The sequence below is a fragment of the Hoplias malabaricus genome, chromosome 4 (genome assembly GCF_029633855.1).
Source record: "Hoplias malabaricus isolate fHopMal1 chromosome 4, fHopMal1.hap1, whole genome shotgun sequence".
In the NCBI taxonomy this organism is placed as follows: Eukaryota; Metazoa; Chordata; class Actinopteri; order Characiformes; family Erythrinidae; genus Hoplias; species Hoplias malabaricus.
Window position 1 is genome coordinate 37,587,494 of NC_089803.1, and position 243,793 is coordinate 37,831,286.

Here is a 243,793-nt window from a genome sequence, read left to right on the forward strand (position 1 = left end):
TATATATATAGTATCAATATCCAATATCACCTGCCATTGTTTTATAACAAACAGAAAAACAAAAATGGTCCAGCAATCCTTAAATTACATATTTAAAAAAATACAAATCATAGTTACATATAGTTAATATTCCTTTTCTAAAATAACTTTTTGGGTGATACAAGTTTTTTTTTCTGCAAAAGAACATAGACACCTAACCCTTATTTGTTTCTGTATGGTACTGTATGAGACTCAGGTAAACTGGACTTACTCAAGTAATAATGTACTCAGTAATGTTGGACTTAAGCGATGCTGCAATTAATCAGGTTATGCTGGGCTTGAGTAATACTGCTTGTTCAACTCAAGAAATACTGGACTCACTCAAGTAATATTGGTCTTAAATAACACTGTAGTAAATTAATACTGGAATAAACACTGACACTGTCCCTGTGTCTGTGTGGGTTACCTCTGGGTACTCCGGTTTCCCCCCACAGTCTGGTTTCCTCCCATATTGGGTGTGTTCTTGCCCAGTGATTTCTGGTAGGCTCCAGACCCACTGTATGTCTGAACTGGATAATAGTTTACAGATAATGAATGAATTAATTATACTTAACTATACAGTATAATTATTTTCTGAGATAAATTCTGAAGTCCCATAGTTTTTAATGGGAAGTTATTGACATAAAATAGAACTCTGTGCCGTTCTTCAATGGTGTAATGTTAATACTCATTATTACATATGTACAAATATGTACATATTATGATAATATCTATGATAAAAAATGTTAATGGTGATGTACAGTGGCACTGTGTGTGTACCATAGTGCAATGTGGCAGAAGGAGAATAGACATTTTTTTTTCCCCATCAGAAGATATAAAGAGATTGTGACGGCCCTTCCCGAGTCAGAACTCATAGTCTGTGTGTTGTGCTTTCTTCATCTGAAAACATGCTGGATCTGCTTTATTCCTGACCCCAACAGGATTAGAATTCACTCAGCACATCTCAGCACTGACAATATGAATGCAGAACCTCTCTGCATTAGCTTACTTTCGACAGACAATCATCTGTTGAGACTCCTATTGAGCCAACCAATATATTATATAATTTCATTATTATATAATTTCACATCTTCATATACATGTATAATGGCTTCAGAATGTAACGCCTGCTCGATCTTAGGTGGAACACAAATTTGTAAGAGTTAATAGAACCAGCCAAGGTGAGAGTTTACAGTTTGAAGTACTGTTAAACCCAATGGTCTGAAATAGGACACAGATAACAAGACTGGGGTTGAATTTTTGTTTGTATACTTTCACGTCTGATTTATTTATTTATTTATTTTTTTGCCAAAATGCTATAGAGCGAGTAGAGTGCGGCTACAAGGGTTGGGAAATATAACGATAATACCGTATACCACGGTATTTAAAAATTTGGACGGTGGCTCAAAATGAGGGCGGTATTTATGACGTGTGTGTGGTGTGTCGAATTTCTGTTGTGTCTTTAAAAGTCGACCAAAATGTTCATGTGCATTTAAGAGAGCCACAGGGAGGGGGCGCTGTGGGAGCTCAGTGACTGCTGATGTAACGGTCTGAACACGGGTGGAGAATAACACAAGCCCCGTAGCCCACCCCAGCTGTAATTTAGCGCTGAGTTTCGGTTAAAAGAGAGAGGAAGAAAGCAGCAAACAGACATAATTCTCTGAAAATCCTTCACTCAACTTTGTGCTGCATATGGCTTTATCCTCCAAACGTGTGTTTGTTGAGCCTCAGTTCGCTGAAAAATCTTCTGTGCTGTGCTAAATCACAAGTGCCTGTTAGCACCAGCTGTGCTTCTAAACAGAGCAGAACCGCCTTATTTCGCGTGTTTTCGAAGTTTTCTGTTCCTTCAGCACCAGTTGCTGAAATTTGCTCTCAGAAACGGGTTACTATCATCAGCACGTGTGTCGGTGCGCACTGTTGGACTGTGTTTAGCTTAATTCACTTGACTTTGTGCTCACAGATGTAAGGCCCAGCGCAGCCTGATGGAGCATTCCCTCCCCACGGTAATACCGCATACCGCGATAATATTTGGAGACGATATGAAAAATGTGGATACTGCTAATCCCCAGTGGCTACACTAACCTCAGGTTTGGATTGATTTTCGAATTTCCCTTTCCACCTCAAATGATAAGGCATTTGGACCATTTAAGGTGGATCTAGAAATTGAAACCGTGGCTGGCATGTGAAAAGCCAACTTTAAGCTCAATTTGTCCCATTTAAGGTGGAATCGAATATACCAATAGGAAAAGAACTCGATTTTTTTCGAGTGAAGATTAAGATGTGTCAGAAAGCTGCGCCATTTAAACAGGAATAGAAATTTTACATAAGAACCTGAAGATTAAAAGTCTAATATCAAATTTAGCTAGTTATTTTCTTATAATAAATGTTACAGTGGGAGTATTTTAACACATTTCCTGTTCTCTTTACATCTCTCTCTACACACACAAAGGGTAACAGCATATTAATAAACGAATGCATTATTAATGAGTGCATTTCTAGAACATACAAAGATATACGGAAATATTTTACAATTTAATTTAAATCGTAAGAATAAGTTATTTGATTTGTTAGTGCTTAAAAAATGTCAACAGCAGCACTTTCATACACAGCCCACTCTATAGGTGGTCAGCCATTCATAACGCTTTAATTCACAGTATTTGTCGGCAGCTTCAAATATTAGGAAACTATTTTGGGCGTGTGTGTGGTGTAAGTGTGCGAGAGAAAGGCAGCTATAGACTCTTTCTGAGAAATCGGAAATCCTTATTCCATGTCTAATAATAACTCAATCACCACACCCACTAAACAGCATCCTGCATCTCTTTCATACCCAGGGGGAGGAGTGAAAGTGGGAGAGACTGAAAAGAGCAGTGCATGAAGTGAGAGGAGAAGGGATGTTGTTGTTTGTGATAATGATTATTGTGTAGAGTGGAGGAGGTTCAGGGTGGTCCACAAAGAGGTTTCTGTGTTCTTCTAATGCTGCTGACCAGATTTAGACTCAGGAGGAAGAAGGAGGTGGAGAAAGGAGGAGGAAGGAAGGAAGGACAATGTTGTGAAAATACAACATCCTTCTCTCTCTTTCTTTGTTTTACTCTCACACCCTTTCTTTCTGAATGTCGAGCTCCAGCTTTTCTTTCATTTCTCAAGGTTGAATTGGAATAGCAGGCCACAGGAGCAGCGTCCTGCTTGAACACACACACACACACACACAAGGAAATATCAGTGCAGTTGTATTGTTGGTATGTGTTTGTTCCTACAGTGCTGTGCAAATTCCACCATGACCACCATGTAATTGATTCAACTTGACAACATACATTAGGTAGATGTCTATGTAATTTGCCAGTTATTGGTTGTTCATCATCAGGACTAGAACAGTCATGAGACATGGGCTATTTGAAAAATCATTAAACAGCAACATCAACAACTACATATGAGGATAATATTTTCAGTAGATTGTCATCTGTTTATTAAAGCTCCCACTCTTTTCAGGAGTGTGTCTTTCAGTTTTTAAGGGACCTCCAGTGATATTTATTTCAAACATTTGATGTTAAATCTTATTGATAGTCAAAGTTGGTTGCATTTTCTGCTTCTGATCAGAGTAATCCTATTAATAATTAAATCTCATCAATCTATGTTGAGTTATGGTGTTGTAGTGTAAGCTTCAGTGAAGACTTCTGGAAAAAATCTCCTTCAGCCATTTTAGATGCACAGATGTGCAAGGCAGCTGTCGTGTCTTTAGGTAGCTGTGTCTCTTTGAAGGGAAACATAATGTCAGGGTCTGCTTTGGGAACGGTTTTGTCTGGAGAATCTCAGCTGATTTGTTGATTAAAATTGGAAGGATGGAAGAATGACAGTAGCTGTACAGGATGCATAATTCTAAAGAATGAACAAATAAAATATCGATAGACTAATGATATTCCATCCATCCATTATCTGTAACCGCTTATCCAATTTAGGGTCGCGGGGGGTCCAGAGCCTACCTGGAATCGACTAATGATATTGATAGATGCTATATTTAGGGCTGGTTAATTTTCTATTTAATATGTTGTCATATGACATGTTAACGTTATTGCTCTGTAATGAAAATTCCTGTAAAAAAGAAGAAAGGGTGGGTGAGTACAGGAGGGTGTCATAGTTTCCCCGGTGTTTACTGGAGAAATAAATCTTTCACATTTATCATTCCATCCTCTTATCCCTCCTTCTCTATCCAACCAACCTCTCAGTCTGCAGCTGCATTCATTAATCCTAGTTTGTCAGACAGTGTCTCCTTCTCCCTCTTCCTCCCTCCACTGACCATACAGGAGCACTTTGTAGTTTTACAATTACAGACTGCAATCCATCTGTTGCTCTGCATACATTGTTTGCCTCTTTCTCCCTGATTTTGAAGGGTCAGGACCTCCACTGGACTAGAAAAGAACTGACCTCAAAACCTCTCTCTCCAGACCAGCCTGCTAGGCCATCTGATAGTATCAACACAGATCTGTGTGTGTGTGTGTGTGTGTGTGTGTGTTTATTCATGGTGAAAATGGCTAATTACTAACACTTTTAGCCCTCAAGATCCTGTTATTTATTTCCCTGTAGATATTATTTCAGCATTAAAAACAACAGAAGTCATATTCTCAATCTTCAACTAGTATTTGTACATTTAGCGTCGGAGAGAAATTTCTATATTCTGATTTGTGTATATATTATTAACTTCCTATTTAAAGCAAACATGGGGAAACACACTTCTCTCTGGTTGTTTACATTCAGAAGCTCTTTTAAGGTGTAAAGGTTGTTTCAGGGGAAAAATGTAATGTTGTTTGTGGCTAAAGGTGTATGTAAGATTTTATTCATTGTTTGAACTATGACAGAACTCACTTGTAACTCAAGTTGTTTCCTTTTTTTTATAGCACTTTCTGCAGTTTAGAGACATTTCCACCTTAAGTGATCTGAAACAGCAAAAATAAATCGATATTACCCACCTATGGAGGAGGACTAGACCAATATCTTCAGTTTGGTTAATGTTTTTCAGTGTTTCGAGTTTTCTCCACTAGCTACAGCCATGAGCATCGAGAGAGAGGAAGAGAGAAACCTGGCAGACCAGGCTGAGACATTTACATTTTTTTTTACAGATACTGTAAAACAATTAGATTGGTTTAAGCACACAAACAGACCAGCAAGCTAGCAAATGGTGAGGAAACGTGAATTTTATAAAGTGTTTTCAGTTACAATTGTGGACATCATCTCTAAATGCTGCATGTTTCATATTAAAGTATTCAGACCAATATCAGTTTTCCTTAAAGTGTGACCCCTGTTTCACTTTGAGCACTGTGAAGAGAGATTATCTAGACCTAAAGCTGAAAAGGTGGAAGAATTTTTCATGTCTCTTGTGAAAACATATATTTACACGAGTATCCATTGATCAGTTTCACCCAAACTTTAAACAGACAAAAAATCATTCAGCTCCACCTGTTAAAAGTTAGATGACATCAAATAACAGAAAGGTTTTCATTTAAAACCTTACAATAAAATAAAATCATCAGGCAAGTTTACATATACTGGAAATGTTAAATATCAAAAAGACAAAAACAAAAACAAAAACATGCAGACCCCAGATGCTGGAATTCCAGGAAGCTTGTAGAAACAGCAAGCACATCCCTCTCTCTCTCTCTCTCTCTCTCTTTTTTTTTTCTCTAGTCCCTAAAGTTGTTGCACAGATATCACTGTTTTTGGTAATATTTATTTATTTGATGCTTATTAGTAAAACATTTAGCACACAGCAGTAAGTAATGTTTGATATTTGTTAACACCTTTAAGCTACATTCACATTATTTATTCATTCATTCATTATCTGTAACCACTTATCAAGTTCATGGTCGTGGTGGGTCCAGAGCCTACCTGGAATCAATGGGCAGAAGGCGGGAATACACCTTGGAGGGGGCGCCAGTCGTTCACACACAAACACACACACACTAACACATTCACTCACACACTCACACCTACAGACACTTTTGAGTCGCCAATCCACCTACCAACGTGTGTTTTTGGACTGTGGGAGGAAACCGGAGCACCCGGAGGAAACCTACACGGACACGCGGAGAGCACACCAACTCCTCACAGCTATTTATTTATTTATTATTGCTCAGATCAGGTTTGGCTGTCTTGATGGTTGACATTAATAAGTGTATCTCTCTCTAATGTGAACGAATCTTTTTTAATCACTGAACTGTGTACATTGCATGTGCCTATTGATGCGCCTTTGTACCATTTGGCGTTGTGTAGTGCACAATGTAGGTCAATAAATAACATATTCTACCCCTAGTACTGCGCAATATATCTAATATAAATCCATTAATATTCAGCTTTATTTTAGTGCAGAAGGCATTAGGGCTGTGCCATATTAGCACTAATCTTATGCATACAGGCAAAAAGATGCATGAAATTTTATCTGGCCATTCACATTCATGTCACATGGCCACAAATCAGATACATATCTGACCTTGGACCACATGTGAATGTGACGCAAACCTGGTTTGAAAAGATCCAATTTCACATGTCCACACAGCCCTAAAACAAAGACCAGACCTGTCAAATTAAGGCAAAGATTTGTGTTATTTCAGCCTTAGAATGTTGCAGCAAATTATGTTTGTTATCTGAACTACAGCAGTGTCTTTCATCAGTTGTGAGCTAATAAATATTGAGAGCTAGGTAGCAAGATAAATAACTAGCCAGACAAGTCATATATTTTTTACACTCAGGTTTACAGACTTTTGAAATCTGTTTTCCCCCTCAGTCAACCACTAATGTTCTCTCTGTCTGTGTGTGTGTTTCACAGGCTCAGTGGCACTGAGTGTGTTCCTGGTGTCGCTGGCAGTAACAGTGTGTGCCGTTTGGCTGGTGGCTCTTTGTGGCGTCTGTGGTTGGTGTCAACGCAAGCTGGTGAGTTTTACACACACACGCACACACACACACACGTGCTGGCATGAAATGTTTTCCAACTTTTTAAACACACTTGCTATGACCACAACACACACACACACTACACACTCTTTTCTCTGTACAATCTTTATGTAATGTGAATGGAGCAGCTGTAGTTCTAAAAAGTTCACACATTCGGCATGAAACAGACACACACACACACACACACACACACACACACACACACACACACACACAGTGGGTGTTATGGGACAGATCGTCCCTGTACTCTGTACTGTCGTTGTACATAGACTTTTTCTTTTCTTGCAAACTACACACATGCAAGTGACATACACACACACACACACACACACACTGAGCCTTTCTTCTGCACAGGCAAACACTGTCACTATGGATTACATTGAAAAGCTTGGAGTTGCACTGCAGTCCAAAGCTTATGTAACGTTCTTTGGTTCCCTATGTAAAATATAGGGCAGCAGTACACAAGTGGATGGGCAAATTTGCCATCTTTTCTGTGGGCTCCATTTAGATGTGGCCCAAAAAAACAAAAAATTATCATTATTGCAATAGATAATATCCCAGTACACATTTCAGAGCCCGTCACAGGTGGCATTTGCATGCTTCATAAGAAAGCAACATTTTTCCCAATTGACATTTGTATGCTCCACACACAAATCCGGTCTTTTGTAGCCGGTATTAAACACAGTGTACAAATTATTGATGCACATCCCATTCACAGAAATTGTTGGTATTCAGGGTTTAGAATTTGTACAGGACTTTGTGTTTCCAATTAAAATGATTTGCTTCATAGCTCCGTGTTGCTACATCTAGTTAGACTTTGGGAGTTTGTCTAAAACAACACCAAATAGTCACTTTTAATGGTTGGCTATTAGAGTCAGATACATATTTTTTGGCACCCTTGCTATATATGGTGATTCATGTCCATCTCACTCTGAATTGCAATATTAAGTGTAAATTGATTTAGTGTAAGGAACCTAAAGCACTTACTAAAAGACAATTCTTGGCACCTCTACATTCAGTTAAACCACCCTTTACCAACATAACAGCAGTGAATATTCTTTCATTAGGCTTTATGAAACTAAAGTCTACAAAGGACATGCCATGCTCTCAGTATAGTCCTTCAGGACACTAGATTAGTTTATAGGACTCTGACTACATGTTTAACCTTGATTTAGTGAAAGACATTGGGGCAGCCATGTCAAAAGATTCTATCATCATATGGTTTTACTTTGAAAATTACGTTTACGTTTGAAAATTTACTGCCCCGAACCAAATTTGTACTGTCCAAAACTAATTTTAGTACTGAATGCTTGGTTTCAATTTAAAAAAGATATTTATTTTTAGTTATAGATAGTTATTTATCTTTTACATATTTTTAGCACTGATATAAGAATTCTGGGCGGATTCCGATATTCTATATTATACATGTGCATATCTGCCGATGCCGATACCAATGCCAATATACATATTTACGCACACGCACAACTGACACAACAACCAACTGTACACAAACAATAAAATGAACTCCTGGGTCTTTTGAGAAAATTGTTAGCCACATTTATTTAGCTAACAGTTCTTTACGGAGACTGGTCGCAAGACTGGTACAAGTTAAATTAAATCACAGATTTCCTGAAACTAATAAAAACATGAATAATAAATAAATGGATATTAAAATAAAGCAAAAGATTAAACACAAATAAATACCAATAGACCCATAACAATGTATTGTAACAACTATTCTACAATACAATGATACAGAAATAAAAGCTTCAGCACTGTCTTTGTGCTTCTCTACACTGTCAGAGAGGGGATAATCTGAATCAATTATTTTCGACATGTTCATTAGTCTTTTTTTAAATAAAAAAAATGTATTTATTTTTTTAAACTCAATTATATTAAATTGATTTTATCTACAAATTCAAAGCAACAGACAGATGCCGATAATCTTAAACCTTTACACTTTAAATCAGGTCTTTGGTGAAAAGTCTTTAACTTTTTCAGTGAGAAATGTTTCTATTTTATCTTTGTGATCTACTTTTGGGGCCAACTGGGACCCACGTGTTCTGTTTGCGATGCTGTTTAGAATGTGGCTTTGTGCTTGTCTTGGGTTTTTGTGCAGTCTGTCATTGAACCCTGCTTTTACCCATTTTTAAAATGCAAAACCGTTATGGTACAGAAGGTATACGACCAAAAATAAATACCAGTCTTTTATCAGTTTTAACATATAAATAAATGTTCAAGTTAATCTTCAAAGCAGAGTTCTGAAAAGTTTGTCCAACCTGGCAATGGTTGCTACAAGTAAACGTCTTAAATGAGCATGGATAGAATGATTTTCCTGTACTAAAAGTTGGAGATTTTTCCTATATCATATTCACATATGCATAATGTCTTACAAGATTTATGATATGATCGTGTGTGTGTGTGTGTGTGTGTGTGTTTGTGTGTGTGTAGTGTTTGGCCACTCAGCCTCTGTCAGTGCTAATTAGGCAGTATGAAATGTGATTGATTAAAAGGAGGCGGCTGCTCGTTAGGCAGATCGAGTGGAGCATCTTCACTCACACATTTGGAGTCGCTCACTTCGTTCCGAGCTAATTGATTCCTGCTTCATTCCATGGTTGTACCACACGCAGGAAATGCGGGTCAATCATTCGGATGGATGCGTTTGGGGGGGGGGGGGGGGGGGGGGTTTGGTAGGATTTTGTGTGTGCATATGTTTTGTATTTGAGAATTAGTGAGTGAGATATTGCCATAAAGATTGTGGCTGTTAGTTCATATTTGCAGAGTTTTATGTCTGAGGTTCTGCTGAAAACTAGCTGGGAGGAAAAATCAGAATGTGTTTTCCTTTCTCTGGACACCGCTTTTTGTGTTGTACCTGTGTGACATGTTGTCTTTGTGTAAAGGGCTTTGTGTAAAGTGGAGTACCACTGTGCTTTGTGTAGAGGCTTTGCCTGAAATCTTACACCTCATTACCTTCCCCTCCATCACAGCATCACTCTGACAGGGTTGTACCTCTTGGTGCAATGTTGCCCAAAAAAGTTTACTATATTGACAAAATCTGTTTTTTTGGCAGACAGTAAATCAGATTCTTGGCCATCTTTCAATTACTGCATCCTTGTGGATGATTCTCATTCATCCATTTACTTTAGCCTCATACCTCTTGCACCAAAATTAAAGAACGAAACAAACAAGCAGAAGCAGACATAAAATCTTGGCTGAGTGCCTACATCTGGGATAAAAAGAATTTCAAAAATGAGATTTTCCACGAAACCTTCCCTTTACGCTGAAAGCCTTTTTACTCCATCACTCTAAAGTGAACATATTCAGTTTAATCTGTAAAGATGTATCATGGACACTTTAATAGCAGGCTTTTATTGAAGAGACACTCCATTCACCAAGTATGCTCATCACAATGTTGACTGCTCAAAGAGGGAGAGAGAGAGAGAGGTATATTAATGTGCTTCTAAGCCTCAGCTGTGTAGCTCAGAGAAAATCAGTTGGAGAGAGTGATGTTTGTAGCTCTTGCACTGTGTGCTTCACCACAGCTTGAGCTGTGAATAGGCATTGGCCTGTTAGAACCAATTGATGAAAACAGAAAAGTAAGATAACTACTCTCAGGCAGAAATAGACACTAAACAACTACCCATCACATGAGTGTGCTAGTTTCAGCAAGATTAATTGCAGAATCAAAAACCTCTGGTATCTTATTCTGCATTTTCTACTGTGTTCATTAAGTTTAGTCTCTCTCTCTCTCTCTCTCTCTCTCTCACACACACACACACACGCGCACGCACAAATAAATAAATAATCATGTACATTGGTGTATGTGTGTGTATGCATGCATTTGTGTGTGTGAGAGAGAAAGAGTAGATCTATTTATAGCTTTAATTGATGTTGAGTTGAGCAGAACTGCACAGCTGTGTCTGCTTCTGCAGGCCTGACTAGAGAGAGAGAGAGAGAGAGAGAGAGAGAGAGAGAGATAAAGTCCCAATAAACAACTCTGATGACTTTCTTGCACACCTCTCTTGGAATGGGGTTTGACATTGGCATTTTGAGAAGATGTTCCTGGACATCCAAGAGGATTGAGGCTCCACCTAGTTTTCAGTAATGTCCTGCTCACAGGACAGGAACACACAGATGGATATTAGAAAACATGCTGTTGCATCCCGCAGGACAAGAAGGAGTATTGGCTTGCAGTGCTGTATAGTTGTGCGGGAGTCTGGTTTCATCCCCTGCAACCTAGAGATGAACGTGTGAGAGAGAAGACCAGACCAACGGCTAGACAACTGTAGCAACTCGAGGCTAAAGAGCAAAATCAGCTCAGCCAAGGACAAACAGGACAGAGAGAGAGAGGATGTTTTCAGCAAGTAATTTGAAAATTTGAAATGATATATTTGTACAAACACACATACACATAGGTATAACTTGCAGAGTTTACCCTTAATTTCCTCTCTCTTTTCCATTTTTCCAGTCGTAACAGCATTGCTGGATCAACAATTATGACCTTTACCAGCTGCCTTTAACCTCAGTCTTCATTCGTTTTACTGCCTCATATACCTGTAGGGTTCCCGTGTAAAAGATTTTCTATGCACTGAGCAGCCTACATTAGTTAATGCATGTGTCTTCGTCTCTGTGCCAGATTCTTTGAGTGCCACAAAGACACCTGGTGACAGGAAGTTTTAACTTTGGGATTTAATAGAATAATTGACTGGGTTCTGTATATTCTCATCACTTCAAATCAGATACATATCCGATGGAGATTCTCAACAGAAAACCCCACCTGTTGATCTGATCAAAAGTAAAGTTCCTAAACCCAACATACCTGCACGTTTATATGTGAGTTCCCCTTTTTTGTAACTCTTTAGCATGAAAACGACACTTTTGTTTCCTTGTTTATTGACGATTATTTGGTGAACTAATTTTGAAACATTTGAGATGTAGAAGTTTGAAGAACCTTTAAAAGGACACTATTAGAATCATAAAAGGGAGTCTTTCATAGCTTTTATGACCTTGTCACATGGTGGTATATAAGGGAGGTCAAGGAGCAATGAACAGGGAGGAGGTAATTGCAGGAGACGTAATACAAAAAGGCAACTAAACAGAGAGACAAGGAAACTAGACAAAGACTACTAAACTCACTAAACAAAACAAAGGGACTAATACTAAACAAGGCTAAAAACAGAGAAATTAAACAAGAACAAAACATAACAGGATAAGCACTAAACAGATGATGAACACAAAACAGAGGCTAAACTAAAAACAACAAGGCTAAACAAAGGCTAGGACATTATACACAAGGGCTAAACACAAGAGCTAAACACTAAACATTGGGCTAAACACTAAACAAGAACAGATCTAAAGGGGCAAGACACTAAACCATAAGATAAACATTAAACAAGGCTAAACAAGAAGACTAAACAAGCTAGCGAAACAAACAGAACACCAAAACTTTGCATCTTAGAATCTTGAGCACAGACATGGACCACAAACATACATGCAATCACAATGTCACACAACCAGAAACACTGACATGGACTATAAAAAGACTACACAAACAAAAAACACCTGGGACAGATAACGAGGGGGCAGGAACACAAAGGAGGCACAAGAGGGAGGAGCAAAGACGGAGACAAATGAGACAGACAGCAGGAACACACTAGACCGGGCTATACATGACAGACCTGAAATGAAGGCCCAGCTCTAATGGTCCCAGTTTTCAAATTGTGAGTTTTCTGATCATAATTATAATTAGCATCACTCTCAAAATTATTTAATTATACCGAAACACGTTTTTTTCCCAGAATGTGTCATTAAAACCCATATCTGTATTAAATATCTGAAAACACTGCCTGTGATAAGTAAGATAAACGTGAGTGAGTGTGTTAACAGAAAATGAGTTCAACTGAACCCAAAAGTTGTGTTTAAAAAAACTTTTTTATCTAACATGTGTTTTAAGGGTCTGGCTTCCAGACATGGATTAAGCCTGGCCTTGGACTAAATTGCAAAGTGAATGGTTTGTCATTATCGGAAAAGCCTTTTAGCCCAGGTGTGGGAAACAGGCTAGATGAAAGACATGAACAGTTGAGATCAGCAATACGGCATGAAGTTATGATTGCTTCTGTATCATTATCTCAGTCAGTGATTCCTTTCATAGCAACAGGAAAACACTGCAAAGTGAATAGCTCAACTTCACAGCCATTTGTGAGCATTGAAACTGGTGCCTGTGCAGTGAATTAGCTCTGTGTGTGGCCTAGGTCAAATCAGACGCCTGCAGGCTTAAATAGCGCTCATTTCTTAGTGCCCTCAGAATAGTGGTGGAACATATTCCCCCATTCTCTCTCACCTTCTCACTCTCAGTCCCTGTCGGACTCGGTCAGACTTCGCGTCCCCCTGCGTCATGGCTGGGTGTCGGGGGTTGCGTGGACTGGTATTAAATCCTTAATGAAGTCTGGTGAAAAAGACCTGCCGTGTATGTGTGTGTGTGTGTGTATATGTGAGTGTAAGAAAGAGAGTATAGTGTGCGCTCATAATTGCATCCTGTCTGGAGATGGGAAAGAACCTTCAGTTCTGGGCGCCACTGTTTGATATGAGAGAGCCATTACTACGGGCAGCCTTTAATGGAGGCAGTGGATGATGAAAAGAATTACTCCAGAGCCGTTTTTAATAGAGGCGGAATGGTCTATGTTTGCCTGAGAGTGACGTAATATTCCCAGCGGGCAAGTGAACCTATTTCTGTATTAATAATTACTCCAAATTTGGTTGATTTGTTTAAAAGAAAAGTAGGCTTTTCAGTGAATTAGCAGCTAATTTACCTGAAGTCACCTTGAAGATTAATTACATCGTTGATGGCTTTTTGTAATTTCAACTTTGTTTTCCACACTGGCAACTTCTCGTGCTGATGTGGATTCCATGTTGACAAATTTGTTTAGTTTTACTATTAATAGAATTTGAAATGAAGGGGTATGAGGAGGATTTCAGTATAGTAATTGCTAGAACACACACTGTTTATTAACTGATCATTCCACGTCTGCACACGTAAAAATAAGTTTCCGGATTGGCTTAGATGAATAGTCTAGGAAGAACCTCTAACCGCTATGTATAGTCTAGGAAGAACCCATACATTATGTATAACTTCTTTAAAGGACAATTGCTTGAATGTTTTTTGAGAACCAAAGTGGTTTTGTTATTATATATAAACTTAGGGCACTTCTTAAACCCCAGCGCTCTTTGGTTAGGTTTATTTTAATTATAGATGCTGCATTTAGATTAGTAGATTTATAAAGTTTTCTGTTTCTTTTTGTTTATATCTCCATCATTGTGGCATTCATTTAAAAATAAACACAATGAGTCTTCTTGTTAACTCGTTCACTAATTTATACATAAACTGTGCCATAAACCAGAGCTTCATAGAGGTGTTCTAATTCGAGATATAAAGCTAACATAATGAACTGAAGCTTCGCCACACTTTGCTGTAAGTATGTTGTTGTGGCTTGTTAAGCTGTTTTAGGCTTCATTCAGGACTTTTATGTTGACATGTCTGAATACAGGTGGAGTGCTGGGGAGCAGAGCATTTTTCTTTGTTTGTTTGTTGTTTTTTAAACCCTGCTGAGCCAAATTTAAAGGGGGAGTGGAGGGTTGACTTTATCAATAGCCACATTGCTCCAAGAAAAAAGGAAATCATAAATATGTATAATTAAAAATTAAAAATTGAACAACTATCCAATGAACAAATATTCAAAAAGTTATATTTGTTTGCGGCTATATAATATTTGGGGCTAGATGTCTTGATCAACATACTCCCTTCATGAGGAGTATTGCAACTAATACTTGATGGATAGTGGAAGGAAACAGACCTTCTAAAGTGCATAGGCAGAGCAAGTGAACACACGCTGAAGTTTTTGGAATATTTTTATGTTTCTTAAAGCTGTAAGAGGACAGGCACTCAGAAAAGAAACAATAAGTGTCATTACTCATTCCTGAGTGATGCAACTGGCTGAGAGTGTTTCTCCTAAGTTAAATTCCCAGCAGTTCTATAACTTGGAGTCTGTGAGAGCACGATTGGCCCTGGTGCTCTCTGAGTGAGAAAGATGAAGTGTGATGAAACTCTAAACTCCATGGCAAACTCTAAAAATATCACAGAGTATGCTAAGAACTTAGTGTACAGTGGTATGCAAAAGGCTTAACAGCTGAAACTATTTTAAATATGACTTTTTGTGCAAGATTTAATGCAGAGTTTTTATTTGTTTGCAGTACATATTTGGTTGGTTTCCAATGTTCGAACATACACTTGACAATGTGTCCTAACCTATAAATAATTTATTTAGATTTTGTTATTTTAGGCAATTAAGTAGTAATTTGTGTTTTGAATTGTGTAGACGTTTCTTTAATTTGTATGATGTCATGTGGATCTGGCTCCGAGCCAACTCATTCCACCACTCAAATGTGGTTAGCATAACTCATGTTTAGTAACTGCTTAATAAGAGGGTGATATACAGTGGGTCACAACGCTGTGTAATTTTTCTGTAACAAAAACAAAAAAAGAAAAAATTCAGCAAAACATGTCATTTGACCAGGGGTGACTTTTACATGAGTTAAGTTCAATAGAATATTATTAACAAATATGGATGAAATTGAAAATATAATTAAGCAGGTTGTTTCTATATTTTTGAATATTGTACAGTAGTGGTCTCTAGAAAAACAAAAGCTATAATCTTTCCTGTCTGTCTACAGCAGTGCTGGCCCATTGTTGGCATGTACCAGCACATGAACTGAGCAGAAAACACTTGTATAAAAGTGTGTTCACTATTTCAGTACTGTATGAGCAGCACTTTTAAAAGATGTTTACATTGAACTCTTTCAGAGTGGTTTGTCTCTTCTCTGCCTGTGTATCATTGGTTTATACCTTGATGCTTGGTGGGAAATATTGGTTATGGAACAACTGAGGGTGATAACATTTTCTATAATATGTGTATGATCCCTCTGACGGTGGGAGAGAGTGACCAAGCCGCGACCTAGTAACATCTCTGTAAAGCTTTCCATCTCTGCTTTCAAATAAAACATCTTTACTCTCTTCACATGTGTGTGACTCTGTCTAATTCATTCTCAGCAAACACCTCAACGAACACCTCAATCCAAAAGGATCACGCTGGTTAGTGTAACCTCAGAAAGATTCAAGGCCTCTGTCTATAATCTGTCCTCTTCATGTCCCTCTAGGGAATCCCTATTGCCATTTTAACAACCATTCAATTCCTTTCCTGACTCATGTGAAGTTCATTAGCTGACCTCTGTGAGCTTGGCTGTGTGATCAGTCATCATAACTGTAGACTTCAGGTTAAGAACTCACCCAGAAGGCATTGTGATCTGATGTAATTTTGTTTTCAAAACAGTGAATAAAAGGTGGACAAAGTGTAAATAGGGACAGTGCACAACACATTAATTCAATTGTGTATGGTACCTATCTGGAATCATTGGACTCAAGGCATGAACATACCCTGTGGCTGTTACACATTCACCCAGTCACTCACACTCACACCTGTGGGCAGTTTCACCAATCCACTTGCCAACGTGTGTTCTGGGATAGTGGGGGTAAATGAGCACCTCAAGGAACCCCATGAAAACTGAGGAAAGATGTACCAAATTTCCCACAGACAGTGACCTAAGGCAAGGGTCTATAAATGATAAAAATTCAAGGTGATAGGAAGTACTTACAGTTGAATACTGTGGATTCTCCCTTTCACTGTATAACATTGCAAACAGGCAGTGAGGAAATCTATCAACATCCAGTGGCACATTAAAATGGACATAATTTTGCAATAGGTTTTCTATTTCACCCCAGGCCTCTAAAGCACTAACGTGGACATTAAAAACCACTGTACCCATATAAGATGATTAAGGATTAATGTCCATTAAAGAACCTTTGGGGGTTACCATCAAAATTAACATAAAACATAAACAGACAGTGCCATTAAATTACCATTAAAATCCATTAGACACACATAGGGAATGGTATCACAGTAGCAGGTTTTCACTGGGCTTGAATTCAGTCATCTTTCAGGAAGCTTTTGAAAATATATATGGGCTTGCGATTAAAACAATTACAGACGACCAGGAAAACCTGCCATTCTGTAAGACCCTGCTAGGGGTCTTGCTACGGTTTTATTAACTGTGTGCAAGTAGCTATATTAACTAATATAACTAATGCTAACTCAACTTGACTAAAGTAGTCAACAAATCACTATCTGGGGCTAGTTTATTGCATCAATATAGAGTTCACACCCCCAGGTTAAATTACAAGCCCCAGTAGAGTTCTACAGACATTCAATTTACAATACCAATACTGTTTCATTAAAGGCAAAATTGGGGTTGACCCTCCCAGGGTGGTGGTACCATACATTAAATAGAATTAAACTCTCCAGGGGAGACTGAAAACATGCTGTTATGCATGTTAATCAATGTGTATGAGAACATAATAAGGCAAAAATAAAAAATACAACAACACAAACGATTAGTCATTTGAACTATTAGTTAGTCCTTACACATGCTAAATACATGTTGTATATTTTGATACACTATATGGCTAAAAAGTTAATGGACACCTGCTCATCCAACACTTCTAATAGAACTATTATCCCGTTTATGCCGCAGTAAGACCTTCTATGTTTTTTGAAAGTATTAGAATGAAAACTAGAAAATATTTCTAAGGATTTGATGGCATTCAGCAATTAGATACCACTCCAATGCATGAAAGGCCTAAAATACCATTCCAACACATCCTAAAGGTGATGGGGCTGTAATGAATCACTTTTATTGCTCCACAAGCCAATACTGGAAGGCTTTATGCCCCTCTAGTCTACGCTTGGCCCTGGGCATGTTGGACATAGACTCGTGCAGCTGCTCCGTGTGTTTAGCTGCATTTATATAGAAGTTTTGGGCACAGTGAAAGGTCTTTGTCCACAGGGGGTGCACCTTAGCCAAGGTCACTAGTTACAAGAGATGTCTAATAATAATAATACATTTTATATGTTGGCGCCTTTCATGACACTCAGGGGCACCTTACTTTAACATACAGTAAGTTATTACAGCTACAACAAACTAATTATCACAACACACAAGCATAAAAGTGTTAAAGTGAATAGGCCAGTTTAAAAAAAGATGAGTTTTCAGAGCAGTGTTGAATTCTGCAATGGAATACAGTGGAAGGCCCTGGTACCCATTGCGCTAAGATTAATGGCTGGTTTTGCCAGAAGATCGTAAAGAGCAGGTAAGAATGTACAACTGAAGGAGGTCAGTGAGATAATCAGGCGATAGATTATAAAGTGCCTTGAATGTCAATTGTAAAATTTTAAAATTGATCCGTTGTGATACTGGGAGCCAGTGCAATTGGATCAGCAGAGGTGTAACACGCTCAGTGGACTTGGTGCATGTGATTATCCGTGCTGCTTAGTTCTGGATATGTTGGAGTCTTTGAATGAGTTTGTTGGGAATGCCAACCAGAATCGCATTGCAGTAGTCAATGTGATGTGACTAGTACATTGACTAAGACTTCTGTAGAGTGCTGTGAAAAGATGGGCCTTAGTCTAGAGATATATGTATATATTTTTTTCATTCATTATCTGTAACCACTTATCCAATTCAGGGTTGCGGTGGGTCCAGAGCCTACCTGGAATCATTGGGTGCAAGGCGGGAAGAGGCGCCAGTCCTACACAGGGCAACACAGACACACACACACACTCACACCTACGGACACTTTTGAGTCACCAATCCACCTACCAACGTGTGTTTTGGATCATGGGAGGAAACCGGAGCACCCGGAGGAAACCCACGCGGACACAGGGAGAACACACCAACTCCTCACAGGCAGTCACCTGGAGCGGGAATCGAACCCACAACCTCCAGGTCCCTGGAGCTGTGTGACTGCGACACTACCTGCTGCACCACCGTGCCTCCCCTAGAGATATTTTGCAGGTAGAAAAAAGCAATCTGGGAGACATAATTTATGTGGGTGGAAAAAGAAGTTCTAAGATAACACCAAGGATTTTTAACATGGGTGGACACAGGTATGACATCCTCAGCAATGGAAAGAGAGCTAATATTATTTTATTGTATTATTGTCTACATGTATTTAGACATGTGCATTGTGGATACCACCTCAATAACCAATGATCTTTGTAATTATACTGTCTCTCATGAAGGCTGTCTTAAACAGTAGTTCCAATAAACACTAACACATCTGTTCTTTGTAAGCAAGGTGTTCCAAAGAGATTAGTTCTTGCAGATTATTGTTGGAATTAATGGCTACAATTGTGGGGAAATGCTGTCCTCTCTATTGTTTACGCAGTAGCTTCTTTTAAGGTATAAGAGTATGTTTCTAAGTGGCTGAAGTACAGTTGTTTGTAAGTGTCTGTATTTAAAACTGTGGACGGTATCTCAAAATGAGGGGGGTATTTATAAAATGTGTGTGGTTTATCAAATTTCTATTCTGTGTCTTTAAGCGCAAAGACAGTGTTCATTCATGTGCATTTACAAGAGCCACAGGGAGGGGGCGCTGTAGGAGCTCACAGACTGGTGATGTAACACTCTGAAAAAACAAGCCCAGTAGCCCACCGCAGTTATGAGTTTAGCGCTGAGTTTAGGTTAAAAGAGAGAAGGAGGAAGCTGTGCTTCTAAACAGTGTAGAACTGTCTTATTTAGCATTTTTGTATCTGTTCTGTTCCTCCAGCACCAGTCGCTGAAACTTGCTCAAAAACGTTTTATTTATAAATGCTTTACTGAGCTGAACTGCACAGCTCTGAAAACCTTTCACTCCACCAACTCACACAGATATGAGGCTCACACAGGCTGACAGTGGACCTCCACACACACAGTAATACTGTATACCGTGTTAATATTTTCAGATGGTATGACAGTATGAAAAATGTAAATACAGCCCATCCCTAGGATGACATTTGGTTTGTAAGTTTTTATTTACTGTTTGAATCACCACAGCAACTCATTTGTTACTGTTTTTTTTATTTTTCTTTCTAGAACTTTCACTCTGTGTGTACTTTCATGCAGCTGGAACTGCATTTCGATGCAGTTCCAGCTGCAGCAAAAATAATTCAGTATTACCCATCTATAGAGTAGAAAGCTTCCAGATGCCGTTTTTTTTTTTTGTTCTGAGCAGAGACAGAGAACGCCTAGCAATAAAAATATTTTACTTATTTACAGACACTGATGCTTCATAAAAACATTAGAGCGGTTTCAGGCATGCATACCGACTGGAGAGCTAGCAAATGGTGAGGAAACATTTTCCTCTATTTAAATTTTATTTTAAAAAAAGTGGTTTTGAATATTTTTTTAAAAACTCTTTAAACTCTGCAGTACAGTAGATATTTAACAAGAGATGTTGTGTACTGTCACTGTGTGCAAAATCCTTGGATTTCTGCTGTCACCTTCCCATCACATTACACCCGTTAAGCTTATTGAATAGGGCTCTATTCTGATTGGTGAATGTTTTAATGGGCTCTGCATCAATTAGGAGGGGATTGTGAAGGCTGTTTGGCAGAAGTGACTGAGTGGATTAGAGTTCTACAGCACAAGCCAGTACATGACAGAGCCAAAAGGTTTGGGGTTTGATCCCAGATGAGCAGCAGGGATGTTGATATAATGCCAGAAGGATCAAGTGTCCTTCCTCTGACCACTGCCACTAAGCAAGGTTGCTTCAAGGGAGCTGAGATCAAGGACTGAACCGTGGCCCTACCACTGGCTCTATCTAAATCTAACCCCTTTAATCTCTTAAAGAGCATATGATCTTATTTATTGTTTTTCTGATACCTGTGTGTTTATGTACCAAATGTAATTAAATATATATTTTTAGATTATATATTTACAGTTCTTTCTTCATCCCCTTTAAATTAAACAGGATGTTAATATACTATTACTGTCCCATATTTGTTGTTATTACTTATATGCTTTTAAATGTATTCTATGTTGACTGGCTTTTTAAAAAAATCTTTTTTAAAAAGTAGTTTGAGCTGAACCACATTTAATAATTTCTTCATGATAAACAGACTTAAAATGGTATGTATGTAAGAGGAAAAAGTAATGATAGAGTTTTGGCGTGGTGCATGAAACTACACGACTCTACTCGACTTGGCTTGGCCCTTTTGCTTTTCAACTGGTCAAATCTCTTACCTGGAACCGGGAAGGTTTCAGTCCCAGCTCACCCCGGGTTCCAGCCATGCCAAGAAGGTACTAAATGGTGATGTGTAAACTCTGCAGAGAAAGCTCATTGTCCAGAGAGGCATGTCAATCACCACAAAATGTAGAGCTCATTCAAATCCAGCACAAACTCACCTCTTGTAAAATCCCTTAAGTTACAGCAGCTTTCACATTTATTTTTCTCAGACTCACAATGGCAGCTCATAACTTCACCTCAAGGTGTTTTTGAAGAGGTTTCCTTGGGCTCATGGTCAACAAAAATTTCCAGCAAAGCTGAACGTGCAACAAGCAAAGCTGATCTGTTAGAACTGTAGAACAGAGCTGTGTTCAGTCCAAAAAACAAAAACAACACATGAATATACGATGATAAAAAGCGCCTAAATTTACCACCGTTGTTGTTGTGGTTTTCAAAGCCAGCGATTTTGCGATGTCAGCAGCTCCATTTTGTGAGACTTTAACTAAGCTAACCGTCAAGCCAGACTCATGCAGTGGAAAAGCACCATTAGAGACTTAAATGTTTACCTGCTGGTAAACTCTTATTTTATGACCGTAAAGGAAATTGTTTTTGCCGGAGAAGTTAATTTTACTGTTATCCAGTAAGTGTTATTACAGTTTTTCTCAATTGCTAAAACACAAAACCCTGTTGTCTGAACCAAATGCTCAATGCCCTAAACCCATTTGTTGAAATGGTAACCCTTCTGGCAGAAAGAACCTTAAGCACTTTTTTGCTAGTTAGACACAACTTGCAAACACATTTTCACCCACTAAAACACATTTTGCACTGTGATGCACTTGGGTTGTATAACGGTAAGCACAGTTAGCAAAAGTGAAACTCGATTAAAGCACAGGTGATTTAACTTAAACACAGCAACTCCAAATGGATCACACATGTGGCTAATGATGTGAAGAAAGAAATATAAGCCAGGAGGAGGTATGAGACAAAGAACAATTATTTCAGATGAAATATGGACATCTGTCATAGACCATGTTCTTGTCCACGGTTTGATAATGAGGGAAGCAGGACTTCGAGTTCAGTCCAACCTAAGTAGATTCACTGTATCCACCATAGTCTGAAGATTCAGAGAGGAGAACAGGTAATTGTTTTTTTTCATTACAAACATGTTTACAGTATGACTCAATACAGTTCTGTAAAAAGGTGTTTCATTACATGAATCTTCCAATATATTTGTAGGCTTAGTACTGCATGTATTTTTTTGTAACTGCATGTCAGTTTGGTAGAATCGCAAGACTGCCACATCAGGGGGGATGACATCTATGTTGTCCCCACACCAAGAGACCTTCATTGTTTTCATGGTCCATCAGAACAATGCAATCAAACTGCTTGAAATACAGCAGACATCATTGAAGACCATGTGAATTTTGAAGGCATCAACAGTAAACACCATTCCACCATTGATCGGGTCCAAAAAAGGCAGCAGAATGCGAATGAAGCAACTGTACAGAGTATCCTTTGACCACAACTCAGAGAGGGTCAAGGAGCAAAGATTCCAGTGTTTAAATGTAGGTATTTGATACTGCAGTCTACTCTACAGCATAAGTCTGTCTTTCTGAGCCACTTACAAAGCTATATGTATTTTTCCATAGAGAGTGTTTCAACTGGTTTCCTAGAATGACCATGTGAATATATCTATATGGATGAAGCTGGGCTCAGCCTGGGTAGCATGGTGGTACAGCAGGTAGAGTCGCAGTCACACAGCTCCAGGGACCTGGAGGTTGTGGGTTCTAGTCCCGCTCCGGGTGACTGTCTGTGAGGAATTTGGTGTGTTCTCCCCGTGTCTGTGTGGGTTTTCTCAAGGGGCTCCGGTTTCCTCCCACGGTCCAAAAACACACGTCGACTCAAAAGTGTCTGTAGGTGTGAGTTTGTGAGTGTGTGTTGCCCTGTGAATGACTGGTGCCCCCTCCAGGGTGTATTCCCGCCTTGCGCCCAATGATTCCAGGTAGGCTCTGGACCCACCATGACCCTGAACTGTATCAGCAGTTACAGATAATGAATGAATGGGTTCAGTCTGACCAAAAGGAGGAGGAAAGGCTGGAATGTGATTAGCCAACGAGCCATTGTTGCAGTCCCTGGCCAGCATGGTGGCAATGTCACATTATGTGCTGCCATCAGCAATCATGCCACATTGGGGCCATAAAACACTTTTGACATTTTTAATATCTCTTTGAGATATTGTGTTAGGGTGTCAGCAGCAGGATGCATCCTATCTATGTCATTGTGTGGGGCAATGTGAGTTTTCACCGTGGCATCCAGGTCAGGGTGTGGTTCAGTATCAATCTTTTTTCTGTGTTGTATGTAATGACTATTCAGTGGTGTTTTTCATTTTGATTGACTCTGGGTCTGATCTGACAACATTGTTTGGTTTTGAGCACTGTTTCAAGGCAATAGTTTTGTTTTGCAGGAAAAATCAGATTTTGTGATTGTAGTTTGAAAATTGGGTTTTGTGGTTACAGTTTGGAGATATGGATGGATGGTTTCAAGAAACGTGTTTTTGCAATGGAGAAAAAGATATTCAGTAATAGGGCTGGGCAAATAATAGAAATGTAATTGAAATCAACATTCAGAAATTCAGTCAAATGTAAACACTGAGAAAAAACAGTGTTTCAGCAAACAAACTTACCACCTGTGTCAACACTTGACACACAATCACGTCACTGATTCTGATCCGTGCATGGCTCTGACAAAAAGACTGCCAAGCTCCTAGCAACATTAGAAAAAATATCCCTGCTTTAATACTTGAGCATATTTACAGCACAAGCCTTGTTAATTAATATAATGCAAAAGTGAATAGATAGAAGAGTGAGAAATGAGAGTTTGCCTTCAGATAAATTCTTCAAGTTTTGAAGTGTTAGGTGTTAACCCAACTCTTCTAAAAGTTAATAAATAATGATAAGGAATTTGCAAAAGTGTATGTGAGGTCATGTTCATGAGGTCTGCTTAAGCCTGAAAGGTCTCCTAATTAGTATGCATTGTGTGTATGTTTAATTTGTGCATATTTGTCTAGAGCTGGGGGGAGGAGGGTAGTAACAAGGTGAGTGGGATATTAGCTCATGCTCTGCAAGCAAACACAGCTGGGAGCAGCTGGGGGTGAGCAAAGTGGCCTCTCTCTCTCTCTCTCTCTCTCTCTCTCTCTCTCTCTCTCTCTCTCTCTCTCTCTCTCTCTCTCTCTACAAATATCCATAATTTCCCTGCAGTTTGGAAGATATTGTAGAACCCACCCCCATATTTTTCTGTGTCCGCACATTTCTGTTTCTCTGGCTTCTTGTCTTTATTGTTCTGTGTGTTTGCTGTTATCTCTTCTGGCATAGTCAATAGGACGCATGACTATTCGGTCCATTTTGTTGTGTTCTGTTCAGTTTAATTCAGTTCCATCCCATTTTTTGTGTTTTATTCAATTTTTTAGCTCTTGTTAGTTCTGTTTTATTTTGATAAGTTCGATCCACTTTGTTCTGTTATGATTTAATTGCTTCCAACTAGTTCTGTAACTCTCTGCTCTATTCTGTTCTATTCTATTCTGATTCGGCCCATTACATTCTGTCCTGTTCTGTTCTTGTCTACTTGTCTACCCTATACATAGCTATTCCGTTCTCCAGATGGCCCTGCTCCGGGAGCAGTTTTAGCTGGCTTCTACCAAAGGGAAATTCACTTGAATGGTTTAAGCATTTGAGCATTTGTGTAAGCGATGGCGGTGAGCCAAGCAACACTAATATTGTTCATCCTCCCATCTCTCTGCCTTCTCTCACTTTGTCTCTCACCCCATCTTCTTTTTTGTTGTTTACTATAAAGAATGTGTTGGGCATTGCAGAGTTTTGCAGGATAACAAGGAGTGCAGCTGTGTTAATGGTCTGGCACACCAAGCTGACTTCACACTCAGCTCATTTGTCAGCTTCGTCTGGGCCTGGGTACATTTGGGAGAGCCGATGAGTCAGTCGACTGTTGGGAAACTTTGTTATGCCATCTTGAAATAAGGGCCTGAAACAGCAGCCAGTTCAGTGATACATTGAAAGCATTAGGGTCTGGGTCTAATGGAAACATGTACTTTTCTGTTAATTGTTTCCCATTGATCAGGGTATTGCATTTAAACAGTTGATAAACAAATAATCATGCACAATAATCACATTACAGGGTGTGCAAATTAAATCAAGCATGTCAGGCAGCAATTACTGATGTTTAATACAAAAGAAAGTCTTATAACCTGGAATACAGATATATATCTGTACTCCAGGACTTAAAAGAGAAGCCATAGCACTCATCTGCGTGTGATTGGTGCTTTAAAATCAGTTTTGTAGCTTTCAAAAAATGTACGTTTGCACATATAACATATATAATTTAGAATAATTTAAAAAAGTGGTAGCAGGCAGTTAACCTGTGCAGTGACTGTAGAAGCAGGACAACATAAACATGTAGAAGAATGCCACACATGAATAAAAACACTTGTATTCTCTAAAAAGATCATGCGATAATAATCATGTAATAATTACAATGCACAATAAATATTTGAAAAAATAGCTAAATAATTAGTAAACCCAGTCTAATTTGCAAACCAACCAATCACGTGGACACCACATGAATTGTGTATTACTGTGCTGCAGAAATGGAATTGCGTAGCCTTTAGGGGCACTGTACTATATTATTTGAGAAGACTATTTTGTTGTTAAATATGCAGGACTGTGTCGGCAGGAGCAGGTGTTAATGTCTAAGCTGCGGGCGCGAGCGGGAGGGTGCGGAACAAACTCTAGCTGGGGCAGAATTAAAAAATCAGTCCCGGGCAGACGTCTAACCATTTTTTATTTATTCCTGATTGACATCTTTCAAGTTCTCTGGTGAAAATTCCTGTATTTTTTTTTATTCAGATACATATAGCAGGAAAAAAAATGCAATGTCACTCTTTCCCTTTATTTTGCAGACCTAAAAAATATTGGCCAGATGTGCAGACTTTAGGACAAAATGAAGGACAGATAGACCAAAAGAGAAATTTAGAGAAGGAGGAAGGACTTTAAAGTCAGTGATGGAGAAGGACGAAAAGGATTTGAAGGTGGGAAGTGAGAGAGAAGGAATAAATGAACTTCTGACAACAATGTCCTCCTGAGAATTCCCCTAAATGCAGCAGTTGCTTCATAGAGAGGATTTAAGTCAGTAGAAAGACCAGACTGCTTGTTTTTTTTAGCTGTGCTGGGTGTCATTGCCTGTGGCTGTGAGGTTTTCATGCTGTGTGTGTGTTGTGTGTGAATATATTTTGCTTTGCTTGTAGCTGATGATGTTGGTGATTTGCAATTTCAAATCAAAATATCAATATGGCAGTGTATTCCTAGATAAGCTCCTGGAGATACACATATAGATTACACTGATGACTTTATCAATATTAATTTTAACTAATTTATATGGCATTCAAGTCTGACCGAGTGATAATTTTTAGCATGGTTTGCATGGCATATAAGTGCTCTAGTAGATGTAGGTCATGTTAATACCTTTTTATTTATGTCAGGATTCACGGAGCGGACTGACGGAGGCGGACGCATTTGCTAAAACACGGTATTTTAATTATAATGAAAGAAATAACAAAACAATGACAGGAAACAGTAGTTACAACACAACACGAAATGAAACTAAACTAACACTTAGACAGACTAGACTGGGGAGCGAAACGACGACGAGAGAAACTACGGAGACAGACAGATAACATGACTGACATGAGAAAGGATAAATGAGAATGTGAAATGAACGACCAACAGGACACGAGACAAGAGAGCTTAAATACCAACACAAACGAGACACACCTGGACAGATAACGAGGACGGGTAACACATGACACGGACGAGGAGGCGGAACAAAGGCGGAGACTCGAACATAAACAAAACAGAGCCATGTGCAAATAAAGCACATGGCGGGGACAACAAACTGACAGGACGAAGGCGTGACAGATGCCCCCCCCAAGAACGCGCAACTCCTGGGCGCGTACTCCTAAACCCCCCAGGAGCTGGCACAGGAGAGGGCACGGAAAACAAGACAGGACAACAAACCAACGGGTGACAGGACTCAGGACAGGACGGGAACAGACACAGGAGCTGGGGACACGACAGGACCGAATATACTAGACGGGACATGGGACATGACAGGAGACTGACAAAGGGGGGCCACAAGAGACGAGAACGGACTGGACAGGACAGGAGTGGACACATGGGAATTGACGGGAGACTGGACTGGAGACAAGACAGGGGACTGAACGTGGGACGGATACGGAGACTGGACACATTTGGGGACAGAAGACTGGACATGAACAGGGGACTGGAATGGAGACGGGACTGATGACAGGACCGGGTGCTGGGACTGGACGGGAGCAGAGACTGGTGACAAGACACTGGACAGGATAGGAACATTAGACTGGACAGGGGTATGTGACTGGACAGAAGACAGGACAGGTGACATGACACTAGACGGATACGGAGACTGGACATGAGACAGGACAGAGGGTTGAAACGGGGACTGGACAGGACTAATAGGGGACTGGACATGAGACTGGACAGGGGTCTGAAACAGAGACTGGACAGGACTAACAGGGGACTGGACATGAGACTGGACAGGAGACGGGACAGGTGACTGAACGCGGGATGGATACCGTGACTTGACATGTTTGGGGACAGTGGACTGGACAGGAGACGAGACAGAGGGTTGAAACAAGGACTGGACAGGAGACGGGACATAGGGTTGAAATGGGGCCTGGACAGGACTAACAGGGGACTGGACATGTTTGGGGACCAAAGACTGGACATGGGCAGGAGACAGGACAGGGGACTGGAATGGAGACAGGACCGAGGGTTGAAACGGGGACTGGAGAGGAGACGAGACTTGAGACTGGACAGGGGGTTGAAACATAGACTGGACAGGGCTGACAGGGAACTGGACAGGACTCACAGGAAACTGGACTGGACTAGGTAGGGGAACAGGGACCAAGACATTCAGGGGGACAGACACAAACACAGTGACAGGGACCGGGACAGACACAAAGGCAGAAACGGGTACAGGGACAAGGACAGAGACGGGAACCAGGACAGGGACAGACAATGGAACCAAAGTAACAGGGGGGTGCCCAGGACTGGCTAATGTCTGTGTGGCAGTCTGAGGAACCAGCCTGGGCACAGTTCTGGGGATCGGCCCTGAAGTCCTTCGGGCCGACCTACGGACATGGACAGGGGAGGCCGTAGCCACAGTCACGGGGACAGGAGCGGCCGTAGCCACAGTCACGGGTACAGGAGAGGCCGTAGCCACAGTCACGGGGACAGGAGAGGCCGTAGCCACAGTCACGGGGACAGGAGAGGCCGTAGCCACAGTCACGGGGACAGGAGAGGCCGTAGCCACAGTCACGGGGACAGGAGAGGCCGTAGCCACAGTCACGGGGACAGGAGAGGCCGTAGCCACAGTCACGGGGACAGGAGCGGCGGGAGCCGCCATAGTCACGGGGACAGGAGCGGCGGGAGCCGCCATAGTCACGGGGACAGGAGCGGCGGGAGCCGCCATAGTCACGGGGACAGGAGCGGCGGGTGCCGCCATCACAGACACTGGAGCGGCGGGTGCCGCCATCACGGGGACTGGAGCGGCGGGTGCCGCCATCACGGGGACTGGAGCGGCGGGTGCCGCCATCACGGGGACTGGAGCGGCGGGTGCCGCCATCACGGGGACTGGAGCGGCGGGTGCCGCCATAGTCACGGGGACAGGAGCGGCGGGAGCCGCCATAGTCACGGGGACAGGAGCGGCGGGAGCCGCCATAGTCACGGGGACAGGAGCGGCGGGAGCCGCCATAGTCACGGGGACAGGAGCGGCGGGAGCCGCCATAGTCACGGGGACAGGAGCGGCGGGAGCCGCCATAGTCACGGGGACAGGAGCGGCGGGAGCCGCCATAGTCACGGGGACAGGAGCGGCGGGAGCCGCCATAGTCACGGGGACAGGAGCGGCGGGAGCCGCCATAGTCACGGGGACAGGAGCGGCGGGTACCGCCATCACAGACACTGGAGCGGCGGGTGCCGCCATCACGGGGACTGGAGCGGCGGGTGCCGCCATCACGGGGACTGGAGCGGCGGGTGCCGCCATCACGGGGACTGGAGCGGCGGGTGCCGCCATCACGGGGACTGGAGCGGCGGGTGCCGCCATCACGGGGACTGGAGCGGCGGGTGCCGCCATCACGGGGACTGGAGCGGCGGGTGCCGCCATCACGGGGACAGGAAGCCCTGCGACGTCGTCCACGGAGGCAGGGGAACCTGCGACGTCGTCCACGGAGGCAGGGGAACCTGCGACGTCGTCCACGGAGGCAGGGGAACCTGCGACGTCGTCCACGGAGGCAGGGGAACCTGCGACGTCGTCCACGGAGGCAGGGGAACCTGCGACGACGTCCAAGGAGGCAGGGGGACCTGCGACGACGTCCAAGGAGGCAGGGGGACCTGCGACGACGTCCAAGGAGGCAGGGGGACCTGCGACGACGTCCAAGGAGGCAGGGGGACCTGCGACGACGTCCAAGGAGGCAGGGGGACCTGCGACGACGTCCAAGGAGGCAGGGGGACCTGCGACGACGTCCAAGGAGGCAGGAGAGGCCCGCGTCGCGCTCACGAAGACAGGAGAGCCGCGCGCCGCGCTCTCGAGGACAGGAGAGGCGCGTGCCGCGCTCTCGAGGACAGGGGTTTGTGCTGCTCGCCGGGCTCGCGCTGGAGCTGTAAAGGGTTTAGGGGGTTTCACAGGCGCACCCATTAGATCACCTCGAGGTGCGCCCCTGTTAGCCTCAGGCCTCAGAGGTACGGAGGTGAGGCTAACAGCCCCTACCCTTAACGCCCCCCCAAAAATTTCCCCGGACCTGAGGGGGTAATCCTCCGTCGAGGGGGGAACTCCAGCACGGTTCTTCCGCCGACTCTTTCGACTCCCGCCGGCGCAACGACTCGATTCCCGAGTCGACTCCACCGCTATAGGATCCGGAACAGCGCCAGGCAGGAGCTGGAGCCGGCGACTCCATTCCGAGGCCGCTTTCAAAGCCTCCCCCACAGGATCTTTGGGGCCTGTGCGGAATGGAGTCCGGCGAACGGCACACCCCTTGAGGTAGTAATCCGCGCTAGCTGCGTCCTTGTGGTCGTTCATTCTGTCAGGATTCACGGAGCGGACTGACGGAGGCGGACGCATTTGCTAAAACACGGTATTTTAATTATAATGAAAGAAATAACAAAACAATGACAGGAAACAGTAGTTACAACACAACACGAAATGAAACTAAACTAACACTTAGACAGACTAGACTGGGGAGCGAAACGACGACGAGAGAAACTACGGAGACAGACAGATAACATGACTGACATGAGAAAGGATAAATGAGAATGTGAAATGAACGACCAACAGGACACGAGACAAGAGAGCTTAAATACCAACACAAACGAGACACACCTGGACAGATAACGAGGACGGGTAACACATGACACGGACGAGGAGGCGGAACAAAGGCGGAGACTCGAACATAAACAAAACAGAGCCATGTGCAAATAAAGCACATGGCGGGGACAACAAACTGACAGGACGAAGGCGTGACAATTTATGCTTTTTAGGTGGCTGAATAAACTTTTGCCAGATTCCATGTACACAAGTCGTTTAAATGCAAATACTGGAGAGGATCCAAGTTTACATTCACACGTAAAGGTCAATGCCAGTTTACTTTCTAGTTTAAACATGATTTCTCACTGACTACTCCCAGTGTGGGTGGCACGGTGGTGGTGCTGCAGGTAGTGTCGCTGTCACACAGCTCCAGGGTTGTGGGTTCAAGCCCACTGTCTGTGAGGAGTTTGGTGTGTTCTTCCATCTCAGAGTGGGTTCCCACTGGGTGTTCCTGTTTCCTCCCACAAGCACATAGGTAGGTGTATTAGTTATTTAAAGGTGTCCACAGGTATGAGTGGATGTGTGTGGTGCCCTGTTATGGACTAGTGCCCCCTCCAGGTAGGGATGGGTTGTATCCACATTTGTCATACTGTCTCATAATATTATCGTGGTAAAATGTATTATCGCTGTGCTAAGTGAGCACAAAGTTGATTGAATTTAGCTAAACTGAGGGAGCAAATTTCAGCAAAGAACAGAAGTTCGAAAATAAGTGAAATAAGGCGGTGTGCATTGTTTAGAAGCACAGCTGGCACTAATGGGCACTTGTGGTTTAGCAGATTTTTCAGCGAACTGAAGCTCAAAACACACATATTTACAGGATAAAGCCATGTACCTGTGAGCACAAAGTCCAGTGAAGGATTTTTTGAGAATTATGTCTGTTTACAGCTTTCTTTCTCTCTCTTAACTGAAACTCAGCGCTAAACTTACAACTGCTGTGGGCTTGTGTTTTTCTTCACCTTTTTTAAGACCATTTTTCTCCACCTTTTTCTCCACCATTTAAGATAGCAGTCATTGAGCTCCCACAGCGCCCCCTCCCTGTGGCTCTCTTAAATGCACATGAACATTTTAGTCGACTTTTAAAGACACAGAACAGAAATTTGACACACCACACACACGTCAAAAATACTGCCCTCATTTTAAGATGCCATCCACACTTTTAAATACCTCGATATACGGTTTTATCATTATACTGCCCAACCCTACCACCAGGGTGTGTTCTTGCCTCGTGCCTAGTGATTCCAGGTAAGCCCTGAACCCACTGCCGCTCTGAATTAGATAAGCAGTTACAGACATTGAATGTATGAATGAATCTGTCAGTGCATCATATTGGCTGTCATATTTGTTTGTGGGTCTTCATCTGTCAACATCTGTAAATGTTGAAAACTATGGTTTCTTGCTAATATGTCCCTCCATTTTGTTCCTAACAAAGTGATAAAAAGCACCCTCCTGCTCCTTCTTTGCTATGGAGCAATGGAGTGAAGTTCATTTTTTTATCATGCCATGCTATCAAGCCTGCTGTTGTGTGCATTAATGCAGTAAATGTCCTTTAAAATGCATGTATGAGCACTGTAATTGTGTACTGAATCTTTTTCCTGTTGTGAGATATTAATCTGTAGCCTGCTGTCATCATCGCTTACTGTGAATTTTTGTCTGTGTGTGTGAAGAGGCTTTGTGTTGTAACAGCTTTAAGAACAAACATTTGATGTGATGTTTGCGGTTTTTAAATTTTTAATTGTTCACTGATCATTTATACCACTATACTTCGAACTGAAAACTGCCTTCCATTCCACATCTGTGATTCATTGTACAGATGCAAAGGGAAGAAGAATCAGAAATGAGATCTTCTTAATATCTCTGACAGAAGGAAACATTTACTGAAGTCTCCTGCTGCTCAGATTCTTCTCAGAAAAAGAGACTAGGAATCTCACAAGTGTCTCCTCTTGAATTTTTGTGGCAATCTCAGTGAAGTCACACACAGTACTCAAATTGGTCAGGCCATTTACTCTCTATCTACTTTAAAATTGGCATCTCAGGAAACTCATAACACTATTTATTCATTTTATTTATTGTTACACTTGTATAGTGCCTTTCTAGATATCTAAGGGTGCGTTACAATCAACACTGCACATACAACACTCAATCCCTCACATGCTGCCAAGAAGCGGCAGCCAAACGTGCACAGCGTATTTTCAACCAGGAATGACCGTCCACCTGGAGGACTGCATCGGGCACCAATACTTGTCTGGGCATACACACATTCACTCACACACATACAAACATTCATTCACATACACACTCATTCACTCACACCAGGGCAGCTATTAGAGAAGCCAATTCATATTTGGACTGTGTAAGGAAACCGGAGATCCCGGAGGAAACCCCTGCAAACACAGGGAGAACAAAATGTAAGTTAAAAATTCACTTAACAAATACAGTTTTACACATTGTTTTGTCTAGATGCTGTACCACTTCAGGGCACTTATTTTATTGTGAAGTTGCTGACAATAGCTACCTCTATTAATCTGTCTTTCCTACACAAGTTTGTTTTCAAACAGTGTTGGATCAATACATAGAATTCCATTAATTCTGTGGAGATTTAGCTTCAAGTACAGCTAGCCTAACTAAACTCTTACCCTAACCCTAACACTTACCCTAAAATATTTAAATTATTTACACTGTGGAGACCAGCTTGTAGCCCCATAACATGATTTAAAATCCTGGATTCCTCACACATACGCACACAAACACAAACCAGTTCCTTATCATTTTAAATAGACACCCTCGAGAATATCTGTCACTCATCTTTTTCTTCACTTGCAAGCCTCATGGTTGACACTGTTGCTTTCCCTTGCTCTGCCTCTTTCGTTGCCACAGTCAGTCTCTCCCTCTCATGCCCCCCGCCTCTCTCTCTCTCTCTCTCTCCTCTCTTTTCCTCATGTTATTCTACATGCTATTTTAAACCCCTCCTCCCGACGTACTCCCTCTCATTCTCTCCTTCTCTCTGTCTTCCCCTTTCTCTCTCTCTCTCTCTCTCTCTCTCTCTCTCTCTCTCTCTCTCTCTCCATCTTTCTAAAAATTTGATGATGCTGTTTAATGATAGATGAGTTGCCCTTGATAGCTTGTTCTTGCCTGTCAGAAACCGAGACTGCTCTGCATTCCCAGGATTCACTGTTTGTAAGTACAGCCTGCATCTGTGTGTGTGTGTATGTGTGTGGAGACATGTGCCAGTGTAGGCTGTGTGTGAACCAGGCCTCATTTTGTGCTTCAAATATAGGCACAGTTTATTTTTTACCTTTCTAAAAATATGCTGTTGGAATATACAATCGGGTGTCTATGCACACAGTTATGGTGCAGATAAATTAGATGACACGTGACAGATTAACCACATGAACACAAAACATGAAAAAGAGTGCATAATTTCCCTCTTATAAGATGTCTCCTGCTTTACATAGCTTATTAACACAAGCAGCTCGAAAGTGTTAGCATCCCATTGCTGTTGACCCCAGTCATATATTGAACCTTTATCCCTTTATTAATTTACATATGCTTTCACATACATACAATTTACATTCATAGATATCTATTTGCTGCACACGGTCAGTGTTGTAGGGATATATGTATATATATGATTTGTATGTGGATGGTATAAGCCTCTGACTCGGAATCATAACGGATCTGTCATCATGACATTTGCTTAACACAAGGAAAAACATAAGTCGTGCAACAGCAGCAGAAACAGAAACGCTTGCCTGTAGTACGTGCTGATGTTTAAATTATTTTTAGAAAGAGTTATTTATAAGAGAGAGAGGGCTAATAGAGAGCTCAGCCTTGGTTTCCCAAATGTTTCATGGGGGACTGATAATTGATGTTATGATGGATAATTGCTGAAGCTTTCAGCTCCACTCCTCCTTGCAGGAATCATTCACAGAGGCAAGGGACATCACAACATTTCTCATTTCAGAGCCAATAAATACGGCTTGTATTGCTTCACTTACTGCGGTGAGACCCTCCACCTGTGACATTCTCTGGTGGCTCTGGTTAGATAATGCTGAGTGTTATAGTAAATGTACAGATAGTGGTGAGGTTGTTTTGCACTGTTAATAAGCCAGGCTGCATTTAAAGTAACACTGGGTGGAATGTTTTTTGACTGGTCCAGGAACAGCTCACCTTGTCTCAGTCTTGCTAAACCAAACAGCAGAACTGGTCCTTGGCCATGTATAACTTCTGCCATTAGCAGCAGCAACAAATTTTCCCAACGGAAAGTCTGTGATTTTCACCATGTGTCAGATTATACATCAATTAGATTACAGTCATTCAGTCTAATATCATTTACTTGATCAACAGTACGATTCTGCTGTAGGCTAAAGCTGCATTATTTGGATGGTATGTTCACAATGGCAATCTCTTTTTAATTTTCATGCAAACAGAATTGAACATAATTTTTGATAGCAAAATTCTGCACATAAAACATCAGTGCCTTTAATTTACAGGGCATTTATTTCAAGTACATTCATTTTCAGGAGATTCCAAGGAGAATATTACATGGGAATAGTCAGAATGAAAAATAAATGTTTCCAATATGTATTGCAAAATATATACAAAGATACAATGTAAACAGGTCTGCTAACAGCAATGAAACCTCTGGATAGCCACCTAAATTGTCACTAAGCTACAGGAGGAAAAGAAATAAACAAAAAATGCATTGTAAGAAAAAATACTGGTCCACATCCAGGTTTCACTGTGAGAGGATGTGTTGGTTTTGCCTGGATTGTGAAAAGCAGGAAAACATCAACAATTACTAAGACAGATCTTTAAAGAAGAGGAAAATTATTGCTCTCAATAGTTTTAAAATAAGGAAAACAGAGCTCAGAATGGAAGGATGGGCGCTGTAATAAAGATGAAGGGTGGACACACCAAAGAGCAAAACTGGACATTACATTAAGCAGTTACTTTCATTTTGTGTTAATATTTTCTTGTTTTACTATGCAATGAACAACTTGTGTGTAATGGCCATTTTGACTGAAACTTCAATAAACCGAGCCATGCTTGATGCATATCCGTAGTTAGTGTAGCATGCTTTATTTGTGTGTGTATGTGCTGTCCCCTCTAGCTGGGATTGACTCACAAGTGTGTGCGTGTTCTGACTACCATTTGTGTGTGTATGCTCATGTTTTTTGGCTGTGTGTCTCTGGCTGAGCCACAAGATGAGAAGAAATTTGTCCCTGAAGTGCGTTCCATGCACAGCTAGCCTTTAATTGCTTGTTCATGATTGTATTTACATGAAATATTAGACAGAGTTCACTATATTTCCTCTCTGCAGCATCTCCCCCTCTTTGTCTTACATTCTGTGTATGTGCGTAAATGAATGTATACACTGAGTGAAAGCCCAGTGAGTCCTGACTGACATATAAAGTGCATTGACTCTATTAATAGACCCCAGCACTCCTATTCCTTTACACACTCCCATGTGCACACACACACACACACTCTCACGCACGCACACACACACACACACACACTCATGCAGGCATGAGCTGATTCAGCTGTAGTGTCCTTGCTCTAGGAGACTCCTGTAGCAACATCAGAGCTCCACCAATCAAAAAGCTGCGTTACAAGCAGACTTCCCTACGGTGTTGGCCAAATCGATGCAAGCTAGCCAAATCATTCATACACTTTATACACATATACACAACCCTGCTATGTTTTAACTCTTAGACTGCTGTTCACATACTCAGAGTACAAGCAGGACAGACGAAGTGTTATAAGACACAGAGTTACAGAGGCCTTAGGTGAAGTCTCGTACTGTGGGCTGATTACTAATGCTTAATTGTCCGTGCTGCTCTGAATGCTCAATGTAAGACATTCATAACAGACATGTATTAACATTGTAGATATTATTGTACTAACATGCTAATGCTTTCTTCACTAGAGTGGAATCACGCTCCATATAACTAAACCACGTGAGCTTTTTAATTAGTAAAATGTTATTTAGCACATGCATGTCATTGGATTTCACTTTTGTGCAGATACAGATGCAGAAATATTCATAAAAGGTGTCATTTTTGTCACATTGATTTTATATAAACTCATATATTAACAAGAAAAGGTACACTCTGAAACCAAAAGGCTTTGAATTATTTTCACATGTAGTCATGAGTGTTCAGAAAGGCCTGTTCTGTGTAAATGCCAGGCTCTGCCAAGGATGTGTCCAGTCTCCAACCCCTGTTTATAAATTTTAGAAGAGTAGATGTTAGGGATGCATGAATACCTTTTTTTTTCAGCCAAGTACAAGTACGTGTATTTATGTACTTACCGATACTTACTTAGAATTAAGCAATCAGGAGCATTTTGTAATAGTGTAATTATTAATTAAAACAGTTTTATTTAATTAAGACCTTTTTGTTCTTTTCTGGAACTGCCCATATTTTATTTAGCATTTTCCCACATTAGACCACCAATAATTTGAGATCAATAAAGTATCTTTCTATCTATAAATTAGTAACATGAGATGAAACAAGCTCTTGATATGCATTTGCACAGTGTTGTGCATCTATCGGAAGACAGTTTCCATTATTCCGTCATTAGCTCATTAGCGGAGCAACTTGCACTAGACACAAGGTATTGGATGTTGGTATTGGAGTCTCGTTTGCATTTACAAGTATGATTAAATGAACATGCTATTGGGTAAATACTCGATTCCAGTATTGGTATTCATGCATCTCTAATATATAAATAGACATAGCTAGAGACAGGAGGCCTTGGGTCTCTGAGATCAGGAAATTGCATCTCTGCAATTTGCAGATTATGTTGTCCTTCTGTACATTTTGAGTCTGAGGCCATTGTAAAGATATGCACTGTCCAGGTAAGGCATAAAAACCTATTCAAAGTTGAGAGTGATGGGTGCAGGTAATGCTGTCGCTGTCGCTGTACTGGAATGTAGTGTTAAACAAGCTCTGATACCAGTTCACATCCCCACCCTCACCTGTGGTCAAGAGATTTGGATAAAGATGGAAAAAAATTAGTTCACAGATAAAACGTCTCAGTCGGACAGCTGGACTCTCTCTGTCCTTGAAACAATCATGAGCTAGGAGTAGAAACACGACACCTTCACATTGAGAGGAGCCAGTTCAAGTGATTTGAGCCTCTCATAAGGATGCCCCCTGTCGCTTCCAGTTGGAGTTATACCTGTCACATCCTACTGGGAGGGGGCCCCCTGGGTACACCCAGGGCTCTCTGGAGAGATTTTATTTCCCAGCTGGCCTGGGAACACCTGGGGGTCCCCCTGGAAGAGCTGGAAGAAACCGCTGGGGACAGGGACTCCTGGGTTTCTTTGACTGACCTGTTGCTGCATCCACCCTGAACTGAACAAAGCTGAACTGTTAAAGCGGAAGTCAGATGATTATAATGTTTATTGTGAGTTTATTGAGGAGTTGCCTGCTATTTTTACTTGACAGGTGTAGAGGTAGAGGTGTGCTGAAACAAAAATAATTGGTCTGTGTTATTTTTTCTGTCCACTAGTGCATGGAGACATCATCAAAAATCAGAGGATGTTTCAGAATTTTTCTGCTTTATAAAAAATATGAATTATTATTATTATTATTATTATTATTATTATTATTTATATATAGTTAGTTTTTTTTTTTTTTTTGGTGAATAATGCTTAATATAGGGGTAGCATGGTGATGCAGCAGGTAGTGTCTCAGTTTCACAGCTCCAGGGACCTGGAGGTTGTGGGTTCTAGTCCCGCTCCAGGTGAATGTCTGTGAGGAGTCGGTGTGTTCTCCCTGTGTCTGTGTGAGTTTCCTCCAGGTGCTCTAGTGTCCTCCCACAGTCCAAAAACACATGTTGGTAGGTGGATTGGTGACTCAAAAGTGCCCATAGTTGTGAGTGAATGTGTGAGTGTGTGTGGCCCTGTGAAGGACTGGTGTCCCCTCCCGTCTTGCGCCCAATGATTCCAGGTAGGCTCTGGACCCACCACAACCCTGAACTGGATAAGCAGTTACAGATAATGAATGAATGAATAATGCTTAATATAACCAGTGGATGAACTTAGGTAAAAAGTGTCCATTTTGATTTCAAGTATTTGGAGTCCCTAAAGATGACATGGTGATTGTTTTTAATAGACTGTGGCCACGAGATAATATATTGTGGCTAAAATATAATATATGAAGATAATATATTAAACCTAAATTCTATTAATTTGAACACTTGTAGGTTTTTGCTGGAAGGTTTTCTGGCTACATAACATCTTTTTGTACTCGCATCACATTCTTTAAAAGAAGATCTAGCTCCTTTTAGGCACTTAAGCTTTCAAATGGCTAAATAATGGTGCTGACAATGGCAGTAATTTAACCATGAAGATATCAGAACGGCAAACTCAGTCTTCATCTGCTCATTCACCCTTATCAAACCAAAGATGCATGGAATAGCCAGTTAGTTACTGGAGGTTTCAAAAGTGAGGCTGAGTTGGCTTTTTTGTTGCTACAGGGGTAAGATATTATATTTTATTATAACTAGATACTAACACAGTCAGCCAGGCTATTGTTGCTGTGAAAGTTGTTGCTTTTAGCGTAATGTAATGTACTGTTACAGTGTTGTACAGTAGAGAAGTACTGTATAGCAGACAATTTTAAGTGCTGTCATTTTTGTAAATACAACCTATATAAGTGCACAAATATATATCTGAGTCTGTGGATGCTTTATGTAGCTACTGTACAAGGCTTTGCCAGCTGTAACCTTACACAAGAAATAATGTTTCCTTGTGGTGAAGGACTTAATATTTCTACCTCTTGGTTATGAAATAGAGCAGTTTGCCTGTCAACAATAGGAGCTGAATGTAAAAGCATGGTTTCAAAGCACATAAATATTTTGACAGAGCTGTTGACAGAGCACTGTAGAGTCTCTTAGCTAAAATGTACTTTGCTGGCGATAGTATGCAATCAAAATATCTACTTTCTAACTGAAGATCTATCTGCATTTATAGCAGGTGTTTTTTTATGTTTTGGTCAATGAATGTGTTAATTTCTATATCACTTTCTCCTCAGAAATAGCCTTAACACTCTTCTCCAGATTTTTAGTTTTCTATGTAGTATGTCATCATATGTAAATGAAACAATAAGCTCAAAATGTAGAATAAGGTGTCAAATGGCATTTTATTTACATTCACCTGCATTAAATAAAAAAATGCTTTTACCTTTAACTACATTCTTACTCTTTAGCATATACATGTTTTTCTGTAGACAATGACGATATGTATCTGTATGTAAAACGTATTAAAACGTAAATACAATTGTTATGCTGAGATAAATAACAACAGTCACTTAGCTAACACTTAGATACACATCTGCTGTACACATCCTCACAGAAAACACAGATGGAATTACGTAATAAAAACCGAATTCATATAAACACTTCTGAAAGTCTTTAAGAAGAATCCCAACATGATTTTACAGACACACACATTCCACCACGTTTTGTTTAGAGCGATGTAGTAGGTGCAATGTGCTGTATCCTCTTTAGCATGTTTGCTGAGGCTGGTATGGAGCCTTCCCCAGCGCTTCTGTTTACAGCTGCATGCCCGGTGTGTCTCACATGTATTATTTGTTTTTTGGTTGAAAGGCGAGGCAGGGATTGGCTGCTGTTCTTCGGGTTGATTAACATCCAGAGTGGGAAGAGCAAGCCAACACTGGAAATTGAGTGCTTAGCTGTATACCAATGTCTGTTATAGGGCCCTAATTATTGAATTCTCTTACGTCTGAAAATATTGACTGAGCTCATTAGATTCATCCTCACTGAATGGGGACTGCATCAACACATACAAGCTGTGATGTGATATCAAACAGAGGGTTGATACAAGTCTGGAGGTGATTTTAATAAACATATACGAGCAAGAATCTCGTACAAATGTAAAACATGAACCGGAACAAATCCACAGGCTTACTGACACATCTACTCTCACTGGTTTATTAACATTAGCATGAACAAAAGCAATAAATAACAACCAAGGACTGAGCACAAACGCTTAAGAAGATAACAGAGTCAGAGACACCTAAAGATTAATCCGACAGATGTGTGATGGGGCCTAGCACAAGGAACACAAGGACAGGACATAATGAAGCACATGGCAAAGAAAACAAACAGTAGAGGCAAGTGATACAAAAGCACAGGAGAGGGGAATCTCACATCAACAGAACAAAATATAGAAAAAAATCAGAGCGAGAAACAAAGCAGATCAAATCATACTCTGTATGACAAGTTAAAGGAATAAACATTATTATTACAGAAATCTTCTCTATGTTATTTTAGAGAATTGCCCTGTATTTGCCAATAATCTTATATACAATTTAACTGAATTTTTCATTAAAGGAAGACCAGAAAAAGTGATATACTTATGAAGTAAAATATGATGGATTTATTAGACATAATGACATAAGCTGTGACAGAGAAGAAAAATCCTCTGTATCTTCCATTTCTCTCTCTCTCTCTCTCTCTCTCTCTCTCTCTCTCTCTCTCTCTCCCTCTCTCTCCCTCTCTCTCCCTCTCTCCCCTGAGGGTGAGTCTTAGTGACACTACCATGAGGTGATGGAGTTAAATTGGCTATTTCCATGTAAATATGCATGCGTGGTAATTACCGTCGAGATGACTGAGGACGGGCAGTATGATTTCAGCAATCAGAGAGAAGAGTGGTAGAAATGGAGAGGTGCAGGGAGAGGTGGAGGAGGAAGATGTGGAAGAGGATAATGGCTTACATACAGACATAGTGCAGGCACTCCAAATCTGTATTTCTTTCATAAGCTTAATTAGTAGGCTGGCAATGACCTTTCTCTCTCTGTTTCTCTCGCTCTCTCTCTCATTCTCTTTCTTTTTGTCTCTCTACCTCTCTCTATCTTGTTATGTCTATCTCTTCTCTATCTTTCTATCTGCTGTCTCTAGGGAAAGAGGAATAAACCAGGTGTCGAGTCGGTGGGCACTCCAGACTCTGCACGAGGTCGAGGAGAGAAGAAAGCTATCAAGTAGGTGTAGGGCATCACACTCACTGCCTCACTCATTTCATTCATTACCTCTCTCTCTCTCTCTCTCTCCCACTGTCTTTCTCTCTCTCTCTCTCTCTGAGCTGTAAAGGGGTGGTGGTCAACTATGTAAGAGATGGTAAGGCAGCGCAGAAGTCCAGTTCCAGTTGATGACCCCTAACTCTTACATTCTGCTGATGGCTTGTGGTCACGTGACCAGCACTGTCTAGTTACTTACTTCCGTTGCTTAATTCTTTTCCTGCTGTTTGCTTTTTTCTGTGTTGGAATGTTAACCCGTCTGTCTGCTGCAGGGTCTCCGTGTCAGCCGATTTCCTTTAAAAAAGAAACAAAGTACTGGATCTGCTTACTGTGTGCAAACCAAATCTCCTTCCTCTTTCGTATTCATTGAGGAGTGTCTTTTACATTATGCATGATTCCGCTTCTTTGACTGATAGCATCTCTGAATACAGCAAGTAGTGCTTAAGTGTGTGTGATGGCAGAATATGAGCCATGGGGAGCGGTGCACTTAGTAGATGAAGCTGTTTTTAATAGGGCATTTTCTTTTGTGTGTGTGTGTGTGTGTGCGTGTGCGTGTGTTCGTCAGGTGCTTGGCGGTCTTAAGTGTTGCCTGTAAATGAGAGTTAAGTGGGGTGGGTGTGTGGTGTTGGCGCGCGGCTGCTGCTGCTGTTGGTGCGAGCTGGTGAAGGCAATCGCTGCTTCCTTTTTCTCATTCTGTTGGAGAGGTCGTTTGATCTCTCACTCGTGACTCATGTAAAATGAAGTTCAATTGCCTCAGTAATGCAGCTGCACTCTGAGAATAATAACGGGGCATCAGTGTTTGTCTGTTTGCAGGTGGTGCTGGAGTCTGAATGTGTTTTTTTTTTTTATTCCTGCATTTCATGGCTATAAGTTGCAAAATATAAATGTGATGTGTTTGACGCTGAAAAAGCTGCTTCTTCTGTTTATGCTTTGCTCTCTGTGGATATAGCTGCAATGATCTACCTGCCCTGCCTTTTTTCTCCCTGATGTCTTTAGGAAATGTAAACCGCAAGCTGGACTCTACCAGGCTTTCAGTTCTGTGAAGCTGTTATGTTTGTTTATTTATTTATTCTCTCCCTGGCTCTAACTCTCTCCTCCCTCCTTAGCAAAACCAAATGTTTGTAGATGACTGTGTTTTTGAATGCATTTGTATTTACCTCTGTACCCTGTATGTATAGATTGTTTTACATTTATGAAATCCATATTATCCCCCCTCTCTCACCCTCTTTCTTGCATTCCTCTCTATTTCTCTGCCTGTCACTTGCTAATGTGTTTTATACATAAAGAAGTGAATATAGAGGCATGTATGACTTTTTTGCTGAGGACACGCGAGCTTTCTTTCCACAAGTCTGTTTAAATTACATTTTTTCAGCAGATTGTAAAGGGAAGATGTAAACTCCATCATAAATGGACACTCAACCTGCCACGATGTCTCTTCCCTTGTGTTCCTTAAAGTGTTTTGTGTGTGTGAAGGACCTTAAGGGTTTTTTTGCAGCCTGGGTAACTGTTCCATTTAATCCTGTTTGATGGATGGACGGATGCATGGCTGCTTGGAGAGATGGATGCCTGATGAGTGGATGAATGTGCTGTGTCTCATGGATGTGTGTGTCTCTCTCTGGCCTTCAGTGATCTAGACAGAGACTTTTGGAATAACAATGACAGCAATTCAGAGCAGCAGCGGTGGAGCTCCTACCCGCCCAAGGAGTTTGTACTAAACATTTCTCCCTATGCCCCTTATGGAGACCCTCGCCTCACTCTCAAGTGAGTCTCTGTCCAGGCTGGTAAGAGACCCCAACCCCAACCCTTACAACAGCCTTCCCTCCACATCCCTAAAGTACAATCCCCTGGCAGGCCTGTAGTGTGCAGTTGGGGATGCAGCTATAAAGCTTATTTAAAAAATTAAGCTACATAAACGCAATCACAATATGTGTCCAAATGTTTGTAAGACTCCTGCTCATTTAGGGTGTCTTCTGAAGATCGATGACTCTACTGTCCTGTAAAGGCTTATCACTAGACTTTTATATTAGATGTTTAAGTGTTGCTAAGCCAGTTTGACTGCATTCAGCCACAAGAATATTGGCAAGACCAGGCACTGAAGTTGGACCATTTGTTTTGAATCAGATACTAAAACTACCAAAAATTCCAAAGGAACTAATTAAATAATAAGGAAATAATTCTCCATCACACCAGTGCATGCACGATAGCTCCCTACTGGGGTAATTCATAGCCTCTATACCCTTCTAGCCAATGCACACTGAGCATGGTGACCAAAGATTTATTTGCAGTTGACCTCAAGTGTCACATTTCATTGCTCAATGCTTTTCTATTGTAATGAATGCTGCTATAAAGCTGTGTGTATAATTGAACTAATTTGGGTCAATGATGCTTGTTTATGTTAACTAGCACATATAATTCATTACTAAGTACTCTGTTGAAAGGCATTGATTTTAAGGACATTATTGCCTCTTTTTACAACTAGTGATATATATATATATATATATATACAGGGTGGGCCATTTATATGGATACACTTAATAAAATGGGAATGGTTGGTGATATCAACTTCCTGTTTGTGGCACATTAGTATATGGGGGGGGGGACTTTTCAAGATGGGAGGTGACCATCGCAGCGATTTTGAAGCCAGTCATTTTGGATCCAACTTTTGTTTTTTCAATGGGAAGTCACCTGAAACTACAGATACTGGAAGCTTGTTCTGGTATTCTTCTGCGGTGTTGCTATCAGTGTGTGAAGAGTGGGAGAAGAGGGTTGCATTGACAACCCAACACAATGGGCAGCACTTTCAACACATTTTATAAGTGTTCAGAAACTTGTAAATAACTCATGAAAGAATAAAGTAACGTTAAAGCACACCACTGTTTCTCTTGTGAAATTCTCAACAAGTTTGATGTGTCACATGACCCTCTTCCCATTGAAAAAACAAAAGCTGGATCCAAAATGGCCACCATGGTCACCACCCATCTTGAAAAGTTTCCCCCTCCCATATACTAATGTGCCACAAACCACAAACAGGAAGTTAATATCACCAACCATTCCCATTTTATTAAGGTGTATCCATATAAATGGCCCACCCTGTGTGTATATATATATATATATATATATATATATATATATATATATATATATATATATATAAATGTTGTAAATCTGTGTGTGCTCTCTGCTCATTCAGGATGTGATGGAGTATTTTGAGCTCCTCTTATGAGTGACTCGTGCTATGTTTAGATTTCAGTGTGGTGCAAATTTAGTCTGGCCACCATGAATGTATCCACAGGGTGAGATAATCAATTTTCTGACTGAAAGTGTTGATATCTTGGGGAAACGATGACGCTGATGTGTCCTTGGCTAATGCTTGTTTGCATAATGCAAGGGAAAAGATTCACTCACCATTGTGCATGCATTTTAAAACAACATGTAAATGCACCTTCTACAAGGTTGTCTGAAAATTGCCTGCACACATGTCCTGCCCCGTTTAAAAGAGGCCAATATTAAACCTTAGGCTTTTGGAATGAAACTCATTTTTGCTTCGTGAAAATTTGTATCTAAGCATCACATTGGATATTGTCCATGAATAAGTAGAGCAAATAAAAGCAATGTTGAATTCAGCATGTTCAGCAGATTTATACTAGCTCTAAACTCTATTACTCGTGTTTGCTCTGGCCTCCCACGCTCAGAAACTTTTAACTAAATGTCACACGTGTTATTCAGACTCCTCTCTGTAAGCCATCATAGAAAGCACTGCTGTAATTCGGTGCGGTTCACTTCCCTTATAAAGCCTGCAGGTTAGCGCAGCTTCTTGCTTCTCGCTCAGAAGATGACAGGAGAAGAATTGTGAATAAAAGCCCCTCATTCCCTACAGCCCTGCCAGTCTTTTCCCAACCCTGTAGCCTCCAACGTCACCCCTTTCCCCCCATGGGGTGTTACCATGGAGACGGACAACCCTCGCTGTTGTGACCCTCTAACAAATGAGTTGAAGCCGACAGATCTACGCCACTAGCACATCTTATGTTTATTTGTGTTTTGCTTTCTCTCTTTCACTGCTCTGTGCTGTTGAGGGTTGACCGTTGGAGTGAAGTCGTGCTGTAGTAACACTGTTAACCCTGGCTGTGCGTTTGCCATGTTTGGTCTTGTAGGGTGTTGTTTTGCCTTTTTGTGCAGTGCCACTAGCACCTCTCTCACCCGCCCCCCAACATATGACTGAATGTCTCCCTGCAGCCCACCTGTCCCTCCCTTTCCTGCAGTGAGGAGGTGAACGCACACCCGCTTAATTCAGCCCAATTTCAGACAGATCCTGCGCCTCCTAAAGGTCTTATTATAACTGAGGAGCATTTTCCCACCTCTTTGCTGAGGGGTGAGCTTCATAAGCACTTCTCTGTCAAAATTTGGCTTTAAGTGTAGAAGCAAGTAAAGTCTCAAAAGGGTAGAGCTTGCAGAAAAATATTAATAAATAAATAAATAAAAATTAATAATAGTTGTGGCAGATTTCCAGGTGTAAAGAGCAATTTTGCAATTTTGTATTTATACATCCAATCCTGGACAATAAATATTGAGTATCTGCTGTTGCTGAGTCTGGATTTGTGTGTTTTAGTGGAAAAAAACAAGTGCAAAAGGCACATTTCAAGATTTTCAAGAAGCCAGAGCTTAATATATGAATTAAATATCAGTTTAGATACCACCGTTTTGTTGGCTCGAGATATCCATCTCTGTGTTATGTTCCTCCTCTCATTCAAATTCTATCAATACTTCTCCAAAGTTTCTAAAGAGGCCCAGGGGGAAGTGGAAACGGTTGAACTAAAAAGGTGTGTTGTGGATCAGGGCTACAGCGTAAGATGCGCTGAGGCCGGAGATGAGAGCTGTGGACTTGAGCAAAACTAGCCGAGAAGACAGATTCACTTCGCCATGCAGATCAACCCATTCGTCACACTCCTAGCATAGTGCATATTTAAGACTGTCAAAGAGTCTTTTGGACCGCTTAACCTTTGGATCGAATTTATAGTCTTGGCTGCACCATTAGAAGTAGAGTGGGAAGGGAGTGTGTTTATGTTTGTGAGGAAGTGTGTCTGAATGTGTCACTATTACTCAGCTCATCTAGGGAGATCATAAGACATCAGGCTTACTTGGCCCTTTATTTGTCTTGGCATGCCCTTTAGATCAGTTCTCTATATATACTGTGTGCTTTAAAGTTAAAGTTCTTAGTATATGCATCTGCAGACTGGGAGTTTGACACTTCACTTGGTCTCGTCTGGTTTTGCTCTGATCAGCAGCTGCCACTCTCATTCACTCAAAGCCTCCTAATGTTACCTGCTCTTTTACTGCTACTGTTGTTTGTGGTGGTGTTGCATTGTGTGTGTTCCTGCAGTGTAGTTTGTGAGAGTCACATTCTGGCCACCTGGTGACACATGGTGGTATAACTAATCACAATGAGTACACAGTGTTAACCTCTTGTGTGTTCAAACTTATTCTAATGACATTAGAATTCAAAGCGTGGTGTGCTGTGTCTAAACAGAAGCATGTCTTCAGCATCACCAGGGGGTGCTGCAGTGCCAGCTATTCCATCATTGTCCATGCCAGTTGTGCCATTCCAGTATCATCGATCAAAGCTGAGAGCACAGTGCTTTCCTGCATTAGCAAAAGTGGCTGCATCACATACAGCCACAATATCCTGAGCTAATGATGTTGCGCTCAGTAAGGCCCCCTAGTGACCAGCCAGCACTCTCTGACACTTTCGCTAATGGCATTGACTAACAGGAGCTCCGTGGCTCAGGAAGCCCAGACCTCATTACAGACGTGGTCCGAGCCGATATTCATTTCATCCGCCTCTGTGCTGACACCTCCACAATAACCCTGGGCCTTCAAAGCCCCTGAGAGCTGCTCTTGCAGCAGTCGGCTGTTTATGTATGTTGGAAAATATAACACACTCGAGTCACTGAGGTTACTGAGAGCATAGAACGCCCACAGCAATCAGAGAGTGGCTAAAGAAGAGAAATGCTCAAAACCGAGCAACGGCTGGAGGAATTTGAGAGAAAGGAGTACTTCCTTGCGTCAAGCCCATATGTTGGCCACAGCATGCATGCCTCTGCTCGGCTAGTGCTGTAAGTAGAGAGCAGTCAGGCTTTCAGTGAACACTGTGGGAACAGGACCGCAGTGAATTCAGGATATTCTCCAGCCGTAGTTGACTCCCACCCACTGCACACCTACTCATGTCACCTGCAGGAGCCTCAGGTCACACACCTGGTGACACGCGTCTCTGTAGATCTCGTCTCAAAATGTGGGGCTGTAACAGCCTAAATGTAATTTAATTAGATGTTTTGGCAGCCATGTTAAAGGACAGTCTTCTCAACATTTACTCTTCAATGATTGAAAGGCGTTTTTATAAAGGCGTGCTCCTCTGTGACCATAAAGGTGTGTGTGTTTTTTTTTAATGACTACAATCAAGGGTCGTAGTAGAAGTCTTAATTATATCTTACATCATAGGTGTTGCAAGGCCTAAAGACTCCTGCCTTTAGCTCCATAGCCTCATATTTCATATGAGACAGAGTTTTTAAATATTTTTTATTATTATATATTGTTTTTTTATTTAAGAAACATTTCAAGACTGTCTTTAGATAGGTTAGGTCAAAGCTGTTTTTTCTGTCTGTCCGCTTGAAAGAACCCAACTTGTACACAAACAAAAGCACACACATGCCCAGTGCACTGTTTATCTGTTGTTTCTCCTCACATTTAACCCCTTGATTTACTGTTAACCTCTCTTTATGTCTTCTCCCTTTCTCTGTTTTATTATTCTTCCTCTGTGTTCTTGGTTCCTTCTGCTGCCCCCACCTCCTCCACTTACCTTCTGCCCAGTGGTGCAGTCCCTGCGGGTCAGAAGGGGTCCCTGGGGGGACGTGGGGGAGATGGCGGGGGTCCCTCACGCAGCGACAGTGTGAAGAGCATGGTGATGGGGGGCAGTAAGGCCGGCAGGTGGCAGACCGTGCAGAGCCACATGCAGTCTGGAGACCTGAAGAACGGCAAGTGAGTCTGAGAGAGAGAGAGAATGGGTTAGAGAGATAGACAGGGGGGAATAGAGAGAGGGCAGACAGAAGCAGTGGGGTTCAGGATATTGTATAGCGTGATACAGGGAGGATTAGCAAGACATTAAGGAAAGAGAGAAGATGAAAGGTGAGTACAAAGACAGACTTTAACCTCAAAAACCTCTCATTTAACCAAAGAGAAAATAGAGAGGGAGAAATCGAAGAGCACCAAACAGACGGACAAGAAGTCAAAGCTGAAAGGTCAGTGGGTTGAGCAGGTGAATCAGCTGGGTAGGGTAGAGGCACTCGCACTGGTCATTAGCTCTGTGCTGAATGAGAGTGTTCTGCAGCCTGTATGTGTGTGTGTGTGTGTGTGTGTGTGTGAGAGAGAGAGAGAGAGAGAGAGAGAGTAAGTGTAACACTGTGTTTGGAAGGGTACTGTGAGGAAAAAAAATGCCTGTGTGTGGGTCTGTGCTGCACAGAGGATTTGGGCCGCCGTGTCGACTAATAATAGTAGATGCATTACCTCTCTGACTCACTGTTTTACAGCACACATGCACAGATACACATGCACACACATTTAAGGAGGCCACCAGAGCTCAATATCAGCCTATTATGAAACAAAACAGTGAGAGCAGCAGTTCCAAAGAGCAACACAACCATTTTAATCAAATCTGATTCATCCAGCGAGCCTGCCAACAACGTCCACTCTTATAATGCTCTGCTTATTGTGTTATGCTGGGCTTAATGGAGCACCGTGTAGTGTTTTGCGCTTTCACTTGACTGCCGTAACACTGCTGCATACCAGAACGCCCGATTGGCTTACTGCTTGTCACAAGCAGAGACATGAAACATAAAAAATTTGATTAAAAACAAATTAAAAAATAGATTTTCTCCTTAAAACCCTTCGTAATAAAAATGTTTAAGGTGTAAAAAGAGTCATTCAGTGGAGTTATGATGTGAATTATTCCATTAAACAGAAACTTACTGGTGGGGATATGTTTGCTACGAACATCCCCCAAGGAAAAGTAATTTTCCCTTCCAGATTTACCACTGTTTTACGCTTATTGACAACACATCAATAAAACCCAGAAGGCAGATGTAATTTCACTGGTCATTAAGGATAGAGTGGCCTCGGAGTAGGGAGAGGAAGAGCCACATTGGCTAGGAAGCTGAGGAGAACCTAAGGGACACATACACTAGTCTTGTGTGATATTGATTTTCTCTGATCATGATTTACTATTTAAAATATTTGTGATCAGGATTTAACCAGAAAGAAAGGTGCTGTTGCTCTTGCATCAGTGCAGTGGTCACCCACTGAAGCCCTTGCTTTTTCTGTAATTTATAGCTACGTTTTTGAAACGTAGGTTTGTGTGGATAAAAGCTTTCTTGCAATTTTGGGGGCCTGACAATTCATACTGTAACTACCTCCTGGTCACTTTGGTTATTCTTACACAATTCACCATTTAACACAATTCCTCAAATTTTTCTGTAGTGCCCCACTTTATTTAGAATTTTTTACAAATATTTTCAGGTTTGCTCTTAGGAGTCTCCTACCTGGAGAGCCTTGATTATAAAGTGTCCCTAAAGAGTCTCACCTGCCTGTAAACAGGAGGAGCATTGGGCTTAACTAGCTTCTCCATCTCTGACCACATCAATAAGAATAAAATGCCTGTATTTGTGTGGCAGTGGTTCCCATCCCGACTGTAAAGAAATCTGAGATGTAGTAGGTTTCTCTTCAATGAAATAATTTCAAAGCCACTCTGAATGACTTTGTTTTTTTTAGTGCGTGGATCATGGAGTAGTTTTACCCTTGTAACTGAGCACTGTAGGTTGTCATTGTGCTGCAGTAAGTACTACAGGCATGTGCAGCCGTGGAGGCGAGACACAAGTGCCAAGTTTAAATTGTCATGTGCTACTTTGAGGAGCCGCATTCAGGGAGAAGCAGTATTCCTGTGCTGGTTATGTTTAGACTTGTGCTGAATGACGTCTGAGCTGTAGGTGTCACACACCAGGTGCTTAATTTAAGTTTGCTTCTCACCCCCATCTCACACCTCTTCTCTTCTGCCACTTCACTCCCTCCCTCCTGTGTTTTCTCCATCATCTCACTTTTCTCTGGTCTCTGGTCTGTGGATGCATACACATTTCTCTACTCTCCTGGTCGTTCTCTCTCTCTCTCTCTTACTCTTTCTTAGTCTTTCTCACCCTCCCTCCCCCACCCTGTTCTGTACGTAATTGGATTCTATTTTCAGGTGGCTATATATGTCTGTCTCTTGTGTTTGTGTCTCACACCCCATTTTCAATCTCTCTCTCTCTCTCTCTCTCTCTCTCTCTCTCTCTCTCTCTCTCTCTCTCTCTCTCTCTCTCTCTCTCTCTGCCACCCTTCCCTCCTCTTGTCCTGCAGTGTGTCATTGCTTGTCACTATTTATGCCGGTTCTGCCAGCTCTCAGCTGTACTGGGGACTTCTTGTATAACTTGGAAATGCATCATCCATATTTTCAGTCTGGCCTAGCTTCCTATTCCACTCCTAAATTTGTTCAGAAATCAGCTGTGCAGAAAAGCACCAGTCAGTATTTATTTTCTGTGTGCAGTCTGAGGTGTGCAGTTTGGCCGTTCAGCTGTTGGGCAGCTTGGCGTGCAGCAGTCTGTATGATGGAGCAATGCCCGAGGCAGCCGGAGGCCAGCTTCCTCATGCTCAGTTGAAGCTGGGAGTTGCAGTCGAACGAGTTTGACACAGTTTCCCAAGTGCGGCTCATTGAGGGCCGAGCAACAAAATAAGGCTAATGACAATGAGGAAGAGCCGAGGTAATGAGAAAGGGAGGAGAGTTAGGAGTGACGTTCAGAAAGATGACAAATGATGAAAGGTGGTTGGTTGGCGGAGGATTGCAGGGGGCTGAGGTGGTATTTAAGACTCGGGCCAGACAAAAGAAGCGTGGAGAATGAGGGGCAAAGTCACAAGTGAGTAATGGGTTTGGATGTGGAAGGCCGTATTTAGAAAAGAAGGAAGAGAGGGAGAAAGATGGGCATCTCTCAGCACACCAAGAAGCCATCACCCGGGAGGACCACCAGCGGATGCTTGGTACCGCACACACCGCGGCGCTCGCGCTCAGGTCACACGCGACACACTCCACGTGCTGCCCAACCTCGGACAGCAGGGGCCCGTAAACAGCCCGCACACACCTCACAGGCTCACGCACACACGCACAGATCACTGTCTGCTCAGGGTGGTCTGGTTCGGCCTGGAAACGGACACACACACACGCATTCTTACACGCACCTGTCGGCTCATGCTGACCACGGTGGCTGTAACTTCTTCTGCTATCTGTGTTACTGCGGCTACTGCCTGGGCCTAACTCTTCTCTCTTTCTGTCTGCTCCTGCTCCTCTCTCCTCCTTCTCCTCGTTCTCACTCTTCCTCCTCCTCCTTTCCTCCTGCTTCTCCTTCTTCTTCCCTCCCTTACCCTGACGATTTCTTCTCCCTGTCCTCTTTTGCTCTTCCCTTCTGCCCCCATCCCTCTCTCAACCTCTCCAACCTCTCTGCCTTCTTTCCTCTCTCTCCTTTCCTGTCCTCCACTGACTCTCTGTTTCCGGATCACTTTGCTTTTAACTTCTCCTCCGCTATGTCCCCATGTCCCACCCTCTCCTCTGCATCATCCCACCCCTCTGGCCATTCCTCGTCTTCGTCTGATCATCCTGATCGCTACTCTTCCTCTTCTTTCCCTCGGCCTTTCATGCTGGTCCCTCCTTCTCTCCTCCTCCTGCCCCGCCCTTCTCTCTGTCACTCTCGTCCACCTTCTTCCGCCCCCTCTTCCTCTGCTTCTCGCTCCTTGCCTTCCCTCCTGCTCTGTCCACACAGCTTCGCGGATCTGGAGTCCGTCCCCCTGTCAGGGGCAATGCCCCGCCCCCGCACACTGCTGCGTCAGCAAAGCCTCCAGCAGCCACTTGTCCATCACCCGCCGGCCTCAGGCCTGGGCAGCCGGCCCCCCATCTCCCAGAGCCTGGGCCAGCTCCACACCCAGCCCTCCACTGCCGGGACAGGGGGCGGAGGGGCAGGGCCAGGTGGAGGAGGGGGTGGGTCGACGTCTGACTCTCAGCGTACAGGAACGGGATCGCGAGCCTCCAGAGGTGGCACAGGGGGCGGAGCCTCCCGCTACAGGTCAGGAGGCGCCGGGAGCCGGGTCTTGCGGGGAAACCCGGGAAGCTGGGATTATATGATGAGCCAGATCAAGAACCGCGGCCTGGACGTCAAGTCTTTCCTGTGAGTTTCTTCCCGTGTGGGGTTTCATTTTACGCATGCGTGCATCACTGTGTTTGCTCTGATTGGCTGCAGAAGAGGCCTGTTCAACTAAAGTCACGTGCCCTTATTTTTCTAGTCAGTACTAAAAGTTCTCTGTAGAGTTGTACTGTTTTGTCCTTGGTGCCTTGTTGACTGACTGAACAATGAATCCTCCTTGAGAAGTAAGAATATTAGAAAAAGGAAAAAAACTAAACTTTACAGAGTAGGGTTATGCCAGAAGAATTTATTTAAGTGTAAAAGCTTTCAAACTACTTAAGTAAAGTAAACTTGCGATAACATTTCTGTGCTTTACCTGTGCTTTTATTTTTATATAATAGATCTGTGAGGTCAGTGAAGTTTACAAGTTGGAACTTCAACTGTTGGAAGCTAGCTGAGAACTCAGTAGAAAGCCTTAGCACATAGCAAAAGGCACGGAGACTCTCTTGAACTGAGGTTGAACACCCTTGGGTCTAAATGTATGTGTCTCAGAGTTAGAGAGTCAGCCCACTCCATTTTATTTATTCATTATTATTTATATTATTATTTTAACCCTCTGAAGTCTACATCTGTTGTTGTTTTCTTTACTGTGCACTAAAATATCCCTATTAATATAATTAGTTGAATTTGCAGCTGGTTTATATTTTATATTGACTAGAATTATGCCTGCCCAGCTGGATTTCACTCTGCAATGGATTTGACCTTCAGTTAAATTAAAAAAATCCAACTGGTTTCAATGAGCTGCCAGTTAAAAAAACATTAATATAAAAATTACTCTTGAAAAAAATTACTTTTGTGTTGATTTCTAAGATTTCAACCCTGAGACACATGTTTTGTGACCCTTTCTCCCATCAATAATGGTCTGACCCTCTGGATCTGCATGCGCACACACACAAACACACACCCACACACAGTTTCTTGGGTATAAATATGGGTCACATCCATGGATGTGGACCACTGGTATATATATATATATATAATGCATACCATTTTATCAGTGGCCCTGCCATGGATGGGTCTGATTTCCATTTATCTGTAGCGCTTTATTCCAGCTGCAGAATTATTGCCCCCATCCTTCATGTGTACAGTCCCTCTTGTCCAGCTTTCATTTTGTGTCTTGAGACATGGCTATTATATGGTTTTCATAAGGCTGGAATATTGTCTGTCTTTCTGCCTGGCTCTGCTGTTTAACTGTCTGTAAGTATGCTATTCAGTGTACTGCCAACAGGACAGTATGAAGAGAATGTGTATGGGTGTGTGCCTGCATGCTGGTTGTTATCTTTCCATTTTAGCCCTTTGGTTCAGTTTCTGAATAAATCTCTTCATCGGTGCACATTGTCTTTGCACGTTTGTCATAACATCAGGTTTTTACAGCTTTGTCAACTTTAATTTTTAATGAGTACTGTTCTGTGAAGGTGGGGGGTGGGGTCTCATTTATCTCAGAGAATAGACTAAGCAGTCTATGTGATGTGGCTACAAAAACATCAGCGCATACAATCAGGGCCAGTGCCAATCTGTGGATCAATATTAGTCTATTTTGCTGTATTTGTGTCTCAGAACACAGCTGAATGAAAATAATCTGAAGATATAGCAATGTTCAGACTGCTTGTGTCACTTTACAAAACTCTCTAGACAAAACACACACACACACAGACTCCTAAATCTGACAGTTTCTTTTATTACAAGGCAAAATTCACATTAAAAATGTTTTGCTTAGTATATCCATCCTTGGACTTGTTTACAGTTTCCATTTTGTTGGGGAAGCTGCTTTCAGTTCTTCAAAGAAACAACTGCAACAATACATTTCCAAATGTCAGTCTTACATGTTGGTTGTATTTTCTGCCTTTCAAGTATTCCCATACATGTTGAGGTCTGGGCCCTAGGGTGCTCTTTCAAAACACCATTAGCTCTTTGTTCAAGTCTATTTCTTTCTCTTAGTGAAAAATTCTAACCTCTAATTTTCCACTGTATCTTTTAATGATTTTGTGAAGTGTACTTTTGGGGACTCTTCTATTTCTTTGATTTACAAGTGGATTATCTTCTATTTAAGCTCTTCATAAATATCTAAAACCAACTCAATGGCTGTTAATTAAATAGATGAAACTTGGAGACTTGCATATTATTGTGCACACTTTCTCACTCCCTCTCTCTTTGACTCTCTCTCATATTTTTGGTTCTCACATAAACACAGACATAAATTAAAGCAGTGCATTTTAGTCAATCCATTTGGAACAGTTAAATGTCTAGCCCTCACTTTCCCTCAACATATGGTCATGTGGTGACATGTAGTTAATTGAATTATTATGGATATTTGCTCTTGAATGGGGGTGCTGTACCATAGCAGGGCTGTAATTTATGTTGAATATTTAAACAGAACAAAGCTAAGATAAATGAAAGAGCACTTTCACACACTGTTAGACAAACAGTGTTTTATTACCACTTCAGCAAAGACTGGGAAGACCACTCTATGAAGCTCTTAATGCCATTTTGACTTGAGCCACATGATTGCCTTCAAAAGTTCTGTATAGCAGGGAGAATAGCAGGGCCTTAGTATGCAGAATTTGCTCTGCTGAACAGTGTTTTGGCTTGTAATGTTGTGCAATATCTTGCACTGGCCTCTCAGGCATTGTTGCTCTCATTTGATGGATGTCACCAGGGATGTCATATGCCTTGGGTGATGCTTTTGATTCCTACAGCTGTTAGAAATGAGATGACTTCTGATACCTTGCAGCACGTGCTGCTCAACTGCTGCTGTAATGCGTGCTAAACATTTATGGAGGATATTAAATAGAATTTTCAGCAATAGACTTTGAAACAAGCGGTGGGCAGTATTTATGACAGCATTAGTTTTAATTGTGATAAATTAACAAATAATATGTTACAGTTTTCTAAGCATGTCACGGATAGACTCAGTATTTGGGGAACGCTGATTAACGTCGTGATTCATTACAAAGACATTATAATCTGCTCTGTATAAATGCATTTAATCCATTAGAGCAGTGGAAAAGCAACATAAGATAATAGACCTGTACAAAGAAGGAGGAAAAACATTTGTAAATCTATAAAATTAGAACCTTCCTAAAAATGTATCTGGTAAACCACCCAAAACCTAACCATGAGTTTACAGTTATTAAACCTTTCATCAGAGACACAAAGATCGAACCAGTCTCACAATATAGATTCACAAGTATTTTGTACAGTCCTTTCACTGAGAAAAGACAGCTAAAAACAATGGGTCTGAAAGGATGTGTAGCTGTCAGAAAGCTATTACTGAGATAATTACTGTACGTGTTTGGGATTACTTGAGGAGCACAGAATGCAGCCAACATTTAAGACTGAACTTTGGAGGTATGAATAAATATTTATGCAGATTTTTTTTTCTTTTGAAAAACTGAGCTTGTATCTCCCAAAAAGTGGGGAAGCTCTGAAAAAGGCCAATGTTGGACACATTAATTATTGAAACAATATGATGTTACATTTGTTAGACTGTATCTTTCTGATGTTTCATAATGCAGTATTTAGAATGACTTAGTCCAGTCTCTGTGAAGACTCTGAATTTTACACAGTAATTTATACAGTTAATGTTAGAATGTGAGAGTCTGTAATTGTGTGTGTGTGTGTGTGTGTGTGTGTGTGTGTGTGTGTGTGTGTGTGTGTGTGTGTGTGTGTTACAGTCTACGTTAGGTCAGATGCAGGGGTTAAGCTCCTGGCTGTAGATTCAAGTTAAACCTGAAGCATTGATCTTCTATCCACAGCATCATTACTCCAACAATAGATTGTTACTGCAAGGCACAGGGGGAAGGAGAGAGAGGAGAGGAGAGAGAGGAGAGGAGGGAGAGAGAAGAGGAGAGTGAGAAGCTATTCTTTATGCCCTTTTATACTTTGTAGGTGGCAAATGAAAATCCATTTGGAGCTCATTTTCAAATGCGTGTGAAGGTTTAAATGCTTTGGGACGGAGATAGGCTCATCATAGTTTAAGTAATGATATCTGTAGAGAAATGTATGTTGAACAGTGACTGTCGTTGATGATACATTTCCTATTAATAGAACAGACACCGAGAGTCAGACGAGCTGTAAAACAGGAAATCAACCCACAGACAATACATGTGTCTAACAACAATTGCCCTTGTTCGGAAGATTGATCATGTGTATTACGTGTAGGTGGGATTTCAGACGGTTGTGTGAGAGCCACTCATTTCATTCTAGAGTGCTTTTCTCTCCGTAGCCAAGCGCAGCTGTCCAAACAGGGAGGAGACTCACATTCACAGCCAGGGAGACTGACATGGAGAGAGAGACACAAACAAGGACTATTGAGGGTTGTTGGTCTGTAATCAGTGTGAAGTGTTGGCATTGTTAACAGCACATTACAATGGCCTGTCTGTCTGTATCTCACACTGAAAAACTCCCATGCTTTGCTTTGTTTCTACTTTGTGTTAGTGTGTGCCAGAAGTTTTTTTTAAAGGCATTGTGTTGTGGCAGGTAAAAGCAGGCAGCAAGTGTCAAACCCGAGAGAGGCCCAGGAGAGTGGGAGGGAAACGAGAAAGCAGACAGATGGATTTTCAGAGAGAAGGAGAGCAATAGGAGGAGAGAGAGAGAGAGAGAGAGAGAGATAGGGTGAAAAAAGAGGGATAAATGGAGGGTTGAGATCAGGGTTTAAATGTTTGGGAGGGGAGGAGTGGGCTTAAGATCATCTGAGAACAGCAACAGAGAGAGAGGGAGAGAGAGAGAGATAACGAGAAGGAAGGAAGACGAAGAAGTGGAAAAGCTGTTTAAGAGGTGAGGCTGGAGGGATTTTGAAGAGGGTGAGCTCAGAGAACGGGAGGCTATGAGCAGATAGAACGAAATTGCGGATTGAAAAGAGGGGATGAGAGAAATGAGAAAGCAAAATGAGAAAAGAGGGAGAAGACGCGGTGACCCAGAAAGCAACGGTGCACCCTAGGCACCTCGTTCTGGCTTGACTCTCAAATAGAAACAATTAGTCCAGATCTTTCTAATGAGGCACAATTAAATCTGCATTCTGCAGGGAGAGAGAAATGATCGAAGAGAGGGCTGGGGACAGTAATAAAGGGATGGAAAGAGTGATAACGCACGGGAAAGGTGAGTTCTAGGGGTGCCCAGGATCAGAGATTAAATAATGTCAAGTCTGTGCTTGTGCCTGTGTGCATGAGTGAGGCTTTTTGAGCCAGGCATTTAAATATCAAAGCTTTGTCTCATAAATGACACACAATATTACATTCTTTGAAGGATGGGGCAATTTCCAGGCAGAGTGAAATACCTACATACAGATATCTTTTTAAAACTATTGGCCCAGTAACACCCCTGTGTACTTCAAATCACCAGAAGTGTTCCTGGGCGAGTAATTTTGCACCTCACTGTTTTCTAACTCTTGGGTTGTGTTACAGGCCGCTTCCACTGCCTCCACTCTTTCTACATGATCCACGCTGTCGGCTTGTCTCATTCTTCTCTTCTCTTGTTTCTCTCGAAACCTTCCACTTCCACCTTCTCTCTGTCTCTCTGTCTGTCTCTCTGTCTCTCTCTCTCTCTCTCTCTCTCTCTCTCTCTCTCATTCCCCTGTGGTGAAGGGAAGGAAAGTTGGTGGTTCTCTCACTGGCGATTGGATTGGCGGAGCAGGATGACTTTGCCAATCTACCTGACCTACAGGAGGTACCACCCAGTCAAGAAACCCCTCCTGACAAGAGGTACCGGCTTGTGTGTGTGTGTGTGTGTGTGTGTGTGTGTGTGTGTGTGTGTGTGTGTGTGCGTGCATGTGCGTGTTTTTTGCCTGCATGAAAGTGTGAGACGTTATTTGTTTAGTTTGTGTGTGTGTTTGTGTTTGAGAGGAACAGTAGCTGTTAGTTGTATTTGGAAGAGTTTGTTCAGTAAAGAACAGAGAGGCTTTTACATGGTCTCAACCAACCCACTCTTTTATATATAGCACTAGTGGCTTTCTACATCATTAAATTTGCTGACAGTATGAGTTTAAATTAATGTGTGACAATGTTTCTTCCTACTTGTGTGTCCTTTACCATCTGTTTGGTGTATACATGCTGTTTGGAATGGAGTGCACACACTATTTTTTTCTGTAGTTTTTGACCAAAATCGTATTTAAAGTATTAGTTATATTAGTCAGTTATCATTTTATTTAATAAATATTTTTCTTTTATATAACTGATATATTTATACACAGCTCCAGGAACCTGGAGGTCATGGGTTCGATTCCCGCTCCGGGTGACTGTCTGTGAGGAGTTGGTGTGTTCTCCCTGTGTCCGCGTGTGTTTCCTCTGGGTGCTCCGGTTTCCTCCCACAGTCCAAAAACACACATTGGTAGGTGGATTGGCAACTCAAAGGTGTCCGTAGGTGTGAATGTGTGTGTTGCCCTGTGAAGGACTGGTGCCCCCTGCAGGGTGTATTACTGCCTTGCGCCCAATGATTCCAGGTAGGCTCTGGACCCACCGCGACCCTGAATTGGATAAGGGCTACAGATAATGAATGAATGAATGAATGAATGAAATATTTTCCATATACCCAAGATCTGCTAGCACACTTTAGCCTGCCAGGGCCTGATTTCTGAATGAAAAGAAGCTGTGCTTTTATACAAACACACACACACACACACACACACACACACACACATACACATATACACATATACAAATCAAAGAAAAAAGCCTACATAAACACTGCTAATCTTTCTCTCTTGCTCTCACTGTGTTATGACCTATAGCTGAATCTGAGTAGTGTCAGAAATTGAAGTGTGGTTAAGGACTCCCTGAACACAACCGGGGATGTGGTTACACAGTAATCAGCTGCAGTGATCGGAGGCATGTGTTAGGCTTGTAGAAATGTCACCACAGATCTTTCTCATTTGCTTGTGTAGATCTGAAACGTGGTAGACATGAATAGAGTAGCCACAGTAGCGAGATTAACTCAGTGTTGGTCAGAGGATGATGGAAGCTGCTGTCTAACAAGTGTGATCACAAATATTGCAAAGATACACTGATAAGAAAAACAGTGTTCTACAGGTGTTTATAATACTAGTTTAACCCAGCATGATTTATTCTGTCAAAACATTGTGACAGTATGTCACGTAACAGTCCAGCCTAAAGTTAGATGGTTTAATATCAATCTGGCCAAATAATTCAGAGTGTATTTCTGACATGCTCACATTTAGGGACTGCTTCACAAGTCAATAACTGCTTTGCATCAATGACATTTTGTGTCCTTGATTTGTTTTAGTTCCGTTCATTGTGAAATTGTTAATGAGTAACACTCATTATTCAGTTCATTATTCTCTCTCTCTCTCTCTCACGCTCTCTCTCTCTCTCTCTCTCTCTCTCTCTCTCTCTCTCTCTCTTGCTCTCGCTCTCTCTCTCTCTCGCTCTCTCTCTCTCTCTCTCTCGCTCTCTCTCTCTCTCTCTCTCGCTCTTTCTCTCTCTCTCTCTCTCTCTGTCTCTCTCTCTCTCTCTCAGAGTGTGGGTCTCACTCTTTCATCCTCTTTAGTTTCGTCTGTTGTGAGGGTGACCTCTCGGGAGAAAAATATTGTTCAGATGAACGCACACGTGAAAACAAGGAAGTGTAGCTTCTTGGTGTCTGCCTGATTTCTAATGACGGGGCTTGGCTTTGTGTCACTAATAAGTAACTAGCTCATTAATCATTCTAATGAAATCCTCACCTGAGGCCCGTGAGAGTTCATGCACGCCACTGGGTGCTGTGTGGGCCGCAGCTCGTGTTTAGTTTTCCACTCCAGCACTCTGCGCGCTCATTTGGTTTTCTTTCTTGCCTTCTCTTTGCTCCTCGTCCCTTTCATCTCCCCTCCCTCGCCCCGTTTCCTGTGCGGTTTCGTCCTTTTGCCTTTCATGGTTTTTATTTTTTCCAGGTTTTGTTTTGTTTCTTTTCTCCAGGCCTCCCATGCTCTCCCTTTCGTGCTTGTCCCCTCATTTTCTCCCCCATATATTTCTCTGTTATTATCTCGCTCATTACCTGCATTCCTCGATCCTCAGGTCTGTATGTTTGAATGTGTGTGTGTGTGTGTGTGTGTGTGTCTGTGTTTTAGAGAAGGGCTTGGCGAGCATCCTCATTACTCAGGAACATACAAGATGCTTACGTAAACATTTGTCTATAAATAAAGCATTCTTCACTAGCACAGATACTCACGCACACACACACACACACACACACACACACACACACACACACACACACACACATTTGTTTATGTGCATTGTGAGGAAAATACAATGAATACATTTTGTGGTGACTTACCCTAACCATAACTGCTTGCCTTAAACTAACCCTGACCATAACCTTAAAGCATTACGTCTTAAAATTCAATGATTCCCATTGTGGATAGCAGCATGTGGTCCCCACAAGGAAGAAAAGTTCCCACAATGTTAGTTGGTAAAAAGCTTTTTGTCCCCACACAATGTGAGTGGAAAGCTTATGCACACACACACACACACACATGCACGCACGCACACACACACACACACACACATGCACGCACGCACACACACACACACACACACATGCATGCACGCACGCACACACACACACACACACACACACACACACACACACATACACACACACCAGAGCTCACATTTCTCATGAGTGTACAGGTAGGATTGACAGTTCTCTCACTCTCAGATTTCTATCAGTGCAAAATAGTTTCATTTCAGAATCATTTCAGTAATGACTCTGTTTCTGTGGCATAAATAAGGTGTTACCTGAAGTGCTTTATGAATAACAGTCTCAATGAACAAGAGGAAACCCACTCCTGTGTGTTTTTTTCCCCATTTTGTCTCTCTCATTCTATTGGGTTCTCTTTTGTTGTTTCTCTTTTTTTTTCCTTTTTCTCTCTTTTTGTCTTGTTTCTAGATTTCTCTATTTCTTAATTTACCCGTTTGGGTGCATTTCTCTCCATATTTAGATACAGTATTGCCAAAGCATTAATTCAACAATATTGATTATTTAAAAGAAAATAACAATTAATAAATTATAATAAATATATAATACAAATAATAAAAATTCGTTCATTCATTCATTGTCTGTAACCGCTTATCCAGTTCAGGGTTGCGGTGGGTCCAGAGCCTACCTGGAATCACTGGGCGCAAGGCGGGAACACACCCTGGAGGGGGCCAAATAATAAAAATTATTATTATTATTATTATCTCTCTCTCTCTCTCTCTCTCTCTCTCTCTCTCTCTCTCTCTCTCTCTCTCTGAGCCACACAAACACATGGCGAGCTTTGGATATCGTTAAACATGCCATAAGCGTGGCAGGGACAGGCACAATAAATTTGTTCAGCATGCAGAAGCAGAGCTTTCTTCACTGTATTTTCTGTCACTATATTAGAGAAGGAAAGCCTTAATCTCAAACTCAAAAGGCTTTAAAGGTGAGGAGTGTGGATTACGTTCAGTAGGGTTCACCAACAGTGGAGCAGCCTGTGAACCACACTGTTACACACTGTGTGCCTTTGCTTTTTGGAATAAACATACAGTGCATTTGCTATACAAAATAAAAGATTATCTAAATGCAATACTGTATCATCCCAATTCCATCAGATTATGTCTGAGTGAAAGTTTAACTACAGGGTTAAACTAGTCTGGCCATGTATTAATTACTATTGGTTCACACTGAAACTTATGCCCAATGATTCCAGGTAGACTCCAGACCAACCCTGACCCTGAAAAGGATAAAGTGGTTACAGAATATGAATGAATTCACATTGATCCTTTGTGGGCATGGCTTACAGGATTCACTTTTACCTCATGTTATTTGTTTGTCTTTACTTGATAGATATTAAGTTTGGGATGTGATTGAAAGAGAGCCAATCACACACATATAACACACTCAGTATTTAAACTGACTCAGAGTTCCTGAGCTAAAACGGTGGGCAAACGGGCGGAAATTGAGGAAGGTAGAAATATAGGAGACTCTCTTTCACTGTTTAGCCTTTAAGCAGTTGACATGTGCCAATGGCCTAGTAGCTGCAGCTATTTCAGTAATAACATCACCCAGAACACCCAATAAATCTATTAGCTGTTCTGCATTAGAGTAGTACCACAGTTACGCTAACGTGGTGTGAAATAGAGTGTGTAATGTGAGGCAAATTTATCATCTAACGCACATAATCAAGGAATGTGACGTGTTTCTTACACACCCAAGTGCATGTGAACACACGCATATTTTGACGTCATACAATATCGGATGGCTGTAGTTATGAAGCATATGCGTCCTCTATGCATGGCACCGTTTTGGAGATCCGTGTTTTTATTGGACAGCGACAGTAGCGTAAACCACAGGCACACATCAGTTGTGCGGTTTCTGTTTTGCTTGGTGAGAATTGTGATTATATTACATTACAGATTTGGGCTGATGTGATCCTGGTGGAGAGTGAATGGCTGCAGGGAAGCACATAGCATGCCATTTACAGCCAGCTCTGTGTGTGTGTGTGTGTGTGTGTGTGTTTGTATGTGTGCGTGTGTGAGTGATTCAGTGATATAAGTCTAAACGTTACTCTACTGTGTAATCAGAGACATCACCCCTGCATTCTTAAAACCAACCTCAGGCTTACGCACACACACACACACACACACACACACACATACACGCATACACAAAGAGATTGGACATATTTCTTTATTTATTACTATTTTAATTTAATAGTGTGTGGATTACAGTTAAATAAAAAAAATGAATTAAACCAATCAAAACTATATTCTGTTTTAGATCTATTTCCAAATAAGCCACTTTTGCCTTGCAGTCATTACCTGCTCTTGGTTTTGGTGTCTTTAACTGGTTCATTCAGAATCTTTGAGATGCTGGCCTTGTCCAATTTCACAGGTTTTAAATGGTAGGACAGAGAGAATCTACATGTCAGGGGACACCTATCCGGTATAAAAATGCTTTTGTATTTCTGGTTGTTCGGCATAAAAACCTGCAGCTACTTAAGACTTTTCTGGACAAGATTGGTAACTCTGCATTGAATTAAATGAAGAAAAATTGAATGTGTCCATAATAATGAACAGTGCAATAGAAAATTCTGCAGTGACCATGGAAACTGTACAGCATTGTGAATTTGATTCTAAAAATATTAATGTCTGGAATGTATCACATTTTTAAATGTGATTAAATCTCAAGGACAACAGCTTGACAAGATAATTGTAATATATTATTCATCAGTTTATAACTTGATCAGAGAATTAATAAAGTATTTAAGAAAACCTTTAAAATAATCTTTATATTATACCTTTGGGTAAATTGCATAACATTTAATCCCCATGTTGGGAATACTCTTTCTGTAGTAAATAATATGGGTATAGTATGGCTCAGTATTCTCAGTATATGAGTATATCAGTCGATACTCAGATTAGCTGAGCATCGACTACAGTCTCGCTGTATCTGTGTGCCTTTATTGATTATGTGCAGAATTGCATACAAAGACAAGTTCAGAGTAACTGGATCTCACAGATTCAACAGACTCACGTAATACAGTCACAGAACAGGAGTTTTAAATATGCATGGAATTGATCATTTGTGTCTGTGAATATATAGATTTGTGAGGCAGATTTCATATGAGATAATATTCAATAGATGTGGGAGGTTGCTGCATACATAAATTTACATATCAATGTGTGCATATTGAGACAATTATGTAACACACATATGTATCACACAGTGAACAATAGTGTTCTCCTGGTATTCATTCTTTGCGAATATTTGTTTGAAGACCTGACTAATAGCACTAAACTGAGTGCCAGACTGCTGCCCTGAATTCCTAATAAAATTCCTCTGTCTAAATAAAAAGAGATTTGTACTTTCAAATAAAAGGGCCTCATAAATAAATAAATAAATAAATAAATAAATAAATAAATAAAAAATAAAAAGTAAGTTTATGTCATACAATTAAAGGTACAAAAACAGTGATTATAGTGCATTATACTATAGTAATGTATGTATTTATACAGTTTATGTATATGTGTATCTCCAAAAAAGTAACTAAAAGTTAAAAAAAAAAAAAAAACCTAGTGGTATTTTGGGGTCAGAACATTTTTGTTCTGTTTTTAAGTTATTTTTCATACAAAATAAATGTCATCTTTAAAAAATGAAAGATTCCAAATACAGAAATGCAAGTTCTTTTCTGACAGACAATACCAGAAACATTATGTGGGTAGTTCTAGTCAGTTTTAGGTGTTCTGTATCCATTCTCTGTCCCATATCCTTTTTCTTCTTAACAAACTTTTAGTATTGAGTGAGCGTTGATTTTAGATGCTACACAAATGCAGAGTGTACTCAGCTGTACTAGCTAGGTTATATGACAGAGCTGTCCAAGGTGCTGAACTCTAGGACAGCACAGTGTTTCTCAACCCCTTGTCCTGTATGTCCCCTACCTTGCTAATGTAGAGCTGCAGTGGAAGTGTTTAAGCAAATAAACCACTACAATTTGCAGGGCAGTGTGACTCCAGGACCAGGGCTGAGAACCACTGCTCCAGACAGGAATAGCACCTATACACTGCTTTAGTAGATACCACCCATCAGTGTAACAGAAAGCCAAACCAGAACATGTATATACTGATGAATGTAGCAGTAAAAGAAACGTGTAGCGTAATATTGCGGGGAAGTTGGTTGTATCAGTGTTATTCAAACTGTAGAGTGTCTTATTATCGACATGTCTTTTTAAAATGACACTAGTAAAAATAACACTTCACTGTCTGAACAGCGATTTTCCTCCATAGGATGGTTAATATTAAGGAACTAATATTGTTGCACTTTCTATAAACCTTTAAATTTTACATTGTGGTTGCACTGCTGCTGCTGTCTCTGCTGTCTCTGCTACCAAACTACAAATAGCCTTGGTTATTTGAATATTCGTAACATAGTGATGTTTTTTGCTGTGAGAAGTTTTCAGAGTAAGCTAAATTTATCTGGGTTCATCTATGAATTATGCAGTGGCAGTGGTCAGAACCGCTGGAAACACTGTACAGTCCTAGCTCCTTTCTTCAATGACTGACATTCAGCTTTCTCAGTACTGCAGAGTGTGCAGTAAATGACACTGTGAACCATTCATGTGAGACATGCAGTTGATCCACAAACATGTGGGTATTGAGAGGGAAAGCATAAATAATAATCTAGTTCAAATTGTTGTTTATCTGAGGCCTGAACAGAAAAATATAACATCAAAATTTAAGGAACACTTCATTAGGGTTATTACATTTTACTTTTTTTTTGCTTGGAAAATACGGATTAATTTCTGTATTTAGTCCTCAGACCATTTTGAGTTATGCTAAAAAAAACTGCTCTAAGCTCAATAGGTTGGATGTAATCATGTATTTAGTTGTAATTACCTAGAAATAGATTGTATTTCTTTGGCATAATTAAACATATATCAAAGTAGTCAGAGCTGTTCTTGACGCCTGCGTTTTAGAAAACTTTACTAGTACACTTTAAAGTGGTACTGCTGTAATGGGCCAGAGACTTCACACTGTATAAAATGATGTTATGTAGGTCTGTTATATTTATATCTATGACCCTGACACAGTAGTGTAGTTTAAAATAAACAACAGACAGATATACATTTTTATTTGCTGGATAGCAATGGATAGGAACAACAACAAAACCTAAAAAATCTCTCTCTCTCTCTGTCTCTCTCTCTCTGTCTCTCTCTCTCTCTCTCTGCTTCAAACATGCAGCTGGTGATTAGACATTTTCATTATTGTAATGTTGGCCAATCTGTAGTTTTATGATGTTAATCACGGTGGTGCAGCAGGTAGTGTCGCAGTCACACAGCTCCAGGGACCTGGAGGTCGTGGGTTCAAGTCCTGCTCCAGGTGACTGTCTGAGTTTGGTGTGTTCTCCCTGTGTCTGCTTGGGTTTCCTCCAGGTGCTCTGGTCTCCTCACACAGTGGATTGGTGACTCTAAAGTGTCCATAGGTGCTGCCTTGCGCCCAGTGATTCTGGGTAGGCTCTGGACCCACCAAAACCTTGATTTGGATAAGCGGTTACAGACAATGAATGAATGATGTTAATCATGCGATTAATCTCATTGTGGCCACATTGTATTTGAACACTGAAACTAGAGCTCTACCACAATATTGCTGCATAATAATGAAAGACTCACACTGTTAGTTTGTTGCATTGTATTTGCAGTAGTACTGTGCAGTCCTGCAGGTTTGCCAAACATTGCTACTTGTGATTTTGTTGAATAAAGAAATCTGCTGTTGTGTTTCATGTGCTTTTTAGCCCACCCAATGGATACAAAAAGGGCATATAAAAACATAATAATGGAACATAAACATTCATTATCCCTGCAACCCTGGTATACACAACAGGGTAGCACTTTTGGTTTGTTTTATGTCTTGTAGGCTTGCTTACAACTCTTTTACTCTCTCTCTCTCTCTCTCAAACTCACACACACTCATAGAGTGTTTAGTGGAGTGGGTTGGTTATGTAATAGCCTCTCATATGTTCTCTCCACTCTGATGGTTCTTGGCTGAGCTCTGCTAACTAGACACACCCAGCACAGAGACGCTGTATGTGTTTAGAAATGTGTCCTGGGGTTCTGTGTGAATTCTGGCTGGTGTGTTTTTGTTTACTGTGTTCTTGTTTGTTTGTGTTTGTGTGTGTGTGTGTGTGTGTGTGTGTGTGTGTGTGAGAGAGAGAGAGAGAGAGAGATAGTGTGTGGGTCTGCAGTCTGAAGGTGGTCTGGATATTGATATACTATATTTGTGTATGAGTGGAATAAACAAGTGATTGCGTGTACAGTATTTGCTCTGGTCTGCTTATTAGGAGGCAGTCTGGCTGTAGATATAGATCTGTATGAGTGGAGAGAGAGAACATGTGAGTAGTTATGGGTGTACGTGTGTGTGTGTGTGTGTGTGTGTGCACATTGTATTATTGCCATTGCTTTGCTGTGGGGATCTTTAGAGAACAGATGAAGGGACTGAGGGAGAAATGGAGGGATAGAGGGTGGGATGGAGGGTGGGATGGTGTGTCTCTCGAGTTTCTCTCCAGTCCTGCAGCCGAGGCTGTTCTCCCCAATTTTACGGCGCGTGGGTGAGGGGGTGCCACTCGCAGCCCCCCAGGCAGGTAACAGCAGGATAGTATAACAGGTCACGGTGAACAACAAACGGCCCACCCGCCTGCCTCAGAATGTATGTTACCCTGTCTGTGTGTGCGTGTGAGTGAGTGTGTTACCGAGGCTCTCACCTGTACCTGTCATATATCCTTTCCTCGTCTGCTGTGTTTGCACTGTAACTGTCTGTTTGCTGCCCCCCCCCCCCCCCCCCAATGTCCTCCCCTCTCTATGCACACACACACTCTCACACACTCTCTCACACCCGCTGGTTGCTATGCCAACAGCCCACTTTCGATGTGGGAGTGGGATGAGCAGAAGTGTTCACGGGGGTGTGATTTTGGGTTAATTCTGCCCCCTACTGGTGAATCTCCACTCTGCTTGTTCAGCTGCATGGAGAATTGAAGCTGATTGCCTGAGTAATTACAAGCTGCGGTAGAAATAGCTGAACGTTTTTGTAGAACTGTGTCATAACAGCACTGACCCTTGAGAGAAATAAAAAAAGAATTAATGGAACATGAAGTCTGGTTTTTAAATTTCCCAGATCAACGTGTTTTTGTTTTTGAAATCCATGTCATAGCTCATGATCTCTCGTCATATTCCGTCTCACAACAGATTAGCGAAGAATAAAATAAGCGTATTCCAGGACACAGTGCTATGTTCATACAGAGGATAAGAGAAGACAAGTGTACAAAAGACAATACAAAAAAGCTCTCTACATATATATATGAATTTAAAGAAAGAGTACACACAGGACAGACCAGATTAAAAGAAATAAAGCATCATGCTGCTATAAAATTGTGGAATACCACAGAATAATCTTAGATTACTATACAGTACTGTGCTGAAGGTTTAGGCACCTGAGAAAATTCACGTTAAAACGTGATTTATTTGAGCAGTAAGAGTTGATTTACTCAAAAACAAATGAAACCCTGTAATATTAGATTATATCATGTAACATTATTACAGTAAGTAGTGATATTGTGTATGTGAATATTTACTTTAACCCTTTCTACATCTCTTCACATGACAGGCCAGTTATTTGACGTTAGCATCCAATACCCAGCGTATTGGAGCAGTTAATCAACACTTCATTGTGTTTAACTGTTGGTTACACTCACTCACATCTACCACTTTTTTGGCGGGGAAATCATTTTACCCTAATTCCCTGTATTTTAGGGTTAGCAGGAATGTTGTGGTTGCTGGTAGGAAGAGAGTGACTGGGCCCTATTTTACTAGGAATAGGATATTTTACATTTTATCTAGTGCATAATTACAATTATTTTTGTATTTATTCTAAGTATATATAACATTATAAAAGCACCACCTTATTTTGAATCTATAATTTTAAATAATAGTAATAATAAAAATACTTTTAATACTGTATCTCCTAGCTAAATTTGAGTCATGTGTGCTTTGAGAAGAAGGGTATTTTACCTTTAAGCTAGATTACCAACAAATGTAGCCGTTTTAGTGTTGTACTTTAAAATATCTTAAATTATAAATCACATTTATTAATATCTGTTTATCTAAAATATTAGTTTTGATTGTTGTAGGCTTTCATCCTTTCTCCTTCTCCATTTCTTATTGTCTGTGTCTCGCTGTTGTATTGATTCAATATCTGCACTACTGATTATTCTTAATATGGTTATTGCATTCTCTCATAAAGTATTGTACCATATTTTATATTTCTGTACACCAAGTATACTGCGTATTATTTTGAAACGTTTGGTCAGAGTTGAAAAATGGACATGCGTAGGTCAGTATATAGTCCCCTATTTCTTTCCCTGACATCCCTGTGTAAACCTGTACACTGTGTCTTAAAGCCCTGAGAACAGCAGTCCTCACTGTGAGCAAGGCTTCAGTCACAATGAATTATACAGGCTTTAGTGAATGTCAAGGATTTGATCTGTCGCCTCCCAGTCAATAAAGAGGGAGGTAGTGGAAAGAAAAAGAGCAGGATCTTTTCTTACTTTCCTTCTCTCCTTGCTCACATTTCCTTACTGCCTCAGTTTTAAAGTCAGTGTTGAGAAATATCCCACACCCATCTCTCTCACTTTCTCTGTGTGTGTGTCTCTCTCTCTCTCTCTCACCCCTTCCACACAAGTTTTCCGTTGTTAAATGCACTCTCATCATATTTCTCACAGCTCAGTGTGTGTGTGGGCACCACTAAAAATCTATTTAATGAACCAATTAACAAATCAACTAACCAATTAGCATCTGATTAACCAGGCTACTAATTTGAGCAGCGCTCTATTACGCAATTAAGCGATTAACAAATTCCTTACTAATTTACATTAATTATGAATATTAACCTTGATTTGACAATCTTTACCCTCTTTCCCAGTCCCGTCTGTCCGTGTCTGTCTGTGTCTGTCGGTGTTCTGTCTCTCTACGGACATCTGTTTATCCGTTTGTACGTCTGTCTCTGTCTCTTCGTCTGCTTTTCTAGCTTGGCTTGCTTTATTTGTGTCTTTAAGACTTCCCGGGTCTGTCTGTGTGTCTTCTACACTACTGCTGTGCTTATCCCATTGGTTTAATGAGTGAATTTAGCGAAATTAAGAAAAAAATGTTTTCTATCAGTTTTTAACATCCATATTTGATGTGTAAAACGTGTTGACAGACAGACAGTTTATGGGTTTTTGCAGTGAAACCCATCACTACTGGATGTTGCTGTTGTGTACCCAGCACCCCTGTGGATCAGAGCCGCCCGAATCTGGACTTGGGCCCCTTCCCGCTCTTTAGACTGTTGGGGTCCACCTAGTGTGGTTCAAAAGTCTTAATAGCTCCAAATTCAGTTGTGAATAATCAGTCTCGAGGTTTAGAATATTCTTATTTCTCTCTTCTTTCTTCTTCTCCCCACCATTCTAAAGATGCATGTCGTCCCCCTGAGCGTACAGCCCCACCCTCGTCTGTTCGTCCGTCCGTCTTTCTGTTCTTCCTGTGGCATTGCCTTGTCCGGTTTGTTCACTGTGTCTCTATTCTTTCCTTCTCTCTTTTCTTCTAGATTTCCTCTCTCTCTCTCTATTGTAAAAAATTGCTTCATCCTGGTCTTTCTTTTCTTTGTCAAACTAATCTAGAATGTATTGTTTCTCTCTCCTTCTCCTTTTTTCCAGCATATACACTCTCTTTTGCTAAGCTCTCTGTATGCGCTGGTTTTGTTCACTGTTTTTAGTTCTTTTTTTCTTCCTTTCTTTGTTTTATATCTGACTGACCAGATTAAGCGTTTCTTGTGTTTTCAGGCTTCTCTTGCTCTCTCTTTTGCTCTCCTTCCTTCTCTCTTTCTTGTCTTTTGCAGCTCTGCTCCTCTGATAACTCAGCGCTGGTGTAGTCGATGTCTCTCTTTCTCTCTCATGGTTTTGTTTGACTCTGTAGCCTCAGTCTGTAGTCATGCTAATAATATGCTGCCTCTCTTCTCTGACACAGAGAACTCTTTCTCTTTTTCCTCTCTCTCTCTTCTTGCGGTTCCTGTCTAAGTTGTCCACTCTTTGTCTTACTGTCTTCATCTGTGTCTCCATTGCTTGTCTTTTTTCTGTGATCAAACCACTGTCTCTCTTTCTCCCTCCCATCCTCTCTCTCTCTTCTTTTCCCTGTCACTTTATCAGTGTTTAACAGTTAATTTCCATTGTCTCTTACTGTCTCCTGACCAGTCAGTTCACTCCCTGCGTCATAATATACAAGGTCTTCTCTCTCTCTCTCTGACTTTTGGGTTGGATCTTTTTTTACTCTTATGTTGGTTAGTTCTTTGCAGGATTTGGCTCTGTTCACTAGTTCTGTAAGTTCTACCGCCATGTAACAAACAGACCACTCCATATTCAAGCATTGGCTTTAAACCTGCTAAATTGTAAGAGATGAATGTATTGTTACCGTTTAACAGGCCTTGTTTCTTTGTAGTTGGCTGTTTGCTCATGCATATGTGATGTTTGTCAGCTTACTCGTATCACCCATCCTCCAAAAAAACAAACAAATAACACATTTGAATGTTGTTCAGTCAGTGTTTGATTGAGTGATCATTTGATCATTTGTGTCTGGTTCTTTTTTGAAATTCCTGTTTGTGCTGAAATGCTTTGGCTTATTGTTGTATAATTCAAAAATTAGATCCTGCTTTGTGCTTAAATGACTTGTCTGTGAGTATAAGAAAAAAACAACTTCCTTGATATATTTGAAAATACATATCTCAATTCCAGAATAATTTAGATAATTTGGATTTCCTTAAACAAGCAGAAAGCAGTGATTAGTAAAATGATGTATTATAAAAGTGGTTTGAATTGAAACTCATTGAAAACAGCACAAAAAAATACTCATAGCCTGACAGACCGTGACGTGTATACTAGGAACAATCAGGGCTGGCTTTCCTGAATTTTCGAGGGTAGTTGAGATGATATTAACACTAAAACTGAGCCCACTGTAATTTTTTCTTCTGTGGCCTGGAGAACACAAACATCCATTATTGAAGTGTTGTACACATTCCAACTGTGCTTCAGCCTGTTTTAGAGTGCAGGGGCATTTCTAGATGCTATTGACATATATCTTCTGCTGAGTGTGGAAAAGTTTGAGCTAGTGTGTCAAAGTAGTCCTGAACCCATGTGGTGTCCATCGGAGCAGTACGCTAAATTTTTAATGCTGTGGGGTCCAACTGACCCAAAGATCACATGGCATTCAGTTGTGGTTTTCAGTCTTGTGTTTGACACAGGTTTCTTTGGATTCCCTGAATGATTTGATGATGTTATGCACAGTGCAATTCTTGCAATTTCTTAATGAGGGTTATTGTTTTGGAGATGCTCCTTTTATACTCAAATGTGATTGATTCACATGTTTAAAGACTTCCCTTTCAGTGAATATCAAGGTTTTTTTTTTTAAACTTGATAACATTGTCATTGTAATAATTTCTGCACTGAATTGACGAGTATCTGAAAACTCAAAAGGTTGAGTTCAGACAGCCAGAGTGTTTTACATCATAAATCCAAGGAACCAAACCCATTAACTTGCTGGTGAGCTGCAGAAGGCTAAGTGCAGATGGCTGTGGGGATTAGTTTCATATTCATAGATCCTCACGTACTGAATAAAGGTGAAGGTGTATGGATACAAATAAGCCTTTGAGGTACTTTTATCTTGGAAATAACTTCAAAATATGTCATTTTGATTAATGCAACTTAGTTTTTTTTGGGGATTAATTGATTAATGGAGTGAGACTTTAAGATGTTTTATGAACATATAACAAGATTTTCTTAAACTGATCCTGTCCTTACATTCTTTGCTGGCATCAATTTCAGCACATATATAAATGTTAAATATAAATCTAAATATAAAAGATATAAAATTGTTAAATAATTTGTCAAGTCAATTTGTATTTACAAGTCGCTGCTTTCTGTGTTTATGTATTTCATTTCACAACATATTTAGAATCTAGGAATGTATTTTAAGTGTCATTTCTTGGTTTGTTTTTCTGCCTTTCAGAACTCATTAGATGTTCATCTGTCTGAAGGTTTATAATTATCTGTGTAATTGCTGGTGTTTTGCACAGAGCTTAATCTTGTTGAGAATTTCTTCACATACTGTCTGAGCTGTGTGTGCAGCTCAGAGATAAAAAAAAAAAAAAAAAAAGCCAAAGGTCATATATTTTTCTGAAATTTGTTCGCTGTAGTCAAAATGTAAAATCTGAAGATTCTATATTGGGTTTGTTTGATGAGAGCGCCTTGGGCCAGTGAGGGGTAAACGGAAGTACTCGCACTGAAAGCTCATCTTCATTGCGTGGAGAATCACTGTGTCTGTCTCTGTTTCTCTGTCTGTCTGCAGTAGGAATATGGGGAATAAGCCTGCCAACAGTCCTAAGGGTCAGCCTCCAGATGCTGATGGACATTCCTCTGTTTCTGACCTCGCTAACTCGCTTACTGGGGATATGGTGATGGTAAGACATTGTGTGTGTGTTTGTGTATGCATTTCATGATCTCACTCTGTTTCTCATGCTGAGTCATATCTGTGAGAGCTGAAGTTTGTTCACTTAAAGCCAGAGTGTCTTTTCAACCACTGTACTGCCAAGGTGACTCAGAGGAGATGAGTGTCTGTGTCTGTGAGGTTTTGTTTATCTGCTGAAATAATTTATTAATATTTCCATTTGTTCACAAAAAGGAGTGTGTGTGTGTGTTTCCTCACTCATTAGTTGTCTCCTGGCTCGGATGAAGATCATGAAGGTCCAGTCAGTGAGAAGCTGGGCAGGATTCAGTTCAGTGTGGGCTACAGCTTCCAGGACTCTACTCTTACTGTCAAAATCATCAAAGGTCAAGACCTACCTGCTAAAGACTTCTCTGGAACTTCTGACCCCTTCGTAAAAATCTACCTGCTGCCTGACAAAAAGCACAAATTGGAGACCAAAGTGAAAAGGAAGAACCTTAATCCTCACTGGAACGAGACTTTCTTGTTTGAAGGTTTGTCTGTTCCTAAATGTAGGTTTTCACTCACAGTTAATGATTAAACATCTTTGGAGATGGTACAAAATTCATTATTTGTTTGAGGCTGCAATCATTAGTACTTTAAACTTTTATCTGTACTTTAATTAGCCTACAACCCCATTTACAAAACAAAACAAATAATAATAATAATAAATATCATCTTATAGTTTTATTTAACTGAGAATAGCATAGATAATTTTTTTCTAGTTTTTGCAAGGAAAGTTTGCAAGAGGAATAATTGTGCATTCTTGTTTAATACCAATAGTATACCACCATGTTTTTTCTCCACTCACTGTCCATCCTCTCAGCTCCAATGTCCAATCTATCTTTTGCTCTGAATATTTTGTAAGTTGCTTGTTCTTCAATAGTCAGGACCTCTCACAGAGCAGGTAGGATTTGGGTGGTGGTATCATTCTCAGCGCTGCAGTGACACTGACGTAGTTGTGGTGTGTTGAGCTACTATGAGTGGATCAGACACAGCAAACTGCCACAACTTATACTGACTTATGCTATTTCTGCCCTTGTTTTATCAGGCTTTCCATATGAGAAGGTGAGGGAGCGAACATTGTACCTTCAGGTGCTGGATTATGACCGCTTCAGCAGAAACGACCCCATAGGAGAGGTGTCCATTCCACTAAACAAAGTGGAACTGGGCCACAACCAGACCTTCTGGAAGGAGCTGAAACCATGTAGTGACGGCAGCGTGAGTGCCTAAACAAATCAAGCCTGTGTTCTCCTGGTTGGATTGATCTTATTAAGAGTTCTGTTTGGATTCTTAGGTTTTAGAATGAGAGAAATTTAGAGATACTGGGTGCAATGTCAGGTGCTAATGTAAATAACCATTCATTATCAATCATCATTTCATATACATTTACATGTATAAAGTGTCCTGCTGTCTTTTTGGTGTTGGATCAGTCTCAAGCTGCATTAAGTTACTAAAAGAGTTATGTCTTAATAATTATTTAATTTTACAGTGATTTAAAAATAATTAATTATAATAAATAAAAATACTCAGAAAAATAACTAATGTTTAGTAGATTATTAGTTCTACTGTGCATTTTTTTGTGAACTGAATTTTAGCTGAACACAAACTTAAGTGTAGCTTCTTTCAGATAGCATCAGTTGCTTTGGATCCCTGGTGTTTGTGTGAGATTGATTATTAATGAAAGAAATATTTATTTGTGTTTGATCTGCAGGGGAGTCGAGGAGACCTTCTTGTATCTCTCTGTTACAACCCCACCGCTAACACCATCACGGTCAATATTATTAAAGCACGCAACCTCAAAGCCATGGACATCGGAGGCACTTCAGGTACATGTGCTTTAGTAGATAAGCAATAGACGTGAGTGTCCTTACAAGTCTTTATATTATTCACCTTTATGCACTAAATACAAAAATATATTTAATGCACACTTAATGCATAATATACATATAGTTATTATAATGATTCTATCATGATAATTTGTGTTTATATTAGTGGTAACCTTAGATTAAACACAACAGATGTGCAATATCAGCTGCTTCATCAAACATTGCTGACATAGACTTTCAAGGTTTAACACACAGCTTATAGAATCTCCATAACGAATAACTGACTAACAGATTTTATGTCAAAACCTCCAGAATGATCGTGTGAGTGCCATCAAATTGCCATTGCTACCATGGTTTTGTCTTATGATTTGGAAGCTATGGTGGGAATATACTATATTTTAGATATGCACTGCATCAGATTGTAATTTTCATTTCATATTTTTGTAATGCAAAACATGAGCTTGTTCTATTTAAACTAAATTATGAAAACTCAGAAACAGATTGTATAATTTACACATGAAAACTTTAGATTATAAATTATTCAATCATTTTTAGATGTCATCTGGTGTACCTCCTTAGGATGCTTTGCGTACCACAGTTTAAGAAGCACTGCCTTAGAGCAGTGTTTCAATTTCCAGTCTAAAGCCTTTCCAGAAGAGTATTGACTATTACTGCAGAAAAGTGGGGCAGACCCCTATCAATCCCTTTTGTTCCAGAATAAATTCTGGATGAGCAGGTTTCTACAAACTTGTAGCCGTATAATGTTTATAGCATTGATGAAGCACCCATGCAGTTGTGGGATAAACCATATGTATGTATCACTTTCTTTTTTTGTTTTCTTTAGCTGCCTAATTGGTATGCTGTGTTGAATTTTCTCCATCTGTCCCCCGTCTCAACACTCCTTTGCTGACCTCTGATATTTTAAAATGGGTCTGTGGAGTCAGGAACACTTATATTTGAATCTCTGCACAATCAGAGCAAGCACTCTCCTCTTTTATTTATTTATTTATTTTTGACTACAGCTCAGACTGCTGTTCCACTTTTACCCAGCTATGGTGCCCTGTGGATTACCCCATCTTTCAGAACTTTACAATTTTACCAAGCTGTAATTTGAAAGCAGGAGGCAATAAAGGAATTGCCCCAGTGATTTAATGGAGGAAGATCAGTAAATTGTTATGGGAATGGATTGAAGAAATGCTAGGCTAAAAAGTCATGGCAGACATGCACTGCCTTAACTGATTGATGGTCATATTTGCATAATATGTACTGTTCTCTGACTGGCTACAGATCCCTATGTGAAGGTGTGGCTCATGCACAAAGACAAGCGTGTAGAGAAGAAAAAGACAGTGACCATTAAGCGCTGCCTGAACCCTGTGTTCAACGAGTCCTTCCCCTTTGATGTCCCTGCACATGTGCTCCGAGAGACCACCATCATCATCACCGTAATGGACAAGGACCGGCTGAGCCGTAATGATGTCATTGGCAAGGTGACGACGGACACATACACACACACACATATTCGCAAGCACACACACTGTAGCAAATTTGCACACGCAGTAAAAAACGTCTACGTTATTAGGTTTATGTAATCAAAAGGTCGTTGTTAATTATTACTTTGTTAAATAAAGAGCAATGTTTAGAAGACACATTTCTTCTAGGGTTCACTGTATAAAAATATTAGTGGCTAAACTAAATACGCTGATGTTTGTCTTTGCAGATTGGTATGTATAAGCATCCTGTCCTCTCATCCATTAGCTGAAACTCCAGTCCTGGTTTTATTGTATTTATACATGCAGCAGTGAGTGAATGTCACATTAGTATGCTGGGACACTAGTGTGGTAAATTATAGTTTAATGTTTAGACGCCATGAGGTCTTTTCTCATCAAGTCGTTAGGTGATTCATATCTGAAACTGAGAATCCAGGAGAGAGATGCAAAGGAAGGAGAAATGGATTTGTCAAGTACCATTGGCGATTGAGAAATGTATAATTTAGTAAGCACAGCTGACAAAGATACACACACTGAGACTAGAGCTGAAGCAGAACTCTGTTGTGGTGAAGCTCAATATTCTGCTTTAAACTGTACATTAACCAAACATAGAGTATAGCTCACAACATTAACCAAGTCTGTTCTGATTTATAAAGAATATGTTCAGGTAATTACAAATGTTAAACCTATGTTAAAGACGGTCTAACTCAACTGTTAATGACTCAGAACATTTCATGTGTCCGTGTATGTTATTTCCACAAGAATTTCTGAATAATGGCTAAAAGAGTAATCTATTTCAAGTTATATTTATATCAGCTTTTTTTAAGGTTTACATACATTTTGTTAGTATTTTGTGGCTTCGATTTTATTTTCTTAAATCTGCAGCTAACAGTAGCCTTGCAGAAGCTCTTTGCACAATACATTTGTGACATTTTAGCCCACATCTCCTCACAGAACTACTATTATTCATTTAAGTGGCCTTCTTAATTGAGCACACATTTTCAGTTCACTCCATGTATTTTCTATGGGATTCATATCAGAACTTCGTAATGACCACTCCAGTGCAATCACGTTGTTGTCCTTAAAACACGTTGACAAAACTTGATTTAAGGAATAAATGCTTAGTATGATTGTTCTCCTAGACCAAGGTTTCTGTTTTCTGGCCACTGCATTGTGATGGCATTTCAGATGTCATCAACTTTCTGAAGTGCACTAGTCCCTTTCCCAACAAATCAGCCCCAAAACATGACACTGCCACCCCCATGCTTCACAGTTGGGACAGTGTTTTTTGGATTAAAAGCCTCACTCTTTTTCTTACATCAATTCCAGTAATTACAGAATAAATGAAGGTTGTAACAAATCTGTCTCTAATCAATAGTCCTAGAATGAACTCTGAATGAAAAGAAATATTACGTTTGAAGGTGACTTTATTCATCAGTTTTTGTCACTTGCTGTTTGTACTAGGGCCAAAGATAATCTTACTTTTTACTGATTTAGTTCCAATGACTAAATTAATGAGTGGTTGAGTGAACTGTAAAACATATGTATAGTTTACAGATGTTATAGTTTACCTGATGTATTTAAGATTGGGTTCGCTCAAAATAAATCTTGTGTGTGTGTGTTTGTGTGTGTGTGTTCTTATGCCAGATCTATCTGTCCTGGAAGAGTGGTCCGGCTGAGGTGAAGCACTGGAAGGACATGCTGAGCCGGCCGCGCACCAACGTGGCGCAGTGGCATGCCCTCAAAGCCTGATCATGCTCATTTTAGCCCATTCCCTCCCCCCTCTCCTCTTACCTTTACCTTCAAGCCCCAGCCCCGCCCTTATGCACAAGACTGACTCGCTGCCAGACTGCAAAACACGGGTACTTTAGCCATCCACTCTAGTAACCTTTAACTTTCCACCTTTCAGCTTCTTTCCTATTTTCATCTCTTGTCTTTTCCTTTACTCTTTCCTTTTCTCTTTCTTTCTCTTCCTCTATACCTTCTAATGCTTCCTTTTATCACTCACCGAACCTTCGTTGACTCTGCTGTAATTTTGGTAACATGTTTTGTTAAGGTCTGCATATGAAATGATTTTAAGCCTTCAGTTACTTTAACCAAGTAGCTCACCTTTTATAATTCTAAGCAAATAATAAGTCTTGACTTTCAGTGTTTCTAAAGATACACTCTAACAAAAATTATATTAAGCCATTAAAAAACTGTATGCAAACTTTAATGTAATGTGTTACCAATGTTTTTCTCCTTTGTCCTCCACCTAGTCCAGTTTTCTGTTCATCTTTATGTGTGTGTATATACATAAATCCATTCTGTAGAGGTCCCACTTTCTCCTCTGTATATGCCTCCATGGTTTACATCCATCTCTCATGTTTTTTATCTTCCTCTGTTCTCCTCGCTCCTGTTTTTGTGGGTCAGTCTTCACTCTCTCATTAACTGAAGGCAAGAGCCGTTGGAGGCTCATGGGAGCTCATTTATCAGCCATCATGTGGACTATTTCAGAATTACACACAAAAGGAATTCTGGGAATTGTATTTTTTCCAGACCTTTGATGTCCCTTGTGGGGCTAAGGCCTATAGGTCAGATACTTGTTTTTTTTTTCATTGATTTCTGCCTTTTATCACCATCTTTCTCCAGTTTATAATATAATTCATCTCATTACCTTTTGTTCTTCTTCCATCTTTGTTCCATCATTCTGTTATCTCCAGTCTCTGCCCTCCTTCCTCCTCTCTTTCTCTCTCGCTATCTCTTTCTCATTCTCTCTCTCTCTTAAAGATAACTTGTCCCTCTGAGTGACTTGCCCTCTTTTCTCTCTCCCTCTCTCCTGATCTTTTTTCTGTGTGCTCTCTCTATCTTTGGCACAAAAATACTAAATTTCCCTTCTTTTCCTGGGACACTTTGTTTTCTGTGTGCTGTGGGTGACGTGATGTAGCTCCAACAGAAATATTACTTACTGAACTCTGAACCCAGTCGGGAAGAAGGAAAACACGCAATTGTAAGACTGTCCATTCCTCTGGAATATTTGAAAAAGAGATGTAAAAAATACAGAAAACTTGATGTCTTTTTATTATTTTCTTTGTAAAAATAGACATTTAATGAAACCAATCAAAATGTTCTTCCAAACTTGCCATGAAAATAGAAGCAAAATGCGAGTTTGTTGAGCCGCGCTGTGCGCCCAGTCAGGGGCTTCTGTAGTGTACGCTGCTTTGTGCTTGTGGTTTTCTTTCACTTTCTTTCACTCAATGATGGGAACACATCTCTGCAGGAATCCTTGAGATAAACAGTTCCCCCCAAAACTGCCTTTACCTGTGTGTGTGTGTGTGTGTGTGTGTGATCACTGATGTGAAAAAACTGTCAAAGTGCATGGTTACCTTCTTTTCTCTATTTTCTCTCTTTCTCTCTCTCTTTCTCTCTCTCTCTCTCTCTTTCTCTCTCTGTAGGACTCTGGGGGAATGGAGAATTGTGGTTGATCTGCAATTTTGACAATGTAATAATGAATATAATAATAATTGTTATAACAATAATATGTTTTGTATTTTAAGGGAGGGATAACTCAAGGAGGGTGCAGCAGTAAATGGAGGCTGGGCCAGAAAAGACAGCACTGATGAATATTAGAATCTCTTCCTCTTATTCTTTCTCTGGATCTTCATGTCTGTCTACCTTTGACAAATTTACATTAAGATGTTGGGTTTTCAAGCCAATAATTTGTTAAACTCTAAGGCACTCATTCCACATTGTTGTGTGAAGCTGTAGTGAATGTGTTCATCTTTTATTAGCTTGAGATACTACAAAGAACACATTTCTGAGAGATGGATTTGGTCTCTTGTTTTTGGGTCACTCCAGGCAAATCCAGACAATGTAAGAAGATCGGAGAGTTAGTTGAGACATTGACTAACAGCAAAACACTGGAACGTTTCCATGTGAGATTCTAGCAATCATTCTATATTAAACAATGCCATATTTAATGAGTGTGTTATGGCTGAATCTCAGTTATACAAGTGGGCTTTTGTAGTCTCCCAGGCCATGTTGGTGCTAAGCTGATGTTGTTGCGGAGGGGGCTGTTGCTATGGGGTCGCCAAAGGAGCAGAGGGGTAAGGGACCATTGGAAACCGAAGTCTCTCTCCTCCCTTTCAGGCCAAGGCCTCAAGATAAACTTGTTTTCCACTGGGGTATGAAAAGAATATGGACCTTTTTCCCCTTAGAAACTGCCAACACTTAATTGAAGCTGCAGGTCAAGTGCAATAATGAAATCCCTATTTGACTTACCAGCCCTTTGTCCACAGTGGAAGCCCTTTAGATAAACTATTCAGTCATGCGTTCTATTCATTCTGTCAGACTTCGTCTCAGCGTTGTGTGTGTGTGTGTGTGTGTGTGTGTGTGTGTGTGCGTGTGCACAATTAGAATACTAAACTAAATTTGCTTGTACTGTTCTGCTGCATGGAGTCTGTCTGGTCATATCCCTTGGCATATTGCGTCAGCTGGGCTGTGTGGCTTTCAGATTATAGTAAGGAAATAGAAGAGCTGCTCATGACCTAAATGCCAGGGTGGGTAAAGGCTGGGCCAAAAGCAAAATAATAATTATACCTAGACAAGACTTTTTTTTTCTTTTCAGACATAAAAGCAGATGTCAGACAGTTTGTCAGTTATATGTTACCAGATTTTAGTAAAAGAAAAGAGCAATATGGCTTCTGTGTTGTAAATTGCTGCAGGATTTCACTAGAGAGCTTAAGGCTTTGAGGAGGGCAGTGCATCTCAGTGAGGGAACTTAGGCCACATCCTGAATCTAGTCCCTGGCCTTTTGCATGTTATATCTGTTAAGTGCATATCTCCAGTATGGCTAAAAACACCCTGAACTATCTGAATCTCAGGAACTTTAGGGGGAAATAATTGTCTTTAGAGCTGTTTGTCAACATTATTTAACTGTTTTGTAGTTATCAGGACGTACCTAGCCATTGCACAAGAACCAAGATACTTAATTTTAGACCTCTTCCTTTCAGAAGTGTGGCAGACCAAAGCTAGTCTTTACACTGGGGTAAGAGACAGGAATAGACTGCCAAATAAAATCAACTCTGTTCCTGCTCTTGGGAGCTTTAAGAGACAGCTGAAAACTGGCTACTCTGCAACAATCAATAAGAATTAAGTGGTTCTTTTGATAGAGGTCGGGACTTTGTATGTGCTGTATATACAGTAGTAGTGGATAATGCATTCGTTGAGTTACTAGAGCCATAGAGCACCTCACTAAGTGCAAACATATGCCAGACATTTAGGTAGATGTTAATCCTTAGAAGGTGAGAGTTGCTATGAATGTTTTGCATATTTTTATTGTGTTGGTGAGAAAAGTCTATTTACATTCTATATTGACAGCCTTGAGTCTGCATTAATGGCATTTTCTCTCTGTCTGTCTGTTAGGATGTCAAGCAATAATGACAAGAAGGCAAAAATGTAAATATAAAAAATATAGAATAATTACTGCATGCAAAACATTTCATTACATAACATCTACTCCACAACCATACATAATTAATAGGGTATCAGTTGAAATCTTGAAATCTTGCACTTCTGACAGATTTACTCAGCTATTAGAAAATTATATGAAACATGATTTAGTTGTTGCAAACTCTTTTTGTGTAGTTGTTGTCCTCTAAGCATTAATGTGACTATAATTAATGATATATATATATATATATATATATATGTGCAGGGCTCCAATCAATCCATTACTACCATTCATGCTTAACTGTAATAATCCATGTCCATTTGAGGAACTTTTCCTCAAGTGCTTGAATTTGTTGTTTAGTATAGCCCCCCCTCGCTCCCTCCTTGTTGCTTTGGTTACTGAGCAATTAGTGAATTGTTAACGCTTCAGTTCTTGGAAGTATTAGGCTTTTTTCCAAATTAGTGCTAATAAATCATTTGAAAGCAAGAGCGTTTTCCGCCTTTTGCCGTATCATGTTCTGTGTCCTCTGTGGACAGAAGCTGGTGATGGAGCACCACTACCTATCTCATATTTCCTCTAATCTGATTCCTATAATCTTTGTCTCCATTATACCGAGATAACACAGCTGCTGAAATGATTAAACACTGCCCAGGTCTGAATGTGTGTTTTAGTGTTTTAGCTGATTAAACACTGCCACTGTGTGATTGAGAGTGTAAATGTGAAAGCTGTAATAACTGGTTAAACACTGCCTATAATGTGCTGAACTACGCAGATCTCTACTGTTTATTATTACTGCCAGGATCTGTGTGCTTATCTGCACTAAAGTAGCACTCATGTAGAACATGGCTACACTGAGAGACTGACTGTGGCTTTGCTGGATGTAAGTGTGCAGGTGTGTTAACTGACTATTTGAATATGTTAAATGGCAGTCCTACCGTGTGTATGAGTGTGTAGATGACTGTTGTGACAGTGTGTTGTGCTGGAGGTCACAGTGCATTATGCTCTTGTTAGAGTTTCTCCCTATGTGGGACCTTGGGGTCAACAGTGCAGCGATAAAAGTCAGACATAACACACACACACACACACACATGCAGAGAGAGAGAGAGAAACAGACCACTAGTATATTCATAGCATGCATCATCTCTTTAATAGAAGGCAGACCAGTTTGGGTTAGTCTTGGGTAAAAAAAGACAGACATCCAGAGAAAGAAAAAAAGAAGATTGAGTGAGTGAAAGTGATAAAAGAAACAAAGTGAAAGAGAATGGTGACAGAGCCAAAAAGAGCAGAGAGGAACATGAGAAAGCATGATGAAGCTGAGAGGGCACCAAAAAAGATGGACAGAGCAGTGCGAATAGAGTGAATAAGACCACATTTCTCTGTTTTTCACTGGGTTGCATCATGTAGCAGGTTGGTGGAGCTGCTGTAAAGAGTAGGTCGAGTTTATCTTAGCAGCTGTCAGCTGAAATTTACCGTCAAATAGCAGCATGACGAGAGCAGAGCATAGGACAGCACATCCATGAGAACCTGACAGCACTCCACACTGCACTGAGCCCACATGTTTATTCACAGACTTTCCCCCACAACTTCAGATAAATCAAGCATTATTAGCAGTAAAGGTCAGCACAGTTAGCGGTGGGAATATCTGAATATTGTGCAAAGCTCTGATATGGCCTGTTTGCAGTGGTCTTACCCCTTAAACTCCACACGCTAGGACCAGCATCAGATACCACCCTCGCTTTATATTTCTCTCAATCTGCAGCTTATAGAGCTTATCACTGCTTCACTCCCAGCAGACCCAGCTCATGTCTCTGCTCTGTCTCTCTGGGATGGGCTCTGTAATCCACTGCCGAAGGGAGAGAGAGGCTAATGGAGTGCAGTTTAACCCAGTGGTGGCAAGCCCAGTGTGTACGAATGTGTGTGCCGTTTGTCCAGTCAGTAAGACTGAGTGTGTCCCATCAGGTGACTGAAGCACTGAAGGGCTCTTGGAAGAAGTTATCGGTCTTGATCTCTCTCTCTCTCTCTCTCTCTCTCTCTCTCTCTTTCTCAGTGTGTGTCATTCTGGTTTCAGCCTCCGTCTGCTTTCCTCTTTAATTGTTTAAAGCGCTGGCCCCCTGGGCCCGCTGGACCACTCCCAGTCAGGGTTCCTGTGCACATTACTCTGAATGAACATAAATAACTACAATAACAGTAATAATACCCATTCATTTATTTATGTTTACATTTGACTGTTGGTCTGTGTATAACTGTACATGTGTGATACAGTAGTTGTTCTTATATTGAATTTGTTTTTTTATTGTTTTGTTTTGTTTTTTGTTTTTTGGAAATACTTTGAAAAAGGGGGAGCTCTATAGGGCCCCCAAAATATCTTTTAAAAATACTTTCCTGTAAATAACTGTTGCTATCAAATATAGTTGTACAAAGATGTTTTCATTTAACACTTGTAACAATGAGGAAATGACTGACTGGTGGTTAATGAAAATAATGAAGATGGTATGCCCTTCTTGAATAAGGGCTTTTGATGTCCACTGTATTTTCACTGGAGGAGAGGTTGGGGGGAGCAAGCGAACAGGGACACAAGTGAGAGGAAGCGAGGTGTTGCCCATCCATTAATAACATGCTGTGACATAACACACAGCTTTAAATTCGCTAGGATTCCTCTGCATGAGCAGAACAACGTTCATTATGAGTATTAAAGTAATAGCTTTGAGTCTGCACTGGCAGTGAGAGCAAGATGTGTGAAAGGGGTTTTGGCACGATGCTTTAAATACTGACGATGGAGAACAGAAGCACACTCAGAGGCACTGAAGTACAGGAGAACACTCTGAATTCTGATGACTCTGAAATTCATATCTGTTTTTAAAAGGGACGGGTTATACCCATTTTTCCTCAATTTAAACAGTTTTGTCGGGTCTTCATGAAATAGCTGTGACATAATTTGTTCAAAATTCCACAAAGACCAAACAATACAGACTTTTTCTTACCCTGTCTAAACCGCCCTGTACAGAATTACTCTCTTCAGTGCCTGTTGACAATGAGCTTCTGTTTATTCCAAATGCAAGATGCCCTGGAGTGAAGAGTGCGGTGCAGAAGCTCTAGTTTTTAGTCATTTTTATTTTACTTTGTTGTCTTTCTTCCCCAGTTCTTGTTTTCTCCATATTTAATGAGTACATTTATTTCTCTGCCCTGGCTGTGTTTGTTTTGCACAGTTTTACCTCATCTTTATGATCTCACATAAATGCATGTCCAGCGCATGATTGGAGAGAATCAGACGAGGAGGCGGGACAACTTTGAAGTGCTTGCGCTCTATGTAAGGGTATTTTTAACCCCTATAGTTTGTTTGCTCTTGTCCGATTCAATTCAAGTCATAAATCAAAGCACACCAAAATGCATCACAACAAACCATGTGAGAATGTTCTCTTTGCTTATTGGTCAGATCTGTATGGGGCAGGAACAAGAAAGTTCGTACAGGAAGAAGCTTCTGTGTATGGGAGGTAAATCCTGCCAAAATTAAAACTGAACTGAAAACAATAAAAATGCAAATACCGTTTTGCCATTTTGCTTTCCAAACTTGTGCGCAAATATCTGTGACCAGGGCTCTGCCATCGCCGAGGCATCACCCAGCAGCTCTGTAAGGGGTCACAAGCAGGAGGGGAGCCCTGCCCACTGCTAATCATTTAATTTGCATGTTGTTCAGCCTGAATATGAAATGGCAAAGTGGAAAATGAAAAAGAAATCGGCAGTAGGTGGTGCTTTTTGTTTTCATTTTCTATTTGTCAGTGAAAACGCCTACAGAGCTTTCTATAAGAGCTACTCTTATTATCCAGTTGTTCAAGAAAAAGCAAAGCCTAAGTGTTGTTTGAATTTGGATTCCTCATTAGATTTTTCATTTTAGATATGACTAGGAAATACCAGCATAATTTTGAAAATGAAATTGCAAAAAGCTTTTTAAATTTTAATTTTGTCAGTGCTGACCCATGCTTGAGTGAAATTGCAAAATAAGTTATTTTATTGCATTTTTAATTTTGTCAGCTTTGGGAGAAGAAATGGCAAAAGGGTATTTGCATTTTCAATTTATTGTTTTCATTTAAATTTTAATTTTGGTAGGATTTACCTCCCATACCTGTGTTGTGAAGTCACGTAACTGGCCACGTGAGCCGGCTAACTCAAACCTGATATTTTGGTCAGACCAAGACCACCTCCTCTCAAGGGTCTCAGTGCAGTTGTTTTGGTCTGCATCCGAGTGCAATTACTGTGTTCACGCCCTAAGACACAGCACAAAATCAGAACAACTCATTTTCAGACTTAGGCAGGTCACTGAAACCTGACCTACTTTCATGGATTGCTAGAAGAGAAAAGCGACACAGCTGCTTTGGTCTTTGCTGTGATCAAGCAGCAGCTTATGTTGGTCACAACACTTACCACCTCCATTAAGGATTTGAGTGATTGGATCCTAATGCTGAGTCTCATTGAACCCCATTCTGTCCTTAGTGCTGTCTGCACAATTTAAGCTGTACATGACGTTATATTTTTACTTTAATGTTTCATGTACTGCGCTGCAAGGTGACTTATGTTCAGTTGGACTCAAATTTTCCAACAACTAGGTCAAATATGTCATAATTTACTGTGGTAACGATAACTACACACACATACACGTTGTATTTTGTTCAGTATGAGTAGGACATTCCCCTCTGTGTCTCCCATATGTTGTTCCCCAGTGTGATTAGCCAGACCTATTAATGTCATCTTCCTACCCCCTGCTGTCCACCTTTCTGTACATCGCTGCATACAATTTTGTCCTGTCTTTCCTCAAATCCTTTCTTTCTTTGTCTTTTTCTGCCCTTGTTCTCAGACATTTCCTCCCATAGAGAGCTTGCAGCACTGCTTGTGAGGCCAGAGTAATAAAATTTATGGACTATATTATGCACTGCTGCTTCCTCAGAGGATTCACTCTGTGAATCCCCCCCTAGTCCCTAACCCTCATTACAACCCAAAAACTCTTCCTGAAATTTGCCATAAACCAAAGAGCTGCTGGATAATTCTGAAAGTGCTCTTTCAAAACCATTTTATGGCAGAAAAAAAATTCTATTTATTCTCCATTTGCCGTTAATTTACACACCCGATTTTACCATATGAATAGATGTTCATGGTGGGGAAAGAGCACTGAAAGACAGAATGCATTTTTAAAGACTCTTCAATCCTGGAATAACAGCAAAATATAGAATTCAAAATGAGAGTGAAGATGCAAATTAAAAAAAAAAAGATCATAGAGTCGTCCAACTGTATAAATAACAAGATTGGTATTATCATTTTTACTGGAAATTAAATGGGTAATTACTGCTCTGCTTCTCTTGTGTCCTCTCTCGGTTTCTCCACCTCCTGAAGAAGAGTGCTTTGACTTTTCAGCGCTCACATGTGACGTGTACAATCTGATTCCATGTATTTATTTCTGTATTTTTGCCAACTTTGTATAGTGTAAAAAATATATAAATATATGACAAATGAGAGTACTGTATAGATTTTAGCTGCCAATCAATGGCACACAGTATCTAATTGGTAGAGTAAAACAGTCCGCTGTGTAGAAGCATTCTAAAGCCAGTTATTGAGATCATGCTTTCTGTAGAACCTTACGATGCCACACTTCCTTTTTTATTCTGCCTTTCCTTTCATTGTTATCCTTTGGTTTTATAAATGATTGGGTGGCATCAAAAGGTCCGTGTTGTTTATTGTTTATTACTTTGTATGACTTGTTTGTTGTTTATTTGTCTGTTAGTTGATAAACACAGTGAGGTTCAGGCACCCAGGAGAGTGCATGGGAATGCAGAGTGGAACTGTGGGAGTGTGAGTGAGGGAGTGAATGAGTGAGTATGTCTTAGCATGTTTGTCCATGCTATAGTTTGTCCTCTAGTGTGTAGTGGTGCTGTTCCCCTGAAGAGTCCTCTAGCGTTCCCCCGATGTACGTGCTGTATATGTCGTGTGTTTAATGTCATTATGTGGATGAAGCGCTGCATAATGTCTGCCCTCATCTCTCCCTTATACATCTGTTTTGCTCTTTGTAACAAAATGATTCTCTTAAACACCCAATTATATAAAGTGAAGTGACAAAACAAAGGATCCAAAGGAATGAGACCAGATTTTTTTTTCCATTATAAAAAAACAGAAAGCTTTAGAATGTAGAAAGTTTTAAACACAAAGTTACCCGAAGTATAATGAAGCAGAAATATTGAAGATTCTGCACTGTTTCTAGGTCACTGCTCTGATGGAAGCAAATTTGTTGAAACTTGCGTTTAGACTCAGGTGAATTTGATCGATTCATCAGAGGCTTGAACCAGTGGAGTTCATGCCGCACAGTCACTGCAGCAGAAAGGACACAAAGAAATGGAAATAGAAATAAATAAGAATATAATGCAAAGTACCAGCATGTTCGGACTTGGTCACATACTCGTGGCCCACGAAGCAGGTCCCAAACCTTTCCAAATATGTGAGTGTCGCCTGCTGTTTTACTGTTTAAAAGAAGAACTGTAAACATCTCCCAATCATCCAGTAATATCATAGGTGTGCTTTGTAAAGTCTTTTCAAATTTACACTGGTAAGTTGGTAAGTTTTTTTTTTGTCGTTGTCAGAACAAAGTCTTAACACTCCATTTGCACTGGACCAATTCCATTTCTCACCTTGGACCAATGTGATTGGTCCAGCCATTGTGGCATTTGCATTATGGATGAAACAAATAGATATTCTCCAGGGTTCTGGATTCTTATTGTCATGCTACTCCAGAAAAGACCATGCTAGTTTCTGGCTGTGTAGATCTGTGTAGCCTTGTAGTTGTGAGTGTGTGTGTATATGTGTGTGCATGTGTTTAATGAACTGTGAGCGTAGTTCTGGGTTGATGCATATCGTACGCCTCAGTACTTTAACAGCACTCCACACCTATCCACACTTCCCAAATCTTCGAACATTCCATGAAAACTCCTGAAGGAATTTTGCAGGGTGGATCTATTTCATTTAGGAGCATATCACCTTAGAAGTACTATTTTATCATGAAAAACTCCAAACATGCCTTGTAACTGCTGTGCCAACTGCTATGTTTGTTTGTTTGTTTGTTTTTTGGTGGAGAATGGGGGGGAGGGCGGTGTGGGTCTGGTCAAGAGTGTGGTCAGAGTTTGAGGCGTGTGTATGCTCACTCAGTTGTACTAAGGATAAGCATTCCCGTTTTTTTTTTCTGCCTCTCCTGTTTCTTTGGCCGAGCAGACTGTGATTTCATTCGTTGATATATGTTTTCCTGTCTGCCTCCACCCCTCTGTGTGTTTGGGTGTGTGGGGTGGGTGGAGCTATGGAGCTGAGCTCTTAATATGTTCTATGACAAAATAAAAAAAACTAATTTGTACACCTTGAATTACTGTTTTTATTTCACTTGAACTTCAGTTTAAAATGAATGTTAACAAATGGGTTTGTGTGTGTGTATAGAGTGTATGTATGTATCGCGGTGGGTCCGGAGCCTGCATGGAATCATTGGGCGCAAGGCAGGAATACATCTTGAAGGGGGCGCCATTCCTTCACAGGGCAACACACACATTCACTCACACCTAGTGGGAGTCAACAATCCACCTACCAACTTGTGTTTTTGAACTGTGAGAAGAAACCCATGCGGACACAGGGAGAACACACCAAACTCCTCACCGACAGTCACTCCGACTTGAACCCACAGTCTCCAGGTCTCTCGAGCTGTGTGACTGCGACACTACCTGCTGCACCACTGTGCCACCCTAGTTAACATTTATTTTAAACTTTAAAAATATGCAGAAACAAATATTAATCGGCTATTAAACTCCTTGATATTACAAAAACTAAACAAAAACATGACGTCCCTATATAACCCCAAAACTGTGAACATGGGGAGCTGTGGTGCAAGCAGAGTGCTCCTCAGTGAGTCCCCACGCAGTGTCTTGCAGACATCACAATATACATCCAACTTGTGTTTTCACCTTGGGATATTTTTAAGCCCTCATTAATATTTCTTATTGTAGGTTAAATGAGGAATCTGTAATATATTTACCGTAGTCAATTATAAATGTCCAGGGTGTGACATCATAGATTAAGGAAACAGGCTAAGCACATGTGTCTCTGCTGAAACTAGTATATTCTCTTTGAGGAGTGCCCATTCTGGTGCAAAGCTCTATTGGATATTCAGCCTGACGGCCCACCCTCCAATCAGAACCCATCGTGTTGCCAGTACACGCAGTATTTTACACAAATATGTAGTCCTTCAGCAGTGAAGTGACCAAGCAGGAAAACTTATGCGCCAAAAAAAACTTACACAACTCATCAGGTTTTTGACCTGGAATAAACATCCCCCCAGAAACCTTAAAGGGTCTACTTTTCAAATATATGGAGAAATATATTTTTACCTGGTTGTTACAGAAAGATAAGTAAAAAGAGGCACATCTCTCTCTAAAACTAAGACAGTGGACCTTGATCACTCACCCATTCCTATTCGTAGGATAATAGCATGCTAATCTGGCCGCTCTTATTGGAGGATCACAATTTGTGAAATTTGTTATTTTAGTCATATAAACAAAAGCACAGCACTTTTCAGCTGCCTGAGGGGAGCGGCTTTATTTTGTGATGAGTAAGTGAAATATATTTGACTTGTTTTCTGCAGGATATTTGGCATTGTTTAGCTTCAGTGCTACTCTAGTTCAGTGCCATATTTTAGCGGAATATGAAAAGCTGATGGTTAATGTATTGTAATTGCGCAGATCTCAGCGGATATGTGAAAAATGCTTGTAGTAAAGTTAGGGTGCTTTTTGCTGCTTTTTAGCAGTCATCTGAAGCTCATATTTGTAGCTTTGTTGCTTCAGAGCAGTTGCTTAATAACTAAAATATCACCATTTACAAACAAACGATCACACCTATCTCATGAATAGTCAATGTGTGAGCCACAGGTATAGAGAAAAACTGCCACATCAGATTCATGGCAGTACAGAAGAAAAACTAATTAAAATATTAGAAATAAAGCTTTAAACACCAGTGTATAGATAACACTATACACTGTAGATAACACTATACATTTAATGAAATTATTAATTAAAAGTTAATTTAAACAAAAAAACTGATGAATGACATACAGACTTCTCTCACATTATTGTTGCTCTCACATATTGTTTGTGCTGAATATTAACATGTGTAGCTTTTTGGGAACAAAGTTTTTAGGTAGGTGAAATTTGTTAAAATGTCAAGGCATGTCAGATCAGTTCAGACCCCAGGGAGTTAAATTCTACCAGACGTCAAAACCTCAGTGTCCTTCTAAAAACTTCTATTAGCAGAGAGTAAAATGAGAAATTACTGGCCATGTGTTTGAAAGATGGAGATCCAGAGATTTGTATTTGTAAAGAGAACACAAACTCTGCATTATTTTTGTAACGCTTTATTGGAGGCAGTCCCTGTTTGTTTCTAATTTGGACTTTAAATAATATTACAAGAGACAATTTGTTTTTGTTTTTTTATATATTTTTGAAGTAAAATACGTGCGAATGAAATTCAAATAAAAATTATTATATAGTGTGTATTTATATATATATATATATATACACATATGTCACCAGAAACAAACTACACTCATTTGGGACCAGACAGAGGCCATGTCCTCTCAAGGGTCTCAGTGCAGTTGTTTTGGTCCTCATTTGAGTGTGATTACTTCTTTTACACCTGCCCAAGCGAACCGCACCAAGGGTGAAAATTAACCAGAGTTTGATTTAACTGGACTAAAAAGTGCAGGTGTAAAAACACCCTAAGGCCACTATTCTCAACACTTAGTGTTGGCTAGAGTCCTAATACCTTCCAACATTGGAATTATGTTCTCTGAAGGGTTGGAGATCCATCCAAACTTATGGGATGAATTAGATTGTGACTTACAAATCTTACATTGTCATGCATAAAAATAACAATGTATGACTTCTATTGGTTAAAATGTAGAGTTGATTTATTCGATTGGGATTTCTATGTGCATAGAGCACAGTATTGAATAATTTGCACAGTTAATACAATGCCCTGCATCATTCTGCAGAGTAATGTATTTGAATCAATTGGTCATGCTCAGTCAATATTAAAAGGGAGCATGTTATTCATTTCAGCGTGGCTCATTCATTTGTTCCAGGGAGCTGCTCCCTCTCTGCATGCAAGTGCCTCACATTTAATGTCAACAAATGGCTTCTGCAATCAGTGTGTTGTGTGGTGTGTATGTTTGTGTTTTTGTAAGTATTAAAATCAGCAAATGACCAAGCAGCAGGTCCTGGACCTGTCCAGCTGAGAGCTGTCATTACGGCGGCCCACAGAGACTGAAGAAACATGGAAATTGCAAATGAATATTTAACAGCTGTGCAGTATAGAAAACAGCGGAGAAGAGAGCAGTGAGTTGCAGACACAATCTCATACACACGGTTCCAAAGTCCAGAATCAACCAAATCGACCGAAGATGATGGATGATAGTAACATTGTGAGTAGTTATGTAAAGTACACAATTTATCATTTAATAGCCTTTTGTTAAAAAAACTTAAATTTAATTTTAAATAAAATTTTAGGGAACGTGTGTGTGTGTTTTACGTTTACTTTTTGCACAGTGTCCCAAATGTGTGTGTGGCCTTCATGGTCTTTCCTTTTTCAGTAGAGAAGAGCAGGATGGCATGCAGTGATTTTCACTACATACAGAATCCCAGCTGGCCAATATTGGTTTTGGGCCTTGCATATAGAGATCAATTCAGATTCTCTTAACCTTTTAATGATAGTACATACTTTAAATGAAGAAACCCTGAGGTTCTTTGGTTTCCTTACTTGCCCATCTTTGTTTGCCATCCCAAGTTTTTTTCAAATGTGTTATTGGCTTTAATTTCAAAATTTTGGTCATTTCTACCAGGTTGGTCATGTGTTTCTATTTTTGTCTTGCTGCTTATCTGATGATCTGATTATCTGTCCTTTCAAATCTGTCTTTACTGTTATCTTTACAACAAAGATAAATATAAACTGTGATTCTGAGTGTGTTGGCTAGTGTACATATACACACACAATGCCAGGTTCCTAGGGTCAGGGTCCGAGTTGATGTCCTTCCCTGAACTGCAGCAGACGGCCCAAATCCCACCCAGCACGGCGGGAGCCCCCACTTACATCACACGATTCTATTATTAGACACACTCCAAACACACCTTTATACCCACCCCCGCCTCCATTTCACTCCTCCCTCTATCCTGTCCTCCCTGTGTTTCTCTGGCAGAATAATACAGTCATTTAGTCACTCTCTGTCTCTCTCTCACACACACACCTCTTCTTTCTCCTCCTCTGTTCTTTTTCCCATTATTCAGATCTCCTCCTCAAAAGCACAGCTCTTTAGGCTCAGTGCTTACAGCCAGACTCTGGAGTGAAGGCACGAGACTCCAATTCCTTTTTCCACAGCCAGAGCCCAGAAACCTGCACCACATTCTCTCTCTCTCTCTCTCTCTCTACAGATTGGATGAAAAGAAGCAAATGTTCTCTGTTTTGGCATCATATGTGTTGCAAATGAGCAGAATGGCAAGAGAACTGAGAAACTGAAACACACAAAGACACGTGTTTTCATGTATTTTGGGTCTGTTACATAGAGTGGCATTCAGTTTATTATGTAGAGATTTCCTCTTACCTTAGAAATAAATGATCAGGCATGCACACAGACATCCCCCACTCTTTTTTTTATAATTATTTTTTAATAATGTTAAGTGCTGTGGTTAATTTTGTGATAAACATTGTCAGAGATTGCACAAACACTGTCATTACCGGTCTGTCTGATGCCGCAGGTCAGAGGAGAAGTGTATAGCAGTGGTTCGGCCTAGTGCTCAGCACTGCATGAGTGCTATCCGGAAGAGGAGGAGGAGGAGGGAGGGGCAAGGCGGGAGCTTGTGCACGCTGCGTATCAGATCGGGACAGAATTCTCACAAGAGCTCAAATAAATGCCCTCAGATTTTAAAACACTTTTGGGGGACTGTTGACAGAGAGGGTTGTTTTATTTCTAAATATTGATGAATGAAGCAAAAAAAAAATTGGGCTCTAGCAGAAAGAGCACTTTTCTCATCCAGGGCAAAAGGGCAGGTGCTTGAGCACCACTAGGGGGCTATCTGTGCACATGCCTGTGAATATGTCCCACTAGCCTACCCTAACCTTAACCACAACCTTACTTTAAATTCAGAACAGGTCTTCACATTTAAAGTATGATATACATTGTGTGGACCAGCGTGTGATTCCCCAAGAGAAGAGAAATCCCACAGTGTGAGTATCACTCACACACACACACACCCTTACTTACAAGTGGCAGGCTTATAGGACCAATGGCAAAGAGGGAGAGCAGGAGGTGGACGTGACAGAACGAATACCTGTTTTATTTATTATATACAGAGAAAGAAAGGGAGTCGATAAAATTATCGTAGTGCAATGAAGTCAATGTATTTTATTGCATTTGCATTCTCATTAATGACACAATTAATAACGTCACTAACCAGCTTCTAATAAGGTCACTGTTGTTGTTCATTAATCTTACTTGGAAAATGCATTTTGCTTTGAAGTTAGTTGAATTATGTACAATGCTTGCACACAATTAAATGTAGTTATCCGTGTAAAAGAATAATTTACACACTTTATGATTATTTTGCCCAAATCTTATAAAACATTGTAATACTTTAAAATTCATATTCACTGAATAAATGGTCTTTAAATTTCACACAGTTAAAAACTGGATCCAAGTAAAATTAAAGTAAGAGAACTAGCAAGAACAAGAGGAAAGGTTCTGTATTTACAGAAGTGGCCTTGTCTGTTGAGGAATTACAGAGGGAGGAGAAAAAGAAAGACAAATATTTGATGCTGAAATCCACACTGGAGGGAGTCTGGAGAAAAGAAAAGAAAGGGAGTGTAAGAAAAGCTAATAGGGAAGGAAGAGAGCAAGAGAGAGAGAGGGACTGAGAGAGAGCAGGAGGTGGATGTGACAGGATGAATAACCAGTTTATTGTGTCTGACTGGCTCTGGGCTAAACAAACAGACGCAGGATGATTGATTTAGGATGACAGGTGTGTGCTCAAACTGGAGCTCAAACGCACACACACATGCCAAAGATAAAACAGGGCATACATCAAGAGAAAAAAAAAGGCGAGAGATTGATTTGAGTCTAGCAGCGTAATAGAATTTTAACTTTAAAATGGTTATTCAAAGCCTTGAAGACCCACTACGCCCTCTGATTTTTCCACCAGCTTGTGGAAACCTTCTCACGCATACATAGCCTCTCTGAATAACCAAGTGCCTCATGGGAAATGTAGTTCCTGCACTCCTGAGTTCTGAGTTCAGATCCCCTTGAGAGGAACTCCACTTGACCTCATTTAGTGTCCCCCTTCAGGGTTACAGACAGAGCCATTGTCTCTTTGTGACATCCCAGAGAGGCTTTGTGAGCAGCTGGAGTGAGAGACATTTTGTTTGAGTCATCATGGAATAGAGTACACCTCAGTTAATGTGGGAGAGCTAGAGGGAACACGCTTAGAAACCATTGTCACCTTCGGTTACCATCAGCCAGATCTCTACTTACCAGCTGGAAAATAGCACTGTCCATTACACAGGCAGAGAGCCAAGAATCAGATCACTGTCAACACAAGCACAACACGTTTCATCTTAGGCACCATAAACAATGTTTTCATGTTGAGTGTCTTTTCCCCATAGACATCAATCCCTTTAAATATAATATGAAACTCTAGTATACAAACACTGTAGTATAAAAAAAAGGTTTCCAAAAAACTTGTCCACTATTTCTGTACTGACATTAAAATCGCATGGCTGGGTACAACAACAGAGCTTATGGGTGCTGGGTTTAAAAGCATTTGGGACAATTTTGCACAGTGTAAAGTCTATGCATTTATCCTGCCAAAATTAATCTGTACATTTTCTCACTGGCTTATTATCTAAACTGGTTCATTCAAAACTACAAACACACTGTAGCTCAATTACAATGTAAATGTATAACCAGGTGCATTTTAAACTACCCCTGACTATGGTCTTCTCAGCCCTCTTGATCAGAAAGCTGTACCCCTTCATCTGTGACCGGTCCTAGGCTGGAGCCTGTACTGCCAGGAATTATGGGACCTCTGCTAAATCAGCATAGATGACTCTCTTGAGTATCCCTTTGAACAGCAAAATGAGAAATAGGAACACCCTACGGCCTTCTCATTAGTATGTGCCTGTGAAGACCACAAGGTCATAGGGTGCCCCTTTCCTCTGTCAAATAGAGAGGGCTTTCTATATGAACATCTGAATTATCAAACACTTTCAAATTATTTTCTATACGATAGCACACTGTTAAGAGAGGATCTAGTCGTTTAGAAACTAATTTTAGCAAGTCTGGAAATATCCATCGACTTGTGTTTCAGGACACTTTCTTAAATTCTGAGTTGTAACACGGAATTTCAGAGTGATTTTAAGGCCTCTTTAATCCCCTATGTAGCAAGTCTCTTGTTGAGATTAATGTTAGTTAACATTATCAATGGCTGCTGAAACACTGAAAATGACACTGGATTATCAAATAAATAAATAAATAAATAGCATGATTTTTGAGATGAGAATGACTCAATTACAGGAACACTATGTAATATTATTACCTAAAATTACAGCTTCAAAATCATTGTAATGCTTCACTGATCTGCCACAGGGGGAATAGAGCCTCTGCCTTTGCTACTCCAGGCTCAGAAACTGCACTATGTATCTTCTGGAGGAGGGTAGGAAACCACCCCTGCTCCCTCCACACCTTATTGATTTCAGTACAGACCCAGGATCAAACACCACAAATCTTACCTAGTGTTCCTTTTAATTGATTGATTCTTGCATTTTCACCACTATGTAGTAAATAAAGTAAGTCAGTTAGATTAGGACAATCAGTTATTGATCAGCGACTCTATTTTTGCTAAAAGCTACTGAGGAAGCCATCAAGATTGACCCAGACTCTAAGGTGCTAAGGTGAACTGAGGACAATGACCTTGGGGCTGGCTGTAGGTCCTTTAGCAATACCTCAGGCATCCTCCAGGCCTCAAGCTGTGGAAATGGAAAGAGCCAGCACTGTAGACTACCACTCTATTGATTCTGTTTTGAAAGTGCCAGTCTGTCTGCCAATTTAACAAGGCTAATTCTGTGCCTTCATTATTCCAACACTTGCATGATGGGAAACTGCTGATGAATAGACTTGTCACTGTCATCAGGACTTTGCTACAGTACATGCATAATTCAGCATTGGTCAAGCTTGTTTCAGCATTGTCAAACTGACAGACAAATGAAAAATATCTTTGCTGCCATTGATGATTATCATATCCAGGAGATTCCTGAATAATCTTTATAAAGATGCTGACAGAAAATCATTGCTCTGTTAATCAGGAAGGCTGGAACTTTTGGAGTGGATGTGTCTCAGGCGGCTTATCAAGCTTGCAGTAGATCAGCTAGAGGACGATGGCATATCGAGCTTGCAGTAGATCAGCCAGGGGACGGCAAGTGTGAGGAGGTGTTGCAGGAGGGTGAGGTGTAGATTGGTGGCTTACCTCTAGTGTTTTAGGTCAATACGTCCTCAACACTCCATTCAAAACTCATAACACACCAACAAAGGGCCTGGGCCTTAATCTGGTCTGCCTTTCTCATCAGGGTTGAGACATTCTTCCATTCTCTGTGTACGTCACCTCAGTACTGTAGATAGTGAAAGGTGTAGGACAGCGTGTACATGCTTATTGTTGTAGATGCAGGGGCTGTGCGAGGGTTTCGATCGCAACGTCACTGCTCTGCTTGAGTACACTCACTAATGGCACGACCCACAAGGGCAGCCAATCCGACACACACCGCTCAATACCCCGGAGTGTGGCGGCCGGCAGGACAGTGACAGCTCGCCCAGCAGGAGGGGACTGTTCTCCTCGCTCCAGAGGGCAAGCACAGGACAGGAGCCAGCAGCCAAGGTGAGAGTGGATTAATGTGAGTGTTAACAGTGAAAGGAGGCTGGCTATCCACAGACTGGGACATTTTAGCACTATGTGCTACCATAATAGATACTGCTGTATCTATTATCAATAAGCTGCAGTTCAGTCCAGTGTGTCACACATTTTTTCCTGAAATAAATATTGCATATACATCTCCAAAACAGTAACTTTGTAGGTGAAAGAAAAACTTCTTAAATGTAAATGTAAGTCAAAGTAAATAGAATTTATTCTATAGTAATTTTGGAGCATTTCTATTGTGTTCAAATGATATAGTAAACTAAAAATCCACATACATAAAGATATATGTTATTCTTTGCAGAACAATGAAATACTCACAGTTTGTGTGTTATGATGGTGTCTGTAATAAGAGTTCAGGGAAGGCATGCAGGGGCTCCCATTTGTTGCGGTGTTCTAAATTGTGACCCTATCATCTGAAAATTGCCAGTTCTATCTCCAGGGATGCTTCAGCCATCTAAAGCCCAGAGTCCAAGTGAGAATGATTGGCCTCACTCTCTGGGTGGGATGACACACAATCTCCCCATCACACAAGCAAAGTGCCAGGACAGGCATCTGTTGGCTAAAGTTACATATCTGGGCTGTTGGTGTTCTTCCAGTGCATTGAGCTGTACAGAGGTGTGGCGTTAGCAGCAGTTAGAAAATGAAGCATGTGCTTTCCTTCACCTTTTCAGGCTGGCTATTGTGTATGAATTGAGAAGTCCAAGCTGTGAGGTGTGAGGTGGCAACAACTAATTATTGGAAAATAAATTGGAATCTTTCTGAAAATGTCAAAAAAAAATTGCTGATCAGTGCTGTGGTGACATTTTTGGTTTGGATTATTAAATGTAGGTGAAACAATCCCCAAATACCTGTTCAGTGATAACATAGCCAACATATATGATAGACTGGAAATTTTAATTTCAGCTTTGTGTGCTAAGATAGCAAGCGTTATTGCTTTACCCGTTATTGATAAGATGTGCCACAGAGTCTAGTCTGGAGGGAAATTCACACTGTACTAAAAAGATTCTTCATTATGATATAGTTCATCCATGAGGGACTGGGGAGTTGTCTTTGTTTTTCTGGTTCACAAATTGGATTTGAAATGGTCTTGGCATTTTGTTAGCCCTCATGGCTCACAGAAGCCACATACTTAAGTGATGCAAGTGGCATGTGTACAGTCAGCTCGACAGACATATTGTTAGCTCTACTGCTTGTGGACTAATTCCACACAGCACAGCGGATACACACTTAGAAGCAAACTGATCAATTACATATGGTCTTCTTGAATAGCCAGCTATAAAGGAGTCTGTAACATTTAATCTAGATGTAAATACACTCTTATTTAAAAAAAAAATAGATTTGAACCCACAGCTCAAATTTAACATGCTACAGAAAACTGTCCAAAGGCTTTAATTCCCCATTTATCCTTTGTGAATTCAGCTACTTTAAAATGTATTAATTGTGGACACAGACCTTGGGCACATACCCTGAATAGTCTCTGTGGAAAGTAAAGTCATGACACCTCTCACAAGTGGAACTGTGTTCTGGTGTGATGGAGCTCCATTCAGTAAGATGAGGCTGAATAGGGTTTGTGATGCAGAACTAATAATCCAGAGTTACTGATTTTCCTTTAATTAACTTAGCATTAATAAATTAGAATACATTATAAAACATATATACGATTATCCACATCACAGAATGTAGTTGTGAGTGTAAACAAAAGATATGGGGAGATACTGAGTGGGAAGAGCAGTATCGCGGATCGAGAGCCTCATGTGTTCCCATAGATCAACAGCGCCCTCTCGCGGTACACGGCCACCTCAGCACGGTCTCAGTCCATACTCACCACGGCGCGTTGACGTCACAGCGTCCTGGGAGCGGTGATGACGGTTGAAAATGAGAATCGGAGTTATTCAAACACATTTACCAGATTCACAACTGAGCATAACAGACACGACGCTGTGTTGTAGTTTGTTTTATTTCCCCTGGCAGAGTCTGGGCAACAGTTTTAAATATAGGCGAGAGAATCGGGGGTTACACCTCCATATTTCTCTATATTTTTTGTCATATATTAAAAATATAATATATTCCACGCTATATACATATATCAACATTATTAATGCTAGTACGATAAATGTTGATTAAATACATTTTTGTTGGTTCCCTTGCAGCTCTTTGTTGGAACTCCAGTTCCACTTGCAGCTCTGCTGCTCACAAATGTAGCTACTGTGTCTGTACTGGCAAACTGCATATGAACCAAAAGTGGCCCGCAAATTTAAAAATACAAATTTTGCCCGTCAAAAAACAGGCCCACATCTGGCAAATGGCTGTGCTTTAGGTTACAGCTTTAGTGTGGCAGAAGTTATACATAAACAGAAGCTTCTGCCACACGTTGCCCCAATTTGTTGTGTATGTGGCTAGTGCGAGTAGGCTGCTTAAGTATCGTCAGTCCATGTGGCCAAGTGTGCCAAAAACACTGAGCCTGAATGGCTCTGAATGGCTTACCGCAGGTGTTCTGAAGACCTTAACCATCGCAGTCTTCCTCGATTTCCCTGAGAGCAAGGAGACGGCGGACCACTGTTAACCCACTGAGGACAAAGTCGGAGGTTCATTAGTGTTTTGCACAGCGTTTTCTAGGCGGACCACTGGGGATTAAACCGATTTTTTCGACAAAATGCCACATTTTAGAACTTTTCCATTCACAGTCCAATTTATATTTTTTCCTTTGTTAGATTCTTTTGTTATTCTTTATAAATAAGATTAGTAAATAATTTTAAGTGTCAACATTTTTAGAATAATAATTTTATATCAGGCTTATACTCATTATTATATCTCTCATAGTTGCTGGTAGTGTTTGTATTAGTTTGTTTTCCAGAATAAAAGTCTCTGTGAATTTAAAATCTGTTTGAGGAGATTATAAATGAGTTATATCCTGTACAGGGCAGTAATCTGAGTGCTCCGATGGTGGACCAGCAGAGGTCTACAGTCAGTGGTGTGCCAGCCTTTTTATGCCAGTGGACCGACATATGCTCGCTGTCTGAGTTGTGACGTAAGCGCAGTGAACTCCATGATAACGGTATCCAGGTGACGGGTGCGCGTCTCAGGTGTGTGTTTGTGTGTTGGTTTGGTTCAGGTGAAACGCAGCAGCAGGTAAAATCTTTATCACACCCACTTCACACTGTACCCTCAACACACATCGAAAAACAATATGATCTCACTTAAACACAGTAAGACATTTTAACCTTGAGCAAAGTGAGAAGCATATCTTCTGTAATTACCATCGGTCCTATTGACTGTCATCATAGCCAAGTGCAGTATGTGATACTCTGCTTTATCCCATGATGGTGGAGTGTGGAGAGAAGCCACAGAAGTAGTTCTGTGTAAATGGTGTTAAGTGAAGCTCATATTTGTCTGCAAATGTTTGGGTACTCCTGATAAAATGCCATGCTTTACATATATAAAAATATGAAAATGCTAATTTACAGAAAACACACACACACATTTAAAAACATGCTAGATTATTTGATGAATTCAATACTCAAACTAAGAAAACAAACATTTGCCATAAAGAAATAAAATCTTGAAGAAAAAAAATCAAATGTGTGTTTGTGGTCTGCAGTGAACATATTTATAAAACTTTCTGTCTGAGCACAAAGCACTTTTGGGAGTTGTTCTGGAAAAGAGCGTCTGCTAAATGCTGTAAATGTAAATGTATACAATATCAGCAAAACATGTCATTTGACAGAGGCTGCCTGTGTACAATGATCTAAGGTTTTGCAGGTATACTGTTTCGGTGAGAGATGGGTGAGCAAATAGAAACAGCTTTGCCTTCTCTGGGAGCCAGTAGACCGCACTTCCGCCCTGCAAACACAGCTCTTAACATGCTCTCCACCTCCTACAAACACAATGATGGTGAGGAGACTTGACTTGGACTTGATGTTTCAGTGTAGGGTGGGGGTATAATGGCTTCCTGACCCTCAGATGTAGATAAGTGGTTGTCTTTCTTTAGAGCAAGTTATTTCTGAGCATATTTATGAAATTACTTTGATTAGCCTTGTGTGCATATTTTTTTTTTTATTTCTTCTTCTCTCATTGCTAACATATGAAAAGGCCAAAAGTAAAAGCCTTAAATGACTTATGTAGTATTATGCACATTTGATGGAATTGCTGGGTACTTTCAGATTATAATATGATGAAAGTTATTTAGTTCTTTAATAAAAATACTTTACTTTAAAAAAACATTAATATTCAAATACTGTCTAATTTTAAGTTAATTCTGTGAAACCAAATAATTTTGCATTTTGTTGTTTTTCTTTCACTAAAATCTGAATTAAGGAATCAGAGAAGAACGGTACCTAGCATACTTAAGTTAGCTGACAGATAGTTAGCTGCATGTATTATCCCTATAAAGCCAAACATATCAAAAATGATACATGACCTTTAGAGGTGGCTCTTTCATCATCTAATGAACAGAAATACAGAAACAAACTTCCATCCTTTTGGGGCAAGTGTTCTGAGTTCTCTACTGAACTATGAATGAAGTGGAAGCATTTCCAAGCTTTTTCCAAACCATTTCAAAATTATTGCTATCATCATGAAAACTCTAGAGAAAATCTCAAGGCTACTTTTTTGCCAAACTGAAGCAATTCCGGGGTTTGATTTGTCTGATGTTTCTTGTAGTAAAACTAAGCATTTTGTTCCATTTCATAGATGTAGTGTATCCTACCTGTCAAATGCTCATTAATTATAATAAATATTCAGAAAATTCAATCTGTTCTTTACAGCAGCAAAACACATTTAAACAATTTTACAAAGTACATTTATGAAAGAAAAAAATATTTTTAGTTTTCCAAAAGCCTTTGTGTGCAAAATGTGTTGGCTCAGTTGTCGACATAGATTTTGTGAGACAGATTCAGAGGAAGAAGATGATGATACAGATGAGTGTGGGAGGTCTGTTGAATGACCTCATACCTCAAGCCAAGACTCAGACAGTAACAGAAACAACTGTAGTTCCTCTAAATATGGAAACACTGTGGTGCAGATCAACAAAAAAAGCCTTTGTGGTTTTGGTGTTTTTATCACCACCAGTATATGAAATGTAAAAAGGTCAGAATGAAGAACAGAATACTCATGGGTCAAAGACCTCTGGAGCAGTGTTTCAATTTTAGCTCAATGTTATGTTTTCCTGGAAAGTTCTGAAGAGTAGAGACAGCCATTTGATATCGATTGTTTAACTTAAATGAATCAAAATTAAGAAAAAAAAGTCTGAAAAACTGTTTTAACTGATGCAGTGAACTAATTTAAAATCCAAATACAGGGGGAAAAATATTGGTAAATGCCTAAATATGATACATTCAGATATTATATGATCCAAAATGTATAAATGAACAACATAATGGCCACATAATGTGTGATTTAAAAAAAAAGAGTTTTATTGTATTATTATTTAATGTGTCAGGCTTTAAAGGGTTAAGACCTTCCTCTGCTACTCAGAAACTTTCTGAAATGTTTGTGTTTGTTTCTTTGTTTTTTGGCTACATTAATTGCACTCATTATGTTGTAATAATATTTGAAAGTGTAATTAGACTACTCCACCCACCTCTGATTGTATCTTCTCTTTCTGTCAGATAAAGGAGGCAGGAGTCCAAGCTGGATTCGTCGCTATGGGACAAGCATCTCTGCCCGGCTGAAACCTGCTGTCCACCACAGCTCCAGCCTTGACCTGCAGTGCAAGTCTAAGCCAGGGTCAGCAGAGCCTGTTGTGTGTCTGATGTCTCTGTCTGTCTCTATTACAGCTCATTCACCTCTCTGTCTCTGTCTTTCTTTCCTACTCTCCTGTCTGCAGAGCTTTGTCTCACTTTCAGCGTCAGTTCCAGCAGCTGGGTGTGTGTAATGGCACTTACACAAAGGTTTTACCCAGCACTATAGCACACAACCGAGAGAGGGGCACCCTGCAACTTCACACACCAGAAAGATTGGTGAGAACCACATGGTTTCAGCTGCATGCTATAGAGAAAATAGCATCGTGTGATTATATTAAATTTGTATGTAATGCAATAAAAACATACACCAATATGATGTAATTAATGCTTGACCAAATTCATTCATATGGATGCCTTCATGCAGCCAAACACTCAAAGAATAACAGTGATCGTAGATGCTCAAACACGCAAATATCAAGCAGTGCTTAAAGGGCTTATAGACATATGAAAATATTTGGACTTTCCTAGTCAAATACTTTTTTGATTTTCCTCATAAAAATAATAATAATAATAATTCACATAATTTTTTAATTTGAATTTAACATTGTGGAAAACAAATAAAATACAAATAAAAATGTTGCCTGTTCAAAATGGCCCAGTTTATATACATTACTTTTCCAAAAGTATTTTCAATTTTGCAACCAAATTTCTAATTTGACTAGGAGTGCCTACACCTTTGCATATCAGTATATTTGCCTTTTACCAGTGTGTCTCACTCCTGCTTTGTGAATGTCTTCTCCTGCTCAGAGAGCTCTTTCAAGCAAGACAGAATACAGATGTAGCTATGTTCCCCAGCGTCCCACAGTCTCAGGTAAAATCAGTCTCTTAAACTATATTAGACACACAGGTGCTGGACAACCTTAGAGATACTCATTAAGAACTACTCATTCATTGTATATTTCAGTGCTGTCAGGTCAGTGTGTGTTAGATCTTTATGCTTGTGTCAGTGTGTCGTAATCATCAGATGGTGGGGCGTAGAGAAGAGAGTGGATTTACTGAGGGACATAGCCTGCAGCCCTACACATTCCTACCTCTGTACGTCCACATGGTATGTTCCATCACAGTGTTTCATTCTAGTCCATTCCTAATTTCACTGGATTTTTAACACTGCATATTTAAGACATAAAAGAAAGTCATTCAGAGCTGTTCAGTAAGAAATAGTCTGTATTCAAAAAATATATTTCAGAATTGTTTACAGTGGTGATAAGAACCAGACACGCAATTTTGCAATGTGTTTTTGGCTTTAAATTGACTTTTTTTTTTAATTCATGGTGGATAGGAAAATACAGGGGGCTGTAAATCTACATCATTTAAAACATGTGAAAAATCAGTGGAACATCTACTGTATAAATCCCCTTTCCAAGGTTTGGGAGTTTTTGGGAGCTTTGGTAATTGTGATCTTGGTAAATGCAGAGTGATGACCTGTTTGTACATAACTGTACAGTGGCACATTTTTTTGTTAATTTCTGTCTTTTGTACCATTTATTTACCAGATTTGAAATGAAAATTATGAAAAATATAAAGTTATAGTGCAGAATGTCTACTGTAATTGAAGGTTTATCTCTATAATAGATGAATCACATGCCTTTCATTTCCTAGAATCTGCAGAGAAATGCAGTGTGGTCCGAAATGCCTTTGAGGACAGGAGTATATTTTTCTGTGATATTTGTAGAGTGCTTTCTCATGTTCCGTTTCTTATCTGCTGTTACATGGTGAGGCTCGCCCCACACACTCAAGTGTGACAAGGATGGACTTCTTGCCCACAGCTTCTCTTCAGGTATCTCCCTCTGACTCCTCTATACTCACTATACTCTCAGTATCTGTTACTGGCCACAGATGGCAGATAAAACTGTGACTGCTTAAGTTATATTAAACAGTACTAAGACATAAATAAATAGTTTCATTTGTTTTGTAAACTAGATAATTAATTCATTTATTCGTACCCGCTTATTCAGTTCAGGGTCATGGTGTGTCGGAAGCCTACCTGGAATCACTGGGCAGGTAAACTAGTTAATATTCTGCCTAATATGATTAATATTGGGAAAAACTGAACAGGCTCCAGTAGTTTTCCATAGTCTAGCTTTAATTATGGATATGACAGTCAGGAGAGGCAGTGCAGCAGGTAGTGTTGCAGTCACACAGCTCCAGACCATGAATGAATGAATGAATAAATGACAGTCAGGTTTCAGCACTGCTTTATAAAATATAACGCTTACATTTATTTGTGAACTCAGACAGCAGAAGCCCAATGTCAATGCCCATTTTGTTTTTCTATAATAATACAGAGGTAGGTGGCACGGTGGTGCAGCAGGTAGTGTCACAGTCACACAGCTCCAGGGACCTGGAGGTTGTGGGTTCAAGTCCCGCTCCGGGTGGCTGTCTGTGAGGAGTTTGTTGTGTTCTCCCTGTGTCTCCGTGGGTTTCCTCCGGGTGCTCCGGTTTCCTCTCACAGTCCAAAAACACACGTTGGTAGGTGGATTGGTGACTCAAAAGGATCCATAGGTGTGTGTGTGTGTGTCACCTGTGAAGGACTGGCACCCTGTCCAGGGTGTGTTCCCGCCTAGCGACCAGTGATTCCGGGTAGGCTCCAGACCCACCGCAACCTTGAACTGGGAAAGTGGTTACAGATAATGAATGAATACAGAGGTGGGAAAATATATTTTTTTAATTTACTAAGTTTACTACCTCTGTGACTGTGATAGAAATAAAAAGCTGATGACTATCAGATAAGTCTCTTTTAAAGCCTGGTAAACAAGCATGGATTTACTCACACCAGGGGTTCGTTCTGACATAGTCGGTTTAATATCAGTGTTCCATTAACAGTTTTCTTTGTTTCTAATATCAGTAAATGTGTGAGATCTAAATACTTGCCAATATAACCAGCCAACTGATAAATCAGCCTGATAATGAACACCACATGGTAACTGCCAAATGTATGTGTGTGTGTGTGTGTGTGTGTGTGTGTGTGTGTTTCTTTATTTGTACATCAGGGCAATGAGATGTTACCCAAACTTGTTAGTCGCAGTCCTCGAGAGAACGCCTTCACCAGAGACACTAGGGATCTTTTGACAGGCCCTGTGAGGACAACACTCATCTACACTTCCTCTCTGATTTCTCCCACGCCTTAAACATACTTCCTCAGAGCTAATATATATATATATATATATATATATATATATATATATATATATATATATATATATATATCAGTGAACACTTTGCCTCTTCTTTGCCACATTCAATAACCATTCTCAATGATAACCAATATCTTGTAATTAAAAATCTTCAATGTAACAAGAGGGTTTCCATCACTGTTATGAAATAATGAAAGGTTTTTCGTGGTACACATGCTGTCAAGAACCTCTTAATTATTTCTCACCTGTATTTCATTGAGCACCGGTTTCCTCCCACAGTCCAAAAACACACGTTGGTAGGTGGATTGGTGACTCAAAAAGAGTGAATGTGTATCTGTGTGTCTGTGTTGCCCTGTGAAGGACTTCCTTGCGCTCAATGATTCCGGGTAGGCTCTGGACCCACCTTCCTTACTGTATTAATAGGACAGCATTTATGTTGAATGGCATTGCAGTATTTTTTTTGTCCACTACATAGGCCTCTCTACTGGAGCATCCTGGTGGTCACAGACAGAAAATAAGTGAGTCTGCTGAGAAAACTGTTGGATTGAAGGTGAGATTCACTCTTCATCTACCTGCTCTCTCTCTCTCTCTCTCTCTCTCTCTCTCTCTCTCTCTCTCTCTCTCTCTCTCTTGATTTCATGTGATTTATAAGAAAAAAAATAATCATGTTAATAAAAGCTCTGATTTCTAACAGTGAAGTTCAGCTTGGTGATGATCCAGTTTTCCAAATGTTTTATGGAGCTAATGTTATTATATATGTTAATGTTTAGTCTGGTGCTTGAGTAACTATCTCAATACAATTAAACATTTGTAATGTAATAACTGACAAGAAATTACAAATAGTTGCAAATGTTGCACAAATGTTTTCAAGACCATAATGAATAACCATAATTCTTTTTTTCTCTATTCACCACAGAGTAAATCTGATGTACATTATGGCTCCAAAAATATGCAAAACATACCGTGGAGAAAATAAGATACAGCTGAAAACCCATCAGACCAATACAATATAATAATAAAGACAATAATAAATGTTAAAAATCTGTATTTAGTAATAACAATGACAAGGACGCTGATAATTTGAGGGTGAAGAAAAAAATAGACCTTCTTTTGTCATTTATTTGCATAGGTACAAAGGCCTCTGGGTTTACAGAACTTTGGCTGCAATGTAGTTTTCATTTTCCTGGGTCATTTCAGTGGGTCATGACCATCTGATGGAAATTCAATCCAGCCCAGGTCAGACTGTCAGCAGAGGCAGTGTTACAGCAAAGCAATGACAAATGATGGGAAAAATGCTAAAAAATAGAAAAGAACTGTGAGTTTAGTTCTTCCTCACAGTTAGTATCCAGCACAGAATGTGTGTTTAATGCCAACACGTTGCCAATAATGTTTTATAGCTGCAGGACTTTATTAGAGTGTGTGAGACAGACCATCTCTAAATTCTACTCTCTTTCAGGAAAACTCAGGGTTCGTCCTCAACACCCCCACCCTGAACATGCAGTCACACACACCCCCTGACCCACTGCACTTCCTCACACACTACCAGAGCATGTGAGTCATATGTGTGAATGTGTACAGTATGTCCAAAGTCATTATGAATCTCCATATTTGTTGTTGCATCATTTGAATATTGCCAGGTGCCTTTGAATTATGTTAAAATTACATGTTGAATGGGCTAATAGAAATGCTCCAATATTACTAGGGTGGGGGGGGGGGTCTTTTTCCTTTAAATTCCTTTCCAAGTTTAGACAGCTTCTTTGAACATATGACATCTACAATTTTATTACAGTTAATAAAACAGACTTTTACATACACCAGTTGTTCACCGATTAAGGTATAACTACCATATAGGCACTATTTTCATGTTTACACTTATTGACTGTAGGCCAGCTAGTTGTAAGAACATCACACCTACTGATAACGCTCCACCACCCCAACGTAATCCTACGGTGGTCCTAGAAGCTCATAAGCTTGTCCCTCTTTGCTGCAGTAATAACTTCTATTCGTCTTTGAAATCTTTCTACACTAGATGTAGAAAGTTTGCTGTGGGGATTTGATTGTATACAAATTACAACAGCTTTAGTTGATTCATCACGTATTGATGAATTACTAGCTTTGGATCACAAATGCCCATCAGACTCATCCCAAAGGTACTGGTTGGAGCACCATCTCTTCAGAGAAGAGTCCACTGCTCCACAGCCTGATGATAGGGGCTTCATTCCTGTCTAACTCTCACTTGACAATGAGCATGGTGACCTGAGACACATGTGCAGCTGCTCCAGTGTCTCTTTATGTTTGCAATGCTTTTCTATGAAGATTATACAAATTGTGTGTTTTCATGTGATGTAATCAAACACTGACTCTATAAGGTGTTTGTGGTGTGTGCAGGTTTTGTGATCCAGAAGGTCTTGCGGCTTTTAAGGTGGGTATGAATAGAGGAGAAATTCAGACTCAGCGAGACAGTGGATACAGCGGACGAGACACAGACAGGTACACTAATCCACTTGTGCGCACACACACACACACCCACACTCATATATGTATATTACTGCTGTATGAATGCACATTTGCTGTTATTATATTCTCCCTCTCTTTCAGGTTTATTCTGTGTGGATATTAACCCTGGCATTTTCAATAAATGCATAATTACTGATCCAGGTGTAGTGTAACTGTTCTCATTTCTCCTGGTCATTATGCTTAAATCATCTCAATATGACATTTTCACACTAGATAATATTAAGCTTTTCAAATCCTGTTATTAGCAAAACAATCACACTGGCTGTAAAAGCAGCACTTAAGGCCATTAGCACAGCATCCACGCATTTACACAATCTGCCCTGATGGACATTAGGCTGAATGCTGGGCAGAGAAGCATAGTTAAAAACCTTGCAACCATGAACCTGGCAAAAATAGAGCTGATCAGCTATGCATGGACAGACAGACACACACACACACTATACTGGCCACTACTCCCACATTTGTAGTTCAGCTGGGTACAGAAAATCAGCTCAGTTATTGTTGTTGTCTGTGTGATTGTCTGTACTGTTTCTGACAGGACACTAGGACTCTGTATTTACCGGTTGAGAAGGCATAAAGCCATGTAAAATCATTAAATCTGTGTGTGTGTGTGTGTGTGTATTAGTGTAAGTGTGGGTGTGGGAGAGACAGAGGGAAAGAGAGACCCTTGGATCTTGGCAGAGTTGTGGCCAGCCCAAAATATTCTTAAGTCAGCAACACAAAACCTCAGAAATTCTAAAAAGATTATTTTTAAAGTCAGTCTTTTAACAGCCATCGGGCTTTCCATCAGTACACAGTAACGCATAATACACAATTCCTGCACAATGGGGGAATTTGTATGTGTCCTATTAGTTGTAAAACAGCTGGCGGACACATTGCACATTTACACTGTGGCCTTTTAGTCCTATGTCATTTACCAGTGTGATGGATTCCATAGCACTTCACTAACTGGGTCTACGCTCCAGTTCCTGTTGTCATCCACTCATCTCATCTCCTCTGTCTGTCAGGAGTGTTGTATATGAAGTAGGTCCAAGGAGAAAAAGTGAAGCCTGAGAAGTGCAGGACGGTTCGTCTTGCTTATTCAAGGCCTGTGTCGGAATGGTATGTGGCTGACCCAGCGAAAACGAAGGCAGAATAAACTGGAGACTGCAGCTCTAAGTGATTAAGCGCAGAGACACAGTTTACAGTAAAGGCCTGCTTTATATCAGAGAATGCAGCACCCACACACACCTACAACTAGTCCAGTGTAGACACAAAGACCATGCCAGGAATTACAGTGTGTGAGAGAGAGAGAGCGAGAGAGAGAGAGAAAGAGAGAAAGAAATGAGACCTAGAAGCTTAAGACAACAAAGTGAACATTTTTAAGCTCTCATTATAGAACTATGTAAAATAAAACAAAAATATACAAGTCCTGAAGATAAAATTGGCTGTATAAAATCAACTCAGCTTTAAAATCTACAATCATTATAGAATATGGTATAGTTATGTTCCCTAATTAAAGATACTGAAGAAGTATCCTTAAAAAGATTGAGGTTACATAAGATATATATATTTGACATTTTTGCAGCTTTAAATTTGTATTAAAAGTGTTTACAGCTGAATCGTACGTCCCATAGTTGCTGGGAAGATTAGACTGTTAGCTGAACATCACATACATTCAGAACACAAAAATGTACAAATGCCACATAAACCATTGGAGACCTGCTATTTCCTCCTGTGCAATTTGATTTTAGAGTTCAACTGTCATCCTGGGCAGTACAAATATAATTGACAGCAAATCCATGGTCAGATTTATCTCTTATTGACATTCTAAACATGCCAGCCTGACTGTCTTGGCAGACCAAACTTATTCTAGGAGCAGACATCTAGTAGATGCTGAAGTCCACAATCTAAAAAAAACACAAAAAGAACATTGAAGTTCAGAGTATTGTGTCTTTTTTAATATTATTTGGTTGAAGTTGGCTAACGTAAAGTTTAGTGACATGTAACCGTTTTTTAATGTGTTTAGCTGTGTTGTGTTTACGTGGTAATTCTACACTATTCTACCTGCAGCCTGCCAACCAGGCCACAGGGCAGAGGGACAGTTTTCTTTTTAATGCTAGTGTGCCAAAAGCTTCAGTTCCAGTTCCTCACAACACAGTGCTGATGACTCACAAAAGCTACCTAAATGTTTCAGCAGATGAATTCCTCTCTTTCTCTCTTTGTGTGTGTGCATGAGAGAGAGAGAGAGAGAGAGAGAGAGAGAGAGAGAGAGAGAGAGAGTATTATAAAGAAGTTTGGTGACAAAAAAAATATTGATTCTGACAGGGTGCCTAAACACAATTAGCCATTCGTTTGGTCAGAGAGATAACAAAACCTTTTCTAATTTCCAATCAGTTCCTAGAAAATCAGTAACAAAGAAAACCTTCCCTGCTTTTTAGTGAATCAAAATGTTTAGTCTCTGAACAAATAGAACACCTTGAAAATGGCACTTATTCTACTTTTGATATTTCTTTGGATTTAAAAATCTAAAATCTAAAACAGCAATAATTCATTTTTAATGACCACTTTCTAGCCTTTTTTTTTATTGTTGACTATAATAAGTTGGATAAGTTGGATACTGAGTCTTAAATATTTCTGCTTAATTTTGTCTGACAGTACGGAGCACTGAGACAATGGCTATGCCATTGCTGGGAAAAATATTATTGGTCAGTGAGATTTCACAGAAATCATAAAGATTGAATTAAATAATTTGTCTGAAATTGTAAAATGTGGACATACATTAATTATTTGCTATTGTGCCTTCACAAAAACAATTAATTCAGTGTTTTTCAGGGTTTTTTTTTCAGTCCAAATAAGGACTGAGGATGGAATGGTGTATATTGACATTTCAGTGTTTACATATTGCCTCCAACTATTTTGTATTAAAAAGCTAGGAAAAATTATTTTCCTTGATCCTTTTAAAGACTTGTGTTTACATTATGAACATGTCACATGTTCCATGACTTCAGAGCATGGAGCGAAGTTACTGGCATGGTAGGAATCTTTGTACTGTAAAGAGACTGAGCTTACTAATAAAGACAGATTAATACATTCACTCACAGACAGAACGTACTTGTACTGTATACTTCTACTCCAGCACTTCCCGGCAGATTAAACACACTGAAGGAGGAGACTGGGCCACAAAAGCACCAAAGTTGACAAGAAAAGAACATGAGTGCTGGAAGTGTGACTGGAATAAGTAAAGAGGGAAATATGTCGATCACAGAAAGGAAAGAATGAACACAAGTGAAGAAAATGAGAATTTAGAGGACAGACTGGACACTCACTGACCTCTATACCTCAAGTCTTTTTATTTGTTCTCTCCCCACCCCTCTTGTGCTAATGTTTAAAACATCTCTGGCTTCCTTCCCTGGCCTTTTAAGGAGAAGAGTCCCCCTCTATTTTCTCTCTCTATCTCTCTCTCTCTCTCTCTCTGTCTGTCTCTCTCTCTTTCTCATCCCCCCCACACCCCACTCTGGTTTTCGCCTGCTCTGCCCAGAGAAGCTTAGACTCATGAAGCAATGTTTACCTCAGTTAGCATTAGCTTGGCTAGCATAACACATTTATTTCTGTACTTTTTGGGTTTGGGCTGCATAGCAAGAGCACACTTTCAGAGGGAGAGTTTACCATATTATGGTGCATTCCGCCTCATGGGTCCGGCTCTCATCGACTCGACTTGACACACCTCAGCTCGCTTAAACCCAGCTCTTCCGAGAGTATCTTTTGCACTGAAAGTCTTTCTCTAATGCACTTATTACTTCCTGGCATATTGCACTTAATGTAAGGTATAATTGTATAACTGTATAATTAGTGCTGTAGTTTGAATGTTAGATCCTCTTTTGTAAGTCACTTTGGATAAAAGCATCTGCCAAATGCATAAAATGTAAAATGTAAATGTAAATGTAAAGCTTGTCGCTTTTCCACCGGCAGGCCTCCCCCACAAAATAGAACTGGTGGCTTAAAAAAAAACCTCTAACAGGAATCGTTAGAGCTTTCACTGGAAATGTTCGTCTGCCATCGGCCCTAGAAGCATATAAACCTCTTCAAAACACCTCGAGGTAAATTTGCAAGCTGCCATTGTGAAAGCTGCTGTAACTCAAGAGATTTTACAAGCGGCGAGATTTGAATGAGCCCTGCATTTCCTGGTGATAGACATGTCTCTCTGTCCAATCAGCGCTCTGCAGAGTTTACACGTCACCATTGAGTATCTACTCTGCACGGTTGGAACCCCCGAAGGAGCTTGGACTGGAAACTTGCCCTGTTCCAGGGGCCAGGTTCCAGATTTGGCCAGTGGACAAGCAAAAGAGCTGTGCTGAGTCGAGTAGAGTTGTGTAGAGTCCATGCAGTGGAAAAGCGCCATTAGATCCTACTCTCAGCCTCACATGAATGATTGAAACACATTTCGCAAACTCAATGATTATTTAATGAGAGAAGATTTCATTTCACCAACACACAGCAATCGCAGTATCCTATTCCAGATACAGTACACCCTGGGGCAGAGTACAGTTACACACACAAGTTTTCTCTCACCCATGCACTCACACATTCATACTCACTCAAAAAATGTCTTGGTCTTAATGTAAAAAGCTGCAGCCCATAACAGATGTGCAGTTTCCATTGCTTTTCACAGGTGTTTTTTTTTTTTTCTTTTTTTTTTTGAAGATAATAAATTAAGTGCTAAACCTGTTGGTGAGAGTCCTGTACTGAATTTGTCTCACTCCTGGAGACCTGTTTATATAAAAATTCACAGCAGCCTTGGTAGAGCAAACATGCCCCCACCAACCACACGCCAATAATATATTTAAGTGCCTTTTCTTCAACATTTTTCATTTTTCACAATGTTTTACAATGATGTTGGTGGTTCTTCTGGGAAATAAATGCCTTAAAAATCAGAAGCAAAAACATCCTCCCATACATTCTTAAAAAAAGCAGGTGCTATAGATGCTTCCGCTTTGTTTGATGCTGTCAAAGAGCTACTTTTGGATCCCCAAACAACCAAGATGTATGAAGAGATTTGTGAGTGGAAACCTTAAAGTAGTTTCACATAACATATAAATGCTGCATGCCAGTTAATGGCATTGTACTACAACCTTTACCTTAAGGAGATTTTCTTTAAAACTTTCACAAAAGTGTTGATAAAGCATATTATTTATTTTTAAATATATTAATTGAATATTCCACTAAAATTGTGGTGCGATATTCTCAAACCACTGGTGTATTTATCTAATCTGATAAACAACATGAAATCTTATAATTTAAGGGGAGTGTTATATTTGTGCGCGTCAACACATTCTATTTACATAGAGTAATATCGAGGTAGTAAGTAATTAACAAATTATAATCACTTATAATTGACACAAAATCCCAAAAACATGCTGAAGTGTTTTTATCTTTCCAGACTAGAGCTGAATGATATTTCCATATCAATATATATCCAATATATGATATGATTTTTAAACACATTTTCAATATACATTATTTACGACGGGGCGGCACGGTGGCGCAGCAGGTAGTGTCGCAGTCACACAGCTCCAGGGGACCTGGAGGTTGTGGGTTCGATTCCCACTCCGGGTGACTGTCTGTGAGGAGTTGGTGTGTTCTCCCCGTGTCCGCGTGGGTTTCCTCCGGGTGCTCCGGTTTCCTCCCACAGTCCAAAAACACACATTGGTAGGTGGACTGGTGACTCAAAAGTGAATGTGTGTGTGTCTGTGTTGCCCTGTGAAGGACTGGCTTGCACCCTGCCCTGCCAATTCCTGCCTTCCACCCAATGATTCCAGGTAGGCTCTGGACCCACCGTGACCCTGAACTGGATAAGCGGTTACAGATAATGGATGAATGAATTATTTACGACATCAGTCACTGATGTTTATTACAGGGCACTTTCATACTATTTTTTTAAAACTAGTTTAAAAATATTAATAATGCACAAAGTCAAGAGGTTGTTGTTTGATGGTGATGTCATGTTGCTTTCAGTTCTTGGCCAGTTTTTCTGTGGCTTTTTTATTGTTCGTATTGATATCGGAATTATATCTTATTGACCGAAATTAAGAAATATATTGTGATATAAATTTTGGCCATATTGTCCAGCTCTATTCCAGATTATGTTGAACCCAAGAATAGATGCACTTCTGCATCCTGTGAAAGCATATGGGAGGGAATTTTTGCATGGCATCCGTCTGTAGAAGTAATTTTTGAAAATCACACCAACATCATTTAAAAATAGTTTCTGTATATATACATTTTTAGTCATATATATATATATATATATATATATATATATATATATAAATATATATGACTAAAAATGTCAGCATTCCCTCGTAATTAAATTAGTGCAAACCATAATAAGCACTGGAGTGGTTAAAGAGAAGAAGACAAATATCATGCTCCTTCTTCTTGTTCAAGTTCTTCCCCTTCATACTCATAGTCCATCTCTGCTCTCTCATACTCTAACTCCGCCCCTCCGTAACCCACATAGCACTCGCCCTCACAGATAAGCTCCTCCCTCTCATACTCAAGCCCCTCCTCCTCATAAGCAAGCTCTGCCTCCTTGAGTGCTGTATTAGGCCTTTCGGCCTCCCCCTCTTCCCCGTCATTTCCTTGTATTCCCACTTCCTCCTCAGTTGGGGGTGCTGATGGCACCGTGCCGTTTGCGGCTGCCGTGTCACTGGCTGCTGCCAGAGAGCTGCTGCTCATCCTTAGTTTCTTCAGGATCCCGATGATGACCGGTGCAGCCGCTGCAGCCGCTGCAGCTTCTTCCGCTTCCCTCTGTGCTCTTTCCTTCGCGTCCTTTCTCCTTTCCCTGACCTGCAGGGCTTCTTCTGCCCCTTCCCCAACAATGAAGACCTCCTCCCCTACCCTTGGAGGCCCCTTGACAGGATTGTGGTCATAAGAGAAGAGCCGGAGCGCTGGGAGGTGCAGCAAACTGGGGATTTCGGAGATGCGGTTGCGGTCTAAGTCCAGGATCTCCAGCTGATCCATCTTCAGTAGCACCCGTGGAAACTCCTGGAAGCGATTGCCATAGAGCCAGAGTCCTCGGAGCGCCTCCATGCGCCACAGGTCGGAGGGTAGTGTGCGCAGGCGGTTATCGCCCAACTGCAGTGAGCGAAGATGGGGCAAGTCATAAAGCTGCTTAGGGAAATGCTGGAAGTAGTTGCTTTCCACCCAGAGGCAGCGCAGGCTCTGCAGATTCCGAATATCTGGTGGCAGGCTCATCAGCCGATTGCTGCCAAGGTACAGGCGTGTGAGATTGGCCAGCTGGCACACGGCCAGGGGAACGTCGTCCAATTTGTTGAAGTCCAGCGCCAGTATACGCAGGCCCTGCAGTTGCGAGATTCCATCAGGCAGCTTGCGCAGGCGGTTGCCGCACAAGTAGAGCTTCTCAAGATGAGCCAGGCCCAGCACCTGCTTAGGAAGGCGACGAAATTTATAGTAGCTCAGGTCCAGCACCGGATCTCCACTAGCAAGAAGTTCGTCCACCCCCAATGGCAGCTCTTCATCCTGGGCCTCCTCTTCCTCCTGTTTTTCTTTAACCACTTCTTGTTCCTCCTTGTCACCATCCTCTCCTTTTTCCTTTTCTTTCTCTTCTCCTCCGTCTTCCTCGCCTTCTTTCCGAGAGGAGTTGCCCATCCCAGCGTATCACGGCGTGTGTGTGGGTGCAGGGGTGTGTGTGCATGTGGGGGGGTGGATGTGAGTGTGTGGTGGTCTGTCGGGATGCTTTACCCCTTCTCTGTGAGCTACACTCAGCAGGTCTGTCCCAGCAGAGAGTGATGCTGCGTGTGGACTCATGATGCGTCTCATGCGGGACAGTCCCAGGATGGCAATGTCCGACGTCAGCGCAAACACACTTTACAATGGACTCTCATGCTGAATAATGCAATAGCCTAACAGCTGTGTAACATATAGTAATGGTAGTAGTAGTAGTAATAGTAGTAGTAGTAGTAGTAATAGTAATAGTAGTAGTAGTAATTATAGCATTGGTGGTAGTAGCTGTGGCCAGAGCACTGTTTAATTTTGCCAGGGTCATTCAAAAGGTGCTCCAGTGTTCAGCTAGCCACTCCTAGACCAGGGCGCTTGTCCAGGGGAGCTGTCAAAAGCCCGCTATGACACTGACCAGATAAACGGTGCTGTGCTGAAACAGCGCTCCCCCGCCGTCCTCGCGCGTACGCATCCATAGCTCAGATTAAAAACACAAACTTTAGCTTAGTGTTTCTCTCTCATTCCCGCCACTTTTCACTATCGTGGAGCAGTGTTCACCATGGCTGTGCCGAGGAGCCGTCCTCACCGTTGTAATCCCTCAAACTCCCGCACGAAGTCCCGTTTACAGTCCTGCACCAGCCCCCCGTCTCCGGACAGCGGTGTATGTGTGTGGAGTGACCTAGCCGCGACGGTGTTATTCCGCGCGAGGAAGTCAACTCTCACGGAGCCCACGCTGGGAACGAACCGCTTCTCTTGTTTTTCACGCTCTTTCTCACTGGAAAAACTTCGCACTGAGTTTCCCGCCTTAGGACCGAGGAAAAAAGTGGACTGTAGCCGAAGAATTGTCCCTCACTTAGCGCTGTGTTCAGGGCGACTCTCCGCTCGAGCTCCAGCCTGAGGAAAACTCAATCGCTCGCTCTCTCTCTCGCTCTCTCTCTCTCTCTCTCTCTCTCTCTCTCTCTCTCCTCCCTAGCAACCGGAAAAGAGACATACACAAACTGATCACATGGAGAGAGAGAGAGAGAGAGAGAGAGCACTTACATTTCCTTAAACTTATAATGAAATTACCATCTGAGTCATTCCATGAGATCGGTGCCAAATGGCCATTCTAATTGGATTTTTTCATGCCAAGTAACAGTTTTTTTCTCCATAGTTTCAATTACATATTACTATTATTTAAAAAATATCCCCACCTCAGTGACCACAGTTATATTTCTGTGTAAAGTAACATTATGAATAACAGCCTAGCAACACTGAATGTGCGTGATAGAGTGGTTTGTGATGGGGTGGGGTATTTCACACAGCCAAAATGTCTCTTATCTAGATTAGAGCCTCTAAAATCTCATTGAATATTCAATAAGAAAAGGTAATCACATAACTATCTGAGAACATTACAACCAAAACAAAAATACCTCTTTGTCTTATCTGCCTATTTGTTTTGTGTGGTGGGTAGATATGTTTAGGCTTAATGGACCATGTAAGGACTGGCTAAAACATCACATAATTAATGTTAATGAAAGCAAAATTTAGTAGTTTGAACTTGCCTCATTAGAAGACTTGTGTCATCACTTCCTCTCTATCATGTCACTTGAAGCTTGTTATTTCTACACCAGTATTTAACTGCAGTGGTGTGAAAAGCAAACCCAGTGATTGATGAATTCATGATTCTCACTTTAGATGAGTGTTTGTATTGAGATTTTAATGTGGTCATCCACAAGCATTGTAGCAATCCTGTAAGAGATGAATACTAATGTGTCTAGTCAGTGACATTTACAGCCAGTCACCCTTTATTTTCACCCCTTATTATTTACAACATGCCACTGGACAGCAGAGTTCCAGCGACCTTATAAGTGGACTCTGTAGTACTGCAATTACAGACCATGATCCATCTATGTTCTGTATGTTTATTAAGTCCATGTTCACCCTGTTCTTTAATGGTCATGACCCCAAGAGGACCATCACAGAGCAGGTATGATTTTGGTAGTGGAACCTTCTCAGCGCTGCAGTGACACTGATGTGGTGGTGATGTGTTTGTATTGTACTGGTACAAGTGGATCAGACTCAGCAGTGGTCTGCTGTTTTCTTTTTTTTCACTGATGAATTGAGAGAATAGTCCACATCCCAAAAATGTTCGTGTTTCCAATGATGAAGGACTAGTGGACGACCAACATAAAGTGTGCAGCAACAGATGAGCTACTGTCATCCAACAGAAAAGAAAATTGCAAAGAAAATAAAAACAGGGCCATGCTTCATCATTTGTTTTCTGGGGCTGTTGTCAAGGCGACTCAAGGCACTTTTACTGAAGTTGCTACACTCAATGTTCACAAGCTCAGCAGGAAGCCTCTGAAACTATACTCTGTATTATTTTAGACATAGCAAAAAGACTATATAACAAGTTTGTCTGCTACTATATTGCATGGCTATGGGGATGAAAGTGCTGTCCCAAATGCTGTCCCACAGTACTGCTTTATCAGACCTGTATTATCAGCTCTTTATGAGGATGTCTCTACTGGTTCTGTTCAAATTTGCAGTCACACTTTCCTTCTCTGGTTGTCTAGAGTTAGGTTTAGAGATATGGTTAGGTTTAAATCTAAGGTTAAGATTAGTGTTAGGTTTATGTTCAGGTTTAGGGTTTATTCTGAACTTATTTCTTCTTTGTAGCGTGCTACAGATACCATGGTCCAAATGGTTTGAAAGTCATTTTGTTGACCAGCATCTATGTACACAGTGAAAGGAGGCAGAAAATATTGATAATTAGTTGACTCCCAGAGAATTGATTCTTTGACTCCAAAGCATCTGGGAGTCAGAATCAACTCTTGATCAATGTTTCAAAGAGTCAGAACTCGGGGTTTCAGTTTGCTTTACATATATGTATCATATATCACTGATCTGAACCAAATATAAATAGTGGGTAAACCACATATAAACGTTTAACCCTGACACTATCTTTTTATTTATGGCTTTGGTGCTGTCTTGGTCAAAACAGACAGCAGCTTTTTGAGCAGCAGCAGCGAAACAGCCCCAGAAAAGAAGGTACAGAGCGTTCTCCTGATGATTTCCCTGCATTTAATTAATGTAGCTTTATTAACTAATTACCTTTTGTGTGTGTGTGTGTGTGTGGGGGGGGGGGTTTCAGTGTCTGGGTAGATTTCTTATGATGATGTAGTTGATAAATTTGCATTAAAGACGGCAAGAACGGTTCAGATTTAATGTGAGTTGTGCAGTTATCTAGTATGTTCCTTGACTGAATTTCAATAATGTAATAATTCCTGTCCCCCAGAACCCCAATTTGAGTGGGAGAGTGGCAAGGTGTGTGTGAAATGTGGGTTTGCCTGCGGTGCCACAAAAATAGAACCCCCACTGACTTTCTTATTTTATATCAAAAGCTTTAAACACAAGGTCACAATGTCCACTAACCTGAGGAAGATGGTGAGAAGGAGATATATACAACCACATACAAAGGTTAAAAAAAAGACAGAATATAAATGCCTCCTGGTGTGGCTTAGAGAAGAACACAAGCTGTGTCCAGAAATGAAAACCCAAGAATGAAAATAGAGTTGAAAAACACTCTTCAGGATCAAAGTCTGTGCCCATTGTTCAACCCATTGTAACTAGAGCTCATATGAAAAGAGTTAAGTCTGTTGGAAGTGTCTGTCATGTGCTGGTAAACTTAGACAAGGTTGGACAAGGAGGTAAGGTTTTGTAAACCTTCTATCAACTTCCATTTCAGCCTCACCCTCTAGTGGTGACTTAACACAACACACAGAGGTATTTGATTTTTTTTTCTGGGACTTTAAAATGCAGGCTATTTTTCAGTTATTAAGTTTATATGTAATAATATGAATTACTAAGTAAGTACTCTGTGTTTTTCTCTAGTATGTTTTACACAGACCTTCTTTTTTGTGCTCTCAGATCAGTTACTGTGCTGCCTTTAGCGCCACATCCTAAAATTTCAACAGCTCTGTAACCTGTCCCTTTCTTCAGGGTCTCACATTGTTCTGAACACTAGCTTGCTACATTGTGAACATCTACGATATTGCAGGCCTGCTACTTTTTCATCATGTTCATTCCTTCATACAAAAATATAAACCTCTTCTGATCCTCCTCTTCATGAGGCACTCTATTTCTACTAATTTTATTTAACAGTTATTTTTCTGGAATGATACTGTAGTCTGTGAAATTACAGCAGCGCAAAGATAAGCCATGGTCAAAATGACATGAGCCATGAATCTAGGGGTTAAAGTTTATTCATCTTTTAACAACATGTAAAGAAAGGGTGAGATTAGTTGATGAGCTCATGAACATGCTGTCATTCACGCTGTATTCAGCTGCAGACCATGCACTGGAGACATGCTGTTGGCCTGTTTGTGATGGGTAGGTAACACAAAATTATTTAAGTTTGGAATGCATAGGGATTTTTACCACATACTTGTAGCAGTGTCAAAGTTTACCGTCATTAAAATTGTCATCAGTAGAAACTGAGGAACTGAGTGAATTCAGTAGTACAACAACATCTACATCACATCCACATACAAGCAACATATTTAAATAAGTCTTGGTGAAGTTTCAACTGTAATCTGGTGAGCTGTAACCTATGGCATGAATGAATTATAAATGACTGGACATTGCTGATTAGACTCTGATCCTCTGATATAGAGTCAATCCAGTCTCTGAGAGAGAACATAGAACTGGCATGAGGAGAAAAAAAGCATCAGAAGAGAGTGTTTAATGATGACATCACACCAGTCACACCCTCTTACCACCAGCACTGAACCAATAGGGCACCAACACAGCACCAATCAGTGTCCGGCTATTAGAATGATCAGGACTTATATGGATAATGCTTATGTAGGACATGGAAATATAACCTCAGGTGTTCCAAGGTGATATTTAGATATTTATTTATAAACTTTAAACTTCAATATTCAGTACTTTTATTTATTTTGTAAAATGTTAGATGAAATTATGATAAATATAACTGGGCTGGTTCTCTAAAAATTTTTATATTTACTTTTGAGCAAAGTGTATAAATAAATGAATAAAAATACCCATGCCATATCATTCCAATGTTTACAATCCCTTGCCTTATTGAAAATATTAACTATAATTTTTTTTTTCTAATTTAGTTTGATGTTTTAAGAATTTTAATGTAATAATATGATAAACAACATACTACACATATGCATTCATTTTAAAGTGATTGTTATTGTAGTGATGGCTGTAATTTGACGAATTCTGCTTATTATCTATACTTTAACTTAACTAATGTTATACAGCTTTCACCAGCCATGAAGCTACAAATCTTTATCATTCTGAGCAAATCTTTAATTAGAGCAAATATGTTATTTTTATTAACGGTTTTCTGGTGTCCTACAAATTATTCCAGCCTTCTGAAGTTACACAGATCAATCTTTTTAAAAGGCAGAGATTCTGTAATGTAATTCTTAACTTCTGTATTGATGACTGAAGTTTGAAAACACAAACAACAATTTTCATGATCCAATATAGACTAACATTCTCCCCCCCACCCACACACACACTCCTGCTTTATTACACTTTATTACCCTTGGAAACAGCAAACAAACAACCCAGTAATATTGTAATCCTGCCATAGTAATTCACTTTCATCTGTGTATTTTCAACAATATTGTGTCACTAAAATCAATAAAGGTCAATTCTAGCACGGTAGTGATAATGTCCAGTGCCAAGTGGTATCAAAAGGTGAAAGGGCTTTGCTTCAAAATCTGCTTAACTTCCTCTGAGCCAGTGAAATGATTACAGCAAGTTACATTGTTTTTCCAGAGGCATGTGTATATGTTTGGGTTCATTACATATAGGCAATAACTGCAATGATAATATTTCTAGCTTATTTTTAAAGAATATAATTTTGAAATAAATTGCCCCAATCAACTGCCAAATGTTCACTTCAGTTCATAAAAACACTCAGTATTCAAACACATAATACTAATGCTCAGCTCTTTTTCCACTCTTCACTATGCTTTACAGGCCTACATCTACAACAAGCTAATTTTCCTGCCAGAGATGTATCCTTACTTTCTCAATGCCTTACAATACGTCTACTGTTTTCAATACATGTATTCAATTGTTTTATTTATATTTGCACTTCGCACATCCCACTGTTTTATAAAGAAATGCAAACCAGAGGTTTTGTCTTGAATATGAATATTCTAAATACATTTTAAAATCTAAAGTCAAGACTGAAAACAAATAGGCAATGGTTTTCATGTTTCCCCGTATTTGATTTGAAAGCATGTGGGATAGGAAACTAATCAGCAGTGAATATGCAATCAGGGAGCCCACCCACAGCTCTAAACTGGTAACCTATTATTATATTCCCCTCTCTGAAATCTAGTCCTATGTCTTTAAAAGTGAATGACTCAGATTTAGAGCTTAATTACGCCACCTCATGTAGGGCTAACACTAAATAGTGGTCTTCCAAGGTCCAAAGCAAACCTAAAAATTCACACAAATTCACTCAACCTGGTGAAAAGCTGTGTAAAGTTCTGAGGAGGACAGTCAACCAACAGGAAAGGTCTGTAGAGAGATTTTGGATGGAGAAATGATGTTTGATTGTTTTCCATGTGTTCTCCCACTTTATCCAGTGTTATAAGATCAGTCTTACTGGTCTACAGCTTTAAGATGACTTTAGAAAGTCCTTTATAATTTGCTGTGTTTACCACACTGACAGGGTATACATGCTTTATATTTTTAGTGTAAAATCAATCGTGCTGATAAACAACAGTTCATTTTCCATGGCCGTGCTGTATATCAGTATTGCTCTGCCTAGCTGCTGGAGATCTATTACCTTGAGTATTCAGCTTTGACCTTATTCTAATATACCTTATTAGGTACTCATACAACTTTGGTCTCCTGATGGACTTGGTCAAGGTCTTAATAAGCTTTAATGAGCATGTTAGAAGTTTGAGAGATGAAAGCTGAAGCTCTACAAAACATCTTCTCCCTGGGAGCAAGGTTGCAGTGTGTATAACAGTCTATAATGATTCTTATTGCCATTATGAAGGCACTATAATGCTTGTAACATCAGAAGACCTGATAAAGTCAGCTATGTTGTCCTGACTGACTGTGAAAATGCTGTTTATAAAAGTGTGATATATTGCATAAGTATCAAGGTTTAAAGAGGCTTAGAAATCAACAGTGATTTGTGTGGTTGTGACCAGAAACTGCTATTATAAATCATGTGTGATGCATTAGCTACACTGGCACTCACAGTGTTACACTGCCCTCATAACCACTTTGTACACAGCAATCTGGGTGTATCGATTCCTTAGGGTACTATTCATACTTATTAAAACTCATACTGCGGCACATGTATTCAATTCATACATTCAGGTAGTGTAACTGAAACACAGATACAGGGACTCTAGGTTCATTCCTCACCCTGAGTCTGTGAGGAGTTTAGTGGGTTTTCTGTGTCTGCATGTGTTTCTTCTGTGTGTGCCAGTATTTCACCACAGTCCAAAGACAAATGGTAGTTTGACTGGTAATGCTAAATTGTCCACAACGAGTGAGTGACTGAGTGTGATGGATTGGCCCTGTACTCAATGATTCCATGTAGGCTCTGCACCCATGACAACCCTGATAAGGATGAAACATGAATGAATGAAAAGATGAATTCTGAAAGCCTTACGCCCAATGATTCTGATTAGGCTCTGGACTCACTGTAAACCTGAACAGAATAAAGCAATTACAGAAAAATGTATTAATGAAAAATGAATGAATTTTAACTATTAGACTACAGTCACTGTGGACAAATTCATATCAGCCATCAACCTTCCAATCTGCATTTTCAGACTGTGATATGAAAGCAGAGCACCTAGACAAAACCCATGCAGACACACAGAGAACACACCAAACTCCTCAAAAACAGTGACCTGAGTAGAGGATTGAATCCAGGACCCCTGGATCATGGAACTGTGTGGCAACAATACTACCTTCAGCATCAGCATGCTGCCTTCAAGTAAGCCAAAAAGGGTTTGGTCCAGTTTAAAAACACACAGTGTAAATGCAATAAAAAAAAATCAAATTATTATCTATTTTGATCATTCAGAAATACCATCTTTTGGTCTTTTGGGACCTTGCTTTGTGCACTGGTGCACAGTCATGCTGGAACAGGAAGGAGCTACTCCCAAACTGTTCCCACAAAGTTAAAAGCATGGAATTGTCCAAAATCTCTCTGGAAACTAAGGAGCCCAGCCCAACTTCTGAAAAATGACCCCACACCATAATCCCCCCCCTCCACTAAATTTTACACTTGCCACAATGCAGTCAGACAAGTACTGTACTCCTGGCAATGGCATTTAAAGTACACTAAAAGTAAAGACAATCTTTACCTTCGCCTCTAAAGGCACCCTTTTTAATTTTTTACTAGTTGGATTATCTTTTTTGCAACATGATGCAGGTATAATGGACTGTAACCCCTATTCAGGAACCTGTGAATAGGGAACAGGAGTTAGAAAATTTGGAACTTGTTAAAAAAGACAAAAAAAAAAAGACAAAAAAAAAAGACAAAATCCCCAAATTTCCAGAACACACAATTGAGCTTGGAGCTTTATCGTTTTATGCTATATCAAAAGGATTCAAAAAGAGAAGAACAGATTCTAACAAGCTTCAGTTCCTCTGTTGTGCAGACACATGTGGGTTGAATAAAACATTCCAGTGCACTTCTTGATATTACTCAGTACTTAAGTAGTGTTTTGAGCTCATACTTTAGTACTTCTTCTCAAGCATGTTTTAAGGAGTTACTGCTGTTTGCGGTCATGGCCATGTCATGTGAATACATTATTAATTACACTGAAGTTCTAAAACCCCTCATGGCCTTGTGCTGCTACGTGTTTCAGATAAAGGCTAATACCCAAGTCTATGGTTTTATTTGTTCACAGAACTAGTTTGTTGAACAGTCTTTATTAACTCTTCCTATGAAGAGTACCTTGGTCCTTTTCTCCTGTTTATCAGCAGCACTGCAAGCGCTGGCCAAAGAGCACGTCCAACTTACTTTGCCTGTATTTTACAGCTACTAATGAAGCCTTATACGGAAACTTCACATTTTTTTCAATGTTATTACAAAGTTATAAAGTTACTAAAAATAAAAGTTTTACCGCAAAATTCAGACATTCCAAATATACATTTTCATAATTTAATAACTAAAAATAAATATATACATACTGTGGAAAATACTATTAATAAAAGTAATTGTATGGTTTGGCTTTAGTTGACATTAAAGTAACCCTGCAAGATTTAGGCAACATCACTACATGCAGGACAGCAGTCAAAACAGGAAGGTCAGTGGTTCATAGTAAGCAATATGCTCTGTATATGCAGACAGTTAATCTTGAGCAATCTTGCAAAGCTTAGGCAATATGAGTAAGTGTAAAAAAAAAGCAGCAACAAGTAGAGGTGGCGGGGCGCACTGCTAATCAGATGGATCAGCTGAAGCAAAACAGAATGTTCAATAACTTAAATATCCAGACAGAAAAACAGGTATACACACATAGCAACCGCCTAGCAATGCTGATGCGCACAAATTGAGGTCCAATCACAAAAAGACACCTTGCTTAAGGGTCAGACAGAACATAGTATAAGAAGAGAAGTCAGAAAGCGAGGTCTTCAGAGAACAGGAGGTAGAAGGCTAGGATGTATTCAATGTACTGTTTCCTCCGGAATTCCGTATAATAAAAACTGTTTTGATTGTTCACTCAAACTCTGTGTCAACTTCTTCTGTTCCAATTATTTGCATCAACAAACACGCAGGACGGATTTGTCCACAATACTTTAGAACATTTGTTAGAAGCTTTATCCAGAATTACAGTTCTTGCCCAAGGATGCAGTTCTTTACTGATGCGGCATTGTGCTCTGCTGCTTTGCCTAAGCTGGGAATCAAGCATCATCCTGTAACCTCTCTCCCTTTGAACATTGCAGAAATGTTGAAAAAAAATCAAAGCTGAGACTAATTAAAGCTTTTTTATCCTTTAAATCTGGTAAAAAGCACCTTAGGCCTAACATCTGCAGCCATTATTACTGTAAATGGACCTGGTATTCATTGAAATGCCAATGAAAATAATCATTAAATGCTTTAAAAACAGAACCAGATCAAACTTGCCACTGAGTAAGTGCAACGAGGAACGTGCTTCTCTCCCAGTCATCAGCCTTCAGTGTAATCAAAAACTGAGATGGCAGTTTTAGGAGAAGAAGACCACTGCACTGTGATCTTTTGCAGATCTTGTGATTTGAGTGTTTGTTGCTGCTGCTGGCTGTGGTACATTGAAAGCCTTTTGGATGTTTGGAGTATCACTGAGTGCATTGTGTCTTATGCTGTATTCACTCAGGCCACTTCCATATCCAATAGACATCCAGCATCTATATCACACAGACATCCCCTGCAGCAGTGAAGTGCTTGCTCAGCATTTTGATGACTTGTTCATTTGTGGGGCAGCGGGTTCAACTGATAGCATTTCAATTAGTCACATCACTAGAGTGGTGACCCCATACACATTCACCAGAGTGTGCTTCTAATATCATATTTAAAGGAATCATCTTTGTGTAAGTCTACAGTTTGTGTTTTGTTTGTATTTGTACATCACAGACAGTGTGAAAAGTTATAGCAAAAAAAAGTATATATGCATGATCTTATTGAGATTCTGTGCCTACAATTTTGGTGGGTTTTGTTTGGAATAAACTATTCAGATCATAAATAGTTAATGTATATATTACTTTCTCTCTCTCTCTCTCTCTCTCTCCACACACACACACTCACACTCACACACACCACAGACAAAATCAAAAGATTCACAAAGGCCAGCGGCTGAAGACGGATGCTGATTGGTCCGAAGGTTGTCGAGCGCGGGCGCTGATTGGTCGAGAATCACTCGAATGATCGGAGTGGAACTCAGGAGAGAGCGCGCTCCCGTTAGAGTCCATGATTCCGAATATGAACGAGCGCGAGCAACGCTAACGGGTTCACACACTCTCATCACAGAGTACAGAGAGCGCGCGCGCGCACACACAAATACACACACACACACGGAGTCAGAGAGGCTCGAGCGCAGGTTTATGTGAAGCTGCATCGTGCGGAGAAAAGGTGAGTTTACATCTCAATATATTCAACCTTTTTATTTACTTCTGAAATTAAAAATGAGTGATCATTTAACTTTATGTCAGTATGAAGTTCATTCAGTCATTTACTGCATAAAAATATAAAAACAAATGCTAATTCAAACTGAATATTTTATGTATACATTTATTAATTTAAGTCTTAATTTAAGTATTAATTTAAGTCTAGCCACATTCTTAACCAGTCTAAAACGGAGAAGCACTCTGTACACCAGAAACAGCACCGTTCAGCTAGAAGCAGCTTGTGAACGCTAAAATCCTGAACACAAAGGACCCCCCATCGTTAGCTGGAGCTTTATATCTGTTCTAGTGGGAAATACACAGAATGATGGCGCAGCCCTTTGGCCTGTTTTAATGAAAAAACCTAGAACATTAACTGCCCGTTCTAGTTAATACCCCCTCAGTGACGGTGCAAAAATAAATAAATTAATTAACAAACAAACCAGCTACACAGGCCAGGCATCAATTTAGTAAACAGCATATATGGTTATATGGTATTTTGTTTTTCCTTTCACTATTATTAAAATCACTTGTGGTTTTAATATATTTTTTTATGGTTTATTTTTGCCAAAAAATGTAACTGTAATTCAGCAACCACCAAAAATTAATTTACATTTTATCTTGACCTATCTTAATTGAGAATAGGCCTGTCACCATTTACAGGGACACAGGTTTGGTCTTTTAAGATAAAAGATCAACAACCACAAAATAAAAGTCAGAAAATATGTAGCTAACCATGTAGACAACAGAATGGATACATACACTCACAACTCTGTCACTCCTGGTTTGATTTAGGACAGAGCCCACTAAGTTATAATGGGAGGGGGCTCTCATCAGACATCAGAGGTCTCCACTGACGGGAGAGGAGCATTTGCACAGTACAGTTGGGAGGAGGTGCAGAAACACAATCGTCGTGGAGACCAGTGGGTGGTGGTGGAGAGGAAGGTGTACAATATCAGCAACTGGGTTAACAGGCATCCTGGAGGGCGCAGAGTTATCGGTCACTATGCTGGAGAGGATGCAACGGTAACAATTCAACACACTCACAGGAGAAGAGTGTTTTAGTGTTATATTGGTACGCAGGTCCTGACCATGCACAGTGTTTATTTTACCACTGGGAAGTAATCACTGGGTTTTTGCGATTATATTGCTACATTATGCTTTATAAATCAATATGAAAACAAAAAATAACACCTTGGCGAGGACACAGTGGTAATGCACTAATCACATATGCATTATGTAGATTTGATCAAACAAACATAGATAATCACTTTCTGTACTGTACAGCTTACATACAGCACTTCCAAAACTGGATGAACAACATATTCTTGCAAATTCTCTTAAAGAAGCCCAATGGATGACATCCCTTATTAAGAAAACGGATGCTAGGCTTTAAATTACTAAGACAGTGTGGGAACAGTCTTGGCCATTGTACAAGTTTTAAACTAACAAACAAATAAATAAGATGTGTTAAGATACTGTAGTATATTGTACATTGTGTTCTGTCTATATACTTTCAAAACACAGGCTATCAGGATATAAATTAAAACTATGAATATTACTATAAGCTCTCAAATAAAATGTCCTCAGGAAAAAACACATCCAGTACTAACGAAAGTTTATTAATCAAAAGATGACTTTCTACAGGAAGCATTCGCAGCGTTTCATCCTGATCAGAAGTATGTAAGGAAGTTTCTGAAGCCGCTGCTCATTGGAGAGTTGGCTTCTACTGAACCCAGTCAGGACCGCAAGAAAAACGTAAGTCTGGATCTGTACTCAGAGCCTCTGTTCATAGAAACATTTAACAAAACAACAGTGTAGTTTTGCTGTAGACATGTCTTCATCACTGATATAAACAAGCATTTAGATATATAGAATCCTTCAATTGTCTTATTAAATACTGTTATTTTTAACAGATGATAACCTATATCTTACAGATTGCATCATACAAGAGGGCAGCATAAGATGTTTCATTTGACATTTTTATTTTTTATGGACCCATGAAATGTTATTCCGTAAGAAGGAATATTTTCTAATTATTTGTTAGCAGTAATTTATTTTTAAAAAATTATAATTTTCAGTTTGTCTTTGTTTATAGCATACCATACTTATACTATACACATACTATACTTATATATATATTTGGAAACTGAAGTTGTAGTAGCATTGATATGTAAAAATAATTGAGTATAAAATATACTGTTCTATTGTATATAATTCAAAATAATCTGCAAACATATGATCTTTGGCTGTGTCAAAAATGGCTCCCTATTTACATTTTAGGGCACTATTGAGTGCATTGCCGTTTCTTGCTGAGTATCTGAATCCTAAACCCGAAATTGAGTGTGAGCTATGAAGGCACTACAATCTCCTACAATGCACTTGTAATTTATACTAAATATTGGAGCTCAAAACATGAGCTAAATTTGGACCAGGATGCATTGTGAGCTTCTCTGCTACTAAGCAACACACATTGGAAGTGTCAGCATTGAGTTGTGTTTCTTAGCACTGTTTAGTGAACTAAATAGTGCCTCACTATGTGGCACAATACTAATACGGGATTAGGGAAACATTTTGGTGAACAACAGTGTGAGCACAAACAGAATACACATAAATAGATGGTTATGAATTTAAGTTTTAAGCAGAAACCTAAGGTTTTTACCCTGAAATCAACATGACTAAAGGCCAATTGGAGATAAGGTGGAATAGAGTGTTCTAGCACAGGGTTGTGCAGCAGTGGAACTGTGTCCCCTGCAGAATTGGTGTGCCATCTGATACCTTTTGGGATCAATTGGAGTGAGTGCCCATTGGGATTTAAGACTAATAATCCTACATCAGTTCCTAATTTTGCTGATACTTTTGTGGCTGAAAGCTATCAGATTCTCATTGGAATGTTTGAGCATCTAGTGTATATCCTTTCCAGAAGTGTTGAATGTGTCACTGCAGCAAAGGCAACATCTATATCTAAAAACATGAGTTTAAAAGATAACCACATACATTTGGCCCTTTAGTATACTGCACTTTTCGGAAAGTCCTCTGGTTTTTAGTACACAATCAATCAGTGTCATTTGGCCCTGGCCGCCTGTGGTTATGACCTGGTGCAGGTACATAGCTTGACTTCACAGGTGTTACCAAAGGTCTTTAGCAAGAGCTGCCATGATAATTCCCTCAGAGCTTCCAGTTAGGCACAGTTTCAATACTGAACTCTGTGTAACATTTCCAGGTTGATAGGAAATGGGGGCAATGTGTAAAAGAGCTGATGCTGCCAGTTGAACATCCAGACTCAGCAGGCCAGATGGGTTCAACAAAAGGATCCAGACGGCAGTGATTCAGCTCTGTGCTGCATATCAAATTTGCAGAAGCTGTGACATTTTTCCTAATTGAACGGGCACCTCCTGTTGCAAGAATGGGTTTTACTCTTCCAAAATGAGACCCTCTGCTGGCATTATGGGTAATAAAACAAGAATGCATATATTTGTAAATTATGTATTAAACATAGCCATGTTGTCCAGCTGAAGTAATGTGCAGTAACACCAAGAAACATGAAAATCACGTAATTCCAGCAGGTTTGTGTGTTCCAAGATCAGTATCTAGGCTGCTTGCTACTAATATCATAGTATTAAACAGTTCCCAAACTTCCCAGTTTGAATGAACCTCATAGATTCAATGGCAAAAACAAAATATTTTCCATGCCTTGATGTGTAACTCGTCAACATGGTATGTTTGTTTCTTGCTGAAACTGACGTAAACTGTACAGTCATTGCTGAAACCGAATAAGCTGATGCAGACCCAAGGGAATGATAGCTGCCTAGTAAGCAATAGAGAATGAGGAATATCAGTAGACCACACAGTCTGACATAGGAAAGGACCCCAATAATGCCTTAGGCCCATGTGGACATCAAAAATGTGGAGCACGTTTTCAGATACAGGACTGTGTATCTGAATCTACTCAACCAGTGTCCTTTAGATATATGGCCAGCAACAAAATTAAGATATTTTTCAGGAGGTGCCATAAAGAGAATTGTTACACTCAATTGTCTTTGTAAAGCTGTTTTGGGATAACACTAGCTGTAAAACATGTTCTAAAAAATGTATTGGATTGATATAATGGCCCAGATGCAGCCTGCATAAATCTAGTGAGTAGCTAGATAAGTAATAGAATAATTAGACCAAAATGAATGGATGGCTTACCTGCCTGTCTAGAGCTGCTTTAATCACACCTCCTCAACTGCCCACCCCCAAGCACACGCCCTGCACCACGGTAAGGAGACTCCACACTCATCACTGAAGGCAGGGGAGGGAGAAAGAAGGGGAAAGAAATATAGGAACAAAAGATGGATTAAGAGAATATTTGACTAACAGAGGCTGTATGAAGCCAGACAGTAGAACATGTGTAGCTGTTGTGGTCAGGCATGAGGTAGGTAAAAAATGTTACAAATGTTGATTTGGATGTCTCAGAGTTTATGAAGAGATGGAAGAACCTGAGGGACCAATATGTCCCCCTCTGAAAAAAACTCACTTTGAGGGATGGGAACCCAAGCAGGAAAAGGTCCAAGCACTGTATTACTTTCCTTACTGGCGTCAAATGTACAGCACGCTCTGTCCCAAATAGTGCCCTACCCCCTATAGTACACACAGATTATAAAACTAATAATACTAGCCCCAGACAATATACCTAAAGTTAGCTTACTTTGCAGTACAAACGATGATGGCTTTAGAAGGTGAACGAAAGAAGAGTGGGACTTCTTTTGTTCTGATTTTTGGAGTTGGAGTTGACCGTTTCAGAACAGTCAGAGCATGTAAAACAGTTGATTTTTTTTTTACCTTACTGCGGAAATAACCTCATAGTATAAAGTGTCCACCAAGTCTGAAAAGGTCCCATCAACAGCCAGTGAAAACAGAGCACAAAAATAAACACAGGAAGTATATACTTAAAACCAGCAATGTGTCTGTGTGCTGTGCTAACTGAGTTGTGGCATTAGCCTGAGTTATAAAGCAAAGTGTATATCAATCTCATCTGAGGTCATCCTCAACCTCTGCCTCATACTAGCCCTGTCTTCCACTTATCAATATTACACAGAACCATGACAGTGTAAAATGATAAACCATGCAAATCTACAAGACGTTACGTACTGCTACATACACATGTACCTGGCTGTAACCAGAATTATCAGTAACAGAAATTACACAGTAGGCTACACCAGCCCTTACAGTCTTTATTTAAACTGTATACTAATGTTTTGTTCTGCCCAAAATGATGCAGCAACAACATTTTGGAGTTAGCTACTGCTGCATGTCAGATACTTTTGAACCAGTTAAGGTGGAACATAATCCGCAATATATGCTATTCTGCTCACCTATATTTCTATATGTATTTGTTTATTTTTGTTATTATTATTATTGTTTTACTATTATTATTCTGCACAAATTGCAGTGCAAACACTAACAGTTCTTGTAAGTTAGTGTTTGCATCTGCATCTCTAGGTATGAGTTTGACTCCTTTGAGCAGGGGGTTGGAGTCATGTAGTGTATTATACCCAGTCTTTTAGTATCTGACTGATGTTTTTCTTTTATCTATAACTCATCTATAGTGTGAGTTCCCCAGTCTGTATATAATCTGCTCAGTAGTTGCAGTTGTGGTTTGAGCTATAGCTACGGTATCTGTAGTGTGAAGCTTAAGTTGGGTCAGTTATGCTGGGTTAAACTGGGTCTCAGTCACTGGTAGAAATCACTGCCAGTGCTTAATGTGACTTTAATGTTGAAGAATTTCAATAAATTATTGTAAAATGTTGTACAGTACAATACTCTGTGATAACAGTATTTTACTGGTAGCTGAACTGCCTGTAAGTCACTGTAAATCTGATTTTTTTTTTACTGTGTACTACAGATCATCTGTAATTAACCCTTCAGCGAGCCTATGGATATTAATTATATAGTGATTTTTTGCTGGGCTTGTTTCAAATTGAACAGCCATTTGTCCAACTATTAAGCCCTTTTGGTAGCTGTATGAAAGTGCTGGGAATGCTGGTGGGAGGGTGGAGGGAAGATATTCTGCGCTCAGCCTAGAGCTGTTTCACATCTTTATGTGAAGGCTGTCTGAGTTCCTGGGAGGAGAATCATGATAGAGGTTGTTAGCTTGGCAGTGTGGGACTCTATATTTTGCTGGTTGTGTGAAAATGTGCTGGTGACAGCACTCAGACTCTTGTACACTCTTTTCAGTGCCTCCTTAGCTGTGGCATTTTAAAATATAGACCATAAAACAGAGGGTCAAGTCTGGGTTTCTCCAACGTTTGCAGTATATATAGAATTTCAAAGCTTGGAATAAAGGCAGCAGGTTAGGATGTAAGTTCTTGTGTAGTTGTGCTCTGTAGGGCTCAGGAGAGATAATTGGGCTAAATCAGCAGCACAAGCATCAGTCAGTCCATGAGCAAGGCTGCTAGTCCCAGCCTGTAGTAAGAGAAATTTCGAAAAAGAAATCTGGTGAAGCATAGTGCGTTTCATGTAAATAAATATGAACATTTGAGCTTCATTTGAATAGTATTGACTGAGAGATGGAGCTTATATAACTTAACAAATAAAACTTTAAAAAAGAAATTACTTTTAAACATAAGTTCTAAAAAAATTACATTTGTCGTGAGGAAAAAGTTAGGATACCCCTATATTTATTACTATTTAAAATGTCTCTATTTATAATCAGGTGCCCCACGTCAACTGCAAATGATTAGACCATTGTTAAAGAAGACATTAGAGAAGGCTGTCTTATTTAAACTTCAGACATTAGTTTGAATTGCTCTTGGTTGTTAAAGTGAGTGGTATCATCATGCCGAGATATAAAGAGGCCTGCAGAAAGAAGTTTATAAATGTATGAGTCTGGGAAGGGATGTAAAAAAGGTTATTTCAGCCAAAGGGGGAAATACCAGCTACTAGGGCATAGGGTGTCCTAACTACTTTGTCACAAGAAATGTATATTTCTGTTCATTAAATTTTACAACTTATATTCAAAAGTGATTTCATCAGTTTGATTTGTTTAGTTATATAAGCTCCATCTCTCTACTTTTCAAATTATGCTCAAACGTGCATATGTTTAAATATCAGAAAGACGAAGATTTTCATGGGATGTCCTAACTTTTTCTCATCACTGTAAATAAAGTAAAATCAACCTTCAGTGAATGTTAATTTAAAGGAGTTAATATCAGAATTATTAACAAGTACATATTGTTTGTTTCTACTTATTTCCACTGAAGGTTGTAAAAACTGGAAGAGCATAGTTCAGAACATCATGTTGAGCCTCATGGCAGCCTTACACCAAACGACTTTTCAAGCAGTTTCACAGTCACAGACACTTCCAATGTCTGAATGCATCATGCGTTTTGATAGAGTTGTGGCATGCTCAAAGGTTTGGTGCCAGAATAGCTGTCTTAAATCAGTCTTTTTTTGTCTGTGTTTAATGTTACCATACATTTTTAGTCTTGGCTCATGCAAATAGTGACCCATTAGAGTCCCATTTTATAGAGCACCAACACTTGCTTGGCCCCTTTTGGAAGCCCTTCCTCCCTTTTACCATCAGATGGAAAATGCCAACTTCCACTGGGAATACTTCAACAGGAACAAAGTATTTTGAGCTTGTTTTCTTAACATCTGAACAGTCTGGGGACCAGAGTAGAGGAATTAATCTCTACAAAAACCTGTTTTGCTACAGTTACAATGTGCAGCTTACTGCCTGGCATGTACATAGTGAAGACGCTGAGTCAGTGGTATAAAAGTTTATCTGAGCTCTAAGCATGACACACGTGACTCCTGCTAAAGTTACTGAAGGCCACCCAGGTCCTTGCTTGGCTATTTGCACAGTACCATGTCTGTATCTGCTGCCACCTGTTGTATATAGCGTGATACTACGTTTTGGCCCAGTTAGTGTGACCTCGGTCTCTTTTTTCCAGACTGTTGTTCACAGACATTCCAATGCAAATTAAAATGAGCCTCCATTCTTTTCCCTGCAAGTTTTTTTCTTTCTCTTTCATCTGTCTGATTCTATCTTTCATGCCCCCCCCCCCCCCCCCCCCTCTCTCTCTCTCTCTCTCTCTCTCTCTCTCTCTCTCTCTCTCTGGCTCTCAGGCTGCAATAGTGGAGGATTTCCGGGCCTTGCGAGAACAGTTTGAAGCAGAGGGTTTATTCCGCACTAATCCACTGTTCTTCATCCTGCACCTCGGACACATTCTGCTCTTAGAGGCCTTGCCTCTTTATCTGCTGTTGAGCTTTGGCAGTGGCTGGATTAACACAATTCTTTGCACTTTCATACTGGCCACTGCACAGGTAGGAGGTGGGGTCAAACTGGGCTCATAAGGTTATATTGAAATAAATAATTTTAAATGTAATTTTTGATCACCATGTGTACAAGAGTTGCTAACAATATTTATAAGACTACTATGGCTTTTTTTCATGTTTTCTGTAAGATGTAATTTGAGATGAAAAATCACACTCTTTTGAAGTCTCTGAATGAACCAATTCATGCTTAGTATACCAGGTAACCCCATATGGGAGCATATTTGTTTAAAATAGGTTTAGTACAGGATCTCTAACATAGGGGTGGGCGATATGGCTCTAAAATAACATCACAATATTTCAGGGTATTTTGGCGATATGAAAAAAACACTGAAAAATATATTTTTTTAATTTCAAGATCACTGCTGCTGCAAAAAAATATTATTATTAATTATATTAAATTAACAGTATATTTCATTACATATTCATATTTAAATCATATTGAATAATGTAATAATTTGTATAAATCTAACACTGATTCTGACACTGTATAAAAAATATACAGAATAGTTGCTCAGCTGAGTGAATGTGGTCTGTCTGCTGGGGTTAGAGGTCACATTGTCTGTTGAACTCTACTTGTGGCATTTTTTACTTTCCACGTACTCAACTGGGTGCCTGTTTTTTTTTGTTACAGGCTTCTTACATATTTTATATCTACAGTGTTTTGTTGTACATCGGATATTTTATATCCAAACCACCTCCACACAACTGAAGTCCCTCCTCTTTTGGAGCAAATTCTTTGAACTCAGTGAAAATTTCCTCTGCACCTGTCTTTGTGCCTAAATCACTCACGTAATGAATGTATGCAATCTTATGTATAACAGCATGATGTCATTACTTAAACAAGTTAGAATATCACAATTATCACAATATTGATTTTTTATAGTTTAAAAAAACTTTGCAATAATATTGTGCGCAGTACGATATGGCACAGCCGTACACTGACACATTCACAACACTAGGTGTGAGTATATTGAGTGATATCATGATGAATCACTGGAGTAAATGGCTGATTATTCTTCTAAAATAATGTGCAGGCATATCTCTACATTTTGTAAAGCTGAAAGTTCTTTTTTACCCTCTCTGGTACAGTCTCAGGCTGGCTGGCTGCAGCATGACTTTGGTCACCTGTCTGTCTTCAAAAGGTCTGGTTGGGATCATGTAGTGCACAAATTTGTCATCGGACACCTGAAGGTATTCCATTAGTTTACAATATTTTAATATGTTTTAAACCCTAAATGCCCAGGACCAAGCTTCCATTATATAACTTGAGAATAGTTTCTATGCAGGTAATGCACAATAAGCTAACAAACTGAATTAAGATAAAAACATATGATTGCTGTGTAAATCCAGCAGGTAAGACTTTATCACACAATTTACCTAGTGTACAAACTTGGATGTGTGTGTGTGTTGTTTAGGGGGCCTCTGCAAACTGGTGGAATCATCGTCATTTTCAACACCATGCTAAGCCCAATGTGTTACATAAAGACCCAGACATTAATATGCTGAAGATTCTTGTACTGGGGAATGTACAGCCTGTGGAGGTAAACGCACTAAAATCATTTATGTGATTAATCTCAGCCGCCTAAACTTTTAGTAAAAGTGTTCTATTTGTAATATTAGTGTAAATTTTTCATTAGATGCAGATCACATCAGTGACCTCACTCACTCACTCACTCACTCACGTTTAACAACATTCTCCATAAGGATGTTTTTCATGGATTTAACTCAATAACACAGGGTGTCTTACATATTGCTGCATTGAGTGATTTTGTAAAGGTAACCTCAGAACTGTATACATGTTTTTAATCACAGAACTATTCAACAATGTAAGGAAAATTTTTTGCATTAACAACATTTGTATTAAATTCTTATGGTTTTATACATTATTATTTATATAGATTCATACGTTGTCTGTAACCGCTTATCCAGTTCAGGGTCACTGTGGGTCCGGAGCCTACCCAGAATCACTGGACGCATGCAGGAACACACCCTGGAGGGGGCGCCAGTCCTTCACACACTCATACATTGACTCACACACTCACACCTATGGGCACTTTTGAATTGTCATTCCACCTACCAGTGTGTGTTTTTGCACCGTGGGGGGAAACCGGAGCATCCGGATGAAACCCACCCGGACACTGGGAGAAATACCTTTGGATGTAAAAATGATATTACATTCTACTCCCTTCTTCCTCTTCCTCTTTCTCTTCTCCTTCCAGTATGGGATTAAAAAGTTGAAGCACATGCCATACAACCATCAGCACAAGTACTTCTTTCTGGGTAAGCCAGCCATTTGCTTTTGCAGTTTACAGACCCTTACAATTGTACATTATATGGACAAAAGAATTTGGGACACAAAGGCATTACACCTACCAGGTTTTTATGAAATCTCCTAAATCTAGAGAAATTAATATGGAATTGATGCACCATTTGCAGCTATAAAATCAGCTATGGAAACCCATGTCATGAAGCTCATGGTACACAGGTTTTTACCATTGTTAATGCCAGAGGATGTTTGGAACTCTGTAATTATTGATTCAGCAGAGTGTTTTACGCAGTGTCTGCCTCAAAACCCGCTTATGTGGTCTGCCAAATGATGGCTGACTTGCTGTGGTTCTAAAATGCTTGTTGATTGACATTTTACAAATTGAATTCTCATAAATTCTAATTATTAAGGACTATGTCCAATCAGTCCCAATGCTTTTGTCAATATAGTCTCTATATTGGTCAAAATATATTAACCAATATAATCAATATCACTGTGCAAAAATCAGAAGACACTCATCAGTTTTGAGTCAAAACTGTCATTAAGTATGTTTTAAGTACCAAAGTTATCAAAACTTGAGGTAAAAAAAAATAATTAAAACATGGTAAATTAAACACCTAAATACCCTGCAAATCCTGTTAGACCACTCAAATGATCAGCATTTGATAAACAGAACTTAAAAAGTAGAGTACTTTAAACTAGCAAAACCCTGGTTCTGAATGGATTTGGGGTTTTAATGAGACATAAATTTATGAAGTATACAACAATTTATGAAGTAGTTTTCATGCTTTATGTCATTTGTTTGCTCTTATTTATTATGAACTATGTCACCAGTGGAGCTCCGTAATTAACAGTGATTTTTCTTAAATTAATGAAGTGGTCTATGACTGTAGTACAGCATAATTTTTAGAACTGAACCTCTGTTCTAATATCTCCTTTCTCTCTCTCTCTCTCTCTCTCTCTCTCTCTGTCTCAGTTGGTCCCCCTCTGCTCATCCCAGTTTACTTCAACATGCACATTCTGCAGACGATGATACAACGAAGGGACTGGGTGGTGAGTTCCAGTAGATCTCCTTTTTCCCTTTAGTGTCATTAGTAAAGATGTCATCAGTATGTGTATGTAGATAAAAGACTGGGGAGCCGTGTTTACTGTTGTTTTTCTCTTTTTTTTCTGTTCAGGACTTTGCGTGGTATCTGTCCTACTATGTACGCTTCTTCTCATGTTATGTTCCGTATTATGGATTCTTTGGATCAATACTGCTACTCACTTGTGTGAGGTAAGATTTTATGACTTTTTGCACTTAAGTACAGTTCACATTATCAGAGTCCAGTGTATCACAATCATGCTAATGAAGTTAAATATCTCAAGTAGCACGTGTTTCTGGTGTGATCTGCAGGTTCATTGAGAGTCACTGGTTTGTGTGGGTCACCCAGATGAACCACATCCCCATGGACATTGATCATGATAAAAATGATGACTGGCTCAGCATGCAGGTAAAGTGGAGTAAATGCTCTAGACAATAACAAAGTATTCAAATATATATACAAAATTGTAAATGTAGACACTCATTCTAAGTACTGAATTGAACTACGATAAACTAGACATATTTCTGACACAGCTGTTCAGTTGCACACACACAGATTAAACCATGTAGAAAAACACTGCAAAAAAAATGGGAAGGCAGTTGCAAGAGTCAGCTAAATGGGCATGAACCACCTCCAGATCCTGGATGAGTTGGAGTGCTATTGACAATCCAGACTGAATCCTACAGAATACTCTGTCTGATGTCTTCCTATGAGAGTATCCACACACATTTGGCCAAAATGTTTATATGCATACAACATGTCAGTTCTTCTGATTCTTTTTATGGTATAAACATTTAAATGTTCAATATGGGATCTTCCAGGTGATTCTTGAACATTCATTCATTCATTCTATATCTGGTTTGTTTAAAACGAAAGTACAGTGCATTTCTATATCAGTAACCAATTAATGCTATCTAACTAATTAATTATCTGTTTCATAGCTGAAGGCCACCTGTAACATTGAGCAGTCGTTCTTCAATGACTGGTTTAGTGGGCACCTCAACTTCCAGATTGAGCACCAGTGAGTGTTACATTTCTTTATGCTGGGGTTTGTGTGTGCACAAAACAAAATGTCAGCAATAATTATAACTCAGCCATGTAACAACCTCAATAAAGAATTGTTGAAAATTTAAATTGGGGGAAAGAAATCTTTTTAAAATCAAAACTGGGTTCTAATTGGGTTTGACCAGTCCAGCCAATAAAAATGTGGTATATTTAAGTTGGCATTTATATGATCATGCTTATATGGCCCTTGTCCCCTTTAGTCTGTTTCCCATGATGCCTCGCCACAACTACATCCGTGCGGCTCCTCGGGTGGTGGAGTTGTGTAAGAAGTATGGAGTTCGGTATCAGATCAAAGGTCTGTGGGAGGCCTGGACTGACATTGTCAGGTAAAAAATGTGCTTCACAATATGTTTATTATTATAATAATTAATATTAAATTAAAACAGTTGGTTTGCAAAAGATGATTAAAGGAAAACATGCCTTGCTTTTTGGTGCACCTATCTTTATGGCAATAATAAAAAAAAAAAAAACAGAATGCATTCACATTTTAGAAGAAATTTACCCCCTGTGTGGTGTTCATGTCTGTGAGACTATTAATCAATGTTTAAAAAGTCAGTAAGGATAGAAACTATGGAAGCAAATCTGTCTCATCAGACTTTGAAATATTACCACCTTTGAATTTGTAACACTGATTTTTTTTTGCACTGAAACTATGCATCTGAATTTTGCTGCTTTTAAATTTAAGTCTTCAGATTTCCACCTCTGAATATTTTGCTTCAAAATTATGCATCTGAATATAATTGCTCTTGAATAGAACTCATGAAAAAAAATTCAAGCTCAAAAAAATTCAAACAATATATTTCGAAGTTGCTCAAATTCGGTAGACGAAATTCAGAAAACAAAATACAAGTTACAAAAAACTCAGATACACATCTGGGATACTAAGGGTGAGCAATTGATTCATTAGGATTTTCTGTTTCACCTTAAATGCTGCACTAGTTGCATTCTGTCGCCGCTAGGTGGCGAAATACGAACACAACTTCCACACCGTGGAAAACTACACATTTAGCTTCCTTCTGTGGATATTATCTCCTTATTTTCAAAGTGTCTAAAAAATCTGAAAGGCTCATTAAAGACACAATATAACAGACTATTAATATAAAAAGAGAAAAGAAAGAAGAGAAAAATATGAAAGAGAAGAAAATCCTAATGAATCGATTGCTCATTCTTGGTATCCCGGATGTGTATCTGAATTTTTGTAAATTGTATTTTGGTTTCTGAATTTCGAAATATATTGTTTGAATTTTTTTGAGCTTGGATTTTTTTCACGAGTTCTATTCAAGAGCAATTATATTCAGATGCATAATTTCGAAGCAACATTTTCAGAGGTGTACATCTGAAGACTTAAATTCAAAAGCAAAATTCAGATGCATAATTTCAGTGCAAAAAAATTCAGTGCTACAAATTCAAAGGTGGTAATATTTCAAAGTCTGATGAGACAGATTTCCTTCCATAAGAAACCTTGTTAAAGATCAGCATGATTTGTTCCTCCCATGTCTTTATTATTAACCATATGTTTTCTTTGCTTATAATTGAGATAAAGTCAACACATGTTAGGTATTTTTAGAAAACATGTTATGGCTATATAGTTTTACAATCCCAATGGTCTGGGTCCACAAGACAATTGAGTGAGCAACAAATACACGAACAACACACACGGGTTAATGGATTATAATACAGTAAATATACAGTATATACAGTAAAATTCCAAGGCTATTGATTGTAAAAATAAAACAGGCCCTTGTTTTTTTAAAAAGGAAATATAGCGAATAATCAAATCTAAGGTTCTAAAAATAAGTTATACTTAAACACTAAGTCAATTCATTGTGAGGAAGGTCATTTTAAAGCCTGGTGTTTTTATTTAGTTTCTTTGCAGAAACATGAAGTAAACGAACATTTAGAGTAGTAATTTTTGGAAATAATATATTATATAATATATTTATTTATATATATATATATATATATATATATATATATATATATATATATATATATATATAATTTACCTCTTCTTACTGTAAATAATTTTCTTTTGTTTCAATTTCAGGTCTTTGAGGAAGTCTGGAGAGCTGTGGCTGGATGCATACCTCCATAAATAACCCCCCCACCCCTATCCATGCTGTAGTTAATGACTGTTCAAATACAGAAGTTTCCACAATCATTTAATTCAAAATCATCAAAACCCCTTCAATCCCAAGACATTAATATAATGATCGGTAGGAATATCTATAGCAAAGAAGCCTTAATTCACTTTCATTTATGTTACTATTATTTGTTTATTGTCAGATTGCCCCAGTGTCTCTCCTCCTGTGCTGTGTATGCTGGTGGTGCTTTATCTGTAAATGGATTGGGACCACATATCTTATATTAACCAGACCTTGCTGTTTGCCAACATCAGGCCATAAAAAGCTTTGACACAAATGCTGTTTAAATGCTGAACTTTACTGTTATTGCTGTACTCAGAGATTTTTCATACTTTTTCAATACTACCTTCCCGGTGTCTTAGTTTTGCTAAATTACTTGTTTGAAACAAGACTATCAGAAAATTTTGATGTAAGAATTTTCATGCCAGATTTACCTAGAAGTTTACTAGAATTATCAATTAAATTTTGATGTGTTGTTCATAAGAAATGAACTTTGTCTTGTCTTTTTTCTCTTTTGACCAGTCATCAAATACAGAGCCGATAAAACATTATAGATCCCACTTCATTTAACTTCCAGTTTAACTGATTGAGTTGTATTTAATGTATCAAACGTTTATTTGGGATTCCATTGTTTTCAAAGCACTTCCTTTTGATTTATCAAAGAAAAATGCAGGGATATTATTTTCCACATCTCTAAAATATTTAGCTTCTCACCTTCAAAGTAATTTCAGACACATTCAGTGATACTTAAGTCTGGGCTCTGGAATGTGTATTCAGAGCTCAAATTAAAATTCCAGCAAAATATTCAGCTTCATGCTGGAAAACACTGACTAAAATTAAACAGTTTAAAAAGCTGTGCTCTATAGGTCTATAATGACAAAGAACAGAAACAAAAAACTTCAGATTTCATAAAGAATCTATCAACTAAATTTTATGTTCTTGCATCATTCTTCATGACTAAAAATCAGCACTTGAACATGCATGTTTAGACAGGATTAGGGGCATTATTTACATAAAAACACTTGCTTTTTCAAACAAAGATTCTATTAGAATTATTTCTAATAAATCCAAATGAAAAAATGGCTTTTCATGAACCACACATACAATCGTTCTTTTACACCATTACAGAACAATCATCCTATGCAACAACACATTCTCTATCCTTGCTTGAATTTCTTTCCCTTTCTTACTGTGGCATATTGTAATGTTTTATACAGACGTGAACACAATGTCGGCAGCACGCTGGCGCAAACAGGTAGTACTGTTCTCACACAGCTCCAGGGTCCTGGGGTTTTGGGTTTGAACCCCACTCCAGATGAGGAGTTTGGTGTGTTCTATTTGTGTCCATGTGGGTTTCCTCCGGGTGCTCCTGTTGCCTCCCACGGTCCAAAAACACATGTTGGTAGGTTGATTGGCGACTCAGAGTGTCCATAGGTGTGAGTGAGTGAGTGAAAGTATAAGTGTGTGTCGCCGTGTGAAGGACTTGTGCCCCCTCCAGGGTGTGTTCCTGCCTTGCGCCCAGTGATTCTGGGTAGGCTCCAGATGCACCATAACCCTGAATTGGATAAGCTGTTACAGACAATGAATGAATGTACACAATGCAGAAAGTCAGAAGTTTCATACTTTCTCAGCATAAGAACAAAATGTATGTGGAAGAATTAAAACAAAGCATTTTCTAAAAACTGAATAAATATACAAATTAATTGTGTACAAGATCTTAGTATATGTTTGTAATGTGTGTAGATGACAAGACAATTGCAAGAGCTACAGTAATGATAAAGCAGGGTTTTAGGCTTATTTTGAGGATTTTGACATTTATTGTTATTATGGGTATAATATTTTTTTTCTTTTAAAAATTTTCCAGTTGGCTTGCAGAGGCTATTTTCTTCATCTGTTTCTTCATGATCTCCTGCAGCTCAGAGTCCCCTTGGCTCTTCTAAAGAAAGAGAGGGAAGGAAATTACTGCTTTATCAGACTTTGGAAAAAGTTTTTATATCATTGGTAAACCACTAGCCCACACCGCCTGCAGGGCTGGTCTAGAAGAGGCATATGCGCTATGACTGAGTGACACCTAATGTTGAAACACGCATGTGCGAGTAGGAACTGTTAATTCAGCCGTATTCACAGAGAGAACTTAAGGTGGCGCAACTACACCGTCTGTTGTTAGTTCAGCCATATTTCACATTCCAGTTCGTGAACTAAATTTGGAACCGTTCGGCGGTGACCAGATATCCTATTTACCCTGGACAAGTACTCTTTTTGGGACCTAAAACATGCATTTTCAAGGTGTCAGAGAGTTGAGAGCTGCACTACAAACTCGCTCCGCTTCAGCGCTGTAGCTCCACCATCCACCGCAGCTCAGTGTTTTACTGGAGCCTCGAACAGAAATGTAGTTAACGTTGTTATGGTAATATTTATCATAGTATTTCCTTTATGTTTGGAGAATGTTTCTGTGATCCAGCCTTTTGTTTTCTACGCTATATTTAACAAACAGAAAGTCATCTTGTCTGTTCCTATAACGGCACGAATACAGGGACAAATCTCACCGTTACTGACTTCTGACGAGTAAACTACATCTGCACAGCTTTTTGTTTAACTTCACACGAAAACGGGTGAAATCTCCAGATTATTAAAGTCAGAACACCACAGCGAGGTGTTACTCAAAATAAACAACGCTGTGAATTTGTTACAGCACAGTTTTATCAGTCGGACCCTTATAGAAATGTAAGTCAGTAATAAATATCTAGTTCCAGCAGTGCCCTGCTCCTTTATCAAGTGTATATTACTTGCTTGGTTTTAGAAATGTTCAAAAGCACGTAATAAACGTATTTTACAATTTATTACTGGTTATTATTGTAAACAAAGACATTGATATGAAGCAAAAAAGCTTCTCCAGACCTTCCAATGACAAGGGTATGTATTTTCGGCTTTCCTGTTTCTGAAATGCCAGAAAAACCTCTGTGAAAATTGCTATATGGCTAATGGTCAATTGGCTAAACCAGGCTTGGGTAGTTTCGCTTTGCTATTGTGATTAGGTTAATTTTATCTACAGTGCAATTTTCACTCTTATAAATTTAAAATATACTTTCTCATTATTTGTGTAAAAAGTGTTTTGCAGGCTGCATCTTTAGTTATTTAAATGCATCAGGAATAAGCTTGAACCATCACACTCCAATATACTAAAAATACTAAAGATCTTAAGAAGTAGCTAATGGAGCTAATGTAATAATCATATATATTGACAGTTAAGTCATCAGCTAAAATAGGTCACCTATTTATATATTTAAATGTATGAATCTTCACAAATATATATATATATATGAAGATTCATACATTTAAATATATAAATAGGTGACCTATTTTGAAGATTCATACATTTTAAATTCTTTAGGAGTGTATATCATTTTGGAGATGTTTTATAACATTTATAATAGTTTTTTGACCATAAACCTAATTATGTTGTAGTGTCTTTCCATGGGCCCCCTAACTTACACTGCCTGATAGAGGAGTCAGACACATGCAGAGTAAAATATATCACCAGAGAATCAGATCTTTCTGTGCGCTGCCATGTTTTCTATCACAGTGCAAAAGATGAAAAAGGCTTTTTATATAACAAAATAATAAGCCGCACATTTCTGCCTTCATTATAGATCCAACAAATGCAGAACATCAGTGAAAAATCATATTGTTTACAGAACAGTAGATGGAATAAAACTAGTGACAGCCAATCAGGCTCTTGCAGAACTGGTTAATTTATTGTTGATGTTACTTTAAGATTTAGCCAGGGAAATCTGGCCACTATTTTCTGCAGTCAGCATAGTTTATGAGATCTTGATATTAAACTGAAAAATAACAAATGAGGGAAAATGTAAATAAAAGAAATACAAAACAGTAGCATCTTTGCCTACAAGAGCTTGCAGATTAAGACTGAGCCCATATAATGTATTTAATTCCAGCTCGTTGATTCAGCAGGTGAGTTATCAGTGGTTGCTCTAGGTTATCTGTGCTTGTTTGTCTCTAGGTGAAGTGTGAAGGGGGACTGACCTCTATCAGGGATTTCTGCACAGTGAGCTGACTGTAGACACGTGATCCTTCATCACCACACACAGCCTTCAGCTCTTCCTTTTCTAAAGAAAACAACTGAGCTCCACTCAGAACACCCAAACAGTCCACCGTCCTGACAAACACAAATGCGAATAGCTTTTGTCAACATATTGGAACACTTCTGAGCAACTGCAGAGGAGCCTCAAAATGCCCAGTGCCATGTGTGTCCCAGAGGGGAATAAAGCCCACCGGCATTGGGCTGTGGCGCAGTGCAACCGAATCCTTTGAAGTTATGGAGCACTCTCTAATACCTTTAGGATGATTTGGAGAGGTGTATGTATTCCAATTATGGAATTATGGAAGTTTGAATTAGTCCAAATGAACTCACGGTTTGGAGAAGCCCTTCGCCTTGAGCCAGGCAGTGACTTCATCAGACTTGGAGTTAAACGTGAGGGGGGTGGCAGAACTGGAATGTCGCTCCACTTTGAAGTTACGTGCTGGCTGCTGTGTCTTATTCGCGGTGATCCGTTTTAACAGCTCATCATTCACTTCATCCATCTTCTGAGTTCGGACTGACAGAGAAGGAAAGAAAGAGGATGAAGACAGAGAAAGTGAAAAGGTTTAAAGAGTTTGAGGTGCCTTTAGCCCTACAAACATTTCTTGCAGTGTGTTATGATACCCAGGTTTTATTGCAAAAATATTTAGGACAAAGGAAAAGCAAAATCTACAAACTGAATGGCTGAAGTTTAAAATCTAAAAAACACTGATACATTTGTTTGAACACTACTTTCATATATTCATAATGTCCACCATGGCAGTTTACCCAGTGCAAGGGATAAATGGTGTGATGTTATGAGTGAGTAACATGTTGAAGTTCCAGACAAACTCACTGTCTTTATCGCGTGGTGATCTTGGCATGTCAAACATGTCCCCTCTCCCCAAAGAACCTGAGGGAGATGAACCTTTAAAGGGCTGTGAGGGAGAGACAGAAAGAGATGGCATTAAGTCTCCTATTCAGGAAGTTATTGAATAATGAGTATGGTCCAATCTCCATCAATGGTGAGAAAGTGGAGATAGTGCCCAGCTTCAGAATCATGGACATTCACATTTTTTGCAAATTTACATGTTTAGTTAAGCGGTGACATAATTTATTACTGCCAGACATTTTATAATGGTGTCAACACACCCTGGAGGTGGCACCAGTCCTTTGCAGGGTGACACACACTCACACATTCACTATTCTGTTATTTTCTATTCTAATGCATTGTGTGCCCTCTCATTCATTTAAGGGTTTTTGTGGTGTTTACTGTTATTGATTATGACTGTGGTATTTGTGTATTATTGATTTTGTTTACGCCTGTTTTCACCCTTTTTGTGTTATGGACCATCATACAGTGGCTGAGTGTTAGCTCTGGGTCATTTTCCACATAATGCTTGTAAGCGCTGCTAGATTCTAGATTAAAAAACAAACAGTACCCTAACCTACAGTCTGCCTCAGCACAGGCAGTGCTACATTATTCACAGTGTGGTGAAGGCGAGTGTAGACTGATGTGAGTTACCTGGGTGTACACTTGGTCCATGGTGTGTAGATCTTCTGGTGAAATTACATCGAGCATGTTGTAAGGCACATACCCAGCTTGGCCACTCCTATTCCTCAACTTCCACCACTGCTTATCATCCTCAATTACCTACATACAAATAATATCTGATCAGTTAATCTCATTTCCAACCTCTCTGCCAACACCCTCTTTCTCTCTCACTCTCTCTTACCTCCAAAATCTCATCCTGAAGAACAGAGAGCTCATTAGCATTTCGAGCAACAAAGTGGTAGCGGATCTTGACATATTTCCTGCCAGAAGAATGTGCTGTATAGGACCTACATGGATTAAAAAAATGAAATTTAGTCAGTGAAACAGATTCTCTTATACTAAATTCATGTAAAGTGAACAATAAAAACAAGGCTACAAATCTGTATTAAAAATCTTTCAGTAGTAGGCCTACTCACACCTCTATAGATAATATATAACACGGGGCACAAAAATTATATATAGGATGTATTTACTCTTCACTTGAATTTAGACACTTTAACACTCTTGTATTAAGAACCTTTAGACCCTTTAAGGCTTTGGTTTGCATAGACTCACCCATTCGATGATAGTGAGGACTGTGAGCCAAAGAACTATGAAAGGAAAAGAAGAAAAGAAAGTTTTGCTGAAAATAATTATAGTGAGACACTGCACATTTTAGCCAGATTATCCTAGCAGATGTGAATAAATACTAAAGTGAAATTCCACTAATTTATTAAAATCTCTTCACAGTTCCATCTTTATTCATTCATTCATTCATTTAATATCTATAACGGCTTATCCAGTTCAGGGTCGTGGTGGGACCAGAGCCTCATTCACTCACACCTAGGGACACTTTTTGAGTCACCAATCAACCTACCTGTGTTTTTGGACTGTGGGAGGAAACCGGAGCACCCGGTGGAAACCCTGGGAGAACACACCAACTCCTCACAGACAGTCACCCGGAGCGGGGCTTGAACCCACAACCTCCAGGTCCCTGGAGCTGTGTGACTGTGACACTACCTGCTGCACCACTGTACTGCCCAGTGCCATTTCGAACAGTTTAAATAAATTATTTCACAAAATGGTTGTAAATATTATTTGTAAAACGCATTAATATAAAACAGGTGCATACAGTGTGTTGTAAGGAACAAAGGTCCCAACAGAAAATGTATGTTTTAATATTTCTCAATATTACATATAAAAAAAAAATTGGGTCATGATAGATGTTAAATTAAATAATAATTTTAATTAATAATATTATGTTAATAATATTAACATAATAAAGATATTTGTTTAGTTTAAACAGATTTTTAAACAATTTTAAAAAATGTTGCAGTAATTATACAAAATCCGTAATTGTGAATAAAAATAAGTTGATCTCACATCTTCTGTCCTGTAGGCTGATGGGGAGGGAGACATGGGACCAGAACATTCTGTCTCCCACGGTGATGAGCGGAAAATTTCCACTGGAGGCTCCCAGCCATTTCGAAATTTTGGGATATAGAGAGGTCCACACTGGTCCCTCGGCCAGTCAGCTCTAAGAAATAGAGAGAGAGCAAGAGTGTTCCTTGTGACTTCAAATGAAGTTTAAAAACCCTGTGCATCCACCAACCAAAATGTATACAGTCACAAAAAATTAAAAAAGTTAAGGAAGTTGAGTGGCTTTTTCACTGTACCCAGCCAGGACTGGTCATATTTATACTCTCAGTTTGATATATTGCAGAACAAAGACAAAAAGGGTATTTGATGCAAAGCACTGAATGGCTCCCCTCTGTAGAGTGATTGCTAAAATGAGAGTGAGCATGTATTGTATGTGAGTATATAAAAGTTGTATTTATTTTTCATCTTGCTATATCAAGAGAAGTATGGTGTTTAATATCCTCATTTAATTCTAATGTCTCTTAATTCAGTACAAAGTTATCTATAAAGCATTTGCCTCCCCCTATACTTTATTTAAAATTAAGTGACAATCCTAGGCCCCTCTGTCAGAATGGTAATGTGAATGTTATGGGTACATTTGTACATATGTTTTATAACTGTCAACCAATTTCTAAATTTTGGGATTTTGTTATATATGTGGTGTCCATTTTAATTAACAAAACCTTTATAAAGCAGTCCATTTTATGCCTGTTAAATGATGATTACCTTCCTAAGTTTATTCCAATTCAACAGAGAGTTTTATAAACAGCTTAAGTAGCTGCCAAAAACATTCTTAAACCTTGGTTTGAATCAGAAGGCTCTCTTAAAAGGGTTTGAATTTTTGGAGTTTATAAACATTTTGTTATTGGAGAGATCTAAAACTAGGATCAATAATACCAGTTGCAAAATGATTAAAATTGGAGATATTTTTGACAGAGTGTCAGCCTTAAATACAACACTGGTTGTAGCGGGATAGCTCTTACTCAGATTTAGTTTTTTTTCACCATTTTGGTTTTTCAAGACCCGGCCTTGGACATAGTTTGTACAACATTAGTTAGTGTGCAAAGTTTGCTATTTTCTGTTATTGAATAAATATAAATTCTGATATAACGATCAGGTTATAATGAGCAGTAGCCGTACCTGGGTCTTGTCCATCCATCTCCCAGCAATTCAAAGATGGTCATCTCTTTAGGGGACAGGTGTCCTCTCAAAAACTCCACTGCATCTCGGGACAGGTGAGGAGAGATGACTGAGCGAGGCAGCTCAGGACTTCCACAACTTTGCAGCACCTACACCACATTATAGAAGCAAAATATAATACAGCTACTGTTAGTGTGTGTGTGTGTGTGTGTGTGTGTGTGTGTGTGTGTGTGTGTGTGTGTGTTTTGTTTCTAATACATACCAGCTCCAGTGGTCCAAAAAGAAAGTGGACAAGCTCAGAAGCACTGGGGTTCTGAATGTGCTTTTTCAGTTTGGCCTGCAGAGGGAGCACAACCTCAATAAGTACATTTACTGCTATAACTCAGTTATCTCAGTGTGAGTTCCCTTTTATTCCATTCCCATGGGAAACATGTATTGGTATTTTTTTTTTTAATAATAATAATAATAATAAATATGGGTAAATTATGATGAGTAACACATATGGTACAATTAAGTTCCAAATCTAAAGGTGCTAAAAACTCTCTACACTCTCAGAACATAAAATAACTTTACATTATATATTAACGGTACTTATTTAAATTACATTGATTTTCGTGGAATAATATAGTTCAATATAATATTAAAGAAGAGGATGTAATGTAACTTTAGGGAACAATTGGACTTTAAAACCACTGCTGGAACATAATAATGTACTTGTACAGCACTTTTTCTTTTCTGAGTGCATAGGTAAAGTTCAGTAACATTTCTGTGGACACTGGAAAGTGGTTTTTACAGTTTCTGATTATAAAGAGCTTTTTTAGTGGTAAAAATGCTTTTTAAAATTTCATACTTAGTTTTATAGTAGTTACAGAAATATTAAGGGTAATTTCTGAGTAATAACCCTTAAAATTAATCAATTTAAATCCCACTTAAAGCATATTACTCAATAACAACAGACTACAGTGTAAAGCTGTACAATTTTGGACCCATGGACGATCCCAGTTAAGGGGTAACTGAGTCATATAAATTGAATAACAAGCCTGTATTTTAAAGAAACAAGCGATCTTGTATTTGGGTGTGTGTAATTTAAATGCTACATTTGATTCCACCCAAACCACTGGATACACAACTAGACTGTGTTTGAGCTGAGGGTGTGGCAGTGAGGGAAGGGACATGAAAGAAGGCCCTGTTCTGGAGCCCAAAGAGACACTCACCAGCAGGTTGATGGAGAGCTTTAGCTTCTGTAGGCTGTCAATAAACTCTGCCTCAGATGGAGGTTTAGCTCTTAGAGTTAACATCCCCTCTAAAGAGAAGTATGGAGCAGCAATTTAAGTCATTACCACCCATACAAACACACACTATAAAGAAATATTAAAGACTGGCTAACTACTAAATACAGAGTAACAACCTCATGAAGACAAACTGTGTGAATGGATGTCTGAGCTGAGATGAATGAAAATACCTGCTGGTCCTCTCTTTTTATTTTTCCTGCTTTTGTTGCGCTGATTGAGCTGGGCAAAGGCTTCCGCTGCTTTCTGCAGCCGTGCCACAAAGACCTCAATGTCATCCAGAGCACAGTTCAGAATTTGCTAACACAACACAGACACATGCAGTTAGGGAGAGATAGAGAAAACTGCTTCTATTACATCATTAAAGCCAACTTCGTGCCACTGTTCATCTGATACACGCTTTTATTGTGTGGGTTTGAGCACAATGTGCTCCATCTGATGTTACTCAGTAAAAGGTGCACTCACAACGTCTTTCTCAATGCGCTGGGCAAGTTTCTCAAAGGACTCTGCATCCTGCTGAGCTGAACCGTGTCCCTCTACATCTAACACACACACACACACACACGGAGAGAGCTTAAAAAAATGTCCATGTGCAAAAGTTATTAGTTTTTTAACAGATCAGATAAACAAAAACACACCCAAAGCTTGGGGCTCTCGGGTGGCCAGTCCATTGTTCTTTTTTTTAACATCTAGTGGTGTACACTCTTTACACAATTATATTTGCTACTACTTAATCTCCTCAAACATATATGTTAAAAATATAATGACCATTTAAGCTGGAACTGTAACAATAAGAGTGGTCTCTGACTTTTGCACAGTCCTCTCAGTCCATGAATAATAGGTGTGTACATCTTGAGCTTCACATTATTAAGTTTCATTGTGATTCTGTGGGAATGACTGTATGTGGTACATTTGTACAGTTAAAAGAGAACATCCTGTACTTAAATATTATTATAATTACTTACAATTAATTCAGACATGGTAACTGAAATGGAACCCTGCAATGCAGTGGTACTTTTAAACCTCTGTTGACAATACTTGTCTGTGTCAATGAATGTGTATATGTCTCACTTTTCATGTCCACGCGACCTTTGACCCCAGGGGCAGACCCTTTAGACTCTGAGTGGGGGATGATCGTCTCCCGATGACGCTTCATCTTCTCCTGGTTCATCCTGGAGGAAAAGTGTGTGGGTGTGTCTAGTATATGCAGGATTATATAGCACACACTAAAAGCAATACTTAGAGCTTAATTTTATAAGGCCATAATAAGAACACCTAGTCTCATTACACAGAATTGTCAAAGAATCGTGTCAGAACTTTTTTTCTGTTATGTGCATTTCTGTTCGTGCATCCTTCACATAATTTAAACCCAGGCACAATATACAGGACCATATCTTGGTGAAACAGGGTTCTATCATGGACAGTATCCAGACCAGTGAAGGACAGACCTGGCTTGGTTGCAATTATGTACTTAAGACTCACTTTAGTGTCTGAGGTCTCATCTTCTTGCCGTGTTTACTGTCTCCCAGAGCACTATCAATGTCAGCATGAACGATCTCCGCCTAAAACAAACACACTTGTTTGTTTCCCTATACCAAATAATATAATATATCCAACATATATTTTTCCACTCTAAATGCAGTTATAAAGTTAGGAGTACACTGGTCCTCGAATTATGGGACAATATATTATTTATTTACATATCTGTCAATGCTGATTGCTAAAACTGTTTCTTATGGCATAGATTTTCAAAAATTATTTTAAGAAGGCTATAAATGCAGTGTATCTGAATAATATGCATTTTAGTACAGCAGCCAAGCATCACTTAAACACATGGCTCTTCCTAACGGTATGTCCTCAAGTTTCAGTCAAATCTGAAGTAATGTTCGATGTGATTCATTTTTGTAACCAGACATATGCCGACACCAATATAAATCAAATGTGTGTGTGTGTGTGTGTGTGTGTGTGTGTGTGTGTGTGTGTGAGTCTTACTTCCACCTCATCACAGCAGAAGAAGTGTATGTCTGGTTTGTGCTGCTCATTGTCCTGACAGACAAGCAGTAGGACAGAGGGATATCGCGTTTTATTCAGCACTGTCTGACTGTGATGTACTGTGGAGAGAGGAAAATTCTCAAGTTCCTCCTGGTAGAGAGAGAGAGAGAGAGAGAGAGAGAGAGAGAGAGAGAGAGAGAGAATAAGAATCAAATCTTTAAAATATTTTTTAATATTGCACATATGCAAATAAACATTGTATAGGGCACACAGTGTCACACAGCTCCAGGGTCCTGGGGTTGTGGGTTTAATCCCTGCCTCAGTTCACTGTCTGTGAGGTGTGACCTCCTCATATCTGTGTGGGCCTCCTCTAGGTGCTCAGGTTTTCTCCCACAGTCCAAAAACACATGCTGGTAAGTGGGTTATCTGTGTGAAAGTGTCTAGAAGTGTGTGTGTGTGTGAGACGTTGTGACTGCTGAGGTCCAGGGTTTGTTCCTGCCTTCTGCCCAATGATTCCAGGAAGGCTCCAGGCCCACTGTGACCCAGAACAGGATTAAGCAGTTTCAGAAAATGAATGAATGAATTTATTAACAAAACCTATTATTAACAATTTAATGTATTTTTTTTAATGTAATTTATTAACAAAAACGTAATGTATTCAAAAACTAATTGGCTGTGTGAAACGTATGATTATACAACATTATCACAGATGATTTCACATGTTTAGCTAAATAAGTTATTTGATTATAAATACAGGTAATACCAGGAAGTACAAGAAAAATTAAGTAATGGTTAATTGAAAACTGTTAAAACACTATTATGTTAATGTTATTTGTATTTACAGTAATATACGTGTGCTTGGAAAAAAACAAGCATTTTTTGAACAAGCATTCATGTTCAGTTCCCTGCCCAGTTAAGCACACCATGCTACACCAATATGAGTCCTCAAGCAAAACTCTAAACACTGCATTTGCCTACCTTTGTAACATGATTAGAATTGTAAATTGCTTTGAATGAAAACATTTGTCTGAATGTATTAGCTAACATATGTGTTCCCACTTAGGGGTCTACATACAGACACACACACACACACACACACACACACACACACACGTACACAAACTCATAAGTACTCACCTGAGTATCACAGTCCAAAAGCTTGATGGCATTGTCGCTGACCTGCAGGAGCATCTCTTGGGTCCAGATTTTATCCTTAGAGTCCAGGAGGATTAGTTTCTTCACTGCATCATCTACTGTGGCTATGGACTCAGTCTTGTCCATTATAAATGTGGAGAGATGCTAAAAAGAGATATTGATATCCTTCTGTTTTATATATAGATAATTAATCAAGCAGTAAGTTTACAGTTGTAGTGTTTCCTTCAGGAGCATGTCTGTCTTCAGTGTTTTTGAGAAATGTGTCTTCTGGCCAAAACAAGTAGGCCTAACTGTGATTACTGCATTATTTTTATCATTTACATTTCTTCAGTTTCACAATGGTCTGTTTGTACCGCCCCAAACTATATTTGAGCACAGACATCGTCTGCATTCAGAAGGAGGTTCTCCTCTGTTTTAAAGAAGCTGATGCCAAAAATATATTCAGCTAATTCTTTCCTCTTGTCATACCATATCGGGATGTTACAGTGTTAGAGTTAAGCTACCATGCCAATATATATATATATAGCCATAGTAATGAACTATAAATTGTTCAGTAGTTAAAGACACTTTTTAAACAAATATTCATCTACATTTAATCACTGAAAATAAAGACTACAAAAACATGCTTGTTTTTAGTATTTGAAAGTAGTATGCAATTTTGCATCACCATGACATCTGCAACAACATCTCTGGGTTACTGTACATGTGTGAAAGTGACCTGAGATGCATATAAACAAAATACATAAAAACATAAATTTTAGCATAAACACCAATCCATAGAGAGAAAAGAACTAGCCTACTTTAAATTCTAACCACGCCACTGTCAAAAGGAAGTTTGGAAATGTCTGTATATTTATCATTGGTGTGTCATGGTGATAGCCTCACCTACTCATTGTTTCAGCCCTTTGTAAATGCTATATTCTTATTCTTCCGGCCATTCAAGCAGAGAGTTCAAAGAGCAGAAAATTACAGAGTAGAGACAGAATTGCAAAATTCTGAATCAACAATCCACAAAGCATAGTTGGAATGTGGTAAGCAACCACTGCAACACTGAAACGACCTGGAAATATGCCAGCTTGCATTAGACCTAAGACTTTTCAAACAACTGAGGCTGTGCCCCACACATTTTTGATGTAGTTCAGAGTTTTTATTGTGGAAAAAATGTAATCTCTACTCTCTGACTAACCATTTTTGACACTGCCCTTGGTAAACACCTTTTGTCAACTGTGTGTGCGTGTGTATGTGTATGTGTATGTGTATGTGTGTGTATTAAATAAATACTTCATCAGCTGGATCATACCAAAATGAGCAGGGATACTCCTACCTCCACCTCTGACCTATATCTATGGTTAAACTCAAACAGTGCCATATTTATTTAGAACATCCTCCATAATTGATAAACAAAAAAAAAACCCTGATCCTTGTGAGTGCCAGAGGGGTTCACGTTACCTGCATGCATTAAACATCTAATTTAACCACACACGCATTTATCTGCACATCCGATCAAAGTCTCCTCCGATGGCCAGAGAGCTTTGGACAGAGTTTGAAAGACAACTGGAATTCAGTTAGAGTCTAATGGTCCAGGTAATAGAAATGAAAACAAGCAGACAGGAAGCAGGGCTGAGCTCTAACTATGAAGCATAACAGTATATCAAGCACCTTCCTGATACTGCATGCTGGAATATGCACCCTTATCCTAGTTCTTTTAAATGTGAAAGCTTTGATATCATTGTCACCCCTGTGACAAGGAAATACATGGATCTGCCATAACATTAAAGCCACCTCCTTTTTTCTACACTCACTGTCCATTATTTCAGTAATACTGACCATACTGGGACACTTTGTATTTCTACATTCACAGACTGTTGCCCAACTTTTGCTTTGCATACTTTGTTTTCCCCCTTTCACTCTCTTCTACAATGGTCAGGACCCCCAGAGGACCTTGCCAGAGCAGGTATGATTTGGGTGGAGGATCATTCTCAGTGCTGCAGTGACACTGATGTGGTGGTGTGTTAGTGTGTGTTGGGCTGTTATGAGTGGATCAGACACTCAGAGTTATTAAAGCTGTCAGTGTCACTGCTGGACTGACCAAAGACTTTTCAACCAAAAATATCTGGTGAAGAGTGTCCTGTGTCTACTACTGAAGGACTAGAAAATGACCAACACAAACTGCAGCAGCAGATGAGCTACTGACTTACGATCTATGAGGTGGACCAACGAGGTAGGAGTGTCTCACAGTGTGGACAGTGAATGGACACAGTGCTTAAAAACGCCAGTACCAGTGCTGCTTTTAGCCACAGAGGGACTAGAGTCTGCAACATCAGAACTACAACGTGCTCCTATATTGGAAGAGAATCCGATAAAAATTTTAATGTTAGGTTAATGGGTATGTGCTGTTATACAACCAACCAGTTCTACTATTTAACCACAAAATCACAATTATTTACTATACAAGGAATTAACTATAAGAAAAGATTTTTGTAAGATTTTTTTGTAAAAATCTTTGTATTTTTATAAGAAAATAATGACTTAAGATCCAGATTTTTCCAGGAGTAGAGGTATTTAAATATGTTTTTTTTGTTGTTGTTGTATATTGGTACCACTTTTGAATATGTCTACACATATAGAGGTTTATAAATGGTTTACAGTTGGTTTATTAATGGTAATAAGGCTGTAAACACATTGATAGTAAGTAATAATCATTTCTACCGTGCAAAGAACCATTTCAACATATAGATGATTCTAACTAGAAACCAGGTTTCTAAATACAACCATTGCCTTTATTAAAAAACCATTGGTTTTAAAAGTGCACCACTTCAGAATAAGACTAGACTTAAAATGGTTCATAAATGGTTTATTAATCTGTTTATTAATGGTTATTGTTAAGGTTTTAAACTCATCAAACTTAATAATTATTTATAACACACTGATAGAAAATGACCAGTGACCTGTTATATGCCAAATAGTGAACCCACATCCATCTACACTGTTTAAAATCTTGCGGGATCCTGACCTCACTGTCTTCTCCATCAGTCGTCATTAAGCCAGTTAGCCTCAGAACATTATTTGTTAATAGGTTTAATAACTATTTATCCACTAAGCTGAAACAATTAACCACAGATATGTCTTTTTACACACTGATGATAATGTGGTGTATACCTTAACCTATGAAATGACTAAATAAACATTCTTAGGCCTGAGCTTATTCTTTACCTTGACATTTTCAGGAGGTTCTGACACTTTCACTATTAGACAAAAAAGAGGTCACTGTCGCCCTTTCTATCTCTGTGTTACAAATGAGCATTAATGACCTTTAAGGTGCTTACATCCCAATTAATAACAATGTAATATACAGATTTTTAAATATGATTTTTATAAACATTTATATTTGTAGTCTTCTTAAAGTGGTACCAGTAGATTAAGGGTTTATACAGCAGGTCTGCTGTCATGTTGATACAGCCTAAAACTGTACACAGATTATCTGTAACAGAAATCAGTACTCAAAGCCATTTGAAAAGTAATCTGTAAGCTCATGAAGTCTAGTGTGCTTAGCTATAGAACCCTGATATTACAGATGTAAATTGTGTGTCTGATGTGTGCATGCATGTATATCTTGTTGTGAGAAAGAGAAAACTGAATACAATATTGGAGTGAGAGGGTTAGAAGGAGAGAGAAAAGAAGTTACATAATACAGTCATTAGAAAGGTGCATTAAAGACATACAGAGATCAGAGTTCAACATTTCCTGTGGTCACTCCGAAGAACAAACTGCACCTAGATGTATTCAAGACTAAATGTGCCAGGTGAACACAATATTCTTGTTAGAACTGTAAAATAAATCCAGACCAGCAATGGTAAGTCTATAACAACAATGCAATGCATGCAAAGGCAAAATCATTGCCTCTCTTCTTCCGCAAGGTTGAAGGGCTGTGGCATTTGGACTTGATTAAAATGGTTCTAAGGTGAGTCAATGCCATGTCTATCAGTAATCCAGAGACATGACTGTAATTATTTTATGGCAACGCTATACCAAAAATGAAAATGTGCTTAAACATTAACTTACACAGAGTCCACAGAGTTACTGGAAAGGCCACAAGCACAAAAACGTCATTCTCCACTTTAGCACAGAGATGGAGTGATAGATGATAGGAGGGACAGAAGTAGACAGAGAGGTGAAGAAACGGATAAAACATAGAGAGACAAGGAGGGACAGAAACACTTCCTTACCTGGACATGGTACTGAGACGTCTCCTGCATGATGTAGTTTGAGTTGGAGTATTTCTTCCTTTGCTCTAAAAAGTGGAAATAAAAATGGTTATGAAGTTAAAATGGACACACTGTGTCTTTGATACAAAGCACAGATTAGTGGAGCAGCTCCAAAATGTGAATGACTGATTAAAAAAATTGTGCCTCATATAGTGCAATTCCTAAATATGAGGATGTAGGTTTGTGACTGGAAATGTCTAAATGAGTGAGTGAGTGAGTGAGTAATCAAGTTACAAGCCAGTTTCATTATTTGCTTCTCATCTAAAAAATAGTTTTTAATGAAGAATTCATACACGTAACAGTGAAGGTAACATTAGTTAATGTCACAGTAATAAATTATTAAAACTCACACAACTACATTTTTGAACACCCGGACTGTTATTGATACTGAATATATCACAATACCATTTACACAATAACATTTTTAATTCTGTTTTTTTTTATTGTTAGAATATATAACCAAATTAATTTCAGTGTAAAATTAATCTGCTCACAACTATGTCCATACTGATACTGAGAAAGGACCAGTACAGCCCATCAGTCATTGCATCTCACACCAGCAAAAGAAGAAAATGTATTTATTGCAGTGCAATTTTATATAGCTGAGTATCTTCAAATTCAGATGCTTTTTCACTTTCAGACAAGTGTTTTTCTGGCTCTGTACTTTCACAGTTTACTGATTAAAAGTTTGATACAATAACTATCAGGTACTGAAAATATACTGTGTATATTGGAACACATTCCACATCTGTGGAACTTGATCAATTTGTTAGCACAATATGTTACATGAATAATTATATAGGGAGCACATATTATAAATGTTTCCCCACACACACACACACAGACATGGGAACAGGCAGCAGACTAACCTGAATGCCACATTTGGAGTGAAAGTGTGAAGACAGGCTAGGCATACAGAATCTATCAAACAGCTATAAGGAAATAAGCTGGAGATAACACACGACACAGACAAAATTCATGAAAGCAAATAAGATATTATTCAGTTAGCAAAGGAAAATGCCAGAAACACAATCACAATACTCTGCTGAAGTTAAAAATCATTTACATTAAATTAAAATTAACATTGTCTCTTCATAAATACACAACTTACTGTAATGAATCAAAAGAGTTAACATCAAAGGTCTGCTCAAACCTATTTCAAAATCTAGCACCGGTTCTGGATTCGACAGCCTCCTCATTAAAGACAAAAATGAGACCAAAAAAGATGAATCCTTCTTTCATAACCGCTTATTCAAAACAATAAAAAGCTCACGTTCCTACCCATCTGACCGTGCTTAAATTCAATTCCCCAGTGAAATTCCACTCAGCTGCTCAGGTCTCATTAGTGAGTGTGAATGTTTCTCAGTACTGTGGTAGTTTTTACTGGACAAGCTTCACTGACAGGTCAACAGTACACTTCAATTCACACTTTTCATCAGGGTCAAAGGTCAACTCTTACGTGATCCGCTCAGTTTAACTCTTCACTTCCTCCTCCTCTTTTTCATATTGCTGTCCTTGTTTGGTTTACAACACAGGCCATAAATCAGTTTAACTGAGGTGATTTAATAAAATGTTATTCATCCAACACACACACATACGTTGACACACATGCACGCAAGCAGTAACCATCTAAGTTTCTGGTATTTTGTTCCTGTGCAATCTTCAGCACGGGACTGTGTTAATCAAAAGGACTAGATTTAGAATATATTAAAATTGTTTTGCTAATTTAATTGATAAAGATATTAAAATGAAAAGATATTCAGCAGTATCTTTTCACATATTTTTAAGCTATTGTTATTTTTCCCTTAATTACTCATGGATCCCACAACCTAATATCAAACCATGCCATCAAACTATAAATGATACCTGAACTTGGCCCATGGTCAGTCACATTTAGGATGGCCTATATGCATAGTTCAAAAACACACGTTGCAGGTGGATTGGCGACTTGAAAGTGTCCGAGTGTGTGAGTGAATGTGTCTGTGTTGCCCTGTGAAGGACTGGCGTCCCCTCCAGGGTGTATTCCCGCCTTGCGCCCGATGATTCCAGGTAGGCTCTGGACCCCCCGCGACCCTAAATTGGATAAGCGGTTACAGATAATGGATGGATGGATATATGCATAGTTTCTGCTTAGTGTAACAATACCATAACACGTCATCAGTCAATCATGCAGTTTACATTTGCAGGAAGAAACACACAAATACAATATAAGGTAAATTTGAAAAAGTAAAACAATATCTGAACAAAACCTATTCATTTGTAAGCACTAAAAAGTCGCTTAAACAAAACACTGAAAGAAGAAATTATAATTTAATCCATTTGTATTACCTCACTCCACTGTTGATATTTAGTATTCAGAACAAATGAATGTGTCAAAAGGCTACAGAGAGTGTTTATAACAGTTTGATCCATGAATGTGCCATGAGTGTTTCTGATCATGCAGCAATGCAGGAAATGCTATTACTGTAGACCAGGGGTCACAAATAGGCAGCCCGCAGTCCGAGTCTGGACCCAGGTGCTGTCCTATGCAGAACTGTACCTGTAACTGATAAACTATAAAGAGATGTTTAATTATGAACAGAGTGTTTGTTTTAAATGGTGTGACTCTTCCAGACATTACGGTTCAAGTTTAGTGCTCCAGGAAATCACCAAACTAAACACGTGTTTCTGCATATTACACATAAGCTACTCAACCAATCATCAACCAATCAGATCTATGCATTATAATGAGCGCTATGACGCAAATGAGTGACACACACAGGGCAGGCTGCCATCCAGCAATAAGAGCCAATCAGATTGCTGGTTTTGGAAAAGCAGTAAAGTCAACTGTAACTACAAGACAAGTCAGTAGGGACTTTATTTACATATGCATTATATCATTGATTTATTTGTAAATTTTATTTAAAACAAGAAAAGGATGTTAAATTAAAGTATTTATTATTTATATTTATTTATAAATCTTCTTGAAATATGTTGAAATGTAATTCAAAGTGTCATTTGACTTGACATTCAAATGTGTTAACTAAATAAAATGATGCTATAACTACAAAGCTATTTTAATATGCAGAATATGGCACTGATTATAATGCAGGTTATATATTATGTTCCAAACCTTGGCTTGAGAAAATTTTCTATGACTGGACCTCTCGATAAAAACTGTGCTGCCTCTGAAGTAGATTCAGAAGAAGTACTTTCCTACATATTTGATTTGCGCCTCTGATTGAGCTACTTAATCTTATATAGTGTAAAAATGCTCTGCTTCCTCTGTAGAGGAATAGGTGGAATAGCACATGGTTGCTGCCTCAGAGGCAGCAGATAATTTTAAAATGAGGTAGTTACATTACCCTCCATTCAAGCAAAATCAAATACTAAAATTTCCCAAGCATTTCCAAAAAATGATGAAACAGAACAGAAAAAAAATTGCACAGTTGTTTAACATAAGATTTACACACCTGTAGTACAATTTCTCACAAATACTTTGTTTTTTAGTTTATTTCTCTTGAACATTTGTCTGCACAAACAAAGACTATATTTGCTTGAATCTGTAGCTACAAGTCTCTTTTTTTTCATTCACACACAACAGGTTCTGCACACTCTCTTTTGCACCATTTATTTGTGTATATGTAGAGTGAGGGGTGGGCACTGTTCAGAAATCAGTGAATCCTTCTGACCACTCAGAGTATTCGTTGAGCATGTGTCAAATGCTATTAGCTTATGTCTCCTGGTTCTGTGACTGAGAAGCTCCTACAAAAAGCCTGCTCCAGAAGTAAACATTGAGATTTGAGGTTCCATGCAGTTCTTAAAACAGGGAAAATGAAATTCGAGAAACAACTCTTTATAAGATTTCAGATAGAAAACAGAATCTCCAGCACCTAAAATACAAAAGACTCAAAAAGTCATTTTGTAGGGGTTTAGTCAATGACCAGAGGATGGATTTTAGGTCTATTATAAAGTCACTATGCAAATATGCAGCTCAGAAATACAAAACCTCAGCCCAGAGTGTCAAAGTGCAAAAATTTGCTTTTTATAATAACAAACCTACCATACCCATACCTTGCTTTGCTCTGCACTGCTCTTGAATTGTGGGCTGTTTACAAAAACACAAATATATTCAGCAGCCTGTACATGTGGGTGCCATAAAGAAAAACTTGAATTTGAATTTGAAGTGAAGAAGAGAGAGCAAGAACAAGTGAGTGAGAGAGAAAGAGAGACAGAAAGAGCAAATTAAATATTATTTTCTCTATTTAAAATTATGTTATAATCAAGTATTATATTTTAGATATTCTGTTTTTCTTTTGGGTAGCACAGTTGTGCAGCAGGTAGTGTCGCAGTCACACAGCTACAGGAACCTGGAGGTTGTGGGTTCGATTCCCGCTCCGGGTGACTGTCTGTGAGGATTTGGTGTGTTCTCCCCGTGTCCGCGTGGGTTTCCTCCGGGTGCTCCGGTTTCCTCCTACAGTCCAAACACACACGTTAGTAGGTGGATTGGCGACTCAAAAAGTGTCCGTAGGTGTGTGTGTGTCTGTGTTGCCCTGTGAAGGACTGGCGCCCCTTCCAGGGTGTATTCACACCTTGCGCCCAATGATTCCAGGTAGGATCTGGACCCACCGCGACCCTGAATTGGATAAGCGTTTACAGATAATGAATGAATGAATGAATGAATGTTTTTCTTTTTCTCTTTAAGGTCATTAAACAAAAGCAATCTATCAAGGGTTGAAAGAATAATAAAAAATGTACAAAATAGATGTACAGATATAGTTTTATCACTATCCAAAAAAACACAGTATTATTTGTTTCTACATAGATTTTTGATTGAATTAAGCATTATACATAATATATAGATGTAAAATTAAAGTGTAAGGCAGGATCTCTTATCTTGTGTGCCAATACTGTGCTAAGGGGCACTAGCATTTATTTTTTTTTGATCCCAAGAACCAAAATTACACTGGGACACACCACCCAAAGTTCCCCTAAAGACAGTATATACTTGAGCATCTGCAGATATTTGTATCGGTTGGGGCTCCTGGAACCAGTCCCTTGCAGTTACGGACAGATGGGGGTATTCTGACAACAGATACTGAATATCAAACAACTTGAATTGGGATCAATGGTAAAAATAAATAAATAAATAAAAACACTAGATTAATATAAATCAGGTTGTGTTGTTTTGGAGTCACTGTCCTTATTTACTGGAAAACGTAGAGCAGTTGAAGTTGAGGATCTTGGTGATCTGTTTCAGACTCCTTGTGTTAAAGGGCCAGAGCACATGTTCAAATCAGCTGACTTATGGGAAACATTATCAAACAAACACCCTCCCAACCTTCTTTCCTTTTCTCTCTCTGCCACCCACCTGTTCTATCACTTCCTTCTTTCCTTTATCCCTCGTTCCATTCCTTCTCCCTCCCCTCCCTCTCTTCCTGTTGAAGTGAAACAGAAGTGCTTGCGTTGGGCAGTGTTGTGCCCGCGTGTGGGCAGCAATGAGAAAGTAGAGCTGTACTCATGTCTTATTCATGGCTGACATTTACGCCAATTGCTTCACAGCTCGCAAGGACAGCCACTTAAGTGGCACATGGGCCGTGTCGGGAGTATCGATCATGCACTGATTCAGGACCAGTGTCCACTCTCCACATCATATTCTCAGATCACAAATCCACAACTTGGGGACGTTCTGGGAATATTTCACTTTAAGAGAAATCAGGACGTCTGCAGAAATCCTAAGGTCACATTTAATTTATTTTAAGATTAAGAGATTTTTTGGCTATTCAATGGCTATTCAAGTGTGATTTAATTATCATTTTGCCATCATTGAGCCACTTATAAACAATAAAATGTGGCAAAGTTTTGCCAAAAATGTTTATTTTATAATTTTGGTTTGAAAGTAGGTTTCTTCCAAGTTATATAACGAGATGTATTATCATGTTACTATTGCGCATAAAAGGCCACCCTTTACCTCAGAAATGAGAAAATATATAAGAAGTAGAAAAAGGTAAAAGTAAATTATATTAACATGCAATTAATTATTTAATGTCTGTTTAACTGATTATATAATATAAAATGACTTTCTAAGAAAGTGAATATTCAGGTGAGAGTTGCAAAGGCAGTTCTTGCTGCTTCCTCTACTCTGCTCTGTTTTATATGCACTTTCTGTAAGTCGGCCTGAATTTCTGTTATAATGTCATACTATAATGCGAGAGTTGTTTAATGACAAATAAGTGTGCTTTCTCCCATTCTACCTAAGAACAGCTCTCAGTTTCCTTTCCAGATCATTCCAGCTCCTCTCTCTATCATTGTCATTGACAGACAGGGCTCGTCAGTGTGAACCAGGACTGTCCTGAAGTGACTGCTGAAGAGTAGGTAACGTTATCTGTCTCACCTCTCCCTTCTCTTTCCAGAGCATGATGACACTCTTTTCCTCTTATGTTATTTACACACTGAATCACCATCTGATCTTATCAAATGATAACAAATCTTCAACTTGTATAGATTTAGACATAGCTTCTCTGTGCTGTGTAATTATTTCCTATGTTATTCCCAGCAGTTCTACAAAATAACTCCTATATTTGCCTTGATCTGTAAAAGACAGATCTGGTTCCTCATTTCTTGTGCTACATTTCTAACAGAGCCAATTACTTTACCTTTATTTTTAGGTGTGTATCTATGTGTTCAAATAATCCACAATTTGTCAGAGGCCTAAATAAAGCTGTTAAATACTGGGGAAATAAATCAGCAGCAACTGATAGTGTAACGAAAGGCTGGTCAATGTAAATACTGAGCGATTTAGAAATGGTTCTGCAACAGCCTGACATATATAAAATCAACTTGTGTTGTTTAGTCATAGTTTTACAAAAAGCATTTGTCAGATGTGCTTTATTAAAACAAAGAATGTCTAGATGTATGACATTTTCTCAGCGAGTAAAGCTGCATTGAATTACAGATTATGAATCTGAATTACAGGGATTAACAAAACAACAAACAACAAAACACGGTTAATCACACTGTAATTTTCCTGAAGAGTATAATCCAAGCCTAATATTGTTACCGTGGTGAATACACCTGTTCTGACAACTCCTTTAGGGGCCTATCAGTTACAAGCATCCAGGGCAGTGAGGTTACCATGCCAACATGCTACAGACTGCCTGCTGAATACAGGAAATGAAGCACCCATGTGGTCAGTGCCATCTGCCCCAAACAGACGACCATCTCCAAATAACCCACGTAAGCCAACACAAGCCAAATAGATGCAATATGCCAGGGCCACCACAAACATTCACAGAGCTCAACCTACTCTCTCTCTATCTCTCTTTCTCTCTCTCACACACACACACACACACACTCACACTCTCTCTCTCACAGACACTCACACACACACAGACTCATGTGAGAAATGGAAGCTGAAAGAACATGAAGAACAATCCTGAGTAAGAAAATAAACCTAACATTTTACCGTTTTAAATACACACCAGCATATCATTGCTGTCAGACCAAAACCTTGCCTCTGGAATGTCTTTCAATGTAAGTCAGTTTTAAAAAATGTACTGGAAACTTTTTGACTACTTTTAATTTCCATTAAACATGAAAATCTGAAACATTGTGAATGGTCTTTTAAAATTGTGATCAAAAAAGAAAAAATGTATATGTAGATACAAGGTTTTGCTCCAATAGTGACAATTTACAATGATATCTATGATCCTGTCACACTAACGAGGAAATAAAGCTTACAAAAGAAAAGAATAATCAGTGAGAAGATTGAGAATAGAGAGAATCTATATTACTGTACATGAGAGTAGTCCAGCTGTTGATAATAACCTGTGTTCAGCCCAAATCTCTGAAAAAACAAGCAGCTTCTTTGCAACCTCAGATGTTTTAAAGTGGCTCTCGCTCTGTGCCTTTCTGTCTCTCTGTCCCTATGCCTCTCACTCACAGCTCAGATAAGCCAGGGTGTATAAGGCCGGTAAAAGGCCCCCGGGCTCATTTACATAGTAGGACTGCAGTCAGGCCGAGGATGAGAGACAGTGTGAATTTTTGCATAGCAGAGCAAAGAGGATGTTTGCAGAGAGTGAGGGGAGAGATTAAGCAAAGCACACCGTTCCCATGTAAGTAATGCCACAAAAACAAAACAACATCATGGCTTCAGAGTAACAAAAAGGACCTTAATGATGTATTGCTTCACAGATTATATCATTGAAGCGTAAGGTTCCAGTGATGTACATGTTTTAATTACTTAAAAAAACATCTGAGTTCTTTAAGCATATTGTTAAATTAATAATTAAATTGGAAATTAATAAATTATATATCATGAGCACATCTGTCACATACAGATATTTATCTAATGTCTAACTGTTTTCACTGGGCTTATCCTGTATATTCACAGATGATTTCTTATTGGCAGAAACACATTTATGTTCCTGACAAATGATTTTACAACCACAAATCAGAAAAAGCTTAGACAATATGGAAATAATAACAAACACTGTTATTATTTCTTACATTTACTTTGACTTGTATTTCATTGCAGACAGTATGAATCTTCACTTCATGTTTTGTCTGGTCAACTTAATTTCACTTCCTGCAACACAGTCCTGCAACACATTCCAAATAAAAAGTCATGATGGAGCCATTTAGGGCTATTAATGAAGTAATAATACGAAATAAAGTTGTGATGTCAAACAGGTGTATCAAACTGATTTGTACAAAAGCAGTGTATCCATGAAAGGCTGAGTGTTTGAGCACGTTGTCAACAAATGCATAAAAAAATAATGTTTACCTTAAAAAGATTGGAAGAGATCTGCACATTTCTCCATATATATTACATAATATTGTTACGTGATTCAAAGTATCAGGAGGAATTTCAGTGCTAAAAGGGTAAGGGCGCAAGCCTTAGCTGGACACCTGTGATCTTCAATCTCTCAGAAGGCACTGAAGAACTCTCATTAATCAATTGCTGATATTACCACATGTGCAAGGGATAACGTTGGCAAACTTTTGTCAAGCACTACAACATGGAGTTACATTCACAAACGTCACTTAAAACCTTACTGTGCAAAACAAACACCTTATTTTAACCATGTCCAATAGCTGTGTCAACTTCTCTGGGCTCAGAGGCATCTGGGATGGACATCACACAGTGGAAATGTGCGTATTGTTCAGACAAATAAGTGTTCTAGATGTTTTTTGGAAGCAATGAACACCATGTGCTCCAGATAAAAGATAAGGACCTTTCAGACTATGATCAGCAGCATGTCCAAAAGCCAGGGTCTTTCGCCCTTGATCTTAGATCAACATATGCCCCAGGATGATACGTTTTCCAGGGACGTCAAAGCATTTTTCATAAGGAAATGAACTTCCTGCACACATTACAAAAGCATGGCTGTGAAAGAAGAGGGACTGGGCACTGGACTGACCTGACCGCAGTCCTGACCTGTACACTATAGAGTATGTCAGGAGACACACTGTAAGACATAAGTTATAAGGAAGAATGGACAACATAACACCTGAAACACTTCAACGCTTGGTATCCTTAGGGCCAAAACGTCTTTTTTTAAGAAATTACGACAGGGTTACAAAGTGGCAAATGCTTTACAAACCTTTTTTGGAACATGCTGGGGAACTAAATCAACAATTGAAATGAAATTGACCAGACAAAATATGAAAGAGCTCATGTTTATATTGCCTGCAGTGAAACACAAGTCAAAGTAAATGTAAGAAACACAGCATTCATTTACTTGCATTTTCTATTCAGTCCCAATTTTTTCTGATTTTGGGTTGTAAATTTAATTAGAATAAATAATTTACAACTTGTTTTTATGTCCTTAAGACATTTTGGCCAGTACTGCACATTCATCTTCAGGTAGTGTAAGACGGAGACCAACTTATTACCAGCTGAAATTGTGTGCTACCTGTCAGTGACTGTCACTCTTTTGTGTAATAACATACAAGTCAATGACCTACATCTGTATAGAACAATTTTTGCCAAGAAGAAAAAGTGTTTTTGAGCTGGCAGGAACACACGCCTCCTCCTGCACACACTCTCTCTCAAAGACTCTTTTATACACTTCTATAACATGACCATACACACACAACCTTTTTCCACAGACTCATAACAGACACACCTAGACAGGGATAGAAGGGGACTGTGCATGTTCTCTCTCTCTCACACACACACACACACACACACACACACACACACACACACACACACACACACACACACACACACCTACAAGGACCTTAGTTAACATTTTGAGACTTCAGTGAATTATTACCACAACAGAACTATAAAGCTGACTTTACAACAAAGGCATGTCAAAACTGCAAGAGCAGTTGCCATGGCACTTCTGCCAAAACAGTACTTAGTCAGAGACCACAGCAATAGTCAGAGACCACCCTTCAATGAATTTAACTTAATTTACAATAATAATAATAATAATAATAATAATAATAATAAGTTCAGTTTATTGTAGTGCCTTTCACAAACCCAAGGATGCTTAACCCGCGCACATTTACACACACACGCGTGCGTGCCCGCACACACATATAGAGGCATCCTTGGGTATTAAGTAGAAGTTATACATTTACGTATGTCAGACAAACAAAATTTGGGAAACTTGCTTTCATTTTATTAAATAAATCTGCAGAGGTATCTTTCTGCAGGACTCAATCAGAAACTTCAATCGTAGACACTGATTGCATCCTCCATCTGTTATGATCTCTCTCAGTGGAATAATAAAAATATTTTTTTCAGACCTGATGCCATAGTGGAACTTGACATGGCTGTTCATACTCCCATAATGACTTTATCTTTTAATACTTTGTGTAACATACTTTACATGCACAGAGGTATCTCCTGAAACTATATAATTTCTATTTTGACTACAATGTAAATACACAAATGTTGGTCTCTGACTTTCACATAACACTCTTCATATTCAAAATCCATTTTCTCTCTGTATCTACCTGCCTTTCTCTATCTATCTCCCTTCCTGTTTCATCCTCTCACTCCCTCCCCCCCATTTCCTGGCACATCCATTTGATTAGCAAATGTCAATTGTTTTGGTTTGGCTCAATCTGGTGCGGTCACATTAGTCTCAGTCTCAGTGTGTAACAGCCATGAGAGCCATGTAAATCATGCTCACTGCTGCTTTTAACAGCCTTAGGACTGTGGAGCATGGATGCCTACCCCAGGAATACATTCATAGAGACAAGGGAAGCTGAGGAGAATACAGTTGTTGATTATATATAGTCTGCTCTCTGTATATTTATACAAATACAGAAAGAGCTCATATACAACAGCAAACAAAGTGTTGTCCAGCAAAAAAAAAAAAATCCATAACACATAACAAATAATTAAAGGGGCAGGCCAAGTAATCACAAACACAAAACCCAGGGCAAATCTGATTGATGATCTGATCATCTAAATTGATGATGTTAGAAATCAAGCTCCAGTCTTGCTTCCACATATACACAGGTGTTTCTGTCATTGCACTGTGAGTAGACAGCTCTACAAAAAAGCATCTTTTCACCTTAGACATAGTCAAGGTGCTAAAGTAAGGCTTTTTTTTTAACACTGCATGATGCAAAGAAATTGTTTCGCGCAGTCGTTTTCTCTTATCAGGATGACTGTAATGTACTGTTGTGTGGTTCACCCAAAAAGATTACAAATTACCAGCTCACAGACCCCAGAGGCAAGAGCTCTAACCCCAACACGGATGAGTGAGTGCATAATACCTGTGTGGGCACCCCTTTCAAATCAGAATACATTTTAAAATTTGTACTAGTTTTAGGGACATAGATAAACTAGCAGCTTCTTATATGTCAGATTGTCTACATGAATATCCTCCACACCAATCTCTAAGATCATCAAATACAGGATTACTGTCTGATCTAAGAACAAAAATGCAGAAACAGTAGTAAAGCTTCTTTTATCCTATACACCCCCAAATAACTACCTCCCACAAGTCACAGAGTAATGATCTACAGGTAGCACTCCCAAAAGCATGTTAAGTCTTGTTCTTAATATTTTTGACATTCATGACAATACGATTCTTGTTCTAACTCTACTTTTATTTAACTCTTACATTCTGAATATTTTTATATGTTTTCATAGTTGGTTTCCCAATTATTTTTTGTTATTTTATTTTTGGCCATTTTTCTTTCTTTGGCCTCATGAGGTCCAACATTGTGAGCTGCATTTTACTGTTCAAAACATACTATACAAATCCAATTTATAATTATATTCCTTCAACCAATTCATAATGAAATGTTTACACAAAGCAAAAAACAGCTACACTACCGTAATTGGTCACAACTTTACAATCAAACATTCATTATACTTAGATGCACATCTATTGCTTACCGTACAGAGCCTTGGCGCTGATCTTGCTGTCAGATCTGGACACCCCACTGCAGAAAGAGGAAGAGGGAAGGTGACTTCTGCTCTTCATCACTCAAATTGTCTTCTTTAAACAACACACAGTTTCCTCAAGTATTCTAATGCCAGTTAACACCAAATCTGTATGTTTACTGATTTCCGTCGAATGACGCACTGGTATTAAAAGAGTTTTCAGTTCAGAAACACTGTGTGTCTGCACTGGACAGGACTGGTTAAGATTATCTACAGGTTCTCAGACCATATGGGTGTCAGGAGGGGGGATAGAGTATGAGAGAGAGAGAGAGAGAGAGAGAGAAAGAGAGAGAGAGAGAGAGAGAGAGAGAGAGAGAGAGAGAGAGAGAGTGAGTGAGTGAGAGAGTGAGTGTGTTCAGCAAGCAAGGTAGAGCAAACATTCCCTAACAGAGCTGCTCTGTCAGCTGAGACCCTGACACACATACACACACACACCTCTTTCTCAACTCCCAAAAATGTACACACACTGCTCAAATATCCCTCTGTTAGTGATTTTTTTTGTGCAAATCATTATAAGTGTTTGTAAGGATGCCATACTCACTTGGCCTGCTTAATTGGGGGTTCCATGACATTCATGTTCTACGACATCCACCTGAGAAAGAGAGAGCGAGAGAAAACAGAGAGTGTAAGGCTGCACATTACAAGACAGCAAATATCTGACAGATATTAGGATGCTTGTTACATTTAGGCCCGAACTTGTAATGGACAGTAGACATACAAATAATAATACTGATTGAAAATATAATTAGAGCCCCCTCCAGGGGTTCATTATCTATTTTGCATCTTTTCATAGCAGCTAAAGATATCTTGTACAGAAATGAACTGTCCTATAGTGTGTAAATATCATAACTAGAACAGTATGAAGAGCCCAAATATTACTTCTCTCTTAAAACTGTGACAATGTGTTTGACCTCAGCTATATATATATATATATATATAACAAATATATGTTATCTATTGTAAGACTCATAAGCTTAAAAAGCTGTTTCCTGTGTTCATTTTTGTTTTTTGTTTTTTACTTAAAAAACTGTGATCAGGCAAGTATGAAAGAAAGGTGATGGTATACATTAAGTACACTATATTAAAACTCATAAAAACTCTCTCTCTCTCTCTCTCTCTCTCTCTCTCTTTCTCTCTCTCTCTCTCTCTCTCTCTTTGACTGAATGATTAGAATGAATAATTCAGCTCAGACTCTATAGTGACTGTCCGAACAATACACTCACTGCATTGTCCTGAAATTCTGGCTAATTCCTGGACCCAATTGCAGTTCTGAAAAGCACAAAAACATGGTGCTTAACCAGCCAAGGCCACCCCAAAACTCACATGGCTACAGAACTCACCAACTTTCCACTCCTCCCCTTCAGAAGAGCTCGCAAACTTTTAAATAGTACAGCTAGGGAGTGTTTAACATGCCAATAACGTGAAATGAAAAATCACATTATTTTAAGACATTTTCACTATTAAAAGCTATGCTGATTATTCATTTCGTTTCAAACATCTGGAAAAGGTAAATAGATCGCTATGCCACATTACATTGTTTTTGCTTTTTATTTCACATATTGCACTGAACTAAATCAATGAAGCAGAATTAATAGTTTTTTTTATTAGTAATGAAACCATCAGGATTCTTCATGTACTAAGTATATCCAAATCTCAAAACTTTTGTTACATTAACAATAGTGTCAAAAAAGAACCGCATCATTTGATGTTGTTAAAAGGGTGTAATACTATTTAAACCATTAAGACTTGATTAGGAAGTGATTAAATTATTAATGACAGGAGGAATGAAAAACAGAATAGAGACAATAAGACAGTGAGCTGTGTGTGTCTGAGCGTGTGAAACAGACGAGCCTGATTACACATTCACATCCACTTACATAATCCACCACATCAGTCAGGGACTCAGTCTCTGAGTGCAAGGTTTATCTGTACTGGTGTCTGCTGCTATTAGTGTGTATTATTAATTGGTGTTAAGTTGGGGAGGATCGGGTATCAGCAGGATTTTGTCAGAAGGGTTTTGGCTGGATGCTTGTGCTACAAAGATGCTGCCTAACACTCCTCAAAGTTCAAGGTATGGCAATAAGTCAAATAACAATAAAATCAAATAATATCAAACAATAATATCAAAGCAAGCTGAGCTATTGATCAGTTAATGAATGTTTACAAGTCGCAAACTGTGTTCTATATGAACCTATATAACATTATATAGCTTGTGTCCTCTAGACAGATGAAAAGAGATGGAACAACTGATGATATATACTGTTAGAAGTTCGGCAGGAAGAGTTAGGAGACTGGAGTTAGGCGTTGACTGGAGAGGTTTCCTCACGTGCATGCAGAAAAGCACGGGCTCAACTTGGTCATCAGTTTGTCACCAGTTCCATTCCAATCCAGTCTGTTCCCAGTCCAGTCTATAGCCAGTTCATTATGTACCAGGTCCAGTCTTTTTTTCCCAGTCCAGACTAACAATATTTTAGGAAGCCTTATATACATTGGAGTAGTGGGGGAAGGGAATAGGAGGAAGAACAGGAGTTTGAGGATGGATAAGGGGGATGAAGAAGCAGGGAGATAAAGATGGAAGGGGAAGGTAGAAAAAGGAGAGGAAGGGTAGGTGTGATAATCAAAGGAAGATTGAGGAAGAAATAAGATGGAGGGGGAAGGTAGAAGAGAGGGGGAACATAGAGGAGTGGGTATGAGAGATAACCAAAAGAGAGAGGCACAAAGTTTGAAGGGGAAGATAGAGGAAGTATAAGAATAGTTTAAGGATAAAAAGCATAGTTTCCCTCAATGCCTATATTTAACTTATGATTCAAGCCAGTATTTTTTGGCTATTGGTGTGTGTAAAGATTTCCTCTTCATATTTATCAGCCATCTCCAACCTGCTACACTTTTCATTTTTGGCATCCAAAGAAGCTCATGGAATGTGAGAGGTGTAATTCATTCAGGTTATAACCACTGTAGACTTCATTTATATACATTAAAAATAAGGAATAAGAGAATTTAGATATCCAAGCCTATTACAGAGTCCTAAGGCTACCAGTAGCAGTTAATGAAACATTGAAGATAAATAATCCCACACAGATTCTAAGTAAGCACAAAGTCTTCACAAAGTTCATATTGTACATTTACTAGACATTTGCTTTCCTCTTAATTCGTGCTGATTAACTGTACTGCTAAATTCATGTTTAAATTAATATTTTCTTACATCTCTTTATGCTTTACTATCAAACATCATTTTTTTATTATTTGTTACTGCAGTTACTATTGACTCATTCAAAAAGTACTACAGACTGAAATGTATGAAACAAAAAGTTACATCTGAAAAGATATTCTTAAGGATGTCAAAAAACATAAATTTAACTTCAGGCAGTACAATGATATTTGTTTGACAGACATGATATTTAATCATTCAATGTTCAATTTTCAGCAATTCAATCATTCAGTTTTATCAGCCAGCTGAACTACGGGAGGGGCTCTTCTTATATCCAGAGTAGTTTTCATTAAATATAATTCAAAACTAGTAGGAGGCTACTGCTATAGGGCAATATAGTTAGTGATTCAATTTCTGCTCTAGTGTGACCTTTAAAACTGCAATTACATATCATGTTGAAACAACATGAATAACATTACCAAGCTGCACCTACTGAAATACACAAGACCCTGTGCACTATTGGCAAACACAGAGCCAGAGAGGAATTTGGATTAAGATATGAACCTCCAGGGCCTGAGCATATTTGGGGTCCATTGGCTCGCTGGAGAGGGTGGGAAAAATAAAAAGGAATGAAGGAAAGAGGAGCTATTCATATAGCTTAAATCACTTAACCAACTGATTACTTCCAGAGGTACATCCATCCAGAGATGAAAGCGTGATTATGCAAATAACAGCTTTTCTCTACTGTTTGTAAGTGATTCAGACCCTGGTGGAAGAGTTGCTATTAACTTCCATGCAACTCTCTCTTGGAAAATTCAAAGAATACGTCCCGCATTGGAAATTCCTGCTTAAAAGCTCAGGATGGCTCTGTCACACAGCATAGCATATGGATTTAGTGTGATTTACAAACAAACATGGTAGTGGGTTAAATCCATAAGGCTGACCAACGTGCCCACGCTTATCGGAAGATAAATAGTTTAAGAAATGTAACTCACTAATGTTAGCTGACTAGCGTGTTGCTTAGAACAAATTTTCCGCCATGTCATGAAACTCAGACTAAGTTAAATCATACTCAAATGTGTATTACCTATAAAGTGTTTGTCCATTGTTGTATTTAATGCAAATTAGAGTGATTATTTGCTCTAACTGGACGCACAAATATGTGTGGGTATAAACACTTGTAATACCAAAGATAGTACACTATTGTCCCTTAATACTTGTTTTGTCATTCTCAGACTTGTAGACCCTAAACAGGGTTTATTCATGCATTCATATTTGCCATGAAATTCTTGTTAAACAGGTTAAGACCAACAGTTCCTTCATGTCTGACTAAAGTACAAACAGACCAAATCAAATACTACCACACTAAACAATATCTCAAAAGGAGTACTACACTTTTACAAATGACATTCAAAGTCGCAATAATGGGAATTTTACTTCTATGTATCATAATGATTTTATGGGAATTTTATTATGTCTTGTTTAGGTATTACCATGCCCATCAATATTACTGGACTGGGCATGAAGTATTGGTATATTATTCTTAGGCTACACACTGTTAAGCTTGCATGTATAGATTTCACATAGTGTACATAACCGTAGTTCAGTTTATAGATTGTGTGTGTGTGTGTGCGTGTGTGTTTCTGCTCATCTAATCATTGTATCTGTGATTATATTTGCAGCAAACAAAGCAAACACAATTATATCAAGATAAAGAAAAATTGGTGATATTATAAAGTTGGGGCCTAGGAATTGACATTGGTAACACACAGGAAATCAAGACAGCAGAGTTAAAAATGACAGAGATCTAACCACCCCTGTTCTTGTAAAAGTAGAATCCAAATTCATGATATAGCCTAGTCTTGATGGAGAATGTATCAAAGGATATTTTGTAACATACATGTAAAGAGACTGTATTAAGAATAGTCTTATATTAAACTCTGAGGCATGTGCATGAGGCTGCTGGCATTGGTACTGACACACCTGACCGGATGAGTGCACTGGTATTTTTGGGTCATGACTGGGGAACATTTTCTTTCAAAACACGTTCTCTTAAAGCTGCCTTGTTCAAGTTCCAACCAGTTTTTTTTTTCCATGCATTACTCCACCCTTTCTTTTTCATTTTGGTCTACACTTTGTTTACTGTCTGTGCTCTCAGGGAAATATCTGTGGGGACAGAATGTGTGTGTGTGTTTTGGTTGTGTGTGTGTGTGTGTGTGTGTATGTGAAGGCTGAGTAAATGACCGAATACTTCACGCTCTCAGATTGTGCACAACAAGCAGGTCTGCTTCTCGTGTAACAGATAGACTGATACAGGTTAATAGTTAATGGTGCAAGCACCTGAAAGAATGCTCTGTACTTTCAGTTATTGCAACTGACACATAAAAACATAAGCTGTAAAAAATCAATTCAGTAATGTCTTATAACTATAAAACATTTGGTTTTTAATGGTCTCTGGTCAGAGTGGTTTGCACAGAGAGATTGAGGAGGATTCTAAAAGCTTTTTTATGCTCTCACGCCACATAAAATATATTAAAATTGTCACAGGCACACACACACACACACACACTTCAGGATGAAATGGCATATAGTGCAATGGCACTTGGCTTACTTTATTGTGGTCCACAGAGTAATATCACAACAACATTTTAAAATCTAAGAATTCCAAAGAATTAAGGGAGAGCACAACACTACAAATGTGAGAACAGAAACACAAATGCAAGAACACAACAACAGTAACACAGAAATGCTGTTGGAGGAGCAATGATTCAGTTAAGGTCACAGTGTTTCAGTTAATTTGGTTATGTTCTCTCATTTGTGTTTCTGTCCTCTTGTTTAAAGGTTTCTGTTCTTGTGTTTGTATTTGTGTTGCATTCTCCATAAATGCTGTTGTGTTCTCAGCTTTTGTTTGCATTGTAAATGTTGTTGTGATATGACTCAGTGTGCCACCACAGTCCACCCCATTCTACATCCTTTTTCTAAAATATCCTTTAGGCATAAGAGAACTGATTTTAACAGATTTAGTGGTCATAAATCACTTTAGCATGACCATATTCCAATCACTCTATATCCTTATTATGATTAAAAGCTTTGTTTTTTTTTACTGTGTCTTTAAGATGAGTAAAAGTAAACTACCCTATTTTCACATTTGATGTAACAGAAAAAAATATAATTATAGCAATGCACTCTTAAAATGTATTAGGCCAGCAAGGGACAATGCCATGGGCATAACATAATGGATCTATATCTAATCTATTAAAGTTGTTTTTCTTGTTTGTTCAAGGCAGCAAAATCTATAAACAACTGCCCAGACTAGTTAGAGTGTTTCAGGCAGTGTGTGCTCCACAGTTACATTGGATCAGATACAACATTTGGTGTATAATTAAGATGCTCAGGTTAGATTGGTTTCAGACTGGCCTCCAGAGGTAAACCTGCCTCTCTGTCTGATTTGCCAAGAGAAAAGAGGTTACTACTTTTAAACATTTTAAACATGATCCTTGTTCATCAAAATGCAAGAGCTACTACCTTTGTGCTGGTTTTATCTTTAGAGACAATTAGTTGCAATTAGATCACATTGAGGCAACAAGGAACAGCAAAGAGAGCTGCAGATATTTGTAAGGGTGATTAATACTGTGATCTAATCTGATACGTGTGGACGTGCGCGTGGGTACGTGTTGACTGTTGGTCAAAGTTCACAATCAGTGAAACATGATAAATTATGGAATAATTCATTCTTATTTCACCTTTTGCACAGTGAATATCAACTCCCTGTAACTGGATGTGGATGTCCACACACTGAAGAAAGCAATGCTGAGCACTGGCTTGTTCCAAGTGTTTACCATTTCCAAACTTGCACATGAATGTTTGGACATACATCAAATTACATGTCCGGTTCATTTTCTAAACACATCTTCTAAAGGGAAACTGAATATTACATTTGTTTCTGCACATTTTAGTGCATTGTATATATGTATTTGCTGAACAAACAAAACTTGAGTGAAAATTGCAATAGAACATTTTTCGCAAGCCATATTTTATGTTTTTGTTTGGTTTTTGATATGTAAAATTCAGTAAATAAACTGATTTGGCATTAAAATGTGCAGTATTCTTTGTTTGTTTTACACAGAAAAATATTTGGAAGGAATGAGTTTTCTCCTGAGGCAGTGTCGCAGTCACACAGCTCCAGGGACCAGGAGGTTGTGGGTTCGATTCCCGCTCCGGGTGACTGTCTGTGAGGAGTTGGTGTGTTCTCCCCGTGTCCGTGTGGGTTTCCTCCGGGTGCTCCGGTTTCCTCCCACAGTCCAAAAACACACGTTGCAGGTGGATTGGCGACTTGAAAAGTGTCCGTAGGTGTGAGTGAATGTGTGTGTGGCTGTGTTGCCCTGTGAAGGACTGGCGACCCCTCCAGGGTGTATTCCCGCCTTGCGCCCGATGATTCCAGGTAGGCTCTGGACCCCCCGCGACCCTAAAATTGGATAATCGGTTACAGATAATGGATGGATGGATGGAGTTTTCTCCTGATTGAATTTAGCCACTTATACATAAGTCAGGACAGGCACTGATGTTGGATGATTAACTCTTGATCACAAACTCCACTACAGATAATCCATTACGGGGGTGGAGCTCCATCATGCCAAGAAACGTAGGTCTACTGCTTCACAGCCCGATATTGGTGGGTTGACTCTTGATCATGGTGATATTAGATTTGCACAGCTGCTCTAGTGTGTTCCATTATATTGGCAATGCCTTTAAACAGAGATTGTACACAGTATGTGGATATAGCTGAACACCTGTGCCAGAAATCACTCCTTTAAGTGTTTTTACACTTCAAGACATATAGCATGAATAAAATTAATTAACAGTTTTTTTTAAAAAATCAAAGAAATCCTAAGCTTTTTGTGTTGTACAACATGCCAAAACATGTGTACATTAAAATATTGTGATGAGACTTAGGTAGTTTTTCTCTGCAGCTGTACTTACTAGCTAACTACATACACACATACATTCAATGCATACCACACATACATACCCCCACATACTTATTCATTCATTCATTCATTCATTCATTGTCATGGTCATTTGTGGTCTCTAACCCCATATCCAGTTCAGGGTTGCTGTGGGTCCGGAGCCTACCCGAATCACTGGGCACAGTGTGGGAACACACATTGGAGGGGGCGCCAGTCCTTCACAGGGCAACACACACACACACTCACACCTACGGACACATTTAAGTAGCCAATCCACCTACCAACTTGTGCTTTTGGACCATGGGAGGAAACTGGAGCACACAGAAGAAATCCCTTATGCTATATAAAAAGGAACATATACAATATACATTAACATTCTGGAAACCTCTTATTTTCATTGCTGATCCATACAAAATTTTTATACTCCAATGAAAAAAAAAACGTTTGCCAAACTTCAAATGGCAAAATTTTAATGATAAAAATGCTTCCAAATTTGACATGTTGTTTTCTAATGAGGAAGGACCAAATATGAGTTTCCAACATGGCAACACTCACACTGCATAGACACAAGAAGGCAGTTTGAGAACAAGAGCAAATAGAAATTAGACAAGCCTAGTTTAGCTGGACCACCATTAGCCATGTAGCCATTGTCACAGAGGTTTTTCTGGCATTTCAGAAACAGGAAAGCCCAAAATACATACACTTGTCATTGGAAGGTCTGGAGAAATGTTGGTGCTTTATATCAATGTCTTTGTTTACATTTGGTTTTTATTATTTGAGTGTGTTGTACAGAAAATATAGAGGGCAGGACTAATAAAAGCAGAAATTAAAAAAAGGAGCCCAAACCACCACTGCCCTTTACAATATTTCAGGCAAAGACAAACACTCACATGAAATAAGACAAATTCAGCAGTCTTCCTCTCTCTGTGAGATATAATACGTGTGGAAATGTTGCCAAGTTCTGAACCGTCCTGCTGAACTTCTGAACTAACCAATGCGCATAGTGTCACGCCAAACACAGCCCCAGAAACATACACAAATGGAGTGTGTTCCTGTCTCATTTCCCATTATTCACCCACAGTTTGCACTGAAGAATCTACTGTTCTTTGGTTCCAGATGGAAACAAGTTTTTTTGGTTTCAAGAACCATTTTATGTTGGTGGAAACGCAACAAACGGTTCCATATTTAGTTCACGAACTGGAATGTGAAATATGGCCGAACTAACAACAGATGGTGTAAGTTCTCTCTGTGAAATATGACTGAACTAACAGTTCCTACTTGCGCATGTGTGTTTCAACATTAGGAGACAGTCAGTCAGTTAGTATAGAGCCCAGATAAACCATGTAGAGGATAATTAGACTCACATTAAGCACAAAAAAAACCTTGAAATTTAGATTCAATGATATCAGCTGTCAGTAGCCACAGAACAATACTGACTCTTCTCTCTGGTAAAAGTTATCTGCTAAGCTTCAACATTTAAAGAAATCAAAGGAAATATGAACCCCATACCAATTTATTTTTTATCTTTTTTTTTTTAAAGCTTACTGCTTTTTGAATGAATGATCATTCATTCATTGATCATTCATTCATTTTTGAAGAGAAATTTATTTTAAGTAATAATTCCTTTAGATTACTCTATGGTGGCCCCCTGAGTCACATCACAGCAACATTTACAATGCAAACAAAAGGTCAGAACACAACAACATTAAGGAGAACACAAATACTTTTAAAAAATGCTGCACCTAAAAATGCTGCATAAACTCAAACAATGCAAACAAAAGGTCAGAACACAACAGCTTTAAGGAGAATACATATATTTAAAAAATGCTGCATTGAAAAAAATGCTGGGGATTTTGGTTTTTGAAATGTATTTGTGTTCTCCTTAATGCTGTTGTGCCCTGAACTTTTGTTTGCATTGTAAACTCAGGGGGCCACCATATAACTCAGATAAAACAACTATTCCATTTTTCAAAGGCAGTATTCTAAATGGTGCAGAAATATCCATATTCATACAGATTCCTGCACAGTGATCCTAAATCACAAGCTGGCACTAGTGTAGCCTCTGAGCAAATTCAGACCTTGGTTATCTCCATGGTGACTTCTTCATGCTTGAAAAGCGACAAACCAATGTGTTCTCTCTTGTCACCACTCCACTAAGCCCCACTTTATTGACTCCAGTTCATTGTGTAAGCTTCAGTAAACAGATGAACAGACTGAGGTAATGGCCATGTAAAGTAAGCTCTATGCAAATGAATAAGCATTCGGGAGAGAAATAAACATACAGGGATTGAAAGCATAATGGTCTGCTAAGTGCTTCCATTCTGCTGTATCATTAATGATGATGAATCTGGATTCATAGCGTGTTTGTCTGTTCCTATGAAACAGGTGGTGAGAAGGTCAGGGAATACTGAGTGGAAGTATAGATCATAAATATCACCTGGTTGACAGGTGTACCAAAGGTAAGCCCCTCACTCTCAGAAAGATATAAAGAGTGCTATAAACTTTTTTTTAAGTCATTACGCACAGTAGCATGCAGCCTAACCAAATGGCGTACCTTGGTTACATAACCATTATTCAATTCCATTAGATTTGTGTAGTGCTTTTTACCTCTATTGTCACAAAGCAGCTATACGAAATCTGAGCCCAGGACACTAGATAGCCAATGAAATGCAACAGTGGGAAAGAAGAATTTAAAAACTCTAAAAGCATGAAGAAAGAACCCTGAGGGACCCAAGACTCAAAAACAGAGACCGTCCTGTTCTGCCCACCACCGGGAAGCAAAACAATAGCAGTTGTGGAACGGTGAACAAGGAAACTAAAACATGTGAAACGTGAGCATTATTAAAGAGCAATTATTGAATTACCACAGTCATGGACACTGTGCCCCAATTATGTAATTTTCAGTGCTTCTAACATACATGCTCCAAACTGCCAGCTCATGAAAACTTTCTGATATCTACTGAAAAAGAAAAGGAAAAAGCAGAAAGAGGAAAACATAAAGGGCAGTGTGTCAAATCAATGCATATCAGAGCTTATCTAAAAAAAGAATGAGAGTTTAATTCAGAATTGTCACCCCCAAACCCCCCAATTTTTTAAAAATAAAAATAAGTAGAAAGACCAGAACATGCAAATACCAACATTTCAATGCTGCCTAATGTTTAAAATGCTTAGAAAAAGATAAGTAACTCAGACCTATGAGTGTAATGGTGCTTTTCCACCTCATGAGTTCGGCTCTACGCGACTTAACTCAACATGGCTCAGCACACTTAAAGTTTGTTGCTTTTCCACTGGCAGGGCTCCCCTACGAAATGGAGCTGGTGACATTGGAAAACCCTGTCTCGCTGGCTTTGAAAACCACAACAACTGCGGCGGTAAGTCATCATTATTACATGTTGTTTTTGGACTGAACACGACTCCGCACCCCAGTACTCACAGATCAGTTTTATTTGTTGCACGTTTGACTTTCACTGGAAATTTTCAGCCCAAGGAGAATATAAACCCCTTCAAAACACCTCAAGGTAAAGTTACGAGCTGGCGTTGTGAGTCCGGTAAAAATATATATTTGAAATTATTTGAAATGTGAAAGCTGCTGTAAATTAAGAGATTTTACAAGAGGCGATTTTGTGCTGGATTTGAATGAGCTCTACATTTCGTGGTGAGACACGTCTCTCTAGCCAAGCAGCATTCTGCAGAGTTTACACGTCACCATTTAGTACCTACTCTGCATGGTTGGAACGTGGAATGAGCTGGGACTGAAAACCTTCCCTGTTCCAGGGACCAAATTTGGCTAGTGGAAAAGCAAAAGAGCCGTGCTGAGTCGAGGAGAGTCGTGTAGGTTCAATGCAGTGGAAAAGTACTATAAATGAAAGAGAAAATACTAGAAATACTAGAGTGATAATAATGGAGTGTCCCAAATGTCCGTGTTTATTAGTCTTTCTAGAGTCAATGTGCTCTGGCACAATACTAAAATGAAATAGAAACTAGTTACATTTACAGTACAGTTTTATGGCTTTCTAATTATTGAGTATTTTCAAACATACTTTTGCTCAGGTGAATTAAATCTTTTCAATTTTTACTCAGTTATATTTTATACATTTATATTTATTTATTGATTTCCTCTTTTATTATTATTACTATTTTTCTAATATCACACTGTCAACTGTGTCTGTGCAGCTTGGTCACTGGTCAGGGTACTGACTAATGTGGTTTATTATTTTATTGTGGTGCACAGGTGTATCAAAAAGAGGACAGAGTTTACAAAGTTACAAAGTATTTAAGAAGATATGAGCTGCGACTACTGTACTTCTACTCAATTTATTGTTTTGGCAGCTCTTACCTTTTTTCTTACGTCATTACTTCCCCAAGTAACAATCCTTTTTCTATTGTTACTATTTCCCACGCCTGGTCAGCATTCTCTTTAATGGTTGCTTTAGGAGAAATTGCATTATGCTCCGTATTTGTGGTCAGCTCAGTTATAAGCTTTCAATGATTCAGTTTATATAACGGACTCGCTTGTGTCTCTCGCCAGTGATGATTTATCACTCATAACATTTAGAGTTGAAACATACTCCACAAATTACTTTCTGTTAAGTGATGTCAAACCTGACAAAAGTTACTAAACAGATAATGTTATAAATATCTGATTTTTTTAGCCTAGCCTAAGTTGAATGGTCTGGGACATACAGAGGGGAGTACATCTTGACAGGAGACAAGGGGTATTCCACAAAGAAGGACTTCTCAGTTTAGCTAAATAATTTTAGGCTCCAGTCAAGTGTATCCAGCTTGGGGATATTCCTACTGGTCCATACTCAGTTCTGAGCTTAAATTGTCTAGCTTGCTCATGTGGCCGCATTATTCTCACTGATATCATCACCCCTTGCATTTTTCTGTGAGTTTGGCCTAAAGTCAAAGGAATCTCTCGGTGCAGTATCTGAAAGAATAGCGGATTATTCGAATGCTTACCCGAGAAGAAGCAGCACAGCTCCGGTCCGGTAGTCTCCGGGCGTCCGTTCTGTGTTTGTTTTTGTGGAGAACAGAGGACGCAGGCAGTCCGTCACGCTGCCGTTCCCGCATGAGTCAAAACTGAGGAGCTGAACTTTGCTCTCCGTGACAGCAGTAGCCAAGGAGACGTTCAGACACACACGCGCACACACACACACACACTGGATACACACAGAGCAACGAGGGGCGCGAGAACCGCCAGCAGGTGTGCGGACAGGTAAGTGTCTGTGTATGTGTGTGCGCGTGTTGGCGGGTGGGCCTTGGTAACAGGTGACAGATGGGGAGGGTAACAGGACCCGCATCGGGCGAAGGGGGTGGGGCTTGGCCTCACAACTGGACAACATTTTGGAAGGGCAGTAGACATAAGGGCACGTTATATAACACTGGGCTTACCTCTGTATGCCTGCTTTTGTCTGGTTATTACCTTTTTTTAATGCCAAAAACATTAATAAAGGGCTCACAGACCAAAGCAACTCTGGATTTGCCCCAAAACCTGTTACATAGAAATGTGTATACACCCATATAAATCATTCAAACACACCAACCTGTGCTTGTGCAAGTCTTCACAAATTAGATCATGCAAAAAATATGTGCATATTTCTATCTCTTGTTAGTGTAAATAGCTTTTTCATAGTCAACCCTTCAAACAATACTTTTAGTGCCACAATTATAAATAAAGGTCTGACAGACCTTTGTGAAATATTTCACAAATCAGAAGTGTTTTTTGTGTCATGTAATCTCAATACATGACCAGTTGTGAGTTATACGCTTTAGAATATTAAACGCTGGTGTGTAATATAGGCGGATTACAGCGTGGGACTTCACAAATCACGAACAGCAAAATGCAGCAGTGTTTGCGGATGTACGTGACTGCATTAAGGAGTTACTGCTGATAGAAACCGCAAGCCAACTCTACCAAGGGGAAAAAAAGCAGATTTCTGAAATTTCAAAGCAGCGCAACGGAATTTAAAGTTATATCAAAAATAGACACTGGAAGACGTAGACAATTATAACACTATATGGTATTTTGAGATGACATTTTAATGATCTAACTTTCTGCAAATTTCACCCTGTTGCTAGGTCACTGTCAATCACACAAGGACACACAGCTGGATGAATTAAGGTTACCATGATTCCTGTGAGATTTGTACTTCTTTTCATACGGCCTCTAACACCAGGAACAGTTAGACAACTCTTGGAGAACACTAACTGTCCAGTGCTGTTGTCAGCTTGTGCTGAGTAATTAGAGAAGGAAAGGGCCGACTGTACTCCTGGTCACAGACAGCAGTTCCTTCACCAGGGATCAAAATCACAATCTCCTGCTGATAGAGCTAACCCTTAGACAACTGTGCCTCTCTTGACCTCAGCTCTGTTTTAACAGCATGCTGCTCTATTGTTTTAATCAAATCAGAATCACTCTGTATAGTAGTACATAATTCCAACTATATATAAACAAAACATATTTTACAGTCATATACTCAACACAATATCAGCAATTAAATCAAATGTTGACGTCAGAATCTTATCAAACTTAAAAATGAATATCATTACATCCTTGCTAATTTCTTCCCTCCATCAGACAACAGTGAACGCTGACACAATTTATTTAGACAAAATAAATATTTTAACTATTTTAATTAAATGTCTGTTTGGTAAAACAAAATTTCCCTGGAAATAACAAACATATGCTCTGTGTTTACTCTGTGGGTTTGTTCCAGTTTGTATGGTAAAGGAGAGGCAGCTTCAAAGAGAAGAGTCAAAATGGAGCAACAGTGTGGAACATCACCTTGCATTGGAATGCACTGAGACTCCAAAAGAGGAATTCCTTTTTTTATAACGCTAACTAACAGCCCTTTGATTTTGTTTTGTCCTTCATTTTTTATAAAAAAAAAAAAGAAAAAAGATGCACATACATTAATATTAGAACACTAAAACACTGCTCTCAGTGTTTGTCTAAATGACATTAACATCCACAGACATGAATAAGAGAACATTTGCCAGGTCATTAAAAAAAATCTTCTTCACTATGTTTCAGTTCAAAGAAAGACTATAGTATTTATTTGTCATTCAAAATAATAATCACTCTAAAGCCATCACATTTTGTAATGGGGATTCGTATTGATCAAATAATTTAATGGCAATAAGCCCATCTTCAGTTTTTAAATTTAGATAATTAAAATGAAACATTGTTGCACTGAACACATGCTGCAAACTGATTTGCATGAATGAATTTGTTCGAGACATTCCATCAATGTAATAGCCATCATCACCTGAGATGACCGAAATGATTCACACTGAAACAAGGTCACAGCACACTAGTCTTAATCACACACGCTTTATTCACGTAACTACACGCCCTCTGCTGGAGAGCACAATGAACCAACACAAAACCTCTGTCTCAAAATGAAAAGACTACTTTCCTTTGTCCACAAAACAAAAAAGAAAAATCAAATAAAACCTTTACATACCAAAGTTTTGTAGTCTGTGTGCTGCTTAAAATGACAAAATAGTCTGACCGCAACCATATTGTAATCAATGTCAGTAAACAATCACTGAAATTCCTACAATTGAATTTCGGTGAATAGTGCTTCTATTTCCATGGAATGCCATTAATGACCGTCATATAAAACTTTCTATTAAAGCTAGAAAATGTCAGGGTCACTGACTAAGATTTCTGACAATTCAAATTTAAAAACAGCTACAGGATTAAAAAAAAGAAAAGTTACTAAACCATAATTAATAAAGTTCATTGTTGAAATGTTATACTTTACATTCAAATGCTCCAAAGCCAAGAATTATTTCACCTGCAAAATATTAAACTTGCAAAAGGAGAACAGTGATCATTTCAGTGAAAACTTTCAGGGCCACTTTCTTAGACCTAGATTAAGCCTAAATTAGACTAAACAATTTTTCATTGGCAGATTACCATTTGCAAAGTAATATAATCCTAATCCATGTCTGAGAAACTGACTCACAGAATCCATGACAAACTTCTATAAGTTGTATTGTTTCAGGGTTGGCTTTCTTAAGACCCATAAGCTCTTGCCACATATGTAAAAATGTTACAAAACTAAAGCAAATACACCTACAGATACAAGTGACCCATTTGCCACATATTGGGCTTCTCCAGCTAACATTTGAAACAAACCAATTTAATGGTTTAATCAGCTTATGCCGATTACAGAATACAGTTTATTGCACAGCAATTGATAAGTTCAGACCACTTTATTTTGCTAAACCTGTACTGGCGGATACGTTTCAGGATGTGCAGAAGAGCAGTCATGAAGGAGCCTATAGTCACACTGGATGTGGATCGATAGATGAGAAGATGCGTTCAGTGTCTCATGAGTAAGCCCTGAAAAATATAAGAAAGGCATATAAGAATGACAAAAGAAATGTAAATATATAAAAGTAACACACTTGGGCAATATGCACAACAGTTCATTCATGCCCAACAGGCCCACAACTGTATTATAAGTAGAACTGTATGTTGCTCTGGATAAGGGCATCAGCTTCAGTCATGCTGTTTAAATGTAAATCCTGAATTTAGTTTTTTCCCCCCTATTAAAACACATCTTCATCTTATACAGGTAATGAAATGCTAATTTACACTAATCAGCCATAATAATATGACCACCTCACTGTTTCTACATTCGTTGTCTATTCTGTTAACTCCACTCACCATACAGGAGCACTTTGTAGATCTACAAATACAGAATGTAGTCCATCTGTTGATTTGCCTACTCCATTTGCCCCTTTACACTCTGTTCTTCCATGGTCAGGGCCCCCACTGCCGTGACACTGACTTGGTGATGTGTTAGTGTGTGTTGCGCTGATATGACTGGATCAGACTTGCTGCTGCAATGCTGCTGGAATTTTCAAACCCTTCTGGACTGGGAATAGTCCACTTATCAAATATATCCAGCTAACAGCATCCTGTTTCCACTTGTGATGGACTAGGGCTCGACCAACACAAACAACAACAACAAATGAGCTACTGTCTCTGACTTTACATCTACATCTGGAACAAAGACGTAGGTGTGTCTAACAGAGTGGACAATAAAGTGAGTAGACACAGTGTTTACAAACTCCAGCAGCACTGCTGTGTCTGATCCACTCGTACCACCGAAACACACGATAACACACCACTGACAGAGAATTGACAGTGAATGTACAAACAATGAGGTGGTCATAATGTTAAAAGCAGTTTTAGACTTATTCTCAACAGACTTTGTTTACAAAAACAATCAGTAAATGTGATCCTAAATTGTTCAAACAAAGCTTAATTGGTGTTCCTTAACCTATATTGAGACAACAACAGTGGGGACTATTAATGTGATGGCACAGCTCTGAAAAAGCAATGTAGAAACCCACTTCGCCTCAGTGCATCTCAGATAACACTGACTTGTAGAGCAGCAAATACTGAATTTGGCCGCTAAGTCTGCCTGGCATCTTCATTTAAATTCACATCAATATTTAACCATTGACAGCTCTTAGAGCTCTTAAGACTTGAGTGTCTTAAAGAGTCTTAAGATAAGATAAAGGCAACAGATTACACTGGTGTAACTCTTTTTGGATTAAGGGAAAAAAACATTAAGTTACATTGAAACAGAACGACAAACACTAATTATAGAGAAAAATATATATAAATACTATTATTACAATTATTACAACACTAAATAGCAAAATTAATGTTAAATTCACTGACTCGGTTACTAACACCAATTTAAGGTCAATTAAATTAATATACGAATTAGAGTATATATATTAGTATTTAATAATTAAAAAAACTCTAGTTTGAGACAATTTTATCTATAACATTATCGTCCTGTCAAACATGCGGCATTTTTATATCATCTCCGTCCAAAGAAAATCTATTTTAGTTTTTAGTTTACTACATCATCTGAACACAGCAGATGTTGTTCACAATTTGTAAACATTTTGTGATGAATGGTCAAACAAAAATACTGCGAAATTACTTGGAAAAAAATATTTTTACACTGACTTCCATTTAAATTTAAGAAATGTTTTTCCTTCTCCTGTAACTTACTATTTTGGAGATGCATGTTTTTCTTTAGACTGCAACAATAGGTAGATAACTGTATTTGGAGCATGCTTATACACAGTCCAGCACTGTGTCTGATCCACTCATACCAACACAATACACACTAACATACCATCTCCATGTCAGTGTCACTGCAGCACTGAGAATGACCCACTGCCCAAATCATACCTGCACAGTGGTGGTCCTGTGGGGGTTCTGTCAGAGCCACAGATGGACTACAGTTTTTAATTGTAGAAGTACAAAGTACAATTTACAATATTGGCCAAATTTAATAAAGAATATACATCAGAAAATATTGTGAAAACCATTTTAAAGCCATACACTGAGCTCACTAATGTTTAAAACTCTACTTTTTTCAATTCAGTCAGTTTGTGATATGTCCATATTTAATTTTGCACCATTATCCATTTACACAATAATCCCTATTGCTTTTCAGTTATGTACATTTAGCTTTATTTCCAAAGCCAGTTTAAAATATTAGTTATTATTGTGTACTAATTACCGTGTACTCATTTTATTTGATGTTGCTGTAACTGTTATAGAGGCTATGTCGTCATGACCTGCACAAAGGCATCTTTAATGAGTCTAGGAACAAAGCAGCAGACACACGAAAGCCGTGCTCCCACATAAGGGCACAGATAAAGTGACAAGACCCATGAATGAAGGACATATAAATAATTCAAACCTAAAGACTGATGTACAGAAAATGAGCTGATTTCATTCATGCCCAAAAACAAAGAGACAAAAAAAAAAAAGAAAAAAAAATCCACTGGCAAAGAGAGCAAGACAATCTGGATGAAGAGAAATCAGGTCAGCATCAATGTGATACTTATATCTGATCCTGAATTTTTTGTTATATGAAAACTGTGTGCACTGACTAAGAAGCATTTAAACATTTAAAATGTGTTACACTGATTAAGTTACAGTATAAAGGCTCTATTAAAAAAGTGAGTCTAGACTTGTTTACGTTAATGTTCTTGATCTTTGACTTTGTTCCTTATATGAGCCATCACCTTATAGCAGTCAAAGGTGATCTACAAGGATGCACACGGCCATATAAAGATGTTTGTTTATGAATGTTTTAATGGCAGGAATTGTGCTAAGAAGAGGTGAAAAAGAAATAATTAATTGATAACTCACATATACTGACTGCTCTTCCCTGCTCAATAAATGCAATCACCATGAGTTATTGTGAGAACTGCTATTGGGACCACAATTACTGTGGAACAGATGAAACGCATATCTGACTGCCAATATTCTTACTTACAAATAAAATAAGAAGGGAAGCAGAAAGCATTTCTGCTATTTGCTCACTCTATGAAAGTAACATTTTCACCGCAGTGTCTGTCTATCCCGATGAAGAGTTGTTTGAAAAGAAAAGAAACCTAGTGCTCAGAACAGAGCAAGGTCACATAATGCAATAATAAATCTAGATCTAGACAAGTTGTGGTTTTCTTTTCTTTTGACATGAACATTATCATTTCACTTGTTCCCAAATGTAACCCTTGAATTCTGACCTGGTGAAGCGTGCTAGGGCTCCAAAGCCAACTACTCCAGCAAGGCCATAGACACAGAGCATGATACTGTTAATGATGACATCAGCTCTCAGTACATAAGACTGCCACACCAGGAAATACACTGCCAACAGCAATGTGGCTCCTGTGACGAGGAGGTTGGCACCTACATATTTCTCACTCTCCTGCAAGTTGCCTCTCACTCCTACAATAGCCAGAAACATATGCAGAAAGCTATGAATTAGTAAAAAACATAAAATACACAATATTCAAATCATGTAATATAGCTGTGAATTAATTCAAGTGTATTATTCTGATGAATTGGTCCTGGCTTACCCCAGTAGAACCTGATAGCATCTAAGACAGCCATAAGCAGGAGCAAACATAGATCAAGAACCAAATCACTATCTGGGTAACTCAGCACCTGGCCTGTAACACACAAAACACACTGCCATATAATTTTAATACTACTGAAATGAATGATGTGTTGTAGCAATTACTTAAAGCAACAAAAAGTCATTTTTACTACCAAAAAATATTACTCAGTATTTATTAATTAATCTTTTAATGTTCTATAATAGCGTAATCCTGCTCAGGTTTGCAGCGGGTATTAGTCAATCTCACATCTGCATTTGTAGACACTTTTGCAGAGCAAGCCCATTTAGCGTGTGTTTTTGGACTGTATGGGGAAACTGGAGAACCTGGAGGAAATCCATTCAGACATGGGGAGAACATACCAAACTCCTCACAGACAGTGAACCAAGGCAGGTACTGAACCCAGATCCCTGAGACCCTGGAGCTGTGTCGAAGGCACACAAACTGAGGTGCCACTGTACCACCCAATCCATATTAATATCAGTTATTATATATTATGTCTACATTTTTCCATAAGTGTTCTCACATGGGGCGGCACGGTGGCGCAGCAGGTAGTTTCGCAGTCACACAGCTCCAGGTTGTGGGTTCGGTTCCCACTCTGGGTGACTGTCTGTGAGGAATTGGTGTGTTCTCCCCGTGTTCGTGTGGGTTTCCTCCGGGTGCTCCGGTTTCCTCCCACAGTCCAAAAACACACGTTGATAGGTAGATTGGCAACTCAAAAGTGTCCGTAGGTGCGAGTGTGTGAGTGAATGTGTATGTGTGTCTGTGTTGCCCTGTGAAGGACTGTCGCCCCCTCCAGGGTGTATTCCCGCCTTGCACCCAATGATTCCAGGTAGGCTCTGGACCCACCGCGACCCTGAACTGGATATACAGTTACAGATAATGAATGAATGAATGTTCTCACATACGATGAAGAATCAAATTATAGTCCTTGAAAAACAACTAGATTATTCTCTACAAATTGAGTCCTGAGACGTGATACATCCAAGTCTCAAAGTAACAGTATAATGGCCATTGGGTAACACAATTAAGAAAATGACTGATTGCTCTATTAATGACTTATTCAATAACATACTCACTTTTGTAGATAATCAGGCAGAGGCTGGCAAGGAAGTAGAATAAGCTATAAAATGCAGAGAAGTACAGCAGTATTTGGAGGAACACAGAGGAGAGCTATAGAAGGTGGTATAGGCTTTACTTTACACTTTAGTAAAGCATGTTTGTTGTTATAAATACACACAAAATCTTCTGTTTAAATAGTAAAACTGTTTACGAACTTGTCTTACTGCCCTAATTGCCACAACAAAAAGGTTGCTACTTGAGCTGACTAACATAAAGCAGTCTAATTCATTGCATGTCGTTAGCCCAGACATTAATATTGCACCAACTATACTAATAGCTCCAATTTGGTGGCTAAAGAATTGCTTGTGCACTGTTTGGTTATTGGATAGCATACATTAGAAAAAGGATACAACGCTGGAATTTCTTCCTAAAGAAAAGGAAGTTAAAGACAGAAAGATTTAATTATACAATCATATATCATATTGCTATTAATCAGTAGTAAAAACAGTATTTTACTGTTGTTTTGTAATTAAACTATTATTTTACTTTTTGGTTTATTTTTTATTTTTTTAAATTCGTTTCTATATGTAGTCCTTTGTTTATTTATGTATGCGTTGCAGGAGTTTAAAAAACTTAAAAGGCTGATGCCCAGAAAGGAGCCTAAACCAGTCTTCACAGTAATGTTTTAAAACATTTAAGGTTCCTAAGATATATACAGGATAATTATTGGAAATGTCATTAAAGGAGGGCCCTGCAATCGAGTGCAAGAAAGGGGGAGGTCAGAGTTCTAATGACCAGCACTTTGCACTTCTAGTGTTAAGCAGGAAAGATGATGATGATGGTGAACTGTGCCATGCTTAAACACTGCAGTACTCACATCATAATTCATATGTATATAGTATGATAAATATTGAACTGATATGTTTTGTTTTTATGAACTACTCATTAAAAAAAGTTATTTTAAAGCAGATAGTTTTTTGTGGTTTTCATGTGCAGTGATCACTAGTAGCCCAACACACAAACCTTACATGTGGCTATGTTAATGTGTTTTTTGTAAAAGGCAGCTGCCTTACCCCAGTGAATTAATTAGTTTTCTTGTACCCACAAATTCAGGAAAAACTTGAGCAACAACTGCATGAAAACACTACAAAATTTGGTGATGAACTGGCGGAGAGCTGCTGGTGTATTGGCCGTCTCTAATGAAACTGGTGAATAAACTGGCTGGTTCTGCCAGCAGAAGATTTGCCATTTCTGCTCATGAGCTGCTGCGCAGGAATCCAAGCCTCCATCCAGTATGTTTGGCAGAAAAACAGAGTACCAATAAATACCCTTAATATCATGGGAAATGTTGGATGACCACGTGTCTACAAACATTTAGCCATGGAGTGTGTTTCAAAAATGGGAGTGGGCTTCAGGACTCAATGCTATGGTAACATTAAAGAGAGAAACTTTTTTTTCTTTTAATCTTTTCAGCTGTTATTCTTTTCAAATGTCTTTTGATCTAAATTATTACAAAGGAATATTACTTATTTTTTTCAATCATTTCGTCAAATATTCCTTGCACACTGCTTATATTTGTAGCAAGCACACTGACACCTGAGCTAATTAAGATTAGTTTAATGGTGACATACAAAAATATAGCCTTTATTTTAAAACAAAAATAAGCCATAATTGGTTTCATTTTGATCTATTTTTCCCTTAGATATTTCAGTTGATGTAAGGACAGAAGCGCCCATTAATAGCATGCATTTTAAAACTGAAGAGCACAGAGGAGATATTCGACGAGTCCACAGCTGATTATCGTTAGCACTGAATCCTACGCGGATAAATTAAGACACAGTTTTAAAATGTAGCGTATGAGGAACGTACAATTCTAATATTATTTCAGTATGGTCAGTAGTTCACAATATCAGGCAAACTAAATAACAGCGCTGGTAAAAGTATATAACCACTTCTGCATTCAAAAAAAGGTATATCAATATCTAACATAATAATTATGTTTAACTTTAAAAACGTAGCTAATATCTCTACAGACTGTATCTTACAGCGCTAAGTCTCTATGGCAACAGATAAGCTTGAGTTTACCCGCTCTCCCCGTGGCCATGACGGTTCTCTGGGCTCCTTCTCTCCTGCATCTGCATCTTTATAAGACACTTTACCGCCACCTGGTGAAAAGGAGCGAGAGAAAAAGAAAAGGTGAGCTCTCTCTATTTGTTTTTTGTTTGTCTGTTTGTTTTCTACACACTTTTGTATGGACTGAGTAACAGCCTGAATTTTTCAGTATTTTCATGCGGGTCAGTGTTAACTGGTGGAAGGTAAAATTATGGCATTAATAAAGTTCAGTTTAAAACAGAACAACAACAACAAAAACTCTCTATCTCCCTCTCAAATTGAAATATAGTTCGACATGTAAAATGCATATGTTGTTAACGTTGTCATTATATAAACACAAGTTCATACACTGTAAAAAAAATTAAGTCATGACAACATATATTTTTCTAATTTACATTTACGCTTTGTGATTTCAACTGGATTTTTATGAGTTTCCAGCCTTTCAACTCAAGTTGTTAAATTACTCCAATGAAGAGGACATTTGAAGGCGTGAAATTAACTTGAAATTGTGAGTTATGGCTGTGGGCGGGGCTTTGGTACGCTCAGGAAGGGCTCCCAGCATGCACAGCGGGCCCACCTTTTTCAATATTTAGCTTAACCGTTGGGTAGTTTAGTGTTAGTGGGTTTGCCTCGTATTTTGTTGTGTTTGTTTGTGCGTGCATGTCATCCTGCATCTTAAATAACTTCTTTATATTTTACATTTTCGTTCCACTTTAAATAATAAAGCAGTTACAGAGGACTGGAAGTAAACTGCTGCCCCATTTAAGGTGAAACGAAGCTGGAGAATAAAAAAGCTATGTTCGCTTCTTATTCTCTCTTTCCATCGTAAAAATTGTAGCCGTTGTGTTGGTTCATCTTCTTGTGTTTATGTTTCTGCTGGTGAAGTTCAATTAAAGTGCCACAACACGTTATCTTATTTTCCCACAATCTCCTGTTGAGCTTCTGTTTACGTATGACGCATCCGGTGTGCTCTCTCCTGATTGACTGGACGCAGTGTTTTGAGAGCTCGTGAACACAACACAACCCATCATGCACTGCGCTCACAATTGAAAAGAAAAGGATCCGTTGAGGCAAAGTAAGGGCAGTTCCACTTTGATGAAAAATATTTTCACACATTTTGTTACCTTCCATAGAGCACAATGGACAATTGTAATAGTAATGCAAAATAAATAAATAAATAATAATAGTGGTAATAAGGGGTCGATTTAAGTACATTACTTTGGCGCAACAACATGCAATAGTGGTTATAAATTGAAAATGTACATTTTATTTAAAATGATATGTTTTTGGTTAATTGATTAAACAACTACATTTAAAAGACAATTTTTACTGATGAAATAGGTAGAAATTTAGTGGAGGGTTGTGACTTACAAGCAAAAATGCTTAAAAAAATAATTGTACATTGCATTGCTGTAAAGTACTGAACAACAAAGACTGAATTTATGAATGAATTTACCAATGTGTGTGGGGGCACACACACACATACACACACACACACACACCAGTTGAGCACACAAAGCCACAGCATCAACTTATATTAGCTTATGCACAGATAAGTACAAACTGAAAAAAAAAATCATACATTTATTTATTTAACATCAAAAAGAAGGCATGTACTGACAATTATTTCAATATTTATTTGTATCTGTGTGGCATATTGCTAGGATATAGAATAAAGAAAATTATAGAGATAGCATATGTAAATATAATAAATAGCAGTAAAAAGACAATATTGAAACTATAATAAATGAGATTTTAAATAAAAATTACTTAAGTAAACATTTGCGCCACCAGTCCTTCACAGGGCAACAAGCGCACACACACACACACACACACACACACACATTCACTCACACACTCACACCTATGGACACTTTTGAATTGCCAATCCACCTACAAATGTGTGTTTTTGGATCGTGGGAGGAAACGGGAGCATTCATTCATTCATTCATTCATTCATTCATTCATTCATTCATTGTCTATAACTGCTTATCCAGTTCAGTGTCGCAGTGGGTCCGGAGCCTACCTGGAATCACTGGCTGCAAGGCGGGAGCCCGCCCTGTATGGGGCGCCAATCCTTCACAGGGCGACACACACACATACACACACACACACACCTATGGACACTTTTGAATGCCAATCCACCTACCAACATATATTTTTTGGACCGTGGGAGGAACCCAGAGCACCTGGAGGAAACCCACCAAAGTCCTCACAGACAGTCACCCGGAGCTGGACTTGAACCGTTGCACCACCGTGCTGCCCATGAAGTAAACAATAAAGTATAAAAGAAAAGCAGTAATACATTGAGCATTAGATTAGAGATATTGTTATGCTTGTTGTTCTCTTATCCTATGATTCTGTTTAAATTTCCTTCTACATCCATTTTTTGTTTTTTGGCTCACCCCACCCACAAACACACACTTTTGTCCTACAGTTGTGTGAGTTTTTGTACTGAAAACAGTTATAAATTGCATGTGACTATTTTCAACCAACTTTTTTTCTGCTTTATATTTAATGAATTTATATAAAATAGAATTGTTTGTACCGCAACTCTGAACTGGATAAGCAGTTACAAACAATGAATGAAGGAATTCATTAATTTTTTTTTATGAGTGACTGTAATGTTGCAGTGCTATTTTCATATATGAACCTTAGACTGGGCAATTACTGATATGTTAAAGGAAAATAATGTTTACGATTTTCATCACATTCTTAAAAGGAACAAGGAGTATTCATGATCTAGGCCCTTTAATTTGTTGGAATGCAGGGTGAGATAAATGTGTCAGAATGCTGTGAGGAAACACACCTGTTGTGTAACAGAGAGAGAGAGAAAGGGAAATTGAGAGAATTTTTGTGCCCCCCAGCCTCTCTCTGTCTGCGTCTTACATTAGGGAAACACATGCTCATTGTCAACAACAAACTGAGATTGTCTGATATTTGTTTGGGTCAGTGTAAGCGATGAGAGCAATGCATAGAATGAAATGTTTGTAAGCTAATGACCAGAGAAAGCATGCTTTTAACAACCATGTGTATGCACAAATGTTTTATTTTAAATATTATTATTTCAAATTTATAACACTATGCTTTTATTTATTTAATTTAAATTAAAAATAATATTTATTTTATATGCTTACTTTCTGGAAAGATTAGACATAACTAAATCCAAGAACATCAAAACGGTCACCATTAGATAAACAGTACTATAAATCAAGCTCCACTCTTCTTTCAGATCTGAAAACGTTCCTCCATCTACTATAAGTAGACATTAAGAAGAGTGTACAAGGATGTGTAGAAAAATGTACATTAAGCAATATATTTATAGTATAAGATCACATGTGCAAGGACATATATTGGATATACACACAGAGAAATGAAGTGCATTAACATGGCCAGATGTTTCATTGTCCTACAAGGCCTGTATTTCTTTTTTTTTTTTTTTGTTGCTTGCGTCCATCCAAACAATCTACACTGTGTAAAGGAAAGAACAGGCGCGTTGTTCAGGTCAAACAGAGGAGAGAGAGAGAGAAAGAGAGAGAGAGAGAGAGAGAGAGAAGAGAAAGAGAGAAGAGAGAGAGAGAGATGCTCCAGCTGTGAGGATAAAGACAACAAAACAGCATCTCATAAGTAGGGAGGAGATGGCACACAGCACTATTGTCTGTAAAGAGGTCGCAGATAAAGAGAAGAGAAACAGATCATTCAGCTCATACAGCATTCACTGCAAGCATTTTACACCTCATCCATTCACAATCCCTCACTAAACTCCCTCACTCGCACAATCAAGAAGGACGCAAAAATTATACACCACCTCCACTGTACCATTAACTCATGTGGGTTTGGGTACAGATTCCAATCAATTAAATACGATTTTTTCCCCTGAAATCCCAACACTATTCCCACATAATGCTCACACTAAAGATCAGTGCCCTAATTAGTTGTGTGTTTAATTTACATATTTTACTCAAACACTAAAAACTACAGTACACGCTTCACATTAATAAGAATATTTATGTTTCAATTTTGTTAGTAGTTTATTAGTAGTAGAAAAATTTGAATGTGGCACATTAACACTGTTAAACATCCCTTTTTTCTCTTAATTTTCTGTCCAGAATAAAACTGACTGACATTAAAAGGACTATATTTATTTCAGTGTATGTTTATACACTGTATTTAAAATACATTTTCACAGTGTACGTTCAGTGTATATAGGATGCATTTGTCTTTTTATTCTAAACAAAACTTTTTCAGACATGCTTCTCAGATGTGTTGGGCAGCCAGTTTTCTTTGTTTGTTTGTTTGTTTTAACTTTTTCATTTTCTGTAACCACTATTTAGGGTTGCAGTGTGTCCAGAGTCTAAATGCTGGGTGCAAGCCAGGTACACATCCTGGACAGGTTATCAGTCCATCACACCCACAGACTCACACCTATGGACATTTCAGTAACCTAACGTCCTGTGTGTTTACCACTGTGGGAGGAAACCCACTCATACATGTCGAGAACACCCCAAACTCCTCTCACAGAGACACGGCAGTGTTTGAACCCACAGTCAAAACCAAGGAGCTGTATGACAGCTAGGCTACCTGTTGGGTGATTTAAAAAAAAAAAATAAGGCTCATCTAATGAAATTTAGGGGCACTTAAATGTAATTTAAGTAAACTTTTTTCTGGAAACATTTAATATTTCAGGAACCTTTCAAAGACAAAATTTGCTCAAAGAGCTTCTAAATGTCTTCCTGAAACCTTGTTTTAGATAAGGGGGCCAATATTCAAATTTACACGGTACAATGTGTGAATTTACCGCCCCCTGACCGTGATAAAATTTGACACTTAACTAAAATATTTCCAGTGTTGTAAAAATGCATCTGATTCGATATTTCAGGGGATAATTTAAAGCTGTACTTGAAGCTAGCTTAGCTTTCGTAGAGATTTTGTAACTTCTCGCGAGGGTTTTTTTTTTTTTTTTTTTTAGAAAATGTTCAGGTTTATATGCATTTTTTGTTGTTGGCTAATTCTAACTCTCTGTATTTCTTTCTCACAGTTTCAGTTTAAGAGCAGAGTGATTTTTCTATGCGACATTTGTCCTAGTTTCTTTTCACGCTTAGACCAAGTTTTCAATGACCACTGTGTGATTTCTGAGTGTATCGCGCATCTTCCCAGTAGCTCAGATCCGGAGGAGGAGGAGGAGGAGGAGGAAAGAGGGAGCTGTGGGCAGCAAAGAAGAAACTTATTCCAGAGTTTGGTCTATAGACAAACACTCTTATATTAAATTTACCGCAAAATACGCTTTATTCTTAATCTTTTGTCGTTTAAAGCTGGAGAAGTATGTGTACTGGATTAACACCTGAGAGGTGACCTATTGATTCAAAACACGACGCAGAGACGTTGACTGTACTTTAAAAAAAAAATTAAATCGATAAATATACGAAAGCGTTTGGAGGACCTCTCGGTGAGGAGAGTGTTCGCTGTTAGAGAGTGAAAGACCTGAGGGTTGTGTGTGAGTGTTTGAGTGAGTCTCTGAGGAGCAGAAGTGTGTGTGTGTGTGTGTGTGATATAGAGCAGTGAGAACGAGAACCGCGGCACTCTGGATGAATGTCTGAGAGACTGCCGACCCCCGCCACTTCCACCGGCCGGAGGGAACCGTACATGGAGTTTATAACCTGGACCCGCTAGGATGGACGTGGTTGATGAAACGGAAGCCCTACAAAGATTTTTTGAAGGTAAGAGTGTTGGGAACCGCACATTCGTAAAGCTGTGTCTAAAGGCACGCCACGTCGAGTTAAACAAGGACTGGAAAGAGCCCAGTTCTTCACTGCACCTGATTCAGACTACGTAGTTCAACAAATAGCTAGAAGTCGTGAAAAGTTGAGAAATAAGAACAGATAGACTGTTACATTCGTTTTGTTAATGTTGTGCCTAAATTCTCTGAGTATGTTATTTAGTGGAGGATACACTGAAGGTGCTGTAGTCTTGATTCAATTGTGTTACTAAATTTTAACACATCAGCACAGACAGCTAGAATAACTGCCTTCATGTATTTCATTGTTGTGGATCAGTTTACAATAAAACTAAGCATTCATTCACGCACATTTTCACTGTAAAAATGCTTTATAGTCCAAAGGTTTCCAAAGCAATATCTTCATCTGTCAGAATCCAGTTCTGTATCCAATTCGTTAGTGTGTGTTTTTTGTGCTGAAGGAAGAATTGAGATTTTCCATCAGGGCCCTTGACTTTCAGCCTCCACTGCCATAAAAGTGATGGAAGGGGGTTTGCTTCTGGGGGATGGGGTGGGGGGTAATTGAAGGTTGACTGCTGTTGGATGTTCTTTAAGGCTACGAGGGGCTTTTGGGGCCCAGAGTCTGGACAGAGACACCAATGGGCCTTGATGACGCATTCCACAGAAAGGTTAAGGTGAATTCATTTTCCTGGAAGGATAGTAGTAGAAAATTGGGAAATTTTGGAAGAGAGGGAGGGGAAAGGAGAAGATTATGATATTGGAATGTATGCTCAAAAAAGAAGACTAATGGTGGAGAGAGAGAGAGAGAGAGAGAGAGAGAGAGAGAGAGAGAGAGAGAGAGAGAGAGAGATTATTTGTTACTAAAGGTATAAAACGATAAAAACAATTTGATAGAATAATACATTTTTTTTATTTAAACATACACTGATGATGGAGGACATGCAAAACACTTCTTTTATTCATGTTTCTAAGTACTATGAGCACCTAACATGTGAGTATACGTCACTTAATCTGAGTGCTGTTGTCTACAGTGTAATACTTTAACTACTTTAGATATATCCATTAGTGTTATCAGCAGTGTTAAGGCGATGATGTAAATGAGCCACCAAGGCACATTTTATCCATGCAGGCTATGACTCTCCTGTTTGCCAACTTCTTTCTTGTCAATCTCTACATTTTCAAATGGGGTCATAAATGCTGACCACATCACAGTTTTAACTGTTAAGTGTAATGTTAAGGGCAATGCCATTTTTGGATGACGGGAATGATGCATGATAACAGGCTCCTAGCTGGGTTTAGCAATGGTCCCAGTAATGTGTCACGCTCAGAGTACAGGTGTGATGGGCTGTTTATTAGATGGTGATCCGCTGTAAACATTGTAGACCCTATTCTGGAGTTCACGGCTGTCAAGTGCTGGTCTTGACTTTAACAGGAATTTCATATGTTTACATTCCTCTGTGGGGAGTGAGAGAGATGCTCAGCCTCTGGACTTTACTGCGGCCTCTCAGGATGGCAGTCTCTGGGCATGTGTACAGCTTAATAGTGAGTTGTGTTTGTTTTCAGATTAACTGTAAAATCTACTTGGCTTGTTCAGATGGTTTAAGTAAAACAGTTACCTGAATGATGACACTGGCATTTTACATTTCACACTACTATAAAACTGAATTAAGATTAAAAATCCTTTACTGCTTGTTATAGTTGTGTTTTGGCCTTATGTTTTACCAAGTGCTGTTTCCTTGCCTGTCTCCCTTAGCCAAACCCCACACCTGTGATCTGTTAGGCAGTCATGTGGCTCACAGGTGCATCCAATTGTTTTTTCTTGTTTAAGCCATGTCTTAGAAATCCTAGTTTGTCTTTCTTTGTGTCTGTTTCTACACCGTCATGTTGATCACTACCCTACAAGTTTTTTCTTACATGTATGGTTGTGTAATTTGTGTGTCTAATAAACATCATCCACCTCAGCACTTGCTTCTGCATTCTCTTCCTAACTTTTTAACTCCTTCACCTCCCTATCCATGACAGTAAAGTTGGTTTAAAAGTGTGTTTCACTATTGAAAAACGGCCGTTTTAGATATACAAATGTTTGTTGCCTTAATATAGAAGTACATTGGCTTTCCTTTTCTGTGATACAACAAATAGTTTATAACACTCACCTATTAAGCATTATATTGGCTCTAGCTCAATTATTTTGTTTATTTGTCATGGGTGTTCATTTATCTTTAAACATTTAAAATATTTGGTGGATGTTCCTTCTGAGGTGATGACAGTTATGATGATTATATGAGGATGACCCAAGTTGTGCTATGCCAATGTCTTAAATGCTGTAATATCTACATGGCTGTTTTATAGTTTACAAAACTATAGGGCAGATGCTTGAAAGTTTTGTAGAAATTTTAGAGACTTTTTTCTTACTAGTGCAGGAGTTGATATTTAGATACTATTAACCTATCCATTGTTAAAGCCATTTATTGCCATGTGGATACATGTGTGTGTGTGTTTGTGTGTATGTGTGTGTGTGTGAACGCATCTGTCTGTGTGTTTATATGTGTGTGTCTTTGGGAGAGTGGGCTAGTGTTATTGGAAAGGACTCAGGACAACCATTGTTGTGTTCTGTCAGACAAAGGACAAAAGAATGGGAGAAAAGCTGTTTGTTGATAAAACTGATGTGACCCCCAGCTGAAAGAGTCTCGATCTCATTTCACTCTATGTGAGTGACCAAGTTATTACTCTTTTGTTAATTACTCCTGCACATATATTTTGAATGCATTCTCGTAAACCGGTCATTCAGTTCAGAGCCATGAAATGGGTTGAAATGAAACCCTAAAACTAATGCAATCTTTTTAGGATGTTGGTGGCCCTTTTACTAAAAATTGCAATACTGCAAGCAAGGTGATATACTGAAATTTTTAGGAAAAGCGCCATGGTATAAAACGTGTAAGCATAAAATATTTGTGCATAATAATACACTTTTCTTCTCATCAGAACAATGGGAACTGTATGTGCAACACCAATTTCACTTGTTTACTTAAAGAATCCTGCAAGTAATTTTAATTTAATTTATTTATTTTGTCGTTTAATCAATATATGCAACTGTTAATATGTTCAGATGTTGGATGTTACATGAATTATGATAAAAGCACTTCCCGCTGTTCTGATTAAAATAAAAGTGTTCAGAGCTGAAGTGTGGACTTATTTTGGATTCTGCTTTAAAGGTTCACATTTTACTGTAGTATGATTTTTTTTTTTCTCAATCTCAAGTATTTAATATGAGAAAACGCATAGTTTCTGTAACAGCCAACATAACTCTTCTTAAGCTATCTACAAATGGCAATTACAACTTAAAATGTAATCAGCAGTTTTTATCTCAGAAAGAAAAGGCGATTGCAGGATTCCTAAAAATTCCTGCGCAAAAAAAACAAAAAAACAAAAAATATAAGTGAGCATGAATGCACTGTACTTTGTATTACCTTCTTTGCTGTGGAATCCAATACAAGCCCACACTTCAGCTCTGTACAATACAGGAGCCGGTCTAGGTCTTTCAGATTCAGCCACACTTGGGCAATGCTGTCAGATAAGTTCGCTAATGCTAACATTAGCAGTGCCCATTTACGTTACTTGTTTACAATGGGGTAGGCTCGTAATTGTCCCTTGTTACTTTTGTCACAAAACGTGGACAAGAACCACCTACTACTGCGGGAAAAGAAATTCGATAGACACGCTAAAGGACCAATCACAAGTCTGTTATTCTGGCATGACGTGTAGAAGGAGGCGGCCTTTCACGTCAAACCAGTAGCAGAGCCAGTAAAAAACAATACATGGAAGTGTGTATACGTAGATGTATAGTCGGTCAGATTGCAACTGGCAGAATCCTGACAGTGAAGCCAACACTGAAGAATCCTGACAGTGAAGCTAGAAAAATAACAGTACATTAGAGTAAGTAAGAAGGACATGTACATAATGCTGATAGTAAAATGTGTAAGAAAATGAGCTGTAATAATTTGAAGCTCCATTTTTGTCATTATCAAAACACGAGAACCCCTTTGCATTGTGTTAACAGAAATGGTCCAAAGTGTCTTTCAAACAATCCTATTACATTAAAGTTCATTATCATTGAAGAAGTTTTACTTTGTCTTCTAAAACATTTAATTGACAAAATAAAAGATTTTGCTCTGAGAGCAACAATATTGCACAAGATTTACTTGATTCAAGTCACAAAACATAATATTTAACGGTATCACATAAATATCAACTCTTCACAGTTTTGCATTTTAGTTTCCTAATGTTTCAGTTATTACTTACAGCAATAACTACATTGACCTTATAAGATTTATTAGAGTAGACATTATCTTTTGATATAGGCAAGTAGCAGCATAAAACAAGAGGATACCTGTGTAAAGATATGAATCTTAAAATAGTAAAAATATTTCAGGGCCCCAGAGGAGTACTGTCTCATTCAAAAGCCTTCATCCTGCACCTTGGACAAATGCACTTTGCATAAAATATACGATGTATTCTCATTTTAGTAAAGAGTGGTTTTAAGAGGCTTATTGGGTTATGTATACTCTCACCCTAATGGACTAAACCATTCCTGGCATACCTCAGTGACCTCTGAGAAACAGAACGAGGTGAGAGTAATGCTTTTCTCTCCATCCACTTCACTTTTTGAGTCATTCCCTTGTTCAGACGCCATTAGAGTGACAGTGTGCAGACAATGTGAGGGAGATAGATAACAGACTTAAACATACACATACACACACACACACACACACACACACACACACACACACACACACACACACTAGAGCCCCCCCAGCACACAAACGCATGCAGTTATACACATAATAACACACGTTGAATTGGAACATGGCAGTATAAGACACACAAGTTTGTGTAGAATACACAGCATTATTGACACATTATGTTAGAAGAATACAGTACGCTCACCGAAACACAAACACTTAAAAATATACACACTATCTGAAAACACACATGCAGAGGCAAACACGCAGCAGGGAGTATCAAATGATAGCAGAACAGATCAGTCAATAGCGCAGTGTGGGAGTCAATGTTTTGGATGGGGGCCCATCTGTGTGCTTTATATCACTGTTTAACTTTAGTCTGGAGAGACTCACCTTGTCAACACTCTGCCTGGAGCCCAACATGACTGTTTGTCCTTCAAAGAGAGAGCTATGAGGAGGCTTTTCAACTTTGTTTCAATGCACTCTGGATTAAAGTTCTTGACCAGGGCAGGGTCAGTCCTAAGGTTTGGCAGGTCTGGTCTGTCTACAACTATGTTTATGTTTGGGCTGACAAAAATTATGTAATCATGGAGGTTTCAGTTGTATCAGTAGTAAATAACCAGATTTCTCATGACATCACGCAGATGTTTTCCACCACTGTCCTCACTGAATCTGAATGTCCTCAATATCTGTTTGAAGCTTAAAGTTAACTTAACATTGGAGTGGGTCAAAAATGTCTGATGCAAGAGTCTGTCCTGTATTTATATAGACACTTTTATGGAAGACCATAGGTTAGCTTATTTTCTGGAGTTGACCCTGTCAGAATAAGTCACTGACTGTTGTTGACATGAAAGTACAGGTGGTTGCTGAGGATTTAAAGTGTGGGGGGTGGGGGTTAGATGTGGTGTGCACTCTCACTCCTGTAACAGTGTATTGCTGTCACTGGAATGCATTGTTTTTGACCAGCCAGGCATATAATTCACAAGCAGCATTTTTCATTACAAAACAGTGCCAAGTACATATTTTAGTCGTCCATTATGTTTTCTTCATGTTTGTTTAATAATTTTCCCAATGGGTTTACTTGCTTATTTCACTATATCAAAGTGACCATAATTTAGGGATTAGTTGAGCAAGGTTCAAATGTTACACATACATCATAATAATCACATTGTTCTGCAAAAACTGCATGTAGCATTTATCATGAATTGGTTTCTGAATTGGTTTGCATTATGCATTGCCAAACTTCTTCGAGACTGGCCAGTCCATTTCTCTTTCTATCTGCTGACAGGGGTCTTGACTGGGCACATTTACAGTAACTCAACTAGTTGGGATAAACAAAGGCCTAGCAGTTAGTCATGATGTGTTAATGAGGCTGCTGCCCTTTTTGTTCAGATCTGAATATTTGGACCGTTCCTTACATTCTCTGCAAACTTGTTAATTCTTTTCTCCTTTCTTTAACTCAGCTCTCCAGGTGTCTCCAGCTGTCCAATTGCTTGGTGTCTGTACTTCCCCATAAGCTTCACACTTTCAGTCTCTCTCTCTCTCTCTCTCTCTCTCTCTCTCTCTCTCTCTTTCTCTCACTCTGTTGCTGTGTGTAGGTAAGCAGCTCAGGTCGGATGGTGTACTCAGTGCTGGTGGGCGACAAGAACTGTGTGTGGTGGCCTGGTACAGCCCTGTCTCATGACTGGGGCCTAATCCCCTGTTACAACACACACACACACACACACACACACACACACTCACACATATACACAAATGTACACACACACACACACAAAGGATCGTAACCCCAAATCCTAGCACTGTGGTCCAATGTGGAAAGTAGTTTGAGCTTTTGAGAGGAAAGATGTGACAGACGATTGTGTTTGTGTGTGTCACCATTTAGCTCATCTTCAGCTGTAGGTGTGTTGACTCAGATCAGCTCGCCATGCTGTGGCTACGAGCAGGTACTTGTAATTTTCTATGCCTTCTTTATCTAGTCCTTTGCTCTCTACCTTTCTCTGACAGATGCTTATTTACATTTTAACAACTCTTCTTGCCTGTTGCACATTTACTTGTGTTGTGTTTCCATATTTGGGAAAAATAAGCCACTGTGTGGTGGATTAGGCTCATATGATATGTAACACATTTAGAGATATACTTTCACCTGTAATATGCAATGATTGTTGGTTTATCGGTTTATATGTGCCTCTGAAGCCAGCAGCAAGAACTGATCGTGCTAGCATTGTTATTGGGTTTTTAGCACATTACAGTTGATGTTCTTCGTTTTTGTAGAGTGGTGGTTCTTTCACTTCTCATGAGAACATTAATCCTCTAATGTTAGAGGTTGATTTCCTAGACAGGGTTTAATCTTAGTCCTATACACTATATACTCCTCTCATTGTAAACTCACAACTCAAAATGCAATCTAGTCCAGGACTAGGCTTAATCCCTGTCTGGGAAAACACCTCTAAGTATAAGTTAGACTGGAGCAAAAATACAGAATGCCAGGTGGACCATAAGGACCAATTTGAAAACCATGTATATGAACTCATTAGTGTATGTCTATGTCAGATCTTAGTTTGAGGTTAACAAGCTCATCTCCGATCCACTGACTTCTAATTTTGGTTTGAAAATCTGTTAAAGCTATAGTTCTATTCACAGGTTCTTACAGATTTGAAGACTTTGGGTCAGGAATTTCAGGGCAGTTGTACAATTTAAAAATGGCTGAAATGTAAGGCAAAGGTTAACATCTCTGTAAATATTCCTGCTATTTAAAAATCTCTGTAAAAGATGTACAATCATAAAATTGTGTATTAGTGTGTGAGTGTATGTATGTCTCCCTCTCCCAAGAAAAAAAAATTGCGTGCTGGGAAGTATTAAGTGTTTACTGTTTGATAATGGTATGGACTTTGCCCGATCATGCAGCATTCTGGTGTGAATTAGAGATTAATGATTAACACACACACACACACACACACACACACACACACACACACAGAGAGCCATATTAAATCACAGAACCTTCTTAAACAATACAGGGGAAAAAGAAGTGATAGGGAGTTGAGTTAGAGAAAAGGGGGAGCATGAACATGTACAGGAAGCAAAAGAAAAAGAAAGAGAAAGAGACACACAAAGACAGAATGGAAAGAATATATGCCTTTGTATGTTGCTGACAAAGAATAATGAGGCCTATGAGGAGAAAAACACTGCTTCAACCATCTCTTGTATATATACACTGCGGAACACAATACACACGATTTATATTGGACTGAACATTACATCAGTATGGGAAATACACTGTATCTGGGTAAAATTAGTTAACGTTTGCCCGCAGCTTGGTAGAAGGAATTGTTAATATAATGTTAGTTTTCATGTTGAATAACATTGCATTACACTTGTCTGACTACCAAAGTACTTCTAGAGTTGAAAGCAAAGTTACTGGATGAATTGCAGCTTTCAAAAATGACACATTAGAATTGTTTTTCAGAGTCTGTAATGTCAACAGAACAAAAATGCTACATCACAATATTTGAAGACAACTAGAGGAAATTCTGTCAGTGTATCATATCATATCATATCATATCATATCAGTGTATATCATAATACTATGATATAATAGAATGTCTTAGCACATGTCCCTGCACACAAATATAAGTCAGACTGATTCTGACTTGCAGTATGCTCATTACTGTTATTTACCACAATTAAATATAATATTAGCAATCCATCCTTATTACTGGTTTTGTAATGCATTTTCTTTTGACAACTTGTGTACAAATATGTTTTAGTTTTCCCATCCTTATTTGTTACTTGAATAGTACAACGGCTTTTTATAAGAGATTTTTTAGATGAATTCTGATAAAAAGGACTAACTCTCACTCATGTACACCCACACACACACACACACACACACACACTACACACTAATCCCAGCTCTGGTTCTGTTTATCTTGCGTTGTTATCCACCAGACAACTCCAGCATTGAGGTGCTGTACTGATGCCCCCACCCCCAATCAGACGCCCCTCAGCAGAGAAAAGAGCAGTGTGTGTGTGTGAATGTGCTACATGAGCCCTATATTGACAATCAAGCTTCTGTCCGATCAGCACCACAGCTGGACACAGCTCTCTTTAGCCAAACACAGTCTCACTAACTCAAACACTAATTAAACAGCTGATTTAGCTACCAGACCTGTAAAGGCTGTGCAGAGATTTAAGGATCAAAAATGAAAAACTCTTTTAAACCAAAACATACAAAATAAAGGAGGACATGTGTTGAATGTCTGATGCCTCCAATGTGTATTTTTAGGTAGGACTTTCGTAAGTTATTTTAAATCCAGTGTGTGAATGTGAATGTAGACTAATGGCTGACTCATCTCCTGGCCTCACTATGGGCTGGAATGATACTGTGTTGACTTGACTATCCTGTTGTTAATGAGCTGCCTTTAATTGATGGTTATTATTAATATATCATTTAAATATTTTTTATGGTTGTTATGACAGTGTTTTGGTCTGACAACTGTTAATGTTTTCGTTACCATGTTTTCACATTTCTACATTATTTTCAAGTTTCCTGTACACTTGCCTCATCGTTCTCATCATAATATTTTTTTTCTTCATTCTACACACACCTCTCTCTCTCTCTCCCTCTCTCTCTCTCTCTCGCGCTCTCTCGTTATCAGTCCTGGCAGTGCAGATTTACTGGTTCTGATGGGTGGGGTGAACATCTGGGTCTTATTAAAGAGCAGTCATCCTTCTCCTGCCCTCTCTGCCCCTGGCATACACTTAGTGCTACGTTATCTAGCCAGTGTGTTTTCTACAGTTGTGTTTGTCACTGATTTCTGTGTGGGAACTCATGGAGATAAGATTTTTGTTGTGATGATGATGTTGTAACTTCCTAGCAACTTCTTTTAAGCGTAATTTTAAAGTTAATCTGAAGATGTATTATATAGATTTTACATAGGAACAAACAAAGAAATTTGCTTTATGGTTTACGAATATAGGCATCATTCTCTTTAAAATGGTCCAGACAGATATTCTATATTTTAATAGCTTTTAATTTTTGTACCAGTAGCTGCTCTATGCAATTATTATTTAATTGGTTCCCAGTATGTTTTAGAATGACTTGTATCTAACAGGCCAATATTGGGAGAGAAGATGCATGTTTCAGACACCCCCAGCCAGACTTAGAAAGAGATTATGGAGCATTTAAGAATGAGGATGCAGGAGTGGACCAATAAGAGGGGCAAGAAAGACAGTGAAAGGTGCACAAAAAGAGATTTTTCCCAACACTAACACTGGAATTCTTTGCATACTCGACTGGGTAGCAGCTTAATCTATCAAAGACGAGAGCCCTGGGTTTTAGGGGACTCCTGCCCAGCCATTCCACACCTCCCCCTGATTTCTCCTGACCTTCTGCCTATCCCCTCCCTTCCTCCATCATTTCACTACTATCCTCTATCTAACTGTGTTTTCCTCTTTTTTGAAAAGCCCTGTTTTTCTGTTCTTGACTTATATTTAGCTTTATTTTCTAATTTCATTTATTTTGAATGTTAGGATTAGTGATGTGAATAAGAAATATTTTCATTATATGCAGGTTGTATGGATGATCGATTTAAGCACCACTGACTTAAGGCATGTGTTGAAAATGTGTGATTGTAGCAAATGGTCATGTGTTGAGGATTTGGAGAGAATTAGTATAAAGGTGGTGGTGGTGATTGGGGGATGTTAGATGGAGAAAGTGGGACTGAGAGGGCGAGATGTAGAGAGGCAGGAGAGAGTAATGCTGAAAGAGAGAGAGAGAGAGAGAGGGAGTTGATGAGGATGATAATAACATTTTGGTGATTTATACAATTTTACTGTATGAATGAATTTACCATTTGGATATGTCTGAGTAACTATGACTAATCGGTTAACTGAGATTCCTGTCCCACTTTGTCAAGCTGACATCATTGCTTAATCATGTCATACACACATTAATCTGCTCCCAATGCTTCACTCATGTCCTACTGTCTCTAAGAAAGTATACAGGCAAGCCTGAGTAAAGTTCTGCAAAAAAAATAAAAAATAAATAAATAAATTACCTACGTATACACATACTCATAATCCAAACTTAAAGGGGATGTTTAATGTTTACAATTGTAATAAAAAAATAGAACACATTTTATTAAATTCTGAATATATTTTCTTGCCATTTGCCAGCTCACCTGTCTGTCTGCTCTTTCAAAACCGATCTAATGTGTTTACGAATCCCCAGGGTCTGTAAATGGGTAAAATAAACTAAGTGTCTAAATCCGTTATGCTAGGCTTTCTCTCTCTGCTCACAGCAGAAAAGCACCATTTTGGAGGTTTTTAGACAATGAAAAGACAGCCAAACTTTGTAAAGTATGAACATATTTGAGGATATTGCTCTGTTCCTGCTCCATAAGTAGGTAATATTGGTTTATTTTTGCTGTAGATGGACCTAACTCTGATCTCGCCAACTGTAAACACAGACCTACAGAGCTACAAAACTAAATGAATTGAGTAACAAATTAGTTTCGGTGATAATTCAAACAATGAATAGAAACTTACAGACAAGTTAAATTTCAGCCACATTCAAACAGTCGTTTTTCTCAAAATTATGGTTCCACCCTAAAAGACGTGGAGCTTCTGAACATAAACAAACCAGAGGACAGCATTTCCCCACAAACTTATACATCCCCTTTAAGTTTAACAAATTTACTTTAGCCCCTTTAATGACATAATTAAAATACAAGAGAAGCATAACAATACATCAATAACAAATTAATTACATTGTAAGCATGTAAAATACATTGTAAGCAGAGTCAATTCTGTGCTACATTTTGCAGTTTTTTTCCCCACTGACATTACTGTAAATGAGATGCTGAAAGTCTTAACAACAGCCTCTGACTACTCTTCCTAGTGATGTGCATTTTCTGATATCACTAAGTTCAGTGCATAAGTGTGTTAAGTGTTAAGAAGCTTATTAAGTCTTTTCACAACCTGTCATTCACCCTTTGATCTTGAATAAATTTACTATGATTTGATTTTCCTTGTGCTGCTTTTTAAACTACTATCCAAAGTGTTCAAAGGCAACACAAGACATTTCTCAACACTTTAAAATTAATTTTGTTTGTTTATGTTAATTTAAACTTAATTTGATTCAGGGTATTGTCCTGACAGATCAATATTACTTATATAATATAATATATACTTATAATATCACTTATCCAATTCAAGGTTGCGCTGGGTCTGGAGCCTACCTGGAATCATTGGGCACATGGCGGGAACACACCCTGGAGGGTGCATTAGTCCTTCACAGAGCAACACACACACTGTTGGGAGGCAGTTGATTAGTGCTGGTTGTTTAACTTTGGAGATCAAACAACACTGTTACATTAGAAGTAATTAGTAATAAATAGAATTTCTACGATGCATAGTAAGGTTTGCATATTGCAATACCATGATGTCATGACAACTACATTTTGTGTAAAACAACAAGATATTTCATAAGACATTTAGTAGCAGTTTGGTTTGTTTGCCCAGGTTGCACTGTAGTGGTGAGCATTTCCCATATCATCTTGACTTACACATGACCTTTTGTTATAGTCTGTATTCAGGTATGCATTTTACATCAAAACTGGACTTGAGGCAATCTCAGTTTTGTATTGTGCAGTCAGTTTTCAAAAATAAAGTGGAGCTGTTCCTCTGGGTATCTATAATTCCTCCCTGTTTTTCATGCATTACTTTCAGGTCAGTTTAAGGATTTTTAACAGTTTTATTTCTATTTATTCTTTGTTGTTTATCTTCTCTTTAGTGAGAGTATATTAGCAACACTACAGATAAGTTTTTATTAGCGATGATATGTCCTACACTCTCAGAGCTGTTTTACCAAAGGAATAGTAACACATGAACGGTTAGACACAATCTGTGTTTTAGGAACAGAAAATAATCTTCACTTAGTATGTGATGTGTACTTAAGAGTGCTTATTAAATTGATGTTTTTTATATCTTAGCGTGACTAAATTCTTGTTTATTGCATTTCTTGACCTCACATTTTCTCTGTTCTCACTTCTCCTTTATTCTCCTATCTTCTTCTTGTCTCCTCTTCTATCCTCTCTTTTCTTCTCCTGTCCTGTTTTTTCTTTTCTTTCCAAGGTCATGATATTAACAGCTCTTTGGAGCCAGCAAACATTGACACCAGTATCCTGGAGGAATATATTAGCAAAGAGGACGACAACACAGATATGTAAGAGGGTCAGAATGCGTACGCACATGCATGCACATAGAGCAACAATATACTGCACATATAAAGGGGATTTATACAACATTGTTCACTTAAGTTAATCTTAACTTTACATTGATTTTAACTTTATTCATCATCATCATCATCATCATCATTTTCTTCTCCGCTTCTCCATTTCAGGGTCGCGGTAACTTTATTATTCATTACATTAAAGAGCTGAAAAATTTCTCTGGAATTTACAGCTTATTTCCTGCATCTGTGTAATGTGTTTGATACGGCAGAGCAGAGACTTTAATATATTTCTCCAGAAGCCCTGTATAAACATACACTACAAAGGATGCTGATATGCCCTAATATTATAATGTTTATGTTCATAACATGATTAGTATTTTGTGTGTTTACTTTGACACCAGGTCATCTCATATGTTTTGGCAGAAGTTTTATTTTTTATAATGATTAATAAGACATTTATAAAAATGTTTCTCCTGCAGCTGTTTTTCAGAGGTCCACAGTACCCCAGGGCCTAACTTCTCCTCCCCCCAGGCAGGAGCATCTTCATCTGGGGGGGTAGTGTGTGGTGTGAGCCCCCCCATTGCCCAGCGCCAGGGCCCTGGCCAGTCTTTACCCCCACCTTGCCAGAACCCCTATCCCCCTCCACTTGGCCTCCTCAGACACAACCACCCCTGCCTGGGGCAACAACAGAACCAGGCCCACCAGCACCATCAACAGATCCCACAGCCTCATATCAAACCAGAACATTGTGGGCACTACGCACCTGGGTGAGTAAAAGAGAGAGGGAAAGAGAAAGAGGAGAGGATGAGATAGCAAGTACTGTGGGATTTGAGCAAATGTTGATAAGGAGAGGGAGAAGTATGAGTCAAAGGCTGATAAGCAAAAGAAAGGACAGAGAAGTTTAAGGGCTTGTGGCCAGTATTATTACTAACTTATGATAAATTACACGATAATGACCCAAAATAGATTTTAATATGCTGTGAAAAAATGTAACCACTTAAAAGCTCAAGCCATTTATATACCCTGTCTTTCATCTCCCAGCTGCGTACATCAAAAAATACAGTTCTATGCAAGTCAGACACCACTTTAATTTATTTATTTGTAGTCTTAACAGGATATATATATAATTAAATAACACATGCATAAGAAAACTTAAATATAAAAAAAAGGAAAAAAAGGAAATGAGACTCCTACCAACCATGCAAAACCATGAAGACCACCAAAAAGTCACTTGCATATAAACAGCACTTAGGGGTTTCAACATTTTTAGTTATGATTAATAACCAGATAATAAGCCTACAGTTTAAAGACTTAAGCAATATGTGAAACAACAATAGATAAGAAGAAATAAAAGTTAAAGTCCTGGTTGCTTCCTACATTGCCTTAGAGAAGTAAGTGTATTTGCTCTGGCCACACCTCCAATCAAGTCGGCCTCTTATTATATGGCCCACCCCATTTTTAAAAATGACCTGAACTAAACCTCGACATGTAACACTCAGTCTTGGAGCAGAGGGAGTGAGCCATGAGCAATCTGGGAAGAATATGACAAATGGATCTCTACTGATAACCTCTTATTAATTATGGCTTGAATGACACAGCGTGCTGCTGCAATCATAAATTGGATTTTTAACATGGAAAAAATGAGAACAGCAGGTATGACCGTAAACAGACACCCATGAGTAGGCTTTGCTGTCTATTATTTATTAAAATATCAATACTTCCCCTGAAATGTCTAATACTGTGTGCCTTTCTACCTCTTTTAATTTACAGAACATTACCTGAGTCCCCACCAGACTCTAGCTCTGAGCCATACTCCCCCCAGCAAGTGAATGGTAAGTTCAGGAGACAAGAAAAGAGATTACAGGTTAATACCTCATATTAGGGGTAATTTAATGGTATTACCCTGCATGAATGCTAATAGATGTAGTTTAAAACTGAGAATGTATGATATACATTTAAGCATAATCCTGACCTGCAGTTATTACTTTTATGCATATATTATTATGATTGATCAGAGAGAAATATAGAGTATGACTATTACATAGAGACACATATTAATGAGGCAATGGAAAAGGCACAGGAGATAACAGGGAGCAGTTGAGGCAAGTGTGAAATGTTAGATAGTAGGATCTAATTTTAACAGAAACTTATTGCATATTTAAGAACTTATTTAACATCATAAAATATTAAATGTGGTTTGTTCATTATATTATTCCTTTGTGTAATATTTGTGTTACATCTCAGCAATCAAACACACATGTGTGCTGCTCCCTGCACACCTGTGTTGGTCTTTCTCATCAAGGAGAAAGGTGTGGAATGGTCTAATCTGATTGTCACAAATCCAGCAGTTTAATAATGGAACGTAACATTAGCCAAGCCACGGAAACAAAAGATTTTTTTCATAATTTCAATTTTGATGCAAATTTGAAGTTTAATTTTAGAGAAGAAATTTTTATTTTCATTTCTACAAAGGCAAATATATAAATGATGTAACAGGTATACATTTTTAAAAATTAGAGTTGATAATTTATCCGAACATAATACATCTCTCTCTTTTCCAGAGTCTCACATGCTCAGGGCCATGACGCCTGAGAACATGTGTCATATGACCAGCCCACCACCTTTACCCCCTCATGGCCATTATCCCAGCATGCACCGGGACATGTACCTGAAACCAGAGCCCATGATTTCACAGTATCCAATTGGTCCAGCCAGCAGTGGAGGTGGAGACATGCAACAGAGTCAGATGCTTCATCAGTTACTACAGCATCCACAAGGACAAGAGTGAGTAAGAGAAAAAGGAGTATATTGAATAATATAGAAAACAGAAATGAACAGAACATATTATTGAATTAATCATGACTAATTATTAAATAGTTTTTTTTCTTTATGTGTGCATGTGTTTGTTTACTTATGTGTGTGTGTGTATAGTGGTATTCCTGTTCATCAAGCAAAGAAGAGGAAGCACTCGGATTCCCCTAACAGCACTCTCAATGCACAAATACTTAGCGGCATTATTAAACAAGAACCAGGTACGCTCACTCACGCAAACAGACACACACAGAAGAATACTCACTGAAACTTTTAATGTTAAAATTGTATTTGTTTACAACACTGAACTGGATAAGCAATGAATGATAAGGAAATGAATGATGGAACAAATGTATTGTATTGGTCAGGTTTGATGCAGGATGCGGAAAACTCATATTTGGACCCAAACTATCAGTGCATAAAATGGCAGCCACACCAGCAGAACAAATGGACTACACTATGTGACGCAAATGGCAAAGAACTGTGAGTGATATCTCTGCTTTACAAAAATGTAGCACTGTGACCTCATACATGTTTTTGGAATTAGATTATTTCATATTGAAGTAGAGATAGGAAGAAAGAAAGAAGAAAGTACATATATGTGTAATGGGTTTATATTAGATGGATGGATTTAATGGGGTGTAGGGAGGTATCAGGCAAAACTGAGAGAGAGAGAGAGAGAGAAAGAGAGAGAGAGAGAGGTCTCAGAATTCCAAAGAGGTGAGCTGTGTGTAGGAGTAAGAGTAAGAGTAGTTTCGATTACAGAAAGGGGGAGAGGAGGAGAAGAAGGAGGGCAGAGGGAAGGAGTAGGAAAAAGAGATGCAATGAGATCTTCATAGGGGAAGAATTTTAAGGGTGTGCATATAATTACGCTCTATCTAAAAATAAAATAAAACAATACTTTCTAGTTAAGGGATGGTAAATATGAATGAATAATCCCTTGCTAGTGTCTGTTCAGTGATGCTCACTTGCCATTCTAGTATTTACTCAAGTCCAGTACATTAATATATGTATTGCCTTTATTTTAATATTCAGTGAAATTTGTACATGCAATTTGTTACTAACAGAATTTATACATTTACAAAGCAATGTAATTACGGTATGGTTTGAATAAAACAAATAAGGACATACTGAGAGAGACACACAGTAAACAATATCAACAGTAAACATGGTGACATTTAAACAGCCAATAAAGTGATAAGGCTTGTTCAGATTCTCTCTCTCTCTCTCTCTCTCTCTCTCTCTCTCCAGCCCGATGCCCACCTACAGAGTAGATGCGGACAAGGGTTTTAATTTCTCTTTGGCAGATGACGCATTTGTATGTCAGAAAAAGAACCATTTCCAGGTCACTGTGTATATTGGCATGCTTGGAGATCCAAAATATGTGAAGACCAATGAGGGACTGCAGCCAATAGAATGTTTCTACCTGAAACTCAATGGAGTCAAGGTATGTAAAATGAAGGAGAGGTACTAGTGAAAACCCCTCAATGAAAAAAGCAGACATATGGAATCAGATTTGTTCTGTATTGCACAAAAAATGATCTCAAACAAAACATAATTTGCAAACAAATTACCCAGCTCTGTCCTTTGTCCACCATGATTTTTATTTTTGCCTGCTCTCTGAGTTCTATGCACGTTGTCTGTTGTGTGCGTAAACCTTCTTGCTTGGGTTGTTTTTTCAGGGGTGCATTCCTATTGCTTTTGAGTGAAAATGTTGTTCATGTTTCTGAGTGCAGCAGGCGTGTGTATTTTGGCCTTGGGATTTCGCATATACATAATATCATGCATATGAACACCTATGTAGCTGAATAATACCTCTGATATTCATATTTTTTAAACAGATAGAGTCATTTTTGCTTGATCTGCATATATTGCTAGGATATTTAGAAATTTTTGACTTCAGTTGGTTAAAATGAATAATAATAATAATAATACCACACAGTCATGCTTTCTCTCAAAACACAGTAGTTTAATTTCATTAAAATATATGTTCCTGATATGTTCAGTTGGAAGCCATGAACCAGACCATTAATGTGGAGCAGTCCCAGTCTGACCGCAGCAAGAGACCATTTAAACCAGTACTGTGAGTTTTCCATTATGTTTACTCCATGATTATAGCACAGAGGGAAATGTACTACTTTTGCAGACATTTTGAATAAGTTGACAGATTATTGTTTTATTATAATTATAAAATATTTTCATATTGTTATATGATTATTACTATTTCTGTCTATATTCTAGTCCTTAAGGTTTCTAATATATATTAGGTTATTTTTTAGGTTATAGTTATATAATATAATAGTTTATGTAACCAGATGATGTTGGCAACACACAAAGTTATTAAAAGATACAAATATTTTGTTTAATTAAAATTTCTTGAAAACTATGAGATATGTTTAATACTTCGTTAATAACATGAGACAAAATTAACAGAAATGCATTTTACAATCAGTTGAAATTTGTAAGCATCCCAATCTGATCGCTAACATGTACATTGCAAATTAATGAAAACAGTGATTCCATATATTTGAACACCAGTGTACTTGAATTTGCTGAAGAATTCTCCTTAAAGATTTGCAAAAATGTCAGTGCCATTGTCTTGCCCGAGCACTGTCTTGTGTTTACTGACCCTGTTTAATAATTTCATATATATTTTTTTGATGTAGGGTGACTCTACCCCCAGAACAGGTTACCAAAGTAACAGTAGGACGACTGCACTTCAGTGAGACCACAGCCAATAATATGAGGAAGAAGGGCAAGCCTAACCCCGACCAGAGGTAAAATATGTATATACTCACACTATTTCAAATAAGAGTTTATGCATATGTTTTAACAAATTTAAATTCAAAGTAATGGAGAAATAAATCACTATACCGTTCTTTGTCTTTCTGCTTAAACAGATCTATTCAAATACAAATTTAGCAAGCTATCAAGACCAGATTTTATTAATAAAGGAAACAGGGAAACCATACGATGGTATATCCCTCCAATATTTAAAAAAAGCACCAGATTTTAATGAAAACAAAATCTCTGACACGTCGGGAGAGGCCTTTAATGCTGAGAGCCTGCCGTGAATAAAAAATGAGCATGTGTGTTTGTGTGTTTGTGTGTTTGTGTGTGTGTGTGTGTGTGTGTGTGTGTGTGTGTGTGTGTGTAGGTACTTCATGCTGGTGGTGGCCCTCCAGGCTCAGTCCCACAGTCAGAGTTACACAGTGGCTGCGCAGGTGTCTGAGAGGATCATCGTCAGGGTAACCGCTGTCAGTCTGGCCGTGTCTGTCTGACCAACCTCCTCCAATCACTGCATGTCTCTGTGTGTCAGTCAACTGACCTGACCAATCACCTTCATTCTTTCTAAAGTAGTCCTTTCCCTTTGTCACTCTGTTACAATTTCATTTGTGTAATTTCCTTTCATTTTAATTTTTCGATCTCATTTTCAATTTTTCAGTATACATACTTTTAACTGAATCAATGATGTATTTTTGCATGTAAAACTTTCCTAAACATGAAAATCGGTTTTAAACTATTTCAATGTGTTTTTGTCAGTAATATTCTGTCTAACACCAGAATAAACACACATCAATATGAATAGAATAAAATGCATTTTTTGATAACGTCATAAAAACAGCTCCAAATCATTGCTTGAACTTTTTGCATTCCATCAGGAACAGCATCTGATTCAGCCTAATGGAGATTAATAACTAGTTAAAGTCAAACTAGTTAGTACAAATTCTAAATTGTAAAGTCTGAGTTCCTAATGTAAACTAAGACATGAAATCACAATTAATATTTAGTTTATTTATGTTTATTTTAATGTTAGTGTTTTTATTTAACGAATGAAACGGAAATGATACATTAGATATTTATATTACATATATACATGTAATGTTATCAGATAGATTTATGATATACTGTATCATGACAGTGTTGCTGTAATATTTACCAATGATCTACTAAATGACAGACTGTTTCTCTCTTTCTCTCTCTCTCTCTCTCTCCCTCTCTCTCTCTCTCTCTCTCTCACTCTCTCTCTCATTATCTCTCAATCTTGATCTCAATCCTAGGCCTCTAACCCAGGTCAGTTTGAGAGTGATAGTGAGGTGTTGTGGCAGAGGGGTCAATTGCCGGATTCTGTTTACCACCACGGCAGAGTGGGCATTAACACGGACCGTCCTGACGAGGCACTTGTGGTCCATGGCAACCTCAAGGTCATGGGTTCTTTGGTACATCCCTCAGATATCCGTGCCAAAGAGAATGTGAAAGAGGTGTGTTTATCAGGGTTTACAGAGCTCTTATGGTTTGTTTTACCTTCCTTGCTTAGTGTGTCATTTGCTACTTAATTGCTGTGCATTGGATGATATTAAAGTATATTTCTGTAGGTGGACACAATGGATAACTTAAAGCGGATTTCTCAAATGAGATTGGTGCATTACCAGTACAAGCCTGAATTTGCTGCCACTGTGGGCATTGACAACACAGCAGAGACTGGTAAGTATCTTGCATTTAATTTTAATCTTAATGTTTGAATGATGCCTATGATATTTTATTGCATCTGAGTATATGAGCTCATGCTAAATGTGTGTTTTTATGTCTGAATCAGGAGTGATAGCCCAAGAAGTTCAGAAGATTCTTCCAGAAGCTGTGAAGGAGGGAGGAGATGTAGTTTGTGCAAATGGAGAGACCATTCCAAATTTACTGGTGGTCAATAAAGTATGTATTCACACATGCACATTTTAAAATTTTTCCAGTCCAAACAATATGTAAAAAAAACATGCTATATGCAGCGGACACAAAACAAGGACATTTTTAAAATGTGTTGATTTTTACAATACAATATTTATTTAATGTGCACACTTCACTTATTTAACAGTGAGTTCCTATGTATGATTTAAGGAGCGTATCTTTATGGAAAATGTGGGAGCAGTAAAAGAACTGTGTAAACTTACTGATAATCTGGAGACCCGCATTGATGAACTTGAACGCTGGAGTCGCAAACTTGCTAAACTACGACGCCTTGACAGCATGAAGAGCACTGTCAGTGGAGGCACAGTCAGGTGTGTGAGTATAAGCACAGAAAATATAGACATTCAGTTAGATCATTTGTCTTACATTTTGATAAAATTAAAAGAAATATCAAAACATAATGATTCATAATTTTCTCTGACTTAATAATGTTCTGTGGGTGATATTATGTGATATTTCAACTACTGCCATTTTACATATAACCATGGTGTCTCCATCTGGGAGTTATTAAGAGATTGAAAACAAAACAACAATTACATTATACATTTGAGTCAAATGTCTTCATCTTGATTTGAGATCAGCAATGGTATACAAGTTATTTATCTCAGAAAATTAGAATATTACTTAAAGCCAATACAAAAATAATTGATTGTTAGAAATGCTGGCCAACTGAAAAGTATGAACATGAAAATTATAAGCTTGTACAGCACTCAATACTTAGTTGGGGCTCCTTTTGCCTAAATTACTGCAGCAATGCGGCGTGGCATTAAGTCGATCAGTCTGTGGCACTGGTCATGTGTTGAGAAAACTGGTTTCTCTGATAGTTGCCTTCAGCTCTTCTGCATTGTTGGGTCTGGTGTATTGCATCTTCCTCTTCACAATATCTCATAGATTTTCTATGGGGTTAAGGTCAGGTGAATTTGCTGGCCAATTAAGAACAGGGATACCATGGTCCTTAAACCAGCTACTGGTAGCTTTGTCACTGTGTGCAGGTGCATGTTGGAAAGGTCCTGTTGGAAATTGAAATCTGCATCTCCATAAAGTTGGTCAGCAGCAGGAAGCATGAAGTGCTCTAAAACTTCCGGCTGCTTTGACCTTGGACCTCAGAAAATACAGTGGACCAACACCAGCAGATGACATGGCCCCGCAAACCATCACTGACTGTGGAAATGTCACACTGGACCTCAAGCAACATGGATTCTGTGCCTCTCCTCTCTTCCTCCAGACTCTGGAACCTCGATTTCCAAAGGAAATGCAAAATTTACTTTCATCATTGAACATAATAGTAGCAGTCCAGTCCTTTGTGGAAGCAAGACGCTTCTGACGCTGTCTCTTGTTCAAGAGTGGCTTGACACAAGGAATCTCCCCCACATTTTTGAATGGGTTTTGTTTCACAATCCTCTCCAGGCACTAGGTGTCTTCAATATTGAACCTTTTCGCAATATTCAAATTTTCTGAGATACTGAATTTGGGGTGTTCATTAGTTGTCAGTTATAATCATCAAATTAAAAGAAACAAACACTTGAAATATATCAGTCTGTGTGTAATGAATGAGTATAATATACAAGTTTCACTTTTTGAATGGAATTACTGAAATAAATCAACTTTTTAATGATCTAATTTTATGACCAGCACCAGTATATATTTTTTTATCAGTGTGAACAGGACCTGTCAACTCTTTTGTTTTGTAATTTCAGTCTGTCAGGAAGTTATTTTAGCAGAACAGGAAGTGGTCCTCTTAAGAAGAAATCGGTGAAGTCAGGATACAAGGTATGCCTCATTCTGTACTAATTTGTTGCAGGAAGTAATTATTGATCCTACATGAAAATTAAAATGTGTAATACAAAAGAAGGACCTGGTAGGATTATTGCCTTATAAAAATGGACAACAAAGATTACCATTTTATTGTTTTATTTCCAGTCAAAAATGTATTTTCCATTGTCAGAGTTGTTAGACCTTTTGTCTATTTTTTGTTAGAGTTGTCTATCTTTTAATAATTATTAGAACTCAAGTAATCATCTTTTTTATTGACTTTCTCTGTTTTTAAAAAGTGCATTGGAGGAATATGTTCTTAAGCCATTTCAGTGTAAATGAAAAGTGGTAAGGGTAATATTAAGCTAGTGACACCTTTGGAATTTGGAAGAGTGGCAGTATTATGGACAGGACTATTGAGTGGAAAAAATGAATTCTGAAATTTTTAAATTTTCTCTTATACATGGATTCCTTTGTACAAACATTTCAAAGCCTGTTGTGGGATGTTTTTTAAAACTACATCTGCATTTACTAGATGAAAACATATAACTATGAGAAAATATCAACCAGGCCACTAGAATTCTGGCCATTTAAGGCAAAGTATTTATTTGGGTAATAGAAGAGAAATATTGAAAGCTGTTTGGGTTTTTTGCAGAATGTGGTTCCTGAGCAGAGCTGCTTGAGTCAAAAGTTCTTGCAGGGCACAATTCTAGCCCTGGTCATCATCATGGCCTTCAGGTGAGAGACGAGAACATTATCCCTCTGAGCTGACATATGATAAAAATGAAGAAGATAAAAATGTTCATCTAATGCTTTTTTTTTGTTTGTTTATTTGTTCTGTAGTGTCATCTCAATGTCCGTACTCTATGTGCTAAACATGCATCAGCATGGAACCGTAGCTGAAGTTGATGGGTATGTATATAGTAAATCTCCAGGTTAATCTAATTGCCAAGATCCTAAAACATTGCCTTTGACGAAATTGGTCTTAGTATGGATCCTGTGAAGCTGTTGGTCTGTTGTGTTCAGTAAATTAAATAACACCCCCAATTAGAGAGTACAGAAAATACACCTTAGGGAAAGAGAGCTCTTGTTATATATGATAGATTTGTCTGAGAATACATACTGTACGTGAGACTATTTGATCAGGGCACAGCCATGGTTTAAATGTTGCTGGTTCAATCTTGTCAACTAGCAGGACAATTGGAGGAGTGGGGAATGAAGGAACAAGGCAATTTCCTCCCTCAATCCATTGACTGAGGCACCTAATTCCCAAATGCTGTGTCACACCTTAATTTAAAACGTGTTCTTCTAAACCTGGTATTCTTTAAGTAAAAGACATTGAGATTATTTTTCCTTATTAAATAAATCTGTGAGTGGCGCAGTGGCACAGCAAGTAGTGTCTCAGTCACACAGCTCCAGGAGTCTGTCTGTGAGGAGTGTGTTCTCCCTGTGTCCATGTGGGTTTCCTCCGGGTGCTCCGGTTTCCTCCCTCAGTGCAAAAACACACATTGGTTGGCGGATTGGCGACTTGAAAAGTGTCCATAGGTGTGAAAGTGTGAGTGTGTTTCACCCTGTGAAGGACTGGCACCCCCTGCAGGGTGTGTTCCTGCCTTGTGCTCAGTGATTCCGGGTAGGCTCTGGACCCACCGTGACCCTGAACTGGATAAGTGGTTACAGACAATGAACTAATTTTTTTGTTTTCTCTCATTCTCTCAGTTTTATCTCTGTGATTTATTCATAGAACTATGTCCTCCTGTGTTCTCTTCATTTCCTGGATGCCTTTCCTCACTGCCACTGTCACTTTCTGTCCACCCATGTGCCCATGGTATGCTGTGTACCTTTCTTTCCTTTTTTCTGTCTTTATTCCATTCCTGTCTTCCATTTCAAATACTGCCGTGGTTGTTCTTGAATTAGAGATTGCTTCAGTTTTGTTGTTGTTTTTCTTTTGTGTCTGTCATATTTAATTGAATACTTATTTGAAATACGTATTATAGAATACCTTAAAAGTCTTCAAATTATTTTAAATATAATATATTTATGTTTTTTCATGGCAAAGTAATATTAAAGGGTTCTCTCTCAATTTCTTTCTCTCTCTCTCTCTCTCTCTCTCGCTCTCTCTCTCTCTCTCTCTCTCTCTCTCTCTCTCTCTCTCTCTCTCAGGTCTCGCTCAGAACTAGGCACTTCTCGTAAGGTTGTTTATGCATCCCCTAGTGAACCTGTCTCTACACTCTCTACAGGTTGCTACTAGATAAATTATTACAACAATAAAATCACAAAAAATTTACACTGAAATGAAGGTATATGCCAAGTAAAAATTTGGCCCTGGCCTTCTCATAATCTACAATTCTCTCTCCAATACATAGATTCCGCTCCTCCAACTTTGCCTAATCATCCAGCTTGCTGTCCCCCAACAACTGCTATACACAACAAGTCAACTACTGTCAGTTTGATGCCAAGCACCAACCAATCTGCATCAGGTACTGTAAGGATTACAATTTTATTTATTTTATTTTATTTATACATACAGTCATTCATTCATTTATTCATTCATTCATTGTCTATAATCACTTATCCAGTTCAGGGTCGCAGTTTATACATACAATATAATAAAATATTCTTTATACAATTTCATTTATAAAACTTTATAAATAAAGTGTGAATTCACATCTCTTTCATGTACCCCATTATACAAATAAACTGAGCATTTAACCCATTTAATTCAGTGTGATGGAATGAATAAATGAATGAACGAATGAAAGAAAACCTACAGGTGAGCACTGCTAACAGTTCTCGTGAATCATAGCAAATTATTAATTCATTCATTCATTCATTATCTGTAGCCACTTATCCAGTTCAGGGTCGCGGTGTGTCCAGAGCCTACCTGGAATCATTGGGCACAAGGCAGGAACACACTCTGGAGAGGGCGCTAGTCCTTCACAGGGCCACACACATTCACTCACACACTCACACCTATGGACACGTTTTGAGTCGCCAATCCACCTACCAACGTGTGTTTTTGGACTGTGGGAGGAAACCGGAGCACCTGGAGGAAACCCACACGCACACGGGGAAAACACACCAAACTCCTCACATACAGTCACCCGGAGCGGGAATTGAACCCACAACCTCTTTTCTTTGACCTTTGCTTGGTGGAGGAAGGAATATTTAGAGAAGACAGTGATAGTGATGTTATAAAAGGCACATTAATCATAATTTAAATCTCTGTTTCTTAGATTTCATTAGTCCTGCTCCCACCCTTACTAGTATAATAAAGAAGGCTAAGTCTAGGGTGCTGGATAAGGACAGCAGGAGCAGGAACAGACTCAGTCATACTTCAGCCCCTCTTTTCCTCAACAAGGGCAAGAAACTCCCTGACATGGACACCGGAGGGGCCAGCAACCGCTTGCCTGGTGGTCAGCAACCACTGCCTCGGAGACAGCGCAGCACACACTCAGAGGGTACACTGTTGCAGATACACACAAGCCCTTGCAGACATATAGCCTACTGCATATTTATCTAAATTCTTTGTTAATAGTGATTTATATTGTTTAGGTTTTCATATTAAATTACTGTTTTAAACGTTAGGTGGAAATGTTCAGCCATCCCTAAACAAACTTTACATTCCCGAGACTAATCAGGAGTTGAAGACCTTGAACTGTTCCTCATCAGACAGGTGCAGGTATGTCTCTGCCGACAATGCCTGGATAAATGTTATGTTTGAATCTAGCAGTAAAACAGTACATCACATATATGTGATTTGTGTTTAAATATTTTTTCCCAAATACTTGTAAGTGATAAGCAATCATTATTTGCAATTTCTTGCTTGATTTCCTTGTACATAGCTACACAATATTGCTGCACAGAAGAAAAAATTCATCTATGTCCCATATCACTCTGTACATGAGGTGAGTCTACTTTGACATTTAGTGCAGTGTTACATTTGCTATGGATTTCTGAGCTGAGATGTTTTCTATTATTTTAGGTCCTCTGAAGTCGTGTGGGTCTGGCAGTGTACAGTCACCAGAGGGCGCCCATGTGTAAACCACACAAAGACTGAGTTTTCTGAGGGGAATAGTGCTTTCACAAAGGTAATATATTATTGATAAACGATATTTCCCAAATACAATTTTGCACGTTTTGTAAAATGCAATAAAAACAAAGAATATTTTAAATGTCTTTATTTAACAAATGAAAGTACAAAGAAAAATATTTCCAGTGTTGGCACTGTCCAATTTTGTAGTAAAAAAATTGAATTGAATTCGATGCCTGCAACACACTTTCCCAACATTATTTGTGAAATAAGGGTACATATTGTTGAAGGTGAAGTTTTTGCCCCTTGCTTCATCATAGTCATGATGAAATTATTAAAAGAAATAAACTAACGGTAGATATATTTACAAACTGATAATATAAGACATAAAGCATAATAAAGGAGAGAAAACGAGACAGGGGCTGATATGAGGTCATTTGTCATTATTTGTCATTATCTATAGTCAAGTGTCTTAGTATAGTCTAGCCATTTTCTACATTTCCTTGTAATTTTGTCTCTGTTTAATCACAATGTAAAGATGAGGGAATCCATCTCATATCTTATTGACTGTGTCCCTTCACAGGGCTATCTATAGCAGATCTGTCTACAGCCATTTTGTGCCTTTGCTTTCTTACTGGCTGCTAAAAAGACTTGTATCAAACATCATCTGTCCCACCAGACAATCTGGAACATACCCATATAAAGCTCTACAAAGTCCTTGGTAACATAGATAATAATAATGATAGAGCTACTAGTGTCTAAAGAAATCCTGTTTACTACCACCATATTTCTCTTTTAGCTCTTGAAAGGACAAAGCTCCTTTCTTTACCATTGTGCAGATACAGGGGTTGGACAATGAAACTGAAACAGCTGTCATTTTAGTGTGGGAGGTTTCATGACTAAATTGGACCAGCCTGGTGGCCAATCTTCATTAATTACACATTGCACCAGTAAGAGCAGCGTGTGAAGGTTCAATTAGCAGAGGGTAAGAGCCTTTTTTTCTCAAAATATTGCAATGCACACAACATTATGAGTGACATACCAGAGTTCAAAAGAGGACAAATTGTTGGTGCACGTCTTGCTGGTGCATCTGTGACCAAGACAGCAAATCTTTGTGATGTATCAAGAGCCACGGTATCCAGGGTAATGTCAGCATACCACCAAGAAGAACGAAACACATCCAACAGGATTAACTATGGATGCAAGAGGAAGCTCTCTGAAAGGGATGTTCGGGTGCTAACCCGGATTGTATCCAAAAAACATATAACCATGGCTGCCCAAATCATAGCATTCCCTTGGCCCAATACTTGTGCTAGATGGGCGCGTCACTGCCAAGGACTACAGAACCATTCTGGAGGACCATGTGCATCCAATGGTTCAAACATTGTATCCTGAAGGCGGTGCCGTGTATCAGGATGACAATGCACCAATACACACAGCATCACGTTTTCCTCCACCAGCATCACGTAGTTGCACTATCCTGCAAGAAGAATGGCTTAAAATCCCTCTGACCACTGTGCAGGACGTGTATATGTCATTCACAAGACGAATTGACGCTGTATTGGCCGCAAAAGGAGGCCCTGCACCATACTAATAAATTGTTGTGGTCTAAAACCAGGTGTTTCAGTTTCATTGTCCAACCCCTGTAGCTGTCAGCCCTTTACAGACAGACATATATATATATATAATGGTATAATATACGGCATGAACAAATAATCCTGATTGAAACAATTGGTCAGGAGCAAACCTTAAATTGCTCAAACAGTGACTTCAGACTCAACTTGAGATTGCCAGCTAGTAATTAGTCATAACTGATGCTCAACCCTACTTAATATATCCTGTAGTGCAGAACAAAACAAAAGCTCAAATATTGCAAAATTATAAACAAGTTATAAACTTAGAACAAAGTTTCTTTGTGTGTTTCTACACTTTGCATTGAAGTAGTTTTATAAGTGAGTCATCGCAGAGCAGATCAGCGTGTGTGCTAATAAATACCATTACAGTACATGCTTTAAACTCATAAGAAATAGCAAAGTGGTGTTATGGGCAGAGCAAATGGCATTCATGCTTTTCTACCATAACAGACTTGACATGGACAAAAAATTACTTGTAAGCATCTCTAGTGTGTATATAGAGAGAGGACCTATTTCCAGTTTAGTTCATTAAGCCTTGTTCCTATAGAGGGTTGTTTTGGAAAAGCAGTGTTAAGCTTAACACTTCTGCACTTCTGATTTTATGCCGGCATCACATCAGTGGACAAGTTACCTTTGTTGAGCCACTCGATAATATTCTTTAAGGTTTGGGTATGCCAAAATTCCTTATCCTTATTGAGTTGTAATGTTGCAGATTAAAAATCCAGCGTGTAGTGAAGTGACTGGGTCCTTAATATACAAATGCCATTTCCAGAAAAGTAGGGATGCTGTGTAATGAAAATAAAAACAGAATGCAATTAAGTGCAAATAAAACCCATATTTAAATTAAAATAGCAAATTGTTTTAATGTTGAAACTGGTGATGTTTATTGAAAATGTTTTGCCCATTTTGAATTTGATGCCAGAAGCATAGTCCAGTAAAAGTGGGAAAGGGGCATCTTTACCTCTGTGTAGCCTCACCAATCATTTTAACAACACCCTATTAATGTTGGGGAACTGAGACCAGTTGCTGTAGTTTTGAAACTGAGCCTCTGTTATAGTGTCATTCCTAATGCACCTATTGTTTTAAGTGGGTGACAAGTTTGGACCAATGTACCACTCTGACTCTTTTACTATGTGAGTTCTCCTTGTCTTATTGAAATAAAAAAGGCCTTTCCTGAAAAAGATGCGGTCTGGGTGGCAACATGTTGCTCCAAATCCTGTATATATCATTTAGCATTAATGGTCTTCACAGATGTGCAAGTCACCCATGCCATGTGCACTTATGCACGCACTTACCATTATAGATGCTGGCTTTTGACCTGTGAGTTTATAAGAAGCTAGATGGTCCCTCTCTTCTTTAGCCCTGAGGACTCTTGATTTTAAAAAATTATTTCCAATTTTGATTTGTCAGATCACCGGACACTTTTCCACTTCACCTCAGACAATCTTGGGCCCAGAGGAGGTCGGCCATGTTTCTGCATACTGTTTATAAATGTTTGTTTCTTTTTCATTGGTGAATGTGAACTTTTAACTATCTATTTAACAAAAATTTATTATAAAATGTAACTATCCATGTTTGTGGATACTGTATTGAACTGTGTTCCCAGATAATGGTTTTCCAGAGTGTTTTTGAGCCCATGCAGTAATTTTCACTACAGAAACTTGTCTGTTTTTAATGCTGTGTCACCCGAGTGCCAGAAGACCACAGTCAGCCAGCATTAGTTTTAGGCCTCGTCCCTTGCATTCAGAAGTTTCTCTGGATTCTCTGAATTCTTTAATGATATGTACTGTAGATGATGAAATCCCCAAGTTATATAATATTTTAATTTGAGAAACATTATTCTTGTTTTTGCCCTGTCAGAATGGTCAAACCCACACCTGACAAACCTAGCCACCCTGAGCTCATACAATGAAAACACATCATGTTACAACAGATTTCTGAAATCCATGTGGCTATATTTATCAAATTAACTTCACTTGGCTTCACTTGCATTTCTATTTGAGGACTTGAAGATTACACATTTGAGAGTAGTGTCTAGCCTTGCCCTACACTGACTGAAATGTCTCCTGAGTTCTTGAACCGTTCACAGTAATATGGTTCTTTTCAGGCTTGCATTGTAGACCTGCTTGTGTACTCTCTGAAGTTTCTCTAAATATTCTCTACAACTTTTATTTTTCCCTCTCCCAACATTTTTTGAGTGTGTTGCAGGCTTCAAATTCTAAATATGTTTGAATTTACAAGGTGCAATGAATCAGTGAACATGGATTCTTTTCAGAAAATATTTTTCTGTTTAATTCTGCCTGTTAAATAAAGCTTCAGTTAAATTAAGTAAAATGAACTACTGGCTCCCCCTTCAGGATGTGTTCATGCCTTCTTCCCAATTATTCCGGGTAGGCTCTGAACCCACAGCGACCCTAAACTGGATAAGCAGTTACAGACAATGAATTAATGGAATGAATCAATTAAGTTAATTTACATTAAAAGAAGTCAGCAATTCTTGTTTTAATGTTTTTACAAAATGTCTTGTAATGTAATGTTTTGGAAATGGGGTTAAAGCTGTGTTATGATTTAAATATAAAACCAGCAAGGGGAATTCTCTTATTAAAGTGCTCTATGATGTTCTTCATTTAAGGGGACCACTCACTTGTGGTCAGTTCCTGTGACATTCCAGGACGTTACATACCATTTCCGCGTGTCACTCTCGGTGAGTAAATGAGTAATGTTCAGTTCTGCTTCTGTGCTTTTATTAAATACTCTGCTCACTCAACTCTCCCACTTTCACAGGGTGAAGGGAGCTGTTCTAAAGATAAGGAAAAGTGGGACGCAGCTCACTCTGATTACTACTTCCACATTCAGAGCAAGTGTACATGAGGGGAAGTGTCCAAAATTCCAGATGAACATCTGATTCTGTCAAACACATTTACATCTTGACTAAGGTCTTCTGCATTATTCAAGACTGAAATTATCCAGAAAGATGAATAGGGCCTGGTCTCTTCAGTGTTTTTTAAATTAAAATAAGAGATTGTGTTAGCAATTCCAGTGTCAAAAACAAACAGGCTATTTTGCCTGAAGATAATAACAAACCCCGAAAAACCCAAACACTTCCCCAAAGACTCATTCAGGCTTTCCATAATCACTGTTCTTCAGTCTTGCTATAAAGTGAACATAGGTACTTCTATGTATGCGTATTTATATATGTGTGTGCGTGTGTGTGTGTGTGTGTGTGTGTGTGTGTGTGTATGTGTGTGTGTGTGTTTGTAATAGGCACTTAGGTACTGGCTCTTTTGTTCGTTTCTCTTCCATTTTGTATTTAAAATATCAACTTATTCTACTTATACTGAAAGTGAACAGCACTGATAGAGCTTTTTCTGTCACACACCACCAGTAGGTTACTCATTACTTATACTTCGTATAATACTTTATTGCCGTATACAAGTAATCACTATGCCAATTGTATTTTATTTCTAGTCATAACAGCCATTAAGTACATAATTCATTTTTCAGTTTGGTGAAAGTAAACTCATAAATCATACTAAACAGAAGCCTCAAATCTAAATACCAATCAAATGTTTGGTATGCAGTGCCCTCTCATTGCCTTTTTAATAACTTTGATGTTTTCATGAATCTTATTTTCACTATTTCATAGGAATCTGCAGGGACAATTATTCACAAATCCAGATTTTATTTTTTGTTGGTTTCATTATCTGGTTCTCACAATCTGGAACATCTCAGACACATTCAGTGATGTTGCAGTTTGGGCTCTAGGATCAGTTCGTTGTTCTGAGAAGTTTTATCTTCTTACTCTCTCATGTCTATTTGTTTCTCAGTAATAACAGTTAAACATCCTTCCAGATCCACAGAGTTGAGACTGTAGTTTTTTTTTTGTTTTTTTTTTACATCTGAAACAAAGGTAGAGTTAGATTTTCTCCTGTCCCCCAAATATGAAAGCTTTATGCATTGATTAAATCATTGATATTTTATACACATGAATTATGCAGAAATGCAGAAGTATCTCCTAAACAATGAATAACTTGTACATAATGGCTGTTTTAAGCAGTAATTAACTAAATTAAGGTGGTATTTAAATTTTACTGTATTGTATGGTATGCTAGATGATACAGGTGCAAGTGTTGTAGTGGCACTTATAATAAGTTGAAGTAAGGTCGTTTAATTAGTGTTTCTAAACTTTATTGCATGTATTTGCAATAAAGTTGGTACTTTATGGCCAGTAAGTACCAACAAGACAGCAAATCACTGGTTTGGGTAGTTCAAGCAATCTCTGGCACTCTGGAACACTGTCAGATTCTCACATAGACGTTCAAAAGAGAAAGACCAAGTAACTGGTCTCACAACTGGAAAATGTCACATATTGCATGTAATTGCAGTGTAAATGTAATAGGAAAACCATTTGTGTTTAATTATTGATATTTTTAAGGTAGGTCTGAGCCACTGAATCCAAAAGACTATAGCATCTCAGAATACAGCCACTGGATCTTAATGAATATCACTGGATTTAAGAAACTGGAACAGATTAAAGGAATACACTGGAAGAACTGGTTATCTCATTAAAAGTCTTAACACTGACAGCCTCAGAATTTTAGATTACACTGGATTATAATGCCATATTAAAACTGTGTTAATGACAAATTATTTCTTTGTTAAAAGAAGCATGTCGCCTTTATTAAAAAACACATTTTTAAACTATTGTTTAGAATGATAATTAAATGCAACTCTGTTTATCTTTTATTTTTCAAGTAAATGTAAATAGGTTATTCTGTCTTTATAATATTTATCTGAAAACCTGGGAGTTTTTTTCACCCAAAATGCATTTAAAACTATGCATTTATTCATTCATGTCCAGTTTCACTAGGGGTCTAGAGCCTACCCAGAAACACTGAGCACAAGGTAGGAATACAACCAGGATGGAGAGCCAGTCCATCGCAATATAGTTAAAACAAGAATCTATACATTTTCTAGAAATTCAATTTAACTGACCAAAATATAAAGAAAAGACATCCAGTGTTTTCGCTTACCAACTTACAAACAAATTTATATGTGATGCCTGCAACACATTCTAAAAATATTGGAACAGATTCACATTTACCATGTACTCTTTCCTTATTCCTAATAATTTGGGATTTGCAAGTGGAGTTTTTGCCTGTTCTTGCTTGATGTAAGACTCAACATTCTGTGGTCACTCTTGTCTGATCCTTCTCTTTATGATGCACCATTGGAGACACTTCAGTCAAGCACATGTATGTCTGTGAAACCACACTGTTGTAGTACACACAGAATGAGGCTTGGGGAACATGGAAAATAAGAACTTTACAGGAAAACATGTTGCTTTGATTGTAGCATATGTTTCCTCAAAATCCTTCACACATGGTAGTCACCCATGCCATGTGCCATGATGCACCTAAATAACAGATATTGGCTTTTGCACATATCACTAATATCAGTCCTGATGGTTCCTTTTGTCTTTTCCACAGAAAGGTTTTTGTCTATTTTTCTAAAAACAAACCATAACTTAGCTGAATACAGCACACATTTTCTGACTTTTGGTACATCTGAGCTTGAGACAGTTCCCCATGCAGTGCCCTCTAAGGGCTAAAAAGCCATGCTTGTTCAGTGGGTCTCCAGATACCCTCAGACTTTTTAACATTTAGTACAGTAGATTATGAAATAAACTAAATTCTTTGCATTCCTGCTTTGAGTAATGGCTTTTGATCTGTTTAGAACAATTCTCTCATGAAGTGTGGCCTAAAGAAGTTTGGCACTTCGCTCCATTAACACAGAGCCTTTGGTAGATGTCCTTTTATACATTTTATATTGAATATCATACTGTGGAATTTTTCAAAACGGTTCAGCTTAAATATTCAGTATGTTTGTCAGCCTTATTTTACACTTTTTTGCAGGAAACATTCAAATTTGTTTATATTTATAAAATAAAAATAAGTTGGTCAGTGAAAACACTGGACATATTTTCTTTGTACTTTATAAGTTAAATACACAATCAGGAGAATTACAAAAACCACAGTCTTATTTTTATTACATTTGAAAAAATTGTCCAACAACTTTTCCAGAAATGGGGTTTTGTATTTACAGGTAAGAGTTTGGGATTTAGATATACCTACATGAATCATACCAGTTGTATTTTCTAACCCTTTTCTTTCAAAATAAATATATACTTTTCATTTATTCTTGTGATTTCCAGGGAAAATCATTTATATAGTTCACAGTGCAGCACAATTTCTATCTTTACTGTCAGATTTGTATTATTTTTTACATAGGTATTATTCGCCATATTGTAATAATAACATGATTAATACAGGTTATAAATATTTGTATGCAATACTGAAAAGCAATAAAATAAGCCATAAGAAACTGTGGAAGGAGAAGCATGCAATAAGTTGATATTGTGTAATAGATGGTCACAATAAAACTATGAATCTGTGATGATGTAATGTATTTGCTGTTCCAGGTCCTGTATTAGGCCAACATATTTGCAAATGCCACACATTAATTATACTCATTTTGAGCTGAACCAAGGAGTATTGAAAGAGTATGGCTGATTATCTGAAAACAAAACAGGTGATGAAATGTGAAACATTGATTTGTTTCTCTTCTCTAAGTTAAGTAGCAGTAGCCTGCAGTTTAGCTCTTACTGGAAAACACAATAAGCATTTCCATACTATGCACTGTAAATAATATATTTCTAATGGCTTTTTGTATACTCTGAAGTGCTTTTTTAATATTCTGGTGTGAATTCCATGTGATTGTATTGGATTTTACTATAATGTAGTAATCAGTAGTCACTGCATTACTTAATGTTTTGTTCATTTTATACCTTATGTTTCATTTATTATCACACTAGATTTGTGTGTTTCTGTAATGACCCTTAATACCATTCACGGAACTTACTCTATTTTTGATTCCTTAGCATTTATTATTCGGGTTATGAGAACAACACAAATTCAGGTCTCTGTCATTTTTATATCTCAATTTACTCCTCTCTATAAATCAAGCCCAGACTGCACTCCAAAAAAATATTTTCTTACTTATATTTGCTCTGCCCTTTTGTTTTATCTACTTTTTCATGACCATCTTAATTATTTGTGTTACCTGGCTGTACTGATCCTATAGTATTAATGCATGCAAATATGATGATTAAATTACATTTTTCTGAAAACTCAGACACATTTGTATTTGTGATTTTATTGTTTTAACAATGGAAACAAACAAAGCCAAATGACTGTAAGAAGTTAATAAAGTAAATATGTTCAGTAAAACCATTAACCACTAATGTCAGCCTTCAGTTGTGAATCGCAACGGACATTGAAGTGCCACCTGGGGGCTGAAATATACACAGGCACATAATTCAATTAAATGAACACGTCTTAATCTAGACAGGCCCAGTAATTTTTTTTTTTTTTCAAACATTCTCACTGACTTTCAAAAACAGAATTTTTTTAAATAAATAAATAAAAATCCAAACACAAAACTGTTGGTTTAAAAAAAAAAATTAAAAAACCCAACACCTTTAACTATTGCTTACATTTAAATTAAACACATTTTTTACTTAATTACCATAATATGCCAATAAGAGTAAAACATAAATATTCATTTTCTAACTTAGTATATTTCGTTTTTCATTTTATGACAATACAATTATTTTTTTAGCCATATTAAGGTACAAAAATGGAACTTGTATTTACTTTACTTTGTTCAGTATAAATACATTGCCTATAGTATATTTACATTTATGACATATGTCCTTGTGGGTTTCCTCCAGGTGGTGGGCCTGATCTGAGGTCAGTACATAATACTAACTGGACCTGATCTCAGGTCAGTACAGAATACAAACTGGCCCTGATCTCAGGTCAGTACAGGTATACACCCATCAGCCTTAACATTATGACCATCTCATTTTTTCTCTTTGTCCATTTTCTCATTTTCACTGTTTACAAGAGCACACTGTATTTCTACAGCTACACATTGTAGTCCATCTGTTGCTCTGCATATTTTGTAGATCATTCTCAGCGCTGCAGTGACACTGACATGACGGTGGTGTGTTAGTGTGTTGTGCTGGTACGAGTGGATCAGACACAGCAGTGAGCCCATCCCTGCTCATATTTAATGCCGGCCTTGTAATTGGATCTGAGACCATATATGAGGGGTCATTTGAAATTGTGAAGATCAAATGGCCTGTGCATTATTGTTGGTAGCCCTGCTGTTTAATAAGCGACCTGTGTAGCTAACTAAGTTGAAATGCATTATGATGGCACTAACAACCAAAGCAATTTTCGCTTTTTTTATCCATAAATTTTGATGGTAAATATTTTTCATAGTTTTTTTTTTTACTTAATGTGATTGAAAGTTAAATATTTAAAAAGAGGAAATATATCAATTTGTGATAAGTGCTTTAATTAACTGAATGAACATTTAAGTCTTGCTTTAAATTTATAAATGAACACAAGAATGGATTTCCAAGACTACAACGTCTAGTTATTGAGGGCTTATTAGTATTCATACCATGAAGGTGTCCAAACTTCTGTTCTTGAGTTTATCAGTTTATGTTAATGTATAATTGGATTGTGGGAAGGGATGGGAGTTCCCGTGAGGACTAGCAGCTACAATTTTTTGGAATCTTTTGGGGCGCACATTGGATGTCATTTGCATAACTGGGGTCATGGTGTGTGGTAATTGTGTGTGTAATCTGTGTATAACATTCGACACGTGCTGGGCAGTAATATACAATGGTAAATATGATAGGCTAATTGTATTGATACATGGTGAATGATGGTAAATTGTCAGCAGGTAATCAAATCAAATTTATTTGTATAGTGCTTTTTTACAACTGATGTTGTCACAAGCAGCTTCACAGAATTCCTGCAAAGACAAAGTTTTAACATGAAATGTAAAAAGTGTAAAAATCTGCCATATGAGTGTGCCAGGGGCGAAAGTGGCAAGGAAAAACTCCCTCAGAGCTGAGAAAGAAACCTTGGGAGGAACCAAGGTTCACAAGGGGAGACCTACCCTCCTCTGGTCAATCTACCCACAAATTTTTGACAAAACAAAACAAAAAAAACCCCTATGCACCACATAGGTCTGTTGTTATGCTCATGTGTACTAATATAATTATAGTATTATAATGTAAGCATTGATGATGATATTTTTATTATTATTATTAATGATTGATATTATACCTCACCGCTCACTGGCGGCCAGTTTCACCAGAGCTGACTGAAATTATAAAATGTACTGACAACTACTGATGAGAATACATGTAACAGGCAGATCCTACTGCCCAAATGATGGTTGCCGTCGCTGATTTGTGGCTGCTTTGACCAACTGGCGGCTGCCAAATACTGGCTGGAAGCTGCCAATGACTAGTGTTTTCTGCTGCCAGCTGCCAATAAGAAATTAGACCCTTACAGGTGCTCACTCTGTGTTTCACTCCTTAACCCTTTATACTGTCCACTACACAGGGTTTGCAATGATAGAGGGATCCACCTACTAATGTGTTTTTGGAATATGTGAGGAAACCTGACCACTCAGATTACACACGCAGACACAAGGAGAATGCACTCCTCACACACAGAGACCTGAAGTAGGATTTGAGCCCAGAAGCTGAGTGACAGCAATACTAAATGTAGCGCCATAAACCATGCCCAAATTCTGTAGAGGACTGTGATTGGATAGTGATTGCTTTTCAATTGTGGCATGAATACAGCACTGCTCTCAGTTGCAGTCCATTCTTTACACAGCGCCACACAGTGGAATACAAGAAAAGCTTGTATTTAGTCAGGCCCAGGCTGATGTTTTTACTTTATCTGGAAACAAGTCATATTAACACATTATTTATTTATTTTGTATTTTTTTACATGAAATAAGGTGAGAGAGTGGTTCTAGACTACAAATTTCTCTCTTTGACTTTAGTTTGAACTGGAAATATGGCATATTGAGCGACTGAGCACATAATTAAATATATGTGAGATTAGCAAAACAATGCAGGAAGAAGAGCCTATCCTCTCAAAGCTCCTTAACTCTGGAATAGCCATCCTGTTACTGTTTGTGGCTCAGACACACTCTCAATCTTTAAATCTAGATTGAGAACCTACCTTTTCACACAAGCTTTAGGTTAATTACTCACTTTCATGCTACTCCTTGTCTATTGGTGTTAGATCTGGTTTTCATATTATCGCTACTGTGTATTAACTCTGTCTCACTACCATATATAGTTACAGTATATTTAAGTTAGGTTTCTGGTAACCACCAACCAGACTGCACTCTCTCCATATCTCCCATTTGTCTTTTGCTGGGTTATCTTGCCTGGCCTGTGGATAATTTTTGGCAGGGCAGTTTTGCCCCTGCTTTACCATGAAGCTATTAACCTCTTTATTTCCCCTCCTTGTCTGGTTTTCTTTCTCCTGTCTCTCTCATGCCTCGAGATGTCTTGTATCTGCTGCTCTCCAGGTGGTGCCCTGATCCAGCTCCTGACCCTGTGTATCCTGTACAAGATCTTGGCCTTCTCTCACATCATGCTTGGCCTTGCATGGTTACTGTTTTATTCCAATTTAACTCTGCACCTGCTTTTACCCTCCGACAGAATCACCGACCACCCCCTCCTTCCTCATACTCGTATATCACTAATATTTTACCTTCACATTATTATAAACCACTATCTCAGTTCACTTTTACTTCTGTTCTGTTCTCTGATGTGCTCTCTGTTGTTGACCCAAGGAGGATGGTTTCCCCAGTATGAGTCTTGGTCCCTTCCAAGCTTTCTTCCTCTTACGCTGAGGGAGTTTTCCTTGTCACTGTCGCCCTTGGTTTGCTCATAGGAGGCGTGGACCCAGATCTCTTTAAAACTACTTTCTGTTGTGAATTTACTATACAAATAAAATTTGATTGATTGATTGATTTATAATTTACCACTTATACTTAAGCATAATTACTACATATTCACTTAATAATTATAAATTACTCACTTGCTCTGTTTAGGCAACTTATGATCCTAGATAGCATAGACGTTTGCTGATTAAGATGCCATGTTGTGCATAGTGCATATAACCCAATCAAAAATAAATAAATAAATAAAATGAAAATATGGAAATTGCATTCTAATTTTTGCGTGGTTGCATGGGTTAAAATGTCTGTTCAAGTTAATATTTTTTTTTCTGAGTGGTTTCAGTGGAATTTAAATTTCAATATTCATCATTTAACAACATATATTGAATAAAGCAACTCTTAATTGCTCCACACTTGATTTTAGTTCACTCTCTCCACTTCCTTTTTAAAGCCCTCTTTCTCAGCCTGCTCAGTGTGAAGAACTGTTTGCAATTATGTGCAGTTTCTTCTCAGGTGTTTGATAACTCTCTGACCCTTTGTTTCCTGCCTTATTTTTCCTGTACTTTTGGACTGCTTTCTTTTTAGATTTTGCTCTTCTTTTGGTTTTAAGTTGGACTGTGAGCTTGTTTTTTTCTTTGGCCTTTTTTGTATTTTTTATGCTCTGACTTTTTTTTTAATATCAGATTTTATTTTTTATTCTGTTCTAACTGCTCATGAATCCTTCAATGTGACTGTCACGCCTTCGTCCTGTCAGTCTGTTGTCCCCGCCATGTGCTTTATTCGCACATGGCTATGTTTTGTTTATATCCTTGTCTCCGCCCTCGTCCCGCCTCCTCGTCTGTCATGTGTTAACCCGTCCTCGTTATCTGTCCAGGTGTGTCTCGTTTGTGTCTGTATTTAAGCCCTCTTGTGTCACGTCCTGTTTGTCGTACATTTCCCCTTTATCCTGTGTTTAGTTGGTCATGTTATTTAGTCTGTCCGTCTGTCTCTAGAGTTTCCCCGTTTCTTCTCCTTTTTTGTCGTGTCGCTTTTCGTCCGTCTGTCCTGTTCTCCCTGTCCAGTTTCCTTTGTTTTATTTAGCTTGTTTGGCTCCTTGTTTGTTTGTGTCCTGTTTAAGTATCGTTGTTTTGTTTATTTTAAATTATCCCGTGTTTTAGCGAATGCGTCCGCCTCCCTCAATCCGCCCCTCGTTCCTGACAGAATGTACGACCACAAGGACGCAGCTAGCGCGGATTACTACCTCAAGGGGTGTGCCGTTCGCCGGACTCCATTCCGCACAGGCCCCAAAGATCCTGTGGGGGAGGCTTTGAAAGCGGCCTCGGAATGGAGTCGCCGGCTCCAGCTCCTGCCTGGCGCTGTTCCGGATCCTATAGCGGAGGAGTCGACTCGGGAATCGAGTAGTTGCGCCAGCGGGAGTCGAAAGAGTCGGCGGAAGAACCGTGCTGGAGTTCCCCCCTCGCTGGAGGATTACCCCCTCAGGTCCGGGGAAATTTTTGGGGGGGCGTTAAGGGTAGGGGCTGTTAGCCTCACCTCCGTAGCTCTGAGGTCTGAGGCTAACAGGGGCGCACCTCGAGGTGATCTAATGGGTGCGCCTGTGAAACCCCCTAAACCCTTTACAGCTCCAGCGCGAGCCCGGCGAGCAGCACAAACCCCTGTCCTCGAGAGCGCGGCACGCGCCTCTCCTGTCCTCGAGAGCGCGGCGCGTGGCTCTCCTGTCTTCATGGACGTCGTCGCAGGTCCCCCTGCCTCCTTGGACGTCGTCGCAGGTCCCCCTGCCTCCTTGGACGTCGTCGCAGGTCCCCCTGCCCCCGTGGACGACGTCGCAGGTTCCCCTGCCCCCGTGGACGACGTCGCAGGTTCCCCTGCCCCCGTGGACGACGTCGCAGGTTCCCCTGCCCCCGTGGACGACGTCGCAGGTTCCCCTGCCCCCGTGGACGACGTCGCAGGTTCCCCTGCCCCGTGGACGACGTCGCAGGTTCCCCTGCCCCCGTGGACGACGTCGCAGGTTCCCCTGCCCCCGTGGACGACGTCGCAGGTTCCCCTGCCCCCGTGGACGACGTCGCAGGTTCCCCTGCCCCCGTGGACGACGTCGCAGGTTCCCCTGCCCCCGTGGACGACGTCGCAGGTTCCCCTGCCCCCGTGGACGACGTCGCAGGTTCCCCTGCCCCCGTGGACATTGCTGCGGGGCTTCCAGTCCCCGTGATGGCGGCACCCGCCGCTCCAGTCCCCGTGATGGCGGCACCCGCCGCTCCAGTGCCCGTGATGGCGGCACCCGCCGCTCCAGTGCCCGTGATGGCGGCACCCGCCGCTCCAGTGCCCGTGATGGCGGCACCCGCCGCTCCTGTCCCCGTGACTGCGGCGGCACCCGCCGCTCCTGTCCCCGTGACTGCGGCGGCACCCGCCGCTCCTGTCCCCGTGACTGCGGCGGCACCCGCCGCTCCTGTCCCCGTGACTGTGGCTACGGCCTCTCCTGTCCCCGTGACTGTGGCTACGGCCTCTCCTGTCCATGTCCGTAGGTCGGCCCGAAGGACTTCAGGGCCGATCCCCAGAACTGTGCCCAGGCTGGTTCCTCAGACTGCCCCACAGACATTAGCCAGTCCTGGGCACCCCCCTGTTATTTTGGTTCCCTTGTCTGTCCCTGTCATGGTTCCCGTCTCTGTCCTTGTCCCAGTACCCGTGTCAGCCTTTGTCTCTGTCCCTGTACCTGTTACTGTATTCATGTCTGTCCCCGTAAACGTCTTGGTCCCTGTTCCCCTACCAAGTCCAGTCCAGTCTCCTGTGAGTCCTGTCCAGTCCCCTGTCAGCCCTGTCCAGTCTATGTTTCAACCCCCTATCTTGTCTCATGTTCAGTCCCCTGTTAGTCACGTCCAGTCTCCATATCCGTCCAGCGTTCAATCCCCTGTCTTCTCTCCAA

At 39.1% G+C, this 243,793-nt stretch overlaps 7 protein-coding genes across 16 annotated transcripts in view; 4 read left to right on the forward strand and 3 right to left on the reverse strand.

The window, feature by feature from the left end:
* Nucleotides 1–82,955, forward strand: part of syt7a (synaptotagmin VIIa) — a 140,197-nt gene extending 57,242 nt beyond the window's left edge. Inside the window, exons 2-11 of one of the 2 annotated variants that reach the window (XM_066667277.1) lie at nucleotides 6,833–6,936; nucleotides 41,507–41,586; nucleotides 43,249–43,383; nucleotides 58,505–58,621; nucleotides 73,792–73,903; nucleotides 74,156–74,420; nucleotides 74,978–75,147; nucleotides 75,641–75,755; nucleotides 77,043–77,242; nucleotides 78,890–82,955. In XM_066667277.1, coding sequence (XP_066523374.1) covers nucleotides 6,833–6,936; nucleotides 41,507–41,586; nucleotides 43,249–43,383; nucleotides 58,505–58,621; nucleotides 73,792–73,903; nucleotides 74,156–74,420; nucleotides 74,978–75,147; nucleotides 75,641–75,755; nucleotides 77,043–77,242; nucleotides 78,890–78,994 — 1,403 coding nt within the window. In that variant the 3' untranslated portion in view covers nucleotides 78,995–82,955. The remainder of the gene's footprint in view (nucleotides 1–6,832; nucleotides 6,937–41,506; nucleotides 41,587–43,248; nucleotides 43,384–58,504; nucleotides 58,622–73,791; nucleotides 73,904–74,155; nucleotides 74,421–74,977; nucleotides 75,148–75,640; nucleotides 75,756–77,042; nucleotides 77,243–78,889) is intronic. The other variant, XM_066667276.1, reaches the window with a different exon arrangement.
* Nucleotides 82,956–101,034: 18,079 nt separating this feature from the next.
* Nucleotides 101,035–110,217, forward strand: saxo4 (stabilizer of axonemal microtubules 4). 4 transcript variants are annotated; one of them, XM_066669913.1, is made up of 13 exons: nucleotides 101,035–101,277; nucleotides 101,612–101,821; nucleotides 102,443–102,583; nucleotides 104,299–104,416; nucleotides 104,517–104,649; nucleotides 105,181–105,244; nucleotides 105,381–105,481; nucleotides 106,151–106,210; nucleotides 107,424–107,510; nucleotides 108,043–108,117; nucleotides 109,024–109,118; nucleotides 109,956–110,057; nucleotides 110,166–110,217. In XM_066669913.1, exons 3-13 carry the CDS (start codon nucleotides 102,472–102,474, stop codon nucleotides 110,185–110,187), a joined length of 969 nt encoding a protein of 322 aa, XP_066526010.1. In that variant the 5' UTR covers nucleotides 101,035–101,277; nucleotides 101,612–101,821; nucleotides 102,443–102,471; the 3' UTR covers nucleotides 110,188–110,217. The 4 variants fall into 4 exon arrangements, with proteins under 4 accessions (XP_066526010.1, XP_066526011.1, XP_066526012.1 ...); XM_066669914.1 differs by having other exon boundaries at nucleotides 101,612–101,775; XM_066669915.1 differs by having other exon boundaries at nucleotides 101,035–101,270.
* Nucleotides 110,218–116,428: 6,211 nt separating this feature from the next.
* On the reverse strand, nucleotides 116,429–117,918 carry LOC136695707 (leucine-rich repeat-containing protein 10B). The gene has a single exon (XM_066669948.1). The coding sequence runs from the start codon at nucleotides 117,732–117,734 to the stop codon at nucleotides 116,487–116,489; it is 1,248 nt and encodes a 415-aa protein (XP_066526045.1). The 5' UTR covers nucleotides 117,735–117,918; the 3' UTR covers nucleotides 116,429–116,486.
* A 10,850-nt stretch (nucleotides 117,919–128,768) lies between these two features.
* fads2 (fatty acid desaturase 2) lies at nucleotides 128,769–143,830 on the forward strand. 2 transcript variants are annotated; one of them, XM_066669379.1, is made up of 13 exons: nucleotides 128,769–128,919; nucleotides 129,747–129,977; nucleotides 130,599–130,709; nucleotides 137,064–137,261; nucleotides 138,363–138,464; nucleotides 138,689–138,814; nucleotides 139,493–139,553; nucleotides 140,516–140,592; nucleotides 140,718–140,815; nucleotides 140,936–141,032; nucleotides 141,566–141,645; nucleotides 141,890–142,015; nucleotides 143,737–143,830. In XM_066669379.1, exons 2-13 carry the CDS (start codon nucleotides 129,768–129,770, stop codon nucleotides 143,786–143,788), a joined length of 1,338 nt encoding a protein of 445 aa, XP_066525476.1. In that variant the 5' UTR covers nucleotides 128,769–128,919; nucleotides 129,747–129,767; the 3' UTR covers nucleotides 143,789–143,830. The 2 variants fall into 2 exon arrangements, with proteins under 2 accessions (XP_066525476.1, XP_066525477.1); XM_066669380.1 differs by having other exon boundaries at nucleotides 129,752–129,977.
* A 150-nt stretch (nucleotides 143,831–143,980) lies between these two features.
* eps8l2 (EPS8 signaling adaptor L2) lies at nucleotides 143,981–186,426 on the reverse strand. Of its 3 annotated transcripts, XM_066669377.1 has the most exons (21): nucleotides 186,183–186,426; nucleotides 173,647–173,697; nucleotides 173,058–173,104; nucleotides 160,667–160,731; nucleotides 156,423–156,584; nucleotides 155,286–155,435; nucleotides 154,776–154,855; nucleotides 154,365–154,465; nucleotides 153,759–153,835; nucleotides 153,467–153,593; nucleotides 153,219–153,307; nucleotides 152,267–152,341; nucleotides 152,005–152,153; nucleotides 150,829–150,982; nucleotides 150,022–150,056; nucleotides 149,648–149,753; nucleotides 149,437–149,565; nucleotides 148,768–148,849; nucleotides 148,266–148,449; nucleotides 147,878–148,010; nucleotides 143,981–145,769 (listed from the first exon to the last, which is right to left on the reverse strand). In XM_066669377.1, exons 2-21 carry the CDS (start codon nucleotides 173,679–173,681, stop codon nucleotides 145,683–145,685), a joined length of 2,067 nt encoding a protein of 688 aa, XP_066525474.1. In that variant the 5' UTR covers nucleotides 173,682–173,697; nucleotides 186,183–186,426; the 3' UTR covers nucleotides 143,981–145,682. The 3 variants fall into 3 exon arrangements, with proteins under 3 accessions (XP_066525474.1, XP_066525475.1, XP_066525473.1); XM_066669378.1 differs by lacking the exon at nucleotides 147,878–148,010; XM_066669376.1 differs by lacking the exons at nucleotides 173,647–173,697; nucleotides 186,183–186,426 and having other exon boundaries at nucleotides 173,058–173,145.
* A 1,867-nt stretch (nucleotides 186,427–188,293) lies between these two features.
* Nucleotides 188,294–205,644, reverse strand: LOC136694336 (transmembrane protein 80-like). Its single transcript, XM_066667812.1, has 7 exons — nucleotides 205,551–205,644; nucleotides 196,323–196,402; nucleotides 194,648–194,664; nucleotides 194,255–194,348; nucleotides 193,137–193,229; nucleotides 192,804–193,005; nucleotides 188,294–189,576 (listed from the first exon to the last, which is right to left on the reverse strand). Exons 2-7 carry the CDS (start codon nucleotides 196,339–196,341, stop codon nucleotides 189,564–189,566), a joined length of 438 nt encoding a protein of 145 aa, XP_066523909.1. The 5' UTR covers nucleotides 196,342–196,402; nucleotides 205,551–205,644; the 3' UTR covers nucleotides 188,294–189,563.
* On the forward strand, nucleotides 201,597–237,215 carry myrf (myelin regulatory factor). Of its 3 annotated transcripts, none has more exons than XM_066667809.1 (28): nucleotides 201,597–202,066; nucleotides 208,708–208,768; nucleotides 214,962–215,052; nucleotides 215,541–215,828; nucleotides 216,832–216,893; nucleotides 217,623–217,845; nucleotides 217,993–218,093; nucleotides 218,241–218,355; nucleotides 219,124–219,319; nucleotides 219,879–219,955; nucleotides 220,539–220,649; nucleotides 221,030–221,129; nucleotides 221,934–222,134; nucleotides 222,249–222,357; nucleotides 222,470–222,579; nucleotides 222,763–222,923; nucleotides 224,310–224,382; nucleotides 225,020–225,102; nucleotides 225,208–225,276; nucleotides 226,106–226,189; nucleotides 226,525–226,601; nucleotides 226,728–226,841; nucleotides 227,598–227,822; nucleotides 227,950–228,043; nucleotides 228,207–228,269; nucleotides 228,347–228,452; nucleotides 232,661–232,732; nucleotides 232,813–237,215. In XM_066667809.1, exons 1-28 carry the CDS (start codon nucleotides 202,034–202,036, stop codon nucleotides 232,897–232,899), a joined length of 3,186 nt encoding a protein of 1,061 aa, XP_066523906.1. In that variant the 5' UTR covers nucleotides 201,597–202,033; the 3' UTR covers nucleotides 232,900–237,215. The 3 variants fall into 3 exon arrangements, with proteins under 3 accessions (XP_066523906.1, XP_066523907.1, XP_066523908.1); XM_066667811.1 differs by lacking the exons at nucleotides 201,597–202,066; nucleotides 226,106–226,189 and adding exons at nucleotides 202,730–202,757; nucleotides 203,516–203,625; XM_066667810.1 differs by lacking the exon at nucleotides 208,708–208,768.
* The last annotated feature ends 6,578 nt before the right edge of the window (nucleotides 237,216–243,793 follow it).

What these genes read in the sequence shown, in the direction of transcription:
- saxo4 (XM_066669913.1), top strand. Translation starts at nt 102,472, where the DNA reads ATGGGTGAGCAAATAGAAACAGCTTTGCCTTCTCTGGGAGCCAGTAGA. An exon ending in TGCCCACAGCTTCTCTTCAG is followed by an intron (nt 106,211 to 107,423) that starts GTATCTCCCTCT and finishes TTTGTACATCAG; the next exon opens with GGCAATGAGATGTTACCCAA. An exon ending in AGAAAACTGTTGGATTGAAG is followed by an intron (nt 108,118 to 109,023) that starts GTGAGATTCACT and finishes ACTCTCTTTCAG; the next exon opens with GAAAACTCAGGGTTCGTCCT.
- LOC136695707 (XM_066669948.1), bottom strand. Translation starts at nt 117,734, where the DNA reads ATGGGCAACTCCTCTCGGAAAGAAGGCGAGGAAGACGGAGGAGAAGAG.
- fads2 (XM_066669379.1), top strand. Translation starts at nt 129,768, where the DNA reads ATGGGAGGGGGCTCTCATCAGACATCAGAGGTCTCCACTGACGGGAGA. An exon ending in GTCAGGACCGCAAGAAAAAC is followed by an intron (nt 130,710 to 137,063) that starts GTAAGTCTGGAT and finishes TCTGGCTCTCAG; the next exon opens with GCTGCAATAGTGGAGGATTT. An exon ending in AACTTCCAGATTGAGCACCA is followed by an intron (nt 141,646 to 141,889) that starts GTGAGTGTTACA and finishes TGTCCCCTTTAG; the next exon opens with TCTGTTTCCCATGATGCCTC.
- eps8l2 (XM_066669376.1), bottom strand. Translation starts at nt 173,145, where the DNA reads ATGAAGAGCAGAAGTCACCTTCCCTCTTCCTCTTTCTGCAGTGGGGTG. An exon ending in TCTGCTGTGATGAGGTGGAA is followed by an intron (nt 154,856 to 155,285) that starts GTAAGACTCACA and finishes TGTTTGTTTTAG; the next exon opens with GCGGAGATCGTTCATGCTGA. An exon ending in CAGCCTACAGGACAGAAGAT is followed by an intron (nt 150,057 to 150,828) that starts GTGAGATCAACT and finishes TTCCTTTCATAG; the next exon opens with TTCTTTGGCTCACAGTCCTC.
- LOC136694336 (XM_066667812.1), bottom strand. An exon ending in CTGCCTGATTATCTACAAAA is followed by an intron (nt 193,230 to 194,254) that starts GTGAGTATGTTA and finishes TGTGTGTTACAG; the next exon opens with GCCAGGTGCTGAGTTACCCA. An exon ending in TGCTATCAGGTTCTACTGGG is followed by an intron (nt 193,006 to 193,136) that starts GTAAGCCAGGAC and finishes TGGCTATTGTAG; the next exon opens with GAGTGAGAGGCAACTTGCAG.
- myrf (XM_066667809.1), top strand. Translation starts at nt 202,034, where the DNA reads ATGAAACGGAAGCCCTACAAAGATTTTTTGAAG. An exon ending in ATTTACTGGTGGTCAATAAA is followed by an intron (nt 222,580 to 222,762) that starts GTATGTATTCAC and finishes GTATGATTTAAG; the next exon opens with GAGCGTATCTTTATGGAAAA. An exon ending in GCGCAGCACACACTCAGAGG is followed by an intron (nt 227,823 to 227,949) that starts GTACACTGTTGC and finishes TTTAAACGTTAG; the next exon opens with GTGGAAATGTTCAGCCATCC.